This window comes from Peromyscus eremicus, chromosome 2 (assembly GCF_949786415.1).
Source record: "Peromyscus eremicus chromosome 2, PerEre_H2_v1, whole genome shotgun sequence".
NCBI classification, from domain to species: Eukaryota; Metazoa; Chordata; class Mammalia; order Rodentia; family Cricetidae; genus Peromyscus; species Peromyscus eremicus.
The window spans coordinates 148469504-148737046 of record NC_081417.1 but is presented as its reverse complement, the minus strand read 5'-3'; the positions used below and the strand labels follow the sequence as shown (position 1 = coordinate 148737046).

Genomic DNA, 267543 nt, shown 5'->3' with positions numbered 1-267543 from the left:
CAAGCATGGCTGGTGCCCAGCAGTGCTGTGGAACAATCTTTGTACACTGTAAGTATGTATTGCTCTCACTGTTAATAAAAAGCTGATTGGCTGATAGCCAGGCAGGATTTTCGGGGCAAAGAGAATGCTGGGAAGAAGGAGAGCAGATTCAGAGGAGTCGCCAACCAGATGTAAGAGAAGCAGATGAACATGCCATGCTGAAAGAAGGTACCACTACATGGCAGAGGGTAGATAAGAAATATGGGTTAATTTAAGTTGTAAGAGCTAATTAGTAACAAGCATAAGCTATTGGCGGAACATTTATAATTAAGTCTCCCTGTCATTTATTTGGGAATTGGCTGGTGATCCCGATGATAAACTCTACCCACACAGCAGTGTAAAGAAGAATGTGGCATACACCTTTAATTCCATTACTCAGGAGGCAGAGGCAGATGGATCTCTGGGTTCCAGGCAAGCCTGGTCTACAGAGTGGGCTCCAGGACAGCCAAGGCTATATACAGTGAAACCCTGTCTTGAACTCCCTCCCACCAAAAAAAAAGAAGAATGTGCTTAGTAGAAGTACTGTTGAGACCAGACAGGTGCTCTTAGTGAGGACCACTGTCCTGGGACCCTCTGGCTGCATGTGATGGTGATTTCCATAGCCAGGTTCAATAACTGGTACTTTCTATCCATTTCATGGTCCCTGAATCAGGCTTTGACAGCTGCTGGTCAGCTTGGTGGCAAGTCCTAATAGAGCAACTTAGTCTGCTCCCCAGATCCCATGTCCATCTCTCTCAGAACTACTGAAGCCAGAACAGAACTAGGGGGTGTGTGTCTCATAGCTGTGGGATGTGTGTCAGGGGGATACTTCAGCTTCTTTATAGGACCCTCATCCTGTACTTAACCCCCACCTCCACCCCTCACCTCCCTGTTCTGGGCTCCCTCCTCTCTATTGACCACAGTCCTGGCCCTCCCCCAGCTAGGCAACTCCTCAGCTGGGTCCTAAAGGACTGGGGAAAGGCGGGGTGGGACTGGGTAGAGGACATTCTGTCCTCAGTCCTGATGGGTGGAATGACAATCGTAACAAAAGCCTTCTAGCCTAACAAGGTAGTGCTTTCAAACTGCCTACTTCCTAGATGAGGAAACAAGCCCAGAAAGGCATGCAGAGCAGGCATCTGCACCCTAGTTTGAGGCCCCCAAAGTCAAGATCTGAACTTCTTAACGTGTGGCCAACCCTGAGGGACGAGTCCTCACAGAGCCATCCCAGCCTGAGGGCTGAGCACTGCTAATCACACCCTGTTGACAGTTGAAGAGATGCCAGTACCAGCAGCAGGGGCGGCACAGGGATGACGATAAGAAAGGACAACCCAGAGGAATTGGTTCTCTCTCTCCACCACAGTCCCAGGGATCAAACTCAGGTCCTCAAGCTTGGCGGCAAGCAACTTTACCTGCTGAGCCATCTTGCCAGCTGGGGTCCTTAATTTTTAAGAGAAGAAACTAAAACCTTGCAAGATTGAGTGCTTGCTGAAGGTCACATTCAGTGAGTCCAAGACCATAAGACTCGCGGGGATCTGGGTGAAGAAGTAATTATCCCTTTAACCCCACATGACAGAGCTTCTTAGCAAATAGCAGCTGTTCATTTAACACTTCGAAGCAACAGGACTTAGCCTCTCCTCCCCCGCCCCTCAACTCTGCCTTCGCTCAGACATTCCTGCTCCTCTCCAGCCTCACTCCCTGCACACCTCCCACCACCTGCCTGAACTTGGCCTTCTAGGTTTCTCCCGTCTCATCTATCCCATCCTCGTCTCTGTCATTCTGTTTACACGGGAGGAGGTCCCTTAAATCTTGTCCCCTTCCCACTTTTCCAAAACCCTTCCTGACCCTCAGGCATAGCCCAGTTAAAAGAATCCCCCACTCTTCATACTCCAGCAGCCGGGGTAAGGGGCCCACCCTGCCAGATGCCCTGTTCGGCTTCTACAGTTCACACAGACAGAGTCTCCTTCCACCACTACAGGTGCTTAAAAAGAAAACGATGTGCATGTGTGCACGTACGCATATGTTTTTTTTGTGTGTGTGTGTATGTGTGTACATATGTGTACTGTGTGTGCATGTGTGCATATGTGTGTGTGCGTGCATGCATATGTGCGTGCATGTGTGCGTATGTGCGTGTGCATGTATGCTAACTACAATGTGTGCAGAGGACGACTCACAGGAGTTGGTTCTCTCCTTCACCACGTGAGTTCCAGGAATCAAACTTAGGTCCTCAGGCTTGGTGACAAGTGCCTTTACCTGCTGAGCCATCTTGATGCCCCCTGCCCCCCGCCCCCTGCCCCCCACCCCACAATGGCTTTTTGAGGTGTGACTTCATCACACTTTTGTCCAGATGAAAACACAGAAGCACAGAGACTTTCTCTAACCAGCCCAAGATCACACAGCAAGGAAAGGGCAAGGCTGGGGTCTGACTCCACTACGTATGTCCCAGCTGTCCACCAAACAGGCCCCTCATCTTATCGACTGGCCTGCCCACAGCGACTTTCCACCCCAGCCCTGGGCTTCTGCGGACATTGTCATGGCCTTCTTGGCTCCAAGCTTGCCCTGTCTGCACTGGGCACATCCTTGACATACGAACAGGTGGCAGCCACATAAGAGGTGACTTGCCCAACGTCACAGGGAGAGCTAACCTGGGAGCCCGGGCCAGGCACACTTGAGAGTGACCTTCAGCTCCTGCAACTCCCTGGTCACCAGCCTGTTGGCCCAGCTTCCTCACCTCTTGGTGGTGTCCATCTTTCCCTGAGAAAGAGTCAGGCAGGGGTCTAGGGTACAGGGCCCAGTCCCTGAGTGGGCCAGCTGGAAGCTGCTGCAGACAGCTCCTGGTTTCTTGGCAACTGTTCTGCATCGCACTTATCACTGAATCAAGGTAACAATAATAATCACACCTGGGGGGCGGGGTGCAGGCTCTGAGCTTTTCAAAGGCTTCTTTTCTTTATCCTTTGCTTTATCGGCTCTCCTGGGACTCTCACCGGAACTGAACAACTAAGCTGGCAGATAAGGCTCTGGCCCAGGCTCCTCATGCCCAGAAAGGCAAACTGAGTCTTGGGGAGGTCAAGGGGCCATGTGGAGGTGGCCCAGCATTCGACGGCAGATCAGAGATGAAAATCTAAGCTCCCCCACAACACACCCTTCAGGGCTCTGATGCTTCATGAGGTCTTGCCCTGCAAAACAGCAGGGTCCAAGCCAGGTTTGAACATGAGGGGTGTTGGACGTATTAGGGCAGGCTGAGGATAAACGACGGCACACTTCCCCAGGGTACATTCCAGCTGTGACCCACTGGAGAGCGGCCGGAGAGCCCCGTCTTTTCTTGAATCTACAGAGTGGGAGCTGGAGGACGCTGATGCCAAGCACCAGAAGGGGAGTCAAGCCGACACGGGCGTTCCAAAAACATGGAGGCCCCAGTGCATCTGGCCCCTGCTGACTTTCCTTCCCAGCCTCCACTTCTCATGCTCCGCTGCCTGTCCTGTCCTGAGGACACCCACCTGGCACACACATGGGCAACCAGATACAGTAGTCGGGAGAACTTGCCAGCTTATGAAGGCTTATGAAGCCAGGGACAGAGGCCTAAGGGGTGCCTGCCAGCCTGTGCTTGCCAGTAGAGACTGGGGACAGAGGTTGCCCGCCAAGTGCTTCTACCCACCTGGTGGGAAAAGGGCACAGATCTCCCAGTGAGAATGGGGCTTGAGGGGGGCATACCCTCCAGAGCCCCAGTCTCCCAGCACAGGCCTGGGGCTTTGAGTCTAAGAGGGCTCTATTATAGAATGGGAGCCAAATGGCTGCCTGAGATCTGCCCCCTCCCAGGGGGCACAGAGGCCCATTGTTTTCGAAGCTCAGCCATCTGGCACAGCCCTCCTCCATGCCCCATGCCCTGCCTGCCCATCCCTGCTTGTGCCCAGGTACCAGGAAATGTGGCTAGGCACAGCCAGGTGAACAGGTTTTAAAGCAAGGTGTGGGGAGTTGGGGGTGGGTGAGTAGGGGGCTTCTGTCCAGGTGGAGGCAGGAGTCTAGGCAGCCAGACATAGGCCTGAGCTATTCTGCGCTTGGATCCTTAGGTCTTAGGTACCTCTGACCTCATAGCAACTGGAAGGGAGCATGAGGCTGTGGGGAGGGGCCAAGAGCTGCTGTTGACAGTGATGTCATTTAGTCCTTAAAACAACACCCCCTAGTGAGGTCACTGCTGCCACCACCCATTTTGGAGATGAGTCCAGATCCCCCCAAAATGTCTTAAGATGGGCTTGGGGCTACAGCTGCCAGGGCCCCCATGGAGCACGCAGATAAGAGGCCTTATACTCCAGGCTGGGGTCACTAGTGGGCAGGAAGGTGGCATGTGGGGCCCTCACCATGTGCTGGCTGGGAGCCCAGATACCCGGATCCCGGAGCTGGGCCAGGCCGTGGCCTCCTAAGCAAACAGCAGGTTGGCAAGCCAGAGAGGAGGTCATGGGCTGGCCCCAACCTGGGGTGCTGGCTTGCCCAGCTCAGGTGACCTGACTCTCCCAGCTCCCCTGGTCCTGAGGCAAGCACTCTGGCTCTCACAGTGTAGGAGAAGGCATGTGAGAAGACCCAGCTGGGGACTTTTCCTGCTGGGGACATCTGCTAATGCAGCCAGGCACCTTCCAATTAACACTCCACCAGCCTTCCCCCAGGACCTCTGTACCAGCTACCCAGAAATCCACTGGCAGGTAACACAATCCATGCTGTACTTGGAAGAAAACCGCAGCCCCGGCAGGAAGACAGGGACTTGCCCATGGTGACACCCGAAGCTCACACTTTCTATTTCTAGTCCTTGCCTACACTGCCATAGGACAGAGCACCGTGTGCCAGCTCTCTCGGATGGGCCTGCCACCCCCACCCTGGACACAGAGCAAGAGTGGCCAGAGTGCCCTTTCCAGCACCCACAGGCCACTGAGTTCCTTAGCTGCCTACAGTCTCTGTGTCACCCCACCCTACCCTTGACCTATTGTCCTAATCAGCCTCTGCAGCCCAGGGGGTCCCCCTTCTCCAAGCTCCTAGCATTCCTGTGCTCACTCAGCCCATCAGTGCCCCACGCACCCCCCCACCCCACCCCGTCCCCATGCCCTTCATTCCTACGCCTGGTCATTTACCCAAAGCACATGGTTTGCCGCCTGCTCTGAGCCAGACAATGGTGCTGGGTGTTGGCAGGGGGTGAGGGTGGGTGACCCCCTCCCCCAGTGGATGACACTCCCCCCAGCAAATCCACAAATACCCAGATTCTCTAGCTGTGCCCAGGACTCCTCTGATTTCACCAACAAGATGCTCAAACCCCCACGACTGAGGCCCTCGTTTAACGTACCCCTCCCCCTCCGCACCAGCCCTACTAAAGGTCAGGTTCACCACCTTGAGGGCTCCAAGCTGGGACAGAAACCTCAGGAGAAGGAGAAGGTCATCGTCTCCTGACCAAAGATGGCAAGGGCGAGCCCTGGTTCTGCCTCTGACTATCTGGGTACGTGGGTGTGTGACTGCCACCTCTCTCTGAGCATGGGCTTTGACATTGGACATTGGGTCTCAGGCTAGACAATCCTGAGGCACAGCTGGGAGACCCCACAGAAGGTGAATGGGAGGACAGGGACTAGGCCAAGGGCTGTTTGGAATCAAAACCCAGAAGGAAACCTTTCACTGAGAAGACCTTAAACCCTTCAGAGGTGCTTCTCTGACCCAGACCTCAGTTTTTTTTTGTCTGCAAAATGGGATAATAAACACCTACTTGGCAGGGTTGTTATTTGTAATAAATTAGATGCCATATGTATATTCTGACTAGCCTAGAATTGAGTATACAGTAGGCACTTTATGATTTATGAACTTCTTCCCGCCTGCAGAGGCAGTCTAGGTCACAGAGAAGGCGGTAAGATGGAGCTACCCACATTTTAGTCCTAAGTCTGACACTTTGTAACCTTGGAAAAGCTTTGTAACAGCTTTGTAACCTTGGAAAAGTTACCCAACCTCCCAGAGCCTATGTTTCCTCATCTATAAAATCAGAAGAAGAGGGACTGGAGAGACAGCTCAGTGGTTAGAGCGCTGGCTGCTCTTGCAGAGGACCCAGGCTTAATTCCCAGCACCCACATGTTGGCTCACAACTGTCTGTGACTCCAGTTCCAGGGGATCTGACATCCTCTTTCAGCCTCCGGAGGCACTGCACATACATGGCACACAGACAGACAGACAGACAAGCACTCATTCACATAAAATAGAAATAAATAAATTATTTTTTTGGTTTTTTTTAGACAGAATTTCTTTGGGTAGTCCTAGCTATCCTGGAACTCACTCTGTAGCCCAGGCTGGCCTGGAACTCACAGAGATCCAGCTGCCTCTGCATCCTGAGGGCTAGGATTAAAGGTACGCGTCAATAAATCTTAAAAAAAAAAACAAAACAAAACAAACAAACAAATCAGGAAGAAGAGCTGGGGAATTAGCTTAGTGGCACAGGGCTTGCCCATTGTGTACATAGCCCTGGGTTCCATCTCCACTGCATGAGTGCGCGCATGCACGCACACACACACACATACACACACATACACACACACACATACACACACACACATACACACACACAGACACATACACACACATACACACATACACACACATATACACATACACACACATACACACATACATACACATACACACACATATACACACATACACACATACACACACATACACACACACACACACACACACACATTTAGATTTAAAAGGAAGGATAATAACAATGTTAGCCTGTGAGGATTCATAAGTTTATACACAGAACATTCGTGATAAATGCTAATCTTGAACCTTCCCTTCTCTGTCTTTCTTTTTTTCTTTGCTGACAACAGACCATCTCTGTTCCAGAAGGTAAATATGAACAGTGAGACAGCCAGCCGTGTGGGGGATTGGTCCCCTGGAAGCCAAGGCAGGGCAGCACTGGATTGCAGCTGAAGGTGCAAAGAGAAGCCTGGGTCAGGCTTCCAAGGTGCCCCTTCTAGCTGCTTAGGATCCCAGGGATGGGGCAGTGGATAAATCCCCATAACTTCCAGGATTTCCCTAGATGCACCAGGGCAAAAAGGATACAACTACAGTATTTCAGGCAATTTTATCCATCTCCTAGCCGAGAGCAAAAGATACACGCTTTGGCCTGGAGACTCAGTTTCTACTTTCTCCTCTATAAACACACGCAAGGATGCACAGGGGTCCGGCAACTCATTGCCAGTGGGGTTTGCAAGAGCTAAAGTCTGGAAGGTTCCTCAGCACCCGTTAAAGGAAGCTGGTGCGCTGAGGACGAATCCAACAGCAAAACACTCACATGGTTCTGAGTTCATCCAAAGCATCGCAAAAACTAAAACCTTGCCAGGTCTGATGGTCAAAGCCTATACCCATCATTCTAAAGGCGGAGACAGGATGGAAAGTTCCAGACTAGCCTGGGCAACTTAGTGAGACAATGATCCCAAATAAATGTGCAAAGGCTGGGCATGTAGCTCAGGGATAAAGTATTTGTCTAGCATGTGTGCAGCCCTGGGTTTGGTCCTCACCACCACAATAAAATGATACTGGAAAATAGTTCAAGGTACATACAAAGTGTGAACTACCAGGCGGCAGGGATAACAGAGGTCTCTGGTCCCAATGGTTTGGGGCGCATTAAGTAAATAAAGCAAACTAGGTCTGGCATGGTGGTGCATACCTTTAAATTCCAGCATTTGGGAAGCCAAGGCAGATAGACCTTTGGGAGTTTAAGGTCAGGTTTACATAATGAGCTCCAGGACTACAAAAACTCTGTCTCAAAGAAAGAAAGAAAGAAAGAAAGAAAGAAAGAAAGAAAGAAAGAAAGAAAGGAGGGAGGGAGGGAGGGAGGGAGGGAGGGAGGGAGGGAGGGAGAGAGGGAGGGAGGGAGGAAATTAGAAAGGTAAGTTGCAACAAAAATTTGCCATCTTTCATAAAAAATCAAAACTACATGTGAACATCTCCACAGCTTGTGTCTAAGAAGTAGGACAGTGACAGCTTCTGCCTTTTTCTGTGACACACTTTTCTACTTTCAATTTTTTTTGGGGGGTGGGGTGGGGTTGTCAAGACAGGGTTCCTCTGTGTAGCCCTGGCTATCCTGGAACTCGCTCTGTAGACCAGGCTGTCTTGGAACACACAGAGATCCGCCTGCCTCTGCCTCCCAAGTGCTGGGATTAAAGGCATGTGCCACCACCACCTGGCTAAAAAAATTTTTTTTTAAATAAAAAGCCCTAGCCAGGCAGTGGTGGCACACGCCTTTGATCCCAGCACTCGGGAGGCAGAGCCAGGTGGATCTCTGTGAGTTCGAGGCCAGCCTGGTCTACAGAGTGAGTTCCAGGAAAGGCGCAAAGCTACACAGAGAAACCCTGTCTTGAAAAACCAAAAAATAAATAAATAAATAACAATAAAATAAAATAAAAAACCCTGACAGCCCATATGTAGGCCCAGGTCCTTGGAAGTCTGAGGAAGAGGCTCACAGGCTGCGTGGCGATTAGACTCTGCCTTTTTTTTTTTTTAAAAGATTTATTTATTTATTATTATGTATACAACATTCTGTCTGCATGTATGCCTGCACACCAAAAGAAGGCACCAGATCTCATTATAGATGGCTGTGAGCCACGATGGGGTTGCTGAGAATTGAACTCAGAACAGCAGCCAGTGCTCTTAACCTCTGAGCCATTTCTCCAGCCCTAGACCCCGCCTTTTTATACGGATTGACTGATGGTGATTGATTAACATGGTGTCTCACACTGTAGCCTAGCTAGCCTGAAACTCACTATGTAAACCAGGCTGGCCTTAAACTCACAGGGATTTGCCTGCTGGAATTAAAGATGCACGCCACCTCACCAAGCACCCTTCCTTTCTAAAAACAAAACACAAAATATTTGTTTACTTGGGGGAGCACATGCCATCATGCACATGGAGAGAGGTCAGAGGACAACTTGGGGGAGTTGGTTCTTGTCTTCCACCATGTGGATTCTAGGGATCAACCTTAGGTTATCAGGCTTGGAGGCAGGCCCCTTCACCAGCTAAGCCATCTCCCTGGTCCCAACCCCATCTTTTAAGAAAACAGAGGAGTAGGGCCTGGAGAGATGGCTCAGAGGTTAAGAGCACCAACTGCTCTTCCAGAGGTCCTGAGTTCAATTCCCAGCACCCACATGGTGGCTCAGAACCATTTGTAATGAGATCTGGTGCCCACTTATGTGTACATAATAAATAAATAAATCTTAAAAAAAAAAAAAAAAAGGAAAGAAAGAAAACAGAGGAGCCATGGTGACTCCAGTCCTTTGTGTCCACCCCTTGCATGCAGTCTTCAAGCTAGTGCCTGGGGTTTCCATACTGGCTGGCCCAGGCACTCGGCACCACTTCGAGCCTCTGGGAATGGATGGGGTCCAAGGCAATGCAGTGAGCTTGGTCTTCAGGCAGGTGCACAGAAGGTTCCCCGTGTATACTGACAGTAATGACACTCCAGCTTTGACATTAGACAGAACTGAGGATCGGCCTCTGTATGTCTTGAAACTCTGAGACAAGACTGACCCAGGAAAAGGCTCGATAGATTGGCAAGACCTGGGCTTAGACCGTTTGGACCAAGTAGAGGTCATCACAGCCACAGAAGACAAATATGGGTTTGGAACTGTAGATATAGATGCAGAAAAGTTAATGGATCCACAAGAAATTGCAGATTGTTTGTTTGTTTATTTGTTTGTTTGTTTGTTTGTTTGTTTTTTGTATTTTTGAGACAGGGTTTCTCTGTGTAGCCCTGGCTGTCCTGGAACTCACTCTGTAGACCAGACTGGCCTCAAACTCGGAGATTCTCCTGCCTCTGCCTCCCGAGTACCGGGACTAAAGGTGTGCGCCACCACCACCACCACCACCCAGCAAAATTACAGATTATTACACTGTAGATAAAAAGGATGTGAAGGAAGTATTTGGCAAATAATCAATAAAAGAAAAAAATAAAGACAAAGGGAAACTGAGCATTTATTCAGACTGGTAGAACCTGGCTCCTTTGCCTTCTCCAGACACCAGGAGAGGGAGAAGCTGACCTAGGGAGATCGGAGCCCAGAGCCAGGAGAGAAGAGCCGGAAACTCACCTCCCTGGCATGCCACACTCTTCCCCTGAGGGTTGAGGAAGGACACTGGTGTGACACCAGTGTTCACTGTCTATCTCATTTGTAAATGCAAACACAGGCTCTGTGCCCAGCTGGCCACCAGCTGCACGTTTGCCCCACTACACCCCAGTCCCACCTCAGAAACCTCCCGGTCACCTGGCAGGTGGGTACAGGCTGGCCCAGCCCCCTCCCTGAGCTCTGAATAACTTTGTGTCAATCAACTTGTTTGTGGAAGACTTTGGCCTTGAAAGTCACCTGTGCCCGTCTCAGGGAGAACGGCAGAGCGGCTCCACCTGCAGGTGCCAGAGTCAGAGGGTAGGGGGCTGAGAAAAGAACTGGAGGTCTGAGGGCCCCAAGTTCGGTTCCTGGCTGTGTCAAGATCTGTGTGTGTGGCCCGTGTGTGGAGGAGCCTCAGTTTCCTCCACTGTGCAGGGGTGGCAGCAGCTCCACCCTGCAGGCTCATGGGAAAGTTCTCTGGTAGTCAGCCACCTCACGCACAGGGGCTGGGCCCCAGGAGCCAGGCTGGTTGCTGTGGGTGTGTCTGTCCCTTCTGAGTACTGGGTTCCCTGCAGCGAGCAGAGGGGGGGGGGGGGCTGCAGCATAGGTGGGAAGTGTCTGGGTATGCATGACAGGAAGTAGAGGTGGCAGAGAACGCTCTTGTGTCTGGGGTGTGCGTGGGCTTGCGTGCCCGTGTACTTGGATGGGATTGTGCCACCCACCTGCCTAATGGCTTCACTCTGCGTGAGAATGAAGATGTGCTGTCTCACGTGGCCCCCATCTCCCCTTCAGGCTGGTCCTCCCTCCCCAGCCCCTGCAGCTCCCAAGTCCCTGGGACGCTTTACAACTCCAGGCCTTTACACACACCCCGTCCCTGCTTGCAATAGAATCTCACATGCTCTACCCTTCCCCAGCCTCCCCTGAAGTCCCTACCAAACCAGGAGAGGTGCCCCACGAACCAGCATGCCTCAAAAGCCTGGACCAAGCCCACAGAACCTTGTTACCAGAATTCACTCAGCGCACAGTGTGACCCACTGGACACCCAGCTTGTTAGGTGTATTCATGTGATCCTATGTTCACCACGCAGCTGTCTACCTGACCAGCCAGTGAGGGTGAATTGGAGGTGCCTGGGCACATGGGCACCTGTGTAAGAGGCCTCAAGGAACCTCTGGCCTCATGGGCAGCTGGTGGAGGAAGGCAGAGAACTGACACCAGGCTGGCTGAGGTAAGAGACAGGAACATCAACTCTCTTGTTTCTCGACCCTAAAACAGAGCCTCTGCTGCCTGGACCACTCTTCCCACAACAGACTTTCCCATCAGTCCTTGGGGCCACCCCAGTATCCTTCCAAGGCAGACTCCTTTTGTAGGCCACATTACCCATTTGAAATCACCTCATTGGTCCCTTAGCTCATCTTATGCCTGTCCCTCTCTCAACTGGAAGGAAGCTGTGGGAGGCCGGGGACCTCGTTCATCTGGCGCCCTGCAAACTGCAGCTCAGATAACCGGCCCAGGACATGAGCCCGGAAAGTATTTGCTAAATGAACAAATAGCTAATAAAAAGCCTTACAGGGCCTGGCGTGGCAGCGCACGCCTTTAATCTCAACACTTGGGAGACAGAGGCAGGAGGATCTCTGTGAGTTTGAAGCCAGTCTGGTCTACATAGAGTCCCAGGACAACCAGGAGTAAACAGAGAGACCCTGTCTCAAAACAACAAGAAGGAATGAAAGAAAAGAATAAAGCCTTGAAGGACACCTCTGTGGTGACTAGATCCCCATTTATGTATTTATTATGGGCATAAACAGATTCAGACAAAGGCAAGCCTCTAGCCCAAACCCACACAGCAAACAGCCAGACCAGGACAAATAAGCTAGCCCTGCTGTGGCCTCGCTAGCAGAGACTGTTATTGGGGATGACCTTTGTTTTATGAATAATTTTTAAAAAAAAGCCTCTGAGAAGGGATACATCCACATGTCACCAGGGTCACCAGGGTCACCAGGGTTACCAGGGAGGCTTCCCTCCAGCATGTCCTCCCACCTCATTGGCCCTGAAGAGGGAATCCCATACATCCATGGCATAGAGGAAGAAAGCAGAACTCAAGTGAGGGATTCCGCAGAGTCGTCAGCTGAGGTGGCCAGCTTGTGTGGGCCAGTGCCAGTGCACCAGTAGGTAGTGTGTTCATTCACATGGGGAACTGCGGACAGTCTCCTCATCTGCAGGCAGAGGCCTCCATGACACCAAGCAGACTGACCTGCTGTGCATTCAATGACAGTGGAGTAACTATAGTAACTACCGTGGTCAGGGTCAGCTCTGTGCCAGTCCCTAAGTTGGTCCTTGGTGCATACTGCCTTGTGGAACTCTTTTTAGCCAACTCTTGCCAGAGTCCCAAACAACTTACTCATTCTCTAGTTTTTCTCATTCCGGATCTGCCTGGGGTCTGGGCAAGAGACACAGCAAGCCTGGACTTGTGTGTGGTGGCTTGACCTTGCTTCTTCCCTGGGTCTTGGTTTGTTCCTTTGTTAATCTCTCTCTCTCTCCATTCCTCTCCCTCTCCCTCTCCCTCCCCCTCTCTCTCGTGATGATATATTGTGTATCAAATAAAGCTTGCCTGAGGATCAGAGGACAGAGCCAGCCACTAGATTAAACATAGAGGCCAAGCAGTGGCGGCACACACCTTTAATCCTAGCACTTGGGAGGCAGAGATCCATCTGGATCTCTGTAAATTCAAAGTCACCCTGGACTACATGAGATTGATTCAGTTTAGGAGAGAAACAGAGCCAGGCAGTGTTGGCACACACCTTTAATCCCAATACTTGGAGTCACAAGCCTTTAATCCCAGCACTTGAGATCTCATGCATTTGCTACCAGTATTTGGGAAGTACACACACCATTAATCCCAGCACTAGGAAGTGAAATGGCTGGACAGAGAAAGGCATGTAAGGCGTGAGGAGACAGGAACTCAAGAGTTTTTGGCTGAGGACTAAGAAGCTTTCAGTCAGAGGATTCATGGAGACAGGATCTCGCCTTCCATTCAGCCTGAGGATTCAGTAGTGGTGAGAAGTTTCTCTCTCTCTCTCTCTCTCTCTCTCTCTCTCTCTCTCTCTCTCTCTCTCCCTCTGCAGCTTAAAGACCTAACAAGGGCCGGGCGGTGGTGGCACACGCCTTTAATCCCAGCACTCGGGAGGCAGAGACAGGCAGATCTCTGTGAGTTCGAGGCCAGCCTGGGCTACAGAGTGAGTTCCAGGAAAGGCACAAAGCTACACAGAGAAACCCTGTCTCGAAAAAACAAAACAAAACAAAAAAGACCTAACAAGGGGGAAAACTGCAGTCCAGAGAAGCTCCCTAGCTTGCTAAATCCAGACAGCCACAATCCAGGCCCAGAATCCAGGGTGTGGGACTCAGCCTGCACTGAGCACCATCAGGGTACTGGGCTCCAAAGTTCCAAGGAACAATGCAGCTTCAAAGAGGAGTTCAGGATAAGTCCTAGTTTGGGGGTTCAGAGACTCCAGAGTCCCCTAAAGGAGGTCAGACACATGGCCTGGTGAGTAACTCTGCTGCCCTCAGCGCCTGGGCATAGCCTAGGCTTTGTGCCTGACACGTGCCATCTGCTCTTCCCCACCATGATCTGCTAGACCATTCTCTTGCATGGGGCTCACTCCCCACCAGACACAATCTCCGTCTTCCCACCCCTCTGTCTTACACATGCACAATGCCATGCAGCCCGTTTCTATGTTGGGTCACTGTAGTGAGACGGTTAGTGTTCACAGTCAACTTGATAGAATCCAGCATCACTGCGCATGCCTGCGGGGATTGTTTTGATTGGATGGGAAGAGTGCTTACTGTGGGTGGCAATTCCCTGGCTGGTATTTGTCTGAGTAGAGAAAGCAAGCTGAAAGCAGGCATTCACGGCTCTGTTTCCTGATTGTGGGTGGGATGTGAACATCTGCTTCAAGCTCCTGCCGCCTTGATTTCTCTGCCATGATGGTCTGTACTTTTAGTATGGCCTCATCCTTTTCCTCTCTGGACTGAGAAACCCCAAGAGGCATGGCCTCTTTGCGGTCTCCACTGCACACCACCCTGTCCCCTGGTTTGCACAAGCTTTGGCCCTCAGGGGGCTCCCCACCTTAGTACATGAATTGGACTACTTAGGCAATGATCTTTCATAAAACCCTGGGCCCTAAGATACCAAGAGGGTACCCTCCTCAATCATCCACTCACCCCAGCTGCTCAGGCACATGACACTTAGTCTCTGTGGATTAATGAGTCTTTTTTTTTCTTCAGTGCAAATACTCACGAGGCAGGAAACATCCCTGAAGACCCACAGTGAGTCATTTCTAAGCAGTACTGCTGACATGGTATGGATAATGGGAAAGGCCATATAGTAGGTGAGTGGAAACCAGAGTGGGCATTTGAACCTGGGTCTGCCTAACTGCGGAGTTCAGATCTTTCCTGACAGAGGGGGCAGCCTGAACATCAGCAGGATATAGGGCCAAGCAAGAAAAACCAGGAACCTTGAACAAGAACCCCAGCTTCAGGGCTAGAGAGATGGCTCAGTGGCTCAGTGGTTAAGAGCACTGACTGCTCTTCCAAAGGACCTGGGTTCAATTCCTAGCACCCACAAGGTGATTCACAACCATCTGACACTGTCCTCTTTCTTCTGTGTACACTATATGTACATAGTGCACAGTCACACAGGCAGGCAAAGCACACACACACACACACACACACACACACACACACACCCCGCAAAAATACCCAGCTTCATGGTGTGGGTGATGTGCATGGGGTTCATGGCAATCACTTCCCTAGGCCACACTGCAAAACCACAACAGTCCGGGACCAAAGCCCACCTGGAAGGGACCTGACTCTTGTCTCCTGCATCTACAAAGAAGTGTCCTGTCAGAGAGTGTGTATCTCTCTGAGGGCCCATCGAGGAGAGTGACTGTGGCTTCGGTAAGTGAGCTGCAGGATGAAATGGGAGCCCGGGACGCAGACATGCAACACTGACCAGGAAGAGCAGCCTCAGAGAGCTCCCTTCTCTGAAGGGCTGTGTGTGCGTGCATTGGGGGGACCCCAGAACACATACAGGCTCAGGGAGCTGAAAAGAAGACCCTCTGATACCCATCTAAACTGCTTAACAATGCAATGAGCCACTTTAAGGGCAGGGAGCCACCCGTCACTGGGAATATTCGAGAAGGCGTGATAGGAGGGCTAAGGGTGCTTGCGGCCAAGCATGAAAACCAGAGTTCTGTCTCTAGGACCCATCTGGTAGAAGGAGAGAATTGGTTACTGAAAGCTGTGGCACTTTGCACCCCCACATACACACAAATAAATACATAAATAAATAAATGTAATAAAAATACAAAGGGGTTGAAGGGTTCAACTGAGGTACAAGGGACTCAAGAGGCCCATGAAGTCCCTGAAAGTAGGGCTGTGTTTTTCTCACAAGCCCCACAATCACTTCTAACACTCTAAAGGGTCATGAGTGAATGCAGCGGTTCCTTGTCAAGTGGAAGGCCATGAGAGGTACTTCAAAGTCTCTTCCACCTCCAAAGACTCCAGGAGGCCTGCGATCTCTAAGACTCCATGAAGCCTGCAATCTCTAAGACTCCGTGAAGCCAGGCACTTGAGACTCAGTGCTTCCACAGGTCAGTGGCTGACATAGACATACCTAAACTCCCATCCTACCTGTAGGACTCCCACAGTCCAAGCCTCTCCCAACCTCGGACCTTACACTCCCTCAGTCCTCCAGACACCTGGCTCCTCACCATTACAGAACGTATTGAGCTCATTCTTGCCTCAGGACCTTTGCACCTGCTGCTCTCTGGATACCCCAGCTCTTCTCGGCTCCACCTTTCCTCAAGAGTCTAAACACTAGATCTTCTAAAAACCTTTCAGGACTTTTTCTCCCGGCCTCACCTTCCTCCTGGCCCAGGAACACACATGGTTCATGGAGTCACTGGGACAAAGCAGTGTGTCTACCTGTGTGAAGGGTGGTGGCACAGCCCCAAGCAGCTAGCTTCCTCCTTCACCTGTAAGCCTGCTTCAGACTTCAGTACAAGGATCAGAGGCCAGTTTCTGTCTACTTACAATCCTCTTCCCTATTCATTTCCCAAATGAAGATACCAAGGCCCAGAGAAGTACAGCCCGCTCTGGCCAAGCATAGATGTCTCAGGAGAAGGGTCAGCCTGTCTCATGGCTCACTAACTCCAGCACCTGGAACCCTGCCGGCACACAGTAGGTACTTAGTGGTTGCTGCAAACTCCTTGCACATAGTAGGTGTTCAAATAGTTGTTGCTGATTCTCAGTTCTTGGAAATCTGCCCACACATAGTAGGTACACAAGAGTCGCTTGAGGCCAAGTGAATACACGGTAAATAATCGCAGCTCCACTCCTCCGTGGTTCTGGGCCAGCAGGAGAGTACATGCACACCTCAGACTACACCAGCCACCTCTGCCCATCCAGGTCTAGGAACTTAGGGCCCTCTCAGAAGTGGCTGCTGGAATGTGTTCTTGCCCCCGTGCCCAGTGGGATTCCCCACTCTAGCTTAGCTGGAAGAGATGGCATTGCCTTGGCCAGCCCAGCCTTGGTGTTTGCCCCAGAAGGCCCCTGCCCAGAACTGGGAGCAGGTGTGGGCTCAGGAAGCAGCTGCTGGCTCCGGCCTGGGCTCTGCCCCACTGCCCACCAGGGGCCTGCCCACCAGATGCATAATAGATGAGGTGGCCCAGCGGGCTGTACCTGCTTGGCATTTCAGAGCTAATGAGGCCAGCCTGTGCCTCCTGCAGCAGTACCAGGCCCCAAGAGCTCTGGCTGTCTGAGGGCTGAAGGAGCCTCCTGAGGACAGGGGTCACCACCTCAGGCCGCCTCTCAATTCCTGCATCTGGAAGACTGTTTGACCTGACAGGCCCCATTCATCAGTCACTGACTTCCTGCCCTGGGTCAGCCACTAGTCCTCTGTTTCCTCATCTGTAAAGTGGGAATGGAAGTCTACTCCAGAATAAAATAATCCAAGGGAAACACAGGGCCTGGCCACAGTTGAGGGGACACATCTCTGTGGCCGGTGAGTCCTCCCTATGGAACACTCAGCACTGGCTCCTGTTTTGGGGGTATTTGGGGGTCCCTTGCCTCTCTCTACCCTTCCCACAGCCAGACTCCTGTTTCTGGAGTTTCCATGCCTGACCAAGATCCCCTCTCCAGGAAGAGAGGGAGCTGGATTCAAATCCAGCCTCCACCAGCTGCATGACCTTTACCATACTCTGGCTAAACTGTGACCTGGTGAAACAGAGGTCTACTCTCAGGCCTGATGTCATGACTGACCGAGGCCACCAGAATCATCAGCACTCTGTCTGTTGGGCTCTGCCTCTGCCTCCAAGGCTCCTAGTTTTAAGGGTGAATCAACTGCTTTTCCCACAGTTCTTCCCAGAAGCCTCTGCCATGAGCAAGTCCACCAGCTGCCCTAATACCGTTTATCTTCCTGCCCCTGTCTGGACCGACCTTAAATGCCCAGCCCCTACACCAGGATAGCTGGGCTCTTAGGGCTGCAGAAGCAGAATCACAGGTTCATTCCACGATATCCACCCCACCCGGCACTCGGTGGGACAATAGCTCTGCGGGGGACAGAGCCCTGCTGATCTCGGACTCACACAGGTATAAGAAGTCAAGTCCTGGAGGAACTTCAGCACACCCCACTTGGAGGAGTACAGAGCCTGCCTCCTATTTCAGAGTCACGTGGACACGTTCAATGCCACAGAGGTTGCCGTGTAGAAACTTCCAACTCAACAAGCATGTTGAGCATCAAGCGGTGCTCTGAGAGGGGACTGACCTGCCCAAGGTCCCCAACTAGAACATGGCAGAGGCGGATTCCACCCACACCTGTCAGCCTTCCCAACCCATGCTCTTTCTGCTAACCAGGGAACAATCGGTAATGTGTGTGAGATAAACAGGGGGGCGTTCCAGGGAGAGGGAGGCGTGATGTGGGATTAGAAAAGAGCGCCCTCCCCCACCACCCAGCAGCTGAGGAAGGTGTCTGGAGGAAGCATGTGGGGATGGCAGGGGAGACACATGAGCAAAACATCATGGTGGTTCTAATCAAGAGTCCCTGGTGAGGCCATGTGAGAAATAAACTCCTGCTCAAGAGGAATGCAGAGGCAAAGCACAGGGATCAGATCATGACTTGTGGAGAAGGCTGCCACTCACTAGGCTAGGTCAGGGTTGGCGGCAGGGGTGGGGTGGGGTGGGGCACACCCGGACTTAGCACCTTGGACAGCGGCTCAAGCGCCGATGGGACAGGGCAAGGAATTGTGGGTAACAGGTGCATGCCGAGGTGTCAAGATCCTCACATCCGAGAGGGTCAAAGCCTGACAGCTGGTCAGTTACTCTCAACCATGGTGCCCTGTCTGTAGCTCTCGGTTCAGAATGCTCGTCTGCGGCGGCGGCAGCCTTGCATACCTGCCCCCATTAGAATCTCTCTGAGGCCCAGAGATCTCTCTACTCAGAGCGGAAGACAGATATGCCTGGAGGCAGCTGCTGGTCCCCATTATGATTCTACATCAGGTCGAAGTTCAAATCCCAACTCTGTGTGACCTTGGGCAAGTCACTTGTCCACTCTCTGTCTCATCTGTGCATAATTAGAGAGAACAGTCCCCGATCGGCGGTGTGGTCAACACATACCAAGTGCCTATCAGTCACAGCAGGTACCTGACAAGTGGCAGTTATTGGTGATTGAAACCGTGCAAGGGAACCGTCAGCCTCACCTGTTCATCTCCCTACCCTGCTCTGGGCATAACACACCACTTTGACTCAGCATGGCATCACAAGCAAAGCTCAGAAAGAGAGAGTCACTGGCTCCCAACTGCACAGCTGGTAACGAAAGGAAGTGAGAAAGCAGCCCCAGAGCTCAGCCTGGATACCCGTGTGCCTCCTGCTTCCCAGGGTCCTGGGCCCATGGGGGCTGCTTAGAAATCTTAGAGCAACTGAATCACCGTGGGGTGTGCAGACCCCAGGAAGCCCCCAGCAGGGGCAGGAACCTAGAACGGAGGCTGGAGCCACTGGGGGGCCTCCCTCTGGAGGTGAGGCCACTGCAGGAACAGCTGTCAGGGCCATGTGATGTTGGTGCCAGGGAAGCCAGGAGGCACCCGCCTGTGGGGCATCAGGTGCCCAGTGCTGTGAGAATCCCGAGGTGATACGGCACCTCCACATACTGCCTGGCACCTCTCGGTGTTGGGGAAGCTGCAGATGCCACCTCCTCCAAAGAGAGGGAGGCCTCAGACAGAGGAGGTGACTCTGGGGCTGGGTATGAATGGGACTAGAGGGTTTGGGGGTCAGTGAGAAGGCAGACCACCACAGCTGGGAGCAACACCAGGGCAAGGATTGGAGAACAGGAAAGCAAGGAACTATTTGAATGAGGGCCTCTCATATGCCAGCCCAGGTTCGCATGCCTGAGTTCCCCGACATCACACTACTAAATAGACATCTATACCCCCATTTCCCAGATGAGAAAACTGAGGTTCAGAGAGGTGGCAAAGCACTGGTGATCACCCAGCCAGCATGAGCTAAGATCTGACTCTGAAGCTGAGCTCCAAAAAGAACTGTGTGGGGAGAATATATGGGCTGGGGGAAAGGTCTCCCATGCCCTTCCTGGAGGGGCCAGTAGGTCTGATTTGTCATTATAGAGGGTAGGAATGGTTGGGGTGCCCCCAGGGAGTGGCCAAGGTAGCCAGATGCTCCTGAGAGTCCCCAGTACTCACCACACACTCTGATGCGGGGAGAAGGATTTGTCCACCCTGAAACACAGCAAGTGGACAGCCCATGAGGGAACATCCATTGTGGCCCTGCAGGGCACACCAGACCCATTCCATTCCATCCTGCCCCCTGGTGGCCTGAGGAGGCACTGCTGCTAAAGGGACCCGATGCCCTCCAAAATCCTATGTGTGACCAGACTCTTAAAGTCAGTTTAGACACCTGGGTAGGTGGGCTGGGGCTATGCAAGTAAGAACCAGAAGCTGGATTGGGGGTCTGGGGCTCAGGGAAGCAGGGAATATAAGTGTTGGCAGGGGTGGAGTCAGTAGTTCTGAGCCAAGCAGAGTAGGACCGTGTGGCTCCAGTTTAGGGTCAGCGCAAGGCTCTAGGAGTGTGGACAGGCTGGGAGGTAAGCTAGGTGTCTATGGCTTATGGCAGAATCCCACGATCTCTCCAAGTCCCACAGCCTTGTCCCAGCTCATATCCACCCAGGAACCAATCACCTGAGGACCTAGACAATCCTCCCTTCACTCCAACACATGTTCCTGCCTGAGTGCATGGGCACCCCCCCCCCCAGACCGCATTCCCCGAGCCCTGTAGGTCCAGCCTAGAGGAGAGTGGGCGGGTAGGGCCTCCCCAGCTTCTCACCCCACTGTTCTCGGAGAGGGCACCTTGGGGTGGGGGAGCACTGGGGCCCCACCCTCCTTCCTAGCGGGGTTCCGCAGGACTGGGCAGCTGTTGGGAAAATAAACAACCCTTGCCTTCTGCCTGAGGCAAGCAGGGAGCAGAGGGGAAGGAAGCTGGGCTGCTATGGCTGAGGTTGGGGTACTGAGCCAGGGTGCAAAGTAGATCCTGCTGGGGAGAAAGTAAGACTGAGAAGACCAAGGCTCACCCGAGGTCACAAAGAAGACCTTGTCTTCCTCGTCTGGGCTGCCCTTGGATGTCATGACCAGGAAGCCCCCCCCCCCAGCCAAGGTGCCTAGCTTTGCTTGACATCCAGGATCTCACCCCAAAAATGTGCTTCTCTGTCTGCCCACCCTGGCCCTCTGCAGGAAGTGCCCTCAGAGGCTGAGCAGCCAGGAAGAGAGCACATTGGACCGGAGCTCCCCTATACACAGCTAGCTCATGGGGCTCTGACTGTACCCCACAGCACCACACCAAACCTGCCCTGTCCCTCGGGGAGTTAGGAGTTCAGGCTGGCGAAGGTCACGCAGCAGCCCCCTGGCTGGCCCAGGAAAGACCACTTGGCTTAGTCTGTGAAACCAGCTCCCTCTGGTTTGCCAAATGTCTGCTACTGGCAACAATCCCACCCCTCAGGATCCCTCAGGATCCCTCAGGTGGGTGCTTAGGGTCAAGGAGGGGAGCCACCCTAAGATGGACCATATACTACTCTGCCCCCAGCCCTAGCCTCCAGGTCAAGCAGGAAATGTATAGGGTGGTTGGCTTCTGCAAGGTGAGGATGTCAGTGTAGGAGGGGGCTACTGATGGCTCCTAGGGACCAACTTCCAAAGCCTCAGTAGAGGGACCGCAGAGGCCAAGTGGAGGTCCCCGCAGGGCCTTCTGAGACTGTCTACCCCACCACACACTCCTAGCCCCGTGCCCACCCAGTTGGCGCGCACACACACACACACACACACACACACACACACACACACACATACACACGTCCAGGCATCTTGGCATCTTCCACACGCTCACGCTCTTGTTCATAGACACTGCAATCCACACTTACTCTCACCCCCACACGGGCACGTGAACACCCAGCAGAGCACGCGGGAGCTCACTCATCCCACTCACGACTTGGATGGAAGCTCGCCTCAGCCTCCGCAGCTCTCCCCGCCACGGGGGGCCACCGCCCCCCAGCAAGCCCCGCACAGCCCTTGCGCTCGCACCTACCCTCCGTAGGCGCCAAAGGTGAAGCTGCGCTTCCGGCCGCTCATGGTGTCGTCGTCGCAGCCGCCGCCCGCAGCCTGCCCAGCGCGGGGTCACCTTGGCAACGCCGCCCCGGCCGGGACCGTGTGCGCCCCGGCCGCCAGCCAGCTGAGGCCCCGGCGCAGAAAGCGTCGCTTGTTCGCTCCGGGCTGTGGGACTTTCCGAGAGAGAGCGCCACCCCCACGCCGGCCGCCGCACGGCCCCATCTACATAGCCACCTCCAGTCCTCCCCGGGGAGAGGTGCCAAGGGTGTCCCACTGGGAAAGTTGGGTCAGCCTGGCTTCCAGGGCGATGAGAAGCGGAGTTAATGCGGAGACACACCACTCAGTCCATAAGTCTCCGGGCTGATGCCCTGGGGCCTGTTCCACGGGTCAGAGAATGAGGGACCCTCCTGTTGTCTCAGCTGAAGGGACTCTCAGCACGATCCCTCAGCATGCATGAGGGATCCTGGGCTAGGTTTGGAAATACGTCTAGGATCGCTCATACATCCACCTTTGGGGAACAAACAGGCTTGAATCCTAAAGTCCCCTCACATATTCACTCAACAAACACAGTAGCTCTCTCCTCTACACACACCCAGCTGGCCTAGCGCACGCTCAGACACTCCTGGAGATACCAGCTGACAGAGGGACACAGTCCCTGTTCTGGGACTCACTGTCCCTCCGTCCGTGACCCCCGCCCCCCATGCTCCCTCACCCCTGTCGAGGGAGGCCCCAGGAGCCCTGGGTGTTTCTGTGGAGTTTTCTCTTTGCGGGGACTTCAGGGTCTAAGGCCGTAAACGAAGAGAGAGAAGGGCCCACCAAAGGAACAGGGCCAGGGGGCAGGGATCCTCGGAAGCTTTCACTGAGCTGGGGCAAGGCTAGCTCCTTCATCTCTTGGGAAATGACATCTGTGACTGACGAGGGTCTAGACTGCAGTTTGCTTCACCCAGACAGGGCTGGGCAGGGCTGGGCAGGGCTGGGCAGGGCTGGGCAGGGCTCATGGCAGTGACTGAGCCAGCTGCCTCAGCCCTGCTCCACCCCCCACCCCCCACCCCACCCCCACCCCGCCCCTTTGCTCCAAGCTCAGATGAGTGGAGGAGCCCCGAGGAGGGGCCTGAAGGGTTCAGAGATGGTTTGAGGCCATGGAACTCTTGCTTTGGTTTTCACCCCTTGAGGTTTTCAGTCTGGCTGCCTCCTGGCCCTCTTGGCAGGGGACTCAGAGTGGGGTTGGGGGTTGAGGAGACTGCGCTGGACCCCAGCTGCAGACGCTGAAGAGGGGCAGCGTGAAGAGGGGCACTCTGTAGGCGGCGGTCGGGTGGGGCTGGATAGTGAGGGGGGGCGAGTGTGGGAGCACCAGAGTCGTCCACTGAGAAGAGAACAACCCCCCCCCCCCCGTGGAGAAGCAGGGGTTTCCAGGGAGGAGTTGGATGGGGCAAGAGGACCTGGATCCAGCCTAGGCAGTATGTGTGTGCTGGGGGCTGGCTTGCCCTTGGCTCACCCAGGACTCCAGCCCTTTCTGGACTACATTCACCCTGCAGCACGGGCTTCAGCCTCCCTAGGCTCACCGAAGGGGCCAATTCCTGAGTGGGTTCTGAATGCCCAGTTGGCAGGCTGGCCAAGGAGCTGCCAACACGCCAAGTTTCCCAGCTGGGCCTGGCCCCAGGAAGGCCCCCCTGATGCTGGGACAGAAGGCCCTTGAGATGGGCCATGGGGGCTGCAGGGTTCCCACCGAGGACAAAGAGCCCAGTGTGGGCTCCGGCCTCTGAGCTCTGCCCAACTGCAGCTGCCTTGTTGGCAAGAGATGGGGGTGGGACGACGGTCAGTGAGGTCATGTTCTCTCAGCCACAGATGTGGAGGGCACTCCATGGCCAGCCCCTGGCCCCTCAGGCCAGCAGCCATTAAATGCACCCTCTTAGCCTGCAAGACTACCTACAAGAATTCACTCTTTTATGTCACAGCTTGGGTACTGAAGATGAACAGCCAAGGACAAGGGGTGGGGAGACCTGCATCCTGTGGGCTTGTCTAAGGTTCTAACCAAGCCTTCTCATCCGTCAGCTGTGTGACCTAGGGCAAGGTGCTTAACCTTTCTGTGCCTCAGTTTTTTCACCTGTAAAGTGGGGCTGGTAATGAAGGTGTTAATTATTCAAACAGTTTGACTGCCCATAAATTAAACTGCCAATCCTAAAGCACCAGGAATCCTGCCTGGCATAGTGTGTGTGTGTGGTAAATAAAACCTTCATTGCAGCATGATTTGGAGGAGGCTTAACTACGTGAGTTTGCCTCATTCTACAAGGATAGCAAAGAATTACTAGTAAACTAACTAACTGGCCACCCACATGGAGATGCAGGGCCACACAGCTCTGAGAAAGGATGGGCCAAGTGTGGTAGCCATGCCTGTAATCCCAGCACTCACACTCGGGAGACAGAGGGGGGTGGATCTCTGTGAGTTCAAGGCCAGCCTGGTTTACACAGCCAATTCCAAGCCAGCCAACACTACATAATGAGACCCTGACTCAATTAATTAATTAATTAATTAATTAAAATATAGACCCAGGCATGGCAGTGCACACTTCCATGTGTCTCAAGAAAAGGGTGGATGGGGCTGGGTGGGGCTGGAGAAATTGCTCAGTGGTTAGAGCACTGGCTGCTTTTGCAGAGGACCCTGATTCTGTTCCCAGTATCCACATGGTGGTTCACAACCATCTGTGACTCCAGTTCTAGCGGATACAAAGCCCTCCTCTGGCCTCCTCAGGCACCAGGCTGCATATGTTACACATAAATACATAAATGCATACATGCAGGCAAAATACTTATACACATAAAATAAAAACAAAACTTTAAAATACTGTTGAAGAATGAGGTAAATCTGTGCGAGCACACAGAACAGACTCCAAGACAGACACACAGAGACAGTGTGACAAGGGACCCATATCAGCTACCACAGACCACCGTGACAGGGAGTGGTGCTTGCAGGCTGGCTCTGGGGAATGGCGGCTGCACGTGTCAGAGTCCCCTTTCCTTGGTCTCTCTCCTAGAAAAGGAACTGCAGGCTGGGAGTAGCACTCACCTAGCATGCATGAAACCCTGGGTTCACTCTCCTGCACAAAACAAAGCCAGGCATCAGGCTCACATTGGTGGCGCACGTCTTTGATCCCAGCACTCAAGAGGCAGAGGCAGGTGGATCTCTGTGAGTTCCAGGCCAGCTTGGTCTACATAGCCAATCACAGGTCAGCCAACACTACATAGTGAGACTCTGTCTCAATAAACAAATAATAGGGCCAGGTCTGGTGGTACACACTTCTAGTCTCAGTACTAGAGAAGTGGAGGCAGGAGGGTCAGGAGTTCAAGGTCATCCTCAGCTACATGAGACCCTATCTCAAAAAGAAAACAGAGCCAGGCTGTTCTCCAAGGCCAGCCTCTTTCTGTGAAGAAACCTCCTGTTCTAGGCCTCCTGAATGTGCACCCAAGTTAAATGAACACATTCCAAACCCGGTGATGAAGGGAAGGTGCATGGGCACAAAGTAGTTCCTTTCCCAAGCTCACCCCAGGCTGAACTCTGAGCATCCTGCCCACCTGCCTTCAGCACGCCCTTGCCAGCCCTGAGCAGGGAACCGGAGAATAGAGCGAAGGGCAAGCCCTGGGAAGATCCCAGGCTGGGATCCGCATGCCACTCGTGGGCTCTTGCCAGGGTCCCCAAACAGCCCCTTCTCCTTCAAGTTATTCCCATGCAGGGATACGCTCAGAGCCTCCCGGGCAGGAGACATGGCAGGTCTGGGCTCCCTGCCCTGGCCTTGGCAGCTCCTGAGTGGCTTGGCTGGAATCTGTTTCCTCCCAGGGCTCAGGTTTGCTCATGTGTTAATCAATCTCCCTCACACATGCACACCAATCTCTTTCTTGCCAGCCTAAAGGCCCAGCATTGGCAAAGTACACTCGCCTAGGAAGAATTTCGCCAGCCATGGAAGCACCCTCACCCTTCTAGCCCAGTGACATCCATCCGGTCCCAGGAGCCGTGATCTAAGTTCTAAAGCATCGGGGGTGGGGTATTCCCTGGGGAGGGAGGAGGTGTGGCTCAGCTCACCCTCCCCAAGCAGCTGCCAGTGATGCCTCTGTCGTCCTGGTTCTGGTACGGAGCATCAACATAACACACTCCCTGGAGGACCCGAGTACACATCTGTACACAAGGTTTCCCAGGTCCACATGCACTTGAACTTGTACAGAGCACACATACCGATGTCTAACTTGTGCCTAGACAATAGATGTAGACCTGCTCACATGGAAGTCAGCCCTCATGCTGTCAGCTCACATGCACACACACGTGCCAAGGTCAGATGAAGTTTACTCGCCTGAGTCACAAATCTAAGCGTGCTCACCTACTGACTGTGGCTAGGTTTGCACATGCACAGGACACACAAGACCACAGATCTGTGCACAGAAATCGGACCTTCTAACTATGGTTGTCTTTCACTTATACAGTGTGTGTACAGACACGTCCACACACGCATGGCTAGCTTACGTGGTAACCAGCAAACTGTTGGGAAGAAATGACATAAAGAGAATGGCCCTTCATGAGTCAGAGATGTGTGTGACCAACCATGGCACCCCTGAGGAGAATACAGAGGGGAGGTCAAGGCCACTGTCCTGTGGTACAGCAGGGACTCATTTAGCCTTCCTATTTTACTATCTCTGCTAAGTGTATGACCTTCCTTGCCCATTTTCAGGGCAGTTGGTTAAAGCCCCGGTATGTACCCACAACACCTACCAGGGTGGCAGGCTGACTGAGCCCTGTTTCCTGGGCCAGGAGACCTGGATCTAGCCCCCAGATCTGCGAGTCACTTGCTACTTCCCAGAAGAAGCCCCTTCCTGTTCTGGCCTCTGCTGGTTCACGTATAAGATGAGGGGGGAGTACCCTAACAATTCCCAAAACATCCCCTTCCACACAGTCGGCCAGTCTAGGACCCAGTAAGCCTCAGCAGAGTAACAAAGCTCCCACCTTGGCTGTGGTTCTCAATGAGGACAACTCCGCCCCCGAGAAGCATTAGGGAAATAGAGGAAGGTGGTTTTTAATTTAGCAATTACTGAGAGTCACCACAGCCATTCAGAGGGTGGCAGCCCAAAGAGCTATTCAGGGAGAGTCCCACTCAAGGCAGACTCCTGCACACACACTACCCTGCCTTGCGTGTGGGCACAGACTGGTAAGGCAGCCTAGTCCCTAAGTACTTCATACACCAGTATTGATCTCTCTCTCTCTCTCTCTCTCTCTCTCTCTCTCTCTCTCTCTCTCTCTCTCTCTCTCTCTCTCTCCTCTCCCTCTCTCTCTCTCTCTGATGGTGCGGGGGCTGGGGATGGAACCCATGACCTTGAGTAAGCCAGACAATTGGTCTACCACTGAGCTACAGCCCCAACCCCGTGAGTATCTTTTTGATGTGGCTTTAATCCATAATGAAATTTTCTTAGGTTCAATTACTGGAGCCATCCAGAGCTGGAGGTCAGGTGCAGCAGTAAGATTTTCCACTGTTAAATGGAAAAGTGTCTCTGTTGTAAATGCCAAGGGTTTGGTTACTTCTGTGATTCTTGCAGTGTGGTCATGCCAGGGCATTCACCCCGACAAGTGGAGCACTGCTTGGTTCCCTCATGGTGACATGTCAGTGGTTTCTGAAATGAGCTGAGCAGGTAGGCTTGTTATCTAGGAGTGTTAAGTCTGGAAATGAAGACTGCTCTCTGAACACAGCTTGGGAGTCAGAGGCGGTCCCTGGCGCCCTCATCTGGCCATAAATGGAACTGCAGGCCAGAGCAGGCAGCATTCCAGGACCAGGGACAGCGCCCCGGCCCCAGCCCCCAGCGTCTCTCTGGAAGTGTGGAGACCCTGAGCCCCCAGAGAAAGCGCCCCAGACCCCGCTGTGGCATACTCCCTCCCTCCTCCCCTGGTGCGGAGGCGGCCCCACAGTCTGTTCTCGCCCTTCCCTCTAGGCTGCGCCTCTCCAGGCCACAATGGCACACCTGCGTGCCACAATGGTGGCACCTGCTTCGCCGCCTACCATGTTCCTTCCGCCCTTCATTCCCCTGAGAGGATTGCTGAGCTGCACCTACGCACCCTGGGTCTCTGTGATCCCATAACAGCCCCAGGAGCTAGAGCATGCAAGAATTGTGTATCTGCCATAACTGATGGGGAAACTGAGGCTGGCAACGGCTCCCTGGGTGCTCCTCAAGACCCGGAAAGCAGTAGCTACCCACTACTGAGGCTTTGTGCCAAGCACATCTCCTGCCATTCTGTAGATTAGGTTGGATTGCTGTCCCCATTCCACAGGTTAGGAAACCCAGGATCCTGGGGGCTGAAGGGCCTGCCCAAGAGTGGGGGTGGGAATGGCTGTAAACACTCCTTGAGACATTCACTGTGCCTTCTAAAAGAAAACAACTATTCTGCTCTGTTTTCACAGGCCAGAGTGGATGGGGCTGGAGCTCCACATCCCTCACAAGGAACAAGGTCTCCCCACTTGCCCAAGTTTTAGCCTCCCAAGACACACAGTAAGTGGTTAATAAATGCATGCTGCTTGGTAGATACTCCACCTTCCAGACATAGAACTCTACAAGCACAGCCACAGCCTGGGCACAAAGCCTGGACACAGGGCAGGGCAGAGTCCACAAGAGCCACACAGAACAGGGGCCCGGCTCCCTCCCATGAGTGGAGGCTGATGCTGAGCGGTAACAGAGGCGGTACCTGGTGCTCACAAAGGGCTTGCACAGGGTGGTTATTTATACCAATGGCAGCAGGTGCACCTGCTGGGCCCTGCCCCATTTCTCACAAGAGGAGGTCAGGTACACCATGGGCACTCAAAAGGCTGACTGGGGACAGGAGAGAGGCAGCCATCATGGGTGAGACAGAGAGTGCAAGGGTGTCTGGAGATTCTGCACTTTACTGTCTAATCTCTGACTCTCAGCCTCTCATATTCAGCACTTGATATGCGTTCAATAAATGCATAAATAGTGTCTTAGGCCAGCTATGGATAGAAAGTTAATTTTATCCCTATCATAACATACATGGTCTAGTGATGACTTGAGCTTGGAATGAGTCAGGCCTGTGTTCGAATCCCTTGCTCCACTATTCCTGACTGGTGACTTTGGGTCCTTCTCATAACCTTTCAAAGCCTGGGATTTTTAACAGGTAATGGTGATGAAGTAACTGCAGTTATCTCTCACAAAGTTGGTTTTAGAACTCAAAAGTTCTCAGCCCTAACACAGGAGCCACCAACAAACTGGGACTCACAGTTCTGTGTGGTATGCATGCCTATAATCCCAGCACTTGGGGAGCTGAAGCAAGAGGATTATAAGTTCTAGGTCAACCTGGGCTGTATAGCAAGATCCTGTGTAAAAAACAAAACAAAACAAAACAAAAAAACAGAAATGTGTGGCTAATGCATGTAACCTCAGTACTTGAGAGGCTGATACAGGAGAATTGCCAGGAGTGTAAGACTACCCTAGGCAACATAGTGAGACCCTACCAAAAGAAAAGGCCGAGTGAGCAAGACTGAGATGGGTGTTTAACAGGGTTAGTGGGCGTGTCCTGGTGGTAGTATGAACTGTCCCAGGAGCCAAGTTCCACACTGGCTCACAGGGTAACTTGGGACAAGTCCCATCCCTTCTCTGGGCCCCTTTCTTTGTCTACAACAAGGACTCTCCAAGGGCCTTTCTCACTCTGGTTACCAAGGTAGCCCAGCCCCACGGGCACGGTGGGCAGGGGCAAAGTTGAAGCTCAGACTCCAAGACCCTCCTCTCAACATGCAGGACCTAGCCCTGAAGGCCCTGGTCCCACATCCCCACAGATTATTCCTGGGGTCCAGTATCCCAGACTAGAATGGGGCAGGGAGTGAGGGGTGCTCTCTGGCTATCCTGGCCCCTCTGTCTGCAGGACCCTCTAGCCTGGAACCCAAACTGCCCTCAGCCTAAGCACTGCAGGGAAGCCCGTGATGGGGTCCAGACCCCTTGTTTCACAGATGATGGTCTCCCTGAGTAGGACTGAGTCACATCTGGGTGGCCCTCCTGTGTCCTGGGTGGCAGTGTGTGACTCCTGTGGCAGTTGCTATTCCCTCTCATGATGAAACAGGTTCAGAGAGATAGGCCTCGGTGGGTCTGCACATGGCCTTGCTTCTGGGTCCATCCATTCCTGAACACACTGGGCCACTCGGAGCATCCTGTGCTGTGGCTCTGTGATACATCTTCTACTGTCACAGGGTTGGTTCTGAGAGGCCCCCACGGGGACAGGGCAAGAATCAAGGAAGGTCCTTGGGTAGCCAGTGAGGCCTTCTTTAGTTCCTATCATGAGACATTCACTTTCTCCATATTGGCACTGACAGGGTGATGGGCAGAACTGATAGGGAAAGCCCCTGTCCTGGCATCAGCCTAGTCTCCCTACCCCCCCCCCCCGTGGCCAGATCAAACTTCCTAGAGAATAGCCCACTCCTCTCAGCAGCCCCCTCTCCCTCCCCGTCTTTCTCTGTACACCACAGTGGTTAACAGAGGTTAACACAGCCCTAATTAAAATCTCAGCCCACTGAGTGACCTCTGGAGGCTGCTTAACCTCTCTGAGCCCCTTGTAGCTGATAATAACAGTTGCTGAGAAGTCAATGGGATGGGTCTATGGAAAGCGTTAACATGGGACTCAGCGTACTGTAAGTGCTCAATTAATGCCCCTCCGGGGTTCTGCTGCTCAGCCCATCCTGCTGGCAAGGACTGCACACATTTGGGGTAATGGGGCAGGAGCAGGTCTCAGGCTTCTCTATCCTTAGGGACCACAACTACCTACATCTTTCCAGCTGTAAGCCTGGTGGCAGGGATGGATGGGGTCTCAGCCCTAAGGGCTCTGCCAAGCTTTGTTTCTAGTGGATCTCAGAGCTCAGGGAGGCAGACTCCAAGGTGGGAGGTATGTGTGAACGGACAAGGCCAAAGCCCACACACGCCGAGCTGTAGCCCTTAGCCTGCCACCAAGGCTGGCACACGGGCCTGCAACAGTCTACCAGAGGGTGTGTGGCCTCTCTGCTGATTTCCAAGGTCAGAAGAGAGTATCAGGGAAAAAGACTTGCCAACCACCAACCCAGCCTCATCCCAGCACACCCTGAGGTCAGTGGTTTGGCCCTCTTAGAGAACGAGGAAATCAGATGCCCCCCAAGTCCTGCTCCTAAGCAGCCAGGCAGGGGATACTACCAAGGTCATCCATCCTCCATTAGCCACCTCCACCTGCCGCTGGAGTCCTGACTCAAGGTGGGGACCTAGGACAGGGGAATCGGTCCCTTAGAGAGTCAAGTCAGCTCTCAGGAGGTAGAGGGCGGAACCCCACAGTCTGGCCTCCACTTTCCCTCTGCAAGTGTGTGGCTCCTGCGGACTTGAGGAGGCAGCTCAGGTGTCGGCTCTGCACCTACTGTCGCCCTGTGCACCTTGCCAACCGCTCGCAGTTCCCAGGGGTGCCTGAGGAACAGGCAGTTACCGAAACACCTTGACTCCCTAAGACAGCAACACCCGTGGGGCTCACCCAGCGCGGCCATCATCATCCTGAAGGCCGGCAGCAGTCACAAGGCTTCTCCCATGCCACAGACCTATCAGCAGGCTCAGCACCTGCTCACTGCCCCCAGCTAGCAACGCAGAGGCAGGGGACAAGGCGCCGACCTTCTGTGCAGGTAACCGCCTTGTTTCCTGCACTCACAGCTACACAGTTCTCTGCAGGGCTGGCGTCTTGTCCCCCTCCCTCCCCTGCTCCAGTTAGGCGTAGAAGACACAGCCGTGCTTTTGTCTGCACACTTGAGGAAGATGAGATCCAGAGAGGAAGGCACTGGGCAGTACTCACCGAGCACAGTCAGGCTGCTTTCTCTTCCCTGGCTACAGAGTCCAGCCATGCAGCCAGAGGCTATGTGCAGAATGTCCAGTGGGCTCCTTAGTGACTTTAGGGTGATGCAGAGTCCTCAGGCTGGCAGTCAAGCCATTAATAAGGCAGGTCACCTCATCACCCCCCTCTGAAGCCCAGGTCCCCCAACCTTGGCCCTCAACGTAGCTGGTCACACCATCAGGCCTGCCTCTGCCCCTCTCACCATGCAGCTCAGAATTCTGCTGATGTCCCTATTATAATGCACTGACACCTACTATGTGCCAGGCCCTGACCTCTCAAGAGGGAAAATTGCCCAATTGCCAATTACCTTGAAAATGTGATATCATGGGAGGAAAAAAAAAAATATCCCACTATCCCCAAACACTGAAGGAAAGGCTTTAAAAAAAATTTTTTTTTTACTATAAAATTTGGACTGGATGTGGTGATGAATGCCTGAAATCCCTTGCACTTGGGAGGCTGAGAGAGGAGGATGAATATGAGTTCAAGGCCAGCCTGGGCTACATAGTGAGAACTTGTTACAAACAAACAAACAAAGAAAACAAGGGCTGGTGAGATGGCTCTGTGGGTAAAGGTGCTTGCTGCCAAGTCTGACAACTTGAGTTCAATTCTTGGGACCCACATGGTGGGCAGAGGGAACTGACTCCTTCAAGAAGTTTCCTCTGATCTCCACATGGGTGCCATGTCATGGCCATACACACACACACAAGCTAACAAACAAACGCCTTTTTAGAACGAAAAGTGAGAAGGCAGGAGAAGGAAGTAAAAAGGTCTCTCCAGGTTGTCCTGGTGTGTGTTTGTCCCAGGTCCATTTGTGTGTTTTCCTCTGAGTCCAGTCCTGTTTATCCAAAGCAGTTCCCAGCGATGATGCCACTGTCCTCACGAGACCCCCAAGAGGAAAGCAGATAGGAGATCAACATTCCTGTTTTGTGAGTCACCAAAGGTAGGTGACTCATCCAAAGTCACACAGCAGAGCTCTGACTTGGACTCTGCCTGTGGTAACCCTCACCTGCAGGCCTAGAGCTGAGCCCTGGTACATGCTAGCCAAGCGCACGACCGCTGAGCTCTAGTCCAGCCTTCTTGCTTTTTATTTTGGGACAGGGTCTGAGTTGCCCAGGCTGCCCTTTAACTCATTCTGTGCCCTAGACAGGCCTTGAACTTTCACTCCTCCTGCCCAGGCTCCTGAATAGCTGGGATTCCAGGCCTGTGCTACTAGGTCCGGCATTTTTCATTATTTGGTTGTTTTAGATATGGTCTCCATCTGTAGCCCAGACTGGCCCTGAACTCAATATCCTCCTGACTTTGCCCTCCCAATGTGTTCACTACTGAGCCAACTTGGATCGGATTTAGAGTCTTGATAATTCCTATCCTATGTCTTTATTTTATTGGGTTTTTTTTTTGGAGATGGTCTCTACATAGTTCTGGCTGGCCTTGAACTTGCTATGTAGACCTTGCTGGCTCAAGCTCCCAGAAATCCACCTGTCTTAGTCCAGGTGCTGGTATTAAAGCTGTACACTGCCACCTCTGTTAATCGTTTTAGTACTTAAAAAAACAAAACAACCCACGGTCCCTGCTTTACAGATAAAGAAACAAGAGCCTCAGGAAGAGAGAGGGAACGCCCCAAACCATGCAACTGGCTAACAGAGAGTCAAAAACGTGTGCTCACCTGACAGGAGGGTGGTCTCTTGTTGACAGAGCAGTCCAAGTACTCTGAACCTCACAATTCTTTACAGGCAACAAGCCCAGTGTCACATCCCGCAGCGAGTGCCACTCCCAGCCCACCTCTGTCCCCAGTCCTTCTGGCCTGTGTGTATGAGACGCTCACTAAGCGCTTGCTGAGCGGGCGGCAGGGCCGTGCTGGGACACAGTAGATTGGATGTCTTGTTTCTGTTTCCCAATGTAAAGGGATCCTCTCTGTTTTAGGGTACCTCCCTACCAGTACCTTTCAGATTCCTCTCCTTGCCTCTTTTCCAAATCACCTGCTTGCTGAACGCCAGTCTTCAGCCCTAAAAATAGAGCCTATCTTGAAGGCTCAGAACATCCATGCTGCAAACGGATGGGCACAATAATTGCCCTCCTGCCCTCAGGTCCTCATATTCTTTGGGCTGATCTCGGGATGGCTGCCTCTGAAATTCAAAGCCCATGTAGCCTAGGCTAGACCTAGAGCTTCTGGCCCACAGAAAGCCCCCAGCCAGGGCCCTCTCATGATCGCACTGCCCAGCTGAGCCACACTTCCCTTTCTCATTGGCAAGGGGCTGCCTCTTCACACCTCTGACCCACTCACTACCCAGCTGGGCCAAACTGCTGCCCAGCACCTGAGCTGGGCCCAGAGAGAGGACATGATTCGCCTGGCTGCACACCCAGCTAGACAAAGGGCCAAGCTTGCACTGAGAATCAGAACTCTCAGCTGTCTGGGGTGGGGCCCAAATGAGCATAATGGAACAGTTCCTCATTGCCCCTCATCGAGCATGTGCCCCGCCAAGGAGGACTTACCTTATTCTACCCAAAACCCTTTCAGTAGCAGCTTCCCAGAGATGCCAACCTCTAAAAGGCTCATAAGAAGCTCAGCCAGAGCTGGGCAGTGGCACATGCCTTTAATCCCAGCACTCGGGAGGCCGAAGCAGGTGGATCTCTGATTTCAAGACCAGCCAGGGTGAGTTCCAGGACAGCCAGGGCTACACAGAGAAACTCTGTGTCGGGGGAGGGGGCAGGAGCTCAGCCAGGGTGCCAGGGCCCAGCCTAGCAGTCGCTCTGCCTTGGGAAAAGGTGAGCAGAGATATCTAAGGATTCTTTAGATTCTCACCAGCTGGCCCCCAGCCCTGCTGGGGCGGGGGCGGGAAGCAGACAACAGAACTTGGCCAGGCACCTGACAAGGCAGCAGAAGAAAGGGAACCAGGGGCAGTAGCTGTTTCAAGCCTGTGCCGGGTCCTGTGTGGTCTCAGGTGTGACCTGCGGACTGGCACCCTCAAGGCCAAGGGGAGAGACTCTCAAACAGCCCTTTGGGTAAGTGTAGGGTAGGAACAGAAGCAGGTGATAATGTGAAAATCTCGAGGCAGTCCCAAGAGGATGCTCTTCCATCCCAGGCTGGGTTCATAGGAAGCAGAAAGAGGGAATGAGGTAAGGGCTGGCTGGGGAGGGGGGTGTTCAGAGGGGTCTCTGCCACTCCTCACGGGTGACGAGGCAGTTACATCCCACGCGCAGGAAGCTGATGCCAGGCACGCGTGCAAGTGTGTATCCATGTGGGCGCCTGAGCATGTCTGCCAGGTTCATTTTTTAAGGGCACAGGGCCTCCACGTGTTCTTCTCTGTATGTTCGTGTATCCTGCCAGCACACTGGAGGCCACTGAGGTAGAAACTCCCCCCACCCCAGATGAAGGCTTCAAGAAGCTTGCTTTTAGTCACAGAGGTGACATCTGTCAGGTGGCGTGCCTTTTGTGGGTGGGGTCAGACAGGGTAGAGTATGCCTGTGTGTTCCTAGTCTATGTCTCAGGGTATTTGTGAGTCAAGCTGTGTTTGTGTTTGGGTCTGGCTGTGAGAGGGTCGAGGTTGTTTGCCCAGCACATGTAGCTGCTCAGCAGTCTGACAGCTGGAACAAAGGCCTTGAAGACAGACAGGTGGCATGGAAGACTGACCTGCCCCAGGAGTGAGTCCTTGAAGGGTCTCTCTGTTCTGAAACATGACGGCAGGGAAGGGGCAGGAGCAGAGGGCAAGGCTCGCAGGCCTCCCTCACTTTTGACCTGTGCAGACCCTGGTGTGGGGGTGGGGATGGATGGATGTGCCTTGAAGTCCACGGAGAAGAGAATGTCAAGGTGAAGAGAAGGCCAGAGAAAGAACCCTGCTGTCCCCTGTAGTGGGTGATACTTAGAGCAGCAAAGGGGCTCCTGGGATGACTCTAGGCAAATACCTTGTGGGGGAGGGGAGGGGAGCTTTTCTCAAATGAAGCAATGAGCTGGCCAAGGCATGGTGGGGAACGTTATAGCCACCGGAAGAGGGATCGCTGCAAGTTCATATTCTAGACCTGCTCACCATCTTCTCTCTCTCCATCCGGAGGCACCTCCCCTCCCCCCGACACAGGTAGCAAAGGGCCACAGCCCATGGAGAGCCCTCCACTTGGCCTAGTCTCCACCTCAGATCAGAAGAATTCTGACTGGAGCAAGGTGTGCTGGTACACAATTTCACTCCTAGCACTCAGGAGGCAGAACCAGACAGATCTCTGTTCAAGATCAACCTGGTCTACCATATCAAGTCCCAGGCCATCCAGGGCTCCATAGTGAGACCCTATCTCAAAAAAAAAAAAAAAAAAAAAAATCTGACTGTAGCCCCAGCTCCAGGTAACTCAGGGCCACACACAATCTACTTAGCTCGGCCAGGCCAGTTGCTGCACCTCTGTCAGGGAGACCAAATCCTGCCGTGGCTAGAGACAGTGATCAGAGCAGGTGTTCTCACTGCAGGTTAATTATCACCCTGGAATCTTTTTCAAGGCCAAAAGGCATACCCACTCCTTGCCCAGGTCTTCCCACTGCCAGGGGGCCCTGGAGTCAGGCTGAGGTCCCACAGGGAACCCCACGGGGCAGGGGTCTGAACACAACCTAGTCCTGCTGCCCTAGGGGTTCTGAGCTGACCTAGACACTCATCAGCAATATTCCCAGCAACTTCTTCCCTCAACCGTTTTTAGGAGGTCCTGTATTGGTGGGGTATCACACAGGCAGTTAGCTCCCTTGGAGAGGAAGAGGTATTCTTTCACCCCTACTTCCTCTTGACCTTTCCTCTGCTTCATACCTGGCAGGATTCTCTCCCCATCCCTCCTGCAAGCCAATAGGTGTCTGGCCCTTTGACTTAGGCAGGGAGGGGACTGAAGGACAGGGACAAATGCCAATATACCATGTGAAGAAGGGGTGGGATGTCCTTCCTAACCCCACCTCACTCAGGCCTATGCTGTGACAGCCACCCGCAAGGTCAAGCATTGGAGAGGGATGGATACGGGGGTCACACACACACACACACACACACACACACACACACACACACACACGGGGGCGGGGGATGCACACAAGGTTTCTTCACCAAGCCGTCACATCAACAGGGTTCCCAAGGGCCTGCAGGGCATAGTGGTGACTGCCAGTGGATTTGCCACCAAGCCTCAGAGCCAACAGAGCCAGGGGTGGCAATAAGGACTGCGTGACGCCAGTGTCCCCCTCCGCGGTGGAACGGGACGGGCAGGGATGCATTATGTACCTGGAGATGCAAGGACATCAAGGCCCAGGGCGATGGCCAGAGGACCCCCACTTCCCTGCTCAGAGGAGCGGAATGCCTCCCTTTGGGGATGCCGGGCTGGCTTCTCCCCAGCGTGCCCACCCGGAGGGTGACAAGAATGATGTCGCCTAGGACTCGGGGCACCTAAGGGTGGAACCCGAGCCTGCCCCGCGGCGGCATGGCTGGTGCCCGCGGGGTCCCCCGCCCCGCCACGCCGCCATCTAGCCTGGCCGCGCCCCTCATCGCCCAGATCCCCTACACGGAGCCGGCACTCACCGTGGGCCTGGGCCGGGGCGTCCTGGGCTCGGCACTCGGGTGCCCTCAGCTGCTGCTGCAGCTCTGCCGGGACGCGGTCGCCGCCGCCGCCGCCGCCGCCGCAGTTCGGGGAGGGGGACGTCACGTGACCGCGGATCGCTCCTTCCCGGCGCCGCTCCCCCCTCACTGCGGAGCCTGAGCCCCAGGCGCGGGAGCGGCAGGGAGGCCACCCCTGCCGCGCACCCCTATCTAACAGGTAGGGAAACTAAGGCCCAGAGAGGCGTAGGGACAAGCTCAGGGCTGCACAGCCAGACAGCGGCAGTGCTGAGGGCTCTAGCCAACAGCCAAGGCTGCGAACGACAAGTTCTGGGGCAAGCGGGGCGACCAGAGAGTTGTGAGGTGGGGGGCACTCTTCCACGGGCGACGCTGGGGCGGGAACAGAGAGAGGCCCACTAGTCCGTGGCTCCCTGCTTCTCCTTAGGTTCTTCTCGGCCCCACCCTAGGCTACAAGAGTGGAGGGAAGGCAGCAAGAGGACCCTAGTAAGAGTGACCTCGGAGGACCCAGGAAGAGAAGAGAGCCAAGGTCACCTAGAGGCTGACAGCAGGCTGGGCTCTTGGGCGTGCCCACCGACTCTAGTTACTGATGCCAACAGAACGCACGGCTCCCCGACATCCCTCTTCCTGAGGCCAGGGACAGCGGTTGTCCGCATAGGTGCAGACCTGTGCCAGAGCCTGCCTTCCTGATAGATGCAAGATCCTGACCAAGTCACACATCAGAGCAGACCTTTACTTATCTCTGGGTCTCACTCATTGTTCTAACTGGGGAAACTGAGGCTGCAAGAGTGGTGGCAAGAACTTCCATCTTTTTCATCCGTTATATTAGGGACTGTCCAAGGTCAAGGTAGGACTTAGGAGAAGCGACTCAAATCTTGAATTTAGTTCATGAGCACCCTCCACTCCCACTCTTACTTCCTGAGCCACAGGGACTGCATCTCATTAAGGAAATGATCTGGGTCTTTGGCAACCTTTACACCAGCTGCTGCAGGACTTGGCCAGACTTCAGACCCCCAGGGACCTCACTCACCTCACGGGAGATTAGAGGAAATCCCTCATGCTATCCTCCCCCATGGGAAACGGCTGAGCAGTGGGCATGTTCTCTCCTTGCAAGCTCTCCTAGCAGTGTGAATGGGGTGGAGGCCACAGCCCAGCATCTCACAGGGATGGACAGACTGCAGAGCACCTGGGCTCCAGCTTTTCCAGAGTGTCAATGCTACTGGTGTAGCGGCCCTGAACAACATGTGTACCACAGGTAGCTGAGACACTGATGAGGCTCCTGGAGAACACCCTAGCAGTCCCTTTGACTTTCTATAGAAAAACACTCTAGGAACTATAAAAAGCTATAAAGAGAGGGAAGAGGGGTTGGGGGTTCAGCTCAGTGGTAGAGCGCTTTTCTAGCAAACACAAGGCCCTGGGTTCCGTCCTCAGCTCCAAGGGGGGAAAAAAAAGAGAGAGGGAAGAAATTGAATGAGGCTGTCCCAGGCCCTAGTGGGGATGGGGATGGAACCTTGAGGTGTGGCGGCAACTGTCTCTGGCAGGGATAATCTGCAGAGCCTTGGTTCTTGGCAATGCTTGGTAGAACCAGTCCTAACTGGGAAATGACACCCAAATGCCTACATACCTTCTGGCCAGTGTGAGATGGACTAGCTTCACCCATCTCAGAAGTCCAAATTCCAGGGTTCTCCTAGGCATCCTTTGGCTTTTTGTACACGGCAGGGCAGAACTTGAATTCAATTTCAAGCACAATCTCCGTGCCTCTTCCTGCTTCCCAACTCCTTTCCCAACACAGGCCTCTTCCCTCCCAGCTGTGTTAAGTGGTTCAGCGCCTGGAGCCCGACAAAAGCCCTGCAGACAGACGGATGGACAACAGCCTGCTCCAGGAAGCTTATTAAACTGAAGTGTCCCACCTGGGCCCAAGGGAGCAGCAGACAGCAGCAGGTGGTGTAGAAATACACCAGGGAGCTGGATCTGATGATTCAGACCTGAAATCCTAGCTTCTCGGGAGATAGGAAGATCCCAAGTTCAAAGCCTGCCCAAGCTACTCAGAATTCAAGAATTCTCTGGACACCTTATCAAGAGCCTAAGCTCTTTTTTTTTTTGGGGGGGGGGCAGGTGGCAGCAAGGGGCAGGGTCTATTATGTAGCTCCGGCTGTCCTGGAATTCTTTATGTAGACTAGGCTGGTCCTTAACTCAGAGATCCATCTGCCTCTGCCTCCTGAGTGCTGGGATGAAATGTATGAGCTACCATGCCCAACTTAAAACAAAAAACTAGGGCCTAGAATGTAGTTCAGTGGTAGAGCACTAGGTAAGGATATAGCTCAGTTGGCAGAGTGCTTGCCTAGCATCACGGGCCCTTAGGTTCAATCCCCAGCACCACATAAACCAAGTATGGCAGTGAGGCCTGGTAGCCCAGCGCTCAGGAGGTAGAGGAAGGAGAGTCAAGGTCTTCCTCTCAGGCATATATTGAGACTCAAAAGACAGAAAAACAAAAAGAAATCCTGCATCGAGCAAAAAGCTCAGCTGTACTGTTATGGGCTTTGTCCTTCTGTGCTCTGGACCCATAGACTGAAAAGTTCCTCAGGGCTGTGGTGCTTATTTGCATGGGGGAACTGAACATGCCTGACACTGGCCAAGCAGAGAAAAGGAGGAAGGCTTTTTTTTCTGTTCCAGGTCTGTTTCTTTAGAACCAAGGAGCTTTACAATTACAGCCTTTTCCTCTTTGCAGAAAGCCTCTTCAATGAGAGGTTTATAATCTCTTGTGGGTCCTGGAGGGCGCCATTCTGAGATGGCCAGAGGCCCTGGGGAGGAGGCAACACGTGCCTACGAAGGGGGCTGTGTGTGCAGCCTGGCATGGATTGAAGGGAAGATTGGACAAAGGCCCTGGAGCTTTGCTTTCTCTGGCCTATTTCAATCCAAACCACTCAGCACTGACCACTCACGCATGGCTGCCTCTAGGCACAAGCTTTCTCCTCCTTACTTAATATGCTCCAACCCAGCTACCACCTTGCCCTTGCAATCACTAAGAAAATGCTAGCTTCAAATGCTTTGACATCTAAGGCTAAGAATGGAGACATATATGGCACATCGGCAGCCTCTGAATTGTGTGTTCTAAAACAGAAATGATGCCCCTTGGGAAAGACACTTACCTCTGCCAGCTCTGACAAACGGAAGAAAGAAAAAGCAAGGCAGGGACTTTCCCACAGGGCCTGCATCTAGGAAACACTCATGCTAAGCCTCCCCCAGGTATGCTGTGCAGAGGCCTCGGAGCTAGGTAACCAGAGTCTTCAGAAAGGGGATGTCAGGGCAACTCTAGTTCTCCTCTCAGATGTGCCCATCGGAGAACCTCTGGTGGACTCTGGAAATGCTATGGCCAGGGCTGGCAAACGGGATGATCACGTTCTGATGGCAGGGGTCTAAGCCAGTCCAGAAGGAGGACAGCTTTCCCTGCAACGGTTTGAGGTACAGACATTTCAGGCTTAACTCTGGCTCCCAGTGGAAGGAACAGTACACTCTTGTTTCAGAATCTGACAAGTGAGCACAGGCTGGGTCCTCTTCATCTGGAGAACCAGCAACAGGCTCTGGAGAGATGAGGCACTACTACAAAGTCTTCAGACACAAACTACCCCAGAGGCAGCTCTGGGGTTGACGAGTCCTCAGAGTCAGCCCTGTTTGGCAACTTTCCAAAGGCACACCTGGAGCATCCTCCAGGGAGTTGGGGAGTGAAGTGTGGGAACAGTGCCTGATGTACCAGGAGGCCCCACTTTCTCCTTCTACCCAGCAGGGAGAATGTTTGACAATGTCCACACAGCAGACTTCCGTATGTTCAACTAGGAACACACTTGCCCAGGATCATAAAAGGAGCTGGTTGTCCCTGTTTACAAAACAGGAGTGGCAGAGGGCAGGAACAGCCAGATACAAGTGTGCAGAGGCCATTGTGCCAGCCGGCCATGGTCCAACCCAGGCAGTGGCTTCCCTGGAGTGTGTCCCTATTTCCTGTGGCCCAGGGCCTGCCTGGCCTGGCAGCATTACCCTCTATCTGAAACCCAGCAGCCCCAACTGTTGCTGCTCCAGGGCTGGCTCCTCCATGTCCAACAGCAGCTTTAATGACAGGGCCCTGGCTGCCTCCGAGGTGCTGGCCAAGCCAATGCAGGAAATTTCCTTCTATGTTCCAGGGTAGGGAGCAAATGACACTCTTTAAGGGCAACATAGGCCCAGGGATGCAGCTCAGTTAGTTAGAATGCTTGCCTAGCAGTGTATGAGGTCCTGGGTTCGATCCTGAGCACCACTTAAGACCAGGTGTACTGATGCATACTCATACTCTTATAGGCAAGAAGATCAGAAGTTCAAAGTCTACACCGCCTACAGTTTTAGGTCAGCCTAGCTAAGACCCTGTCGGAGAGGGACCAATACAAGCAGGAAATGGTAACCCATACCATAGTCCCAACACTGTGGAGGCTAACACTGGATCAACAAGTTCAAGGCTAGACTGTGCTACCTACTAAGGTCCCGTGTAAAAAGAAAGAAAACAAAGGCTGGGAATGGTGCCTCACACCTTTAACCCCAGCACTTGGGAGGCAGAGGCTTCCAGACAGGCAGGGATACAGAGAAAAACCCTATCTCAAAACAAAGTTATACTGAACCAGCTCTCCTGTAGAAGTCTTGCCTCCCCTGGATAGGACACAGCACAGGCTTAGACAGTAACACACTAGCACAGGTCTCGTAAACGAAGGCAGACCAACGTCAGCTTGAAAAGGGCATGGAGATTCCAGATGTGACAATGGTTCCACCACTCCTTCCTACAACTTGCCGAGTGGTAACTTGGCTCAGTACAACTGGTTCTGGAGTTTGTGGGAAACACACAAGAGACAACTGTTTCCAGTTCTCAACTCTTGAACGATTATTACTTGTAAAACTTCAACAATCCAGCCGGGTGGTGGTAGTGCACGCCTTTAATCCCAGCACTGGGGAGGCAGAGTCAGGCGGATCTCTGAGTTTGAGGCCAGCCTGGGCTACAGAGGGAGATCCAGGACGGGCACCAAAACTACATGGAGAAACCGTCTCGAAAAGACAAAACAAAAAACTTCAACAATCCATGAACAATGAAAAACCACCTCTCTCTGGCAAAGTACCAATGAAGCACCAACAGGCACCCTGGCGCCTGCACACCCTTGCTTGTGCAGTCACAGGGATGTTTCTGATGTTATTGGCAACAGAAATCAAAACAATTGAAGCTGCCCTTCGGGGGCAAGAACTGTCCATCAGAAAGGCATAAATCTCCTGCACACATTCTAACCGTGTTTTGAATGCCTTTCAGCACATCTCTGCTGATAAACAAGGGCTCAAGCAGTGTGTTGTTTAGCCACTGGCTCTGGTGATACGGGCTAAAGGGGAAGATCTATGAAAAAGGTTAATGAACACCTGGCTGGCCAGCCACCGCCGCAGCCTGCAGAATGGAATGTTTAAGGACTTGGTGAAGGCAGGGCAGAGCAGGGAGGTTCTGGATCCCTCAGTGGCCTTTCAGACTGTGCATGAACACCTAATCCTCCAGAAGCTGGGGTGAGCACGGCAGGAGGTGCTCAGAGATGAGTAAACACGACAGAACCCACGATCAGCAGCTTTCCTTGCTAACAAAGTAAAGGGTAGAATTACTGGGAATCCACGTGGACCCTTCCTACACACCCAGGCCCACGTGTCAGGGTTAAGCACACCTCCACCATCAAGAAAGAGCTGCCCTCGGGAGAACTACTGTTCAGTGCTGTCTACCCTTCCATGTTATGGGGTCTGAACAGATTCCTGATCAGCACTGTTAACATGCCTGCACTCTGCCCTACCACCCTGTACCCTGACTACACTTGAGCACCTGGTGACTTGCCTAGCTACTACAGAACAGGAAATACAGGCTTCCCTGCTCTGCATGGAGACAAACCATCCCTTAGGTATCTAAAGCAGTGGTCTCTGTTGACCAGGGTCTGATCAGACACAGGACGGAAGACCGACACCTGACAGGTTTGAGGACAAAGAACTCACTCTGGACTAACATCCGTGGAAAGAGACAAGTGTCTTTAATTTGGCAGAAAGGTTGACAGTGATTCTCAACAATAAAGTTCATAAATACAGAAAAAAAAGTCCTCTCAGGGAATAAAGACATCAAATGATAGCCTACATGTCTGGTAATGGCAATAACCGTTTCAGCACAGGGGACTCTACACATTTGCTTGGGATTAAAGAATGATCGGAAATACAGACAGGAGAGCTGGAGATGTAGGTCCGTAAGCAGAATATTTGTCTAACCTGCACAATGCCCTGTGCTCAGGCCTCAGCGCACCACAGGAAACCTGTCAGTGGTCATATGCCTGCAATCCCAGCACCTGGGAGGAAGTAGGAAGATCAGAAGTTCAAGGGTATCCTGTTACATAGTGAGTCTGAGGCCAGCCTAGGTTACAGGAGTCCCTGTCTGGGAAAGAAAAAGGAAACAAAGGAGAAGCCTGGAGTGTCATAATCTGGTTTAATGCCATTTCTGAAAGCAGCTTTAGAACCCAGTAGAACAGCTAGCCTATGTTGTAAGGCCATCCCATCTCAGAAGACAACCAAACAGCACGTATTAGTAAGCAGGAACATGGCAACTGTTAAATACACGTGCATTTTCTCCAGAATTTCTCTACTTCAAGCTGTGAAGCCGCAGCCCAGGGATTCCAAGCTGCTCGGGAGTGGCTTTCTTTCTGGGGCCTGAGCTGCAGCCACGCATTGTCGGGGAGTCAGAGTGGAAGCACCAACGCTAAAACTGGGTCTGCCCCACCTGCATCTGCCTCGGAGTTAATGGTTGTTACTTTGTTAACATGATGTAAAGAAACATAGGCTGCCTATGCAACAAACCTTCCAAGCCGTCCACTGCAACCTGGGAAAAACCTATCAGATTTCTACAACTACTGGCTCGTGGGCATCCAATCCCAGGAAGAGGGGAGAAACGCTTCCTTTTGTCACTTTATGCCCACCACCACCTGTGTGTGTGACGTTGAGGTTCTGCCAGTGCTTTGTCACGGAGCTACTGGCTCCAGGCTTCTTTGCAAGAATGTAAAGGTCATTTGTCAAATACTTGGTGACCTTTTAAGCGTCTTGGCCTTGGGAAAGAGCTCTTTTGAGTGAGGCTTGGTCCCATTTCCGTGGTATTCAAAAGGACAGAACTGGAAACACGGGTCACTGGAGTCCAAGTCCAAGTGTTCACAGGCACAGGCTCCTGGGTATCTTTCCAGGGAGGTGTGTAACTCTTCCGGCCCTGCACAGGGCTCTTCAACTCCTCCAGCACATGAACTCTTCATTGCAGACACAAACACTACATTGGAGTTTTACCTATGAGCCAGAAGCACTGACAGAGAGCTATCAAAAGATGCTGCTAATGTTGAGATCAGCTCTTTTTATAACAGTTAAGCAAAAAGGTTTAAAACCTTTTAAACTAGAGGTTTAAAAAAAAAAAAAAAAGCCTGTGTCAGCATCTGGGCCACAAACATCCATACCTACTCAACAGAGAAAATACAAAAGGCCAACCAACCCAACCCAACCCCAGCCTCATGCTCCATTAAAACCCCTCTGTTCCTGCGGATATGGATGCTGCTTAGACTATTTACTACCAACAGTAATCCTGAGTTGGATGAGACAGCACACCCTGCATACTCTTTCAAAATGCCCCCCTAAGGTATGTCAGAAGGATGCTTTTCAAAGAGAAGTGAGGTCCGAGTGAAGTGGAGCTGGAGGAGGGGAGGGCCTGTACTGTCCTGCTGAGCGTCAGTCCTTCTGCCAGTGTTCAGGGAATACTTGCTTTGCTGCCCCACACTGAACATTACCCGCCATCTCTGAAACGATGGTGCCTAGTTTGACAAGGAAAGCACAAAGATGCCCTCCTACCCAGCACTGCCATACATCGATCGGGCGGCAGGACTGCGGCTGACCTGCAGTAGAGCTCTGAAGACATGTTCCATGTTGGCAAATTCTTCACTTCCATGCTTTATTGAAAGGTGAGTATGGGTCAAAGACAGGTATTGATTAGCAGGTCGTGTCTCTAGACAGTCACTTGGAGTTCAGAGCAGGACGCTATGCCATGCACTTCCACACAAATCCACTATTGACCGGGGCATCTGCATGAAACTGACCAGGACTTTACTCCCTCCTGTGGCTCCAAAGCTCTCGTGTAAACATGATTTACTCTTCCTGCTACTCTGCTTGCTCGCCCTCCCTCCCACCACTTCTTAAATACAAAATCTGAAACATCTCCTTCAAGTCTGATGCCCATCAGTGCAATCTGCTTTATTTGACATAAGGCAATAGGGACAGTCTCTTTGAATAGATTTTTGCCTTTTGGAAGAGTAATAGTTTAATGTTTAAATCCACTTTTTCTTTAATGCCCTAACATGTCAAATTCCTCTTCCTTTCTGGTTATTCCTTGGCAGTCAGCAAGTGGTCAAAGATTAGTGTCCAAGCAGACCCGTACCTGAAATAGAACACACGTGGAGGGATGGCTGAAATAGGCGTTTGTGTATTGTTTGGCAAGAATGTGTCAACAGGGAATATCCATCATAATAAATGAATGCAGGGGCCCTTGGCACTGAGGATCAAGACAAAATACTAGCAGACTCCAAGCTCTCAGCGAAATCACATTTTGGTTGATAGCCATGGTTTCCTATGCACACCACACAAGTTAACCGGGTTTGATTGATGCTTTCATTTCAAGACCATGTCCATAAAGGAAAATTTTGCTTTGTTTTGTTTGGACACTGCCAGGTGTTCCTTTGTGGCGCTCACATGCAGACAACAAAGCCACACGGGGAGGAAGGAGGTATTTAGGCCAGGAGCCTTGGCACTGCCCAGTGAGGAACTGCTCGCGTTTAATTCAATCCCATTTGGGGAAAACTCCCAACCTGCTACAGACCATGGGAGTGGTGAGCAGCTCAGCTCCTGCATCTATACATACCAATTGTCTGTACAGGTACAGTATTGAGGAGCCAAGGCACCGCTGTCTCCACCTGAAAATCTTCATAATTAACAAAGCCTGCACTGACCTGATGTAAGTGTACTGTCTCCCACCACTAATTCTTACCAGTTACATATACACTCAAAGCCCTGCTGAGATGGAGCTGATTGGAGCACTGGGCAGAAGGTTAAATATAAATCTAGAAATGTTACTAATTCCCAATCTCCCTAAAATGAAAATGAGGAAAATTCCTCACACATAGGCCTGATCTGAGGCCTCAGTGCTGAAAACCATAACCAGAAGCTGGAATAAAAATGCTTTCAGCTAAAATTAATTCCAGTCACGAGACTTGGATTGAATTAAATTTTAAAATCAAATTACAGCCTTCACTTTAATAGAGTCACAGCGTGGCTCTGACATGGAGGAAGCATGACAAATGCCTTACCTTTAAACCCCTCTTCCGGCATACAAACTGCAGAAAGAAAAAAATTCCAGAGTGAAAGACTGCCTGTCAGTCAGTGAGAGCATGTCAAATGCCTCAAGATGAGAAGTTGAAAATAACTTCTAATTGCTTTAGTCACCGGGAATGGTTCCTTCTGAACCTATGGTAGCAATGATCTGATGACCTTTTGTCATCAAAGTCACACAGGCACCATTTAGAAAGGCAAATGCTTGTGGCATGCTTGGAGACCTCACAGCTGACCCCTCGGAGCCCTCTCTGTCACTCACTCCCACATGACAGATGCCACTGTGAGATTCTGTAGTAATTTCTTCTGCTATTTAGTTTCCTTCTTTTTCATTTGTTAAAGATTTCATTTTTTGTGTGTGTTTTGTCTGCGTGTATTTCTGTGCACCCCATGCATGTCTGATGCCTGCAGGTATCAGTAGGGAGTTGGACCCCCTTGAACTGGAGTTACAAGTCATTGTGAGCAACCATGTTGATGCTAGGAAGCAACCTGGATCCTCTAGAAGAAAAACAAGTGCTCCTATCCACCATTCTAGCTCTACCTGAATTACTTTTGAGACAGGATCTCACATTATGTAAGCCAGACTGGCCTAGAACTTGTGGCAATTCTCCTGTCTCAGCTATAGGCATAGGCCACCACACTTGGCTTAGTTTCCTTTCTAAAAAATGTTTCAATTGTTTTCCATCTTGGCCTCTGATTAAATTCCAGTGAAGAACATCTGGCTCTTCTACCACCTGCACCACCTTGGCAATACCAAGTGTGTCCCCCGACGGCCACTGGGGCCTCCAGTTCCCTTGCTCACAGGCTCTCTTTTAGCATCTAACTCCTGCATTAACCACTCATTTTGTCTCTTCTTCATCCTGCTGCAGTCATCTGGTCAAGGCTGTCGACATTACTTCCATCATCCTTGTAGAGAGCTCATCCTAAAACCCATGTCCAGGCCCCAAATCTGGACCAATGCCTATACTACTTGCCATACAGCCTGGGCTCGGAAATCTCATATTTCCTGTTCCCATGCCTGGTCCCAGTAACTTCCTTCTTATTCTACCATTCCTTTAATAGTCCATCCCTGCAGAGCATGCTGGCAGGAAACTTCAGAGGCTCTCTGTGGGTTTAAGAGCCATCAGGCATGTGAGCATGTGAGCCACCTGCACTTCCCACCTCCATCTAGGAAAAGCATCACTAGTTCTTCACTGACTATGGTGTACCCTTAGACAATCAGGTTTTATTCCTATGAATTCTTTTTTTCCCCCTACAAATGTCCCTTTCTTATATATGTTCTTTCTAGCTACCCATTTATCTGTAGTTTTTGTTGACTTTATATGAAAAGTTCTGGCTTTAGGTTCCCAAGTGCTGGGACTTCAGGCATGTGCTACTATGCCAGCTATTTGGAGGCCATCTTTGAGCTTTCCAGTGCATCCTACAATATTCCTTCTTAGCTTGTTCAATGACATCCCTTGTTTTCATGTTCTTAATTTGGTCCTTGGCTGTCACATGACTCTGGCTGCTTATATTTAACCTATGAAGTGTAAAACTAACACACTTCCAAAAGCTCCATTACTGGGCACCAGTAGAGCCAAAATCATCTCAGGAGATGACCTAGGAAACTGACTTTCTTGTGTTGGCTTGTTTCCCTGGAGAGGGATTCCCCTGGCACTAGGCAGGGTGCTGGCACTGGAGCAAACGGAGGGCTAAGGGGGCCGCTGTTTCAACCCCTTTAGTGCTAACTCTTCCCAAGTACTGAACCATCTCCGATAGCTACCAGCTGAGGAACCCTATGCACCAGGGTGACACAGATATGCAGGCGCTGAGGACAGCATGGTGCAGTTGTCTGACTGCTACTCACACAGGCTTCCACAAATGGGCAAAGTGTGTCAAGCCTTGGAGTTGCAGAACCCCCTGCTCCTGTGTAGGTCACACTTCCTCTTTCTTTACCTCTTTCATCCCCAGCCTTAATTTTTTTTCCAGTTTCCTCGTGTTAATAAACAATGACTGTTCCCTCTGCTTTCCATTTCCAAACCTTTACCCCATACTATGACCAATACTGGGAAATTCTACCTTAAGAGCATGCAGTAGCTCTTTGTCAAAGTTAAAAGTAAAGCCCAGGGGCTCTTCAGCTTCTACCTATAACCCCATATCCTAAGTTCATCACCAGGTCCTGAAAGAAAACTGGTCTTTACCTTGCATGACATCATCCATTGCAGCATAGTCTGCAATTGGTTCATCAGCCTAGAAAACAAACGGAGACGATTCAGAGCCACATGGAAGGAGGGGTCCATGGTTCCAATACCAGTTCCAAAGCCTGTCCCACACTTCATACTTTTCTACTCAGTCCCAGCCTTGGGGTCTACAGAGGGATTTTTTACTTGGAAAAGACGGACCTGTCTTGGATGGAACAAGCTCAGATCCCTCAGGGCCAGCAGCTGGGCCGGCCCCATCAGCGGGAGTCTGGTTCATAGGTGGCTGAGGGACAACGTTCCTCAACCATTCAGTGTTGCCTAGCTTTGTACAAACAGCTGACACTGGGCAGGAAGGGGCCTTGCTCAAACTTAACAAATGCCCTGTCACCTCTAGATGACTTTGGCATTCTGTATAAGCAGAGCACTGCTTTCTTCCCCCTAAAGACATTTTTAATGAACAGTGTGAAGTACCCTTGTTTAAGGGAGATAACTGTAAGAGCAAAGAAGTGGATGACCTGTCCAGAATCCAGCTGCAGACCTGATACAGAAGTCTTCTAACTACCTGGTATAGAGATTAACAAAATAGTAAGTTGACTTAGCATCTCAACAGGTCTACAGTATCAATCCACAGACTATAGTTCTGGGAAGAACCAAGAGTCAGGATGGGAGGACTGGATATGCCAGGATCTAAGCTCACTGCATCCGAACTGAGTCACAAAACATGCCCACCCAGGACAGCAATCTTGGGGATTATTCTACCACACGATGCACTGTTATTAGCACAGCAGGGTCCTTCTAGCCACTAAGAAATGAAGCAAAGGGAAACCACAAAGTAATCCCTTGGGAGGGGGAAAATCAAGACTCCTTCTCTAAAACTCATCCAACACCTGCTAAATCCAAGCCCAATTTCCATCCTGGAAAGGCTATTTTCATTATTCTACTGGGGTTTCCTTTGTGACAGAACCATGTACCTCAGCACTCCTCTCTTCCTTACCAGCATGTATAGGGTGTCACTAATTCCAAAATCCAAAATTTTCTTTCTGAGCTTGTATTAGGATATCTGGAGTACAAAATTTCCAAATTTCCATACCCAAACTCCTTTCATGGGCCACAGTTACACCACTAAAAATATTGTATGAAATTACCTCCAGGCTGTGTATATGGGGTATGTATGAAACATACCTCATTATATGTATGCAAATATTTCAAAAGTCCAAGATCTCTGGCACTAAGCACTTCAGACAAGGGACCCTCAGTCCATGCCCCTGAAGCAGTACAGAAGGCCACTCCACTGTGCTATGCTCATTGTGTCTAGAGCTATCTAATGATAGCACACGAAGTCCTACTCTCCTCAATGAGATTTTCATGATTTTGTGTCCTGGCTAGTCTTTTGGCAACCTAACACAAACTGGAGTTACATGGGAAGAGGAGCCTCAATTGACAAAAACAGCTCCATCAGACAGGAAATCTGAGGGACACAAAATTAATGATTGATATGGGTGGTGCTGTCCCTGGGTAAGAGGTCCTGGGTAGTATAAGTAAGCAGGTATAACTAAGCATGGCACACATCTCTGATCCCAGCACTCCAGAGGCAAAGGTAGGCCTACGAGTCCCAGGCCAGCCAGCACTACATAAGGAGACCCTGTCTCAAAAAAGGAAAGCTGGCTGAATAGGACATGAAGTGTAAGCCAGTAGGCAGTGTTCCACCACCGCTTCGGCCACTAGGCGCCTGCCTCAAGCTCCTGGCCCTCCTTCATGGTGGACTACAACTGTAAGCTGAAATAAACCCTCATTCCCAAGTTGCCTTTGTGGTCGTGGTGTTTATCACAGCAACAGAAATCTAATTAGGACATCTTGTTAAAATGATAGCAGAAATTATAAGTATCGACAGTCAGCAGTCCCCATCTTCTGCTCTTTCTCGAAGAGGGGAAGCACTGCAAAGAAGCCACGCTTTTGTACCCATTCCCCCCCACCCCCCTATTTTAAAGGGTAAACTCTCCATCCAGCTAGTCCAAAACAAAACAATCCAGGCACAGTGGTGCATGGCTGTAATCTTAGCACCCAGGGAGCTAAGGCAGAAGGCCAACCTAGGCTATATAGACCCTGTCTCAAAACAAGAACAAAATAAGCAAACTGAAAGGAATGTGTGCGTGCACACAGGGCAAGTAAAACAGAATGCAAGAAAAGGAGGAGGAGGAGGGGCCGGGCTGACACAGAAATCATAACCAGAGACCAGGTCATTGAGCTGAACCCAGGTGGTTCCTGGGCTGACCCAAGCTCAAGCCCTCCCTGCCTGAGTGGAATCAAAAACAGTTCTATGGTCTGTAGAAGCTGGTCTCTTGTCAGAGACAATCAACCTGGAGGCATCGGGTAGGGATGGTGATGTTCTTCACAATGCTGTCTATTTTAACTTTCTATAGCACAGACACCAAGCCACATAAAAATCCAGAGAGGACCAAGACAAGATTTCTCGCTTTGTCTTTAGGGTACAGGAAGCAGTAGATCACTACAGCCTGTGACGATTCACGAGGGAAAAGACTTAGTGATGTGCTAACCTCCCCTCAGCCTCTAACAGAGCTGGATAATCAAGATGGAGCCAACGTTCCCAGTAACTGAGAACCCCTGCCCTTCAAGACTTGTGACATTCCTTCACCACTGGACATCTTCATTAACCAGGGATGCAGCTCTGAAACCTGAGGCCACAGCTGGAGAGCCGTTACTCACCTTTAGTAAAATGACAGATTCAGGAATGACACCGAGGGTACCAAGGGTGGCACAATCATCATTTAAAATCTTTCCATCAATTGACAAATTCTGGTCAAAGGGAGCGACTGAAAATGCATGCATGATCTGTGGCGATACAAAAGAAACAAAGTCTATACAAAGGACATCACTGAGCCCTCTAACGCCCTGGAAAACATAAAACAGACTGGAAAAACCACAGGGGAAAAAAAAAAAAACTCAAAAGGCCCCAAAGTACAAAAGCCGCCAGCCCACTTGCTGCATTGCTAGAGAATGTCCCTAGGAGGCTGAGCCTTAGGAGCTCAGAGAACAGAGACAATTATACATTCAGGTCGCTTGTTTCAGTGTCCTGTTGCCTCCCCAAGTCTATCAGGTGGAGCTCAAAGGTAGGGCTATGTTGCTTGCCCCCACACTTCATCAAGATCACCCCATTCCCAAGCTGCCGTACATCATTTCATAAGCAAGTACATGTTGTCACTCAAAACCATTTCCATGAACTAGTCCACTAGTATGAATGCTCACTTAAAAACATTTTTAGGCTTGAGTTGTCAGGTACCTATAATCCCATTTATAGAGGAGTTAAAGCATGAGGACTTTCTGAATGTAGGAGTTCCAGGTTGGCTTGAGACTCCCCCATTTCAGAACAACAATGAAACACACACTCACACACACCACAAACAAAAACAAAACAAGAAATAAACATGGACATTTTAAGCTTTATTGGTTTCTTCAGACAGGGTTTCTCTGTGTAGTCCTAGCAGTCCTGTATCTCTCTGTAGACCAGGCTGCCTACCTCCGCCTCCTGAGTGCTGGGATTAAAGTTCTGCTCCACCACTGCTCAGCTACATTTTTTACTCTTTAGCAAGAAGCCTGAACTGTGTCATTCAGACTCAGAACTGTCATATATTCTTAGACTCACTCAGTGTTGAGTATCTGGGAACCAAAATATAATTTTAGGAGGAGAGCCACATGCTTTACCCCAAGGTTGGCCAAGTAACAAAAGTCAAATACATTCCAAAACATTGACACGTTCCTTCAATATCTTTTCAGATTCAAAAAGTTTAAAAAGAATTTAAGCCAGGCTTGATGTGGTAAGTCTTTATTTCCAGCCACCTGGGAGGCTGAGGCAGAAGGATCAAGTTGAAGGCCAGCCAGCCAGTGTAATTTAGTGAGATTCTGTCTCTGTGATAGCACACTCATCTCGTATGACAAGGCCCTGGGTTCAATTCCTGGTATCACAAAATAATTAATAATGGTTTCAATCATTTCTGGATAATAATTATATCCAGAGGGCAGAGGGAAGTCTTGAAAAGGCACTCAGACACCAACAGTGAGAATGTTTCTATTCTTTTGTTTTGTTTTGTTTTGTTTGAGACAGGGTTTCTCTGTGTAGCTTTGGTGCCTGTCCAGGCTGGCCTCGAACTCAGATCCACCTGCCTCTGCCTCCCAAGTGCTGGGATTAAAAGCGTGCACCAACACCGCCTGGCTCTGTTTCTATTCTTAACAGGAAAGGTAATTTTAATAATATTCACTTAAAATTTAAAATCAAGTTATTTATTTTGACTTAGGTCTTACTATGTATATACCTGAATGTCCTGAAACTCACTATATAGATATACTGGCCTCCAACTGTCTGATCCACCCACCTCTGCTGAGATGAAAGGAATGCTCAGCAAAGACATACTCTTCAAATGTATTCTTTAACACCCCATCTTAATACACTGTTATCCCTGATGTTAAAGGAGTCATCCAGCTTTCATGCTTTTTTCTCCTTGGAGGCAGAAATATGGGCTATCTGTATGAAATCAGTCCCTAGCTCCCTGTGCAGCAACTAAGGGCTGGTGTGATGTTTACCACAGCAGTGACTTTAATACAGCCTACAGATAGAAACCCTGGCCAGGTAAGAATGCTACCTGAACTCCCAGAGATGCCGTGGGCGTGGCACTGCCAGTGATCTTCCTGAAGCAGGGAGCCGCCTTCCTACCTTCCTACTGTGAAAGATATGCAGACAAGGCTAACCCTGCCAACCCGACTAGCACACCAACACAGAACAGGTACATGAGCACATCCAGCAGAGCTTCCATGGAGATAGGTGACACTGACTTCATACAGGGAAGGTCACACTCATTCCCCTCAATATCAGACTGCTTCCTCATATCCTGAAATGTCCCCACCATGAGCTGGCACAAGCACCAAATCCCTTGAGACAGCAGTACCATCTCTGAGGGGTTGACACACTTACTACAGACAAAGACATGTAAGTGTGTTCAACAATGAATGTGGCATTCATTAAGTCAGCACATGACAAGTACTGTGCTAGATACTAGAAATATACTCTAAAACAAGCCCTCCTTCCAGAAAGTCTCCAGGACAGGTGGTACAGCTGTCCTTATGGGGTGACACAATGTATAATCAGGATCTCTCACAACACAGGGGAAGAGAGTCAGTTCTACAACAAGGGCTGAGATGATGTGGCACAGAAGAAGTGCTGGAAGACAGCAGTGCTTCAGAAGAAGAGATCAAGACAGTCCACGGCAAACAGCTGCCCAGCTGTGTGGGCCAGCACAGGGCACAAGTGTCAGCATGCAGTGCAGGCTGCCTAGCGGTGGCCTGGCTTGCTAACTGTAGAGGCCCAAGGAACAGCAGAGCATGCTACCTACCAGCCTCCCACTACCCACATTACTGAGGCAGGGAAGTGCAGGAGCTTCAGCCACTTCACCCTGTGCCCAAACACTGTCCTTTCTGAAGGGCTAATGACATATAACATCTCAAGGGGAAGTGGAAGAATGACTACTTAGCATGAATTAGGCTTAGATCTGATTATTTGTTCGGAAAACCAAACCAACAGGAGAGAAGCATTACTAAATTGGATGAACAAATAACTACACAAAACAACTTTCTTTTTTTTTTTAAATTTGTTTTCAAGATTTACTTATTTTATGTGTATGTCTGGTACCTGCATTAATGTTATGTGTACCACTTATATGCCTGGAACCTACAGAAGTCAGAAGAGGAACTAGAGTTACACATGGTTGTGAGCCGCCATGTGGGTGCTGGGAACTGAACCGAGTCCTCTCTGCAGCAAGTGCTCTCTTTACTACTGAGTCATCTCTCCATACTCCCAAAAAGCTTTCAGGTTCGAAGCAAAAGCATATGGTGAAGCACCTACAACCATGGGCTGACACTGTGGCAGAGTGCCACCCAATTCACCTACAGCAGTGTGCCCAAAGGGAAAAGCTCCTTTATACATTAGGAAATAAAGTGCAAACCTTTTTTAAAAAAGCACCCACCACCACCAACTGAGAGCTACATGCAGGCCCACACAGCTGAGGCGGGAGGGTCACAGCTGCTCTTAAAGCCACTACTGAGCAGCAAGAGGAAATTCCAGCCCACCACCCTTTCTTTCAGTCCTGTTTGATTCACAGCACTCTTTGAAACAAGAGTGGGAGATGAGAGGAAATACCACAAAGAAATTACTGAGGAAGAGCGTGTGGGGGTTTCATCTGAACAGCCGTGAAGCGGTTCATCCATGCAGGTAAGACACTCCCGGGTGGAGAGGTTACTTCTGCTGCCTTCTGATTTATTCTTCAAAAACAGTGATCCATAATAAGAGCAGCACAGGCTTTTAGAAGCATCCTTGTCCACAGGGGCTCTTTTTGTAATTTAAAGGGTTTGAATGCTCGAGGTTTACCACTGACAGGCAGAAAACCGGTGATGGAAACAAGCCTTCTCAGATGTAAAGGGCACAACAACAGAGGAAGATATTATGCCAACACATTTATTTTCAGAACCGTGGGTTCAATCCAGGGAAATGCTGTTCTTAGGACAATCTGGAACACATAACACCCTCAAAGGAAGCCTGTACTTTTGCCTCAATTACAATGATAAATATCAGCAAGAAAACTGCATAGCCATGAAGGCCGCCACATAAAGGCAGCAGACAGGGAAGCGTGGTCAACTTTGGAGACCCAGCAGTGACTCAAACCACAGGGGCCAGATTGTTTTTCGTGGACATCTTGAATTTATCAGTTCTTTCTGCCAAGGGCTTGAGACATACCATTGGAACACACACTTAGGGAACTTTTACTGATACTAAGAAGTGATACCATCACAAAGAATTTTGGGTAATTGCCTGTGTTACAATCACCTTATGGATTTGCAAGTGAGTCTATGTAAGGAGCATTTAATCAACAATTTGGAAAAGACTACTGTATAAAAAAGAGGTAATGATGACTGAAGACCTAGTAAATGGGTCCAGTGAGATGAATCAGGGGGTGGAGGAAATTTCCGCCAAGCCTGATGACCCAAGTTTGATCCCTGAGATACACATGGTAGAAGAGAACCAACTCTCATGAATTGTCCTTTGACCACAAGTGCACCACAGCACACGTGCCCATATACACATCCACATATAAAAAATAAACATATTCATACACAAAACAAATAAGGAATATATAGATGTGAAAACATTCTAGCAATTAGGTAATATGTCACCAAAAATATAGGAAAACCAGAGGCATAGGCAGGAGGATTATTCAAGGTTGATTTGAGTCAGTCTGATCAACATAGGAAGGCAGGAGTACAAATAAACAAACCAACAGTAGGAACAGAGGTATTAACAGACACTATTCTTACAGAGACTCACAGTTGCCTGTAAATCCAGGTCCAAAGGATTCCCTCGTCCCTCTGAATTTCTTAGGTACAGAGACATAAACACAAATATGTGGAGTGCTGGCTAGTTTTATGTCAACTTGACACAAGCTAGAATCATTTGAAAGGAGGTAATCTCAATTGAGAAAATGCACCCATAAGACCAGGCATTTTCTTTGTGAGTGATAGGGGAGGGTCCAGCCCATTATGTGTGGGGCCATCACTGGGCTGGTGGTCCCATGTTCTGTAAGAAAGCAAGCTGAGCAAGGTAGCAAGTAGCACTCCTCCATGGTTTCTGCATTAGCTCCTGTTTCCAGGTTCCAGCCCTGCTAGAGTTCCTGTCCCGACTTTCTCCAGTGATAGACAACATTGTGGAAGTGTGAGGTGAATGAACTCCGTCCTCCCCGAGTTGTTTTTTGTCATGGCATTTCATCACAGCAATAGTAACCCAAAATAGGACAGCTGGTAAGATGGCTCAAGATACTGTCACCATGCCTGATCATCTGCATGCATTAAATCCTAGTACATGACTCAAGAAGAGAACAAATTCCCCCAGAGAAAAAAATTGTCCTCTAACTTCTACCAAACAAACGCACATGCACACAAAAGAAACAAGCAAATGTCAACAATAGCAAAGTGTTTTTGTACAAGCTTGAGGCTCCAAGTTTGATCATCAGAATCCACATTTAAAATGTGGGTGTGGGGGCTGGAGAGATGGCTCAGCAGTTAAGAGCACTTGTTACTCTTGCAGAGGACCAGGAAATTCCCAGCACCCACATGGAAACTCGAAATTGTCTATAACTCCATTGGGCTTCTGCATTACTTGGTGCATATGTATACACTCTGAAACACACACATATAAATATAAAATAAATAAATATCTTAAAAATGTGAGTAAGAGGGCTGGAGAAATGGCTCAGCAGTTAATAGCATGTGCTGCTTTTTTTCAGAGGACCTGAGTTTGGTACCCAGCATGCATGTTGAGCAGCTAACAGCTGCCTCTTATGGACTCTACAGGCATTTATACTCACATGTACACATACTCACACACAATTTAAAAAAATAATTTAAAAAAATATAAGTGAGGTAGTGTATACTTGTAATCCCAGTGCTGGGAAGACAGGGAAAGGTGGATACCTGGAGCTTTGCTGGTGAGCTGGCCTAGCCCTAATGGGTAAGCTTCAAGCAAGTAAGTGACCGAGGCTAAAAACAACATAGGCCCTTGAGATGGCTCAGTATGCAAAGACACCCACTGTTACATGGTATAGTTGACCACATCTTTGGTTCCCAATCTCAGGAGGCAGAGGCAGGCAGATCTCTGTGAGCTCAAGCTAGCCTCATCTGCACAGTGAGTTGCAGGCCAGCTAGGGCTATGTACTGACACACTGTCTCAAACACACACATACACACACACACACACACACACACACACACACACACACACACACACACAAAGCCTTAACAACAACAACAACAACAACAACAACAAAAAAGCCAAACCTGAGTTTGACCCCTGGAACTCAGGTAACGATATCTTCAAATCTCCACCTATGCACCAGGGCCCTGCTCTCTCATCACCCTCATTACACACAAACACACAAACACCCCAATAAAATTTTAGATTCAGTAGCTAAGAGTACTTGATGTTCTTGCAGAGGACCCAGGTTCAATTCCTAGCACCCACATAGTGATTTGATTCATAGCCATCTCTAACTCCAGTTCTAGGGAATTAGAGACATGACTTTCTCTTCTCTTTGGGCACCTATGTGGCCCACATGCAAGCAAAACATTCATATACTAGCATATAACCCTAAAAAATTTATAATAAATAAAATTTTAAAAGATGGGAGGGGCCAAGGCAGACAGCTGCTGACCTTTGGGCCACATGCTTGAGTGCACACACACATTCATACGGAAACAAAACAGCACAAAACAAAGTGGGCCGAGAGCTTGACTGAGCTAATGAAGAGCTCCCAGTGTTGTCAGTTTCCCCTTGGCAACTACTCACACTCCTATAAGTGCTCAAACACCAGCCAAAGTCAAGAACAATTATTCTAGAAGAACCTGAGTTTCTGATGCAGTAACAAGCTCTCTTGATGCCTCCCACTTGAACACGTTTGTGTTCATATGGCTAAGTATCACTTGCCACTTGCACATAGAGACAATGGTTACTGTAAAAACTAAGTATTTTTTGTTTTTGTGTTTTTTAGTTCCAGCTAAGAGGTTGTGGCCATAATGATTAAAGTAGTTTGTAAGAACCATCTGGGAAAGATGGTCCATGTCAAGTGCAACACTGTTAACACCATGGGGGACCTAAAGAAACTGATAGCACCCCAAATGGACACTTGTTGCAGCAAGGTCATTCTTGTTCCAGACAGCCAGGGTTACAGAAGTCCTGTCTTAATGCTCCTAACAAAAAAAGTGGTACATGCTCTTTAAGGAGCATGTTGTCTCTCTAGGATCTTACGGGATCAGTGCCAGGATGGATCTGGAACTTCACTACCAACAGAGAAGAATACCTTGCCCTTAGATGCCCTTTATAAATTAATATGAATGGTCAGGTATGTTGGCACATATCTTTTTAATCCCATCACTGAGGAGACAGAGACAGGCAGATCTAGTTCCAGGACAGCCAAGGCTACACAGAAAAAAAAACCTATCATGAAAAAACAAAAACCAACCACACAAACAAACAAAAATCACATGAATAAGATCTTTAATGGGAGGTAATTTTAGCTTGGGGAAATAAAAAAAGCCCTCTCTCACTGGCTTACTACACGAGCAGGCCGGTTAGTGAAGGCTCAGCCCGAGAAAGAACGGTAGCTAGATCACATTCCCTTCCTCTCACCTGAATCTTCAGTTCCTTTAACGTCTGATTGGCTGAAACCAGCAGCGCCTTCTCTCCTCGCACCTTCCTGTGCCTCGTGCTCCGCCGGATGACCTGCTTCTGGTAGGCCACGTAGCCCTGTTGGGACGTCTTCTGCCGCTTGGTACCTCCATTGCTCTGCAATAAGATTCCCAAAAGAAAACTAAGATTACCCTGTTTGGGATGTTCTTCAGGCAAACAGAAGCTAGATACAACTGCTCTTGAAACCCTCAGACCCCAACACAGTGAGTCCAAGATTCTACAGAGACTAGGAGTTTCACATACAGTGTGGGGGTTGGTGGTGTAAAAATTAACTTTAAGGTGGTGCACGCCTTTAATCCCAGCACTCGGGAGGCAGAGCCAGGAGGTTCTCTGTGAGTTCGAGGCCAGCCTGGCCTACAGAGCGGGATCCGGGACAGGCACCAAAAGAAAATAAAATTAATTTTAACTGCCTCTAAGTAATTTAACATTTAAAAGCAAGTTTCACCCCCAACCAGTAACAATAAATTACCAGTTGTGGTGGCCTTCTTCTAATCCTAGCACTTGAGAGGTAATAAAGGGATTCTAAAGGCCAGCCTAGGGCTATACAACAAGGCCTGGGGCTGGGAGATGGCCATCACTGCCAAGCCAGACATTTAATACATTTAAACCAGGCTCTTGATGCCTCTCACTTAAAGGCAAGTGTGTGCGCACACAGCTAAGTATCACTTGCAAGCAGAGACATTGGCTATTTATTGTTCCAGTTAAGAGGTTGTCGCCACAATGATCAAGGCAACCTGCAACAATCATCCGGTTGTTCCCCAGGACCCACACTGTGCAAGGTGAGAAACAACTCCTGCAAAATGTCTGACTGACCTCAACTGCATCGACACACACACACAAAATAAAACAAATGCATTAAAAAGTTAAAGTTAACTAAAAACAAAACACAAGCCAATAAATTAAAATTACAGAACTTATTGCAAATAAATTCTAAGTTGTTTTATACATTTTCTTCTGGAAGGGTCATGTACTGCTAGTCTCTAGCTCCCTGTCTTACTGGATGCCCTTGACCCTAAACAACCCTCCTGTTTCCACCTCCACACTGATGAGATTAAATCAGTATGCCGTTCTGTCAAGTTTATGGGACTGGGGATAAAAAGCGGAACTCCTGCATGCAAGGCAAGCATACTACCAACTCAGCCACATCTCTGACCCCTTCTTTTGAGAATGATATCGAAGTAAATACCAACTAAATTAAAAAAAAAAAACAAACTAAAAACAAACACTGTGCTTAAGTCTAAAATAGTCTTGTAAATAAGCATAAACCAAATGCTCAGGCACAACTTGCAATTTATAGAAATGTTTCTAGAGTATAGACAAAACAGTTAAGAAAAAAACCTTATCTAGATCAAAACCACCCAACGTCACACCATGCCAGTTTGATCAATTTGGGGTTGAGAGGGAGTTGGTGGATACAGGGAATGATGCCAGCTAGCTTCTCTGAAGCACACTATAAACATCTCACTGGAAGCTGTGTTTACCTCTGGAATACACAGAATTAAGTATTTACAACATTATGATATTGCAACTGACCTAAACATTCACAGGAGTACAGGCCTATATATGGGTATATGACACAGGCTGTACCAGTCTTCAGAAAAGAGAACAGCAAGGGGCCAAATGTTCTAGAACATTTTTTGGGTCTGTTTTGAAAGTGTCTCATTATGTAGGTCTGCCTTGAACTTGTTATGTACTCCAGGCAGTGTGTGAGCTTGTCTTCCGATAGCTGGGCTTAGTATGTGGTGGCTCTCTACTTACAAATGTCTCAGAGTCTAACAAGAAGTCAAGTTTGCCTATTAAACCGGCCAGACAATGGAAGTGGGATTTTACAAAATGTTTTTTCTCTGGTTTAATTATATCTGGATAAGATAACCGCAACTTTCCTCTGGCTACCAAGATGCACTGAGTGTCAAATGGAGTCCTGGGCCATTGCGGACACATGTGTCTCATTCAAATTATTAATGTCTTTTGAAATTCATAAAGCAGCTACCAGGGCACAGTCTTAGCAAGGATCTGGTCTCAAGGAGCTGGGCACTAGTAAGGCTCTGCCCACTCTAGTGAGCTTCCACGACCATGAATGTGATTCTAAGATTCACAAGAAAAAGTTAGGCAGTTTATCAGTCCTGAAAACTGCATCCAAGGTGAATACTTTATTCAACTGTGAAACAGGGGTTTATCTACAGACAAATGATATCTACTGCATAAACTCAAACTCACCTCATGCCTCACCCAGCAACTAACATCTTTTCAAATTGATTGTATGAGGATCTAAAGGCTTTTCCTGGAATTATTTTTCTTTAACTCATCTCAACCCACTAAAACCAGCACACTGGTTGTTGTTCCTCTTCCAGGCACTGGTTTTAAAGGCTTTCAATTACCTAAGTGATATCCGTGAGTGTATCATTAACCTGAATTTTAGATAACATGGAGAGAACTGGGTTGATCTGGCTTAGAGAGGGAAGGGGATTTGCTCAACTCCATTAAGGATCATGAAGGCCTCGATTTATGGCATAAATTTATGGCAGTGCAACCAGGCACCATGTTCTGAGAAAAAGAAAGGGGGAGGGACAGAACATTCTGAAGACACTAGGTATCCCTAGGGACTAGTTACTATGCTCTAAAAAGAGGGTTAGAATTGAGATCCCCACCCTGCTCTAAACCAAAAGTATTTAAAACATTCTAGAGTATTACAATATCCAAACATGGAGAAGGGAGATGGAAGAAAATTATAATGTGTACAAAATAATTATGGCGTAAAAAGCAATGTTCTCCAACATTCTGCATCATCATATTTGTACACGTGAAATCTGTTGCCATCCACAACTGAGGACAGAAATTCCACATCCACCTGAAACATTGCTGTGGTCATGACCACAGTGAATAAAATGGGATGTTCAGAGAAACAGTCAGCCTTTCAAAGTCTGAATCACATGGAAATGTAGAGTTTGCTAAACAGCTCTTAGGTGGAAAAGAAAAGCTGGAAACAAAAGAGCAAAGCTGGGTCTGTATTACAGCCAGGCAGAGTGGCCATACCAGCGGCCCCAGCGTTCTGGAAACCAAACAAGACAACTATGGGATCAAGGCCAACCTTAGTTACGTGGCACATGTAGGGCCAGCAAGACTGTGTCTCCAAAGGGAAAACACAGACAACAAAGAAAATTTGACTCCATCATCACAAGAGACATGACAGCAGACACCAACACAGATCTTAACAGGGCAATAGGGCACCTCAGAAAACTCTCAAACTGAACCCAGCATTACCACAGAATGCACCAAGGCCACGAGCTACCAAGCTTAACACTGTCAGAGGGCGGGGCATAAAACTGTGGTTTTCTTCCTAGATGGGTTTTGTTCTGTTTGTTTTTTAAGGTTATTTTTAAGATTCCAACAAGGCATGGATAACAAATACTGACACATCCTTCCACACAGTGGGTAAATACAAGCAACATTTACCTTGAGGCAACCAAGACAGACTTACTTACTTACTTACTTACTTTATTATTTATTTATTTGTTTGTTTGTTTGTTTGTTTGTTTGTTTATTTATTTATTATGTGAGTGCTCTGCGTGTATATCTGCAGGCCAAAAGAGGCCATCAGGTTCTATTACAGATGGTTGTAAGCCACCATGTGGGAGCTGGGAAATGAACTCAGGACCTCTGGAAGAACAGCCAGTGCTCTTAACCACTGAGCCACCTCTTCAGCCCAACTGGAGATATTAAGAATAAAGCAGCTGCCAGTCAGTGGTGGCACACGCCTTTAATCCCAGCACTCTAGATTTAGAGGCAAGTGGATCTCTAGTTTGAGACAGCTTGGTCTATAAGTGAGTTCGAGGACAGCCAGGGCTACACAGACAAACTCTGTCTCGAAAAAACTGAAACTCAAGCAACAATATCAGTGTGTGTGAGACAGACTAGCAAGTCCAGAGACTGTTCTCCAATGAAGAAGGCAGAGAAGCATTCCAACATGGGTGGAGCAGAGTGTAATCTGACTACTCTCTTAGGATAAAGATATTCTAGTTACTAAAAGACAAACATCAAGTAGAAATCCCAAGGTTTTTAAAGGATCAGTATCAGTTGGATGTGGGAGCACACACATTAAACCCAGCAGAGGCAAAGGGAGGGGCAGAGGCACAAGGAGAGGGAGGGGCAGAGGAAGACAAGTATCTCAGAAAATTTGAACCCAGTCCAGCCATGGACACAATGTAAAACCCTGTTAAAAAAAAAGAAAAAGAAAAAAATGGGCTGGAGAGATAGCTCAGAGGTTAAGAGCACTGACTATTCTTCCTAGAGGAGCTGAGTTCAATTCCCAGCAACCACATGGTGGCTCACAACCATCTGAGATCTGGCGCCCTCTTCTGGCCTGAAGGGATACATGCAGGCAGAACACTGTATACATAATAGATAAAATAAATCTTAAAAAAAAAAAAAAAGAAAAAAATAAGGAGGGAGGTGCAAGGCGTAGGGCTGGAGGTGAGGTGTGGGTGCTGCAGAGATGACTCCAGGGTAAAAAAGCACTTACTGTTCTTCCAAGACCCACAACTGGTTCCCAGCTTATTACTAAGAGGCTCACAACAACTTGTAACTCCAGTTCCATGGATCCAATGCTCTCTTCAGGCCTCGTACCTGCACTCACATGGTACATAAGTATATGCACTCAAAAATATACATACACATAGCTTTCTTTAAAGCCTTAAAATGTATACAGTGTTCTATAGAATATAAAAGGAACAGTCATCTGTTTGTTTTCCAGAAGCCAGAAGCTCATCCACATATCTATCCATACTTCCTATTACAATAGTTTTCTATACGTTAGAAGGAATTTTAACAGGAGCCATCCTTTGGATTTTGTTTTGAGACTGTCTTGGTTTACAGAGCAAGCTCCAGGACAGCAGGGCTATACAGAGAAATACTGTCTTTAAAGAAAAAAAAAAGAAAGAAAAGAACAAAAAAAAGACAAAAACAAACAAACAAAAAAACCCAAAACAACAACAAAACAAAACTACAAAACTCCCATAATTAAGCATCGTAGCAAGAAATGCATGTGTCTTGTTTTAGTATTCTGCCCAAAGTGTCCTTAAACTGACAGGTGGACAATCCTACTTCAGCCTCCTGGGTGGTCTTAGTCACACTGCCACATTCAACACTTTTTATTTGCTTGTTTTGAGACAGGGTAGACCTGTTCTGAAACTCTTCTATGTAGACCTGCTCTGGAACTCTTCTAAGTAGACTAGGCTGGCCTCAGACACACAGATATCCACTTGCCTCTACCACCAGAAAGAATGCTGTAACGGTGAGCACCACCATAGCCACCATACCTAGTTACTTTCTTAAAAGAAATCAATTCTGGAGGGTATGTAGTCGTGTGTGTGTGTGTGTGTGTGTGTGTGTGTGTGTGTGTGTGTGTGTGCGTGTGCGCGTGTGTGTGTGAGAGAGAGAGAGAGAGAGAGAGAGAGAGAGAGAGAGAGAGAGAGAGAGAGAGAGAGAGAGAGAGATTGGAAATTAGGAGAGCTGCAGCATGCTACAAAAACTAAAGAACACAAAATTACAGGACAAGTGGAAAAGAGACCCAGAACAATATCCCAAACCAGGTAGATATAATGATGGGACATATAATGTTGGCGGCATAATGATGGGACAAGCTTCAATGCGTACTTGATTAAAGTCCGGGTCTTTCTCTCCATCTGGCTTAGCTTCTTCCTTGTCCTCTTCTGTCTCAGAACTACTCACATTCAACTCTGGAGCTGAGTCTTTCATCACCTGAATGCACCGGGAGCAGAGAGAAATGTGTGAGGCCCTGGGGGAGCATGCGGTAGCGGGTGGGGCTTTGGATCTGTGAGATGTGGTTGGACTGGGGACCAGGACCACCTTTACTCTTTAACTTCGGGTAGCCTAACCCTGTGGCCTCTCTACCCCTTTATTTACTTTTTTGAGGTAGGAGTCTCACTATTCTATCTCTAGCTGTAGACCAGGCTGGCCTTGAACTCTACTGGGATTAAAGGTATGCATCACAAAACCTGGCTGAGTTTTATTTTTAATTCTGTATTTGTGTGTGTGTGTGTGTGTGTGTGTGTGTGTGTGTGCGCGTGCGCGCGGCCGTGAGCGTGCACACCTCAGATGCAACAAACATCAAATCTACTAGAACTGGAGTTACACGTTGTAACATAGAAACTGAGAAGCAGACAGAAAAAAGGCTCTTCTACATAACACAGTAGACACGGCTACTAATTTCAAATTAAACACTGGCTGCTCCTTCGACTACATAAATGGGCTGAAGGTCAAAAGGTTTAAGGAGGGATGGGGAGATGCTTATATTATGTTCCTTTTCTCAGCCAAGTTTGGAAATAAAGCCTTTTTTTTTAATCTGTAAAGTAGAACTCTATACCTGTAATGCATAATTTGGAAGGTAGCATTCTAAAACAATGTACTTAGTAACTAACTGCCTTTAATTCTCCAAATCCAGGAATGCACGGATAGACTTTCATGCTCTATTCTCAAAGCCAACAGTAATACAGAAAAATGCTCTGAAGTCACACCTTCTAATTTCTCCCGCCCTTCAGATCGATGCTGAGGCCCCGTCTGGCTCTCCCTGTCCTGCTATGCTCCCAACTATGCAACCACCTCGTCTAAACCCAACAGACAGAGCAATTTTTTTAAAAATTTATTTATTATGGTCTGTATACTACCTGCATATATGCCTCCACACAAGAAGAGGGAGCCAGCTTTCATTACAGATGGTTGAGCCACCATGTGGGTGCTAGGAATTGAACTCAGAACCTCTGAAAGAGCAGCCAGTGCTCTTTAACTGCTGAGCCATCTCTCCAGCACAACCGCAATTTTTTTAAACCAGAAGTCAGATGACACTGGAAATTAAATGTTCCTACTCTTTTCATGTGTCCAAGTTCAGCTCTTAGTGGGCAGATGTGATGGCCCACCTTTCCTAGTCACGGCCACAAGAACTGGTACCTTTTTGTTGTCCACAACTTTGTGGACATAGATGGTAGCTTGGGTATATTCTCGCAGGTCCCTCTGCTGTTGGCATAGCAGGCCTTCTCTGCAATCTGGACAGAGATCTAGGCAAGAGTAGAGCATAAGCAACTGAAGAATTGTTACAAAAACCCACATCAGTAACTACATATTGTATTCAGTCACTGATGTGCTAGGCTGCGTGCAAATGATGAGGAAATCTGTGTATTGCTTGTAACTAAATGTTCAGATGATGACAGCTCACAAGTCTTCCAGAAGCATCTGAGCTGCTCCATAATATTCAACATTAATTGAGTACTGATGGACCCTCCCTTCCCCTTTTCAAACTGTCAACATTTAATGAAAGAAAGCAAAAGCAATATGAAAACTTACTAGGCTCAGAAATATACTGTATTTCAGAAGAGTCTCCCACTTCAATTCTTGTGATTTTAATTACTTTATCCACAACAAAGAGCTTTTGAATCATTTGCCATTCGCTGGGCCATATGAGAGCTATACTGTGCAAAAAAAAAACAAAAAACAAAAAACAAAAAACAATATGCCTTAAGACACGAGGAGAGCAACAGAGCAAAGACCCTACAACAAAATCAAAACCACCAACAATTTACAGCAAATTAACAGGAGGGGAAACTCATCAAATCCAGTGGGACTTTATGAGCAGGTTTGATAGGAATCAACACTCACAACCTGAATAAAGTTAGACACAGAAGAATATGTACAGGATAAGGCCGTTTGTAGAAAACGCATTAAATATATACAATACAATTAAAAGTGCAATACATTCAACTTTGCACACATTAATCCTGGTTTGGATTTTAAGCCAAGGTCTCAAGATGTGGCTGAGGTTGGCCCAGAACTTATGATTGTCCTGCCTATGTTTCAGTATGCTTCAATTAATAGGATGATGTTTTGAGACAGAGGACTAAATTTAGTTAATAGTTACTGCAAGACAGAGAGAAGAAAATGGCAATAAGAAAGAAGGGAACGAAGTACTTAGGGCCTTGGAACTGTACTTGAGTTTTCTAACTGACTGCTGGGATTATAGTTATGCACCACCACACCTGGCTGATGTAGTGCTAGGTATCATCCCAGGTTCTGCCAAGTGCTACACCAGCACTCTAGTGACTCAGCTCCATCCGCAGCTCTAAGACATACTGTTTCTAAATGTCTAATGGTCACAATTGGCAACACAGTAACAGAAGGAGTGAGAAGTCTAAAAGGAAACATACATTAACACTGAGTTCCTTTAAATGACCTCGAAACATTAAAATATATGCGGAAACTATAGTCCAGCATCATCCCAGGGTTTTTTTAAATTCTGATATTTACTTATTATGTGCTGCAGTGGGCCAGCCTCCTTCTCTTCTCTCTAAAGGTTGACAGCTGTAGAAAAAGACAACTATTAGGTGTGTGCAAAAGCAACTGCGGTTTTTTGCATTGCTGAAACTGCCATTTGATATGAGGAAACATTTTATTAATGTAGTAATGTCATACATCATTTGAATGCACATTTCTTTTGTATTTTGCTAATGACTTATTGTTATCAATTTTATGTTTATTTTATACTATGGAAATGATGTTACACAAAAAACAAATTCAAGCAATCTTCTTTTTATGGGTCCTAAAGCACCAGAGACAACTTGCAATAAAACACAGCATTTGTTCAACGAACTGCTAAGAACGTACAGTGCGCAAAGTTTCGAAATGGAAATAAGAGCCCTGAAGGTGAGTACAGTAGCTGGTAGTTGACAATAAAGGACCTACTCACTGAGTAGTCAGAAGATGCCAAAGAACTCAATGAACTCAGTGTGGACTGTTATTCTGCTATTTGAAGCAAACTGGAAAGTTTAAAAGGATGGGGTGCCTTGTAAAGTGGGGGTGGGGGGATGAGTGACTTTGTATTATTCTATCTTATTTTATGCAATGAAGAATCATTTCTCAATCCAATTGTGATGTGCAACAAAATGTGGACTGTTTATGACAATTGGTAACAACCAGTTAATGGCTAGTCTGAGAAATTCCAAAGCAAAATTTGGTCACTGATGTCTGCTGCTGGTCTGATCCACTGCAGCTTCTGAATGCTGACAAAACCATGAGAACACACTCCGCAAATCAATGAGACCCACCAACAACTGCTGCAACACCCACAGCCAGGATCAGTCAACAGAAAGGGCCGAGCTATCGACAATCCCAACCACACAACTTCAAAAGTTCAATTAGCAGGGCCGGAAAGCTTTGTCTCATCCGACAACTTCAACTGATTTCTGGCCAACTGACCACCACTCTCTACCAAGCATCTTCACTTTTGTGGCAAAGAAAACCCTTCCACTACCAGTAGGATGCAGAAAATGCTTTCTAAGAGTAAATTAAATCCTGAAGCACAGTTTTAGACTACTGGAATAGACTTATTATTTCTCATTGGTAAAAACGTTTGTAATAGTTCCTAAATAGATTAATAAAGATGTTTGAGCCTAGTTATGATTAAGAATTTCAGTCTGAAACTGCAATTCCTTTTGCACGAACCTAATACAACCAAGACTTCGCTGACTATGTAACTGGTAATGAAGTTGATCATGAACAAACCTCCCTGGGCATATCCTGCCTGAAATGCTGTCAGTTCATCTCTTTTTATTTTTTTATTTTTATTTTTTTGTTTGTTTGTTTTTTGGTTTTTTTTTGTTGTTGTTTTTTTTTTTTTTTTTTTTGAGACAGGGTTTCTCTGTGTAGCTTTGCGCCTTTCCTGGATCTCACTTGGTAGACCAGGTTGGCCTCGAACTCACAAAGATCCACCTGGCTCTGCCTCCCGAGTGCTGGGATTAAAGGCGTGCGCCACCACCGCCCGGCTCATCTCTTTTTAAAGACAAGTGTCCAGGTCATATTTAGAAGGAGTACAGTGAAGCAGTTCAGCGCATTTCCAACAGACTTCCATGCTAGACAAGATCCCCCTAACCACACTTTATTACTGGGGATAGACAGCCACACGAAGAGAAGAAACTCACAGTTTCGAATCTTCTTTGGTGAGGGAAGGAAATGTAAACATGAGTCCTCCATGCGGACACAGAAGGGCAGTGTTTCCAATGGATGACACTGGAGTAGACCTTGTAGGCTTTCTATTCAAACAAGACAGGAGGTAAATGAAGAGATATCTTTTTTTTTTTTTTTTGGTTTTTTTTTTTTTTTTTTTTTTTTTGAAACAGGGTCTTACTATTTAATTTTGGCTGGCCTGGAGTCTTGTAAACAAGACCAGACTAGCCTCAAAATCAGAGATTTGCCTGCCCTATCTCCCAACTGCTGGGATTTCTGTACCAAGATGCCTGGAGAGATATTAATTTGGGGGGGGAAAGAAGTTTCCATGTGTGCATGAGGGTGGGGTAACATGTATATATGTTCATATGTGGACAGGCACATGTGTGTAACTGGTACTCATCCTAAGTGTGTGAAAACCCAAGGCTGATTGATATCAGGAAGTCTTCATAACTTCCCTAGCCTCTCACTTGAAGCCAGAGCTCACCTATATGGGCTGGTCAACCAGCAAACTGGTTCTGGAGACACCCAGGCTCTGCCTTCTGAGAACTGCACTACAGATGGGCAAGATCCTGCTTGAATTCAGCAGATCCAAAAGCTTATGCCTTATGTTCTCCTAAAGAATGAGCCATGTATTTCCACAGACCACAACATTTTATTTATTTAGGGTCTCACTGCATAGCTCTGGCTGTCATGGAACTCACTCTGTAAGCTTGCACCACTACACCTTGCTCCACAGCATTTCTTTTAAATAATAATTTTAATCTAGAGATACATATAAATGGATATTAATTAATATGTTTTGGGTTTAGTTATGTAACTTGATACAAAAGAAAAATCTGTGTGTGTAATCAAGAATGCACCATTAAGGGAACCCATGCAAATTTCAAAATTACCAGAGTCAACCCACAGAGAAAATAGTTTTCTACCTAACAAACTTCCGCCATTCGTCTAAAAAGAATTGTGACACAATATAGAGAACGTCCGTATCCTAGAAACAAAAAGAAAAAACACAATGGGTTAGTTTCGTCTTCACCCCTCCCCCCTGAAATTTAAAGTGATTTTCTCCCTCAAATTCAAGTCATCCTAGAACTCACTACGTTGCACAGGTTCTCCTCAAACTCAAAATCACAATTCTCCTGCACCTCCCACACAGCTGGAGCACACTGTTTTCAACAAAGCCCTTGTGGATTTAATAGTGTTTCCCCCACTTCAGTTGAGCAATAAAATGGCAATGATGAGCTGGTGTATATCCCAATTAGGAAACAAAGTGAGAGCAGGGATGCTCTGAAACACATTTGTTTGAGGCCTTTAGAGTTGTGGGACCTTTTTTCTCTGTGGCAATCATGGTACCTCTGGCCAGTTACTGAGACACGGTCTGTTTTTGTCCTGGAACAAATTCGGAAGTGAAGTCTTTTGTTCATTTGCGATCATTTTATGTAAGGCTTCATTTTCTTCCCCTTCTCGTTCCAAAATCTGAAAAGATGGAAGCAATAAGCTGTCTCCCATTGAAAGCATGTTTCCCCCTACCTACCTACCTACCTACCTACACACACACACACACACACACACACACACACACACACACACACACACACGTTCCCAAGGAGGGGCATGCCATTCCCACAGATGTCAGGGGCCGTGTACCTTGCATTGCGAGCAGCACTCTTTGTAACTTGGGAACTCAGGAGCTTTTGGGAAGTACTGCCGCAGTTTGCTCCAAGCCTCTTGAGAAACGAGCCTCCTTTCATTTTCAGATATGCTTAACCCCCCTAAATTAAGAGAAAAAAATTTACTTAAAAACAAGGATAAAAGAAGTCAACATCTATTTCTTAAACATTTTAAAAGTATATATAAATATTTATTTATGTGTGTACCTGTGTGGATGTGGATGTGCCGTAGCACGTGTGTGCAGATCACAAAAACTCAGTTCTCTACTTCTACCGTGTGGGTCCTTGGGGTCAAACTCAGGTGGGTCAGGCTCAATCCCAAGCACCATTGCTCGGAGCCACATCACTTCTCGAATCCCTCTTCTCTATCCTATGGAGAGTAAGTGCTCTTTTCCCTTTGCTTAGTAAGCGCTGGTTCATTTGTGAGTTCCAGCACTGGCTCCAGCTGCAGTGCCAGCATGAGCACACACAGGCTGACACACATGGTACTTCAGGCTGCCACTTTAGGATCTGAGCCACTCTCTCACCCCCACAGGGGTTAAGAGCATTTCAGCTTCACCCACACATAAAGCTCCTAATTCCCTTCAAAGACTTTGCTTCATGCAATGAAGCAGTATGATCAAGGCTGTATGGACCTCAGACTGCTCTCTTTAAATTATAGTTAAGCAATAAAGCAATATCCTGACTAGTCTACACCCTTGCCATTCAACCTCCGACTTTGTTCTCTGTGTGCAATTGGTTTTTGCTTTTTCTTTTACATTTTCTTTGATGTTTGGCTGCTTTGCCTACATATATGTCTGTGCACACATGGGTGCCTGATGTTGATGGAAGCGAGAAGGCCACTGGTGCTCTTAACCACTGAGCTATCTCTCCAGCCCATGTGGCTTCCTTGAAGCAAGATGTTATCTATGTGACTCAGGATGGCCCTTTAACTTCCTGTGCTAGATGACAGGTGTGGGATCACTCATCCTGCAATTACTTTTGAAAAATCCTCCGGATGTTCAAATATCCAAAGGACAAGGGAAGAAAACTGGCCATGGCCTCTATCCTAATGTCAGGAGGGCTATGATCAGAACCACAGTAATTTCAGTGAGCCTCTGGGTTTACTGTTCATTCACATACAGCCAGCTTATCGGGGACATTTCCCTGACTGACTTCTGATTATTTTTTTTTTTTTTTTTTTTTTTTTTTTTTTTTTTTTTTTTTTTTTTTTTTTTGGTTTTTCGAGACAGGGTTTCTCTGTGTAGCTTTGCGCCTTTCCTGGAACTCACTTGGTAGCCCAGGCTAGCCTCGAACTCACAGAGATCCGCCTGCCTCTGCCTCCCAAGTGCTGGGATTAAAGGCGTGCGCCACCACCGCCCGGCTCTGATTATTTTTTTTTTCCGCCAGATACTTCAAAGTACAACAAGAGTGCAGCAGGCTGACTGACATGGGTCTCATCACTCAGAAACCCACATTCAAGTTCCATGACCAGGCCCCTACAGATGTGTTCCCAGCAATGCAGCCACAGTTCAGTCAAGAGGTGAATGCACTAGAGCCAGCACAGCACTGAGGAACAAAGCTGTCTTTGCCATGCCCAATACTCTAATAACACAAAGGTAATCTTCTCGAGGTAACTCTACCCAGAACGCTTCTGGTCATTTGAATATCTCAAGGAATATCTTAAGCAAGGTGTGGCCAGGGGGAGTTCAAGGCCAGCCTGGTCTACAGAGCAAGATCCAAGACAGGCACCAAAACAGAGAAACCCTGTCAAAGAAAAAACTCTGTGTGTGTGTGTTGGGGGGGGGGGGGGGGGGCAGGCAAGTGTGGTATAAACTCCTGTAAGAGTAGAACATGGGGGCTGATGGTCTACACCTTTAATCCCAGCACTCGGGAATCAGAGGCAGGTGGATCTGTGAGTTCCAGGCCACCCTGGTCTACAGAGTGAGTTCCAAGCCAGCCAGGGCTACTCTGAGAAACCCTATCTCGCCGGGCAGTGGTGGCGCACGCCTTAAATCCCAGCACTCGGGAGGCAGAACCAGGCGGATCTCTGTGAGTTCGAGGCCAGCCTGGTCTACAAAGTGAGTTCCAGGAAAGGCGCAAAACTACAGAGAAACCCTGTCTCGAAAAACCAAAAAAAGAAAAAAAAAAAAAAAGAAAAGAAACCCTATCTCAGGAAAAAAAAAAAAAAAAAAAAAAAACAGAAACAAAAACAAAAAAAAAAAAAAAACACCCACAAAGCAAAACCAAAAGTATAATATGCTGGGCTGGAGAGATGTCTCAGAGGTGAAAAGACTACTCTCCCAGAGGTCCTGAGTTCACTTCACAGCACCCTCGTGGTGATTCACAACCATCTGAGGAGGACAAAGGCTCAAGGTCAGCCTCTGCTGCAGCAGTGTCTGGAGGAAGTGGCAGGCAAGTCCTCTTCTAAAGCTCACGCTCCTCCAACCTGGCCCATGGCCTTCTTCTCTGTCCCTGCTGCAGAGCCAGGAACAACCTTCCTGAAGTAGTACCTGAAAGGTCCAGGACTACAGACACAGGGACAAACAGACAAACAAAATATCTTCCAAGCATGGAGAAGAATGCCTAATGCAGGGATAGGCTTCAATCCTGGCTCTTTTGCAGATTGAGGCAGGAGGATGCCAAGCTCACATGCTGGGCAGGGTGACAATTCAAGTGGGCACTCCTCCCAATCCCCAAAACAACTGCATTTTGCTTTAATAAATTTGTCACCAGAGGAACCATTGTAGAAAATTATTTTAAGGTGTATTACTTTTGTTAATGTTGCATTTGTTTAACTCTCAAGCTGTGTTACTTGCCTATCTGAAAAACCTGAAGGTCTTGTAAAGAACTGAACAGCCAATAGCAAGTTAGGAGGAAGGATAGGCAGGGCTGACAGCCAGAGAGAATAAATAGGAGAAAACTACAGCCAGAGAAAGAGGAGGACTCCAGGGGCCAGTTACACAGCAAGCCACGGAGTAAGATTTACAGAAGTCAAAGAATGGGAAAAGCCCAGAGGCAAAAGGTAGAGGGGATAATTTTAAAGTTAAGGGAAGCTGCCAAAAAAAAAAAAAAAAAAAAGCCAAGCTAAGGCCAGACATTTATAATTAAGAACAAGCCTCCATGTGTGATTTATTTGGGAGTTGGGTGGCCGGGCCCCCAAAAAGAACAAAAACAAACAACACCAGGTGACAATGTGAACATTTACTGGGCCAATTAAATGGTCAGAGGGTAAGGCATATGCTGCGCTACACTGACACATGAATTCAATCTCCAGAACCCAGGTAAGGGTAGCCAAAGAGTGCACTTCCTCAAAGGGATTCTGATCTTCACCCATGACATGGCACATGAGACCTCCCACCCAAATTACAAAATGTAAGACAAATTTTAAAGATCAAAGCCCAGGGGAGGGAGAGATGGCCCAGTAGTTGGACACAGTTGCTGTTCTTGCATAGGACCTGGGTGCAGTTACCAGCATCACATGGTGGCTCACAACCATCTTTAATTCCAGTATTAAGGGATGTGTTACCATCTTCTGGCCTACATAGGCACCAGCATGCAGAGTGCACACACATGCAGTGAGATAGAACACATATAAGGCCCATCTCTGCTTCATAAACTGATTAGCCCTAAAATTCTTTGATGTGTGACACCATGAACTAAAGTTTAAGCCTAGGTTGAGGTCCCTACAAGTCTAGAACTCCCCAGTTCTGAGGGTGACAATGGTGAGGAATGTATCCTGCTTCTTTCTGTCCCCCAACACACTGACAGCAGGAAGATTAATCACTTACAAAGAATACAAGATTAGGGTTCAAATGATAGTTCAACAGTGAAGAACACTGACTGCTCTTCCAGGGGACAGGGGTTCAATTCCCAACACCCACATAGCAGCTCACAGCTGTCTGTACTTCCAGTTCCAGGGGACCTGACACACCTCAAACAGACATGCAGGCAGGCAAAACACCAATGAACATAAAATTACATCTTTTTTTGGGTGGAGGGGGGAGCCAGGCGGTGGTGGCACACGCCTTTAACCCCAGCACTCAGGAGGCAAAGGCGGGTGGATCTCTGTGAGTTTCAGGCCAGCCTGGTCTACAGAAAAGTTCCAGGACAGACAGAACTGTTACACAGAGAAACCCTGTCTCAGAAAACCAATGGATAATTCCTTTTATATTTATTTATAATATATGCAAATATATTTATTTACATATTGTGTGTGTAGGTGGCGCGTGTGTGTGTGCATGTGCGTGCTTGTGTGCTCTATCTGCATGTATACCTGCACGCCAAAAGATGGCACCAGATCTCATTATAGAGAGTTGTGAGTTGCCATGTGGTTGCTGGGAATTGAACTCAGAACCTCTGGAAGAGTCTCTCCAGCCCCCAAAAGGGTAATTCTACAGAAACTTTTATAGTAGAGCTAGGATCACTTCAAGTTGGACTCACTGCCAGCCCAGCAACAAGAACCACGCTTTGAAGAGCTCCTCTATCAGAGCTCAAGCTCCAGTCAACAAAACTACATTTATTTTCAGTGCCCTAGCAACAGCATTTTTTTCTCTCCACCACCTTTTTTTTTTCTTTTTCTTTTTTCTTTTTGAAGAGGCTGCATCTCACCATGTAGCCCTGACTGACTTGAAACTCTCTTCACATATAAAGACGACAAAAAAGAACTGACCATCTGCAAAAAATTTTTAAAGCTTAGAAGGTGATGGCTAAGGGGCTGGGGAAATAGCTCAGTTGATCAGTGTTTACCTTATAAGCTGAGGACCTAAGCTTGATTGCCAGAGCCTATTTAAAAGCAGACTGGATGTGATGTCACACACTTGTCATCCCAGACAGATCTGCTTGAGCTAGCCAGCTAGAAGACAGCCTAGCATACACATTGAACTCCATGACAGTAAAGACTTTTTTTTAAAAAAGGACATCTCTCTTTAAGACTGATTTTTATTTTAAGTATATGAGTGTTTTGCCTGCATGCATGTCTGTGTACCACATGTGTATATAGTGCCAGGGAAACCAAGAGGTCATTGGGTTCCCCTAGAAGGAAAGTTCCAAATCGTTGTGAACACCATGTGGAACCATGTGGGCTCTGGGAACCAAACCTGGGTCTTCCACAAGAGCAAGTGCTCTTAACTGCAGAGCCATCTCCCAGCCCGTTACATGTGCACCCATGTATAGACAAATCTGCACACACAAGAGTACCCCTACACACACACAGGATGTACGCAATACAAGAAAATTACAGTAAGTTGGCAAAAGTCAGAAGTAACCAGAAGGACAGGCAAGACCAATGAGCAGATAAGACATGTGACATGCAAGCCTGCCAACCTGAGTTCGATCTTGGAAATAGTGTAAAGGCTGAAAGAGCGAGTCAACTTTATGAAGCTGCCTTCTGATTTATGCAGAAGCGTGCCCCATTTCATAATAATAAAGTTTACAAAACTAAGAACAAACTTTTAAAAAGAAGGACCCAGAACCAGGGAAGAGCATTTAGTGGTTAAAAGAATGTAGTATTCTTGCAGAGGGCTGGAGTTTGATTCCCAGCATGAACATCAGGCAGCTTAACCACCTGTGACTCCACCTCCAAGAGCTCCAATGCTCTGGCCTCTGGGGACACCAGCACTTTTAACACAGACACGTGTTAAAAATAAAATAAAACACAACCAGATTTACTGTCTCCAACAGATCTGGTGGGGGCACCCAGAGGCTGAGATGGGATTTAAAACTCAGTCTAGCCTGATATAGCACTTAACATTCTCAGCACCTAAGAGCTGAGTCATGGGAATTAACAATTTTAAAACTAGCCAGAGCTATTGAGCTTTCTCAAATAAATAAATGAAAGGAAGGAAAGGGAGGGAGGGAAAGGGGGAGGGAGGGAGAGAGAGAGAGAGAGAGAGAGAGAGAGATATGGAAGGATGGAAGAAAAAAATTGAACTAAAAACCTATGGCACTGCCTTGGTTGGCTTACAACTTGTTATGTGGACCAGGATGGCCTCTATCTAAGAGAAGATCTCACTCTGCCTCCTGAGTGCTGAGATTAAAGGGGTGCTCTACCACATCCAGCAAAAGAAAAAGCCACCCCATCCCGTACCTCACAAGCACACACATGTAATTCAGCTCTGTAAACACTGACTGATACAGACACTCTCCAAGTTCAATGTAAGCTTATACTACAAAGAATGAGCCTTTTTCAAAAATAAGCAGAAAATTACACAACACTATTAATCTCCGAGGTAGTTAATTCTTAGCTTCCTGTGTCTGATAGACAATGAATGTCCTCTAACTGCACATATAAAACCAAAGCCACAGACTTGACATGATCAGTCCTCGGCACTGAGGGTGGAAGAGCTGGGTAGGTAAATGTTCTACACTGAACACAAGGGAGCCCTCTTCCTGCATGCCATCCCACAACAATGAAAACAGGTCTGCATTTCCAGGTAAGGGAAAGAAAGAAACCGAGGGGCAGAAGTCCCCGGCCCCACCAAGTGAACTTCCAGAGCACAAGCACTGCCAATGTACTGGGACCACGCTGAAAAACACAAGAACAGAGGGGCCAAAGCTACCTAATAAAAAATGCATAGCGTTCTGGAAGCTAGCATGAGCTCTGAAATATTCTATAAAAAGAATCTTCAGAAGGTGTGCCGACGACATATACCTATGATCCCCAACCTGGACTACAGACCTTCAGGGAAAGGGTAGGACAAAACAAACAGGAGCTGCTGCTGCCAAACGGGCAACAGATGGGAGCTTCCAGCTTACCGTGAGGACACAGGATGTCTTCATTAAAATTTAATTCCTCCTCCTCTTCTTTCTTTTCTTCCTTTGATTCATCTAATCAAAAGAAAGAGACAATTACAACTCTGGCTGTTGTGGTTAGAAGTTCAAAGCAGTAGAACTTTAAGCAAAGAAGACTTGAAATAATTCTGAAAAATCAACCCAACTGTGCAGAGAAGGACTATACTTCCTTAAAAGGAAAAGAGGAAAACCTCAGTGACAGTTCATGATTTTGAAGACTTGTGTAGTAAACCTGTTGGAGTGGCCTACACTGTGATCCCAGCACTGGGGACAGTGGAGGTGAGGAGATTAGAGCCAGCTTGACCTGTGTGGGAATTTGTCTCTCTCTGCAGCGCCCTCGCTGTCCTGGACCTTGCTCTGTAAACCAGACTGGCCTCAAACTCATGGAGATCCGCCTGCCTCTGCCTCCCAAGTGCCGGGATCAAAGGTGTGCATCACCACCGCTCAGCTAATTTTATTATAAAAAGGGAAGGATGTTGTTTTTAGAAGGAAAAAAAGGAAAAGAAATAAAGAAGAGAGTCACACTAGAAGGCAGGTAGATCTGAGTTCAAGTCCAGCCTCATCTAAGGAGTTCCAGGTCAGCCAGAGCTATACAGAGAAAGAAACCCTGTCTGGAAAAATCAAAACAATCTGAAATTTGCATATCCTATTAGTTCTAGTCAAGTGCCATCTACATGTCATGTGTCATTTTCATTCTCCCAGCCCTTAGGGGTTGAACTTCATATGAAGTACATATGTCATGTTTAGGAAGTAAGTCTGTTACTGTCAACACCTCCCTGTCCTTGTCTACACTGTCACTACATAAATCTTAAATATTTGGAGACTGGACTAGTTTTTCAAAATGGCTTTTTAACACACTCAGTCTACATAAAGAACATTTCCTGCCAAGTGTGGAGGTGCACACCTATGATCTCAGTACTTGGGAGAGGAAGGCAAGAGGGCTGTAAATTTAGTATCAGCCTGGGATGTGTGTCCCTATCCAAGTAGAGATGTTACAAGGGATTTAAAAAGCTTACACACAAGTGTTATACAATGGTAGACCACTTGCTCAGCATGTGCAAGGCTGAGTTTGATTCCCAGCGTGTCAAAACAGAATGGACCCATGCCCCACAAAAGCCTCGATATAAAACTGGGCCTGAGAAGAACATAATCAGACACATTCTGTCATCTCTGTGTCACAAACAAGTCACTTCTTGAATGTAAGATGGTAACGTCAATTTGGAAAAGTAAGTGTCAACACCAAGTTAATCTCATGTATCAGACTCCTAAACTTGATATTCAGAAGTTAGAGAGCAAGCCTCCATCACTCCCTAGTCGTCCAGGAGCCTATACCCATCACAGAGCAGTACATGCTAATTACACTCATAGCTGGCTCTCTGACCTGCTGGAAAAACTGGAGGTATGCTGGACATCCCACAGCACAACACATAAGAACGCTCACTCCCTCTGTGAGTGCACACGCATACAATGCCTTTGCAGCCACAAGTCAAAAGAGCTACCTGTACTGTCAGCCAGGGCTGCGGCATTGCCTATGCTCCTGGCAGGGACTGGGGGGTGGGGCACCCCGCTACATTTATGTACTTTAAGCTTCAAAAATTCTGAGGCTGAGTGTGGTGGTGCACACTTTTGATCCCAGCAATCTAGAGGCAGATGTGAGTTCAAGACTAGCCTGGCCTACATAATGAGTTCCAAGACAGGCAGAGCTACATAATAGAGATCCTATCTCAAAACAAAAATACCACCCCTCAGAAAAGAAATGGGAAGAGGATTGAAATTAGGGCTATTACAGGAAAAGCAACCTGAAAAATATTTGAGCTAGCACAGCATGAATAGACATTTCTATTTTCCATGCCTGCATAAAAGAGCTGATATATGAAGAGCTCCAAATGAAAAAAGGGTGGGGCGGGGACTGGAGAGATGGCTCAGAGGTTCAGAGCACTAATTGCTCTTCCAAAGGTCCTCAGTTCAATTCCCAGCAACCACATAGTGGCTCAAAACCATCTGTAATGATATCTGGCTCCCTCTTCTGGCCTGCAGGGATATGTGCAGACAGAACACTAAAATAAATCTCTAAAAAAAAAGAAAAGAAAAGAAAAGGGAGTGGGCTAAGTCATGTGACGGCAAAGGTTTTGAAATGATGGGAGCGCACAACTGAAATCAATGCTGTGCCTTCGAATCACAGAGAACAATCTTTCCTAATTAAATATCATGTACATGGGTGGGTGTTTGCCTACATATCTGGGCACCCACATGCAGGCTTGCTGCCAAGGAAGTCAGAAGAGGGCATCAGATGCCCTAGGACTGGAGGTGACAGACAGTTGTAAGCTACTGTGTGGGTGCTAGGACTTGAACCCAGGTCCTCTAGAAGAGCAGCCACTGTTCTAACTATTGAACCATCTCTCCAGACCAACAGATTATTGGAATCAAAACAGAGGAGCAGGGCGTTGCCCAGAGGGGTCCATGAGATTTTTTTTTTATTTAAATTTAAATTTTTTTATTTCTTTGAGGGGGATTACAAGGGTAGAGGGCAGACAAGGAAGGACTGGGAAATTTGTGGGATCAGAGTACATGATGTGAAATTCCCAAAGAATCAATTTAAAAAACTATGTTAAAGCCGAGCAGCGGTGGCGCATGCCTTTATAATCTCTGCACTTGGGAGGCAGAAGAAGGTGGATCTCTGAGTTCGAGGCCAGCCTGGTCTATAGAGCAAGATCCAGGACAGGCACCAAAGCTACACAGAGAAACCCTGTCTTAAAAAACAAAAACAAACAGCCGGGCGGTGGTGGCGCACGCCTTTAATCCCAGCACTCGGGAGGCAGAGCCAGGCGGATCTCTGTGAGTTCGAGGCCAGCCTGGGCTACCAAGTGAGTTCCAGGAAAGGCGCAAAGCTACACAGAGATACCCTGTCTCGAAAAACCAAAAAAAAAAAAGGAAAAGTGCAGATCATGGTGGGGCACCTACAGTCCCAGCACTTGGGAGGCAGAGGCAATCTTTGTCAGTAAGAGGCCAGCCTGGAGTATAGTGAGTTCCAGGTCAGACAGGGCTACAGTCAAACTGTCTAAAAAGTAAAAATGTAAAATTTGCAAATACACAGCCCAAGAGAATGGAAATATAGCTAAGCAGTAGACAGCATGCTCAGTGTGGGTGAGCTTAGTTAGTCCCTCCACCCATTCAAGACAGGGCTGGAGCACCTCTTAACTAAGAACACCTCTCTAAAAGGAGCAGCATAGCCAGGCAAGGTGCATATCTGTAACTACAGCAGTAGATTGAGAAGAAGTCTCAGGCTGGCCGGTGCTATACAGTGAGTGTGACAGTCTGACTCAAAAAAAAAAAAAAAAAAAAAAAAAAAAAAGAAAAAGAAAGAAAAGAAAAGGGCGGGGGAGGGACACGGAGACAAAGAAAAAAAGGCAGGGAGTGGAAACACCACACACCAGCAGGTGTGGCAGGGGAGCCCTATAATCCCAGCCCTGGGGAGGTGGAAAAAGGAAGATCAGAAGTTGCTTTACAGTTGAGGGCAGCTTGGGCTAGGTAAGACCTTGCCTGTAAAAAATTTAGAAAATACATCATTTCAACAAAGTTTTAAAATTTGAAATAAAGCCAGGCAGTGGTGGTGCAAGCCTTTAATCTCCGAGAAGCAGAGGCAGGCAGATTTCAGTGAGTTCCAGGACAGCCAGGGCTACACAGAGAACACTGTCTCAAAACAACAACAAAAAAATGCAAGTATGCAAATGTCAGTATTTGGGAATAAAAAAAAAAAAAAATCAATAGAACTGTGGGGTAGTGCAGAGGTAGTATACTTGCCTAGCTCATGTGAGGCCCTGGGTTCCAGGCCCGGTAGTGTAAAATAACAAAATGGGGTGTAGGTATGTGAAAATAACTATTCACAATCACTAACTACACAGCACTACTGAGCCCAACTAACCTCAAAATTAGTAACAGACAGAATCACAGTCTCCAGTTTAGACTTAGGTCATTCTAAATGCTCTAATTTCCTTTGGTATCTGTTTTCTGGTAGGTTTACAATAATAACATGATTTCCTGTCTGAAAGCAGGGCTCAAAAAGAATGGACAAGCAATAAGCTGTCCAAATCTTACCCTCCTTGAGGCAGTGCAGAGGTCACATTGGTCAATGGCTGCTATCATCGTAAAGCCAAACCGTGCTGAGCTCAACAGCCTGCAGAGATTTCTGGAGCCATTATCCTCCTTTGAGGCTGGAGCAGAACTGACATGAACCCTGCATGTGACTGACTAGGTGGCACTTCAGCCCGGAGCTCATTGCTGTAAAGGAGACGCCCCCGGGAATCTCAAAAGCTTCAACATCTATTATTTGCCCTTAGCTGTTTCTGAGACCTTGAGACTTCATAAATGTCTTAACATACATGGGCATAAATTTTTATTAAGGCAATTTAACTGAAAATGAAGGTTGAAGAGCTGGGTGGGACCTAGTGCTTCCCACAGAGAACATGAGCAAGCTGAGCACAGTTCCGCTGCCACAGGCTCCTCATCAGGCACCCCAAATTGTTGGGGACATAAGGGTAGGGGAATACAGTGTTGCTTTGCCATGGAGACTCCCAACTCTGCAAGCACACATGAACCCCCATGTTCAAGAAAAGGCTAGGCACACAAATCTGCAGAGCACAGACAGCAGCTGCTGAGGTGGTAGGAGGAAGCCTGTGGACAGAGAGCAAAGCCCCCCCCGCCCAAACTACAAAGGCTCTAACTCTGGAAGGGGGCGCCCTGTCACCTTTATTGAAGGGGCTCCCGTTCATCTTCCCGTTGCTTTGCTCCGCCTCACCATCTTGCTCATCTAGTTGTTCAAGAGCCAGCTGGCGCCAGCTGCGCAAGGAAGACTTTCCCACCCAGAATCCATCATTGCTGTGGAAAGAGAGAACGTTAAACCCTAGCAGATGATTCCCAGTGTCCCCCCTTTTCTGTCTTTCCCCTGAAGCCCACAACTAAAATGATTATAAACACTCCAATCAACTACTGTGCACACAACTGTTTCTAATCCAATTCCTGATCTGAACCATTTTCAGGCCTCACTACTGAACTGCATGTGTCTAACGCTTGGTTTCCATTTTAAATCTTGCTCTTTCTCTCATCCATCAAAACCCACTCCACTCACATCCAACCTTATTCCATGTGAATTACTGCTTTCAGCACACAGAGCTGTACCTTTAAGTTGGCATAGAGACACTCAGGTATATACACCGGTACTGATGTCATACACATATATACTCAAGCCACAGAGTAGGCCTTGTAGAATGGGCCCAAAGGGAGAGCAGGCTTAGGTCTGCTGGGGAAACACTAACAGGAACAAAGGTCATCACTTAATGACTCTTGGTTGAGGTGCTCTGCATGTTTCTTAAGGAGGACACACTGAGTTTCTCTTCTCAACATCACTTCATCCTTGCAGAGTACGCACTACAAAAATTCATTTTTTTAAAAAAAACTTTAATTTAGCTGGGCAATGGTGGCACATGCCTTCAATTCTAACACTTGGAGGCAGAGGCAGTTTGAGGGTAGCCTGGTCTACAGAGAATTCCAGGACAGCCAGAGTTATACAAAGAAACCCTGTCTCAAACAAAACAAAATTCTAGTTTAAGGGCTGGAAAGATGGCTCAGTGGTTAAGATCACTGGCTGAATTCTCAGAGGGCCTGAGTTTGATGGCGAGCACCCATATGGTGGCTCACAACTATACTCTATTCCCCAGGGATCCAATGTCTGTTTGTAGCCTCTGTGGGCAACAGGCACACACAAGATGTACATGCAGACAAAACACCTACACACATAAAATAAATAAAAGTTTTTAAATTACACTAAGAAATGTGTATGTAGTGTGTTTTGGAATGTTTACGGGTGCACGGTAGGCACATGTGCACATGTGTGTTTAGAGGTACAAAGTCAGGGGTCTTCCTCTTGATTTTCTGAGGAAGGGTCTCTTTACCTAGAGCTCAATGGATCCAGTTTGTCTCTGCCTCTTGGGATGATCATAACTCCGTATGTGAGTATTAAGGATCTGAACTCATCTTCACGTTAGCAAGGCAAGCCCACTCTCTACAAGGCCATCTCCCCAGCCACAGAAGAAAATACTATTTCTTTTGTTAAAAAGAGTCCTGGACTCGGCAGTAAAGACATTTACTGCCAAGCATGGCAGGCACCTGAGTTATCCCTCAGACCCACATGGCCAAAGGAGAGAACCACCACCTGAAAGTTGTGCTTGCACGTCTACACGTTTCAGGACACGCGCACACAAGTCCACAAACAATGAACAGACACATACACATACACACACAGAAATGAATGCAGCCCAGGATGGCCTCTAACGTGCTGGGAATACAATGTGAGCCGTGCTCACAGTACAAGTTTTACTTGAGAACTGCTCTGCTATCCACCTTCCACCTTCAAATAGCCAACTCTTTCCTCGGCATGAGGCCGCAGCTGCCTGACCACTGCCTGGCAATATTCGAAGCTCTTGTGAACCGCAGGCTGTGTAACATACCCCTTCATTGTTACTTTCAGCAAATTGTTGACGGTTTTGTAGTCTTCATTCAGTTGGCTCTTCAGACGCAGTACACGACAGCGTTCTACAACACAGTCCTTACACAGGGCTTTCACTAAAGACAAGAAAGACATCAAAAATAAGCAGACTTTCTATGAGAATGTTTCCAATATTGAACAAAACACACAAGAATTTTAAATCTAAACCACAAAATTTTCCCCTAAGACTGTTTAACAACAGCCCTGGCTAGGCTTGAACTCATTTTGTAGACAAGCTCTGCCTGCCTCTGGAGTGCTGGGATTAAAGGCGTGTGTTACCGCACCTGGCAAAAACACAAATTTTTACAATACAGTCTTTTATATATCTCGATTTTGCTGATCTAGACACTCATATATTAAGTTTCCTATATAATGAAGACAGTGTTTATCAACTATAGTCAACAACAGCATAAAGCAGTGTGTATCACTAGACTGAGATACTTGTGAAGTATCTGACTAGAGGGGGGGTCCACATATCTGACACTGTACAAGTGATGGTCTTCATGTGGACAGGACCTTCCAAGCACAGAAGAGATGAGAGCAAGAGAGGGCATGACACAAGAGCACAGAGGGTCAAGAAATCACATGCCAAGCCAGGCGGTGGTGGCGCACGCCTTTAATCCCAGCACTCGGGAGGCAGAGCCAGGCGGATCTCTGTGAGTTCGAGGCCAGCCTGGGCTACCAAGTGAGTTCCAGGAGAGGCGCAAAGCTACACAGAGAAACCCTGTCTCGAAAAACCAAAAAAAAAGAAATCACATGCCATGTGATTGTTTTCTGTTTAAATTTCATTGATTGCTACTGTGGGTATATAATGCATGTGCACACGCCCATGTGCCACAATGCACATCTGAGGACCACGTGGAATTGGTTCTCTTCCATCACAGGGAATCATTCAGGTCAACGCCTTTGCACTGGTCCTGAAATGTGATTCATTGAAAGAGCTTGTGGGAACTGGAGAGATGGCTCAGTGGTTAAGAGCACTTGTTCTTGCAGAGGACCCTAGTTCAATTTCCCACCCACATGGTGGCTCACATTCATAACATTCATAACTCCAGTTTCAGGGGATTTGATGCCCTCTTCTGCCCTCCTTGGCACCAGGCACACACAGACTTACATGCAGCCCAAATACTCATAAAAAGATTTAGTCAGGCAGTAGTGGCATAAACCTCTACCTTGGGAGGTAGAGGCAGAGGCAGGTGGAATTCTGGCTTCTTCAAGGTCAGTCTAGTCTACAAAGTGGGTCCCAGGACAGCCATGGATACACAGAAAAATCCTGACTGGAACCCTGCTAAATCCCATCCCACAACCCCCACGCTCCCCCACCCCCCCCCACCCCGCAAAAAGAGTGAAAAGAAATAGCTTCCCATTGCACAGTTTATTAATTCTGAATGATGAGTACTTTAGAACACAAAATCCTGTGTACCCAGAAAGGCCTAGAGCATATAATTAAATGCTGTGTATAACCAAAATAGCATTTAACTTCATGAAAGGGCAACTGGAGGTCATGCAATTCCCTTGTCCCCATTGGAGATTAAAAGGGGATCTGTGTTGCCAGTTGTTCATTAAAAAGAAAACTGTGGAGCATGTAGTGCAGACATACATGCTAGCAAAATACCCAGACACACTTTATAAATAAAAATTTTAATATAAGTAGAAAATTGCTTAAGAAGCAGCAGCCAGAACTAAACAGATTGGCTACTTGTGGCTACATATCTCTGCACATTCCAGGCAGAACTAAACAGATTTAGAAGCAATATCCCAAACCTATACAAACAAGACTGGAATGAACCAAACAAAGACTCAAGGCTTTTAAGATACTTGTGTGAGCTGGCAAACTACTGTAGGTGATTCTCTTTAAAGGGAACCTATTTTGTCTACACTCCATCAGTAGCCTGGCTTCAATTGTGCTCTAATTGGCAACTCCATTTTGCAAAGTGCAGGAATATAGTTTACTTACTGCATGTTGTCGTCCTGTCCTGGTCTCAAAGAGCAGAGTGCAAACTCCAGGCTTTACTCGTGCAAGCAGAGATGACGCCCTGACTTACCAGTCAGTCGTGGACCTCCTCCATATCGACTGTAGAAAACGTCAGCTGCATATTCCGATATTCTCTTCATAATTGATATTTTGTCTGGATGAAGCTTGTCGTGTGAACATAGGCAAGCATGATTATCAATAGGTTTGGTGGGTGTCGATTCATCCAACCACTTTTGCAGCCATTCAAGAGAGACAAACTCATAGGGTTCTGAAAAAGAAAGGAATGGGAAGAAACTATGTATTTTTACAGTTTTTGGACTACATGATACAACAAATCATTGTCCTCCAAAGCCAGTGCAAACTTTGTCCAAAAGTCAGCAGGATCAGAAGAATCACTAGGAGGTATCTGATGTGTGACGACTAGGAACTTCAGTTAGCTAGCACTCCTGTGAGCTGTACATGGAAACATCTGCACAGAGCCCTATGGGATCGGCGGGTATTATTAGCCACATTCTACAAGAGGCATCCACAGAGAGAAGTGCCTTGCTTGAGAGCACAGCAGAGCTTCCATGAGGACACCTGGGTGCTGTGCAAAATCATCACCTTGTCCCTTACCCTGTACAAGTATGTGCTATATATCTGAAAATTAAAATGAGAAGCAAGCTCTTAAGTTACCAGTTAACCTTATCAGCTACAACCACACTTCACAAGCTCATTTCAACACTTAACTTTCCTGACTCCAAGGTAAGGCTGGTGTTCAGAAAAAGGATTTATGATTCCCCCAAAGTCTGTGCTATGATCTATTCATTTCATTATTATTTATTTCAAGAATAATGTATTGGAAATAAGTTCTAGGACAGAGTCCACTATAAATGAATTAATAGTTTTGAAGCTCAAAAATTAAGAACACCAGACATTTCAAAATGAATTTTAATTTGGGGAGAGAGTCCCAGAGTTCCCCAAAAGGCAAAATTAAAAATAAAGGGACAGCTTTGATTACTTACAAAGATCTCCAGTGAGTCCCAGCATAAAACATAGGAGAAAACATACAGAGGTTGAATTCATGATTTGTATCGTGTGCTACTTCTGGCGAGATCTGAGTGGCAGACACTTTAGTGCAAAGGTCACTTTAACCAGTTCCGACTCCCCAGAGTCACACATCCAGAAAACTAACTCCCACTTCTTGATTTTAATGTAAAGCAGAAAACAAATTTGGATGTGACAGCTCCCCTTCTGCACTGAGACTGGACGGCACAGGGCAGCACTGGGCAACTGCCAGTGGAGACCGAAGTCAACTCCATGTGAACAAGTGACCTAAGCTCTCTAGGCTTCAGATAGTTAATTTGCAAAATGAAGGTAATAATACCTGCCTTCTACCTACCTCACAGAGATGTTGCTGAGTGTAAAAGATAAGATATGTGAAGCATTTTGAGCTTTTTGGAAGAAAAGAGATATAGAAAAGTTAATTGTACATCCAAACAATATATAAGAGGAGACCGAAAGACACAGAACAGGAAAAATGGCTGTGGCATCCTACAAGGTATCAGCATGGCATGGGCCAGGGACTTGTAGTTCAATGGTAGACTATCTGCCTAACATTAAGTGGAGCCCTGGGCCAAATATACAGCACCACCAACAAATAAATGAAAAAGCAAAACAGTAACACACACTGGCCCTTAGACTGCTTGAATGTGCACTGCCCTTGTTCAATCCCCAGTACTATTATCACCCCATACCCCAAATCATACCATAGCCAATTATATTTAAAAGGCCTCCCTCGTTCTATGCTGTTTATCATGTTTACGTTGGATTTAAGAAAGGGGTGAGGGCGTGACCAATCTGAGGAAAACAAAAAGTCTCCAAGCATCGACTACTTCCCCATACAAAGTTAGAGACTCAAGTTTTTTGAGGAATTTTAAGTTTTTCAAGGGGAGTGGGGGGTTAATACAAGTTCTCATTTAAGGACTATTTCTCCAAATATTCTGTTCTTCCAGCATCCAGGGAGGTGAACAGAGGGCAACACCTTCTGTTGCTGAAAAAATAAACCAAATGAATCTGGCTCTTGATGCTGGGTGAGGTGGCTCTCATCTGTCATCCTGGTACTCAGGAGACTGAAGTGGGAGGATCATCACCCATGTCTGAGCCTGTCAGTAGGGGCCACCCGGTGATCGCCAGATCAGCTTGAGCTAGAGTGAGACCTTGTCTCAAGAGACAAAGAGACTTACCACTCTAAGGGGTTAGTCTAAACAGAAACACTTAGTGTGTACTGGAATTCAAAGTTAACCTGGCCAATCCTCTACTAGAATCCCACGGAAAACTTCCCAATGAAGTTTGCCGTTTTAATTAATGCAAGATTAGGGGAGGGGGAGACCACTTCTGACCTTACAGTTCGGAACAGTAATTGAGAGAGAGAGAGAGAGAGAGAGAGAGAGAGAGAGAGAGAGAGAGAGAGAGAGACACTGAGCTGACCCATTTCCAGCACTCAGTTAGTGTGCTGGGGTCCTGGAGAGAAAGCAGTAGTTGTGGTGATACCTCTTTCAATGGCTAGGACTATGAAATTATCATGTGGCCTAGATACAGTGGTGATGCTCCTGTAATCCCAGCACCAAGAAGGCTGAGGAAGGAGGACTCCCATGAATTTGAGGTCACCCTGGGCTACTGAGTAAGGCCATCTTGAAAATGCCAAATATCATGAGTTTAAAATGAGGGGTTTTGTTATTTTTTTTAACAAATACAAACACCCAATGGATTTGAGTACAACAAATGTTCTGAATAATAGCAGGAAAAATATAACCATTTATCTAGATTTTAAGCACGTTCAAGTTTAAATAACAGTGGCCAAAGGGATGTTGTTTTTTATGAGACTTGGATTTTTAGGTAAGGAGGCCTTTCAAAAGAATGCTTACAATAATCGTTTAAGAATAAGGAGTTTCGGGGCTGGAGAGATGGCTCAGAGGTTAAAAGCACTGACTGCTCTTCCAGAAGTCCTAAGTTCAATTCCCAGCAACCACATGGTGGCTCACAACCATCTGTAATGAGATCTGGTGTCCTCTTCTGGCCTGCAGTCATACATGCTGTATACCTAATAAATAAATAAATCTTAAAAAAAAAAAAATGAATAAGGAATTTCCATTAATAAGGCTCCTGAGTGGCCAAGGTATAAAAGCCATCATGGCACCATAAGAGTGAGTGGTTCAGCCGGGCGGTGGTGGCACACGCCTTTAATCCCAGCACTCGGGAGGCAGAGCCAGGCGGATCTCTGTGAGTTCGAGGCCAGCCTGGACTACCAAGTGAGTCCCAGGAAAGGCGCAAAGCTACACAGAGAAACCCTGTCTCAAAAAACCAAAAAAAAAAAAAAAAGAGTGAGTGGTTCATGATCCAGGGCCTCTCCAGAGCCGAGCATATGCTCTTCCCTCAGACCTTCACCCTCAACTGCTTCATCCCATTCTGTCTTTAGGGCAGGAGTCCTTTTCCCTTCTGCACAGTGCTTAAACCGACTCCAGTTTGGAGAACAGATCTCTAGGGTCAATGCCCAAGAATTGAGTGATCTGACTCCTGAGTTCATTTCCTATTAAGTAAAAGTCAGTGGTTTTTTTTGGATAATTGTAGCGCTTAAACACAGTTCAAGTACCAAGTCACAAAGAAGGAATTGAATCCAAAAATCAGCAGTTTGGGATGATTTTTTTCCTCCATTGGGTGCTGGTGTAGAAATCAGGACATATTTACACAAGCACATACTCTGTCCTTGAGCTGTAACCGGTCAGGGAGAGAACACCTAGAGACTTTTCATATGGGCCTAGTCATCTTTGATATTAATTATACCAGTAATGGGAAATGAACACACAAAAAAGCAAAATCATCCATCTATATAACTGTATGCTCGAAATACTTATTTTAACTTTGGACACACTACTCTCTACACCATATGCAGGAGAGTGAGGCTGCAGGATTTGTTTCGTGATTTGACAATTCCCAGCCAGGGAAGGCACAAGGTAAATATGAATAAACAAGAATACATAAGATGAACAGGTTGTGTAGGTAATTCTAACTCAGAGGGGAGCTACAAAGGATTTCCTACTTTAACATTTTATATTAAAAAGTGTACACATGGGCTGGAGAGATGGCTCAGGTTAAGAGCACTGACTGCTCTTCCAGAAGTCCTGAGTTCGATCGATTCCCAGCAACCACATGGTGGCTCACAACAATCTGTAAATGAGATCTGGTGCCCTCTTCTGGCCTTCAGGGACACACACAGGCAGAATACTGAATACATAACAAATAAATCTTTAAAAAAAAAGTATTCACATGTATGTCAGTTAACATTCTTAGGGAACAAAGGATTTAAAAACAGAAGAAAGGTCACAGTGATCCAATCAGGTCTGGCTTTAGAAACATTTCATATCGCACAGAAGGAAAAAAAATGTTTTTGAGACAAGGCTGGCCGATATCTCACAGGGATATCTCACAGGGATGCCTCCCCGGGTGCTGGAATTAATGGCATGCACCACCACACCTAGCAGTCAAATAGCCTTCAAAAAAACTGTTTATTACAATATGTGTGTGCACAGGGAGGGGGGTGGCAGGCAAGCATGCAAAGGTCAGAGAAGAGCCAACAGAAGTCAGTTCTCTCCCATCATGTGTGTCCTGGAAATCAATCTCAGGTTGTCAGGTTTGGAGCAAGCACCTTTTCCCCTGAGCTGTCTCACCAGCTCACAGTGAAAGTCTTTACAGATCATGAAGGCACAGTTTATCATTCAGTAACAGCCTCAGACTTTGAAAAGGAAGGAAGTGACAAGAAAATTATATCTCTTTGTCTAGTTACTGCCAGTTTACATAGTGATTTTAGAAATTTTAAGCTGGCCTCTAGGAGGAGAAAATGGGTTTTTCATAAACATTTTTGCAACATTTAAAAGATTAAAGCACCACAAAGCAAAACCCCCAGGCATTCAATGGCAATAGTGTTGTCCTGGAATATCTCACAGACCAGCTCCAGCAGGCAACCTTTGGTACAGCTCCTTCACCTCCTCGTGTTTCGCTCTGCCTTTGTCCACACTCTGCCTGCGCATCTCGGCCATTTCAACACACCACTCCTCAAACTTGGAATTATCCCGATCTACCAGCTCTTGAAGAAAGGCTATCCAAAAGAGAAACACAAAAACCAACCTTATTCTCTTTTCCAAAGACAGAGACTACACTGATGTGCACATTATCATCTGGAGATGAATGAATGGAAACTTCTACAGGGAAGCTGAAGGTGTAATGAAACCAGGTCATCCCTGCCCAGACTGCCCAGAAACATCAAATGGCTCTATACTACAGAACATAGGACATGCCAGGTAAACCAGTTGCTTTGGCTCTACGAGTTGAAATAAAACCAAACGTCAATCTAGGTTACCTTTTATTTAACATTATTGAAAATTGCTTCCGCCTCTTTTTGGAGTTGGAGTAACAGAATAGTCCTAAGGCCTAGTCACTCCAAAAGCGCAATAATTGTTCATTTGTGACCAGCACTTACGTTCATTAACATTTACCATACTCAACAGACCTGTCACAATTTGTGTAAGCTGGTGGTAGTCACTAATAAATGAAGTTAAGACTTCTATAGCATTTCCAGAAGCAATTCAGGAAAAGTGATTACCTGGGACTTGAACCATTGTGTGGTTCTTTTCCTGGGTTTGCAGTCTATAAACCAACATGTATGCATTTCGAGAACAGTGAGTTCCTTTGCCACACTTAGGTTTGCGGGTCTGGGATTTAGAAGGCTCTGCTGGGATAAAGAAATTAAAACAACTTAACCACATGGTCCATACTTTGGGGGCGGGGGGGGGGGGGGAGGAGTATATGACTCACTCACTGATTAAAGATCTCACTGCATAAGTATCCCTTAAACCCACATTTAAAGAGCTGCATGCGGTGGCACATACTTAAAACCTCAGTGGAGATTCTCTGTGAGTTTGAGGCCAGCCTGGTCTACAGAGTGAGTTCCAGGACAGGCATGAAAACTACACAAACAAACAAAAAATAAATAAAAATAAAAACCCTTAAAAAATATGTCTAGGGGCTGGAGAGATGGCTCAGAGGTTAAGAGCACTGACTGCTCTTCCAGAGGTCCTGAGTTCAATTCCCAGCAACCACATGGTGGCTCACAACCATCTGTAATGAGATCTGGTGCCCTCTTCTGACCTGCAGACATACATGCAGGCAGAACACTGTATACATAATAAATAAATCTTTAAAAAAAAAAAAAAAAAAAAAAAAAAAAAAATATGTCTAGGGACTAGAGCAATAGCTTAGCACCTATCAGTACTGGCTATTCTTCCAGAGGACCAGGGTTCAATCCCCAGCATCCACATGGTGGCTCACAACCACCTGTAACTCTAGTCCCAGGGGATTCAATGCCCTAGTACAACTCAGGGGCACCACTATAGGTCGGTAGTACACAAACAGACAAAATATTCATACACAGAAAATAACAAAATAAATATATGTCTAAAGTATATACCCAAGATCTAAAAGACTGAAATGCCATACAAATGTAGTGGTTCCTTAGAGAGGAATTCTTTGACACTAGTTTATTCGGTCCCTTGTGTGTGCCTGAGGACAAGCAGTACTGGTAGAAGTCAGGACAACTTTTGGGAGTCTTCTACCACGTGAGCACTAGGGATAGACAGAACTCAGGTATAACAGGTATGTGTCACCCTGTCTGGCTTTATCACTCCATTTTTCTAAAGATGAAAATATGTCCCCGTGACAATCTGGGAAACCTAAGAAAAGTTGGAAGCCTATGATGGCCAGTTAAAAGTTCCAGTTAGGGTGGTGGTGGTGCACGCCTTTAATCCCAGCACTCAGGAGGCAGAGCCAGGGAGATCTCTGTGAGTTTGAGGCCAGCCTGGTCTAAAGAGCGAGATCCAGGACAGGGACCAAAACAATACTGAGAAACCCTGTCTCGGAAAAACCATAAATGAATGAATGAATGAATGAGTGTGTTTTAAAAAAAAGAAAAAAGAAAAACAAAGTTACAGTTCAGCCAGGGCAGAAATCAACAGCACTATTACTCATGTGACTTGAGTCTTCCACCCACCCCCACTTTTCTTTTGAGGCAGGATCTCACACTCTGTATAGTGTTGGCCCGGTCTCAGAGTGGTAGGGTTAGAGGCGTGTGCCACCTTGCCTGACCCTAAATGTTAGCCAGAATTATAAAATTTAACACAAAGCTAGATGATTGGAGCAGCTTCTTTTCATCATAGCATTCAGAGAGGCTGAGACAGGAAGATCTTAAAGGCCTGGTGTGGTGGTATTGTGTTCCCCAATATACTGTGTACCCTAATAAACCTATCTGGGGTCAGAGAACAGAAAAGCCACTAGATACTTAGGATAGGCAGTGGTAGCACTCGCCTTTAATCCTAGCATTCCAGAGGCAGAAATCCATGTGTTCAAGGATACAGACAAGCATGGTGACTCACGCCTTTAATCCCAGAAAGTGAGCCTTTAATCCCAGGGAGTGGTGGTAGAAGGCAGAAAGGTATATAAGGCGTGAGGACCAGAAACTAGAAGCATTTGACTGGTTAAGTTTTCAGGCTTCTAGCAGCACAGTTCAGCTGAGAGCCACTGGGATGAGGACACAGAAGCTTCCAGTTTGAGGAAACAAGATCAGCTGAGTTGGCCAGGTGAGGTTAGCTGTGGCTTGTTCTGTCTCTCTGATCTTCCAATGTTCACCCCAATACTTGGCTCCGGGTTTTGTTTTATTAATAAAGACTCTTTAAGATTCATGCTACAGACTGGGACACTGTTTTAACAGTGAGAGATTCAAGCCAATCTAAGCTACATGAGGTCCTATCTTAATACACTACTCCACAAACTAAAGAAAAACCCGAATACATGCACAGTTATAATATCAGAGCTTGGAAGGCTGAGGTAAGGGATGTCACAAGTTTGAGGTCACCTAGCAGTGATGGCGCATGCCTTCTATCCCAGAAAGAGGCAAGTGGATCTCTGTGAGTTCAAGACCAGTCTGCTCTACAGAGCAAGTTCCAGGACAGCCAGGGATATACATAGAAACCCTATCTTGAAAAACCAAACAAAACCAAACAAAAAAAAAAAACCCAACTGAAAAATACTGGTAAACAAAACTCTCTTAAGCTCTTTTAAAATTGAGGACTACTCACATGTATAAAATGGACAGTAGACCTAACAACTTTTTTAAAATGCTTTAAATCTTACAATTCCATTTTTACAATGTAGACAACTGCCATAAACACTCAAAATGAACACAATTATTTACAATTTAAGGTTTATCAATAAAAAAGTCGGTGGTAACATTGTTCCCATAAAAAACACTACAGTAAATATGGGAACCTAAGGGTCACTCACCTCAGTCCAGCTTGGATGTGAAATGCCCACCACACTTTTTTGAACACTTAATCCCCCAGCTGCTGGCAGGACCTGGAACAGGTGTGCAAGCTTAGGATGGGGGGAGTGGGGGCTGGCGGGTAGAAAGTGTGGATAGGGCTGCTTCTCACTATACTGTAAAAAGTTCACCTTGGATGGATACCCACATGCTTGCTCAGACCTTCCCACCATGAAGGTTCACAATGCCCTGAAATGTGAGCTTTGTTCTCCACAGCTTTCTGTGTCAGGTATTGCGACAGTGACAAGAAAAGTAACAAATAGTCTCTAAATGAAATGGGACTGAGAGACTCAAAGCCAGCAAGGCCTGAGTGCCAGTGCTCCTCCTCTACTGGACACCTTGGCACCTTGGCTGTGATCCAGGTGTGGTGGTGAACAGGTGCAACCCCTGCAGTATCAGGACTGGGGAACCAAGGGCAGGACCACCACAACTGAAGAGATCAAGGCCAACCTGGGCATATCTCAAAATACTAAACGTAATAAAAACTCTCTCAGATCCCGGGGGAAAGTGGAGAAGATCACGGGCTCCCATTAGACCTGGCCACTCCCTTGGGCCATGACAGCATCAAACACTGCCAGGAATAAATAAGTAAATGAATGAATGAATGAAGTTTTATTTTAAGCCAGGCATGGTGACATCCAGCACTCAGGAGGCAGAAGCAGGCAAATCTCTAGAGTTCAAGGCCAAGCTGGTCTACATGGGGAGTTCCAGGACAGCCAGAGCTGTAACACAGAGAAACTCTGTCTTGCGGGGTGAGACCCTGTCTCAAGTCAACAACCACAACAACAAAATGTATATTTGAAAAGGGCACTCACAACTTAAAGGTTTTACCTAGATCTTCCTCAATCCCCAGTTGTAATTTCTTCCCCTCCATCTTCTCTATGTCCTCATCATTGAACTTGTACCATTCTCCAGACTGAGGATCTTTCACGTGGGCAATGTAGTGGCCAGAATAAGCACTCACTCCTCTGTGGATGAGGACCGCACTGAGTTCATACACAAACGGCCCACCTGCAAGTAGAAAAGAATAACTTTCCATGATAGCATTCCTTATAGCTTGAGAATAAACTAATAACACTATAGTTCTTTATGCACAGAATACAAAATGTAACACCTAAGAGCGGGGCATAGTGGCTGCATCCCTACAACCCAGCATCCCAGAGACTGAGGTAAGAGGATCAACAAATTCAAGGCTATTGTGGGCTATACACAGCTAAACTATTCAAATGGCCAAAAAAACGACACAAGATAAAAAGATGTTTATAAAATATAGTTGACTTTTTTTTCTTTGTATAGTATTGGCAACTGAAACAAGGGAGGCTGAAGCAGGAGGATTACCACAAGTTGGGGGACAGTGTGAGCTATTTAGTACAGTTCAGGAAGGCTGGAATATATGTAAGGCATGTCTCAAAACAACCAAAACACAAAATAGAAAAAAAAAACAAAGAGTACGTAAAGTCTTATTTTTTCAGGCAGCAAGATTTCCCCATGTATTCTTGTCTGGCCTGGAACTCAGCTATGTAGACCACCAGGCTGAACTCAAACTCACAGAGATTTACCTGCCTCTGCTCCTGAGTTCTGGGATAAAAGACGTATACCTCCAAGCCCAGCTCAATAAAACCTTCTGAAGCTGGGCAGTGGTGCTGCACTCAGGAGGCTGAGGCAGGCGCATCTCTGTGAGTTTCAGGACAAGCTCCAAAGCTACACAGAGAAATCCTGTCTTTAATAAAAAAGAAACAAACAAAAAAACTTCTAGTTTGGAAAAAGTAGCTAGGTGTGCTGGTGATGTATGTCTTTAATCCTAACACTTGGAAGACAAAGGTAGGAGGATCTCTCTAAATTCTAAACTAACTTGGATTACATATTGAAATCATATTTCAAAAGAAGAAAAAAAAGGTTAGGCATGCATATGAAGACAAAACATTTGAGACACATAAAATTAAAATTTAATTTAAAATAAAAAACAATCAAAATAATATCGAACAGTTTCAGCACCCATCAGGGAGGCTCACAACCATCAATATTGGATCTAATGCCCTCCCTCTTCTGAACTTTGCAAGCACAAGGAAATGTACACACACACACACACACACACACACACACACACACAAGGAAATGTACACACACACACACATACACACACATACAAACATTCATGCACATTAAAAACAAAAATTCTTTTTTCTTTTTTTTTTTTTTTTGGTTTTTCGAGACAGGGTTTCTTTGTGTTGCTTTGCGCCTTTCCTGGGACTCACTTGGTATTCCAGGCTGGACTCAAACTCAGAGATCCGCCTGGCTCTGCCTCCCGAGTGCTGGGATTAAAGGCGTGCGCCACCACCGCCCAGCAAAAACAAAAATTCTTAAAAGAATTACTTACAATAACTAAGCATAATTTATCACCACAACATGTGGAACCATTCTCATGTCTATAGATATTTAAACTGGTAAGATTTGGAAGCTTTTACAAACAAATACTGCTTTAAAAACAAATTCACACCCAACTTTATTACACTGCTGTAATACCCTTAAAAACAGTCCATCACTCAATCAATGGACATGTTGGACCTTGTTTTAGACTAGGAGAAAATAGCAGTTGACTTAAGGAACAAAATCCCCGCACACTTGACACTTAGTGAGGACATTAATAAAGATTAACATGTGGTTGTCAAAACTCTGGGTTAAGATAAAAATACTAGAGGAGTGACACAAATATTTCTGAATTGGGCCAGGGAGAGAATCCCAGAGCTCCTGAGGTAGAATGGAAGGCTTATCGTTGTAAGATAAGCTCCCCAGTTCATATCTACTTATTTTTTTTTTCCAGAGCTGAGGACCGAACCCAGGGCCTTGGGCTTGCTAGGCAAGCACTCTACCACTGAGGTCAATCCCCAACCCCCATACCTACTTATATGAGCTCCACATTAAGGATTTTTCATTCTATACCCAAGCTTATTATACTTTCAGGTCTTGTCATTCAGATTTATCCTTGTCACAAATGACAGAACTTCTTTGGAGTTAAAATGTATTCCACTTTACATGTAAATATCCTATGTTTTCTTTAAAACAATTTTTTTGGGGGGGGGGGGGTTCGAGACAGGGTTTCTCTGTGTAGCTTTGCGCCTTTCCTGGAACTCACTCTGTAGACCAGGCTGTCCTTGAACTCACAGAGATCCGCCTGGCTCTGCCTCCCAGGTGCTGGGATTAAAGGCTAAAACAAGAATTCTTAAGTTCACTAAATAACAGAAGTGAATTATCCTGCCAGAACAAACAGATACGAAAATTATCAGCTGTGGTGGTTTGAATGAAAGCGTCCCCCTTATGCTCAGACATTTAAATGTTTGGTCCTCACTTAGAGAAACTATTTGGGACGGGATTGGGGAAGTGTGGCCTTTTAAAAGGAGAGACAGTTCCCTATCCTTGCAGAGCAGCAGGAAAAAAAAAAAAAGTGGAAGAAACTTCATGGCCACAGATGAACCACAATTTCCTAAATCTGGGTGATCCTCAAGCCATACACTCTGATGACATCTAAGTAGGCAAGTGTCCCAGAAATAAACCTAAAGGTCTTATGGGTCAAGCTGCATTTGTCCCACTCGAGGGAAATCTCTTGGCAGATCATTTTTGACAAACAGAAGCTAGCATGTCCAAGACAGCAGGGTCAGAAGAGACAGTGGCACCATCCCATACTGCTCTAAAGTCACTAAGTCATAGGTCACAGCTCTAAAGTAACTAAGCATGCAACCTTAGAGAAACCAGGAGCTTGAAACTGCCAATGAAGTAAAGAACTACAAAATGGATGTAAGAGAGGGTAATGAGAATATGTGTAAGAAGCTGGGCGGTGGTGGTGCATGCCTTTAATCCCAGTACTCAGGAGTCAAAGGTGGGCGGATTTCTGAGTTCGAGGCCAGCCTGGTCTAAAGAGCGAGATCCAGGACAGGGACCAAAACAACACTGAGAAGCCCTGTCTCGGAAAAACCATGAATGAATGAATGAATGAATGCGTTTTAAAAAAAGGAAAAAGAAAAACAAAGTTATAGTTCAGCCAGGGCAAAAACCAACAGCACTATTACTCATGTGACTTGAGTCATCCACCCACCCCCGCTCCAAGGCTAGAGAAACCCTGTCTCAAAAAACTAAAATAATAATAAAAAAAATATATAATGTGTAGGAAAGCAGAGGTGTGACTAGCTAGAAAGAAAAGGAACCAGTTAGAGTAGGATGCAGGGTATAGGGAGGGCAGTGGAGGAGGGGAATGACTGAGAATTAAATATGACAAAGGTACATAACCCATTAATATCCTAACCAATTAATTTATATCCTAACCAAAATAGTTAATTTAAAAAGGGTTTGATTGTGTTACAGTAAGCCTGAATTGGAGGAATAAATCAGTAATCATATCAAGCATAAACAGACTAGACAATCCAAATAAAGTTCATGAGTTCCAATTAGACAGTTTTGTGTGTTGTCAGAAACCTACTTTGAGAGACACCTGGGATGGTGTTTTCTCCAGCTACCCTCCCCACCCAGAGCAGCAGCACAGCAGGGTTAATTATATGTTATCATTTGCCTGGCCCTCTCCCAGGAGGTAAAAAGAATAAACCCAAATATCAAGACTGGAGGAAAGTGAGTTAGTTTGTATAAAATACTTAATGGGGGGGAAAGTAAAGCAAGGTGATAGTGGCACACACCTTTACTCCCAGCAAGCACTCAGGAAGCAGAGGCAGGTGGGTTTGAGTTAGAGACCAGCCTGGTCTACATGGTGAGTCCCAGGATAGCCAGGGCTGTTACACAAAGAAACCCTGTCTCAAAAACGCGGGGGAAAAAGAGAAGGAAGGAAGCAAGAAGGGAGGGAGAGAGTGAGGAAGGAAGGAAAGAAGCGAAAAAGATGGGAGGGATGATGAGCACCCAGCAGGCTCTAGGTTTCTCTCTTTTTTGGGTGGTTCATGCGAATGTTCACTTTCTGGGTGTTTGCAGAATCACGTATTTCTATTTTGAAATTTTATCAATGTGTTAATAGATTGAACAGGGTTCGATGGGACAAGTAAAATTTAAGTGTGCTTACTCTTATAAAATAAATGAAAAATAACATCTTATCAAAAAAGCTGCTGTCCACAAAGCCTGAAAACGGGGATTTGAGGAATGCTGCAGCTGTGTGCATGGAGAGCAAGCCACGGGTGCGTCTCAAGCTAACATCAGACACAGCTTGATAGAAACAGTACCTTTGTGCTCCACATATGGCTCCATATCCAGACTCTCCGAGAAGCCGATATAGGCATTGAGCTTCTTCTTGTGTCCGGTTTGCCTGCCATAAAGAAGACACACAGTAACAATAATAGTCAATCCATCAAAACAAACGTGTACACACTCTGCCAGCTCCTTCACAAGCCCCACAGCAGCTATATTCCATCTAGTAATCTATGGGATTACATAGTAGTAATGGGCAAAGGCTGATCCCTTCTGCTAACAACCCACTCTAGAAGCAGAGCCTGTATACCCACATGCAGAGCCACCTTGTTTCAATTACAAGATGAAAGATACATTCCCATGAAAAGAAAATTTTATTTGAAATATGATCATATCAAGTAATTCAGTCAGGTACTTATAGTTTTTAATTAAAAAGCTAAAAAATTAATAGTATTTAGAAACATAGATTCTCTTTATATCTCCAGCTCTCATCTACATACCTATATACAACTGGGGAGGGGGGCGGAGGGCGCAGTTCGAGACAGGTTTTCTCTGTGTAGTCCTAGGGATGCTCACTGGGAACTCACTCTGTAGTCTAGACTGGCCTAGAACTCAGAGATTCACCTGCCTCTGCCTCTTGAGTGCTGGGATTAAAAGCATGCGCCGCCACCACCACCGCCTGGCTCTCTTTAAAAAAATTTTATTGCTGGGCTGGAGAGATGGCTCAGGGGTTAAGAGCACTGACTGCTCTTCCAGAGGTCCTGAGTTCAATTCTCAGCAACCACATGGTGGCTCACAACCATCTGTAATGACATCTGGTGCCCTCATCTGGCCTGCAGGGATACATGCAGGCAGAACACTGTATATGTAATAAATAAATCTTTAAAAAAAAAAAAATTTTATTGCACCATCATGAAATGCATTGAGAAGAACCAAAGGCTCCATGAGTCATCGGACCATCGTCCTCTCTGCTTGCTACAATACACTCACCTGTCAAACACAAAACGCATCAGCTGCAAGTTGAGAGTGCATGGGAGGCTTAGAAGTCGAATTTTCCTTGTAGCATTCTGTTTGCTTTGACAGTTTTCACAGAAGTATCGATTGTCTCCTTCTAATTTTTCTTCCTGATCAGGAATAAGACAGCCAGTTGGGAAGGATGTGAAGAAAGCTCTAGTGCGAAGCACAGTTAGTCAGCAGCTCCCATCCAACTGAGGATGCCACACTCCTCCTCGCTCACAGGTCCTGCCTACAGCTTCCTTGCATGACCAGCTGCTCCTTCTCACTATCACTCCATACTTCAGGCTCCTAGGGCTGGGAAACTGGTCCTAGTCCTCTTCCCTCCTTGCAAGCTTCATAAAATCTTCATTTCTCTCCTTCAAGTGAAACATGTTCAATACCAACCTGTGTGTGTGTGTGTGTGTGTGTGTGTGTGTGTGTGTGTGTGTGTGTGTATGTGACCCAAGGCGTTCAACATGCTATGCAAGCTCTCTGCCATGGAGCTATCCATCAGGCCAAACTCTTAGGGGGTCTCATCCAACACAGAATAGTCTTTACCTGACATAGATGAAGCTGGCTTTGAACTCCTGGTTTTCCTTTCCACCTGCAGCATTCAGCTGTCCTCATCTCACAAATAATTCCTCTCCCAACTGATCAGGCCACAAACCTTAAAATCCCTTGACTTTCACCTTCATACCCAGTGCTTAAGTTTGACTGACTCTTTGAAGATAGAAAAGCCAGCTAGCCAGTGCTAACCATCTATCCCTGGTCCTGGCAGCTCTGCATCCTGTTCTACCCAAGCCTCGCCCTTCAGCCTCTTCAAGACAGCACGCACAGTCATCCTGTTATACACTCCGTCACTTGTAGGATTACCTATGGCAGCCCTGGAGTCTCACTTGATGAAATCACACTTCAAACCAGGCCTCTCTGTTGTGGCCATCTCTATCCAGCTATCCATTTTTTGTCACTCCTTCCTGTGCTAAAGCACTATGCCACACACACCTTCCTGTTCCACCGCAACTCTGCCCTCCAGTGTTCAGATGCCCTCCTCCTTCCTTCAAACACCCTTCCTGCTTTCTTGTGTTGCTCACTCCTGCTGTAACCTTTTCATTTCAAACCTGGACTCTCCTCCTCCACAGCACACACAGTGGTCGACCACTACAAATTTTACTCTTATTTAATGAACCCCTGACAGCCATGCTACTGTAGTACAACCTCCACTGAAGCTGATTCTGCCTGTTTTGGCCAGTACTTACCATGGTGCTTAATACAACAAAGTAAACACTCAGAAAATCTTTAGATAGATAAATTCAATGCACAATTCATGTCTTCAGGCTGCTGTTGTGTACAAGAGAGAACATACACAGGAAACTGTGTACTCCAAGCTCATCTCTCACACTGTCTGCCTGGTCAAGCTTGATAAGAAGCCTTCCTCACTTGAAGGGACGGGAGCCGCCTATCTCTGCACAACTCAGAACACACAGAAAGCACAAACACAGAGGGAGGGGCTGGGTTCCTACTTCATGCATTCTATTACATGAGAAGATAAGTTAGCTTTATGATAACAGAGACCAGATTCCCTTAATACTGTGCTGCCTGTAACCATACACACATAGTTTACACAAATGAACATGCAAAACCCTAAAAAATTAGTTAAGATGCTGGCTGCTTTGGTACTTTAGTTCCCTTTGGATCTTTATAAAGGCAAGTATTTCTTATATGGAAAAGTCTCCAATAATGGATGTACCCATGAATCAAAATGCCATTTAAAATAGCATGGAACCACCAGTGAGCAGAAGCCATGTACCTTCAGGAATTCGGAGATGCAGTCTGTTAACTGCTTGTGGCCTTGGATGTTTAACTCCAGTTCATAGAATTTTGATAAAAGCTTAGACTCTCGGCCACACTGATTGCAACTGCAATGAAAAAGAAATAAAGATCTGAGTGAGAAGAGCAACCCAGTGTCACTATTATCACATCCTAGACAGAGGGGAGAGAGTGTTTGTTTATAACCTCCATTATTTTGCTACAGAAATTGTAGCATTTGAATTACAGGTAAAATAAAGATGAATGCTGACTAGGGAATCAGTCGCTTAAGGACTAGAACACGGACATGATTTAGTTTTCTAGCCACTTCCTACCTTTATTTCCACCCACATTACACAGTCATCACAAAGACTTCAGCCACAGTTCTCAAGACCTGAAAGCACTCAACCACAATTGGCAAGGTGGCTGCTTTCATGTTCCCATGGAAATGGATTGCTATAAATACTTCAAGTCCCATGATAACCCAGCACGGCAATAATCTGGGACTGAACTAGAAGGCAGTGTCATGAAAGCTGCAATACTCACACAGTCACATAGGCATACTCCCCACAGAACTGCTGTTGCACGATGTTCCGAACATCTGGGTTCTTCTGTTTAGACAAAGTGTCTTCCAACAGTGACATAAAGAGCTTGGAAAACTCTTGGGCATCCTACAGTTTGATTATGAAAGAAAAGAAAAGATGTATCTAGCTCCCTGACTTCTAATACAAATGCCACTCAGAAACTACCAGTATTTTCAACTTACCATTTAATAAGACTACAGCTATACTGAATCAGTCCCCCAACCAGTTTTAAGAAACAGTTGACATGTTGGAGAAATGGCTTAGCAGTTAACAGCACTCACTGGCTGCTCTAATAGAGGACCCAGGTTCAGTGCCCAGCACAACTATCTCAGTTCCAGAAGATTCGATGCTTTCTATCCTCTTCAGGTACAAGGAACAAATAGTGCATAGATATATACATATGTACAGGCAAACACCCAGACATAAATTAAAACAAAACACAATTTTAAAAAGAGAAAGAGGGTAGGCAGTGGTGGTGCACGCTTTTAATCCCAGCACTCTGGAGGCAAAGGCAGGTGGATCTGTGAGTTCAAGGTCAGTCTGGTCTACAAACTGAGTTCCAGGGCAGGCAGGGTTACACAGGGAAATATTGTCTGGAGAGGGGAGGGGGAAAAAAAGAAAAGAAAAAGGAAGAATATAGAGAAACCCTACACAGAGAAACCCTGTCTCGAAAAACCAAAAAGAATATAGTCGGGCTGGAGAAATCACTCATCAGTTAAGTTATTTTTGTTTGTTTGTTTGGTTGTTTGATACACGATTTCTCTGTGTAGCTTTGGAGCCTGACCTGACACTACTTTGTAGCCCAGGCTGGCCTCAATCAAACTCAAGAGATTTGCTTGCCTCTGCCTCCAGAGTGCTGGGATTAAAGGCGTGCGCCACCACCGCCCAGTGCAGTTAAGTTCTTGTTGCTCTTCAAGTAAGTTCAGTCCCCAGTACCCATCTCGAGCTCACAACCACCTCTAACTCCAGTCCCAAAGGATGGAACAACACCTCTTGTGGTCACCATGAGCACCTAAACACACATGGTTATCACTATGCATGGCCTAGCCAGCCTGGAACTCTCTATGTAGATCTGTCTGCTTCTGACTCCCAAGTGCTAGGATTAAAGGTGTCTACCACCACATCCAGTCAAAAATTACATTTAACAAGCACCCTATTTCATCTTCCCTAGAAAGACTAAGGAATGTGTGAGCACCTTTGAAGATGAGAAGGGTAAAGGTATATGAGGAGAGTACTGGACTGTTCTTACCTGCTGCTGTCCAGTATCCAAGCCCAAGGCTTTAACAAATCCCGAAGGATCAATGTATCGCCTGTTACTGTTTTGCAGCAAAGCAAACAAGTACTGTAGATGCTCACAAATTGTCTGAGGCTCATAATCTATTGAAAGAAAATGCAAATTTCACTTTAAAAAAAGGAAGGAAAAAAAAGATCTACCTAACCCCAGCCAGACATGGTGCTGCACATGCCCAGAATCTCTGCACTTGTGAGACAGAGCAAGAGTGCCAAGGCATCTGGGTCAGTCTACAATTTTTTTTGGGGGGGTGGGGGTAGGGTGGGAACTATTTCTTTCATTTATCGATTTTTTTATCTGAAATTCTCTCATTCACTCTCTCATTCAGTCTCTCCCTCTCCTCTCTTCTCTCCTCCTTTCCCCCACCACCCCCCTCTCCTCCCTTCCTTCTGTTTTGCAAGACAGAGTTTCTCTGTGTAGTCTGCCTTTCCTGGAACTAGCTTTTTGTAGACCAGGCTGGCCTTGAACTCAGAGATCTGCCTGCCTCTGCTCCCGAGTGTGTGCCACAACCACCCTCAAATCTTTAAAAAATAATAGTAATAATTTGTTTTTTGTTTTTTGTTTTTCGAGATAGGGTTTCTCTGTGTAGCTTTGCACCTTTCCTGGATGGAACTCACTTTGTAGACCAGGCTGGCCTCGAACTCATAGAGATCCGCCTGGCTCTGCCTCCCGAGTGCTGGGATTAAGGGCGTGCGCCACCACCGCCCGGCAATAGTAATAAATTTTACAAGTGATTCACTTATTAGTTGATTGTGTGTATATTCTGAATCCCGAGTATGTTTATAGCATTACACTTGGCATGGAACCAGCACTCATGTTGCCTCCTTTGTAGTGGATTTAAGAGATTTAGCTGGCAATACCCTCAGCAGGTCCTCCCATCCCTACAGACCTACCTTTCCCTCCACGGACACCATCTCCCATTGTGTAGTCACTACAGGTGCTTGGGCATAAGTACAGCGCCTGTCGAAGCTCTAAGTTGAGAAACCACACCTGGAGAAAGGTGTTGACATAACACGTGGCTCCCAGGTTAGTCAGGCCCACAAACGAATTCTACAGAAACACAAGAGTTATATAGCAACATTAGGCTCCACGAAACTAAAGATTTATAAGGAGCATTATTCATAACTTTACAGACTGAAGATTTTGAAGCCTGTCCCAGTTGGTTTGGCATGAATGATCATCTCAACTCCCTTAGCTGCAGGTGGGGCAGAACCTGGATGGGAGCCTTTTCTGCTTGACCACCACTGCATTGCAGCTGACCACAGAGAAGAGGCCTCAGACAGCAAGCTGTTCCTCTCTAGCACTACGGTCCTCTCCAGTCTCCTAAACCTACAATTACAACAGCTGTTCTGAAGCATGTGTGCTCAGGCTTTTCATTATACTTCTAAATGCCAGCACTTAGTACAAATTCAAAATGAGACGTCTAGAAGAGCTGGGAGACAGAAAGGAAGGCCCCTTCTATTATTTCAAAATCTTGAACTTAAAACAAAAATCCCTTTTAACTGGGAAAATATCAATACAACAGAGCTCACTGATGCATGATGGGCTTGTATGTGTGCGTGCCTGCGTGCGTGTATACAATTACAGAAGACAGATGCTTTGGAAAGCAGAGAAACCATCATGGCAACTTGTACCTCTCCTTTAAGGACGTTCTAAGTCCTAAACAAAACATGCTCTGTTAAAGCAACACAGAATCAGAATGCAAACCAAGACCGCTGTCTAAGGGCTTGCTGTACTGTGTGATTGCCTGTTTTTGTTTTCTTTTTGAGACAGGATTTCTCTGCATCGTCTTGGCTGTCCTGGAACTCACTCTGTAGACCAGGCTGGCCTCAATCTCAGAGATCCGCCTGCCTCTACCTCCCAAGTGCTAGGATTAAAGGCATGAGCCACCAGTGCCCCACATGATTACCTGTTGTTAAAGCATAATGTTGGGGGCTGGGGATGTAGCTCAGTGCGAATGGCTTGCCTAGCATGTGCTTGACCCTGGGTTTGATCCCCAGCACAGACAGTTTCATACAGTTATAATGTGGTAATTATGGCTTAACTAGCCTTTCCCAAATTAAAAAGGAAGAATTCAAATGCACAAGGCCACAGGTTCTCTAATATCTTCTTAGGTTACTGAAACAGTTGACAGTTTGTGGTGATTTTCTTTTCTTTCCACTTTCTTAGAGCAGGGAGGGATTCTCTCCACTACTGTAGCACATTCATGCCCACTATAATAGGTTTCTAAACACAGGAACTGAACAACAATAAACAAGGCCTACCAGCCACAATTACTCACCTTCTTCCTCCTCTCACAGTTGGGATCATCAATGTTATGAAAACTATTCTCATCTATTTCTCCTAACCAAATATGCTCACCAATCCCAACTAAGCAATTCGGATTTCCTCTGCAGTTTCTTCTACAAGGAGGAAAAAAAAAAAGAATTACAGTTTAATTAAAAATATTCACAGGAAGTGAAAAGGAAGAGAACTGAGTTGTTTTTTTTTTTTTTTTTTTTTTTTTTTTTTTTTTTTTTTTTTTGGTTTTTCGAGACAGGGTTTCTCTGTGTAGCTTTGCGCCTTTCCTGGGACTCACTTGGTAGCCCAGGCTGGCCTCGAACTCACAGAGATCCGCCTGGCTCTGCCTCCCGAGTGCTGGGATTAAAGGTGTGCGCCACCACCGCCTGGCTGAGAACTGAGTTTTTATTCATTTAATTACTTACTCACCTATTCATTTATTCATTTATCTGTCTATCTTCCCCTCCACCCCTCAATACCACCCCCAGCGAGATAGGGTTTTCTATGCAGCCCTAGCTGTCCTGGAACTCTGCACTTGAGTCCTTGTGTTACTGAGATGGGGTTAACAGCTTCTCACCACAGCTACAGACAGGAACCCAGCACCCAACAGCAGCAGAACTTATTGCAGTTGGACAAGTATCCACAGTTGCGGGCTGGGATTATGCTAAACCACTTGAACACTGTCCTCCTTTTTCTTGCTTGCTTACATGTATGTCTGTGTGAAGGTGTCAGATGCCTTACAACTAGAGTTACAGGCAAGTGTAAGATGCTGCCATGTGGGTGCTTGGGAATTGAACCCAGGTCCTCTGGGAAAGCAGCCAATGTTCTTAACTACTAAGCCATCTCTTCAGACCCCTTTTTTTTTTCTTTTTTTGAGACAGATCTCTCTATAGGTAGACCAGGCTAGCCTTGAATTCATAGACTCCACTTGCCTCTGAATGCTATGATTAAAAGCATGTGCCATCATACTGACTTCTAAACTGAATCTTATTTAAAAATCACAGCATTAGACAGCACTTTTTATTTACAAAAAAAACCAAAAAAAACCAAAACCACTAAATGGGGCTGGAAATATGACTCAGCAGTTAAGATCACTGGCTGCTATTCCAGGGGACCGGGTTCAATTCCCAGCACCCACACGGCAGCTCACAACTGTCTGTAATTCCAGTTGTAATGGATCTGACACTCAGACAGATAGACATGTAAGCAAAGCAGCAATGCACATTTAGTGTTCCTGAATTCTTAGAAAATAGTGATCAAAACAGCTCATAGTCAAGAAAAGTATCCTAAAGGTGGGCAGCTAGTACGAATACCTCAGGTAAGGGAACTAGCAGATAATTCATAAGACTTCTGAAACTGATCGATCGCTCTAGAGAAAATGTTTCAGCAGCACTCAGGAGGCGGAAGAGTTGTTTCAAAATCAAACAGGAAATGCTCAGCTAATCAACTCACTCCCATTTGGGAACCTGCTCAGCTTGAGGACAAACCAGCACCACTTTGTAGTACTTGCACTTTTATCACTTGAAGAACTTTTAGACTTTCCTAAGGAACTGATGTTTACGTTAGCAAGGACAATCAAAGACTGGTGTGTTGGCTGGCACACTTGCAATCCCAGACTGGAACAGCTGAAGGGGTTTCCAGGAGCTCATGAGAGACTAGACTGGAGTTCAATGCCAGCGCATTTTGGAAGAAGTGAGAGACTGTAAAACTAAGCTTATGTACAAGCACAAGAGCACACACAAGCCTTAAAAACAATTACTTTTTGTCTTTTGTTTTTGTTTTTTGAGTCAGTCTCTATACTGATACTCACTTTACCAAGATGGACCATGGTTTTAGTCTCCCAAGTGCAGACATTAACAGGCATGTAACACCATGCCCACCTCAAACAGAACTCTTTGGTTAATTTCATTTCTTGCAAAGCAAAGGGGGCTGGGCATGGTGGCACATGCCTTTCTTTTCTTTTCCTTTTTGTTTTTGTTTTTCTAGACAGGGTTTCTCTGTGTAGTCCTGGCTGTCCTGGAACTTGCTCTGTAGACCAGGCTGGCCTCAAGATCAGAGGTCCACCTGCTTCTTCCTCCTGAGTACTGGGATTAAAGGCTTGCATGCCACCACTGCCTGGCTTCGATTTTTTAATTTTGTGTGTACATGCTATGAAGAGGACCATTTGCAAGTCTGTTCCCTCCCTCTACCATAATGTGGATCTCCAACCTGGAACTCAGATCATGTGCCCTTTATTCAGATTTTTTTTTTTTCCTTTCAGACCCCACTGGTGACAGCTATGGAAGTGGCACTGGGTTAAGAGCTGTGTGCTGGGGAAGATCTGTTTGGGTGGTTTATACAGAGTGATACTATTGACAGATATGTTGGCAGCATCTGGCCTTCAGACCTGTCACAATGCCTCCCAGTAAAAGGGGTGTGATTACATGAACAAATCCTGTCACTGCAGCAAAGCCACTGACTTTACAGATACACATATTCTGTCAAACACAGAGAGGCACAACTAAGAATGATAGACCAGAGAGAGAGATAACTCAGATCAAAGACATTCAAAAAGTCCCAGTCATTAAAAATGGCTCAGAGCAGGTATGACAAACTGGTAAGTACGAAACTTCAGATAAACAAGTGCTATAGTAACAGATGCACTGTAGAAGAAACCTCACCGGAGGGGAAAGTGTTGCCCGCTGGGAGTCTGCAAGGGCAGGTAGAATGGACTCACTCCAGGAAGACAAAGCATTCCCAGGCAGAGGACAGCAAGTGGAAAGATAAGGCTAAGTAAAAAGCCAGGCTAGCCAGATCGTGGTGGCCCAGGCCTTTAATCCCAGCACTCAGGAGGCAGAGGCAGATGGATCTCTGTGAGTTCAAGGCCAGCCTGCTCTACAAAGTTCCAGGACACGCTCCAAAACTACAGAGAAACCTTGTCTCGAAAAAAACAAAACAAACAAAAACCCCACAAGGTCTCACTCTGTAGCCTCTGCTGGCCTGCACCACCTGATCTTACATTTATAAGAACGATCTTGCCTCTGCCTCCCATGTGTTTGGATTATAGACAAACAAAACAACCTGTTTATGCAGTGGGGATAGAACTCGGGGTTCCTGCATGCTAGGCAAGCACTCTACCAACTGAGCCACATCTCTAGCCTCAACTTTTTTTTTTTTTTTTTTTTTTTTTTTTTTTGAGACAGGGTTTCTCTGTGTAGCCCTGGCTGTCCTGGAACTCACTTTGTAGACCAGGCCTGCCTCTGCCTCCCGAGAGCTGGAATTAAAGGCATGTATAACCACACCTGGTCCTAACTTTCTTTTAAAGAATATACTTGGAGGGCTGGGGAGATGGCTCAGCCGTTAAAGGCTAGGCTCACAATTAAAAATAAGAATGTACTTTGCCAGTGGTGGTGGTGCATACCTCTAATTCCAGCACTCGGGAGGCAGAAGCAGGCAGATCTGAGAGTTAAGAGGCCAGCCTGGTCTACAGAGTGAGTTCCAGGACAGCCAGGGCTGTTATACAGAGAAACCCTTGTGGGGGAGAGGGGGACCAGAACAAGGTGGTGGAGTCATAATCCCAACTCCAAAAAAGGCTGAGGCAGGAGGATCTCAAGGTCAAGCTACACAATGAGACTGTCTCAAAAAACCAAACTCCCAATGGTGAGTAGTGGCCTGGGATTAGACAGCACTTTCACTGTCTTGTCCCTCAGCATCCTGGAAGGATTAGTCTCTTAAGAGTAGACATGCTAGATAGACAGTCAACAATCAAGCAGGACAAGTCACTGGCTTTGCAGCACAAAACCTCCTAAACCAGCAATAGTGTGGTACAGGGGTAAATGTCTTTAATCTCAGCACCAGCCAGCCTGGTCTACACACCAAGTTCCAGGACATACAGGGACACATGTGAGAAGTTCATATCAAAAAGTAGGCAGTAGGGATGCCTGCTGGAGAGGCAAAGGGAGAAACACTCTAATTTCAAGGACAGTTTGAGCTACACAGTCTGAAACCCAAACCAAAGACAAGGCGGCTGGAAAGATGGCTCAGTGGCTGATCCTCAGAGCCCACATGACAGCAGAACAAACTCCAAGCTGTTCTCAGACCTTCACTCACCCACGGCCACCCAGCCACCCACACCAAGGGGAATCCTTGTACTTAGTACCATTGTTCTTACTCTGTGATACAAAAAGTCCTGGAGGCAGGGTATGGTGGCACATGCCTTTACTCCTTGGAGACAGAGGCAGGAAGATGGATCTCTAGGTAGTGATCCATCTTCCTGGTCTAGGTACTGAGATCCTGTCTCAAAAAAAAAAAAAAAGGTTGAGAGTGAAGATGAAGTGGTATGAACCCCAGGACCTCACAGACAGGATACAAGCTGGGGAGGTGGAGGCAGGAGGAGCAGTAGTTCAAGGTAGTCCTTGGCCAGAGTCAGAGACTAACATTAGCTATATGAAACTCTGTCCAAAACAAAACCCTAAAAATTTATCTTAAAAAAAATATATATGAGCCAGGTAGTGGTGTGGCAGGCCTCTAATCACAGCACTAGGGAGGCGGAGGCAGGTGGATCTGTTAGTTTGAGGCCAGCCTGGTCTACAGAATGAGTTCCAGGACAACCAGGGCTACAGAGAAAAACCTTGTCTCAGAAAACAAAACAAAAAAGTTATTCCAGTTAGTAGTCAGGGAAATGGAAATCAAACCACAAAAAGCAGACAAATGTAAAAAAAATGTGAAGAAATTGGAATCTTCCTACACTGCTTGTGAAACACTGAGAAAAAAAATTTATCCTCAAAATGTTAAAGACAACTGCCTCATGACACAATTCCCCTGAGATACAGTGAACAAGTGCACACACAATTTATTACAAACAAACAAGCTACAGGTCCATCTACTGAAAAAATGGTGTGGGCCATGGGGGCAAATGTCTTTGATCCCAGCACTCAAAAGGCAGAGGCAGAGACTACATAATCAGACCTTGTCTCAAAAACAAACAAAAACAGAAAGAAGCTGGGTGTGGTGGTGCATGCCTTTAATTCCAGCACTCAGGAGGCAGAGGCAAGACAGTTTCCATGAGTTCCAAGGTCAGCCTGGTCTACAAGTTCCAGACAGAACTGTTAGAGAAACCCTGCCTCCAATCCTACCGCCAAGTCAAAACCCACCCACCCCCCCCAAAAAAAGGAAAGAAAGAAAAAGGAAACTGGGGGGTGGTGGCACGCGCCTTTAATCCCAGCACTCAGGAGGCAGAGACAGGTGGATCTCTGTGAGTTCGAGGCCAGCCTGGTCTACAGAGCGAGATCCAGGAAAGGCGCAAAGCTACAGAGAAACCCTGTCTTGAAAAGCCAAAAAAAGGAAATAAAATGTCCAATGTGAACCTGAAAAGATCCTCAACTCATTAATTAGGTAAATGCAAACCAAAACCTGGAAAGGGGGTTGGGAGGATGCCTTTGCAATAGAGTGTTTGCCTATCACCTGGAGGGTTCAGAGCAGGAAGCAATAAATAGACACTACACACTACATCACTTCACACCCAGTTACCAGCTGGGAGTGTAGCTCAGGTAACTCAGTGTTTGCACAAGGTTCTGGGTAAGAGCTACAGCACCAACAGAATGGCACATGCCGACAGTCCCATCATTTCCATAGTTTCATAGTCACCGTACTTATTAGCAAAACTGTTAAGTCCCAGGCAAGCATGTACAGAGTGACACACCCCTAACACACACACAGACCAGTATGGACAACCTAGTGAGACTCTTAAAAAATAAAGAGGAACTACTACTAGAGAGATGGCTCAGGATTTAAGGCTTGGGTTCTCAGTACCCATAGAGCAGTTGAAAACTCTTTTTAGAGCCAAGTGTGACAGCACACACCTTTGATCCCAGAACTCGTGAGTCAGAGGCAGGCAGATTTGTGAGTTTGAGATTAGCCTGGTCTACAGTGGGTTCCAGGGCTACACAGAGAAACCCTTTCTCAAAAAAAAAAAAAAAAAAAAAAAAAAAACCACCTCCAAACCTTTAACTCTATTCCAGGAGATCTGAAATCCCCATCTGGCCTCCATGAGCACCAGGAATACTGGTGGTATGTACACACACACACACACACACACACACACACACACAATAAGCAAAACACTCATACACAAACCTCAAACATGCAAAACAATTATGTCTCCAGCCCTACAAAAAGATATAGAAAAGAAATACCCTAGATACATTACACTACTAGATTTCCTACAACTTTCAAAATGGATTACTGGATTATTTATGTGTTCAACTTTAAGTGTGTGTATGTGTACTGATAAGCAGATGTCCATAATATTGAGAAGGCTTTGCATACCCTGAAGCTGGAGTTACAGGTGGTTGTAAACCACCTGATGTGGGTGTTGGGAACAAATGATGCTGTGGTCCTTTGAAGGAGCCTGAACCCTAATAAGCCATCCCTCCACCTCCACCCTGGCTTCTTATTTTATCCCCAATGCCAGGGAATTGAACCAAGGACCTCATCAAGTATACAAAAACAACCACTCTACCCCCAAGCTAAATCTCCAGGACTGTTAATTGTACACTCCAAAAGAGTAAGGCTGTTTAAATTCTGTTAATACACAGGTTGATGTCATTCCAGAACTCTGAGAGGAATCCAAGATGTCCTTGAGTAGATACCTGAGATCAGAACGATGCACCTACTTACGAAAACTTCCTAACTTGCATTATATCTCAATTGAGGCAACTCCGAGACCATGAACCAAGGCTCCCTAAGCAATGGAGCTACTAAGCAAGCCTAACTCAAGCCTTAATCAATTCGATTCAACACACCGGACCGGATTACAAGGTGGGAAAGAGAAAACCACTCTACACCTAAAGATTCAACGTAAACGAAGGGGGTCGAAAAAAGGTAACGTTCAAGAGCCAAGCAAAAAGAAACAGAACTTGCACAGGTCAAGTTACTCTGTAAAGTGGTGTGGAGTTCGGGTGACCAAAAGAAATAGGTACCAGATCAAAGAGAGAGCCGGCCAATGAGAGTGAGGGGCCGATGACATAGGTTAACCAAAGGTTTTTCTGAAGCTGCTCTCTGAAAATGATACTTAGGTGATCAGGCCTTCTCAATGTGCAGTAACAGAAGATATAACGTAACCAAGTTCGCTGCCGCTAAGTTCCTTTGACAAACGAAAAGGGCACAGCTGTGGTCAAGACCGACCAACCCTCCAGCGTTTACTAAGCCCTATCTCCAACCATCTCCACCGCCATCTTCTGGATGAGAGCCCAGCAGCCGCATCACTTCGGGGGCTGCGTAGCTCGGGTTGTGCACACCCGGGCGAGGCACCTGCACCATGCACCTCCGCGGTCCGTCACTCACTCCGCATCGGCCACGTGAGAGCCTCACCTGCACACGCCTCGGATACAGGGCTCCAGCCAGATACGGTAGGCGGTCTCGATGTGCTCCTGCGACACCTCCTCGGGCCTCACCGTCTCCGCCCAGCGCCAGGCCGCCTTCTCCAGCTGCAGCCGAGGAGCCATGGCTTTGACCGAAAAAGCGCTTGACGAGCCGGGCGACTGCTGGCGCCGCCTCCGCCTCCGCCCGAACGGGTTCCGGCACCTGCCAGACGAAAGAAACAAGCGCTCCCCTTAGCCAGAGGACCAGTCAATCACCTGCGCGCGCCACAGCCACCGCGCCCGCCCGCACCCAGCCTGCACGACCAGCCTGCACGACTAGCCGCAAAGCGCCGCCGCCAATACCCGACAGCTCCCGCGCCTGCGGACGTTGGAGGTGTAGCCCCGCCACATCCTGCGCATGCGTGCTCCCAGCAGGCCCTGCGCCGAAAGCACCTATAAATATGACGGGCGGAAGAAAGCAAAGTAGCTGCCCAAAGGGAGCTTGCCACGTCTTTTCTGCCATGGCGTAGGCAACCACGCTCCAGCCTGTCTGCTACTGACGAACGAACGGCGCCTGTCCTTGCTCTCCATACTTCCCCTGTAACTGTGATAAAGTCACGTGAAAGAGTACTCAACGCACACCATGGAGCTGCCGGGATTGCAGGGTGGGGCCTGTTAACAGTAGAAACCGGGTCAGCCACAGACTCCAGAGTCGGCTCCCTGGAGGATGATTTAACTTGAGCCTGGGCGGATTCCGACTCCTTTCCCCGAGCTTCTGACGTCACGGGGCGTTATGTGCTTTGCCGGTGCTGGAACGGAACTACATATCCCAGCTTGCACTGCGTAATGCCACTCACAGGTAGTGCGAGGCATGCTGGGATTTGTGGTCTTAGAGGTGGGACGTTCAGTCTTGAGTTGCAGAGTGTGTTGAGGCACACGCGCAGGTCCGGGGCGGGTTCTTTCCTGAAAGCTGTCTCCTGAGTTCTTTGTCTATACTTTGACCTCTTAATTGTTTACAGAGGGTACACCCTAGCTCCCGGGTGTGAAACAATTTCCTTTTTGCAACTCCTTCCTTTTGTAAGGCTAAAACCTTACAGTGTTTTGTAACTGAACAGAGCACTTAACTGCTATAGAGAGAACACTCCAGGACAGTGCAAAAGCCCTGTGGGGATCCAAGCACTAAATTCCTCCCTAATCTGCTCTGCCACCACCCCGACCCCAGTAACCTTTAACTGAAGTCATTAGCTAATTTACTGAAGGAAGGCAAGATTTGGTCCCTTTGGTTGAAGTTGAATTTGGGGTTGAAAATAAACAAAGATCTCATGCCAGTGGTGGTGGCTCACGCCTTTAATCCCAGCACTTGGGAGGCAGAGGCAGGCGGATCTCTGTGAGTTCCAGGCCAGCCTGGGCTACAGAGTGAGATCCAGGACAGGCTCCAAAGCTACACAGAGAAACCCTGTCTCAAAAAACAAAAAACAAACAAACAAAAAAATCTTTTCAAGGTGTGGTGAGTCAGATCTGCAATAACACTTGTGAGGCTGAAGCTGGATGGAGCTTCTAGGTAAGCGTATATATAAACCGAATGACTTTGTCTATATACACACACACACACCTACTTTCTCGGCCTTAGAGATAGGGAATTGCAGAACTTTGAAGGAAGACTTTCCTGAAGAACTCCCACATGCATTAATTAAAACACAAGCCAGACACACACCTTTAATCCCAGCACTCGGGAGGCAGAGGCAGGCGAATCTCTGTGAGTTCGAGGCTAGCCTGGTCTACAGAGCAAAATCCAGGACAGGCACCAAAACTACACAGAGAAACTCTGTCTCAAAAAACAAAGTTGAACACAAGCCAGGCGGTGGTGGTGCAGGCCTCTAATCCCAGCACTTAGGAGGCAAAGGTAGGGGGATCTCTGTGAGTTCTAGAGGCCAGCCTGGGCTACAGAGTGACTTCCAGGAAAGGCACAAAGCTACACAGAGAAACCCTGTCCCGAGGGGGGAAAAATGTCCTTTATTAGCTAGCAACCAAAGAGCAGACTCATGCCTCAGAGACTCTTGATGCCTAAACTTGTAGATATAGCAATTTTAAAGGCAAAAAATCACCAATACCATAATTCACATCAAAATTAGATGAGTAACCTTGAAACACTCATTCCTGGCAGAGAATAGGAATTACTTCAGATATAATACGACAATTTTTTTTTTTTTTGAGACAGGGTTTTTCTGTGTAGACCTGGCTATCCTGGAACTCATTTGTAGACCAGGCTGGCCTCAAACTCAGATTCTCGTGCCTCTGCCTCCCAAGTGCTGAGATAAAAGGCATGTGCCATCACTGCCTAGGGAGAATTATTTTTAACTTATACTCTCTTCCTTTATTTTGGTTTACATTAATTATTTTGGTTAATACATCAGGACTATGCTCAAGGCCATGGAAATCTTCAGTGTTGCCAAGGCAGACACGATTATTGGTGGGGAGGGCTAAGAACTGCCTAAGCAAACACAAAATAAAGTCATGACAAAATGGTCACTTCAATAGTGAGTTCCACTATAGTCAGAGCTGCGACGACACTGTCTTAGGTTTTTTTCTGTAATTATTTTTATTTTATGTGCACTGGTGTTGTCACAGGTGTGAGGGCCCCTGGACAGCCATCTCTCCAGCCCAGTTTTTTTTTTTTGTTTTTTTTTAAGCACTTGGTTTTTCCTGCAGAAAACCTGTTTACAGATGTCTGTAACTGCAGACCCAGAAAATTCAGCACCCTCTCCTGGCCTTGGTGAGCACCAGGCACGCTCACAGTGCACTTCCAAGTGTGCAGAGAAAACACCCATATAATGAAAATACAAAGGCTAGAGAGATGGCTCAGCGGTGAAGAGCACTGGCTGCTCTTCCAGAGGAAGTTCAATTCCCAGAACTCTTGTTGCATGAATCCTAAATGGTCTTAATAGAAACCCAGAGCCAGATATTGGGGTAAATGCTGAAAGATCAGAGGAAACAAGCCACAGCCACTTCTCACCTCGTCATCTCCTCAGCCGATCCTGTCTCCACGAATCCTCAGACTGAATGCCTCTAAGTCCTCAGCCGAAATGGCTTAGTTCCTGTCTCCACCGTCTTTTATGTCTTTCTCCGCCCAGCCAATTCACGTCCTATCTCAACCTTCCTAGAGCTGGGATTAAAGGCATGTGACTCCCAAATACTGGGGTTAAAGGTGTGCCACTACTGCCTGGCTCTCTTTCTCTCCTAGACTGGATGAATCTCAAGTAGCCCAGTGTGGCCTTGAACTCACAGAGATGTAGATGGACCTCTGCCTCCCGAGTGCTAGGATTAAAGGTGTGTGCTACCACTGCTTGACCTCTATGTTTAACTCTGTGGCTGGCTCTGTCCTCTGATCTTCAGGCAAGCTTTATTTCTTACATGACGAATATCACCACACCCACACTGCAGCACGCAACTGTCTGTACCTCCTATTCCAAGAGATCCAAGATCTGACACCTTTATTCAGACACACATGCAGGCAAAATATCAATGCACATACAATAAAAGTATATAGATAAATAAAAATAAAATACATGGGGCAATGGTGGCACACACCTTTAATCCCAGCCCTCAGGAGGCAGAGGCAGGAGGATCTCTGAGTTCGAGGCCAGCCTGGTCCACAGAGCGAGTTCCAGGACAGGCACCAAAACTACGCATAGAAACCCTGAAAAAAAAAAAAAAAAAAAAAAAAAAGGACATGAGTGCTTCTAGTACGGTTGAAGAGAAGGTTGTTATTGTAGTTATGAGGGAGAGGACAGCCTGAAGCGTCTGGAAGGGTCCAGACCGAACCAGGCCATGAAAGGGAAGGGGCGAGAGGAGCAAGAGAGTGATGCTTCGGGTGTTGGGTTCACACAGGTTGTGGAAGAAATGAGGTCACTCTAGGATGAATTTTTGCCTTCACGGCTGCAGGGGAGTCAGCCTCTGGTGAACTGACTGACTGTAGTTTTGCAAAGGGCTTTTTTATGTATACAGTTCACATCTTTAGCAACTCAATTTCCGAATACCAAAACCTTTTATCTGAAGCTCCCCAAAGAGACAAATGCCGAAGCAATTCCCAGCCACAGGACATCTCAATTTGCTGAGTCCTCCCATAACCAAGTTTTGCATAGGCTGAAACTTTAGGAACCTTAACAGATAAAATTTACATATTTCTGGCCAGATGGGGTGGTTTATGCCTTTAATCCCAGCCCTCCGGAGGCAGAGGCAGGAGGATCTCTGAGTTTGAGGCCAGCCTGGGCTACAGAGTGAGCCCGTCTGTAAAGGCTCAAAGCTACACAGAGAAACCCCGTCTTGAAAAGTAAAAAAATAAAAAAAAGAAAGAGAGAGAAATGAAAACTGACAACCATCAAAAAAAAAAAAAAAAAAAAAAAAAAAAAAAAAAAAAAGGATTGACCTTTATCTGGGCTCCTCTGTGTTTTACTTGGGAAGCTCTGTCAACAACCCAAATGTTAATTTTCTTTTACTAAAGATTGCCCTTTGCAGCCCTGGGGTCAGCTGTTCTTCCATAACCCTCTACCACCTACCACTCACTATGGAAACCAAAGTTAACTTTTAATGAGTTCCTCGTGACAATCACCTGCCTTGCATTGTTTGTGTTACACACACACACACACACACACACACACACACACACACACACACACGCCCCCCCTTCCTATGGGAGCCCAGCTATGTCAGGAGAAGCTGCAGGCTTGGGCAAACACATCAATTAACTGAGTCAGGAAGGGCTGCAGGGTTATGCAAATATTGTTTAGCCAAAACCCCCTAAAACCTTGTTGACAGAAAATTGTTAAAACCTAAAACAATTTGTCTCTAAAAATTTAACCTCAAAATTGTAAAAATTCCTTTGTCTGTGTCTCATGCTTACCCCTTACTATAAAAAAGAGGCTCATAGCCCACTTCAGCTGCCACAGCCTCAGAATTCCAACACTGGCTGTGGTCTCAGCTAGCTGAAAAGCTTTTGTGCCCCACAGTGTTTTATTTCTTTAATTTTTAATTTTTCTGGAATTACGTTTGCTTCTGATTTAATAGACTTGGGTGGTCTGTCCCCCATTATTGAGACCCTGGACCCAACAAGGAGAGAGGGCAAAGGAACCAAGCTGACCAAGAGAGGAGCCAAGGACCAAGTAGCCCAGAGTGGGGAAAAGAGGCCAAGAGAGTGCATGGCCAAGTGGCTGGTTTCTCTAAGAAGGAGGAGCTGGGGGAAGGGAAGGGAAGCGAAAGGGCAGCAGCCCCAGGCTGGAGAGGTTTAGGATAGAGGGTGGGCAGATGAGAAGTATTGGGAGAAGCCACGGGTACTGAGACTTGTCCCAGCTTTCTTTGGGATCTGACAATGACCTAAAAGCCTCAGGTGGACCAAGAAGCTCTGGACAGGAAAGTTGGCTTGACGACCCGTGGAAGCTTCTGATCAGGAAAGCCACATACCAAATCCACTGTGAGTCTGCAAGGGAACCAGTCTGCAAATGGAATCTGCCCAAAGTTCCCCCTTTTCTAGTCTATAAAACCCCAAGACTCTTGTGGCCTGGCCCTTCAGTTCTGATTAGAAGAACAAACCTGCTTCTGGAGATATCTGTTCATTTCTTTTATTTATTTATTTTAATTTTAATTTTTTTTTATTTTTGGTTTTTCGAGACAGGGTTTCTCTGTGTAGCTTTGTGCCTTTCCTGGATCTTGCTCTGTAGACCAGGCTGGCCTTGAACTCACAAAGATCCGCCTGTCTCTGCCTCCTGAGTGCTGGGATTAAAGGCGTGCGCCACCACCGCCCGGCCATTTCTTTTATTTCTGAGATACCTCCATCAATGCTGATCCAACAGATAGGATAAAAATACACTGTAATTGTGCATCAAATTCTCAAAGAATGAATAAAAATTTCTATTCAAATATAATAAATTTATGGTTTAAAACAGAGGAATTTTACAATTAGAATAGATTGCCTCTCAGAGGGGTCAGGGATGTGCGCGTCAGGATGTCGAGAAGGAATGAGTCTGGAGGGACATATTGCTTCTGCATCATGAATTTTCAATCTCTACTGGCCCTTCCTCATCAGCATCCAAATGTGCTGGGATTTCCCTCATTTAATAAGCCATCCCTTAACCCTTATGCCCTCTCATAGACAGCCCACTTACCTATGACCATGTATAATAAAACTACTGGAGAGAATTCCCCATGTTTTCAACTTCCCTTCCAATTATTCCTTGAACCAGTTCCAAACAGGTTTCTGTGCTATCACAACCATAAAAAAAAAACATTGTCAAGGGGCTCAAGAGATGGCTCAGTGGTTAAAAGCACTGGCTGCTCTTCCTAAGGACCCAGGTTCCAGCACCCACATGGCAGCTTACAACTGTCTGTAACTCCAGTTCTAGGGTACCCGACACTCTCATATAGATATACAAAAATTAAAAAAGATCGTTAAAAGACAAAATTAAGCCAGTCATGGTGGCAACTGCTATGCCCAGATTGCGGGAACCCCAAAAGACCACCACAGAGACTGAGTCCAGCATGTAAAAGCAAAGAGCCTTTATTTCAAGCTCCGGGGCTTGGTCCCTCTGTCTGTCCCATGCGGCAGTGAGAGCAGAGAGCCCTGAGCTCAGGTGGGGCAGAGTTTCTATCATAGCAGAGGTTGGAGTAAGGGGATTTCCAGGGTCCAGGACCCTGGCTGGCTGACAATTGTCTAGGGGTATCTGTAAAACAAAAAAATAGGTATGTGCTAGAATGAAGGACACCTTATCTAATGGTTGGAATCTTTGGGATGTCAGGTACTTCCTCACCCCTGGGTGGTATCGCTTAAGGCTTTTCCTGGATCTGTGTGTTGCCTGCCAGTAAGCCTGTCACAGAAGCTGTGTCTAGGCCCCTAAGCCTGTCATGGCTGCTGTGTGGTCAAGCAATTTTGGGGCCCTTTCACAGCAACCCCCTGGTATCCCATCAGAGGCAGGAGGATTGCTCCCAAGTTCAAGGCCAAGCTGTCCAACATAGCAATTTTCTAAAACTAGATGTGGTAGGGGCTGGGGAATGCTTGTAATCCCAAATTCCAGAGGTGGAGGCAGGAGGATCTTGATTTAAGATCATCCTTAGCTGCAAGGCAAATTCAACCCACTGGTGAGAGGTGAAGGCCTTGGCTAAAATACAACAACATAACAACACACACACACACACACACACACACACACACACACACACACAGGAAAGATATCTCAGCAATTAACTGCACTTGCTCCTCTTACAGAGTACTGGGATTCAGTTCCCAGGACCCACATGGCCAAAGGCACTGTACACAATACATGCACATGGTACACAAATATACAGTACACAAATATACACGAAGATATACTGTGAGATCCAAAGTTACATTTTAAATTGTAATTATTATGCCTAAGAGATCAATGAAACAAAAATGCCTTGCCCAAGGACAGATAGTTAATGAAATGTTGGAGCTACTGTTTATGGGAGATAATAAGTCACATGTTTTTCATTCCCCTAAATAAGTTTATTTGAGGGGATGGAGAGATGGCTCAGAGGTTAAGAGCATTGACTGCTCTTCCAGAGGACCCAGGTTCAATTCCCAGTGCCCACATGGCAGCTCACAGCTGTCTGTAACTCCAACACCTGACACCTTCACACAGACATACATATATGCAGGCAAAGCACCAATGCACATAAAATAAAAATCAATAAATTATTTAAAAAAAAAAAGTTTATTTGACCCATCTGCACCAATGTGCTCGATCACATGTGGGCCGGAGGTTCACAGGCTGGAGGTATGTCAGGATGTATTCTTGCCCCTGATTGGAACTGATGGGAAATGCAATGAATTATGAGTTTTCCTTTTTGCCACTACAAACTGTTTCTGGCCCATTTCCTAGGAACCTGGAAATGGATCTGGCCAGAGCCCATCCACCTGGCCAGTATTTAATTAAAGCTTGCTTCAAATTTGGCTTTAAACTGTGGTAGTGGTCTTATTCTCGATCAGTGGGATTAACAACACATACATATAAGATAAAAATAAATCTTTTCTTAAAAAGACCTATTTACTTATGTCTATGAGTGCTCTGTTTACATGTGTGTCTGCATGCCAGAAGAGGGTACCAGATCTCATTATAGATGACCCAGAAGCACTATGTGGTTACTAGAAATTGAACTCAGGACCTCTGGAACGGCAGCCAGTGCTCTTAACCGCTGAGCCATCTCTCCAGCCCCCAAGTTTTTTTTGTTTTGTTTTTTTAACCACACGTTACACACAGATAAAGTAGTCAGTAGTGTTCTATAATGGCTGAGGGAACTGGCTTTTCAGAAAGAGAAGGGCTGGAGACTACAAAAATGAACAAGAGGATGGGTCACGTCAAAGACAGTGTCTTTTTTTTTTTTTTTTGTCCCAGGTTTGAGACCTAACAGAGTTTCTATGTTTTTGGTTGTTTGAGATAGGATCTCATGCAGCCGAAATTAGCCTTGAACTCCTAATCCTATTTTGACTTCCTAAAATACTGAGATTCCAGGCCTGGACAGTTGTGCTCAACCATAGCGTGAGACAGTGCCCCCCCCCCAAAAAAAAAGCTTAAAATAATATCAAGAAAAAAGCATTGTACAGTTGAAAAAAAGACAGGCAGTTTCAGCTGGAAGAGAGTGGAGGGCAAACGCTGCTGGTGGGTCTGGAAAACAGTGGAGTCGCCAGTGCATTTAACTACGTGGAGACATCAGCTACTGTCTATGAGCGTGTTTCAAGGATTACAAGAGGTATTGACTAACTCCTGTGCTGTGTCCCCGTGGGGCAGACTAAAACCCAAATGGAAGCCTTCGCTTTAAATTTCAGCCAAACCAAAGGAAGTCATTGACCTCAGAGCACTGAGAGAGAATCCTGTTTTCAATCAGGCCTCTTTTGCTTGTTTGTTTGTTTTGTTTTCTGAGACAGGGTTTTTCTGTGTGGCCCTGGCTGTCCTGAAACTCACTCTGTAGACCAGGCTGGCCTCGAACTCAGATCCAACTGCCTCTGCCTCCTGAGAGCTGGAATTAAAGGCGTGCGCCACCACTGCCCAGCTATAGCCTCCTTTTTATTTCTTTTTTTTTTTTTTTCATTCAACCACAAGCAGAGATGTAGCTCAGTTAGTAGAATGCTTGCCCAGTATGCAAGAGGCCCCAGGTTAGGGCCCCATCACCCTGTAAAAGGACATGGTGGTACACACCTATGATCCCAGCACTCATGACAGCAGGATCAGAAGTTCGGGGCCGTCCTTGGCTATGTATGAATGACCTCAGCTCCATGTGGATTTCAAGACTAGATTGAAAACTCAAACAAAACCTCAAAGAAACAAACAAAAAAAGAAAGCAAATGTGCCCGCTATGGTGGTATATTAATCTTAGCACTCAGGAGCAGAGTGGGTTCCAGGCCAGCCAGAGCTACATAGAGCATGTAAAACAAAACAAAACAAATGAGTCTCAGTGGTAATAGACTGTTTTTCTAACTTGTACAGTTATCTGGGTTCAGTTTTTGGGAAAACAGGAAGGAAGGACAGAAATTTGCATATCAGACTTCACAATCACACAGAGATACGATTCCAGAAGAACAGGCAGGTGATCCTGGAGCCCAGGACTATACTATTAGTCACACTGCTAGCTAATGTTATGCCCAAGTCTCTGGAACCCCCAAAAGACCACCACAGAGACCGAATCCAGCATGTAAAAGCAAAGAGCCTTTATTTCAAGCTCTGGGGCTTGGTCCCTCTGTCCAACACAGTGGTGAGAAAAGAGAGCCCCTAGCTCAGGTGGGGCAGAGTTCTTATCATAGCAGAGGTTGGTGTGAGGGATTTCCAGGGTTCAGGATCCTGATTGGCTGACAGCTGTCTAAGGGTATCTGAATAACAAAAATAGGTGTGTGCTAGACTCAAGGACGTCTGGTTACCTTATCTAATGGTTGGAATGTTTGCGATATTAGGTACTTCCTCATCCCTGGGCAGATCCCTGGGTGGTAGGTATCAGTTTAAGGCTTTTCCTGGATCTGGGTGTTGCCTGTCAGTAAGCCTGTCACAGAAGCTGTGTCTAGGCCCCTAAGTCTGTCATGGTTGCTGCGTGGTCAAGCTGTTTTGGGGTCCCTCCACAGCTAATATGTTGATAAGTTTCTTCTCAAAGACAAAAACTGAATTTTAGATTTAAAAACAAAAATCCCATCCACACTGTAAGAAATAAGTCAGCGGGCTGGAGAGATGGCTCAGAGGTTAAGAGCACTGGCTGCTCTTCCAGAGGTCCTGAGTTCAATTCCCAGCAACCACATGATGGTTCACAACCATCTGTAATGAGATCTGGTGCCCTCTTCTGACCTGTGAGCATGCATACATTGTATACATAATAAATAAATCTCTTTAAAAAAAAAAAGAAAGAAAGAAATAAGTCAGCATCTGCTAAACAAAATAAAACAGACTCAGACTTTCATTGGTCTGAGAGATTAGTGCCTTCAAACCCTGTGGCTGAATAACCCGGGATAGAGAGAAAATGCCATGTAGGGGCTGAGAATCATGTAGTGGAGAGTACAGGGAGGTAGGGTCTGGTGAGCTTCACCAGGCCCAGAAACTACTTTTTTGGATAAATTGTGTTTTAAAAAATGGTAGTGGGGGTGGGGGCTGGAGAGATGGCTCAGAGGCTTATAGAGGTTCTGAGTTCAATCCCCAGCAACCACATGGTGGCTCATAACCATCTGTAATGAGATCTGGTGCCCTCTTCCAGCCTGCAGGGATACATATATGCAGAATACTCCATACATAATAAACAAATCTTTTTTTGTACTGAATGTTTATTAAAAAATTCAGCAGGTTGGGGATTTAGCTCAGTGGTAGAGTGCTTGCCTAGCAAGTGCTGAAAGGACCAAGCAGTTTCTGGGAGGGCCATGAACAAAAGACATAGTCCTTGCAGTAGCTCCCTTTCTGCACGTACTCTGACTGCTCAAAGTTCAGCCAGATGTTTACTGTCTGGGGCCATCACCAACTTAGAGTTATGTGCAGTACGTGCTTGGCCAGCCAGCCCCCATGGTGGCTCAAGGACAAAGCCTAGGACTTGTGCTGGACTGCCCTCAAAGTGATGAATTGTAACCACCAACCAGTAAATTCAAAGGTTACACACCCTCACCCAATTAAAGGAGAACAGAGATAAAATAAACCAATCCGAGTTGCACCCGTGCAAAACTCCCCCAACCCCCCTGAAGGGCTTGTGGTTTTTGCCTTTAAAAAGCTAGCCACACAAAGAAAAAGCAAGTTCCTCCTGGCCTCATGGTTACTACGAGTGAGTGCTTTGGATCGAGCTTCCCTGCCCGCAGCTTGTAAACAAACAGAAACAAACCTTGCTTTTGCATTCTGTATGTAAGGTCTTCGGTGGTATCTTTGGGGTCACAATCTGGGCATAACAGTGCGAGGCCCTGGGTTCGATCCTCAGCTCAAAAAAAAAAAAAATTGAGCATATTTCTATAGTGAGTAATCTGATTTAACTAAAAATTTTTTAATTACACTCATGATATTAATTACATTTGTGATATTCATTGATTGCATTCACAGTATTCAGTCAATAACTACATTTATGATATTCATTAATTACATTAATTATATTGACTTATTACATTCATGATATTATGTCCTGATACTACTATCCATTTGTGGGGCTTTTCCATCACACAAAACAGAAATTCTGCACTTAGGAAATCATTGCTCTATATTCCTTTCTTTTCCATTTTGAGATAACGTCTAATCTTTCTGTCTCTGTGAATTTGTATATTCTATATATTTCATGTAATACTATAATATTTGTCCTTTTTTATATATACTGTATATATAATAAACAAATCTTAAAAAAAAAAAAGAACCCTTGTTCACATGGCAGCTCACAACTGACTGTAACTCCAAGATCTGACACCTTCATACAAATATAGATGCAGGCAAAACACCAGTGCATATATAAAAACAAACAAACAACAAACAAAGTAGGTTACTGCTGGGCGGCGGTGGCGCACGCCTTTAATCCCAGCACTCAGGAGGCAGAGCCAGGCGAATCTCTGTGAGTTTGAGACCAGCCTGGTCTACAGAGCAAGATCCAGGACAGGCACCAAAACTACACGGAGAAACCCTGCCACCTCTAGACCGCAGTGCCGTTTTTCTGACCTCCAGGCTCCAGGGTGTGTGATGGGTTTGGCTGTCTTCTGGAATTCCTTGGGTGGCAGGTTTCTTTACGCCTTGAGCCCATTTTAGGGTGGGGAATTTCCTTTACACAGGAACGTTTTTTTTTTTGTTTGTTTGTTTCGTTTTTTTTGGTTTTTGAGACTGGGTTTCTCTGTGTAACTGCTCTGGCTGCCCTGGAACTCAATCTGTAGACCAGGCTGTCCTCAGACTCACAGAGATCCACCTGCCTCTGTCTCTCCCTCCAGGGCTGGGACTAAAGGAGTGCGCCCAGCGACACACAAAGTTTTACTAACATTTTTCCCCCTTTAAAGGCATGCACCACCACCGCCCAGCTACATACACTCTGTTAATCTGTAACAAGTTACTTGGGTATGAATGTATGTGGTTCTTGGGGATAATTTGTTTTTCACCTGTAATATATAAAATGTTTAATCATGTAAGGGATATGGAAAACATGCTGTTTTTTACTTGTATTCATTGTAATCATTCACTTGAAAAACAGAATGTAACCACATGTAATTATTATATTGCCTGAAAGATTTTGCTGACGTATATAAGCTGTAAGGGAAAGAATAAAGATAGAGTTAAAATGAGGTAGAAGGAAAACATCAAGAATGAGAGGAGGAAATCACCAGAAAAAAAAAGAATAGAAAATATGAGAAAAGAATAGAGAAGAATAAAGAAGGAAACCATCAAGAGAGAGTGTGTCTTTGCCCTTACCCCCTCAGATATGAAGGTCATAGCATGCCAACTCCATGGATGCCCTTTGAGCCCTGTGCTGTTGGAGGCTGGCCCCCCAGATAGCAAAAACCTAATATTAAAAAAAGGGGGGACTATGGAAATGACTTGGTGGTTGAGAGCACTGGCTGCTCTTACAGAGGATCCAAATTTAATTCCTAATATCTAGGTCGGGTGGCTCACAACCCAGCAGGTATTTGCACATAACCACATTCAGACATACATACCCATGTAGTGGTATTTGTTCCACCCATGACCTTGGGCCCTAAGGAGGCGGTGCTTCTTCCCCTTGTACTTGACCTCTTAAGAGGAAAGGGATAGGGGTCACAAGCTCCTTCTCCCTTCTCCCTGCTTCCTGGTGTGATGGAAGTGCTAGGTGGATTTGCTCCTGGTCAGATCAGAGGACTACTTAGCTGTCTACTAGGTTCTGTATTCATGAGTGTGTTTCCTCAATTTAACTTAATAAATTTCCCATGCCGGGCGGTGGTGGCGCACGCCTTTAATCCCAGCACTCGGGAGGCAGAGCCAGGCGGATCTCTGTGAGTTCAAGGCCAGCCTGGGCTACCAAGTGAGTTCCAGGAAAGGCGCAAAGCTACACAGAGAAACCCTGTCTCAAAAAACCAAAAAAAAAAAAAAAAAAAAAAAAAAATTCCCTAGTACTCCTTAAGCAGACTACTGTGGATTTATCGCTTTATACCCATACACATAATTAAATGCAGTAAGTTTTAAAAACTGGTAAAGATGCCATCTGGGGAAAAAAAAATCCCTCTTCCAATTAACATTTGTAGAAGATCAAAGCATGTGTTCAAGGTTACACCTTGTTCTACGAACATTAAGTACACCTTGCTTAGCAACCACGCTGTATTTTTTTGTTGTTGTTTGTTTTGTTTTTCGAGACAGGGTTTTTCTGTATAGTTTTGGTGCCTGTCTTGGATCTAGCTCTGTAGACCAGGCTGGCCTTGAACTCAGAGAGATCTGCCCGGCTCTGCCTCCTGAATGCTGGGATTAAAGGAGTGTGCCACCACTGCCCAGCTCACTTTGTACTTTTAAGTCACTTGATCATGCAATGAAGTGAGGGAGCTCTGCCCACATAGAGCAAGGTAAAGGACCTCTTTGCAGCAGGACGGAAAACTCGGAGTAGCTCCCTCTAGTGGTGCTTTCTGCTTGACCTGCAGCCCTACAACCTTCTGTAAAATTAAAACTTTGCTTTGCTGAAGTGCTTTGGATTGTGGTTATTTTCCTGAGACCCTAGACCAGACCCATTTCTAGATACAGGATACATAAGACCTGCATTTTAAGAGGAAAGTCAGACTGCAGTTATGTTGTGTGATATTTTGTTGTGTTCTGACAAATAAAGCTTGCTTGGAGTCAGAGGGCAAAGCTAGCCACTAGTTAACCATAGAGATCAGGAGGTCTGTACAGAGAGGAAATAGGAAATGATAAGGTGGGGCAGAAACCGGTTAAGGACTCTTTTGGTCAGAGGAAGCAGAGAGGTAGGAAGTGACTGTGGTTTCTCCCCCACTTCTCTGATCTTTCAGGTTTTTACCCTGATATCTGACTCCTGATTTTTTTTTTTTTGTTTTGTTTTGTTTTGTTTTTCGAGACAGGGTTTCTCTTGTGTAGCTTTGCACCTTTCCTGGAACTCGCTTTGGAGACCAGGCTGGCCTCGAACTCACAGAGATCCGCCTGGCTCTGCCTCCCGAGTGCTGGGATTAAAGGCGTGGTGCGCCACCACCGCCCGGCTTTGACTCCTGATTTTTATTGATAAGATTAATTAGGTTTACACATCAGAGTTAGGAATTTAAGAGTCAGGGACAGAGACACACATAGCAGGACATTTTTTTTTTTCTTTTAAAGATAGGTCTTACCTGGTGGTAGTGGTGCATACCTTTAATCCCAGGACTTGGAAGGCAGAGGCAGGTGGATCTCTGTGAGTTCGAAGCAAGCCTAGTTTACAAAGCAAGTTTCAAAACAGCCAGAACTACACAGAGAAACCCTGTCTCAAAAAACCAAATAAATAAATAAATATAGGTCTCTTGCTTTAGCTGGCTGTCCTGGTACATAGTATGTAGTCCAGGCTTGCTGCAGACTCAAGCTAACCCTCCTGCCTATCCTGAGTGCTGAGATTATAACCAGCCTGACTGGTAGGAATATACGTATACATATACATACACATGCATATAATGCATATATGTATATTATGCCTATGTGTATGCTGGGCCCTGATCCCCGTTTCTTGAGTAGCTGTTGCCTTGCTTGCTGACCTTGATTCAGATGTCCTCCCTATGCTGATTCCCTGCCACTTTCCTTCCTCCTGAACACGCTTACTGGAGGTTCCTTGTTTGTGTATCCTGCATTTGGTGTAAACAGCTAGGATGCAAGAATGTAAAACATCTGTAGCAACCATGAGGATGCCAGGACAGCCAGGACTGTTACACAAAGAAACCCTGTCTTTAAAAAAACAAAACAAGCCGGGCGGTGGTGGCGCACGCCTTTAATCCCAGCACTTGGGAGGCAGAGCCAGGCGGATCTCTGTGAGTTCGAGGCCAGCTTGGGCTACCAAGTGAGTTCCAGGAAAGGCGCAAAGCTACACAGAGAAACCCTGTCTCAAAAAAACCAAAAAAAAAAAAAAAAAAAACCAAAAAAAAAAAAAAAAAAAAAAAAACAAAAAACAAAACAAAACAAAACAAAACCACTGAAAAAGAAGGAGGAATAATAATAAGAAGAAGAAGAAGAAGAAGAAGAAGAGGAACAAAAACAAAAAACAAACAAACAAAAAAAACCAGGGGCTGGGGATGTGGCTCCACAGTTAAGAGCACTTGCTGCTCTTCAGAGGACTCAAGTTTGGAAGGCTATTAATTGCCTGTAGCTCCAGGGGATCCATTGCCCTCTGGATACCCGCACACAAGTGACATACACTAACAGACACATGTCTATAAATAAAAATAAATATATTTAAAGTCAGTATCTCAAAGAGATACCTTATTATAAACAAACAAAAAAAAAACCACAAAACATCTGTAGCGAACTTCTGCCCTCCGGGGTTCTCCCACTGTGCTGTAAACCTGTATTTAAGGTCTCCTCCCTCCTTCAATAAACGACATTCGGCATTCTACTAAGATGAATGACCAGCTGTCTTGTTTCTGTTTTTAATCCTCGGCCCCTCGCTCGGACATGGTGAACAGGTGGTAGCGCGGGTGCTACATGTGTACATATACAGATATGTATATATGGAGGATATGTTTCTCACTGTGTAGCTGTCTTAGCGTTTTCTGTTGTTCTGAAGAGACACCATGACCATGGCAACTCTTATAAAGAAAACATTTCATTGGAGTGGCTCCCTTACAGCTTCAGAGGTTAGGAGCATGGCAGCATGCAGGCAGATGTGGTGCTGGAGCTGAGAGTCCTACATCTTACAGGCAACAGGAAGTGGACTGGTTGTCACACTGAGGGAAGCTTGAGCAAAAGAGACCTCCAAGTCCATCCCCACAGTAACTCATTTCCTCCAACGAGACCACACCTCCCAAGAGTGCCACTCCCTTTGGGGGCCACTTTCTTTCAAGCCACCAAAGTATCTCTGTCTGACTGGCCTAGAACTGGCTTGTAGTCCTCAAACCTAACAGAGATCTGCCCATTTCTGTCTACCCGGTGCTAGGATACAGCTGGCTGGAGTGAATGCCTTTTACAGGGACATTCATGACCTCTCTCTTTGCCTATCAGGCCATTAACAATAGACTTAAATTACTGGTCCATAAACTTCTGAGTGAGTCTTCTGTCTCCATCTCTCATCTCACCATAGGAATGCTGGAATTCCAGATGTGTGACACCACCTTCCACTTTCTTACTGGGATACTGGGCCTCAAACCAGGTCAACAGGCTTGCTTTGCATGTACCTGTATCCATCAAGCCACCTTACTGCAAAGGCCCCCTCACATTTTTTTCAGGTCTTTTCTCAAAAGTACCTCTTAGGGAGGTCTTCCCTGGCTGTTCTGACAAAATGTCTGTGCCTTTCTGAAATGTCACTGTTATACCCAGATTGCAGGGACACCCAAAAGACCGCCACGGAGACCAAATTTTATATGTAAAAGCAAAGAGCCTTTATTTTCAAGCTCAGAGCTTGGACTCTGTGTCTGATACAGCGGTGAGAGCAGAGAGTCCTGAGCCCAGGCAGGGTGGGGTGAGGGGATTTCCAGAGTTCAGGACCCTGATTGGCTGACATTTGTCTAGGGGTATAGGGGATGTTCGGAATGTCAGGTATTTCCTCTTAGATGGAGGCCCTACTGGGTGGGGTCAGCTTATGGCTTTTCCTGGGTCCGGGTGTTGCCTTCCAGAAGCTGTGTTTGGGCCTCTAAGCCTGACATGGCAGCTGTGTGGTCAAGCTGTTTTGCCACCCCCCCAACCCCCCCACCCCCCGCCCCCCCCACCTCCCCACCCCCCGCGCGCGCCCACCACAGTCATGTCTGTTGACATCATTGCATGTTTTTTACCTTACTACTTATCACAAAATAAATTAGCTATTTAATTCCTTGAATTTTCTCTAATGCCTAAGAGGGAGATTTATGAGCCTTGAAAACTTAATTTACATTGTTAATTTAACATCAAATTACCCAATAGCCTAATAAGATAATTTAGTGCTGTTCTAATTTTGTACATGAGATAAATGAGAGACAGAAAGGTTAAGACCATTGTGCAAGGGTCTTGCAGTTAGGAAATCTGGCCCAAGTAATACTCTACCCAACAATTTACTGATCTTACTTATCATTATCTGTACTAAAATTTCTCACCATTTATTTATTTAGATTTATTTTATTTTTAATTATATGTGTGCATGGGTGTGTGCACATGAGTGTGAGTATCCTCCAAGGCCAGAAGAGGGCATCAGATCTCCTGGAGCCAGAGTTAGCAACTGTTGTAAGCCACCCTAAGTAAGTACTGGGATGTGAATTCAGAGTCCTCTGCAAGAGCGCTAAGCACTACTCACCACTGAGCCATTTTTCCAATGTCAAAATTCTCATCCTTTAAATTAGGCACGTATGAGCACCTGCTCATGGTGGGCTCATGGTGATAAGTGTATATGACAGAGCGGGTAACAAGCTCATCACCAATACCTGGCCTAGTATCATCACTCAGGAGGGCTGGGGTACAGCTGGGAAGGTAGCAGATGCTTAGCTTGTGGGTCCCCAACACTAGCAAGGGAAGGACGTTTGCTATGATTGCTAATACTGCTGTCACTCCCCTTTAGTTATCCGTCAGCGCCTTTCAGCAACACCCACCTGTTCCCAGGTGAGTGACTGACCTCACACACAATTGTAATCCTTGCGCTTGGGAGGTAGAAGTGTAAGGATCAGGAATTCAAGGTCATTCTTGGCTATATTATATCGAGTTTGAGGCCAGTGTGGATTCCATCAGACTCTGTCAAAAAACACCATACATAAAAAAGGAAAGTGAAAATCAATATTTCTAGAGAGTGCTGAGAAGATAAATTCGGAGAGATGTGACTGAGCGATAGATGGGGGGGCTCATTCAGGTTCAGGGGTGGTTAAGGAAGGGCAGTCTGAGGAGGCAAAATGTGAGCCATGACCTAATGCCCTAACAAAGTCAGTCATGGCCAGACAGCTATGGGGGAGGAACACTGTGGATAGGAGCGCAAAGGTCCTGGGGCAGGAACCCTAGGCTAGGAATTGAAGCAACTCCTGGTCCCATGTGCCATCCTTTATGGCTTCTCTAGGCCCTCAGAGAGGTTCCTTTGGTGTCCTGGGATTTTCTCAAGCTCAGTCTCCCACCTATCCAGGAAGGCAGCAGTTCATGGAGGCCCGAGGCCCCCCTTCTAGAAGACCTGCAGCTAAGCCGGATCTGAGACTCCTGGTTCCTGTCTGCCTTGTCTTCTCCAGCTTGGGGCCCCAAATCTCCATGGCAATGCTCAGACGCAGTTCTAATCCAAAGCAGGAAGATTTGGGAGTGGTAGCCCACAATGCAGTAAGGAGACCCAAGGAGCTGGTCTTCCTGCTCCTTGTGCCCTATGCACTTACAGGAGCAGCCAGGCCCTGCACCCCAGTCTCCCCAAAGACCCCCAAGGGGATTCCAAGGTTTGCCTCCTGCTGGGCACAGACCAAGGATGGCTTTTCTTTGGCAGCTGCCCCAGAGGCTGCTCCTGCTGGGGACAGCTGCTTTGACTGTGTCTGCCCTGGGGACAGGTGAGTAGGAAGGGCCTGGAAGGGGCACACCTTATTCCCAGGCTTTCTCCAGTCATCACTAACTCTGGTGGGTGTCTCTTGATAAGGGAGACTGGGCCTTGCTTAGTATCCTAATGTCTATTCCAACCCCTTCTAGAAGGACCCAGAGGCAGGGATCTGTAGATGGGCGGGGTAGCCCTTGGGTCTGGGGCTGTGGATGAGACCGTTTGCATTGGGCACTCCTGCATCCTACCCCTGATATCACTGCTTCCTCTCTTCTCTGTCTCCTGTGGTCAAGGGGCCAGGGGTGCAGCTCAGTAATAGAGCATGCACTGAAGATGTATAAGGCCCTGGGTTCCATTCCCAAACCACATAAAAAAAAAAAAAATTAGAGCTGGGCAGTGGTGATGCACACCTTTAATCCCAACACTCAGTAGGCAGGTGGATCTCTGAGTTTGAGGCCAGCCTGGTCTACAAAGTGGGTTCCAGGACAGCCAGGATGATTATACAGAGGAACCCTGTCTCGAAAAACCTAAATAAATAAATAAGAATAGCCATGAGTGATCCAGAGATGGTTCCTTCCGCAGCTAACTCATGTCAGAACCTCATCTTTGCTGAGGGTTGCTGTGACTCCTGCACTACTTTCTCAGTCAACCGGAAGGAAAAAGAGCTTCTCATCTCATTTCACTTTGTCTATTATTATTATTATTATTATTATTATTATTATTATTATTATCATTATTGGTTTTTCAAGACAGGGTTTCTGTGTGCAGCTTTGGAGCCTGTCCTGGAACTCACTCTGTAGACCAGGCTGGCTTCGAACTCACAGAGATCTGCCTGCCTCTGCCTCTGCCTCCCGAGTGCTGGGATTAAAGGCGTGCGCCGCCGCCGCTGCTGCTGCTGCCGCCGCTGCTGCTGCTGCCGCCGCCGCCGCCGCCGCCGCTGCCGCCGCCACCGCCGCCGCCACCACCACCTGGCTCATCTTTTACTTTTACAATACTAGGTGTTGAACCTGGAGCCTCACAGGGGTTAGGTACATACTGTACTTTTGAGCTACATCCCCAGCCTGTGGTTTTCAGTCTTTAAGGCAGACTTTCACTAAATTATCCAGGCTGCCCCTGAACTCTCCAGCTCAGGAGGCTGGACTACTCTTCCCTATATAATCCGATCATTTTGGTTACCCACTCTTTGTATTTTGGGCCTCCTGGCTGCTACACCTGGCTTCCCTCTCTCTCCTCCCTTTTTCCCTCCCCCTCTCCTCACATGACCAAGATCAGTCTGGACATATCTACTCTGGATTCTCCCAGAGGTCCCTGCTTCTGGCTATGCTCTCCCATATATCTATAATAAACCTTCTCCTACACTATACCTAGGAGCAGTCATGTCCTTTGCTTTCTTTTTTTTCATTCTTACCTTGTTACTATTTGCTGTTGTTTATATATTGAGTAAGGTCTTGCTTGATATGCAGTCTAGATGGTCTCAAACTTTCAGCAATCCTCCTGCCTCTGCCTCTCGAGTGTGCACCACTATGCCTGTTTTTTTTTAATCAGGGAGGAAAACTATTCCCCAGAAACTCCCACCAGATCTCTCCTTAAATCTCATAGGTCAGAACTAGGTCACATAATCCCAAAAGGGATAGAATTAGGACTTCCTTTAGCAAGGAGAAACAAAGAACGGGAGGTGGGTGGGCAGGCACTCAGATGTCCAAAAGTATCCACCTCATCCTCACAAAAGATAACAGAGGTTGCTGACACTTTAGTAACGCAATGAATTCTGAGCAGTGTGGGAAAACCTTATTCCTAGATGCCCAGTTTTTTATTTATTTTATTTTATTTTATTTTTTTTGTTGTCGTTGTTGCAATCCCAGCCTACAAAATACTTGGAAAAGTAACATTTGTTTTTTACTTATTTATTATTTTTTCTTCTTTTTGTTTGTTTGTTGTTTATTTATTTATTTTTTGAGTAAACTCAAAACTTATTCTAAGCCAGTCATCCTAGGGTCCCCCCTGCCGACATCTGGGTTTTTTTTTTTTCAGTAACAATAACTTTTATTTTCTAACAGGGAATTTTCCTACTGCTTCAGTATTTTCCTCTCAGAAAACACAAGTTTTAGAACTGGATCACTTGGCCCTTTCTCTTCTTGTCTCCTCCCAGTTCAAAATGCTTGCACCTCTTAATGGCCAGCATCCTCTTGGATCTGCAGTTGGGCTCAACACACTCAAGCCTGAGCACAATCTTCTTTGTGGTTTTGGCCTTCTTTCGGAAAATTGGCTTTGTCTGCCCACCATAACCACTCTGCTTCCGATCGTAGCGCTGCTTTCCTTGGGCGTACAGGGAATCCTTGCCCTTCTTATACTGGGTCACTTTGTGAGGCTGATGCTTGCCACATTTCTTACAGAAAGTCCTCCGGGTTTTAGGTACGTTGACCATCTTTGCAGTAGAGGTGTCTATGCGATGAAAACGAGAGACCCGGCGTCCGAGATCGCCGCTTCAACCACATGAGCCGAACAGGAAAGGGATCTGTTTTTTTTTTTTATCTTGACCACAAGCCCTAGTCTGACCCGAGCCTTTTGTTCTACCCCTGGCTACATCTGGCTGTGGACCGTTTCCGTCCATTCTCCCCGCAGTTAACATGATAGTTGTTGGGATAGTGTCTGAATGTACAGGTCTGCAGGCACCCCAGCAGCCGTGGAAATACGTTGTATATACATTTCTCCCCTTTTTTAAAGGCAGGTCTCCTGTATCTCAGCTGGCCTTGAACTTTCTGTGTAGTTAAGGGTGGCCTTAAACTCCTAGTCCTCCTGCCTCCACTTCCTAAATGTTGGGATCAGAGGTGTGCAGCACCCAAAAACCTTATTTACTTACATTTTCTCTCCCCGTCTCTGTGTCTCTCTTTGTCTCTCTGTCTCTGTCCCCATCTCCCTCTCTCTTCCCCTCTTCTCTCATTTTTGTTTTAGGTTTTTTTTTTTTTTTTTTTTTTTTTTGGTTTTTTGAGACAGGGTTTCTCTGTGTAGCTTTGCGCCTCGCTTTGGAGACCAGGCTGGCCTCGAACTCGCAGAGATCCGCCTGCCTCTGCCTCCAGAGTGCTGGGATTAAAGGCGTGTGCCACCACCGCCCGGCTTTGTTTTAGTTTTTGTTTTGAGACAGTCTCAATACATAGCCCTGGCTGTCCTGGAACTCACTACGTAGATGAAGGCTGACCTTGATCCACCTGCCTCTGCCTCCTGGGTACTAAGGCATGCATGGTGAAGCCTGGCTATCACAGTTTTCTTTTATGAGACAGGGTCTGAATTTGTAACACAGGCTAGCCTTAACCCACCATGCCCCTTCCTGTCCTCCGGAATATTGATTTTACGGGCAGATGCCACCACCCTAGGGGCTGAAGTCCAGAGCTCTCGAATAAGGAGTTGTGACTTTGAATTAAGTCATAAAGTGCTCAGCAAAATTCACCTCTGTTTTGCCGATGAGGCTCATAGAGGATGTGCGACTTGCTGGGATCAAGCAGCGAGCGTGTCCCGGAACGGCCCGGGTGACCCCGCATGATCCCTGCGCTCTCCCCTCAGGGGACCTGACGGACCTGTGCGGACAGACGTGGCAAGGGGACGCGCTGCAGCTGCGCTCTCACTCGGCTTCCCGAAAGTTCTACTTCGTGACTCCGGACACGGATTGCGTGCTGTGGCTGCGTGCCGCGGCCCCTGAAGATAGGATGCGCTTCCAGTTCCACTTCTTCCTGGTCTACAGCCTGTCCTCGGCCACCCGGATCACAGCAACCACCGTGGCCACCCTGGCCCCCAATGCGTCCTCGCCCGACCCGTGCGCACCCGGCTCCTACCTGCAGTTCTACGACGGCCCGCAGGGGGCGCCCCGGGCTCTGGGACCCCCGACCTGCGGCCTGACCATCCCCGCCCCTCTCACGTCCTCGGGACCCTGGCTTGGCCTGCGCTTGGTCACCAGGGGCCGCCAGCCCCGTGTGGACTTCTTGGGCGAGGTGACCTCTTTCCGCTTGGGTGGGTTGGGGCTGATGGCCAGGGTAAGGCGAGGAGAACAGAGCAGGAGAGGAGATGCTCAGATGACAGGAAGGGAGGAATGGGGTCCCAGCGGGGAACGATTGGGTGACATGGAAAGGCTTGGGGAACCAGTGAGGGATGAACCAACGAGAGATCTACAAGTCCATCCTCCTTCTAGCCTTGACACTCACTCTTTAGGCACACTTCGGAGCGCATTCACACAGGACACCAGTTGACACCCAAACCATACCCATATCGCACTTACAATTGAACACACACACACACACACACACACACCCCTCACACACTCACCTTTTTTTTTTTTTTTAAGACAGTGTTTCTCTGTGTAGCTTTGGCTGTCCTGGAACTGCTCTGCAGACCAGGCTGGCCTCAAAGTCACAGAGATCTACCTGCCTCTTGAGTGCTGGGATTAAAGGCATGTGCCACCACCACCCAGGTTGTTTGTTTTTTGAGACAGGGTCTCACTCTGTAGCCCAACTTGGCTTTGACCTAGAGATCTTTCTGCCTCTGCTCCTGAGGTCTGGGATCATAGGCCTTCAACATTATGTCTGGCTCAAGCCAAGGTGTTTAATGCTGGAAGCTGTCCTGTATTTCAAGGCTGTAGCCCTGCAGGTTGCCCTGTGTCTAGACTTACCTGCTGATTTCACTTCTGTGATGTAGAGCAGGCTGGTTCCCCGAAGCCCGGAAGAGCCCAGACTCACTTGGAGCTTTCCAGTCATTTCTGGCTACATCTCCAGACTAGAGTGTTAAGCATGGGGCATGTGAGCATGCCAAGGCCAGGACGTGGAGGCCTTTGAGACAGCCATAGGTCCTGGAGGACAAGATGGCGGGACTGCTCCTGGCTATGAGCTGCGTGGTCCTACCCTTAGGCAGGTTCATGTGCCTGCTCAGCTACCACTCACCTTTTGTCTGCCCTCGAATCGTGTGTGTGTGTGTGTGTGTGTGTGTGTGTGTGTGTGTGTGTGTGTGTGTCTTGGAGGATGGGAGGTGTTGTCCCATCCCTTTTGAGTCTCTGGTTCTATATGAAATGTGTGTCCTAAATGGTGTGTGCATAGAGATCAGAGGTCCTTTCCTCCTCTACCATAAGGGTCTCAGGAATTGAACTCTGGCCATCATCATGCTTGGTGGCAATTGCCTTTGCCTGCTGAACCATCTTACTGGACTCTAGCTTATTTTTTGAGACAGTCTGTCACCTAGAGACCCCTGTTTCAGCTAAAGTAGCTGGCCAGCAAGCCTCCAGTATCGGCCAGTCTCACATGCCACCCCCAGCGTGACAGGAGCACACCACTGTGCCCAGGTTTTACATGGGTGCTGGGCATCCAAACTTAGGAAGCTCTTTACCCACTGAACCGTCTCCCCTTGATCTTCTGAGACAGGGTCTCATGTAGCTCGGGCAAGCCTTGAACTTACAATGTGGAATGACCTTGAATTTCTCGTCCTTCTGCCTCTGCCCCCTAAATGTGGGGAGTACAGATGAGCTGTCATACCAGGCTCTAAAGCATGGGATACTGGATTAGCCAAGCTGTCTGCCAGACTCTGTATATATACTGTTTTCTTTCTTTCCCTCATGGGTGGTCATTCATAAACATGAATTGAGCACCTGCTGTATGCCAGGTGCTACCATAGACACTAAGGATACTGCAGCAAGTAGAAGAAAAGGCCCTGTGTTCTGGGGGCTGGCTTGCTGGTGGGGGAGGTAGGCTGTAAGCAAATGAACAAGTGAATCTGTGTTCAGTAGATAGAATAAGTGCTGTAGAGGACCTTCAGTTGGGATGAGGGTCCCTGGGGGAGGAGTGGCTTGCGGGTGTAGGTAGGCTGAGGGATAAAGTAGCATTTGAGTATGTAAGGAAAAGAATTGGCTCAGGACCCCCAAGACCAAGTTCTTAGCACAAAGGAGATGTATTTGCCCCAGAGGGACAGAGGGCAGGGATAAGAGACAAAGAGTAGATAGAGGAAGAAGGGGAAGAGAGCAAGGGAGAGGGGGCCGGGATATTTGTCCCAGAGGGGGACAAAAGACTGTCTCTGGACAGAGAGGAGACAGACATGGCACACAGGCAAATGGCAGTTTAAAAAGGTCAAATGAGAAGCCCCACGTTAGGTGTTTAATTTTAATTGGACAGGTTAATTAGGTGAGCCAAAGGGGGTTTTTGATTGCTGGACTTCAATACTTTGATAGCTGGACCTCGGTAGTCAGTCTTAGGAGGAGGAAGCGGCCCAATAAGGGAACAGACCTTGGGGGCCAGCTTTAGGGATCTAACGGTTTTTAGCAGGACAGAGGGACTGAGAGTGAAGGGCTAGCTAGAGCATGCCTGCCATGTTAGAGCTGGTCAGAGTCCCTTCCTTCCGAGTGGAGATCTGATGGAATGAGCCATGCAGGCCACCACTTCCCACTTAAGGAAGGGAATTCTAGCACCATCAATAGTAAGTGCAAGGCTAGGAGCCAGGGTGTGCAAGGGGTTGAGGACATCATGATTCTGGAGGCCATACATGCATGCAGGAACACAGAACCATATTCACACTGAAGGGCTCTAGCAGGCCCAATCGTGGCATAAGACAGACCCAAGCATGGCAAACATGGTACCAACAGGTTTTGGCTTTTACTCTTCTCCCCTTTGCTTAAAAAAAGGAAAAAAAAAAAAAGAGTTAGATGACATTCCTTTTTTTTTTTTTTTTTTTTTTTTTTTGGGTTTTTCAAGACAAGGTTTCTCTGTGTAGCTTTGCGCCTTTCCTGGAACTCGCTTTGGAGACCAGGCTGGCCTTGAACTCACAGAGATCCACCTGCCTCTGCCTCCCGAGTGCTGGGATTAAAGGCGTGCGCCACCACCGCCCGGCCTAGATGACATTCCTAAAGCTAGCCCCCAAGTTCCATTCCCTTATTTGGCCACTGACTCATTCCTGAGACAAAACACCAAGGTCCAACTATCAAAATTCATTATTTGGCTAGCATGTCCTATCAGGACTTACCAACTCACAGTGTTGTACCCAGAGTCCCCCAAAGACCACCACGAGACCGAATCCTGTGCAAAAGCAGAATCTTTGTATTGTTATGAGTTAACTCGGGGCTCTCCATCCGTCTGACACAGCAACAGAGTAGGAGAGACCCCGAGTAGCAATGGGGCAGGGTTTTCAAAGCAAGGGGGGCTTGGGGGCTACAGACTACATAGGAACAGACTCAGGATTGGTTTATGTGAGTGGTAATCATGTTAGTAACTTTTAATTGGCTAAGGTTAGTTGGGGGTTACAGTTATCATTTTTGGGCAGGCCTGGACAAGTCCCAGGCTTTGTCCTTGAGCTGCCATCGAGGCTGGCTGGTCTAGCATGTACTGACTGTGGGGCCTGGCTCAGTGGACCAGGCTTTCACATTGACCCATGCACGTAGCTCTAAGTTGGTGAGGGGTCCCAGACAGTAAACAACTGGCTGAACCTTGAGCAGTCAGAGTACGTGCAGAAAGGGAGCTACTGCAAGGACTAAATCTTTTGTTCATGGCCCTCCCAGAAAGTGCTTGCTCAAGTCGAAGGAAACTGAAATTGAGGCCTGATCTCTGAGAGAAGACTGACAGCCTGTTACAGCGTCTGCTTGGTCCTTTCAACAGTAACACAGACTCTCCCTTTTTCTCCTTAAAAACCCACTCTGGCAACAAACGCTTGCTTGCTTGCTTGCTGTTGTGATACTGCACATGTGGGACCCCGGCTGGCCAGGGTATCCCACGCTTGAGGGAAAACATGCTGGGCAGATGTAGTGGCGGCTGGTGACATGTCATTCACAACCCAGGCATTGCATCCGAGAGGAAATGAGTTGAAGAGAAAAATAGAAAAGGGAGAGAAAGACAGAAAGAAGGGGGAGGGGGTCAAGGGTGCACACCTCCTGGGAACGGAGGGGGGGGGGGAGAGAAAGAAGAAAGGAGGGGTTTTTCCTTAAATCGGGCTTGTACATCAGAATATTAACACTTGCTGCTGCTGCTTGCTGTCTGCTTTTACAGCACTCCCACTCTCCCCCCACCCCCTCCTGAGTAAGAAATCTCCTTTGTGCCGAGAATTTGGTGTCTGGGTATGTCCTGTCCTGACTCTGAGGGTCCCATCTTCCCTTGCACACACCACTGCATGATACTGACATGAACTTCGAATCCATTCTGCCTCCCACTTAGGTACAAGTCCTGTGACCGTGGTGGTCAGCTGATCCAAATTCCCCTTGCTTCAGTCTTGTTTTGTTTTTCAAGACAGGGTTTCCTTGTGTAGCCCTGGCTGTCCTGGAACTCACTCTGTAGATCAGGCTGGCCTGGAACTCACAGAGTTCTGCCTGGTTCTGCCTCCCGAGTGCTGGGACTAAAGGTGTGCACCACCACCGGCTGGCTTGCTTCAGTCTTAGTACTGCTCCACAGAGCTGAAGTGGGCATGGTGGTGCACACCTGTAATCCCAGCCCTTGGAAGCTGAAGCAGGATAAAGTGTTTGAGTCTAGACTGGGTCACATTAGGAGACCGATCTAAAAGTAAATGACTTAAATATATTAAATAATGGGGCTGGAGAGATGGCTCAGCAGTTAAGAGCACTGGCTGTTCTTCCAGAGGTCCTGAGTTCAATTCCCAGCAACCACATGGTGGCTCACAACCATCTATAGTGGGATCTGATGCCCTCTTCTGGTATAAAGTCTGTAGAGCATTCATATACATAAAATAAATAAATACATGCTTAAAAAATATTAAAGAGGCTGGGGTGTGGCTTGCCTAGCTCAAAGAAGGCCCCGAGTTTGGTTCCCAGCATTTCATAAACCAGTGCATACATGGTGATGCACACCTGTAATCCCAGCAGTTGGGAGGTAGAGGCAATAGGAGTCAAAGGTCATCCTCGGCTGCATAGCAAGTTCAAGAACAGCCTGGGCTACCTATTTTATGAATTCCGCAGGTGTTAGCCAGCATACCATCACCACTATCACTACTACCACTACCATCACCACTACCATGCCATCACAATTACCATCATTCCCACCAGCGTTATCATCACCACCACTATCACCAACAACTATCACCACCTCCGCCTGTCACTGTGTTCATTGCCATCAAGATTGTACTGCAATCGCCCCAGGAAGCACCTTCCATGTATGTACTGACAGCAGCCTTGTCCTGCCCCACCCCAGCAGTTCTGTCACCCTGGGCCACGCTATTGTAGTAGCTGGTCTAGGATCCTTACTCCCAGCTTCCTTTTTTTTTGTTTTGTTTTGTTTGTTTTCAAGACAGTGTTTCTCTGTGAAACAATCCTGGCTGTCCTGGAACTCACTCTGTAGACCAGGCTGGCCTCGAATTCACTGAGATCCACCTGCGTCTGCCTCCGAGTGCTGGCATGGAAAGGCGTGCGTGTGTCCCACCACCGCTGGGCTCCAGCTTCCCTTTTCTACCCAGGGTCTTGTGGCACCTACTTCCGCTGTCGGAATAGCAGGTGTGTGCCCCGGAGCCTGCTGTGTGATGACTGGGACATGGACAACTGTGGTGATGGCAGTGACCAGGACCCTCAACCCCCAGCCAGCTGCAGAGGTCAGTGATGAGGGTTGCTTGGACCCCACTGAACAACAGAGTGGAGAGGCTGGTTGGCCCTAACACCCTTCGTCTGGGTGGCAGGACCTGGGTGGGGAGGTGGGAGTGTGGCCACGGTGGCAGTCAGTTCAGAGACCAAGGGTGTGAGGGCCAGTGCAACAGGGAAGGGTCTAGTCCCACCTTGTGGCCTGAGACCTCAGGAGAGGCTGTTTTTCACAGGACCTGAGGACCTGTCTCAGTTATTTATTTCAGTTAATTATTGCCAATCATTACAATGATGCCTGGGTTATAGCAGATGCTTGAGAACCAATAGTTAACTGATTAGAACAGCAAATTCGTGACACCTTGGTTTTCTCGTCGGTAGGGGGTGGGGGTCATCACACCTACCTTGCAGACCCCTCAACTGCAAGTGTGTGCCACACAGAGTGTGACACTTGCTACACAGAGGCTGCTTGCCCAGGCTGGTCTGTCCCTTGTCCTGAGAAGCAGTTTCACTTATAAGCCTGCTCAGTAGGAGACCAGACCTCACTTCCAGCTCCGTGACCTTGGTCAGATGTTTTATCTACTCTTTGTCCCTCATTTTTCTTATTCTAGTAGTGGGGTGTAGGTGGAGTTTCTTTGCGTCTCAGCAGTGCTCCCAAATAACCATTCAAAGGCTTATTATTAATTATAAATGCTCAGCTGATAGCTTAGGCTTGACTCCAGCCAACTCTTACAACTTAAATTAACCCGTATCTATTAATCTATGGGCTGCCCCGAGGCTCATTTACCTCATCTATGAACTTACCATGTGGCTTCTTCCACATCTGGCTCCACCCTTTCTTCTTCTCAGCATTCTCTCTGCCCCAAAAATCCTGCCTAGCTATAGGCCAATCAGCTTTTTATTAACCATGGGAGCAACACATCTTCACAGTGTACAGAAGGCTTATTCCACAGCAGTGGGGATGGCCAAGAAGTCTCAAGAGGAGTAAATGACACAGCAGTTACCCCGCGAAGGGTCACTCTCAATGTGCTGTTACTGCTCACAGGTCCCTCTCTGGTACCCAAGCAGACCCTGAGAATGGAAGATGACAGTTCCAAGCCTTGGACTCTCCTCATGGCTCTCAGCTCTGCAGCAGAGAGGACCTCTCCAGCAAGCCTGGCACCCACCACGCAGGAGGTGTCAGAAGGTAGATGGCCTTTGGTGACAAGCCTCTTACACTCTTCTACCCAAATCCCACTTGGCTCGGTCAGGAAAATGCTGCTGCACAAGCATGAGAACTTGAATTTGCATCCCAGCACCTGAGTAAAAGCTAGGCTCAGTGGGGGTGTACCTGTAACCCCAGTGCTAGGAAAGCCAGTCTATGCCAACAGGGAAGACTTGAGTGCAGTGGGAGAGGCCTTGTCTCAGAAAATTAGGTGGCAAAGGAGAGCGAGGCAAGGAGACCTCCTGGGGTGGAGAAATGGCTCAGGGGTTAAGAGTGCAGACTACTTTTGCAGAGAACATGAGTTTGGTTGCCAGCACACAGTTGGACAGCTCACAACTGTCTGTAACTCCAGCTCCAGGAAGAACTGAAGCCTCTGTCTTCCAAGGACACCTGCATTCACATGCAAATGCCTACATGCATACACATAATTAAAAATAAATCTTAAAAAAAAAGGTGTAGGACACGGTAGCCCACACCTTGAACCCCAGCATTTAGGAGGTGGAGGCTGGCAGATCTCTGTGAGTTCGAGGCCAGCCTGGTTTATAGAGTGAGTTCCAGGACAGTTAGAGCTACATAGTGAGACCCTGTCTCAAAAAACAATAACAAAAACAAATGCACAAACAAACAAAAAGGCTTCCTAATGTCAGCCTTGAGCCTCCACAGTCAACACACATGAACATCTAAACACATGAGAACATGTATGCACACGTAAGTACATACCACACAGACTCAGGCCAGATAGCAAAAAAAGCGAAAAATCAGATGGAAGGCTGACCAGAAGGCTTGGCCGGTAAAGGGGCTTGCTGAGTAAGCCTGGTGGGCTGAGTTCGATCTCTAGAAACCGTGTTAAAAAGAGAACAGACTCCATCAAGTTGTCCCTGACAACCTCCACACACTTGCTGTGGCATACATGTCCTCACCCCACCAAAATAAAAACCGGTGGTAACACACAGACACATAGACACACACACACACACACAGAGACACACATACACACACACACACACATCCCGTTGGTAACACACACACATACACTCATACACACGTCCTGATGGACACACACACACACACACACACACACACACACACACACACACGTCCTGTCTAGGTGACCACAGGACACCAGGCCCGGGTGGAAGCTGACTGGACTCTCATTCTTCTCACAGGCGCCTCGATCTGGTGGGTGGCTTTGGCCTCCTTGATGCTATTGGCCTCCACTGGCCTCCTCTGGTGGTACTGCTGCTGCCCAGGTTGGCTGGTCTGGCACCCAGGTGACCACAGGCTCGGCCTCAGATGCTGCACAGCCTACAATACTTGCCACCTCTGTCCTGGCCGGGTGGCTCCTGGGGATCTGTGGCTGAACTGGTCAGCTTTCCAGAACCAGAGAGGCCATCCTTAGGGGGCTTAGTTATCAGAGGAGCAGGCTCTGGGGTCTGACAAGCCTGAGCTTTAAGCTCTGTTGGCTGGCTCACTTGGAACAGGTCACTCAGTTCTTTGAGCCTCAGTTTGCCTCTCTGGGAAATGGGCCAAGTCCTGTTTCCCAAATGGGGGAACAGGTTGCAGAAAGCAGAACAATCAGACTTGCTTTGCTCTGAGTTATTCCTTATTGTCCAGCACAGTAGCATCCGTGCTGGGCCTTGCTCCCAGTGAATCCGTTTTAGAAAACGGCAGCGGGGCTGCATTTGAAGCGCAGACACTGAGGCAGACTGACTAAACAGATGCTGTAGCAGGAACAGTGAGGCCCAGTCTGGTAATATGACCATGTCAGATTAAATCAGAACACACTAACACAGGGGGTCTGGGGGAGTCTATCCAGGTCTGGCGGTGTAGCACAGTAGAGTACTCACCTAGCATGCACAGAGCCCTGGGTTCCATCCCCACTCAACACCTCATAGAACTGGGCACAGTCATATGCACCGGCCATCCCAATACTCAGTAGGTAGAGGCAGGAGCATTGGTGTTCAAGGTCATCCTTGGTTACATAACAAGTGCAGAGTCACCTTGGGCTATGTGAGATTCTGGTTTATAACAGCAAACCCCCCAACAAAAACCATATAAACAGAAAATAACAGTTAAAAAAATGAGGGCATTGGAGAGATGGTAGCTCAGTGGTTAGGAATACTTGTTGCTCCTGTAGAGGATCCGCATTTTCTTCCTGTCACCCACTTGGTGGCTCACAACCATTTGTAACCCCAGGCCCAGAGAATCTGACACCCTCTTCTGGCATCCTTGGGCACTGGTATTAGGCATGCATGGAGTATGCATATATACATTCAGACAACACACTCATACAAATAAAATAAGTAAATCTAAAAAAAAAAATTTAATGAGCCTATCAAAACCATATCAGAAAAAACAAGTGAAGTGTCAGTGGTTCACACCTATAATCCCAGCACTTGAGATGTTGAGGTAAGAGTTTGCCAGCCTGAGCTATAGAGTAAGACCTCATCCTAAAAATACAAAAAAACAGGGGAATGGAGCCTGGCATGGTGGCACACACCTTTAATTTCGGCACTCAGGAGGCAGAGGAAGGCAGCTCTCTTTGAGTTTGAGGCCAGCTTGGTCTACATATCAAGTTCCAGGATAGCCAAGGCTACACAGAGAAACCCCGTCTCCAAAAACCAAACCAAACCAAACCAGGAGAGGTGTCTCAGCCATTAAGAGCACTGGTTGCTCTTCCCGAGGACCCAGGCTCAATTCCCAGCACCCACATGGCAGTTCACAACTGTCTGTAATTCCAGTCCCAGGGGATTCAACACCCTCTTCTGGCCTCCTCAGGTATCAGACATGCATGTACAGCAGACACATGCAGACAAAACTCCCACACACATAAAATAAATGAAATTTAAAAATACAAAACAAGGGCTGGAGAGATGGCTCAGAGGTTAAGAGCACTGACTGCTCTTCCAGAGGTCCTGAGTTCAATTCCCAGCAACCACATGGTGGCTCACAACCATCTATAATGAGATCTGGTGCCCTCTTCTGGCCTGCAGGCATACATGCAGGCAGAACACTGTATACATAATAAATAAATCTTTAAAAAAAAAAAAACAAAAAAAGAAAAACCAGGCCTATGAACATAACAGACCAATGAGCAATGCAACCTCTTCCCCTGGATCCTATACAAGGAAGGACACCCAGTGCAGGGGTACCATGGCTACCAGCAGCTGGCAGTGTCCTAGGTGGAACTGTGAAGCACTGGAGACAGTGTCCTGATGTGGGGGCTTCAGTGCAGCAGGGAGCAGGGTCTCCTGCTTGGCTTGTTTGAGCTGCTAACTGTTGGGACCCAGCTCCTAGGTGCCTGGGAATGCTAACTGGGCTGTTAGACCCCAAGTACAGCAGGGCCTCTCTGCATCCCTGCCATTGCCTTCACTGAGGCCTCTTCCAACCTTTCGTAGCTGTTCTGCAACACAGCACACATGTATACACACATAGATATACAAACAATGCTGTGCGAAGCATCCTGAGATATCTGAGAAATAATATTGGTCATTAGGATCGGAAGGAAACAATCCGATACTGTCAAGGGCCTCGTCTGTGCGTGAAGTTGTAGCCAGTGATATGGACATAGCTTATGAATTGATTGTCAAGTCAATAAAACCTGATTTGTAGAAAGACATAATCTGCCCATCTGCCTCTGAAGCAGAGTGCTCATGACAGAGAGAGTACAGGTCCTGTGGGTAGGGGTGCTAGGCAACTACCCAACAACCCCACAGCTCCCCAGAGTTTTCTTGAGTGAGAGCAGCAGGAAATAATTAGATAGAAGGACTTAGATTGTGGAGATAAACAGATAGAAAATACAGGATAGGCTCCAGAGGGCCTGGAACCTACTCCAAAGGGCCCTGTCTCTGCCCTAGGGTATTTATAGAAACGCCAAGGGGTGGAGCAAAAGACCTCCCCCCAGCACCGCCAAGTGCAGACCATTTCAGACACCTGCACTCAGGCCCATGGTCCAATCATCCTCTCTATGCAGATCTGCTGGGTAAAGCCACTAGGAACCTGGAAACGGGGCTCCCACATAGGAGTGGGCACTGTGCTGGGTGGGGGAAGGGTGCCTAGGGCAGGGACTGGGGCATTCTCTGATCAGGAAATGTGTTTGGTTTTACTTCTCCTCCTGATCTCAGAAACCCTGCCCTGCCCTGCCCTGCCCTGTCCTCCACCCCGTACAGCACTGAGTGACCCCTTTGTAAAGGAGACAGGAGACTTCTTGGCAGGGATAGCACCATTTATTAAGAAAAAAATCAGATAAAGACCACAGGGGTTCTCTCTAGGCCAGGTATCCCAACAGCCACAGTCTGGGCCTGCTTACCCCTCAGTTGGGCCCTCAGGCTTCCAAGTAGGCAGGGCTCTGATCACCCCTCCTCCCCTTCCCAATCTGAGGTCTCGGCTGCCCCCACCAAGGCACTGGTCTTCCTGATTTCCTGCTCCCCCACACCCTGGGCCTTCACCTCCAGAAGAGTGGGGGGTGCGGCCTGGTGTGGTGGGACTTCATTGCTGGGCTCTGCCTAGCAGGTCGGGGGAAGAGTTGGTCTCCCTTGCAGCTCCTGAGGGCAGGGCCCTGAGCTGTGTGTGGGTGGTGGTGGTCGAGGGAACGCAGGTGGAAGTGGGCTGGGTGGCGGGGAAGGCTGCCAGGGCCATGGGGTTTCTGGCTAGGTGGAGGTGGAGGAAGCTGGGATATGGCCGGTGGGGAATGAGCTGCCTTCTGCTCCCAGATGGTAGCTCAGACCACTGCGACACCCCCTCATTCAGTCCGACAGTGAGGTACCAGGTGGTAAAGAGGGTGGCACTCAAAGCAATGCGGATTGTCCATAGACTGCTGAAATGGGCAGCCTAGCTTTACTCTGAGGCGGGGAAGGGGTTGGAACAGTTCTGAGCCCTACCAGTCATGGTGCCTGACTTCAAGTCCCAGTGGCCTTCTGAGGAAAACCTCTTTCAGTCCACCTACCCTGCCCACCAGCCTTGGGGCTCTGCCCATACGTGTGGGAGCTGGCGCACCCACCCTCCAGTCCAGCCCAGGGTGGTAGCAGCAAGCGTGCCATTGCCTCCGTCTCTTACAAAAAGTCATAATAATATTAATAATAATATACTCGACGTTGTCAGGCTGGGTGCTGCCCAGGAGTCCGTGGGAGGCAGGCGGGTGCCTATGAGGGGCAGGGATGTGTATGGGCCCCTGTCTGGGCATTATGCTGCAGGTCCACGGGTTGTGCGGGTGGGCCTCCAGGCCGGGCTGAGTGAAGCACCAGATTCTTGATACAGCCTGTGATCCCAGAGGAGAACTTGCCCCTGGTCAGCGTGGCCACATCTGGGGCACCACCTTCGGAAGAGGAGTGTGACAGTGGGTGAGTGGTGGAACCAGAGAGGCAAGGAAACCAGACTCCTCCCCTGCCTGCCTCAGCACCCTGCTGGGCACTCACCAATGTAGACAATATCCTTGGTGTTGACTGCCACATTAGGACCTGGGGACCGGCCGCTGACCAGCTCCTCACCATCGACTTGGATGGAGCCTCTCTGGCCCTTTCTGCAGTGTGACAGGGTCAGGCCCCTTACCCTGAATTCCCATCCTCCACAAATGCTCTCCCCTTGTCATGGAGACTCCCTGTAGACAAATCTGGCCCCTGCTTGCTCTCAGATCTCTCCTTTTCTACTGGCCACTCACAGCTACCTTCTGAGGCCCATCCTCAGGTTGCCTCTCTTTGAAAAGCCAAGGCTGGGCTCAAACTCGGGGTCTTCTTGCCTCCACCTCCCAAGTGCTGGGATCACAGGTGTGTACCACCACCCTGAACCCTAATGGGGCTCTGTACTGCCAGGAGCTCGGCTCGCCGGCAAGGTGTCCCTTCCCACATCAGTCTCTCAGATCTCCAAGCCTCCTCCTCCTTGCCCTACCCCGCTCCCGGAAGAGGGGGGCTCCTGGTCCCACGCCCACCTCTGGTCCCGTCCCCCAGTGCTGGACTGGACCGCTTACCGCAGTGCTGTTACCCGATGCCACTCGCCATCGTTGATGGGGTCTTCTGAGACAAGACTGGCCTCCCCACTGCCCAGTTGGTAGCTATAGCATCAGAGATCCATGAAGGTGTGAGTTTTGGGGTGGACAAAAGGTGTCAGGTGCAGATGGTCCTGGGGGTGTGTGTGGCTAGGGCACCTGGAGCTGCAGCTTCCCATGGGAAAAGCCAGGGATGGAAGAGGGTATGGAGGTGCTAGGACTTACCTGAAGACAAGAAGGCCATCTTGCAGTCCAAGGCTGATGAAGTCCTTGCTGTGAGTGGCTTCTCTCACCTGCCAGGGAAGCATAGGGTCTCTAGGGTCCCACACTGGAAAGCTGAGACCCTGAGGGCTATAATCTCAGCCTTCCTCTTACTACACTTCCCCAACCAGGAGGCCAGTTTCCAGGTCCAGGAATCTCAAGACTCCTAGCTGGATGTCCACTCACCACACCCTGCCAGAGCAGGAGGCCATTGGCTGTGGTGGTCCGAACCTCGAATTCGATGGTCTCGGGTGCTTCCGGAAAGCTGGGGGTGGGGTGCGGGGGGAGGGGAGACGGGGCAGGAAGCAGTGCGTCAGGAGAAGCCTCAGTCTCAGACTTGAGTTAAGCCGGCTGGACCCACAAGTCAACAACACCTGTCTTACCTCCTGGAGAAGATGTTGCCAGGGAGGCCAAGGAAACCATTGTCATAGAAGTAGGCTCCATACTGTCCAGGAGCATCTGCGTGGCGAGAGAGGGGACAGTGTGTGTGTTTGTGTATATGGTGTGTGTGAGTGTGGGCATGATCGTGCCACAGTGTGTGTGTGTGTGTGCGGAGATCAGACAACTGTTAGGGGTCAGTTCTCGCCTTCCATCGTGAGTTCCAGGGATCAAACTCAGGTCATCGGGTACCTACATTTACTTTTTTTTTTTTTTTTTTTTTTTTTCCCCCAGACAGGGTTTCTCTGTCTAGCTGTCCTGAACTCACTCTGTAGACCAGACTGACCTCGAGATCCTCCCGCCTCTGCTGGGATTGAAGGTGTGCGCCACCATCGCCCAGCTCACATTTTTACTTTTTAAAAGAAGGGCCTACTTCACCTGTCCCTCTCTTCCTCCCACGCCCCCAAATGTATTTCATTTTCTGTGAAGGAGGGTTTTGTTGGCATCTTTGTTTACACCGTATGTGTACCTGGTGCCCACAGAAGTCAGAAGGGGGCCTGGGAGTCCCTGGAACTTGACTTACAGGTTAGTTACCATGTGAGTGCTGGGAACTGAACCTGGGTCCTCTGAAAGAGTAGCAACTTGACCACTCTGCCATCTTTTATTTTATGTTTTATTTTGTGGCTTGGAAAGATGGCTCAGCGGAAAAGAACTTGCTGTTCTTCCAGAGATTCTGGGTTCAATTCCCAACACCCCCATGGCTTTACAACTGTCTATAAGTCCAGTGCCAGGGGATCTGAGGCACCAGACACACACATGGTACACATACATGCATGTAGGCAAAATGCCCATATACATAAAATAAGAATTAAAAAAAGATTTATTTTTTTTTTAATTTATTTTTATTTTAGGTTTTTGAGACAGGGTTTCTCTGTGTAGCCCTGGCTGTCCTAGAATCCACTGTAGACCAGGCTGGCCTCAGATTCATAGAGATCCACCTATTTTTGCCTCCCAAGTCCTGTATTTTATGTGCGCGCGCACACGCCTGTGCATATCAGTGCTTGTGGAGGTTAGAAGAGATGGTCAGATCCCCTAGGATCAGGAGTCACAGGCAGCTGTGAGCTGCCTGATGTGGGTGGTGGGAACTGAACTCAGGTCTTGGTAGGAGCCTCAAGCACTCTTGAGCCATGTCGCTAGCCCCACACACTTTTGCTCTAAGTATACGGAATTCCAGAGAATGAGTCCCTGCACTGTTCAAAGGTGGCACACAATAGATGCTTGCTGACTGAAGGAACTGATGTCAGAGCGCTTCAAAGGCCTGCCCAAGGTCACTTTGCCAATAAGTTGTGTATCACTCTGTCCCTCTCTGTTCCTTCCATCTGTGCCCAGGGAGCTCCTCCCACGGGCTTGTTTTACTTGAGGACCCAAACTGAGGTATAAATAACTGAAGGAAAAGAGGCTGAGAGACCCAGACCAAGAAGACGAGGCCACCTGTTTGCCCAGCTGGCCACAGGGAGTACGTACCATTGCCTCCACTGCCTTCAAGGTGCCAGTCAGATTCCACTATACCATAGCCAGGACCTGTGGGGAAGGGTGGGATCTAGCTGACAGACACAGATACCCAGTAACTGCGTCTGTCCCCAGAGGAGTGTGGAGAGCAATTAATAATACATACCTAGTTGGCAGTGCGGACCAGAGAAGCCAGGGAGACAGAAGCAATAGGTACCCCGGCAGGTGCCACCATTCAGACAAGGCTCTTGGAGCTGGCAAGGGTTCTCCTCATGCTCACAAAGGTCTCCTGTGGGCCAAAGCAAAGGTGGGTGGGCAGGAGCTAGTTACCCTCTGACCCTTGGACTGCTGGTCCCATGCCCTGCTCTGTGTCCTGGGCTGGCTCTGGTACCTTTAAAGCCATCTTGACACAGGCACTGGAACTCATATTCGCCCGCAGGCATGCATGTGGCACCATTCCGGCAGGGCTGGCGCTCACACGGGGAGTTGTCGTAACACTGCCCTACACCGTGGCTGCCCAAGAAGTTGTAGGTGAGGTCCAACCGCTTGCCATTCACAGACACCTGGCATAGGAACACCAAGGGACTCATGGGGTGTGGAAGGCAGAGAGACACGGGTGTGCCAGCAGAGTAAGCATGTGCTAGAGAGTGTCTGGGACGTCGGGCAGGGGCATGAAAAGTGGCATAGGACCCTGAGTGTGGAAGGGAGGCCTTAAAGCTGAGTATCTCCCGTGTAGCCAGTCCCCAACATGACTTTAAAGTGGTTACTATTATCCCTATTTTGAAGAAACTGACTCAGCAGAAAAAGTGTGGTCCCAGGGCCCTGTGCGTGGCGGGCGGTCCCACACTGAACCCTTCCCTCCCACTGTTCCTCTGAGGGCTGCTCCTCACCTCGCCCACACAGCCGTGGAAGTGAGCACTCATATTGATGGCTGGGGACAGCTGCATGGAGGGCTCCACACCACCCAGGTAGAGCAGCGTGTGCAGGTTGAGACCCTGGCTCTTTCCTGGTGAGGAGCGCAGCACAGGGTGCCCTCCATCGACCTGCAGGCTGCCATCTTTGTTGAGACGCTCTGCAGACACTCGGTGCCAGCGTCCCAGGGCCAGTGGGTCAGAGCTCCGGAGAACTGCCAGACCTGATGAGACCATAGACAGCATTGGGTATTGGAGGGACCCTGAAACTCTCTCACTCTAGGATGTGATTAACGGGATACTTCTCATAGATTTCAGGAATCTCTAATGAGGAGTTTGTGGTGAGGGGTGGCCTTAAAGTCACAGAGAAGTATGCAGGAACAAACCTCAGAAGGTCTGGCTCCTGATCTTATCCCCTCTTGCCTCCTAGCAATATGGTGACCCCCAAATAGTGCAGAGCTTGGCACCCAGTGCTTACCTGACCCTAACTCATAGCGGAACTCCAGGTGGCCATCAACCATCGCTAGGGACACAAAGTCTTCCACGGGCCCACTCTTGCCCCCACTGAACAGCAAGATCCCATTAGGTTCCAGTGGCTTGAACTCCACATCCAAGCGTAGCTCATGGTGAGTATTGGTGAGAGCCGGTAGTACCAGGTAGGAGCCAATGCCAGACAGAGATGGGGTGGTCACCGTCACACCTGTAGCAGCCATAGCTTAGCTAGGAGCAGTGGGGATAGCAGTGTCCTGGGCAGGAGTCTTCCCCTCTCCCATACCCTACCAGAGGCTCAGGACCAGCCCTGCCCATCAGGCTGAAGATTCCCAGGAAGACAGAAGTCCTCTTGGGGAATACCAGGTAAGGGACTCAGGCTAGACAGGAGTGTGGCCAGTTGATTTTAACATCTTCTTGCTTTCGACTCACTTTATTACTCACAAGACTTGTTATAGCCCCAGTGTGTCTTGAGTGACGTCCCCTGCCCATCACTCACTCACCTTCCTCACACCTCATCCCTGACCGGCCCAGGTGGCAGCGACAGGTGAAGCCTCGACCGTCTGGCCGGTTCACACAGGTGGCATCGGGCCCACAGGCCTCTGGAGGCATAGTCAAGAGGCAGGGAGATAACTCAGCAGAGGAGATTCTCAGGCCTAAATTCTGCCTCTCACATTTTTGGGGACTTTGGCTCTTAGGGCTAAGCCAGCCTGGAAGGACTGTCCAGGTCCAAAGTGGGGGCAGAGTCAAAAGAAGGATACTGTTAGAGAGGACCCCTAGGGACAGCTGTGGCATTGTGTGACTATACCTGTGTTGGTTTTTGCTTTTAGGAGTCTTGCTTTGTAGCTGTGGCTAGCCTGGAACTCACTATGTAGTTCAGTCTGGCTTTGAACTGGTACATGATCCTCCTGCCTGTGCCTCCTGAGTACTGGTGGTATTATAGGTAAGTGGCCATCTAGCATGTGCAAGGCCTTGGGTTCAATCATAGCACATACATACACATACAAGACTGCACCTAGGCGAGAGTGTAGGGTCTGTGTGCCTGACTCATGTAATGGAGAGGCAGTAGAGGCCTGGATGGCAGTGTCTGGGCTACAGAGAGAGGTTAGTTACCACCACGGGAGGGGTCTTAAGTTCTTGAGGAGGAGGAATGGAGAAATGGGGTGGGGCACTCACCTGGGTGGCAGTGCAGTGACTGTGAATGCTCACAGCGGGTGCCGATGAAGCCAGGAGGGCAGACACAGGTGTAGCTGGTGCTTTCAGAATCATGGCATTGGCCTCCATTCTGCAAAGCAGCCAGAGATGTCAAGGCAAGGAGACCACAGCCCTCACCCTCCCTTTTCCCCCCAGGGGCAAGCCATGGCTCAGGGCAGCTGGGGAGTGGTATATGAAGAGCCACCTGGCAGGGTCGGTCCTGGCAAGTAGGGCAGTGGGAGATGCCATGTGTTGTAAGGTTGAAGTCGTGGAAGATGATCTCTTCGCCTTGGATGTGCAGCTCACGTATACAGCCTGAAGGGTGGGGCAGCATTGGGGGAGGCAGGATGAACATATGGAGGGGATGGGAAGTTGGCCAGCTGCAGCCCACATCTATTGTGCCCCCCTTAGCTTATGGGGCTCTATGACCAGCCAGGAAAGTTTAGCTGGGGAGTGGGGAGAAGGAAGGCTCACCTATAAAGCCGCTGTTGAGCCCAGCCTTGGGGATGGCACCGTAGTCAGGATAGCCACCCAGATACAGCTCCTCATTCAGGTCCAAGCCTTGGAATTTGCCCTGTGGAGGTGGGTGAGTCACGTCTAGCTATTGGGGTAGGTACGGGCTGGGAACTGGAAACAGGGGACGGGTTGGGTCTCACCTGGGAGGTTCCATTAACAGGAGCTAAATTGCCCACAATCAGAGATCCATGAGTGAGGCTCCGTAGCAGGGTCACATTGTAGAACTGGCCTAGGGTCAGTGGTGTGGGGTGGCGGATCGTGGCCATGCCAGAGCCTGCATCAAATCTGCTCCGTAGGGTGGGGCAGGGGCAAGAGAGAGTGTTTGTAAGTGCAGCTTCAGGCAGGCCCAGGCTGGGCAATGGGATCCAGAGGAAGGATATCATTATTCCCTGTGGTCCTGGCTCTGAAGTTTCTGTCTGATTTGTTTTCCCTTCATCACCCAACCCAGGCTATGCCCACCTCTTCCAAAAGTTCTCTCCCTCACTGCCTTTCTGTGGGAGCATCTCCAGAGCAGGCTTTTAGACCTGGGAGAATTCTCTGCTCTGAGGCCCTGCAGCCTAGTGCCCGGCTTTTGCCTTTGAGACGACCTTGCTTTTCTTTGTTAGGGTTTGGCTTCCCCAACTAGAGTGGACACTCCTATTGGCTACAACCTAACTTGCTCTGTTCATACCTGTAACTGTGCCTGGCACAAGGCGAGAGTCAAGCAAGTAATTATTGGATGGCTGAATGATTGGTGAGAGGATGAATGAATAGATGGATGGATGGATGAATGGATGGATGGATGGATGGATGGATGAGTAGATGAACAGGTGATGTGAATGAATGGATGAAGATGGATGATGGGTGGGTGGATGAACAGACTGATAGGTAAATGAGTAGATGGATAGATGGATGGATAGGTAAATGGATGGACAGGTGGATAAATGGATGGATGGATGAATGGGGTGGATGATGGATGAAAGGGATGAATAGATGAATGAATGAATGAATGAATGAACAAGTAGATGGATGAATGAATGAATCCTGCCTACAGTAGTCCTAAGCTTTTGAAAGATCCCTCCTCTGCCTGCCCAGGATGTGGTGCCTCCTCCGGTAGACTGAGTGGCCATTAAGGGTAACAGCCATAACTACTTTTTCTATAGATTCACCACAGTATAACTCAGCTAAAGCAGAATATGGCCAACTAAAACCTGTGTCTAGTCCCCAGCCCACCCTCCCAGAAGACAGGGAGGTAGAGATCTCACCGGAACTCGGGCCTTCCGCCCACCAGGCCAAAGGAGATGAAATCAGGCTGCCTGTTGGCTAGGTTGGCTTGACTCCTTGCGATCCGCTTCTGACCATTGTACAGTAGCATCCCTGGAGGGCATAGCAGTGTCAGCAGTCTCCCCTCTGGTCACCAGCTCTATGTCACTCTCACCTAAGCTCTTGAGCCAGTGGTTCTCAACCTTCCTAATGCTGTGACCCCTTAGTACAGATCTTCACGTTGTGGTGACCCCCCAATCATAAAATTATTTTGTTGCTACTTCATAACTGTAATTTTGCTACTGTTGTGAATCCTAGTGTAAATATCTGCTCTGCAGATGGTCTTAGGCAACCTCTGTGAAGGGGCTGTTTGATCCCCGAAGGGGTCATGACCCACAGGCTGAGAACCGCTGGCCTGAGCCTTTCCACTCTATGATCCCTCACTCCGGAAAGTGGCCAGAAACCTCACAGCCAGGAACCTGAGGAGAAGAGGTTTGCCAAGGGTTCCTCGATAGGATCTGACTTTTTGGGCATACATCCTTAGAGTGTGTCTGAAGGAGGAGAGGGAGGCAGAAACTCACCTGAGTAGAGAATGAGGCCTGGACAGTGAAAGTGAGAGATCAGCAAGATGAGAGGATGAGGGGGGAGAGGGAGAGAGAGAAAGAGCGAGCCATCAGATAAAAAATAACATTGAGCAGGACAGGAAGATGGGCCAAGAGGGCTGGGCACCAAGGCAGCCACCATGCAGCAGGACCAGGTAGAGGCCAGAATGTCACAGAGGAGGGAGTGAGAAGCAAGGAGGCAAGAGAAACCCAGTGGACTCTGGATACAACAGGGCTTCTGCCAGGGCCCCTACCCTACCCCAGGACAGCCTCCATACCTACTAGGTGCCTGCTTACCATCTGCAGAGTCTGGCCGGAAGGTGATCTTGATCTTAAACTTCCTGTAGGCGTCTTTGATGGTGGGAAGCGGCAGGAAGGAGTGGGGTGTCTGAGTGAAGTAGGGTACCACTCGCTCTGCGGAGAGAAGACTGTCAGAGAGACACCTTCTGTGGGCCCAGTTGGCATGTCTTGCCAATTAGGGCTGGAGCTGTCCTACCTGGCACCTGTAGATAGGCAAAGGCTTTGACCTTGCCCTGCCGGTTGGTGGCTGTGCACACATAGGTCCCAGCGTCCTGGGGGCGAACTGATGGCAGCATCAGCATGTTGTTCTCCAGGCGGCTGTCAGGTGGCAGGTCACCATCCACCTATAAACATTGGCACTGAAGGCTTGGCCTTGTCTCATGCCCCTACTCTGCCCCAGGCCCATCTTCAAATTGGGCATTCCCTCTTGACCAGGTCCTGTGGTACTGAGTTGGCTCAGAGCTGGTCCTGGCCTGGAGGAACGGCTGGCACTTGCCGAACATTTACCTTGCTCCAGGTGATGGCAGGAGTCGGGTAGCCTGAGACCATGCACGGGAAGACTGCTGCAGAGCCAACAGGCACTCGGACCTCTGGGAGAGTTGAGATCTGCGGCAAGGCTGAGGGACAGACAGAGGCCATCCATGTGATACATCCACCAACTTTGTGCTACCTTATGCTTTTCGTTTTTTTTTTGTTTTTGTTTTTGTTTTTGTTTTTGTTTTGTTTGTTTTGTTTTTTTTTCGAGACAGGGTTTCTCTGTGTAGCTTTGCGCCTTTCCTAGAACTCACTTAGTAGCCCAGGCTGGCCTCGAACTCACAGAGATCCTCCTGGCTCTGCCTCCCGAGTGCTGGGACTAAAGGCGTGTGCCACCACCGCCTGGCTACCTTATGCTTTTCTAGTCTTCATTTTACTCTGGGAGAGAGGCATTGTGTCCACTGTACAAATGGGGGTGGGAGCAACTATGGCTGTTCATTCCTGGTTGGACTGAGGGGACCAGGGAGAGTTACAGCTCAGGCCTAGGCTGGCTGATATCACTTCATGCCTGAGCAGACATCTGTACAGCAGGGACCTGAGAATGGGACACTAGGGTGGTCTAGGTGAACTGGTAGGGAGTAAGTCTCAGAGTTTGGGGTAAAAGGAATTGTCTTTAAAGAAAACAGGTTTGTGTCTACTGCCTACCTATAGTGAGTGCTTTACTTCCATGGTGTCTTTTTATTTATTTATTTTAAAATTACATTTATTTATTTGTGTGTTTATGTTTGTGTATGTGGGCACATGCCATGCATGTGTATGGAGGTCAGAGGACAGCTTGCAGGAATCGGTTCTCTCCTTCCACCATGAGGGTCCTGAAACCTGGCAGCAAGTGCCTTTACCCCATCTCCACCCCCTTTTTAAAAAAAAGGTTGGGTCTCTCATAGCCCAGGCTGATCTATACTGCTCTGTGTAGCATAGGGTGGCCTTAAACCTATGATTCCTCTTGCCTTCACCTTGGAGATGCTGGATTATAGGTGTATGTTTATTTATTTTGAGATGGTGTCTTACTATGTAGCCCAGGCTGGCCTCAAACCCAAGCTCTTTCTTCCTCAGTCTCCTGAGTGCTGGAATGGCAAGTGTGCGTCACCACTCTTGGTTTCACATTGTCTGTTTCTGTAAAGTCTACCATCGGACTAGGGTATGGGTCTCCTCCATCAGACTAGGGTATGGGTCTCCTCCATCAGACTAGGGAATGGGTCTCCTCCATCAGACTAGGGTATGGGTCTCCTCCATCAGACTAGGGTATGGGGCGCCTCCATCAGACTAGGGTATGGGTCTCCTCCATCAGACTAGGGTATGGAGCTCCTCCATCAGACTAGGGTATGGGGTGCCTCCATTAGAGTAAGGGTTACTTCTCCTCCTCTTTCTCCTCCTTTTTTTTGGAGATAGGGTCTCACTATGTGCCCCTAACTAGACTGGAACTCGATATGTAGACCAGGCTGGTCTCAAACTAACAGAGACTGGCTTGCCTCTGCCTCTTGAGCCAGCAAGCCCAAGAATCCACCTGTCCCTGCCTCCCCAGAGTCCTGGGATTAAAGGCATGTACCACCACACTAGGTCTACTTTTTCTTCTTGATAGCCTTTGGCATGCAGCCAAACACACACATTTATTCATTTGCTGGGAAAGCTGTCTCTAAAATATAGACACTAGGAGATCCCCAGGATAGCACAGAAGGAGTGATGTAGCACGACGGAGCTGGCAGCACCTCAAGGTCCTGTCCCTCCCCTGTCCCTTCCCTAGTCCCTAGTGGTCTCTACCTTGTACGAGCAGCAGCACATGGGACTGGGTGGTACCAGCAGCATTGGTGGCCATACAGCGGTACTGTCCTGCGTCAGCTAGCTCCACATGGGCAATCCTGATGACATTTCCACTTTGCACAATGCCAGGCCTTAGGTGTCCTCCAACTTTGCTCCAAGTTATCTCAGGCTTCGGGTTACCCAGTGCCAAGCACTCCAACTCCACAGAGTGGCCAACTACCACGGAGTGCACAGAGGTGCGGACGTTGATGAGCACTGAGGGTAAGGCTGGAGGAGAGGCAGAGTGGTGAGCGAGGCTCAGGGAGGTCAAGGGTGGGGGAGGAACGGTGTGATGAGCCAGGCCATGGGGAGGTCAAGTCTGGGAGGATGGCTTAGAGCACTAGGCACTCAAACATCTTCTGGCTTGCTTTTCATGTGGCCACTCACACATCCAATTGTTAAGCTTCTGTTTGTGCATGCACTCAAGTAGCTGAGCACCCACTCAAGTAGCTGAGCACCCACTCCTACGCCCATCTCCCTTCTTTCCTTCCTTGCCATACTTGTCATGGCCATTACTCCATGCAAGGTGCAAGCAAGGAAAATAGAATAATTCTCTTTATCATGCACATTTACAGCGTTTCCCTTGGAGCAGGGGCAAACCCCACCACTGTTCCTTTCCATCTCTGGCCCTGCTCTTAGCAGAGGCCTGAAGCCACCTCTTACCGTGAACAATTAGCTGAGCACTGGCCTGGGCTTGTCCCCAAGGCCCATGGGCATGACAAACGTATTTCCCTTGGCAGCTCTGGTCTATGTTCTGGATTCTGAGAAGAAAGAAAGGTGACGTCAGAAGGAAAGCCATGGGAAATGTTTTGCAGCTGTGTGAATTAAAACAGGGGCCGATGAGATGACCCAGTGGGTAAACTCACTTGCTCTTAAGTCAGGTGATCAGAGTTTAATCCCTGGGTCCTACATGGTAGAAGCAGAGAACTGATTCCTGCAAACTGTCCTCTGATGTGTACACACACACACACACACACACACACACACACACACACACACAATGGCATGTACATGCCGACATGTACACTTACTTAAATAAATAAATAAATAAATAAATAAATAAATAAATAAAAACAAATAGTAGACAGACCAGAACCCAGGGCCAGTGCCAGTGACCAGGATGCAGGTGGACAGGGTGGTGCACCAAATCCTTTCATCTCATCTATCTATCCATCTATTATCTCTATCTATCCATCCATCCATCCATCATCTATCTATCTGTGGTATTGGGGATTGAACTTTAGGCCTCACACATGCCAAGACACTGCTCTACGAATGAGCTACATTCTTATTTGATTTTCACTTTATTTGGAGATACGCTTTCAACCAGGTTGTCCAGGCTGGCCTAACTCACTCTGTAGCCTAGAACTTATGATGCTCCTCCTTCAGCCTCCCTATCATAAGCCTGTGCCCTGAGGCCTGGTTCCCACGCCCATCTCAGGCATAGATTTCTTCTCTAAGGCTCACTGTCACACTGACTTAAGGTCCCACTGCGACCAAGCTGCAGCTCTCTGGAGCCCCAGTTTCTTGCCTTAAATGACAGGAATGCAGAGTTGGGCACAGTGGCTCACATCTGTAATCCCAGTACTTGAGAGGCTGAGGCGGGAGGTTCACAGCTAGTTAAGAGGCCAATCTGATCTACACAGTGAGTTCCAGGCCAGTGTGAACTATAAATTAAGACCTGGTCTCAGCAATACCAAAATACTAAAACCAAATAATACCCCAAACCAAACCAAACCAGAACAGAAGGAACGCAGGCCAGTGTTGACAGATGGTCTTCCAGGCGCCAGGAAAGCACTAAGCATTTTAAAGACACCAGCACTTCAATTTCCTAACTTATTGGCCATTGTAAGGCTCAGAGAGGCCAAGCAGCTCCCTAAAGGACATTGCTCTGTCACGGGCCCCGTAGGCAGGTAAAGTGACTCAGTCCCACTGAGCATTCGGCTGGGGAGTACCTGAGTCCAGTCCACACCCACCACCACTCACCGGAGGACTCCATCCTGTACACTGTATCCAGGAGGCAGCTGACCTCCCTCCTTGAGCCAACGAAGGTGTGTGCCTTGCTCACTAGGCACAGCACAGTGGAACTCAACGCTGGCCCCAATGTTCTTGGTCTCCAGCTGAGGAGTGACTTGCACAATGGGTGTATATCCGACTGGGATGGATGTGTTAGGGAGCTCGCTAGAAAGTCCTGTGGAGACATGTGAGATGGAATGATTGATTGATTGATTGATTACAACAGGGTCTCATATAACATAGGCTATCTTCAGACTCACTATGTAGCTAAGAATGACCTTGAACTTTGAACTTTGGATTTTCCTGACTGAATGCTGGGATCACAGGCACATGTCACCATCTAGTTTATGTGGTGCTGGGGATTGAATCCAGGACTCAGTGCACGTTAAACAGGCACGAGCCCAGCCTAAGTGCCTGAGGTTTTATGTACAGGGTTTTAAGATGAGGTCTCTCATCTGTTGTCCAGAATAGTACTTGAACTCCTAGGCTCAAGGGCTCCCTCAGCTTAGTATCTTGATGAGCTTGGACTAAGGTCCACAGCATCACACAGGACACCCGTGGTTCTTTTGTACATACGTATGCGTTACATCCCTGTCTGACACGCCAGGGTACCAGGATACCCTCATCTCAACACTCAAGGGACGTCCTTCTGAGAGCCTCTCTAGCCAGACAACAGAGTCCTTTCAATATAGATCCATTTATCTGCTTGTTCTCACACTCATTCATTCAATGCACATAAGGGCCAGTGTGGAGTTGGGCTTTGCCTTTCAGAGTCTGGGCCCTTGGATAGGGAAGGTGAATGAATGGCTGGGAGGGAGACACATTTTTTTTTAAAATGGTTTCTTTTTTATTTTTATTTTTATTTTTTTATTTTTTGGTTTTTTCAAGACAGAGTTTCTCTGTGTAGCTTTGTGCCTTTCCTGGTACTCGCTTTGGAGACTAGGCTGGCCTCGAACTCACAGAGATCCACCTGCCTCTGCCTCCCGAGTGCTGGGATTAAAGGCGTGCGCCACCACCGCCCGGCCGAGACACATTTTTTTTTTCTCTCTTTATGTATGAAAAAATATTGAGGTTTAACATGAGCTAACTCAGCTAAAGTTATCTCTGAGGCTACAGTCCAGGCCCTTGACCAGTAAGCTAGGTGCTCTCCTTGCTTCTAGACTTTCGTGTCCAAAGGCTTGTGCGGCTCTGTAGGAGCCCACAGGGATGTTAGAGTCACCATAGATACACTAGGGTCCTGGGCCTGTAAGAGGTGGCCCTGTCACATATTCGCTGCTGTTTGTCAAATGCTTATTTCCTTTTCTCTGGGCCTGTGGTGGACAAGCTCAGGCCTTCTGGGACAATAGGGTCCAGGCCTTCTGGGACAATAGGGTCCAGGCCTTGCATTGAGCGTCTTTCTTGCCTGGCAGGTGAGGTAACTTTCCTGGCAAGTATAAGGCAGGGCAGCAAGTGTCCTGAAAGCTAGGGAGCTGCGAGAAGTAATGGAGGGAAGAAGGTCTTCCTGGCTGAGGAAGTAACCTCAGGCCTTAGAGAAGGACACTACAGACAGACAACAGTCTTTGTATCCCAAGTGTACATGGTCAAGAAGAGCCCTGCAGGGAAGCGGACGCCTGGCTTCCCACTGAGACTCCAGTTGCTTACCTTGGACCAGCACTAGGGCAAAGGCCTCAGCTGAGCCCACTTTGTTGGAGACCTGGCAGCGGTATCGGCCAGAGTCTGCAGGGCCCAAGGGCTCCAAGTGCAGCAGCTCGTTCCTGACAACAGCCCTTTTAGGCAGGACGCCAGCCATACGGCTCCACTGGAAGGTGAGTGGGGGTGTGCCGTGAGCCAGGCATTGCAGCTGAACCAGATTCCCTGGCTGCACCGAGGTATGCTCTGGAATGATCGTAGCGTATGGAGGACCTGGAGGACACACACAGAGATCAGGTGAGAAAGGGCAGACGTCAGGATCATAGCAGGGAGCTGGATCCAGGTAATGTAATTAAGCTTCTAGGGGCCAAGAGGAGACCTGGGTGGCAGTCAGGACACGCTCCGGAGTCCTCTGGATGGATGGAGATCCTGGGGTTCTACCCAAAGAGGGGCTTTTTCAGGGGAACATAGGCCTCCACGTAACACTGACAGAAGTCCAAGGAGAGGGTATGGGAGACTTACTCTCCACGTGCAGGACAACAGTGGCTTCAGCATGGCCGGCAGAGTTGGTGGCGTTACAGATGTACTGGCCTGAGTCTTGCTGGGCCACGTGGGGAATGACCAGTGTGTTGTCTTCTATCTGGTGCTGCCAAGGCAGTGGGGAGCGCAGCTTGGACCAGTGGATGGTGGGCGGGGGGTTGCCTATGGGGTTGAAGATACCATTGGTCACTAGGTTGTTCCAGGGACCAATCAAGTGTGGGGGTGATAGGAAAAGGTTCTAAGTGACCTCTCCCTCCATGGGACTGGCTACGTGGATGCTTCCTGGGCATGACATCATCTTCAGATGAATTCAAACCCCAGAGCAGTACTGCTCTGCCTTTCTGTGGGTCCCCACCACACCTGTGGCTGAGCAGTGTAGCATGGCTGTGTGTCCAGCCTCCAAGGTCAGCTCAGCTTCTTCAACTTGGACCTGGGGGGCACCTGGGACCACAGTGCCAGTGTCCACGATCACCTCCACCTGCTTCTGTGCTGTTCCAAGGGCATTCTGGGCTAGGCACACATAGGTGCCTGCATCTGATGGTTTAGCTGATAAAATCTAAAAGAAAATGGTCTGGTTTTGGGGTGCCCAGAAGAGAACACTGATATTGATCCCTTCCTTTGTATTTTGATTATTGTTTTTGTTTTCTGAGCTAGGGTCTCATGTAGCCCAGGCTGGCCTTGAACTCTATGTTTGATGACAATCTTGATTTTCTGATCTTCCTGCCTCCACACCCTGAATGCTTCAAGTACAGGCACATGCCACCATGATTTGTTTACGTAGTTCTGGGGATCGAAGCCAGGATTTGGTGCATGGTGGACGAACACTTTCCCAACTGAGCTACATCCCCAGATGCCTTCCTTTGTTTTTTTGCTCCTCTGTGTGCTGCTGGAAGGCCCGCCTTCACAACTTCCCATGAGACCACCCGTATGCTTAGCTACCAACCTACCCATCACTCAACCACCCATCCACCCAGGCTTCGGAGTCATTCTTCCTTCCTCTCTTTCACTCTTCTACCCACCAACCTCTTCTCTGTCCATCTACTTATGCTCCCTCTAGGTACCTGCTTCAGTCAGCTCCCAGGAAGGACCTCAGACCCAGACATGAAGCAGCCCCCACCTCACCTTCAGCATTGCGTGGCTATTCATGAGCCCATATATCCGCGGCTCCAACTTCATGGGGGTGCCGAGTCGGGTCCAACGGGGGGAAGAGCGGGGTTCCCCAGAACTGATGCACTCCAGGGAGATGTCCTTACCCAACTTCACATGCACAGGGCCCTCAGGCAGCACAGACACTATAGGAGACCCTGTGGGAGGAATGGCATGCAGAGCTGTGGGTTACATCCGAATCACAGTCCACGACTGAATACCATTCTTACGTGGAAATTGACTTAGAGGGCTGGCAGTGGCGGGGCAGAGCCATGGGTTGGTGTCTCTCACCATGCACATTGAGATTGACGACACTCTGGGCCACACCATAGGCATTGGAAGCCACACAGCGATAGGATCCATGGTTGCTGGGCCGGGTGCTCATGATGGTAATGATGGAGCCATTGGGGCTGATGTGGATGTTGTCTGCAGGGTTGCATTGGGAAAGTGTGATGGTTAGTGTTAGCTGTCTCTTGACAGGATCGAGAACCAACCTGGGAGACAGTCCTATGAGGGGTTATCGAGATTAGGTTAACTGGTGTGGGAAGACTCATGTTAACTGTGGAGAGAGCTATTCCCTGGGCAGGGAATTCTGGACTGCATGAAAAGAGAGAGTGAGCAGAACACGGGCATTCATTCATCCCTCCCTGCTTCCTGGTCATGGATGTCATGAGACCAGCTGCTTCCAGCTCTTGCTGCCTTGATGGAGTATAACCCCCAAGCTGTGGCCTGAAATAAGTGCCATTTTCCCCCCAGACTTGCTTTTATCAGGGTATTTTATCACATCAATACTAAGGAGGGAAGGTAGGGAGGAATAGCCCACTGTTGATCCTTTGGGCCCGGGCATAGGACTTAAGTCACAGATGGCAGTAAGTGAGAGCCCTTGGAGTCTCCCAGGTCCTGCTCCATCACTATATGGATGAGTTCAAGCCTCACTCAGAGCCACTCGAGAACATGGTATGGACCCTGACCCTCCCCCACCCGATGGCCCTCCCTCCTGCCTCCAGCCCAGGTAGCTAGCCACTCACCCTCCAGCTCTTGGTTCTGGGTCTTCCACTCAAGGCTGATGGGCGCTGCTCCCTCGTGGATAAGGCACTTGAAACTGGCATCTTGGCCCTGTTGCACTGTGATGCTGGGTGGCTCAATGGAGATGACAGGGCTCCTGAGGCCTGGATGGAGTCCAAGGGTCCGATTCTAGGCTCAGTAGGGTGGGCTGGCTACACTCAGGTAGGTCAGGCCTGGGCTCCAGGCCTCCTCCCCCACTCCAGGCATTCCCCATACTCACGGTAGGAAGACCCTGCACTGGGTGGGACGGTGATTATGAAGGAAGCTTTATGCTCAGGGTGGGAGCTACCAACCACTTGGCACATATATTCGCCAGAGTCAGCAGGGGAGATATGGTGGAGCCTCAGCAGGGAGCCATGAGTCTGCCAGAAGAGGAAGAGAAGGAAGCCATCAAGGGTTCTGGAGATGAAGTAAGTTCCCAAGCGAGGCTTAGGAGCCAGGCCTGCAGCTGTGGGCTAAAGGAGCTTCCCACACAGAATCTCTAAAGTCCGGCCCATTCTCTTTACTGCTAGCTGAAATGTAATGCTGGGAGGGAAGCCCTGACGGATACCTGGTTCCCATGATCCCATGAATGCTGGGTACAGAGGAGACTACAGGAGGAGACCTTGCTTGCCCTGGGCTTCTTCCCACCCTGACCGAGTACCTGGTGTCGTGCAGGCAGGCTGCCTCCTCGTTTGTGCCATGCGACACGGGCATGGGCTTGCCCTGGTACCACACAGTTCAGATCCAAAGTCTGCCCTTCAGCCACGTGAGAGGAGGAGGACTCTATATAGACAGGCTGGACCGGTTCTGGGGCTGCAGGCACAGAGATGGGGAACAGTCAAGGCTCCTGGGGTGAGGGCAAGGATCTAACTGTGGTGATCTTCTTAGAGGTGACATGGCTGAGCCATATCAACCAAGGAGGTCTCCCTTCCCTGAGTCTGAGGTGTCTTGCCGAGAACCAGGACGAGGTTCCCACTGACTGAGGGTGATCGAAGGACTATGGACCCAGACACAGAAGATCATGGGAGCTTTGACCTGGGTGGGCTTGATCCTCAGCCATAGGAAAGCCAATGCCCCAAGAACAATGCCATGCCTAGCCAACTACACCGACAATTATCTGTAATTCCAAAACTCAGTATGGGCTACAAAGTGAGACCTTGTCTTAAAAAAAAAAAAAAAGCAACAACCACAAAACCTACCAAAATAAAAGGCCTATGTGAGAAAACAAGGCCAGGAAAAGCACTGCCCCCAACTTCACCCACAGCTCCATGTCACTCACCAGGGATGGGGCTGGGGTTAGAGGCCTCGACGATGACTGGGATAGAAGCCTCCATGGTACCTGAGCTGCCAGTCACTTGACATGAGTACTCGCCAGAGTCCTCTGGGGACACATAGTTCAGCCTCAGCATGTGGTCATGGACCTGCATAGAGGAAGGAGGATGGGGAAGGGCTGAGAAGCCTCCACATGCCCCACTCTGGGCTACACAAAACTCTGCTTCTTATGCAATAGACGTAGAGTTTAGGAAGCAGGGTCCTGAGGAAGTGGTGCCCTCTCTTATGTCAAGGTGCTGGGTACTGGTGGTGACCCTGTTGTGCCCAGTCTGTTTGGTAAACCCTTGCCCCTAGTGGCTGGACAATGTTCCCCAAACTATCGCTGACTGCTAGGGCCACCCTCAGGAAATGATCGTTGGGGCTGAGGAAGAGGGGCACATGCTGCTCTTTCCAGGCTCTGTACCTGGTGCCCGATGGGCAGGCTGCCTCCATGTTTGTGCCATGTGACCTGGGCATGGGCCTGCCCAGGAACCACACATCTTAGATCCAGGGTCTGCCCCTCAGTCACTCGGGAGGAAGAGGTCTCGATGCGGATGGGCGAGACTTCACCTGGGACCAGGGCACAGCTAGTGGTCAGTGGCCAAGGCTGTCCAGCCTCTTCCCGGGTGCCCTATTGTGCAGACTGGATTCGAGGGAGAGTGTGGCTTCTCTCCCTTTCTAGGCCACTCAGACTTGGAAGGTAGGAATCCTTGAGGATGGGGGCCCCTCTTTCTCTTAGCCCCACCCCCAGGCAACCCTGTGCTCCCAAAGGCACTTGCCAGGCCCCTCCACAGAGTCATTGACATTTCCCAGTCTCCCGTAGGTGGTAGCTAAGAACTCAGCCCTTGGGGTCAGACTGCAAGAGCCCAGCTGCTGGCATGGCCACTTATTGTGTGATCTTTAGGAAGCTGCCTCTCTGTCTCCTTTTCCCCAACTGAAAAACGGAGAACAACCATCCTGCCTCAGAGCTAACAGGATGAAATGTGGTTAACATGTCTATCATGAGGATTGGCATCTGGGCATCTTAGAACACAGGCATCACATCTGATCACAGTTTTCATCATGCCTGGGTCCCTGCCCCTGACCACTGTCAGTTCCTGTGTTTTCCTTTAATTGAATCTCTTTTCAAACGTTTAAGTCCTTAGCCCCGCTCTAGTAATAACTACCGTGAACCTCAACAGGTCTGAGTTGCCCTGGTTGTTAATATACCACAGCTAGTAGATCCACTCATTAGGACAGATTTCAAATGACCTCTAACACCTCGACAGGGCAAGCCCAGGCTTTAGGGACCTTACTGGATTGCCTATACAATGAGACAGTAGAGGGTAAGAACCCCACTAGCAAGAACCCCACTATCCTTTTTCCATTGAGGACTGCAATGTGGAGAGGCAAAGTTCTTTGTGTGACAGCTCCAGGTGTCTCCAGGCGGGGACACTGGGACCCCCCCCCCCCAATGTTCTCCCTCCCTGGTCTCTTTTTCCAGAACCATACAGGGATCCTCACCAGGGACATGGACATTAGAGGTAGATGCTGTAATGGAGACCAGGACTGAAGCTTCCAGAGGGCCAGAGCTGCTCAGAAAGCTGCACACATACTCGCCCTCGTCAGCCGGGGTCACGTGGTGCAGCCGCAGCCTTGAGCCATGGGCCTGGTCAGGGAAGGGGCGAAGACAGAGGAACAGAGGGAAGGTGTCAACCAAGAAGAGGCCTGGAAGGTGGGGAGCCAGGGTCCAGTCTCCAATCCAGGTGCGTGAGGCACCCCCACAGGGTCTCATGCCTCCTTCCTGGGCAGAACAAACCAGGACTCCCGGCCAGCATCTCTGTCATTTCTCTTCCTGATTTTATACCTGATGATGAGCAGGGAGGCTGCCTCCTTTCTTGTACCATGTGACCTGGGCATGGGCCTGTCCAAAGACGACACAGTTCAGATCCAGGGTCTGTCCTTCAGCCACGTGTGACGAGGAGGACTCGATTCTGATGGGCGCAGCACTGGTTGGGGCTGAGGACAGAGGAGAGCAGGCTGGTCTGAGTCAGACTCTCAAGTGGGGTTTAGGATCCACAGAACAGAAAACCCATAGCCCATGGTAGTTTCAACTATCCCTTGGCAAGCACCAACAGGGTGCCAGGCACTACTCTAAGGGCCCATATCCTTGACTCACTCACTTAACCCTCACAATTCTGTATCCCGGGATGATGGAAATATCCTTTTATGAGAACTTTAATTTTTATTTATAGGTGTGAGCCACCATGCTCGGCATAAGATGAAGTGTGTGTGTGTGTGTGTGTGTGTGTGTGTGTGTGTGTGTGTGTGTGCCAGAGGTCAACCTTAGGATAACAAGCATGCAACATCACATCCAGCTTTTTGTTTGTTTGTTTTTTGAGACAGGGTTTCTCTGTGTAATAGTTCTGACTGTCCTGGGACTAGCTTTGTAGACAAGTCTGACTTCGAACTCACAGAGATCCACCTGCCTCTGCCTCCCAAGTGCTAGGATTAAAGGCCTGCACCACCACCACCTGGCCACATCCCGTTTCTTTATGCGGGCGCTAACTCAGGTCCTCTTGGGAGCCTGGCATGCACTTTACTGATGGCGCTATCTCCCCAGCCTACAAGTCGAATTTCTCTGTTTTCATCTGCAGTACTTGGGCTGCACCTAGGGTCTTTTGCATGCTAGGTAAGCGCCCTAGCATGGAGCCACACCCCTAGGCCTCCTTTCACTTTGGTTTTGAGATAGGGTCTCACTAAGTTGCATAGGCTGGCTTTGAACTTTTGATTCTCCTGTGCTAGCTTCCCAACCAGCTGAGATTATAGGCCTTTGCCACCAGGCCTGGCTTATCAACTATAATCGCCCCACAAGGCTAGTGGGGTGCCATTGACACAGTAAAGTGTTATTTGGCAGGAGTGATCTGTGTCCCCATTTCATGGTCAAGGAGACTGAGGCTTCGAGCAAAGTGTTGCTTATTCAGTCCTGGAGTGACGCAGCAGGATTTGAACGCAGACACTTTTTGTAAACCCTGGCTCTCACCTATACCCTGGTCTGTGGGCTTCGGCCCAAGATTCTTCCTAGGGAAACTGTGTTTCCCTGTTCTTCTCCTGGATCAGGAGTCATACTCACCAGAGGGACTGTTGGTGTTGGGGGAGACCAAGATCATGATGGAGGTCTCTCGGGCATCGATGTTGTTGTTGGCTCGGCACACATACTCGCCAGAGTCTTCCAATGACATATGGTGTAGCAGTAGATGAGAGCCATGGACCTGGGACAGGCGGGGATAAGACAGACAGAGCTGGAGTCAGCAGCCACAGGGCTTCCACTGACTCCAGCTTCCCTTGCTAGGCCTGCTGAGGCTATCTTATTTACTTTTGTGTATATGTGTTTTTTGTGAGTGTGTATGTATGTGTGTGAGTATGGTGTGTGTATGAATATGTATGTGCTGGTTCACATGCCTGTACATGCGTGCAGAGGCCAGAGGAGGGCATTAGATATTCTCCACTATGACTGTCTGCTTTGGTCCTTTGAGACAGGGTCTTTCTGTGAACTTGGGAGTGTTTTGCCAGCTAGACTGGCAGCCAGCAAGCCCCAGAAGCACCCCGTCTCTGCCCGCCTCAGTGTTGGCATTACAGGTAGGTGCAGGACCATACCTGGCTTGTTACATGAGTGCTGGGACTTGAACTCAGGTCCTCACACAGACCAGAATGGCCTGAGAACATACCATACAGCTGAGGATAACTGAGGATAATTTCTAATCCTTGTGCCTTCACCTCCTGAGAACACAGCACAACTTCCGGTTTTATGTGGGGCTAGGGAGGGAGTCCTCATGTAAGGCAAGCACTCTACCAGCTGAGCTACATTCCCAGCCTTGCTGAGGCTGCCTTTCATCTACCCAAAGTCCAGATGGCTGGAGTGCACTGGGCATAAGAAGGAGCCCAGCCATCCTGAGAGATAAAAGGGCCACCCCACTGCCTCAGTTCCTCTTGGTACCTGGTATCTGGAAGGCAGGCTGCCCCCACGCTTGAACCACGTGATGCTGGCCTGGGGCTGCCCAACCACCACACAGTTCAGATCCAAGGTCTGTCCTTCCACCACTGTGGGAGATGAGGTCTCAATCCTCATTGGTGGGGAGACACTGGGCACTGCGGACAGAGCAGGGTAGGGGAGAGAATGCAATCAGACAATAGTGACAATCCTGGGGACCCCTGACTTCTCAACACTCACTTGCCCAGCCCCTCGTCCACCACATTCTCACCATGGGATGAACTTCTGCCCTCGATGGTGACAACCAGTGAGGTCTCCTGGGAGGCAGCGCCATTACTGACATGACACACATACTCTCCAGAGTCCGCTGGGGTCACTTGAGGGATCCGGAGGTGGGAGCCCACGATCTAGGATGGAGGTCACACCTAAGTATCATAGGCCCTGCAGACACTGGATCCTGGAAGTCCCCTCCCCGACCTTGGTACCCTGGTACCCTCGGTGCCTTCTTGAGGCTCCTGGTGTGACACCCTCTGGGTCTTGGGAAGGACCCTCTAGTCTTGGTGCTGTTCCTGTACTTCACCCCTCCAAAGGCCTACGGAGCCCCCACAGTGCGTCCCACCTGTCACACCCTGCTGTCATTTAGTATGTCACCTTTCCTTTAGACCACTAGCTGCATGAGGGCTCAGAAGTGCCGGGCACACGCAGTGGCTTCAGAGGAGCTGGAACCAGGACCAGCAGGATCAACCTATACCCTAGTGCCAGTCAAAGCCTAGCCAGCAGAGATGCTCAGTGCTTGTTGAGTGACTGAGTGAGCGCAGGACTAGGGGTTAGGATCTACTCTGGACTTCCTGCCAGACTGCTGTCCTATCTATTAGCTCTGTACCTGATGCCGGCTGGGTAAGCTGCCTCCACGCTTATACCAGGTGATGGTGTGGGGTGTGTGGCTGGTCACCAGGCAGTTCAGGTCCAGAGTATGCCCACTGGCCAGTGAGGTTGATGAGGACTCAATGCGAATAGGGTGCACCACACTCTGGGCTGGGATGAGACAGTATGCAGGTTGAGGGTGCAGCTGGGCCCCTCACAGCCCCTGCTATTCAGTGCAGTCTCTAAGACACTCACTGTGGGAGGGTCTGAGGTGCTGATGGATGGTGACAGGGACAAAAGCTTCGTGGGTGCCGGAGTCACTGACCACTCGGCATACATACTCCCCGGAGTCAGCCGGAATCACCTGTTGCAGTCTCAACCTTGAGCCATGTACCTGAGAGGAGTGGGACAGAGGCGCTAGGTTCAGAGACCAGCATGGCAGCCACTCACCAGACTCTAGTTCCCTTGCGTGGCTCCCTCCCAGCCTAGTTAGCTAGGGACTACACAGGTTATGAGCGGTTAAGTGGCCTTGAGCCTGCCACCTGACACACACAGGGCTTGCAGAGACTCAGCCAGCACTTGCTGACAGGAAGTCCATTTGACAGGTGACCTTAAGACTCAGAGAAGTCCAACAACTTGCCCAAGGTCACCCAGCAGGTAAGTGGCGAGTGCCTCTGAACTATGATACGCTTGAACCCCCAGCCTGTGCTCTCTGCTCCCCAGCTGCGAGGGCTCTGTGCTCCCTTCCTTTGCTTCCCACCTCCTACCTGATGCCGGGCAGGGAGGCTGCCTCCTCGCTTGTACCAGGAGATCTGGGGGTGAGCATGCCCCACAACAAGGCAGTTCAGATCCAGGCTCTGCCCTTCGGCCACATGGGAGGAAGATGACTCGATTCGGACTGGGTGGGTGACCCTGAATGCTAGCAACAGAGGGCAGAGTGTCGGTCTCCAGAAGATGAGAGGGAGGTGTGGGTGGGGACAGGGGGGCCCACTGGACTCGTGGAGGCACGGTGGGCAGTGTTACCTCTGGGTCCAGCTATGGCTGCAGCGGAGAGTCTCCTCCTGTGGTATCCAGCCCTATCCACTTCCCGTCCCTTCCCAACATGGCTACTTACCAGAGTCTGCAGGCTCAATGGTGACCAGGACAGAGCTCTCCAGAGGCATGTGCCCTCCCTCCACCCGGCACACATATTCTCCTGAGTCGACAGGAGACAACTGGTGCAGCCGCAGCAGGGAGCCATGGGTCTGGCCGAGAGAAGGTGGCATCAGGGGGGAGTTCCCCCAGGACCCCAACACAACCCCCACGATCTTCTGCCCTCTGTGAGCCCCAGGGTTTGGCCATCAGCTCTGGGTCGATTGGGTCTTGTGCATCTTCCCACGCTGCATCAATGCTAAGCACACACGCTCCAACCCCACTCAAGACCCTCTGCAGTGGCTGTCTGGTGACTGTAAACATTTCCCCCACCTCAGGGGCACATAAAATAGTGCATGATGCGGTCAGTGGGGGCCAACAGGTCAAAACCCCAGCACACAAGCTGATTAGCTGCAAAGACGGCTCAGTACTTCTGCACGCTGAGATCCCTGCGAATACACAACTGAACTTGGTCACGAGACAGCTCTGAAAACAGGGACTACTATCTCCTTGTAGACCCTGAACCTACAGCACAGAGAGGTTGAGCAACTTGCCTAAGATCACAAGCCAGGGTGATAGGTACAATTCATACTTAGGGTGGCCCGGCCTAGGCTTTAGGTCTAGCCATAGCCACACACCTGAGTAACAGGGCCCAATGCCGCCAGTTCTCCCTACCCAGAATCCTCTTTCCTCTTGGCTCCTTTGCCCCTGTCCTCTACCTGGTGCCGGGCGGGCAGGCTGCCTCCTCGCTTGTACCATGTGACCCGGGCGTGTCCATGTCCCTGCACCACACAGTTTAGATCCAGGGTCTGCCCCTCAGCCACGTGAGAGGACGAGGACTCAATGTGAATGGGTGGCGCGCTACTCGGGGCTGGAGGAAAAGTCACAGTCAAATAAAGTCTCTAAAGCCACCCCAGTCTCCTCTCCCTCCACATCCCAGCCCAGCCAAGTGAGCTACTCACGGTGGGCAAAATTGGCCCCGTGGTGGCCTGTGACCTTGATGGTGATGGTGGCCTCCTGCCCATTGCCTGCCCGGCAAACATATTCTCCAGCATCCCCTGGAGAGGCGTGGAAGATGTACAGGTGGGAGCCGCGGACCTGGACACCATGAGAGAGGTATAAGAGGGCTTTCCAGAGCCCAGCAGGGGTCCTGTACCTGCCTACCAGACTGTGACCCCTATCTAACCTACCACCCATGTGCCCTTCCACATTCTAGGAGTGAGTACCTGGTGTCGGGCAGGCAGGCTGCCCCCACGCTTGTACCATGTGACCTGTGCGTGGGCTTGTCCTGGCACCACGCAGTTGAGATCCAGTGTCTGACCCTCAGCCACTGTGGAGGATGAAGACTCAATTCTGATAGGCAGGACGAGTTCACGGGCTGTAGAGACAGGGGGAGGGTGCAGATAGTTCCCAAGAGACAGGGCTGGAAATCCCTCCTGGAGCTGGCTCAGCCTTGTAATCTGAGGTCAGGCCCCCATTTCAGAATTTTTTTTTTAAACAGGGTTTCTCTGTGTAGTTTTGGTGTCCTGGATCTCACTCTATAGACCAGGTTGGCCTCGAACTCACAGAGATCCGCCTGGCTCTGCCTCCCGAGTGCTGGGATTAAAGGCGTGCGCCACCACCGCCCGGCCCATTTCAGAAATTTGACAGGCCTGGCTTGAAGCCCTTAGCTCAGTGACTCTGTTGGAGGACCCAGGAGGACCACCACACAGGAAGTGGGAAGAGACAGAGTGAAAGACAGGCAGGGGCCAGATGTGGTTGGCACATGCCTTTAATCCCAGCACTCGGGAGGCAGAGGCAGGTGGATCTCTGTGAGTTCGAGGCCAGCCTGGTCTACAGAGTGAGTTCCAGGACAGGCAGGGCTGTTACACAGAGAAACCCTGTCTTGAAAAACAAACAAACAAACAAACAAAAGACAGGCCAGCAGTAAGGCTCAGGTGGAGAAGCAGAGGCAGGGGTATAAACCAAGGAAGTGACATGGCCAGGGACCGCAGGACAGAAAATCTGGGTCATTCAGACAAAGCAGTCTGCCTCAAGCCAGAGCCTGAGTGGCCTACTATCCCCAGCTAGCAGTAGGAGTCACGCATGGGGACATTACTCCCTAGAAGGTGTCAGCCTCTCACAGTTTCCTGTGTCACTAGGAGCCACTCACCAGGGATGGACTCAGCAGGTTCAATGGTGACCAGAACAGAGGTCTCTATGTGCTCGGAGCCAAGGACCACATGGCACACATACTCGCCCGAGTCAGCAGGGGACACCTGGTATAGTCTCAGCAGGGTACCGTGGGTCTGTGTGGATGAGGTGGACTGAGGGTTAGGCAGGGCCCCCAGTGTCCCCATCCGTCCCCTCTAGCAGGCTGGCCCTGGGGTGGCTTTACCTGGTGCCGGGCGGGAAGGCTGCCTCCACGTTTGCGCCATGTCACCTGGGCCTGGGCAGGCACCACACACTTCAGATCCAAGGTCTGCCCCTCGGCCACATGGGAGGATGAGGACTCAATGTGGATGGGTATGGTGCTGCTGGTGGCTGGGCACAGAGAGAGTCGTTAGAGCCCCAGCTTTGAACCTGACGGGCACCCCGAGCAGAGTTGTGAGTACCCTTTCTCCACCTCCAGCTCCAGGGCTGTAGGCTTATCTGCCCTTGTGACCTTCAAGTGACCAGTGTAGGGACTCCAAGAACTTTCTCTGTCAGGCCAGGCAAGAGGATACATAGTAATAATGCTGCTCCCTTCTCAGAACACCTACCATAGTTTCCCAACATGCTTCACCGGGCCCATGCCACCTAAGCATACCCTGACAGCTTCACAGTTCCCATCAAGCTGAGCACACCCTGACCTGACAGGTAATTAAAACTGCACCCATACCCAGCAGGTAACCTACAAATGGCACAGTCTACTCAGAGCAGGAAAATGAAGTTGCCAGAGGTCGAAGACCCAGCTCAAAGTTGAAAGAGGGGCAGAGTCCAGATTTGAACCCAGGTCAGCCTAACTCCTGGTTCAGTGTGGAAGCCCACACCACTGCTGTTTGCAAGTAGAGTCTTGTGGGGCTTGAGGCAAGCTGGGTCAGTATCCACTCTACCCCAAGACTTCTGGCTTCCAGAGCAGGCAGCAGAGGGTAACAGGATGCCTCTGCATACCGATGGCCCTGGAGAGATCACGGCATCCTTCCCTGCTGCTGGGAGAGCCTATGGCTCTGTCCCTCTCAACCCCGCTCACACCTCACCTGGGGTGTAGCTGGGGCCTGAATGGATGCTGTGGAGGACAGAGACAACAATGGAAGCCTCCTTGGGGCCCAAGTCACTCTCTACTCGACACACGTATTCTCCAGAGTCCGCTGGTGAGACCTGGGGGAGTCGCAGCCTGGAGCCGTGGACCTGGGCAAGGTGGGGCAGAGGTAAGCGAGGAGGGGGCTGGAGCTGTGATTACCACGCCCTCTGAGCCTCAGTAGTTTAGTCATCCAACTCACAGGCTCCACTCGGAGCCATTGACACTAGGCTGGGAGCCGGGAGGGAAGGAACTGTCCTGGTCCTACAGCACAGCAGAGCTTTGGCAGCTGATGCACCAAATCCACCTCCTCCCAACCCCCCCCCCAAGGCTATCTACAGCCAGTGCCTTGGTTGGTCCCCCAGCACCAGGCTGGAAAAGCCTCCTACCTGGGCGTGGGGAGGCAGGCTGCTCCCTCGCTTGTACCATGTGACCTGGGTATAGGTCAGCCCCATCACCGCACAGTTGAGGTCAAGTGTCTGTCCTTCCATCACAGATGGCGACGAAGACTCGATCCTGACTGGCACCGACCTGGGACCTGTGGCTATGGCCACAGTGGGATAAGCACACCTCAAAGGAGCCTTGGTTCACCTTACCCATACTGTCAGCCCCGGAGGCCCCATACCTGAGAGGACGACCACCTGAATACGGGCCTGAGCGGTGCCTGTGGGACTGGTGGCCACACAGAGGTAGAAGCCAGCATCATCAAGTGTGATGGCTGGGATGAGCAGCGTGGGGATGTCTGTGTTCTCCGACCGGGCCTGCCACATGGAGAGAGAGTGCTCAGGTACTTGGGTGGGGGCCTGCCAGGGCAGACTTGGAAGGAGTAAGTGCTACACCAAGATCAAGGCCCAGTGGAGCTTCAAGAACCATGGAATTGGGGCCGGGCGGTGGTGGCGCACGCCTTTAATCCCAGCACTCAGGAGGCAGAGGCGGGCGGATCTCTGTGAGTTCGAGGCCAGTCTGGGTTACAGAGTGAGTTCCAGGAAAGGCACCAAAGCTACACAGAGAAACTCTGTCTTGAAAAAAACCAGAAAAAAAAAAAACCCCAAAAAACAAAACAAAAAAAAAGAACCATGGAATTGGAAACAATTAGAATAGAGGCATATGGAATTGGAGACCATAGAATCAGGCAGTAGGGGGTGAGTGGGGTACAAGGGTGGCTAGGATACAGGACCTAAGAAGGAGGTACAGGGAGCCTGAGGAGAGAGAGAACATGGAGGGACAGCTGGCTGGCTCACCTGTGGGGGCAGGCTGCCTCCCTCCTTCCTCCAGGTGATGCTGGCACTGGGCACTCCTGCTGCCCTGCAGTACAGCCTGACTGTGCGGCCCTCGTACACCTGGGTCCTCTCGGGGCTCACCTGGACCCTGGGTCCACTGCCCCCTGCAGACAGAACCCCTGTGAGGATACCTCTCTAAGCCTCCCCCAGCCCCACCTCCACCTCAAGCCCTGCCCTCTCACCGTGCACCTGAAGCATGGCCCTGGCTACGTGCTGCCCAGCGCTGCTGAGGGCGCGGCACAGGTACTGGCCCTGATCTGAGTGCTCAATTGCTGGCAGGCGCAGAATGCCACCGTGGATCTGAGCCTTCTGAGGAAGACGTCCACTAGGACCCCCTGGTGTGGAGACACGGGTCAGCACACCCTGGTCCTGCTCCTGCCCTGTCCTCCTCCTCAGGAGAGCCAGGGTCTGAGTGTCACCCCCATCACGACCTCACCTGTCCATTCCAGAGTGGGTGTGGGGTTCCCTGTGGTGCTACAGTGGAATTCAGCCAGTTGTCCAGGCTGCACGGTGAGCTGCGGCGGGTGAATGGAGGCCATAGGGAGAGTTGAGGTGCCTGAGGTTAACAAGGGAGGAGGGAAGATGAGATACGATCAGGGTGGGGACTGTTCTCTAGCTCACAGCTATAGCCCCTTGCCAGCCTCTGCTTCTGCTCTGGCCCTGCATAGCCATTTGTCCACCCAGTAGCCAGAGGGGGCTTTGAAAACTTCCTGGGCCTTGTTGCTTCCTTTACCTAAGACCTGCCCATAGCGCTCTCCTTCCTCTTTTTCAGAAGAGGATTCACAATGCTGCCCAGGCTCCTCGGCTTCACAGTACTTCTGCTTCAACCTCCAACGGCTAGGATTACAGGCCTACACCTTCCCCTCACTTTGTGCTCTCCAATCCCTCCAACCGTGCTCACCCCGGCATTCATCACCATGCACAAGTGGCATTGTCTCTGCTTTCTCACTAGGGTCCCTTCCAACTGCATGTCCCCTGACGCTTCAAGAGACCTGAGATAGTTTGTCCTTCTGTCCCCTGCTTCTTCAGAGCCTAGTGCACAGGGAGGGGACCCCTGGGGCCAGACTCAGATCACAACAAGGCATACCCTGAACATGCAGTGTGGCGGTGCCGTGGTCCATGGCGAACATGTTGGAGCCAGTACACACGTAGTTGCCCGCATCACTTGGCTGCACGTTGCGAATGGTCAGGATGCCGTTGAAGTCCATAGCACGCGAGGGCAGCTTCTCATTGTGCGGGCGGGTCCACACCAGGGTGTAGGCTGGAGACTGCGGGGCAACATCAGGGTAAGGGACAGGTGTGGGGTCCGGGAGCCTCGGGGACGGACTTCCCCCACCGCCCCCTGTCTGCTCACTTTGCTCTTGGCTGTGCAGATGAAGGTGACGTCAGCTCCAGGCCGCACACTCTGGCTCCGCTGCTCCTCCACTGTCACTTGGATGGGCTTGCTGGGAGCCTCTGGGAGTGGGAAGTCTCCAGTGAGCTCCACACCCCGGTTCTGTGCTCTCTTTGTGTCACTTCCTCCCTGGCTTGTTTTCCCACCTCTTCTATGAGACAGGTCTTACTGTTTCCCTGGCTGGCCTGGAACTCACTCTGTAGACCAGGCTGGCCTCAAACTTATGGAGATCCACCTGCCTCTGCCTCCCAAGTGCTGGGATTAAAGGCGTGTGCCATCACTGCTCGGCTCACACCTAGTTTTTATGTAATATATACAGTGTGTATATATATACATGTGAGTACAGGTGACTGCAGAGGTCAGAAGAGGGCATCAGATCCTCTCGAAGCTGGAGTTACAGGTGATTATAAATTGTCTACACTGGAAGAGCAACGTAGCTCTTCACCACTTAACCATTTCTCCAGTCCCAACACCTGGTTTTCGTGTGGTTCAGATGCAAGGCTTTGTGCGTGGCTGGCAAGCCCTCTCCCAGCTAAGCCACATCCCCCGCCCACCTCCTCTGGACATCTCTTCCCTCCCAGTATAGCTGGGATGCCATTCCACTTCCTGGTCCTCCCTGGACCCCATCACCCACAGCTCTCCCTGCTGGCACTGAGTAGCCAGCACTCGGTCCGGTGGGGGTGCACCGGCCCCAATTCATCATCCCAGGCCACGAATGAGCTTCTTAACCCTTCACACGTCACCGCAACTGGCTGCTCCATCTGCTTCTAGCTTGAGAACCCAGACAGCTGCTTGTCACCTCCTCCCACTCATCCTTCCACCTTAAAGCCTATGGCTTCAACTTACTTACACGTGTTCAGAAAGCAGAAACTCCCAGTCAGGTGGATTTCTATCTTTCCTGTCCTCAGTCTAACCCTCCCTCATTCCTCCTTTGTCCCCGAATGATGGGATCATGCTTCTGCGTGCCCCCATCCCACCCTGCATTTCAGAGCACTGGATCCTTCCTTCCTCTTGTACCCCACCAATCCCTGCCTCCTGTCACTGCTTCACAGACCAATGTGTTCTAGAAACTTCCACATCTGAAAAACGTCCCCTTTAGTTCCTCGTACTTCCAGATACTGACCCATTGCTTACTTGACCTCTCTTCAGAATTGGACTTTCTTTCCTTTTTTCTTTTTTTGGTCTTTTGAGACAGGGTTTCACTGTGTAGCCCTGGCTGTCCTTAAACTCATTCTGTAGACCAGGCTGGTCTTGAACTCAGAGATCTGCCTGCCTCTGTCTCCTGAGTGCTGGGATTAAAGGCCTGTGCCACCACCACCTGGTGACTTTTTCTTTTTTTTCTAGACAGGCTCTTGCTACATAGTCCAGGTTGGCCTCCATCTAGAGATCCATCCGCCTCAGCCTCCTACCTCAAGGTAGGTACCACCACACCCTGCTCAGACCCAAGACTCTTGTGAGAGTTTCCACCTGTTCCTTGTGTCTACTCCGATTGAGTTTCCACCTCTGTCAATCTGTCCTGTCAGAGTCCAACCTTCACAGTATTTCCCTGCCTATATCATACTTCCTATAGTGGTGCTGGGTGAGCAGCTCTCCTAGAAGCCTTTGCCCCAGATCACATCCTGGACACCTCTCCCCTACTTCCTCCAATCTCATGGGGTTCTCTTCTGGCTTTTTCTGTCCTTCCTCTCCAGCTTGACAGGTTGATCTTAGAGCTTGATGGGTGCTATCCTGGGTCCTGTCCTGAATAGGACTTAGCCAACGACCAAGACAAGCTGGCACACACAGACTGGGTAGGACACTGTAACTCTGGGGTTCCCAATTTCCTCGGCCACATTAAACAACTCAAGCAAAAGCTGCTTATGGTGGCCATTCACTCGACCATGTCCTCCCTCAGTCACTTCTTCTCTGCTCCCCTCCCTCGTTAGAATCCTACACTGCCTCTGCTTTGGGGACCCCAAATCAAGACACTTTGCAGGCCGAGCCTTCCTCATGAAAGTAAATGGCACCCAGGCCCCAGGTAGTATCTTTTCCCTTCAGCTTTATGAATCATAGTGAGTCCTGCAGATTCTGCCTCTGAAACAGGTGTGAATGCACCACTTCCCCCCATCATCACAGCTATTGTCCTTGTCAGGCGGCCACTGTCCTCTCTAGGCAGATGTTAGCAGGGACAGGGAAGCAGGGACTCACCAGTGACCAGGAGCTCAGCCTTGCTGTTGCTGGTATGATGTAGGTTTCGGCAGGTGCAGATGTAGACGCCGGCATCAGAGGGCTGCACGCTAGGGAAGTAGAGCTCTGAGCCTGGTGTGGGGAGATGCTTGTCAGGGTCCAGCTCCACATGCCCCAGTAGGACAGGAACAGGGCTGACTCATGGGACAGAAGAGGCTGTGGGTCTGTGGCTACCTTGATGCCGCTGCTGAGCACCTCTGGGCAGGGGCCGCCCATCTTCACGGGTCCAGTAGAAGTAGTGAGGTGGACTCCCTTTGACCTCGCACCTCAGGGAGTGTGAGCCTCCTTGGGGAACCACGCTCCGAGAGGGATGGATGTGAACCACCAAGGAATCTTTTGCTAATGGAGTGGGGGAAGGAGGCCATTCAGCCAAGAAAGTCCCAGCATAAAGCAGTGTCCCTGACACTGGTCTCCCAAAACCCCAGGTCCCCAACCTCAGAAATTCTATTCCTCACACTCCCTCCCCCATTACCCTGGGTCGTGGTCCTACTTACTCAGTGGCTGGCACCGGCCTCCTTGCAGATTGGGGTTACCCGCGTAGCCTGGGGCACACCTGTTAGGAGGAATGGGGACCAGCTCTGTAATCCCCAAGGGGTCTAGTGTCTAACCCAACTTGAGGAATCCAGTTCAGCCTGCTGCCCATGGTATGTGGAGGAAGCTCGGGGTTCTGGAAAGACTCTGAGGACCAGAGAGGTTCCAACACAGGGCCTCAGTGAGCTGAGACAAATGGTGCTAGTGGGCTGGGGAACGGAGGAGGTAAGCCTGCTGTTCCCCAGGGGAGCGTTCATTCAACAGACATTCACTAGGGAACTGGTGTACACCAGACCCCGTGCTCGGTGGGAAGCCACAACAGGAGACACGGTAAGGTCCTGGTCCGTGGACAGAAACTTGATGGAAAAGGAGACTGAGGGAAGGTCACAGAGGCCATGTGGACCCAGGGAGGAGGGTTAATCCAGCCCTGCGGTCTGAGAGACTACAAAGCCCGGCTCTGCGCTGCTATAGGTCCCCTGGAGCAGGCTGCACACAGCTTCCAGAGGACTGGTCGGACTGGGAAATGCCTATCTTGTAGGTGGTCCCTCCCCCAACTCATTTCCTATTTTGGGTTGCAGCCTCTATTCTGACACAGGATCTGTTCTGTTTGCCAGTTTATCCTCAGCACTTCAGCACATGGAATACACACAGTAGATGCTCAGTAAAAATGCGTTGAGCCCTGCATGGCAACCCACACCTGTAATTTGGGAGGCTGAGGTTTCAGGTCAGCCCGGGTTACACAGAGTTGCAGGCCATCTTAGGCTTACACTGAGACCGTCTTAACCTGCCCACCCCCTCCAAAAAGTGTTAGATATAAATGCAAGAGGCTGAAACTTGAAGGCCAAGAGAAGTTAGCCAGGAAGGGGCAAGTTTGGGGGTAAAAATGTTCTGCACATAAAGATCTAAGTACTAAGAATTCAAGAAGTTTCCAGGTATGGTGGTACACATCTGCAATCTCAACACTGGGAGCCACACAGCCCGGGCTACATAGTGAGGCCTGTGCCTTAACAATTAAACCAAACAAAAACCCAAACAATTCGAGAAGTTTATACCATCTGGTGTGAGGTGTAGAGCGGGACAGGCAAGTCTGAAGCATGGTTAAGCCATAAGCCCCACCTTATCATCCCAAGGCCAGCATGAGTGAGGGAAGTGTTTGGGGCAGGGAGGGCCACGAGAAGCTTTTCTGAGCCACACCCTTCAGGCCTCTCACCTGGGAGTCTCTCATTTATCCCTTCTCTTCCCACTTCTGTCTGAAAACTTACTGCTCACAGTACTGGCCAGTGTAGCCAGGCTCACAGGCGGTGCAACGGTACCCTCCATCTCCAAGGCTCTCACAGGTGCGGGAGAACCTGGGGCAGGCAGGCAAATGTCAGGCCACAGGAGCCCACTCCCCATCTTGCTTCTCCACCCTCCAGCAGGAGTTCACGCCTGGGTCTGAGCAAGGTACGCACATGTTCTCTGGATGAGTCAAGGGGCAGGCACATGGCTGGCAGTCCTCAGGCGTCCCAGCTGTGGCGTCCCCGTAGTAACCAGCTGCACACAGCTCACAGAACTCACCAGCAGTGTTGTGCTGACATTGCTGTGGGGCACAAGAGTGCCAGACACCGGTTAGGAAGCTAAACTCACCAAACACTTGTCTTAAAGAAAGTCATGGAGGGGGCTGGAGAGATGGTTCAGCGGTAAAGAACCCTGACTGTTTGCTCTTCCAGAGGACCCATATGTCAGCTCGCACCTGTCTGTAACTCCAGTTTCAGGGGACCAGACACCCAAGGCAAAACACCAATGTACATTAAAAAAAAAAAAAAAAAGTCATGGAAGGACACACAATTTAATTATAGTGATGCCCATCAGCTCAGCAGTGCTGAAAAAAATACCCATGGGGACTCGGATAAACCAAAAAGTCAATCCCCACTGGGCTTGGGGATGATGCACCAGTAACATCAGCTTTGGGGGGAGGAGATCAGGAGTTCAAGGTCATCCTTGGCTACATAGTGAGTCAGCTCTGTCTCAGGAAAGTATTAGCGTGTGTGTGTGTGTGTGTGTGTGTGTGTGTGTGTGTGTGTGTGTGAGAGAGAGAGAGAGAGAGAGAGAGAGAGAGAGAGAGAGAGAGAGAGAGAGAGAGGAGGAGAGAGAGAGAAGGAGGGAGAGGAGGGGAGATAGAAAAAGAGAGAGAGATAGAGACAGAGAGAGAAGGAGGGAGGGAGAAGGCCAGAGAGAGAGAGAGAGAGAGAGAGAGAGAGAGAGAGAGAGAGAGAGAGAAAGGAAAACAAAGGAATACTTTTGGACACAGCCTTGAAGATACATGTTTCACTGTAAAAAACATATGGAGACTGGGCGGCAGTGGTGCATGCTTTTAATCCCAGCACTCGGGAGGCAGAGCCAGGCGGATCTCTGTGAGTTTGAGGCCAGCCTGGTCTACAGAGCAGGATCCAGGACAGGCACCAAAACAACACAGAGAAACCCTGTTTCAAAAAAACAAAACAAAAACATATGGAGGGGGACTGGAGAGATGGCTCAGTGGTAAAGAACACTGGCTTCTCTTCTAGAGGACTCAGGTTCAATTCCTAGAACCCACACGTTGTCTCACAACATCTGTAACTCTAGTGCAAAGGTATCTGATGTCCTTTTTTTGGACTCCATGGGTACCAGGCATGCACATGGTACACAGACATAGGCAAAACACCCATAAACATAAAAACCCAAACACATACAATCTCATCCAAAGACAGCCACATCTGTAGTGTTAACATTGTGTGTTCCTTGCTTCACATTGAGTCTGGGACTCTGTCAACTGTCTGTGCCCTGGCCATGTACTTGTGAGGACATGTACATCGGCCACTGTGGGGCAAGCAATAAGGAACCATAGCTTTCTTTACAAAGAATGGCATTCCATAGTTGTAGCTTCCCACCGTGTTCACCGGCTGTGTTCATCCAGGTGCTGGCTCCTATGAACCGAGACCCCTCCCATCCCACTGCCCACCCCTGACCTAGCCCTGCTTGCATCTCACCGAGCAGGCTCCAGTCTCTGGGTGACACTGGTCGGAGTGGCCGTTACATTCACACAATTCACAGTGGCCAAGGTACAGTCCGCTCCCAGTGCGCGTGTAGCCTGGGGCGCAGTCCTAGGGGACAGAGGAAAGTTGGTCTCCATTACCCACAGGGTTCCACCCAGAGCCAGATCTAGCCTTCTGTCCCTCCTGCACCTTCCAGTGTCTAGACCTCATTGGCTCTCGGAAAGGGCATCCCAGGCTAGCCACCATCCACAAGCTCTGTTAAGAGCCTCCAGCCTATTGCTCAGCTTTACTTTCATAGCTCCAGGAGGAGATGGAGCTTGGTATGCCCAGGCAATGTTAGCCTGAATCCAGAATGGGGAACCTGTCTCATTTCAAGACCTTAGTGTCTGAAAATCCTGGTGTGGGAAAGATCTCTATGGAAAAACATCACAGCTAAATGGAGAAGTGAGCTGGGGAGACCCATGGGAGAAGGGGCCTTTGAAGGTATTTTACATTTATTTATGTATTTGTGTGTGTGTGTGTGTGTGTGTGTGTGTGTGTGCGCGCGCGCGTGCGCCATAGCACATATACAGAGGTCAGAGGACAAGGTGCAGGAGTCAGTTCTCCTTCCACCCTGTGGATCCTGGGGAATGAACTGAGGTCACTGTTGTAAGTGCCTTCACCACCTAAGCCATCCTGCCAATCTTTATTACTGGGGCTGCATGCACCCATTAGTAATCCTGCTAGGCCTAGCGGTACACATCTATAATCCCAGCACTTTGGGAGTAGTGGCAGGAGGACGCTGATGTTCAAGGCTAGGAACTGATGTTCAACATAAATCTCAAAGCCAGCCTGAGTTGCGTGAGCTCCTGCCTTGAAAATTCAAACCAAACCAAACCAAAACCACAATCAAGCAAGCGTAGCGAGAGAAGTAGCCCACAGCATCATGGGTGTTGGTGCAAAGTGGAGATGAAGGATCCCAGGTCTAAAGGGCAGTCCTCTCCCCTGGCCCTTCTGTGGACCTCCTGGGGCCCCCTTCTAGGCTGGCCACAGTGACCCCGCTGCAGGCCTGGTCCCCGTGTGTGCCTCCTTCCAAGCTGGTCATCCCTTAAGCCTACAGTGTCATCCACTCCATGCTGTGCTCCTGAGGCCTGTCTTTGATCAGCTCTGAGAGTCTTCCGTGTTTCGACAGGTCTCCCCATCTGAAAGTGTGCCATTCCTTAGGTAGTGCTGTCTGATGGTTAGGACATCAGATGCAGGTTCAGCTTAGTTCTCTACATGTTGGCTGTATGCCCTTGGGTAAGGCTCCTATCCCTTGGACAGTTCGCTTTTGTCACCTAGCTCAGAGAGCAGTCACAGCCTACAGCAATGGTTACTAACAATTACCTTGCACTTACCACACCATTGGAGCAAATGCAGCTAGGCCAGCCACGCACTTACCTGACAGGACAACCCAATATAGCCTGGGGGGCAGAGGCATTCTTCCACCTCGAGGGCTCGGGGTCCACCGGAGGGCCCTGGATGGGCCACTTCTAGGCTCACAGCGCTGATACTGGCTGCCCGTGGTACTGAGGAGAATGTGGCCCGAATCAGAAGTTCATCAAGATCTGCCAGGGCCATGAGCAAGTGCTCACGGGTAGCAGGCAGTCCATCTGCTCGCTGCCAGAACTCCTGTGGTAGCGGGGAGAGCAAGTGTCAGTGGGAGCTCTGGGCTTGGTCTGCTGAACTTGTAGCCCTGCTTACACTTTGCCAGGGGGAGGGTGGGAGATCAAAGCCCAGTGCCACCTACCTCTCGGAAGATGATCTCATAACTCTTTCTCTCTGGGCCATGTGGTGCTGGCTGGGAGGCCACCAGCATGATGTTATTACCCTGCAGAAGTATCAGAAAGGTTAGGAAGGGCATTTAGGGCTATTGGAGGCAGGGGTATCCACAAACCCCAGGCTCTCCGATTACTTGCCTCCCATCTATCCATACCCCCAAGCTCATGTGCCTGCCCGCTGCTCCCACACCCAGCAACCAGCCTAAGATCTGAGGAGAAGCCAGCCAAGTAGGGGCAAAGGGCCCACATTTGGCTAGCTGGGTGTTGGGAACATGGCTTCTATCTTCTGTCTGACCACTGTGGATTCTAATGAGCTCACCGTGATCTGGATGTCGGGGTCTGAGAGCGGGCTGCCATGTGGCCCCGATACGTAGGAGAGGGTGTACCGTAGCTTCCCACCATAGGCCGACACCTGCGGAGAGACAAGATCACATGGGGTGAGAGGCGGAGCCTCTTGGCTCCTGTGTGTTGCACCCTAAACCTCAGGAGGCCAGAACTTGCAACACCAAGAGCTGGACCACAGGCCCTCTCTATCACTTCCTCCCTAGCCTCACTCACGGGAGGACTTCTGTCCCATTCTCCACTGCCTGGAAGTCACAGTCAATAAGCTCCAAGTCCCTTTTCACGTGGAGGCGTTTCCCATAAAATGACAGGAGTGACAACAGAGACTCCTGTGAGGAGACTGCCGGGATCGGAAGGCTCAGCCCAGGGCATGGAGCTGCAAGGGCTCTGCGGCTTCGTCTTCTGGCCTACTGGCTTTGAGCCTGCCTAGAATTCACTTCCTTTCCTCTGTAAACTACATCTTTGTTCCTTCTCTCTCTGTGTCTTTTAAAGTATTTACTTTATTTTATGTGCGTGTATGTGCCTGAATGTATGCACGTGAATACAATGATCCCTGAGTATATGGGAGCCTGTGGAGGTCAGAAGAGGCACTGGATCCCTGGCACTGGAGATCTCCTGGCACTGGAGTCACAGAGGGTTGTAAACCACCATGTGGGTGCTGGGAATTGAACCTGGGTCCTCTGAAAGGGCAGTCAGTGCTCTTAACGGCTGAGCCATCTCTCCAGCCCCCTCCTTTTTTTCTTTAAAAAACAATCTCCCTGTACACTCAGGTCCCTCCCACCTGCAGAGTGGAGCAAGCCAGGCCTGCCCAATCAACACAGATCTGGATCAGGAAGATAGATGGGGTAGGGTCATTTGTAGTGTGACTAAATGCAATGTGGCCATGTGTACCTCTCCCCGGCTGGGGAATGACGGGTGCATCCAGCACTCCTCTTGCTTTGGGGACAGAGAAATTCCCATCTCCCATGCGACCAGAAGCTACAAAATGACACCAACTGAGAAAAAGCCCTAATGAGCACTTGGATTCAGCCATCACTCTTGGACTCTGTGGTTGCATGAGCCATTCTGTTTGTTGTTTGTTTGTTTTTGTTTTTTATTGTGGGCAAGCCAACTGGACTAGTGTCTTCGTAGGCATGACTAGAAGGATTAGGTTTGTTGCAAAGGGCTTTCATCCTGGCAGCTGAGGTCCCAGCTCTGCCCATTGGACTTTCCTCCCTCTCCTCCATCACCAAGGCAGACAGTTGGCTGAAGACTACCCAGCATGGGGTGTTGGGGTGTCCCTCTGCTTCAAGTGTGTTCATTCAGTGGGTGACCATTTATCAAACAACAGCTGATGACATGCCAGGCCCTGGGTGTCACAGGCCCCAGGGCTATATTTTTTATCAACTCAGGGTGTGGTAAGGAACTCAGCGTGACCAGATTACAAGGGAAACAACCGGTTTCCTGTTTGTTCTGGAGGCCAAAGAGTTCAGAGTCTCATCTGGGACCAGCTTTCTAAGAAGTGGAAGGCGTGTGCCACACAGGGATGTAAGACAAGGGCTGCAGTGTGAGAGCCTGGGCTCAGACTCCAGCTCTGCTGTCCTACAACTGTAGACAAGCCACTAGGTCTAAGTCCTACTTTCCTCATCTGAGGGACACACTTCATCTGAGTGACACACTCATCTCAGTGCAGAGAACACGCTTGAAGGCCAATAGCTCGCCACTACTTCTGGTACCAACCCAAACTCTGGTAGACTCTCCTCACCTCACATCCCCTGGACCTGCCTGGCCTCTGAATGCAGTTTTACATGTGTTATTCACACCATGCCCCCTCCCCTCACTGCTGGAGACCAGACCTGGGCCTTAAGAGCTCTACCCCTGAGCCAAAGCCCCTACCTCTTGGTACATCCACTCTGAAGAGGCTCTCTCTGTCACATGGGGACAAGGGGGCAAGGTGGAAGCAGGGTCAACATGGATGCTCAATGCCAGGGTAATAGTAACAACATTCAGGGGTGCAGAGATGGCTCAGTCGGTAAAGTGTTTATTGTGCAAAGATGGGGTCCTCACAACACCGTGAGACAGAGAAAGGCTGATCCCTAACACTCCGTGGCCAGCCGGTTTGCTGGGTGAGCTCCAGGCCAATGAGAGACCGTGTCTCAAAAAACAAGGTGGATGGTACTTTTTGAGAAATGACACCTGAAGCTGTCTTCTGGCCTCCATAGGCTCATGTGCACATGTAAGCGTACACACACACACACACACACATACAAACACACACACAGAGAGAGAGAGAGAGAGAGAGAGAGAGAGAGAGACATCCAGAATACAGGAGAGGTAAATGAGAACAGTGGAGAGTTCTGGGAGGCCAGCTTGCTTCTGCAGTGGCAATACAGTATACAACAAGTGCCTAATTGTGTGCACACTGGGTACAGGGAGAGAGGGCTACTCTGCCTCCCATCCTCTTGTAGCTAAGGACCCTCTGACCACCTATGACCCTTCTACTTCCTGGTTACCTTGTTCCCTAGGAAGGCTCGAGGCAGCTGCCAGTAATAGAGGCTTCCGGGCAGCAGAGAGAAGCCCTCGTAGGAGAGGGAGAACTACAGCAGAAGAGCAGAAGGTAAGAACGGGTACAGGAGCCCCAGCGGGGACCCAGGGCCCCCCAACCCCACAGCACAAGCCCACCATGCTTCCTGGGCAGCCTGCTTCCCGCTCTGGGGCCAGGTCCTCTAGCTGTTCTTCCTAAGCATGTTCTTGATCTGTTTTGCCTCACACGTGCTGTGTCCTTCTGGTGGACCCCAAGATCAATAGGGCACACTGTAAACACTTAAAAATTTAGTGGCTCTTTTTTTACGTATATTAAGAAATGTAGACAGAGCTGAATGTGGCGGTACATACCTTTAGTCCTAGCATTTGGAGACAGAAGTAGGTGGGTCTCTGAGTTTGAGGACAGCCTGGTCTATATAGTGAGTTTCAGCATAGCCACAGCTATATAGTGAGATCCTATCTCTCTCTGTTTCTCTCTCTTTTTTTGAGACAGGGTTTCTCTGTGTAGCTCTGGCTATTCTGGAATTTGCTCTATAGACCAGGCTGGCCTGGAACTCACAGAGATCCTCCTGCCTCTGCCTTCTAAGTGCTGGGATTAAAGGTGTGTGCCACCACTGCCTGGCATGTGAAAGCCTATCTTAAAAAAAAAAAAAAAAAAGAAAGAAAGAAAGAAAGGAAAGGGAAATGTAGCCAGAAAAACAAAAAACAAAAACAAAAACCTAACACAATGTAGCCAGAGGGCTGTGGATGTAACTTAGTTAGTAGTATTTACCTAACTTGCATGAAGATCTGGGTTCCATCTTAAATATAGGATAAATGGTATAGTAGCACCCATTCATTATCCCAGGATTCAGGAGGAACAGGCAGGAAGATCAGGAGTTCAAGGTCATTCTTGGCTATAAAGTGGCCAGCCTGGGCTACAGAGGATTGTCTCAAAAAAAAAAAAAAAAAAAAAGTAGTTGGGTATGGTAGTATATGCCTCTAATCTCAACATTTGGGAGACAGAGACAGGAGGATGGATACAAGTTCAAGACCAACATGGTCTATATAGGGGAGACCCTATCTCAAAAAAAAAAAAAAAAAAAAAGTAGCAGGCAGACATGGTTATTATCCCAGCACTTGAAAGGCAAAGACAAGGATTCTGAGGTCAGGCCAGGGCCATTGTGAGACCCCATCTTAAACATAAGCATAACTATACTTGACTTGATATGTAGGGGAGTTACAGTGACATCAGAGTCAATGATGGTCCAGAAGTCTCAAGAAATATCAAACTGGTTTGGAAAGGACCCGAGTCTAGGAAGCATGGTAGGCCGTTCCCTCATTGAGGACCTCTACATACCTGAGAGTCTGTTGAGGAAGACAGAGAAGTGGAGGAGGAGGAGGAGGAGGAGGAGGAGGAGGAGGAGGAGGAGGAGGAGGAGGAGGATGGGGGACCTGCTCGTAGAGCGGCAGTTAGCTGGGGGTGGGGGCGAAGCCCACGAGGAGGGGGTTGGGGATGGGCAGCAAAACTGGCAAGGAGCTGCCAGATCTCAGCATCCACCCGCCTCTGAGCCTCATCCACCTGGGGGAAAGGAAGGATAGACAAGAACAGATGGACAAAAAGACACCCGTGAAGTTCTGCTTTGGCCCAGGTTGCACCAGCCCCATCCAGTTCCCCGACGTGGGCCACCTATGCGCCTGTGCTGATGTCTGCCACCCTCTCCGTGCGTCCTCCGCCTTCTCACTCCTAAGGCAGAGCATTCTTGGATGAATGCTGAATGTGGGATGGGTCTGCTGGGGAGGAACCCTGCCCAGGGTGCCCCGCAAGGGAAGGACAAAGTTCTGGGCAGTCGAGGCTGACAGCCATGTGTGTGGGGAGGAGGGGACAGCTGCCCACAGCACTACAGAAGCCATTCTGAGGAGTTTGTAGAACACTGGCTTATGCTGGCCTGGACAGGCGGAGTGGGCAGAGGTGGCCCAGGAAAGTCTGGGTCTTGGTTCAGGGTCTGATCCCTACCCAGACACAGCCTGCCCATGCCCTAGGTTACCTGTGATGCCCGCTGTGCCCGGCCCCTGCCCTCTGGGTCCCCAAGGATCCTCCCAGTTGTCACTGCTGCCCGCCACTGTTCCTCTGAGAGGGATGTACGGTTCTAATGGGGTAGAAGTCACAGGCCAGCTCAGCCCTCTCACAGGGCTCAGACTTGGAGCCATGGACAGCCCTTTCCCCATACATGGTGCCAGCAAGGAAGGCCATAGTGACTGGTTAGGGAGGCATGCCCTATCTCAGGGCTGGCACATAGGGTTACTCCAGGCTACTAGAAGGGCACATGCATAGAGGTTAATGGTGGCTGTGGAAATATATGGAGAAACTGGGGAACCAGGCATGGTCACATGGATTAACATCAAGTTAGTTTTCCTGTCCGCAGACCTCCAACTACTGGCACCGGAAACACACCACACAGCGGGTGGGGCACAGCACAGAACACGCCCCTCCAGACTCTCCTAGCAACAGTACAGGTTCAGGCAGGGCGTCCATGGGAACAGGACGTCTCCCATGCAGGGCGGAGGGCAGCCACGGACACACCACGTGCAGCATCCCCATTTCACACCACGCAGCAGGGGCATACCTGGTGAGCCCGGCGCAGCCGTGCCAGGTGAGCCTCCCTCTGTGGGGCACCAAGAGGCACCAGGGGAGGAGACAGAGAAAGGTCTGAGGGAGGCTGGGAAAGAAGGAACCCAGGGGAAGAGCGCAGGAGAAGGCAGCCAGGTTGGACAGAGGTGGTGCCTCTTTCTCTCCAAGGAGCAGGGACCAGAAGGCCTCAGAGCTCCAGTGCTGAGGGGACCAGGGTGTAGCTGACTAGGTACTGGCCTCAGCTGGTGGGGGACTCACACACTAAGTAAGTCCCACTCGTCCTGGTACCATGGCCATGACTGAGGACCACATGTGGGTGCTCTGGAGTTCTCCTTTTATTTACTATTTTTATTTATTTTTATTCTTGTGCATTAGTGTTTTGCCTACATGTTTGTCTATGTTGGATCCCCTGGAACTGGAGTTACAGACAGTTGTGAGCTGCCATGTAGGTGTTGAGATTGCACCCAGGTCCTCTGGGAGAGTAGCCAGTGCTCTTAACTGCTGAGCCATCTCTCCAGTCCCCTGGAGTTCACCTCTCGGATGCTGCCCGTCACAAGACCATCCTGGATGGCGTTGTCTTCCTAGCAGATCTCACTTCAGAGTCAAAATGATGGCTCCCCCTTGCCTAACTCAGCTTTTTAAGGGCAGGTCTGACCTGGAGGCAAACCCTGCCACTATTGCCCACTAGCTGTGGGACTCAGGTAAAGTTCTTGACCTCTCGAGCTTTACTTTCCTGTGCAGGGAAATGGCAGTGAGGCTGGCTGGTTCAGGCAATCATTCTGACTACACGCGTGTGTGTGTGTGTGTGTGTGTGTGTGTGTGTGTGTGTGTGTGTAGTCAGAGCTCAATAGAAACGACCCGAGAATCACCACGCCAGCACCCAGCACTCAGCCTGCAACACCCAGCGCAGATGAGCGCACGGAGGAATCCACACTGAAACTGCCTCACCATGCACAAGTTGCAGCCTGGCCTGAAAGCACAGTCGTTACCAGCTGAGTGCTCAGTATGCGTCAGGCACAATCCTTCCAGCCACCCTGGGCTGGGGAGGTCAGGTGTCCAGCTAGTGGACAGCACAGCTGAGACGTAATCTGAGGTCTTCTGGACCCCAAAGGCCACACACTGCATGACATGGCAGCCACATGGCAGACCTTGAACTTGTGTCTGAGTCCCCGTTGACCCCATGTTCAGCAAGGACCTGGCTCAGAGCTGGCTCCTGAGGAGGTGCTGCAGGCACCACTTACATCTTACCTTGTCTCCTTGGTACGTTTCTGGAAGCTGCCAGTAAAAGGACTCTTGGCCAAGGTGGGCGAAGTTGCCGAAAGAGAGCTGGTGCCCGCCATGTACTGATTCCACGGTGAAGCCTCCCGTTAGCTGACTATTGCGCTGTGGGTTCACCAGGGCAAAGCCTTGGAAGTCCCCAGGAGCAAAGTGGGTGGAGATCTGGCAGCAGGTGGAAAAACAAGTGTCAGAGAGGCGATGGATCAGACGCATCCGGGTGGACAGGGCACAGAAGGGTGCCAGGGAAGACATGGGGCTTGCTGAGACCAGGGCTGAGCGAGACACAATGGAGGGGGTGGGTATCGGGGTTAGATGAAGGGGATGCTCAGTGCTGAGATGAGCAATAACAGAGGCCCAGAAGGTCTTGAGACAGGAGTCAAGTCACTGGGCTCAGTGATGGAGGAGCAGTAAGGGAGGCCTAGAGATGGGCATCCTCCAGGGAGGCTGGCACCCAGCGAAGACAGTGCTCCCGACCATCAGGGGGCAGACTAGCTCTCACCTGGTGGCGTGAGTAGGAGGAGCTGGCACACTGCTGGGTGACACCCATGCAGAAACAGGGCAGGCAGCCTTGTGGGTTGCTGGCACTCAGGTGGAAGTGGTGGGGTCGGCATTGGCTGCAGGTGAGGCCTTCCACCTGGGCCTGGGGAAGATGGAAACAAAGATGTGTGAAGGGACTCAGGGGTGTCTGCTGGGCTCCAGAAGCCTCTGAGGCCAGTCTTCCAGACACTTGCAGCAGTTGTGAGCAGCCCTGTCTACCCACCCCTCAGGTACCATCTGACTTCCATTCAGCCCCAGTGGTGGACTGAGCTAGACCTCACAGAAGGCAGGACTTTGTTCTGACCTTGCAATGGCACTGACCGGAGGCGTCACAGTGACCGCTGACACTGCCATGGGGGTCACAGCCACAGCCTGGCCCCTCTGGCACCTGATCATTTCCTGAAGTATAAAGAAGGCACAGATGACACCCGCAAACCCTTCACCAAACACCCCCATCTCTGCCGCTCCCTAAGCCTGTCACTCAGCACCGAGAGGACCGCTGCCTGCTACTGAGGCTGTGGGCAGTGCCTTTTCCCGACCCCATGTGGCAGATGGAGAAGCCAAGAATCAGAAAGGTAAAGCCCCCTCTCCCAGGTCCCAGGGAAACAAAGGAGCTGTCCCAGCACTCCCTGGAAAGGAAGCACCCCCCTATGATCCCCCAAGTCTGCAACTCTACTCACTGTGGCATGGCTGGCCCTGAATGGGGTTACCATGGTAACCTGGGGCACACCTGCAGCAAGAGAGAGAGAAAGTGGAGTCCTGGGAAACTGGTGAAGAGCCTAGGCCCAAAGGGGATCTGGGCTTGGACTCAATGACCCCCACTGTAAGGGAAAAAACACTCATCAGCCTTTTGATAGATGAAGCGTGGGGGAGACAAAAGCAAGAGTAGGGCCAGGACCACAGCCGGTGAGTTGCTTTTATCAGGCCTTGACTCAAAAGGTCAAGATCAGGAGGCCTAACACAGATGGCCGGCGGTATGAGCCTGCATACAAGCACCTCCAGGAGATGGAGGTAGGACTATACACGGCTACATAATGAGCTTGTAGCTAGCCTGGGCTACATGAAACTCTATCTTAAAATAACAAAACAGAGGGTCTACTCGGAGGACGCTAGCCTGGGTAAGAGCAGGGATGGGCCGGAAGGTGGGCAGCAGACCAATGCCAGCCTGTAGGATGAGGCTCCCTAAGAGGAGAGCTGATGGCCTTTGAGAGCCTGTGCCACAGAGCGAAGAAGTCACAGCTTCGTTTGAATAGGATGGCTGGGACTCACTGAGGACTTTCAGGTGAACCCTCCTGGGCCCCTGGCGCTCCCCACCACCCATCTCACCTTTCACAGTGACGCCCGCTGTGGCCCGGTGAGCATGAGTCACAGGTGGGGTGGCCATCGGTGTCCAAGAAGCAAGTGTGGGCAGCCCTGAGAGAGAGGGAGAGGAAGACACGGACTGCTCCTACCGGGCACTCTCGTACACCAGGGAGGCGCGCAAAGTCTAGGCCAAGAGTTCCTTTCCCCCCGCCTCACTCGGTTCTGCTCAGAAGCGAAGGTGAGTCCGCTGTCCCCATTTAGGAAACTGGGGCTTTGAAAGCGGGGCTACCCGTCCCCAGGGACACACTGGGAAGTGACAACCAGGATTTAAAGCTGTAGCCGCTCCCCAGTGCTGGGCAACAGAGGGGGTAGCAAAGGTGGGCATTTCAGGGAAGAGTAGGGTCCAGACTCACTGGCCAGCAGCAGGGGCTCCATGGCATGGGCAGGGCTGGCAGTCCTGTGGTGTGCCCCGATGGGCATCCCCATAGTACCCTGGCTGGCACTGCTCACAGTGAACACCCACTGTGTGGTGCTGGCATCTCTGGAGGGACAGAGGGCAGGTTGAGGCTGGGCTCCTGGAAGCCAAGTCTCTCTGAGGATGGAGAGTGAAGGGGCAGGACTCACCTGGCAAACACCGGTCTCGGGCTCACAGACCTCGGAGTGGCCATGGCAGTTGCAGCGTTCACAGGTGCCCAGGTAGAGGCCACTGGGCATGCGTGTGTAGCCTGCGCTACATTCCTGGCAACAAAAGATGGTGGGAGTTGGGCATATGGAGAGAGACAAAGGAGGAAAGACCAGCAAGCACTGTGGAGGGAGCTGGGTGGACAGGTGGGGGGACCCAGGCTTGGCTCACCTGGCAGGAAGGGCCGCGGTACCCGAGTGGACAGGTACACTGCTCTACTTCCAATGCTGAGTTCTGGCCGGTGTTCTCTGGCACAGCCACGTCCATGCTGATGCCAGAGATCCTGGATGTGACAAGACTCATGGTGAAGGGATGCGCACTGTGCACTAGAAATACCTAGAGTTCCATGTCCCATCACCATGTGGCCTTCATTCTCCAGCAATCTTATGGGCTGCGGCAAACAGGTCACATCTGCTACTTCCTCCAAAAGGTTACCACCCTCTTCCCCCTCTTCGCCTGGACATGCTACACCACCCAGCTCCTCTGGGGACTTCTGGAAAGCTGACTCAGGGAGACAGTGGTCCCCAGCTTCTCAGGATTCTGTGAGGGAGGCAGCAGCATGCTTTCCGTTCCACAGGCAGATTGTGAGGGGCTATACCATGTTTCTGCTTAGTCTGGAGACCCCTCTGCCCTGCCCTGGCCCCAGCTACCTGCTCTCAGCCGGTTGCTGGGTGTAGGATGCTTGGATGAGGAGGGCATCGATGCCTGCCAGGGCCATCAGCAGGTGCTCCCGTGTGGCTGGATGCCCATCAGGCCGCTGCCATGCTTGCTGTCAAGGAAATGACATATGATCCATTCCTGCTAGGGTACTGAGGCCCCAAGAGAAAGGAACAAGAAGGGATGGGATGGGGCTCACCTCTCGGAAGGGCACTCTGAATTTGCCGGGCTGGCCAGGGCTGGGCTCCCATGAGGCATGGTGCTCTAACACGATACCATTGCCCTGCAGCACCACCAGCGGCTGTCTGTGCAGAGGTGCAGAACTGGGCCGGGGCCACTGGGTTACGGTGAAGTGCAGCTCTCCTCCATAGGAGGTCACCTAGGATAGGGGTAGACAGGTTTTCAGTGAGAGACTTCAGTTAGGCATGTTATTGCTATTCTCTCAATGCCCTGCCTGTCTTGTTCCTCTGTCCCACCCACCTTGTCTCCTCGGAAGCTGGCAGGAAGGCTCCAGAAGTAGGGTCTAGACAGGAGGTTCTGGAAGGAGGAGAATAACAGCTCCCCGGGTGCAGGGGACGAGATACCCTCACTGGTGGTGTGGGTGCCTGCGGCGGTCGTCAGGCTGAACTGAGAGGGCTCTTCGGAGGCCCCGAGCACCTGGAGATGGAGAACGTTGGGATGGGGCCGTTGTGGTGGTGGTAAGAGCCACCCTTTGTCCCTCCAACCCCGCCCCGCTGCCGCCCTGTCGTGGGTACCTGGGCACGGCTCCAGGAGGAACTGCTGCATTGGTGACTGACTCCCATGCAGAAGCACTTGAGGCAGCCATCAGGGTTCTTCTTGCTCAGGTGGAAAGAGCCGTCCGAACACTCATTGCATAAGCGCCCTACCACATTGCTCTGTGGACAGAGTCGGGAGCTGCAGGCTGGCCCACGGGAGGGGCTGCCTGGAACTAGAAGCCGAATCCACCCACAGTCTAGATGGGGGTCCCAGAGCACCATGGAAAACACATATATGTGAGGTATCACCACCGTCAGCACAATTACCACCAGCGCATGGGTGCTCACAGAAACTGCTCTCCCTTTTTTTCACTGACGGCTAAGAGGCTCACAAATAGCCTTGAAACAAAGCAGGCTGATTGAATTAATTGCCACTACAACTTAAGATGGCGAATTTCAAGCACCCTGCTGGTGTCTCTGCAGCCACCTCACTCAGCTTCCGTTAGAGCCTCAGAGGCTTCAGACATGAAACGGCACACAGGTCACTCAGTGTATTTATCCACTCTTCGCTACAAGATTGGGAGCGCCTGACTGCAAAGCTCGCCCAGTTCCTTTCTCTGCTGACACCAGATTCTCCCACCATCAATGTGATGTCAGCAGACCTGACAGAGCGATGCAGGCGACAGCCAGAATGCGTGCCACAGCTGCTGAGGGTGTGTCAGAAGACTGAACTCAGGGAGGCTGACTTCTTAATCAGTGCTCCTGCCCAAGGCCAGGACTTCTCACATGGTACAGAAGACCAGCTAGCCAGGTCTCTGGGCCTCAGGCAAGGCCAGTGTCCACTCGCCAAGGTACCGGAGAGGGTAGGATCTCTTTCCTCCCTTGGCCACAGTGAGGCTGGGCCCAAGGTCTTGGGGAGAGAGTAAACAGCCCATGTACCTTACAGCGGCAGGCCTCTCCGGTGGTAGAACTCAGGGTACCTCGCTCATCACAGCGCACAAGTTCCTGGGCTGGAGGCGGAAGGAAAGCATTGGCAGATTGAGTAAGAATGGGTGGCTCTCCAGGGATTCTGCGTATGGGCTGGGAAGGGGGAGAGGTGCCCAGCCCAGCAGGGTATGAGAGGAGGCAGTCACAATACTCACTGACGGGCCTGCACTTCCCTCCTGGCTGGATGGGGTTGCCTTCATATCCAGGGGCACAGCTGGGGGAAACAACGCCGTCAAACCCAGCCTGAACATCCTGTCTCCACCCCCAATACTGTCAGCGTCTCCTTACCTTTCACAGCGACGGCCAGTGTAGCCTGGGGCACACGCATCGCAGGTGGCTTGGCCATCCGTGTCCAGGAAGCAAGTAACTGAGAATCTGTGGGGATCAAGTGGGCAGGGTAGAAGGGTAGGACTAGGTGCCAGGCCTGACATGCTCGCCCCAGGAAATGACTTCTATCCTCACGGGCACACACAGAGGTATGATGCCATCTCCCGGCCCGTTCTTGCTCTGTGGCCTCATAGCAACCGTAGGACGGGAGACCGGCCCATTATACAGAAAGGGAAAATGAAGTCCACGAGAGATCGAAGAGCATGGGACAAGTCAGTGAGCAGGTCAGGACTGGAATCCATGTGGGTACCTGGTTCCCCTGGCAAAGCATAACCCTACTTGCCACACTACCATATCCTGAGCGGGGGGTCTGACCTTCGGGAGGCGTCGATGTACGGGCAGGGGCAGGGCCGGCAGGCAGTGGCTGTGGCTTTTGTGGCGTCCCCAAAGAAGCCAGGCTTGCACTTGTTACACTGAGGTCCTTCTGTGTTGTGTTGACAATTCTAGGACAGGAAAGGGTAGGGGGTGGCTTAGGTCCTACTGAGCAGAGCTGGGCCAGACAGGCTCTAGAATGTTCCACAGCTATGTAGATAGTAGCATTCAGGTGCTTCCCTGGCAGTGGTAGTCCAGCATGGAAGCCAGTCCCATGTATGGTTCCAAGCACCTCTTGATACGGATTCAAAATCTGTCACCCTCTTCCAGGCTGCACCCAGGGCCAGTTCTGCCTTAGAGTCCATTCGGTCACCCCTACAGCTGCTCTGGGATCTGAAGGCCCTGTCTGTGCATTCTCTTTGATCAGCTCCACAATCCTAGTCCTCATCACTATTCCCAAAGAGAATGTGTAATGTCTAGGCCACGCTTCTTCCAGCCCTCGCCGAGGGGGGAGAGACTTTCAGCTCTTGTCCAGACACCGATTCTCTTGTTAACGTATCCCAGGTCATGGTCGTTCACCTGGAGCCATTCAAGCTGTTCTAGAGGTCATGCACTGTTCGTGGAGGCAGGGGAGTCCCACCTCTATCCAATGTCCGAGTGGCTGCTACTCACCAGGCAGTGGCCATAGACAGGGTCACAGGAGCTGGCGTGGCCATTGCAATTACAGCCAGAGCAGGTGCCCAGGTAGGGCCCGCCAGGCACCCGGGTGAAGTGGGCATCGCAGCTCTCACAAGACAAACCAGAATAGCCAATGGGGCATCTGGGGGGGAGAGGATCAAGAGAATGGTTCAGGAACTACAGGCTCTGCTGCTTCACTTCTACCCCGGAGAGCATTCCCACGATCCCCAGCCCCACGGGGGCAGGCACCTGCACTCCTCCACACTGTGAGCACGGCCGTGGCTGGTGCTATGGGTGACAGTGGTGTCCATGATGACGTCACTCAGCCCCACACTGGCCATCTTGGTGTTGTACACCGTCTGTAGCAGTATGGCCTCCAGGCCCGCCAGTGCCTGCAGCATCTCAGCCCGCTGCACAGGCCGGCCAGACTCATGGATCCAGTGCTCCTGCAGGGGACAAGGTTGTTTTGTCCATCAGTGCCTGCATGGCATGCATCACTCCGCTCTGGCTAATCCCCTCCCCGCTCCTAGACCAACCCCTGGGACTCAGGTGCCACCAACCTCAGAGAGCTGGATCTGGCGCTGGTTCAGAGTTCCGGGATGCGTGGGTGTGTGGCCTCGAGAGTGGAGGCGGTACCCTGCACCCACGAGGATCACATCCGGTTTCTGCACTGGCTCCAACATGCCTCGTGCCAGCTCATAGCGTACCCTGTAGCGTAGGGAGCCACCATAGGAGTCCACCTGGCCAAGACAGGTTAGGTCAGAGCTGGGCAGCCGTTCTCAAGCATCTGTATCCTGTCCTCTCTTTCTTCACTCTGCTCATCTAAGGCTCCTGCAGTGCCTGGCATTGAAGGCTCATAGAGAACTAGGCATGGGGAGCCCAGTCCATGGCAGACAGTATGTAACGCTGTACCCATGGAGGCCAGTTTGGGGCACTCTAGCCAGCCCAGAGTAGGAGGGTTGGGAGAGCAGCCCGTGGAGATCTTGCCTGCTTCAGAGTGAGCAGAGACTGAGCAGGCCCTGCCCTCACCTTGTTACCCAGAAACTGCTTGGGTAGGGCCCAGAAAGCGTCATGGACAAGGAAGCGGCGAGACAGGTCAACCAGCTGGAACTCTTGCAGGGCTGGGTCAATCTGCAGCTGGGTAGAGGAGAGGGGTGGCACACCGGGCTGCGAGGGCATGGTCACATTCACACCTGCAAGAACAGAAGAGGTAGGGTAAAGACTGCAGCCTCTGATTAGCGGAGAACAGCCACCCTGAGAGCTGGGACCCAGGAATGGGTAACTGAGAGAAAACAGAGGCCTCTCTCTCTGGAAATTAGGAAGTAGCCAAGCAGAGCTGGGCATGGCACACACCTGTAATCCCAGCACTCCTGGAGGATCATGAGTTCAAGCTGGAGGCCAGCCTGGGATACATAAAACCCTGTTTTAATTTCTCTACCCCCACTGCCAAAAGCACCATTAGTTCTTTGCTCTTTGCAGTCATTTTGCCTGCTGAAGTTTTGGTGCATGCTGGAGGGAAGACCATCACTGCAGTGACAGCTGGGAGCCATGTGAGAAACCACAGTCAAGGATAGGGCAAGAGGCTCAGTGTGGCAGGGCTTCCCAGAGCCTTGGGGCCATCGGGCTGGCAACAGACCACTGAGGTTAGCAGAGAACTATGTAGGTCTGAAGAGCAGAAACCCAAGGCCTGGCTCCACTATGTTCCTGGGGCCTGAGCCTGGACAAAGGCCTGTTTCCTCATCTAGAAAAGGATGTTCCTGGTGGCCCAACTCACCGAGTAATAAAGCTAACATGCACAAGCTGACTTAAAAAGCTTAAAAATGAGGGAAGGAAGTGCTCAAAAAAGGGCTCACCCTTATTGTCAGGAAGGGTCACTGGTCCAACCCTCTCCCCACATGTGATTTCCCTGCAGCACCCTGCCAGCCCCCAGGGCAGTGCCAGTTCACAGGACAGTAGGAATACTTGGTATCTACACTCAGTCATTTGATACTCACTTATCATTGGTGGCGATCCAATAATTTTGCTTTTTGTGTGGTGTGTGTGTGTGTGTGTGTGTGTGCGCGCGCGTGTGCGTGCGCGCACGCCTGCACACCTGTGGTGGTCAGAGGTTGACGTCGGGGGGAAAAAAAACCCAATGTTATTTATTTATGTGTGTGCATGAACACGCCACAGCATGTCGGAGGTCCACCTTAGGCAATCAGGTCTCTCCTTACATCATGATGGTTGAAGGGACTGAACTTAGATTGTCAATCAAGCTTGGAGGTAAGTACCATTACCCACTAAGCCATCTCACAAGCCTTCCAGCTCTGTTTAGTTGGTTTGTTTTTGTTTTTGTCTCTGTATACAGCTCTGGCTGCCCTGGAACTCACCCTGTAGACCAGGCAGCCTCAAACTCACAGAGATCTGCCCGACTCTGGCTCCCAGTTTTTGGGATTAAAGGTGTGTACCACCATGCTTGGCTCCTCCACCTATTTTTTAAAATGATTTATTTTATTGTTTCAATCCACAAATGCATGTTTTTGGGGATGTGCATACATAAATAGGTGTAGATGCCAGCAGGATTCAGAAGAGGATGTTGGGTCCCCTGGAGCTGGAGTTACAGGTGTTTGTGAGCTGCCTAACAGGTGCTGGGAATTGAACCACCATCCTTTGGAAGAACATCAAGCACTCTTAACCAATATACGAACTCCCCAAATCCGTATCTGTTTTTTTGAGATGGGGTTTCTCACTGACCCTGGAACTTGACTGCTACACTGACTGGCCAGCGGTCCTAGGAATCCTTCTGTTTCTGCCTCCCCAGGGCTGAAGTTTCAGGCTCATATTATTGTACTTGGCTTTCACGTGGGTGCTGGGGATCAAACTTGGGTCCTCAATGCTTGTGTGGCAAGCATTTCACTGACTCAGCCATCTCCCCAACCCTCTTTTTAGTAGTGTGTGTGTGTGTGTGTGTGTGTGTGTGTGTGTGTGTAGACGTGGGGCCTAGACTACGGAGTCTGTCCTCCCTACAACCCAAGGCAGGGAAGCTACAAACGTGGATCTGGCTTGTCCTAAAGGTTTTTCTGACATAACGCAGTGTTTCTGGGTTACTCCCTACCCTTTGGCCCTGGTCCTTCTCCATCTGTCCCAGGTTCCCAGAAGCCTGGAGCCCACCCATGCACATACCCTTGAAGTTATTGGGCTGGTCAAAGCTCAGCCGGATATGGTCCCAGAAGCGCCGGCTGCTCTGGCACACGTTGGTCACACCAAAGCAGAAGCAGGGCAGGCAGGAGGCACTGTTCTCCAGGTAGAAGTGTCCATCAGGGCAGGGGCCTGCCAGAAGGCAGAGAAGGGGCTGTGGTTGGTCACCAGCAGGAGGTCCTGTGGCACTGGTGCTGGTCATCCACCCTACACCCACCCATCTACAGCACCTCGCTGCGGGACAAGCTCCAGCACGCCATCTGGAATGCCGAACACCATGCCACGTGCGTTCATGGCCTCACAGGTGTATGCGCCCTGGTCCGCCTCCTTCACATCTCGGATGATCAGTGTGCCACGCCCTCCCTTGCTGGTCATTGTCACCCTGGTATACACCAAGACAGTGGTAGGTTAAGCTTGAGGCACAGACTCAGCATCTTCCACAGGCAAATCACCCCCACCTGAGCTGCACCTGGGATGAACAGGGATGTGGCCCCAGTTGAGTCTCCAGTTGATGATGGGTGTGGGGACACCAATGGCTACACAGGTGAAAGTCACTGTCTGGCCCCGGGAAGCCTGGATGGACTGCTGGGGAGGGGTCACCACCTGGGGAGGCACTGGAGACAGCAGAGCAGGAGTGGCGTGTTTAATGGGCAGTTGGGGCAGGAAGTGCCGGAAGAGAGACTGGGAATAGAAAGCAGATGGAAAGTGGAACCCACCCAGCGCCATCCCTGCTCCACCCCCAGCTCCTCACTCACTGCAGCCAAACTCATCACTTCGGTCAGGACAGTCGGTTTCCTCGTCACAGTGGAAGCTGGCTGGGATGCACCGGTTGGTGGAGACGCACCGGAACTCCGTGGGCCCACATTCTTCCCCATGCTCCTTGATGGCTGAGGACAAAACCAGGTGAAGTGAGCACAGGGCAGTGTCTGCAGGGCAACATGGCTTAGCTACCACCTTCTTCGCCTTCTTCAGGTGTCCTTTGGGTCACTCCCTTCATCTTGCCCACATTACCCAAAATGCCTCCAAAACGGAGCCAAATACAATGGGTTATAAAGTGAGCAGGTTCTGGCATTCTGTTACAACATAAAACAGACTGAGTAGGCCATGGGTTAGGCTGGGACCCACACATCAGTCCAGGACACCATCTTCACAGAGATCCGCCTATCCAGGCCTCTCACCAATACCAACACAGTAACAAAGAAAAGACTAAAGTTTTCCCAAATGCAGTAGAGCAGGAGAGACATGGCCAGCGGCTGTCTGCTAACGGCAGTTCCAAACACGGGAACTTGGACGTTGGTCTGCAGGGTCCCTCACCAGGAAGGCCAGCACGCCTCCCAGAGCACGGGACAGAAGAACACAGACTACAGGATAGGGGCACAGTGGGGCCTGGCGTACTCACGGCAATCAGCCTCATCTGTGTGGTCCTCACAGTCGAAGTCACCATCACAGCGCCACAACTTGAGAGCACAGTGTCCGTTTCCGCAGGCGAACTCATTAGGTTCGCAGGGTGGAGAGGGCCCTGTGCGGACCAGGCAGGGAGTCGCAATGGTCCTTTGCTGAGCAGACCCAGTCCCCGCGCTCCTGTCCTGCACAGCACTCACCACAGTCCAGTTCGTCACTGCCATCCTTGCAGTCTTCCTGCCCATCACAAAGGTAGTCTTTGGGGATGCAATGCCCACTGTGGCACCTGGCCTCCTGGAGTCCACAGGCTGTGGGCCAGACAACGCTGGGTAACAGTAACTGAGGTCCATGGGTGACTAGCAGTGGAGGTGTTGTAACCGCCTCTGGCCACAGCGGTGACGGTGACACCTTTACAATGGCGGGTGGCAAGGAGCTGACTTCCGGGAGTGCCTCCTCTGTGAACAGGACCCCTTGATGTTTAGTGAATGGGTGGCTCTCACCCCTCGTCCCACAGTCCCCCATGCTCCCTGGAGTTTACCCCATGACTAGCTTCTGCCATCACTCTTTTTCCATCCCCACCCTCTCCAGACCTGCCTCTCTGCCTGCACCAAACCCTTATAGTCCAGAGGACCCAGAGATGTAGCCCCACCCTGGGCAGGCCACCAGGGACCCCGTGAGGTTCCCGACAGCTTCTCACCGCAATTGAGCTCATCCGACATGTCCCTGCAGTCAGGTCGCCGATCACAGCGATACTCCAGAGCCACACACTCATTATGGCTGTGGCAAGCAAACTCGGTTTCGGTGCAGACCCTTGGGAGGTGGGGCACTGTTGGGGGGGGGTGACAGGAGAGAGTCAGGCAGCAGGCTGAGGGAGCTGGCAGTGTGACAGACAGCACCGGCAAGGCATGGCTGTGAGTGGCACTGGTGCCCCCGAGTCAGGCCACTGTGGCAGACAGCAAGAGCAAGAAGCACTTGGTGGGCACACACGTGGCACACGTGGAACACAGTGCAGGACCCCTTATGCGGACCTTCACACGGGTGACATGCCTCACACATGCAGCCACCATGCCATACACGTGCAGGCTACAGCCTGGCCCCAGTGAGGCCAAAGAGACGGAGGGAGGAGGCAGCCATGTGGCCTTTGCCCTTCTTTTCTCCCTCCATCTGTTAGGTTTTCTAGGAACCCCCTGGACCTCGGCCAGGCTCACACTCTCACCTGGTGTCACTGTGACCCCCACAGCAGCTGGGGGTGGCGGGGGGGTCTGTGCTGGAAAGGAAGCTGTAGTCAGCAACCATCCCACCTGGGACCTGGAAACTGAGGCCCGCCCTGAGCCTGCTGCTGCCGCCTCCCGCCCTGAGAACTCACTGAAGGTGGGAATAGATGGCTAGGTCTCCAGCAAACTTTAGGCCTGGGTCGGAAGACCCAGCAGAGCAAGTTTGACTTTGGGGTGCACTGGTAGGTTTTACATGCAGAACAACTTTGGGCCCATTTCCTGTCCTCTCTGGGCTGGTTTCTCTTTTGTTTCCCATCTGTCATGGGTTCTAGAGAGAGCAGCACAAACACAGGATGTGGCTTGCATCCCCACTAGTGTGCATGGCTGTTCTTCCTTTCTGAGCCTCAGCTCCCTCATCATGAATACAAGAGGAACACTTCATGGAGCCTGGGAGGCCTGTGTGGATGCTGGGTATCAGGGCTTTATGCACAGGGCCTGCATTCACTTGGGGCTTGGGGAATGACTGATGGGTTTTAGTACAAAAAGAGTGTTGTGTGTGTGTGCGTGTGTGTGTGTGGTGTGTGTGTGTGTGTGTGTGTGTGTGTGTGTGTGTGTATGCGTAATGTGTCTTTGCATGTATAGATGCATATCATAAAGATGCACATGTATGTAATTGATATGTGTGGGTCTGGAGGCCTGAGACTAACATGGATGATCTTCCTTGATCGATCTTCACCTTTTATACTATGGCAGGGTCTCTCTCTTGAATCAGAGCTTGCTGATTCTGTAGTCTAGCTAGCTAGCTTGCTCTGAGGATCTCGCCTCTGCCTCCAGACAGCTGGAATTACAGGTGGATTGCCACACTCTCCCGGGATGTACATGGGTGCTAAGGATCTGAAGCCCAGGCTTCTTCACCTGCCGAATCACCTCCCCAGCCCCACAACTGTTGGTTTTGCTGAATGCCAATGTCTTTTGACTTGGAAATGCTGTATGAAGGAGGAGTTTTATCTACTGTCAATACACAAAGATCTGTGAGGATATAGCCTCCTGGGTCCACAGAGGAAGCAGCTTGGCTCTAACCAAATGGAGATTTACAGAGCCTGTCTTCAGTGGTGTGCTAGTCCCAGTCAAGAAGATACAAGGCAGAGACACCAAAACGGGCCAGAGTCTGAAGAACTGGAGGGGTGACCCCCGTTTGGAGGACAGACTCACCTGTGCCCAGGCGTCGGAACTTGAACCCCCAAGGGGAGGTGATGTAGGGGCCAATGGAGCCTCTGGAGACCACTGTGTACAGCACATTCTGAATCTGAGCCCCATCCGAATTCCCTTCAGAGCCCACATCCAGTTCAACAAAGACCCAGCCATCCAGCTCCCTAAGGAGAAAGAGGCCTATGAGCTCCATACCTCTATCAAGTTCCTGTCGTGATGTCCAGCCCTGTATCTGGGCAGCCCGTGCCTAGGGTAGGGACATCTCTGGTGTAGGATATCCCATCTATGCTCTCTGAAATCCTGTCAAGTATGACCCATCCCTGCTGGGTAATGGTGACACATGCCTTTAATCCCAGCACTCGGGAGGCAGAGTCAGGAGGATCTCTGTGAGTTTGAGGCCAGCCTAGTCTACAGAGCGAGTTCCAGGGCAGCCAGGGCTACACAGAGTAACCCTGTCTTGAAAAAACAAAAATAAAAACCAAAAATGACCCATCCCTTCAGACCCTCCCTGCCCTGCTCTCGGTAGCCAAGCCCCTTCCCATCCTCGGCTCCTCTTGGTTGCTCCCACCACTCCCATCCCCAGGAACCCATCTCACTTGATGAACACCACGCTGACAATCTGGTCTCCAGGGATCTTCAAGTACTCTGACTCCAGCTGTGGGGACACACCACCATCAGATGCCTCCCACATTCTCCAGTACTGCCTGCCACCCCTGGGGCGCCTCCAACCCCAGGTAACTCTCTCCCGCGTACCTTATCCACCACAGCATCCGACACCTCTCGGAACTCCTTGGTGTTCGCATCCTCCAGCTGGGGGGTGTACTCAATGGACCGAGTAAAATTTACCAGAGCCCGGAAATAGACTGGAAAAAAGGTAGAATGTCATGGTGAAGGGCCCAGTTTGGCGGGTGGGAGCCCAATCGGCAGGCTGAAAATAAGGTGTTGGACTGCCACACAGGCTGATACCTGTGTACCTGCAGAAAGGCCCAGTACTCTCTGTCACAGCACAGCCTGCAGAAGCCTGAAAGGCCTGCCCAAGGCTCAGAGGAGGCTGGGCAGGAAGGGGCAGTTTTCAGGACACTGGGTTGCATGAGATCGCCCCTTTATCGTGATGTGTTTTCCCAGCCAGTTCCTATTCATTCTTCTGGTCTCAGCTCAGCCACCATACTCTCTAAGACCACCACCTGGGCTGCCCCAGCTGGTGTGGGGTCCCCACTCGGGGCTCTCACAGCACCTCTGCTTTCCAAAATGGGAACCTTCCTTCCCTCGTCACATCAATTCTGCTGGGTACACCGGGGCCACACAGCACCACAGGAACTATTGGGTCCTGAGTCGGCTACTTCAGAAACTGATCTGCCTCAGTGGAAGTCTTATTCCTTCCTCATAAAATGTGGGGATGAGGGAGTCAGCCACATTGATACCCCAGGGCTGCTGCCCAGAGTAAAGGATGCTTGGCTTCCCACACTGCTCTTGTGTGCAGAGCTGGCACTTGGGGATGAGAAGCATGGTCACCTCTCACCCTGCCCCACCAAACCAGAAGCTCCATGGGGAAAGGAGGAACTCACCCATTTGTGGCCCAAGTGCCTATCTGTGAGCCACGACCAAATAAACTCATGTCATCCTGGTGTGACTATAACATACAGCTGATGTTTCCTTCAGCACTGCATGTACACAACACCGTTTATAGCCACTGATTATCATGCCGGCTGGAGTTTGGATCTCAAGTCTCCCAAAGGCCCACGTGTTGAAAACTTGGTCCCCAGCTTAGAGCACTGTTAGAAAGTAGCAGACCTTTTAGACATCTCCCCAGTCTGTCTGTTTGTCGTTGCTGCTGTAGGGGCGGGACCTAATGAATGGAAGTTAGGTCATTGAGGGCCTGGCCTTGAAAGGGACATTGAGACTCAGCCCTTCTATGTCTGTCTCTCTCTGCCTCCCAGACACTACTAGGTGAACCGGACTCCTCTGCTACACCGCCACCACGGTATACTGTGCCAGCACAGGCCCAGAGCAGCAGAGCCAAACGGCCAAGGTCTGAAACTGTGGACTTAAATAAATTTTCCTTCCTTAAAAGTCGATTACCAGGGCTGGAGAGATTGCTTAGTGGTTAAGACTGCTCTACCAGAGGACCTGGGTTCGATTCCCAGCACCCACATGGCAGCTCACAACTGTCTGTAACTCCAGTTCCAGGGCACCTGGCACCCTCACACAGACATACATGCAAGCAAAACACCAATGCACATAATAAATTAAAAAAAAAAAAAAAACAAAAACTGCCTCTGGTATTAGGTCACAGTGAAAGATGGCTGGGCAGCACAACGTTCCTGAGTTAGAAATGTGGATTAAACTCTCTATTGGCAAATGAGTCAGACATTTGTATGTATACATACAAGCACATCCCTGTGCACTCACCCATGCATATACAGAGCCTGACACAAATAATGACCAAACCAAGCTATGCCATCTACCTACATTACACAGAGAATGGTGTGTGAACACATAGAAACACACACACTCCCATATTCTCAATTTTCTTTTTGTGTTTGTGTGATATATGCACACATGTAGCAGGTGCACATTCCCATGAACCCATGGAGGCCAGAGGAAGACACGAAGTGTCTTGTTCTATCAGTCTGCTTTCTTCCCTGGAGACGGGGTCTCGCACTGAACCTGAAGCTGGGTTGGCAGACAGCAAACCCCAGCCATTCTGTTTCTGTTCCAATCAGAGCTGGGGTTACAGGGCCTCGGGGCCAAGATGGGCTTTTAACATGGATGCTGAGGATTTGAACTCAGGGTCTCATGCTTAGGCAGCAAGTGGTCTTTTTGTCTTGTTTTGTTTTTTTGAGACAGAGTCTCTCTACATGGCCCTGGATGTCCTGGAACTCATTCTGTAGACCAAGCTAGCCTCGAACTCACAGAGATCCACCTGCCTCTGCCGCCTGGATGGTAGGATTAAAGGCGTGCATCATCATGCCCAGCCCAGCAAGTGCTCTTATTCAATAGAGCTCTTTCTCCAGCTCCTGTTTTTTTATGGTTGTTGTTGTTTGAGACAGGGTCTCAGATTCTGGGTTAGCATTGGTATGTATCCAGGTATGTATCATGTTGACCATGAACTTTTTTTTTTTTTTTTTGAGGTAGTGTCTCATGTAGCCCACACTAAGATCAAATATAACATGTAGCCAAGGATGACTGCTGTGGGATGGTCTGTATGTCAAATGTGTTGATGATTGGTCAATAAATAAATCACTGATTGGCCAGTGGCTAGGCAGGAAGTATAGGCGGGACTAACAGAGAGGAGAATTGAGAGAACAGGAAGCTGGGTGAGAGAGACACTGCCAGCCGCCACCATGACAAACAGCATGTGAAGATGCCAGTAAGCCACGAGCCATGTGGCAAGGTATAGATTAATGGAAATGGATTAATTTAAGGTGTAAGGACAGTTAGCAAGAAGCCTGCCACGGCCATACAGTTTGTAAGCAATATAAGTCTCTGTGTTTACTTGGTCGGGTCTGAGCAGCTGTGGGACTGGCGGGTGACAGAGATTTGTCCTGACTGTGGGCCAGGCAGGAAAACTCTAGCTACAGATGACCTCAAACTTCTGATGTTCCTGCCTCTATTTCCAGAATGCTGGGATCAAAGGCACGTGCCATCACGACCAGTGACCCAATAATTCCTTAAGTCCCTGTTATGTACATACAGGATATTTTTGTGTACTCATGAGTTTAAGCACAGGTTATAAATATCAGGTTAATAAGAGTCACCAAGTAGTCTGAAGTGTGTGCACAGTGCTCAGAACACTCCCCGGCACAGAGTGGGCACAACAAGATACCAAATGTCACCCACAGTGTAGAGGTAGGGCAGCTCCCTAGTTAACAGCCTTATTGCTGGAGCAGAATGGCCACTAATGGCCTGTGACATTTCTGAGCTCTAATGTTGCATCTATACCCTGAGGCCAACAGTGCCCACCCCAAAGGCTGCTGTGAGGATCCACATGGTACCTGGAACACAGCAAGGGAGCAAGGTTGACAGTGACTATTAACTTGGATCTTTAGGACAAACCCTGGGCCCAGCGCTACACTGGAGGAGCATTGTTCAGGGTCTACTGTGTGCCAGGTGGTGTTCTAGGGCAGGGGTACAGTGACGGACTCTACAGATGTAAATTTCCATCCCCAGAGAGATCATCTTCTAGTTGGGGGAAAAAAGAAATAAATCAAATGGATAAGCCTGGGTGGACTATAGGGAATGGGGCCTGGGGAGAGGGCAGGGTGGGGAGGGTACAGTTCTCCATGGGGGTTCGGGGAAGGAATCTCTTTGAAGGAAAGGGGAGAGCCATTTGCAGTGTCTTTGAGAAGAGCACTGTGCACAGAGGAACTGATAAGTGCAAAGGCCCTGGGGTTAGTACATCACGTCAGAATGTATGCGACATAATGGGGGTGCCTTTCACTGTACTCTCTAGCCTTCAGGCCTATAGGTGTGCAGACCCCAAGCCAGGGTGTTCTTCCTCTACAGCTCAAGCTAAGAGAGGGTCCTTGGGGTCCTGGACCAGGTGCTGGAGTGGATCCTACACTGTGAGAGGATACTGTGTCTGCTCTGAACCACAGCCAATGGTGGGGCTGGGCTCCTGGGTGCTGAGTAGGTGGAGTTTGTGGGCGGAGTGTGGGGCTGTGAGCTCCACCACAGAGGCCTCTTGTGTGCAGGCACAGAGGCCCATTGAGAGCCCCCACCCCGGCCCCTGGCCTCAGCCCACGGCCAAGTTCGGGTGAGGAGGCCAGGCCTCTGCCCAGGAATGTGCCCACTCCCGAGGAGTGTTAGAGTGCCACAAAGCCCCTTTCTACCAGGGCCTGGGAAGGGCTGGAGTCCTCCAGCCTGACCCCTTTCCTTGTCCCAAAGCAGAGGCGAGCCAGGGTGAGCACCCTGGGTGGGTCATTAGCCTGAGCTGAGACCTCACCCAGAGCCAAGGGACTGAGATTGCTGGAATTGTGAGGCTGCCTGAGGGAGGGGGTGCTCTGGGCATCTGCCCTGACCAGACCTCCTCCACCTGGCCTCTGACCCCGGCTAAAACATTCACTGAGATAGGAGGCTGGAGCAGAGGAGGATTAAGCTGCATTGAGTCCTGGTGTGAGTAGGAGGCACACACCCCTATCCCCTGTTGGGCCACCCCAGCTCCAAACACCCATTCCTGCTCAGCAGACTCCTCATCATGACTGGGCTGTGTCTCCAGTTGGGGATCCCTTGGGTGGGCAGCAAACCAGCCTGCACTGAGGTTGAGACAAGCTGCTCCCAACTCTAGAGCCTGGCTGCATCCTGGCCAGCACGCCTAGAAGAACAATAGCAGGGTCCTAGCACCGTGTTCCAATCTGGAGCCCTGGTGGGGAGGCACAAGGATTGCCTGGCCTTGACTCTTCAAGAAAGGTGCCTCTGGCTTCCTGTGTGTCCCTTCCCCAAGGTGGGCTAGGCAGAGGAACACGGGGAGGAAAAAAAAAACCAAAACAAAGACTGAATGTCAAGGGTGAGCTGGGAGGGAGGTCTGCAGAACAATGACAGACAGACAGACTGACAGGAAGAGTAGGCACGGCAAAGGAGACAGAACCAGAGACCTTGGGGAAGGGACTCACCGAGAGCAGAGTGGGGAGGTGACAGAGAAGTGTCTGGGCATTGGTAAAGATGGGGAGGAGAAAGGCAGAGGGAGAAGGAAGACACAGTGATAGAGGTGGAGTTGGGGGGGGGGCAAGGAGGAAGTGGACAGAAGTTTCCACAGAGATGGAGAAATCGAGCAGGACCCAAGATGCGGGGAAAGGCTGACGGGCAGGTTAGCGGCTGGAAGGGAAAGGAGAGGACTGAGGCGGATCCAGGGGTGGCCCATGAAGGGTGTGGTCTGGATGAAGCTGGAGAGATAGTCCTGCCTGTCTGCAAGGGACATCTCAGGGGCTGGACACCAGTGTCAAGTCAAGGAGGACAACTCAACATGACCCTACCAGAGTCCTTGCCTGCACTGGAGGGGTGCAGGTCCTGAGCAAGCTCATGTGACACACACTATGACCTTGGGCATCAGGATGCACACCTGTCCCTCCCCGGCTGGGACTGAGCCCAGCTGGGACTGGAGAGTTCAGGCCCTGCCATCTCCTACAAAGGAAAGATCAACCCCTGGGATTGGACCCTCCCAGTAGCTATCCTGCTTCCTTCTGGCCTTGTGGGCCCTCACTCCAGCATCTCAGGAGATGCCAAGGAGCATTGAAAGGAGATATAGTGCAGAAGGCATCCCCCAGGCAGGCCACGGGTGCTCTCGAAGGAACTAGATCAGTGGTTCTCAACCTTCCTAATGCTGTGACCCTTTAATACAGTTCCTCATGTTATGGTGACCGCCTAACCATGAAATTATTTTGTTGCTTCTCCATAACTGCAGTTTTGCCACTGCTATGAATCGTAATGTGAAATGTCTGATATGCAGGGTAGCTGATATGCAACCCCAAAGGGTTTGTGACCCACAGGTCGAGAACCACTGAACTAGATAGGCCAAAGCCTCAACAGGAGGCCGTTTCCAGGGCACATCAGCCAGGCTACTCTGGGATGTGGCTCATGTCTACACAACTACCCAACACCACCATTTCTGTCCCCAGCTAGGTGTCAGGCATCCTGTGGCCCTGCAAAGACCTATGTGTAGGAAAACTTCAGGCAGCAGGCATGTCCGGGTGCCATGAGATCCATGAGATCACAAGGGGCCAGGCTGCCAGGGGCCAGTCTTGCACACAGCGGCCCAGGTGGGAGGCCACCCTCAGACACGTGGGCATAGTGGATGCTCCTGCTACACCAGCTGAGGGAAAATGACCTCAGTCCTGGAAGATACCTAACTACTTTGAACACTGAGAGGCAGGCTAGCTTTCTGTTCCAATCAGAACTGAGCTTCTTGTGGTGACTGTCCGGAGTTTTGTGCTGGTGACACAGGAAAACGGCCAAACTTGCCCATTCCCAACCTCGCAGGTGCATCAGCTCACACAACTGCCATTCAGCAGGAAAAGGACCATCCCCACAGGACCATCTCTCAGGACCCTTGGGCCTTCAGCCAAGAGATGGGGCCTCTGCAACCAATAGGTCTGCTCTGGGCCTTCCGTCAGCAACTTACCCATCTGGAAGTCCCCGCTGCCCAGGTCTCCACTGCCCAGGCCATCTGCACAGAAAAGGGAGACTTAGTTCAGCAACGAATACCCACTGAGCACAGTACAAGGCATTGCTGTAGGCTCCTGACCCAGTGGTGAAGGTCATTCCAATACAGAATAGCTATCCCACTCCCATCCCATGCCTAGTTAGCTTGAAGGCCTCCATCATAGGGTGCGGACGGAGGCCCCAAAGTCCAAGGACCATCTGTCTGATGGGTCACAGGAGCCAGGTCAGCCTGACCTCCAAGTAGGGACAAGGAGAAGGGGAGGTGGAGGGGTGGCCAGTGTCCCCTACTGTGCACTGTCAGCCATCTTCCCATTGGTCTTAAAGGCCCCAGGCAGCAGAGAGGAGCAGTGGCCAGCCCGGAGTCACAGAGATTGCAAGTAGAGGATACTGGGATCATGAGACCAGGGTACTGGACATACATTTCCACATCCTTTTTGTTTGTTGCTTTTAAAAAAAATGTATACTTATTTGTTTAGTTGTTTGTCTATTTAGTGTATGTGTGTGTTTGTGCCTCAGTGAGTACGTGGAGACTCTAGTTGGTTCCTTTCTTCTATCACGTGGGTTCTGAGGATTGAACTGAGGTCGTGAGACTTAGTGGCAAGCACCTTTACCCACTGAACCATCTCACCAGCCCTTGTCTATTTTGTGTGTGTGTGTGTGTGTGTGTGTGTGTGTGTGTGTGTGTGTGTGTGTGTGTTGGTAGTGGTTGTTTTTGGGTTTTGGTTTGTTTTGGACAAGGTCTCATTTATATCAGGCTGGCCTTGAACTCATATGTTACAGAAGCTAGCCTTGAACTCTTGATCTTCCTGCCTCCATCTCCCAAGTTCAAGAATTAATTAGATGAGTACCACCATACTCAATTTATGGCCCATCTTTTAAGGTCCCACCTCGGGTAACTTTCACAGGACCTTCTTAAGCTCTGACAGGAGGAGTCAGAACTGTTCCTGGAAGCCCTCCCTCCAGGGAGACCCCTGGCTTACCTCCTGATGCGTCATCAGCCAGCAGGTCCTCATCGTCGGAGAGGTAGGAATGGGGCCAGCTAGTCCAGCCAGCTGTGACAGTCTCGGTGTCCTCAGGCAGGGAAAGGTCATCATAGGCCCTCAGACTGTGCGTCACCTATAGGAGATGACAGGCTATGAGTCACCCTCTGCAGTTAACTGCCAAACCCCAAGGCCCTTCTCCTCACTTCAGAGGGGGCCCAACAATCCATGCCAAAGCCCCACAGGGTCGTTAGACTCACTATGGCTAACACAGCCAGGAGGAGCCTGAACCGCTCTTTGGGACTCAGCTTCCCCCAATCCCACCAACTTCTGGAGGCCTCAGAGCCCAATGTGCAGATTCTCAAGAACTCAGCAGGTAAAGTGGACAGTAAAAAGAAGATCACTTTTTAAAAAAAGGTGGCTTCTTTTTCTTTGGAGAAATAAGGCTCACCTAGGACATGAGAGTGGGCAAGGGGACAGACACAGGTAGGTATGAGGTGACCTGGGTCAGCAGAGATAAGAGACATAATCGGGTAGAGGAGTGTGGCCAGTTGACGTGTGGAGGGGACATAGGCAGAAGTGGGGGGATTCATCTATAACAGTTCCTCCTTAGGTCCTTGGCCTTCTTCACCAGGTCTGGAGTCCAAGCCTGGCTGCAGGCAGCACATTCCACTGCTCAGAACACTTAAGAGTCCTGCAGCTAGTCTACATGGAGGCGAGACAGACATCAACTCCCCATGACCTCAGGCTAATGCTAAGCTCAGCTGGATTTGAGGCATCTGTCCTAGAAAAGCTGGGGGTATAGGGGGAAGAGGGGAGGGAGGCTGTGTGCAGCACACAGGCCAAGCAAGAAGCCCCAGGACCCAGGCTTTTCCACGACATGGCAGTGGACAGTGAATGCTAGCATCCATTTGGACAATATCAAGATGTTTTTAAAGGCGTTGTCCAGGTAACTAAAGGGTAAACCACCCAGGGAGCCCAAAGGCCGAGAGGCCCCAAGCGCAGGAACACAGTATTCAACAGCCCCAGAACAGTCCAGAATCCCCGGTGAAAGGGCCTCAGGCACTACCGGGGCTCAGCAGTGTCTGAGCAGCCTGGACTGGACAGAAGGAACTCAGTTCCCTTTGAAAATCAAACAGCTACACCAAGTAGCGAGGTCCAAGCTGAGGGAAAACTGCAGTTCTACAGTCCACAGCCCCCATGCCTGATGCTCCAGGGCCCTCTGCCACAATGTCCTTCCTCCCCTGGTTTGTGGACCAACTCTTATTACCCTCTACATCTATGTCTCCTAGGCATTGTCCCTCTCAGTGCCCAGAAACAAAAAGGCACGGTTAGCCAGGAGTAATGGCTCATACCTATAATCCATTAGCATGACCCTCAGTTCCTGCACAGTGACAGGCAGCAGATAGTAAGACCGACCCAGGGATCATGTGTCCACTTATGGGGACTTGGGTGAGAGAGGGTACCCTGCACACTGACAGGAAGCCAGATCAGCAATTTGCCTGGGCTGTGAACTAGACAGGTGGGTCAGAAGGGACTCATGACATTTTGGGGAAAATGTTCCAGTGCATGCGTCATGCTCACATACATTATTGACCTGTATGCTTGAAGTAAGTCCGTTTTATTCCAGTCACTTGTGCATCACAAGGAAGACAAAAAAGAAAGTTCTAAAGAGATCTCCAGACTCCTTGCCTTTCACAGCCACCTCCGCCCTGGCCAGGTCCTGGACCCTGGTGGGCTCACACTGGACCACTAGACAGAAGCAGCCTGAAGACGGGGCAGTGATTGGCTCAGCTCTGCTTTCTCAGCACACACAAGCAATCCTTGAACACATGAGTAAGAGATAGCAGCTGTGATCCAACCCACCGACCTATGTTGGTGCAGATCTATGTGCAGATCTCCTCTCCCAACCCCACCCTCGGGCTGAGAATTCCTGGGTTCAGGGACTGAGCACCATTTGGTCACTTCGTGTCTGCCGGGCTGAGCTGCACTGCCTTCACCCAACACTCTGGTATGGCCTACTGCTCTGTCCTCGCAGCCGAAGAGCGGCGCCACCAGCTGACCCTTCTCTCCCCACCACATAAGGGCTCGCCCTGCCCAGAATGGTAGCCAAAGGACTTGCGGTCTATGTCTGTATGCACACAGGTATGTGGCTTCAGAATCTTCAGAACCAGTAGCTGAACATGGTGGCATATGCCTATAATACCAACACTCAAGGGGCCAAAGCAAGAAGGTCATGAGTTCAAGGACAGCCTGAGCCTTACTGAGACTGTGTCTCAAAACAACAACAACAAACAAAAACAAAAACAAAAATCCAAAACCAAGAAAACAAAGGCTAGGGGATGTCTCAGTAGTTCATCCATAGAGCTCATATGTGCAAGGCCTTGGATTTGGTCCCAAGTACCACCATCAGAGCCCAAGGTAGTTTCTCATCCCAGGTCTGACAGACTTGTGCATATCCAGGGGACTCTCACAGTCATTAACAGGACCAGAGAGGCTCTGCCTCCTTCCCTGCCTGGGAGTAGGGGTGGCTGGAGGGTGAGTCTTGAACAGGCCTTGATTGACACAAGGGGACAAAGAGGCTAGGGTTCGTGTGGGGGCACTGATTTGGGGCAGGAGGTTTGAGAGAGGACGTACTCGGGTCCTCTCCAGAAGAGTCATTATGCTATGCTCACACCCTCCCAGCGCCCATGCGAGCAAGGCTACAGAGGCGAAGCTCGAGGCGCAGATTCCTGGCACCACTCAGAGGCTGCTGTCTGGAAGCAAGGTCCAGAGCTTTGTAGGGAGGAAGGGGGTGGGGGAGTAGAGCCTGGAACCGGACAGGAAATAGCAAAGTGAAATTCAACAGGGAAAAACATGCCAGGAACACACATCTGCAGGAAGGCCAAGAGTGCGGGGCACTGAGTCAGAAGTCCCCCAGCCCAGAAACCCAGGTTGTACACGCCAGCTGCTGTTGCTTGTAGCTCCCTCCCCAGGATCTGAGTATCCGGGGACAGCCAGGGCCCTCAGGGGCAGCCAGGGCCCGCAGCGACAGGCCAGGCAGTCAGGGGCAGAGGCTTCATTTGCAAAAGGCTGCCCATCCCAAGGCAGATGTGTTTCACATCTGGGAGAGGAGATGGAGCCAGAGGGAAAGAGGCTCTGGAAAAAAGCAGTGTGGGGCTGGACGCCCGATGATAGAGGAAACTCGGAGCTGGCCGGCTTAGTCTTTGCTTGGGATAGCCAGAGATAGTCAGAGCCAGGTCTCCCTCGCTCACAGAGCGTTCCCTGCACACCAGGAACGCCCGAATTGGACAGAGAAAGATGGGTTTAGCTGCGGGAGCTGAAGGGTCTGGTGGTCTGGCTGCCAGACCTGGGCTTTGACCACTGAGTGCTGGGGACCCCAGGACTCTCTCTCAGAGCTCCCCTAAGCACACGCACTTCACCCAGAGAACTACAGCTCACAAAGATCCGGAGGGAGTGGGACAATGGTGTGTGGCCCTCACACAGAGATAATCAAGGCCAGTGGGGAAGGAAGACCTTGCCTAGATCACAGTGGGGCTGACCTCTGCTAACCAGGCAAGGCTGGAGCACTGGGCTTGACCTCACGGAGGCCGCGCAAGGACAAAGCAGACAGCAGTACCAGAATGCCCAGGGCCGCCCAGACTTCATCCCCAACCTGAATGGCCCAGCTCCCTGAGTGGCCCCGGGGGTGCTGGGCTGGCAGCAGCCTGGCTTGTGCAGTGTGTTCCTTAAGTCCTAAGGAGGGCCATGGGTAACTCCAAGGTCAGAGGCAGAAATAGAACCCAGGCTTCCTGCCCTGTAGCCTGTCTCCGGCCATGAGGGAGCCCTGCTTCCTCCCAGAGGAACAGGAGCACTCCAGCAGGCTAGAGGGAGATCTGAGCCAGTGAGGAAGGAGCCAAGCTGAGAGGGGGATTTTCCAGACCTGTAGGTTGCTGGGGGTTGGGGGGGGGGCGTGGAGGGGGGTAGCTGACTCATGCAGGCCAAGGCCAAAGTCTGTTCTAACATGCTGGGAACAACTACTTGAGGCAAGGATATAGGCAGGGTGGTCCCCAGTGACAACTGTTCTCTGAACCCAGGCAGGTGGCACATAGGCAGGGTACCAGACAGGAACTTCTGGGAGGCACCACTCTCAAACACTGGGAGTGTGTCTAGGTTTTCCTGATGAGGACAAGGGACACATGGAGATCCCTCTGGGTCCAAGGCCTACAGAGGTCCAGAGGGACAAGGAAAGAAGGCACAGAAACTAGGTCATCCTTTTCAGCCTCCATGAGGCTACAGAGGGAGTCAAGGCTGGCTAGGATGCTCTCAGAGTGGAGAGACACGTAAGGCATGGAAACCAGACAAGGAAGCCAGGCAGTGGTGATGCACACCTTTTATCCCAGCACTCCGGAGGCAGAGGCAAGCGGATCTCTGTGAGTTCAAGGCCAGTCTGGTCTACAGAATTGAGTTCCAGGATAGCTATGCAGAGAAACTGTCTCAAAAAACCAAAAAAAAAAAAAAAGAAAAAAAAGAAAAAAAAGAAAAAGGAAGAAAGAAAAGAAAAGAAACCAAACAAGGCCCAGAGCATGGGGACACAGGTACATACCGGACAGAGCATGTGGGCTCCCACAGTGTTGAGGGTGCTCCTTTCAAAGCTTATACCACAAGACTGCTTCTAAGACTGCTCAAATTGCCGGGTGGTGGTGGCACACGCCTTTAATGCCAGCACTCGGAAGGCAGAGGCAGGAGGATCTCTGTGAATTCGAGGCCAGCCTGGTCCACAGAGTGAGTTCCAGGAAAGGCGCAAAGCTACACAGAGAAACCCTGTCTCGAAAAACCAAAAAAAAAAAAAAAAAAAAAAAAGAATGCTCAGATCAAAGCTGGTGACAGACAGAAGCATAATGAGAGAGGATGGTCAGAGCCAGAGGGGCTGGGGAGGTGACCCAGTGGGAAAAATGCTTGTTGATCAAACATGAGGACCTGAGTTACACACACACACACACACACACACACACACACACACACACACACACACACGAAGAGCCAGACTTCATGGAGGTTTTCTCAGGCCAAGCCCTTCCCACACACCATGTAGACCAACCATTTATCCTCACAGCAACTCCACAGGCCTGATGTTACAGGGACACCATTCTGCACCCACAAAAAGGGAGAACCCATGAGTTCCTTCTGCTGCTCTGGAAACAAGGTTTCACTATGTAGCCCAGGCTGGCCTAAACCCTTCTGCCCCAGCCTCCCGAGGGCTGGGATCATAGGTGTGTTCAACCACACCTAATGCTTTTTAGTTTTTATTTTGGGTTTCTTTTGTTGTTTTGTTTTTGAGACAAGGTCTCCCAGGCTGGCCTCAAACTCACTATGGAAACAAGAATGACTTTGAATTCATGATCTTGCTGCCTCCAGATCCACAATGTTGGAATTACAGGAATAAGACACTGTGCCCAGTATGTTTTTGTTTTGATCTTTGAGACACAGTCTCACTGTGTAGCCCTGGCTAGTCTAGAATGCCCTATGTAGACCAGGCTGGCCTCAGATTTACGGAGGTTTTCCTGTCTTTGCCTGAGTGCTGGGTTTTAAGGCTTAAGACACTCAAACCAACTGAGTTACATGATTTTGGTAGCAATGGTCATGTGTTTGATTGTGGGATGTGGTCCCGGGTCCCACTGAAGATGTCACTTCACAGTAGGCAAATGCTTTGTGTCTCCTTTCTCAAACTCAAACATTTCTGGATTCCAAACTACCTCTGACCCCAAGAGTTTCCACTGCCATTATGAACTTATTTCTGTTTTATGCATGAGGAAGCTGAGGCTCAGAGACTGCCATCTGTACACCTGTGATCAGGCAGCTGCGGTGTGGACAACAGCTATTCTGGAAGTATTGAAAACAGTAGCATAAAGGGAGGTCAGAGTGGAGGTGAGGGTGGGTGTGCCTGAGGGGTGATGCTTACAGAAGGTGGGGTGTGCGCTCAGGCCTGGGGTCACCTCCTGGTTTGGAATGAGAGAGGCTGGCTAAGTGGCAGGGCCTAGGCTGGGGTGAGCCACGGAGCTGGGTTTCTGCTCCAGATACCTGCCAACTCTGAAGGCTGACAGGGGTTCTCTGGAGACATTCTTCACATGCCTTAGGTGGCCAGCTCCCAGCCTCTGTCTTCATGGCCCAGGTCTGGAACTGAGCCCCCTCCACCCCCACAGCTGGTCAGGAAGTTCTGAGCCCCTCCCCCTCCAAGCAGTCCCCAGGGTGGCTATGGCTGCCCAGGGCAAGGCTCCAGGCATCTGGGGCTGGAGTGAGCTCACCTCATCAGAATCCTGAGACAGTGGGGGTGGGTCTGACCACTTGCCGCCTCCTCCCACGGTCCATAGGCCACAGCCCCAAACCTTAGCCCCTCTGCCATGATGCAGGTGCCTAGGAAGACCCCAACAAGCACAAGCTCCTCCACTCCAGTCCAGGCCTTAGGGACAGGGCCAAGATGCCCCCTCCCCCCATTGCCCAGTGTCCTGTTGAGGGCAACAGACAGCAGAGGAGAAGGAATCTGTCAGAGCAGCAGTTTGCTGTGCAAACTGCCAGGGGCGGGTGAGCGTAACACAAAGGCCCAAAGGCCTTTAATCCCCTGGCAGTCTGAGAGGGGCGCCGGGCCGGAAAAGAGATGGCCATGCCTCCTCTGGCAGGCCCATGCGCCCGTGCCGCCCGGGAGGCCTGCCAGCTTCTCACACTTGGGCCCTCAAGGCGGCAAGCAGGACCTTTGCCAACCACTCGGCTGGGAAGAATTCGCTCCCCGAAAGGAGGACAAGGGTGCACACTTGGAATGGCGTTGTGCACTGGGTGCCGACCGAGGTCTTTATGGGGTGTATAGCACTCAGATCCATAACAAGTAGTGGAAAACCCGGCAGAGAGAGGTGAAGTCACCTGCCAAGGTCACACAGCTAATGAGAACTACACTGGAAATCCAGGCCTCTAGGCTTACCTGCCTGTCCCTACTAGCTCAGGAGCAGGGCCCAGGAGACACTTGATTGACCTCTGACACCAGCTCTCCCAGGCCTGGGATCTGGAAAGGCTGCATTCCAGCCAGGGGCACTAGGGGACACTGAGGAGGATCAGGGCTTTTGGCACAAGCCCAGGCAGCAGGAAGTTGGGGCTGGAAGCTTTGTGATGTGGCTTTGAACAGCACCCACCTCCTGCTCCTTTCCCTTTTAGCAGCTTCAGGGGTCCCCATCATCCACACAGGGTCCACACCAGCCCATTTCAGTTGCTATATATACCAGGATGGTGGTGACTTTTACTGCTATTTTGCTTTGTTCTTTAAAATCTTTTTTTTCTCACTATAGACCCCTGGCTAGCCTGAAACTGTAGAGTCCAGGCTGGAATAAAACCTGTGGTGATTCTCCTGCCTCAGCCTGCAGAGGACTGGGCCCACAGGTATGCACCACCACGCCTGGCTAGCAAGTGGAATCAGAGGCTCATGAAGACGCATGGACAGTGAACTCTGCCGCTGGCTAGCCTTATCCAAGGCCCTGAGGGACTCGCTGTCTCAGTGTCCCTCTTACATAGCTGGGCTGGCATCAATGCCCAGTTTCTTCTGATCAGACAGGATAAAAGAAAGCATGATAGCTCTGCATATTGGGAGACTTGGAAGTGAAATAGGGAGAGCCAGACCTGGCCGGCACTCAGTCAGACACCTTGATTTCAGGCCACCAGGCCACATTCTAGATGGGTGGCCCTGGTTTCTCCATCTTTGGATGCTCAAAGTGAAGAGTGCCACCTGCCAGACCTGCCCTTTGACCTCTACTTCCTGAGTTCTAGTCTGCTGGGCCCATGTAGAGGGGTAAACCAAACCAAGGGTAACGGTTTAGACCTATAATCTTAGCACTGGGGAGATAGGGCAGGAGGGCTGTGAGTCAGAGGCTAGCCTGATCTACACAGTGAATTTCAGGTCAGTGGGATGCACAGAAAGACCCTGTCTCAAAACCATGACAGAGTGTTTGCCCAGCATGCACAAAGCCCTATGCTTAACTGCCAGGACCACATAAACTGGGTGTGATGGTGTATGACTGTAATCCCAACACCTAGGAGGCAGAAGCAGAAGGATCAGGAGTTCAAGGCTATCCTCAGTTATGTAGTGAGTTTGAGGCTAGCCTGGACTACATGAGCTCTCTTAACTCTGTGGGAGTCCCGACCAGCAACCCAGTGAGGAGCATATAGTATGAGAAGGGCTGTGAGGGGGAGCACCGAGGCTGGGGGAGGACCGAGGCTGGGGGAGGACAGAGGCTGGGGGAGCACCAGGCTGGGGGAAGACAGAGGCTGGGGGAGCACAGAGGCTGGAGGAGCACAGAGGCTGGGGGAGGACAGAGGCTGGGGGAACACCGAGGCTGGGGGAGGACAGAGGCTGGGGGAACACCGAGGCTGGGGGAGGACAGAGGCTGGGGGAACACCGAGGCTGGGGGAGCACAGAGAGGTTGCTCACTTAGCAAGTGGGTAGAGAGGGAACTGGTCTTGATAAGTTGTGCCTGAGTGGAAGTGGAGCAGGGGATAGGTGATGCTCTGTGTAGGAGGGCACATGGGTTCAGCGGCAGGAGGGCATGTGGAGGGCAGGAGGGAGTGGTGCAGAAGGGCATGTGTGGTAGAGAGCATCAGGGAAACAATGCCTGCACTTTCCCACTTCCAAGTGCTTGGCCCTCAGCTACACTGTGGACCCTGAAGGCTCCCACTCCCCACAGACCCTACACTCCCTTCAGGCTCCCAAACACATCCCAAGAATGGCACCCTACCTGGAGGCTGGGGTAGCTATTGTCCAGCTCCAGGGAGCACACAGGAATCCCTCTGGGAAGTGTTCCTACCTAACTAACCCTTAGGCCAGGTATGGTCAAGGCTGGTGGTGGGTGCAGCTTGCAGGGGCTGCCCAGCAATGGTCCCTGGGGCTGAACACTGTCTCCCAAGCACAGCCGGTGCTAACTGCTTGCAGCGTTCACGTGCCGCCTCCTGTTCCCGGCCTGCCTTACGTCTCAGGTTCTCTGGCTCCTGGCAGCCCTGCTGCTGTGGAGTGTTGGTCTGTCTGGAGGATTTTTAGGCCAGTCCCATCTGGCTGAGCCTACAGATTTCTCTAATGAGGCTGGGGGCTGCTCCCCAAACTTTCATTGAAGTAAGACACCAATAATGACAAAGCCTACTCCCTGAACCTACTATATCAGGCCTTTCTGCTGCCTTCAAACCACCAGAGGATGAGAAGAAAAGCCTATGGCAACTGGTGTACAGACAGACAGACAGACAGACAGACAGACAGACAGACACACACACACACACACACACACACACACCTGCCAACCTCCTCTGTTCCAGTCTCTCTCCTCCAGCTACATTGCCTTCTCAATAGTATCCAGAAACACCCGCCCCTTCCTACCCCCCCAGGGTCTTGGCACTTGTGTTCTCCGCTTTGGTCTCTGTTCCCACACATTCCATCAGTCATCCTTCTCTTCCCCCAGTTTTTGCTCAAATGTCACCTTTTAGAGACCATCCAGGTGACACTCCAGGCCTTGAACCCATGCTGGTTCCTTCTCATCCCCTCACCCTCCTCCTGGCTCTCGCTGGCCACTTCATTCTGTTGGCACATTTACCTGTCAACCTTTCCCTCCACTAGAAAATTCCACCAAGTCAGGACCTCTGCCCATGTGCCCTGCAGCGGTTCCTCCAGCACTCTGTCCATGGCAGGTGCTCATCATATTTGTTAAATTCAAGAACACATGGGAGCCGGGCAGTGGCGGCGCACACCTTTTATCCCAGCACTCGGGAGGCAAAGACAGGTGGATCTCTATGAGTTTGAGGCCAGCCTGGGCTACAGAGCAAGTAGCCCACAGGCCAGCCAAAGCTACACAGAGAGACTCTGTCTTGAAAACAAACAAACGAAAAACAGATGGGGGTTGGGGTATACTACAGAGATGGCTCAGTGGTTAAGAATGCATTTTGTTCTTACAGAGGACCTGGGTTTGAGTCCTAGCACCCACACTGGACTATAACTCCAGCTTAGGGGATGGGATTAGAGCCCTTGGCACACACCCACACCCTGGTGTGCGCATATTCATACACATACATGTAATTAAAATTAATAAAAATTTCCCTCTCTCTCTCTCTCTCTCTCTCTCTCTCTCTCTCTCTCTCTCTCTCTCTCTCTCTCTCTCTCTCTCTCTCTTGAGACAGGGTTTCTCTAACAGCCCTGGCTGTCCTGGAACTTGCTTTGTAGACCAGGCTGGCCTCGTATTTTTTATGTAGATGTATGCCATGTGTATACAGGAGCCCAGAGAGTCCAGCAGCAGGAGCTGGAGTTAGAGATGGTTGTGAGCTGCCTGATGTGGGTGCTGGAAACTGAACTGGGGTCCTCTGGAAGAGCAGAAAGTGCTCTTAACCACTGAGTCATCCCTCCAGCACCAGCAATAAATTTTAAAACAAAACAAACAAAAAACCTCCACTGGGATTTACCAGTGAAGAATCTGAGGTTCAGAGAGCCAGCTTGCCCATAGTTACAGAGTTGTAAAGACCTGAGACTTGAACCCAGGACCCCTGGGCGCAAGCCTAGAAGGAATGCTACATCTAGTTCTACCTCCTGGCATCTCTTTGCTCCCTAATGCCTGGGCTTTCCTGCTAGATAACCCCCCTGAGGGGCAAATGATTATCACAGTATCCGAAGACAGGCAGAGGCCTCAGAGAGGGGTAGAGCCAGAGCTCTCGTACTAGGGCCTTGTTCAAGACAGCCAGGCAGCCAGGCAAGCAACCAGGCTTCGGTGAGGTTTTCAGTATGGTTGCTGTGGACATCTACCACAGGAAAAAACAGGCTGAATGGCAGCTGGATCCTGGGTCAAGGAGGCCAGCATCCCTACCCTAGGATTTCCTCATCTGCTTCCGGGACAGGGAGGAAGCAGCAGCGGGCCAGGCCCACGGCTGCTGCAATGGGAATGAGCAGGAACCCCTACCGCCCCCCACCCCCATTTCCTCACAACAAATGTTCATTTCAGGGCACAGTAGTCCTGGGACAGGAGTAGGTATAAGGACTATGCAGACAGGTGTACCTGGGAAAGTCCACACCACCCCACCCCCCGCGCCCCCAGCCTGTCTCCCCACCTCATGAAGGAAGAGATCACCTAATTCCCAAATGTGTGTAACTTGGAACCTTTTCTCCCTGCAAAGCTCCCATTGCCCTTGCGGAGGAGGTCCTGAGCTTGGTTCCCAGCACCCATACTGGGCCACTCACAGCTGCCTGTAACTCCAGTTCCAGAGGGTCCCAGCTTCCATGAACTCCGAGTTTCCTTCTGGCTTTGCAGCTTTAGCACACTGAAACCCTAAAACCTTAGGGTTCAAAATCCCAGCTGTGACTCCCCTCAGCAGGAGGGCCAGCTCCTGGGGGTGATAACAAAGTCGGGACAAGCCAAGTCATAAGGCTGGGCTGGGGGTCTCCCTACCCTTCCTGCTTCAGGGAGCTTGCAAGACGAACGCACAACAGCAAGAGAAAATAAATGAAACATACATCAGAACCTGGGGTGGCCAGACAGACAAGCCTGCAGAGACACACTGGTCAAATTCACTGTCATTGTCTCAAACTTTCCAGTGGTCCATGGGAAGCAAGAAATCCAACCTGTCCGGGATTCCATGTCCTGTTTCTTAAAAGAACACAAATATTCCTGATCCATCCCCAAGCGATGAGGCTGCTCTGGCGACCTCTGCCTTATTTGTGGAGCTGACGTTCCCTCACAGTCCTCTGATGGAGACCCTATGAAGCTGAGGCCAGAGACAGAGGCTCCGGGGATCAGGGTGGCAAGGACGGAGTTGAGGGAGCACCCTCCCCCCACACCTCATCCCAGCATCATTGGTCTGGGCAAGATCACCCATCACTCCCCAAAGCTAAATGCAACCAGTGCTCAAAATAGCCAGAGCTGGTAAAGGTGCCAGGAGGCCCTGGGCGGGGACTGGACTAGGCCTGCCTCCAGGAGGGCCCTGTAAGCCAACGTACATATCCCCCACACACAAAGGGGCACGTTACCCCAGGCACGCAAGCCTCCCTGGGAGTTCCCCACCCACTGGCTCCCTCTTTGGCAGTAAGTTGCTCATGCTTCTGCCCTGCCCTTCCCAGGCCTTCCTGCAGGAGGCAAATGGAAAAGTAGTAGCAGAAACACAGAAACACCATATAGGGAAGCATCCTGGATCTCCTGTCCCCACCTCCAGGCCCAGCCTCCCTCAGGACCTGCTAGGCTCTATGAGCTCTCTCTCTATCTCTCAACCTTGGGCCGAGACAATGGGGGCTATTCTGGGCAACATGGGAGTATTTAAAGACCTGGCTGGGCCTCCTCCTCGGGGAACAAGAAGTCTTGCCCTCCACAGGACCTTCCTGAACTTGTCGCTGCCCAGACCTCAATGGCTGCATCCCCTAACACTTCCAATAATCTCTTCAGGCTGGGGCCCTGGGGAATTGAGCATTAAGCGGTCTCTCATGCTCAGCAGCAGGAACAAGTCACAGACCCTTCGAAAAGCAGGGTTCTAGGCCCTGAGCAGCCATCTACCCATGCTCTCTGGGTCCCAGAGCTCTCATCTGCAGCCCTGATGTATTTGGATCACAATATCCACATTTGCAGAGCTAGCCAGAGGCTTCTGCAGTTAACATGAAGGCTTTTCTCTCCAGCCACTACAAAGAGGAGCCGGGTAAATGTGAGCAGTGGGTTGGGGAAGTTTGGTCAATTTTTCACGGCTCTCTTTTCAGCACCTGGTACACAGTTGGTGCCAAATATTTACTCAGTGGTACAAATGTTTGCAGGATGTGTCTGGAACCCCTGTAGAGTGTACAAATGGTAGCATTCTATGATGACAATGCTGCCTGCTTCTTTGAGCTCTGTGGGTGAGCCTGGGCTAAGTACTGCTGGATACTCATTGTCTCATCTAATTGGCTCAATTCCAAGAGGCTGATACTACTGTCACCTGACCGTATCAGCAAGAACATGGAAGTCCCATCCCAAATGATAGGTCAGCTTGCCTGAGTGGTTAAGCTGGTAATGGGACTGTGAAGTTTCTCTCTCCTTGCATGAATGTGCCTTAAAGACAGGAGCAGGGGACACTGGACTGGGGGCCAGAAGCCAGAAGTTGACTACGATGTAGCTCTGTGACTTGCTGAAAGTCACTTGGCCTCTCTGAATCTGTTTCCTCTTGTATAAAAACAGGACGTTCATCTCAGTGTCTTAAGATCTTTAGCGGGATCAAAGGGACTGAAGGATGTGACCATGCCCCCTTCCCATGTGCCCCATCCTCTTCCAGAGGCGGGGCTCAGAAGGACGGTGGGAAGCACACCAGGAGGAGGGGGGGTGTGGACTCGGGAACAAGCACAGCTGCTGCTGATAGAGCTGGGCTCGGCCCCAGCTGAAGGAGAAGAGCAGCCTGGGAAGTCACCTCTGGCCCTCCTCTGTCACCCTTCCCGGCTGACAGCTGCTGGGGCTTTGGGGCCGAGGGCCCCAGAGCAGGCAGAGAGGGAGGGGGCAGTGCTAGCTGGCTGGGGTTATCTCAGTCCTCAGGCAGCCACTGCCCAAGTCCCAGGGGCCTAACTAGGCCCACTAGCCAGGATGCCAGGCTGGCTGCCCCATCCACCCCCAGCCCTTCACCTAGTTCTGGGGGAGTCTGGCTGAGGGTGGAGGGCTGGAGCAAAGGTCTGTGGGTGGAACATGGGCTGGGGGCCCTATTGACGTTTCTGCCCACAGTCCCCTTTGTCCCTTTTGGGGGATCCTTCTTAGGATCCTTCTTAGGAGAACTTGGCCTACCTCAGGCCTCACTCAGCTCTGCACTCCCGGCCAGCTCTAGCCCACATGCCTCTCTCTCCTCTGAACTCTTACACACCCATAATTAACACTGACCATATTTTCCAAGGCAAAACCTCAAGAAATTGTAGAACAAAGGCTTTCTGGGCTGCTTCCGGGTGCTGGAGGCAGCTTGGGAAATGTAGTTTGGACACAGAGGTGTTCAAATTACTGCAGCATGTTAATACTTCTAGGGAAAGACTAAATGTGCTCTGTTAACAAATCAGAAGCCATCCTAGGAAGTGTATAACAGCCACATGCCACATGTCACTTCCCACTGCTGGGCACTGGACACCAGCCGTGTAGCTATCCAGCTGTATGGTCCTGGGCAACTCATTTGACTTCTCCAAGCCTCTATTTCTCAACTTGAAAACGGGAATAAAAATGACCGTCTCATTCAAAAGAACAACCTAAGGGCTTTGCATCGGGCACTTACAAGGTATGTTATTCCTTCTTCCCCTCTCTTCCTTCCTATCCCTCCCCACTCCCTCAAACCCACCACCAAGAGTGTGCTCCCCACAACTAACAGGAAAAACAATTCCTGTCACTAAGACTCAAGAGAGAGACATGACTACAGAAAGTTCCAAAGTATCCCCAGAACCTGGGCTACCAGGGTTGGAAAGGATCACAGGAGCAGATACCCTTCTCTTCTCAGAAGGGGCAAGAGATGCACAGAGAGGGTTAGTAAGCATGGTTAGTGTGACCAGCAAAGGTTGGAGGGCCTGTTCAAATGTCATCTCAACACCGCTGGCTGCTAGGAACACAACACTCGAGCCTAATTTTCTTATTTCGAAAGCCCCATGGCGATGGTCCAGGAAAAAGTTGGTTGCGAGGAAAAGACCCAGCTCTGGAGAGGAAGAACTTGCCAGGGACATGATGAGGGAGGAAGACCCAGGGTCCAGGCTTCCTGGCTGCTAACACAGGACCTATCACCTTCCTAGCCACTTCTTCCCTTCTTGGGGACAGGGACTCCCCAAGGTCAGGATGAGGGTTTTAGGAGTATGGCAGCAACGAGGTCTGGGGCTGAGGGGGTGGTGGGGGTGAGATGGGACCTGAGACCCACCAGGTCTCAATCTCTGGGACTACAGATGATCCCTCCAGCATGCCATGCAGCCCCAGACAGGCCCGCCCAGAAGTAACGGGAGGAATGGCTAGCGAGCAAGGGGTGCCCGTCCTTGGCAGGGAACACTACATTGCTGGGGACTCCGGTTACCGGAAATGGTAAATCTCCCTGCTGCCTGTCACCTCCGACTAGGAATGTCTGCTGCCAGGGGAGGAGGGAAGAGCCCTCTGTCCACCTGCCCCTAAATGCGCCAGGGACACAGGGGACCTGGGCCCATTCTTTGCTCCCTATCCTAGCCTTGGAGCCGCAGGGCAACTATTGTTCTGAGTCAGGAAGCCCTGCTGTATCCCAGGAGGGAAGGCAGAAAGGGGGACCCCAGGAGCCAGACATCATCCCTAAACCTAGTCTGTTAGATCCAGTTATAAGTAGCTTCCTTCTGAGGCCCCAGTTGGGGTGAAGGCCTTGTTAGCCCAGCACACAGGACAGCACAGTATGAGTTCTGGAGCGGAACCAAGCAGCCTGGCTCTGTCACTTAGCAGGTGGACGACAGCGAGGAAGTCACCTCAGCCCTTTTCACTTGACATCGGATACAGAGGTTCCAAAAGCCCCTGGTGGGATCTCTGTTTAATCTTAGAGATGAGCTCGAGGCACAAAGGGCTGGGTACTCGGGTCTGTGGGCCAGCACGCAGAGCAGACAGAAAGGGTAACTTCGGCCAGCAGGCAGAGCAGCTAAGAACAGCGCATGACCCAGCCCTCAGGGAGCTGATACCAGCTGTGGTGAGAAACCATAAACGAATACCTAAAATATGTCAGTGAAACAGCAAGAGAAGAGAGCCCACAGGGAGAGCGGGCAGAGTGGCTGGATATAAGCTGCTCATCAGACCTGTGAGGGAGGGTCACAACAAGAACAGGAACGAAGGAATGGGTGCCTGCTGTGAGGAAGCGCATGGGCGAGCAGCAGCCACAGCAGCCCTAAGGCAGAAGGATCCTAAGAATGCTCTGGAAACTCTTAGGGGGCAGGTCTTCTAAGTGTACAACTGCCCTGGGAGCTGGGTGTTCTCACCACTCCCTCATTCCCCTGAGAACATGGAGGGGCCAGGATTCCACCTCCTCCCCAGAGATGTGCTCCGGTGCCTCTGGCGAGGAGGGACAGAATGGGTGAAAAGTGCAGAAAGCAATGGAATCACATCTCTGATTTCCGCCCAGGCCAGCCTGGGGCTCTGATAAGTTGTCTCTTCTTGTCAAGCTTCACGCCCTCTCTTTTCATGGACCATCATGTCTGGTCCTTTTATCTCCTATGGGATTAAGGGGCAGCCAGAGAGAGGAAAAAGAGATGAGGAGCTGGACTTCAACTTTCCCACTACCCTCGACCAAAACCTTCCCTAACAGGTAAGTGTGGAGTAGAGACTGTGCCCACCTGAACTCCCCAGGGTGGTGGTCTCTAGCCTGGTTCCTAAAGATCCACAACCCAGCCTATGCCTGCCTGGGCCTTGTCCCCACTCAGCACCCAGGACCTCACCATAAGTGGCACACAAGCCCCTCAACTCCAGGACTCAGCCCAGGCCTCGCTCTCCATACTCTGGAGCAGCCTTCGTTACCAGGGTGCCAGAGCAGACCGGCCCTTGTGGGCACCAGGCCAGCATCAGGCCTGGCCAAGTGCAAACAGCATGCTTGGTGCCCAGGTCCAGGAGCACTGGAGCAGGCAGGATACCCACTACCCCCGTCACAACAAACCATCCACCCTGTTGAGGGGCCCAGGCAGCCCGCACCCCTGCTGGAAGTTCAGGACACAGTCTCTCTCCCTCCCCGTCTGGGAACCAGAGGCTGTGATGGAGGGTCCAGATGCCAACAGCTGGACAAGAAGAGCAGCAGAGCCCAAGGAAGTGGAGTGGGGTGTCAAGGGATGGTGACAGATGGTCACTGATTTGTTATCATTATGATGAAACACTCAAGGGAGGATGAAAGAACTTTACCCTAGCCGCTGTGAAGACATTGCATTTGGCCCAGCAGAGCAAGAAGTATAGTCCAGTGTGGCTCCATTGAGGCAGGAGTGGCGCCAAATGGGTCAGGGCAGTAGTGTTGGTGACCCCGGCAGCTCCTGCTGAAGGCACACAGGACTTCCCAGAACACACTTGATAGCTTTTTGCTAAGATGACAGGGTCCTGCTCCTGCACCACCCACTTAAGGGGCCACATTTGACTACTGAGGACTTGTCACTAAGCAAGTGAACAGAGACACTGTGTACTTTAAAATCTTTAACATTCTTTCACCAACTTTCATTTTTAAACAGCCATGCATGGCTCCCGGCTACCACAGCAGACTGGTGTCTAACGGCGCCATCACAGCCCCCATCCACAGAGGAGAACACCGAGGCTTGCCAGAGGTCAACGCTGTGCAGCTGGCAAGCCCCAGAGGAGATGGGAGTGCGTGCCTGGCCGCAACCCAGTGCTCCCCACCCAGGGTTATCGGCGGCGGCAGCGGCACTGGGCAAGGCTAACGGAAATCATACATGTGCGGGAGATAAGGCCACCTCGTTAATCAAGACATCAAGTCCCTTTGCTTTCCACCCCGATTCTGCCAGCCTCAAGAGTTATCACACACAGACCAGAAGTTCTGGCGGCCATTTACAAAAGGGCTTTGATTTTCTGACATGAAGAAAGGCAGAAAGATGACAAACTATCCCAGCAGCTGAGGGTTCAAGTCCCTGTGGACATGGGGACTTTGTTCTTGCAAGAACAGGGAGCTGTGTGTCCTTCTGCATCACCCCAGATCCCATGTGGGCCACAGAACTGGATGGTACCCATTCTGAGGAACACAGGGCCCCTGGGCCTTTACAGATGTGGTTCCTTCCTTACGGGGTGCTGTGACCCCTACTTAATATGGCCATCACCCGAGGCCAGCTCAGCTGCAGTCTCTACTTTGAGATCTCTGACAAAGCCACCTAGTTCTCTCTCACACATCTGCAGGCCTTAATTTCTACCTTACAGTGCTTGAGATTGGGTTCTAATTACAGTCATTTGAGTTACTGTTTGGAGCCAAAGTCTCTTGGGGACAGATATCAGTTTTGTTGTTGTTGTTGTTACATATATGTGTGTATGATGTGTGTGTGTATGATGACTATATATACATATATATTTACTTATATAAATAACTTTATATATTTACATATATAAAAATAATTTTATATATATATAAAACTTTTATTTTTTATTTTATTTTATTTTTTGTGACAGGGTTTCTCTGTGTAACACCCCTGGCTGTCTTGAAATTCTCTTTGTAGACCAGGCTGGCAGAGATTTACCTACCTCTGCCTCCCAAGTGCTGGGATTAAAGGTGTGTGCCACCACGGCCCAGCTTTATATAATGTATTCTTTTTTTTTTTTTTTTTTTGGTTTTTTGAGACAGGGTTTCTCTGTGTAGCTTTGCGCCTTTCCTGGAACTCACTTGGTAGCCCAGGCTGGCCTCGAACTCACAGAGATCCGCCTGGCTCTGCCTCCCGAGTGCTGGGATTAAAGGCGTGCGCCACCACCGCCTGGCTTATAATGTATTCTTATTGCATTTATTTACTGTGTGAGTGTATGTGTTCATCTCTGTGTGAGTGCATGCTATGGCAGGCTTGTGGAAGTCAGAGGACAACTTTCAGAAGTTGGTTCTTTCTTTCCACTGTGTGGGTTCAGGGGATCAAACTCAGGTCAACTCATCAGGCTTGGCAGCAAGCATTCTTACCACTCAGCCACCTTGCCAACATATATATTTAAAATAGATACATAGGTAGTTTAGTTTTCCCTTTCATTCTTTTTCTTCTTTACTCTCTCCTAAATAAGACGGTCTTATTATGTACCGCAGGATGGCCTCAAATTCATGGTGGTCCTAGCATTACAGGTATGCACCACTATGTCTGACTTTATGCAATGCTGGGGATTGGAACCAGGGCCTCATGCATGCTAGGTGGGTCCTCTACCATCTGAGCTACATCCCCAGCCCCTGAGGACAGAAAAACTAAATCAGGAAAAGAGAGTGCCAATTAGCTACATGAATACCAGTCAGCTTGGTTCCATTTTCTGTATAAAGAGGTGACAGACAGATTTGGGAGAAACAGGATCGCACCCCCACTGTGGCTCAAATACTTTTTGTTAGGCGGACTCAGTCAGGGACACAGCCATGATGGGAGGGGACACAGGACCAAGGTTAACCAAGGACCCTGGCTCCCTTCCTCCTACTGTATCCCCTTCTTTTCCTTCTTTCCTACAAGAGAAGGCACTGTCACCACCACAGGCCACATCAGCATGACGCTTCTGGGACAGGAGTACACGCTGTAAGTGACTCAGGGGGACACCAGTACCTGGGGGTATCAAGCCTGGGGGTGAAAGAGAGTGTCCTGTGGCCTTGATAGCTGTTCCTGCCAGGGCTCTGACTCCCCATCCTTCTGCACCCCAGACCCCAGGAGAGTGTGACTGGTCGTCCCTCCCATGCCCGTTTCCACAGCATCTGGTCATTCCTACACCACAAGATGTTTTCCAAGATGAAACAGGATGGCCAGCAAAGCAGGGCTTCCCGGGACACCTTGGGAATCTTGGGGCTGTTCACCTCAGATTTAGTAGGTCTGGGCTGGGGCTGAGTCCACATTCCTACAGATCTTCCAGGTGAGGTCCACCCTGCAGCTACAATCCTAAGACCACAAAGAGCTCAGACTACACTGTGCTCGCCACAAAGAGCTTCTTTCACTGGGCCACAAGGGCCGGTGGCCTGCCTGGGAGCCTAAGGCTAGAGCGAGGCAGAAGCAGGATTCAAGGCCAAGACTGCCCATCCATCCTTCCCACGCATCACACCACCCAAAACCCCACCCATGTCAGGCAGCGGCCACAAGCATGGAGCTGTGGAGCCCGGCCCTCAACACTGCTCCTTACCAGGCCAGCCAAAAGAGGCCCACGGCATTACCCCCACCCCTCAGCTGTGGTTTCCACCAGGTTCCCTCCATCGCCTTATAAAGAGGTCCAAACTGCAGAGTCTTTTTCTGCAGAGTGACCCGCCTCGTGCTATCCCTGCAGCCCCAGTGACCAGCCTCCTCACACATTCCTCCTGGAGCAACACTGCCTAATTTAACCAGGGCCCCTGCTCCCCGGGGCTCTCAAAATAGCAGTTGCCAGGATGGGGAAATGCCCTAATAGCCCTAGAATAGATAACCTTCCCTCTTCCAGCCCCAGGGACCCAGACCAGGAGCAAGCAGGCTGAAGGACTGAGGTGGGCTCCAGCCCCACCCCTACCTGGCCCCCATCCCTTCCTTTCTTTCTTTCTTTCTTTCTTTCTTTCTTTCTTTCTTTCTTTCTTTCTTTCTTTCTTTCTCTCTCTCTCTCTCTCTCTCTCTCTCTCTCTCTCTCTCTCTCTCTCTCTTTCTTTTTTTTTTTGAAACCAAATCTCATCTTGCCCAGGCTAGCCTCAAACATTTTTATATAGCTGAGGATGATATTCAATTCATAATCCTCTTGCCTCTACCTCCCTTCAGCACCTGCCAGGGCAAGAAGTGAGGGGTGGGCACTAGGGAGAGAGGGGGGCATTGAGAGCTGTCAGAGTGCCAGGATTGCAGGCACACACCACCATGCCTGGCTTATGAAGTGCTGGGAATCGAACCAGGGCTTTGCGCATACTTGGCAAGCACTCTACCAACCAAGTCACACTCCCAGCCCCTACCTGTCCTTTTTCATTCACGCAAGCTCCTGGGATGTCCCCATTCTCCCTCCTACTCCTGAGCCCTCAGGCTCACCTGCATGGGTGGCTGCTGCCCTGATTACCCACTAGGGTTCAACTTTCGCTTCCTCCTAAGTGCAAGCCCCGCAACAGTAGTGGATAGCTGCTGTCATTCCTTGGCTATTAATTATAGCCTAAACACTTCCGGCACTTGCAGAGTAGAGGTGAGTCCTCCCTTCTTGGAGATAAAAAAGCATGTGCTCTAAATGGGAAGGGGACTTACCCAAGGTCACACAGCCCAGAACAGGCAGGAGGGAGCAGCGAGTCAAACCTCATTGTTCCAGACTTCCTACAGGGAACTACCTGTAGGAAATGGGCCTTGAGAGGAGCATGGAGGAGCATGAGAAGGAGCCAGTTTGCCTGGGGATAATATTCTTGGTAATGCTCACATAGACACTAACCACAGTTCACCCTGATATTATGGCCCTAAGCTCCCAGGAACATAAGCTGTGACTCAGAGTCCCCTTCTCCACCCCAGGGTCCCAGATCAAGACTGCCACATTAAAGCAGGGAACACCCAGGCCGCTGACATAGTGGTTAGGGAACTAGGAGGGCGGGCACTCCACTACAGCCTAAAGTGATCATTAACCAGGCAGAACAGGGTAGAAAAGTGAGGTGGACCTCTCAGCAAGCACAATGGGGCCAGTTCTTCCCTGCTGGGTCTGGGATATCCTGCAGCCACACATCTCGGTCAGTGAGGCCTGGGGCACCAGGTCACTAGCCAATTTAAGACTCACGTTTTACCTGCTGCCCGTCACTGGAGTAGGCGGGCCAGCAGGTGCCTGGAGAGTATCAAAACAAATCTCTCAGCACGGAGGATTGACCTGGGGCTTGAAGCTTCCCCAAAGTAAAGGAATGTAAACCACAGCACCTAGGACTGGACGGTCTTAGAGGGAAACAGGAAAAGCATAAAGTAACAGCTCCTGTGAAGGCTCAGCGAGGTTAATCTACCAGCCCAAGGGCAACAGCACCACGTTAGAGTTAGGACGGGACTCAATGCCCTGACTGCTTTTCCTTGACACAGCCTCAAAGTACAACATGCAGAACTTGGGGGTGGGGAAGCTAACACCCTAGTGTAAAGGGTGCTAGGGCTCTTTCCCCGGACTGAGTGGTGTACTTCTTCCTGACTAGTATCCTGTTTCTGGTTTAAGTGATCTAGGCTCAGACCCCTGCCCAGGCTCAGAGAGCTGAGGCAGGAGAACAGGAGTGTGCTGCTAGAGACAGGGCTCCCACACCTTAGGGGCCAAGTACAGGTGTCTCCTGGGGCTTCTACCATCTGCCAGGACAAGAAGTGGGCCTCAGGGAGGATGGGGGGACTGCAGAGGTGGGAGGGAGCAGAGGGACATGGGAAGCTGTGAGAGTCAGGCCTCCTGGAGTGTGACAGGCAGGAAGGGGGGACCCCACCCCCATCCCCCACCCTCATCCCCTGGGAGGCCAGGTCCTCTGGCCTGGAGAATTCCCTCCAACTGCTCAGGTGAAACGGAGGTGAGGCCCAGGCAGGCAGCCGCTTTGATCTTTATCATGAACATTCCTGTGCCAGTGTCCTGGTTCCCCCTCCTTCCCAGGCCCACTTAACGCTTTCCTGGCATTTCCACACCTCAGGTCCAGGCTTTAACTCACCTCCGCCTCCCCCATCTAAAAAAAGCACGAGAGAGAAGTGGAGGGGCTGTGGGAACTCTAACCTCCTCTCTCTTCCCTTCCTCCCTTTCTTTTAAAGACAAGATCTTGCCAGACAGTCGTGGTGCACGACTTTAATCCCAGCATTCGGGAGGCAGAGGCAGGAGGACCTCTGTGATTTCAAGACCACCCTGGTCTACAGAGTGAGTTCCAGGACAGCCAGGGCTACACAGAGAAACCCTGTTTTGTGGGGCGGGGAGATGATTGCTAAAGACAGGGTCTCAGGTAGTCCGGGCTGTCCTGAATTCCTTAATCTTCCTGTGTCCACCTCCAAGTACTGGGATTACAGGCATGTGCCGCTGTTCCCAGCTGTTGTCTTGGTTTTGAAGACAGGGTCTGTCTAGATAGTCCAGACTGCCCCAGAACCTGAGATCCTCCTGCCTCAGCCTCCAGAGTATTGACACTATAGGCATGCATCACCACATCTATCCTCCTTCATATTATTGGGTCTAATTCCAACCTGAGAGGTCTGAGAGCCACTTCCTATCACCCTAAATGGAAATGCCTAGACTCTATATAAACAGCTTCTTTATTCTTCATGTCCTGAGACTCACAGTGAATCAGCAGGCTCCTACCCTTCCTAGGGATCTTCTCCTCTGCCCTAGCAATCCCAGGCCCCCTCCTCCCACCAGCTCGCTGTCAGGGAAAGAGGGATACGGACTAGTGGTGAGTGGGTAGCAAAGGGGAGCTGAGGCACTCTTGAGAGCTCCAGACTCTTCCAGGCCTCCTCCTGGCAGCCTTCTCTCTCTGGCCCTCTCCCCAGGGCACTGGCACCTCCTTCAGCCATGTGCAGGACTTGGCATAGAGAGGGCACTTCATGGAGTTTTGTAGAATGAATGAATGAATGGTCCCATTTTGCATCTGGAGATTAGGCTCCAAGAAGCTAAGGTCTGCCCCAGTCCCACATGCCACTGGCACTCTAGAGGCTCTTAGCCTAGTGCTCAATTGCCATACACCAATAGTGGCTGTGGCTGTTTGCCCAGCATCAGAGACCCACAGGACGCATAGGTGAGTCCAGGGGTCAGATCACCACAGGACCGACATACAGAAGGACAGGACCAGTTCCAGGATGTCTAAGGGTACACAGAACAATCCCGGACCATCCTTTGTTTCAGAGCTCGGCACTTAAGGGCTGGTAGCATCAAAGAAGGAAGATATGGCAGAGGTAACGGCTGGGAGGGTATTCCAAGGGACCACCTTGGGCTTGAGAACATTTTACCACTAACTCCTGGGAGAAGTTCGAGCCCTTTGCTCCGCCATAGGCTGGCGGAGAACCAAAGAGCAACAGCGCACTGTGAGAGCAGGAAAACGGAGGTTCAGAGAGAAGGAAGTGTGGCTGTGGCCAAAGTGGGAGCCAGGCCTGGACCTCTTGCCTACTTGTCTGGCTAGGTGGGTGGGGATGCTGAGGTGGATGTCAGCTATCTTGGGGACTTCCTCTCATTCTTTCCTCAGCTTTAACAACTCTAGCAGTAGACAAGGGCTCCTTCCTTCCAGTTCCCGCACATCCAATACAATGGGGACAATAAGATCCAGGCTGAGGGGGGCCAGGGGGCGGGAACTCTGCCTGATGCTTCCTCTTCCCCAAGCATATCCAAACCCACCCTGCTTTCAGAGCCACTTCCTCCAGGAAGCCTGTCCTGACCACAGGTGCCAACCTGGTCTCCTCCTCGCCTGACAACTTCCTGCGAAGGAATGGCTTCTAAGCTGGGCTGCACTGAAGCCTCTCCGGCCTCTCCCAGGCCGAAGGCTCCTGCAGAGCGGAACCCAGCCTCCACCTCCTTCCAGGCCTTATCTCTGGCTCTGGGGTCTCGCAGACCACTGTTTTTAGAGCTACTCCTCGTCTGGGAAATGGAGTATACTCCCAACCATGTTCAGAATGTTAGATGCATCAATGGAAGCAGAGACAGATGTCCCAGTGGTCTGAATGACAGTTTGGGACTCGCCTGTGTATTCTATGTGTGTCTGCGCGCAGTATATATCACTCAGTCTCTCAATACTGGGGGTGTGCAGGCTGACTCCACTCACTAGACTCAAGAAGCCCAATGGGGAGCTTGGACCTGGCTGAGAAGCATGCACGGTGCTCAGTCCTCCTGGCGGGAGCCACACGCCTCAACCTGGGGAACTTACCAGGGTTGAGATGGAAGTCCGGGGGAAAGATAACCAAATCTGAGAAGCAGGAGTCAGCTGGAACCATGTGGCAGATATGCACCTTGCTCAAATGCTTTGCTAAGAGGGACCTGGTCCCCTCCTCCAGGCAGCACTCCTAGATTACCTCTCTAGAACCACTAAGCCTGACCCACTGAGGAAAGAGATCTAGAGGAGTCAGAGGACCTAGGCTCCACTCTCGGGGGTGCTACAGGCTGAGTGGATACTGGGACTCTCTGTATCTGTTTGCCCCTCTGAGAGGAGATAGTGCAGGGGCCACAGACAGCAGGGAGGGCTGAAGGAGATGATGGCTAGAAAGAAAAGGCCCTGTGCCAGGCTGCCTCTTAAGGGTGATAGCTTTAATCAAGAAGGTGTGAACACTACTAAACACAGGCTAGTGACCTAGGTGACCCGGGTCAGAGAACCCGGGAATTTCGGGTCTCTGTTCTCCTGGCCCCAGGGTCACAGGGCGGCAGATGGCAAAGGTGGGTGGCGAGCGGTCACTAGGGCTGGGATTTATGAGGCCATGGTCTCAACGCACCCCAGCCAGCCAGGGCTCCAACAAGAGGCATGATCCCAGTTCCCAACTATTTGAAAATTGGAACCGCCAAACACGGACAGGGATGAGTCAGCGGTTAGGAGGGACTGCCAGGAGGTGGGGGCTGGGCTGGCTTCTTCATGGGAGAGGTGGGCTGAGAAGGGGCCAGAGGCAGCTGGGCATTCCCAGCCTAGCCCCAGGAGAAGCATCTGTGGAGGTCACCTCAGGCCACCTCTGAAGCCCTCCTCTTGCCAAGCCCCTGGCTGCCTCCCCTTCTCAGGCACCAGAAGTTGAGGAAGCTGGGAAAGATGTCAAGAGTTAAAAATGAAACACCTGGGCGTGACCCACCCTGGTAGGCAGTGAGGGCTGTCTGCTCCACACTTTGCCCAACGGACAAGATCACACATCCCTGTGTGTCCGTCCCTCTTTCTCTCTAGTCCTGCTGACTCTGAGAGCCTACAAGGGCCAGATTCAAAGCTGTGAGGTGCTCCTGCCCTGACAAAAGAAGGTGGGCACAGGCTTGCCCAGGGTTCCCTGGACAAGGTCACGCATCCTCTAGGCTAAGCTTGAAAGAAGAATTGTGCTAGGATGGGGTCCCAGGACGCCCCCTCTCCTGTTCCTCTCAAGATGCTCAAACATCCTCTCTGCACCCACGGGAGCCATTTGGCCACACCTTCTGTTGCTCAGAGCCTATCGACTGCACACAGCTGGGAAGGGAATGGATTTATCCAGAAGCCCCAGCCTTTCCCAAGCCACACCCTGGGGTGTGACCCCCCTTCCTTTCCCCCCTCCAGGAAGGAGCAATCAGGATAGAAGGGTGGACTCTGTCCTGCAGCTGTGGCCTCAGTGAGGGAAGGAGGGCAGCGACGATCAGGCACTGGCGCATCTGGGGCTCCAAGCCTGCAGATGAAAGGCAGAGGGAGCTATGCCTTCAACAAGCCTGGGCTTCTTCCACCACCCCCACCCCCACCCCCACCCCCGGTCCAGACAAATAGAACATGCCAGGCACTAGGAATTCTACATCAAATAGTATGCTGGCCCCGCACTGTGTAGGAACAAATCTAAAAGCAGCCACTAGCTATCCAAAACCTACCAAATTCCAAGTATATCCATCTGGTCAACCAATAACCACCACAGCACAGGCATTGTCTATTTCAAAATTGATCCAAGGGTCAGAGAGGTCCAGCAACTTGGGCAAGGTCACACAGCCAGTCAGGGATAATCTACAGGGTTGAAAATAGGCTTGTCTGAGCTCACTACTTGCCCTGTGCCACACACCCAGAGAAAGAGGTTCCAGTGAGGACAGAGACAAGAGAAAAGATGGTAGAATGGGTATCATAGCTCATCTCACAACCTCGAGGTCACAACACAGAGCAGTGGCTGGGAAGCTAGCTTATCTGAATCCGGGGCCAGAGGAAGACCCTCCCCAACCCTCCCTAAAGCCATGACCTCATTCACTGGACCAGTGTCTGCCAGCTATCTGCCTAGTCCCTGGCAAACCACAACAAGGAAAGCCAAGTCCCTGACCTCACAGTGCTTCATAAATGTGTTCCCCATGCACAACACAGACTAGGGGCTTGGCTGTGGGTTCTGAGGAATCCCTATTGGTGAGTTCTACAAGTGGACACAAGTGCCCTCCACTCTGCCCCTAGGTTACCACAGAGGCCCCAGACTGGGCAGAAAGGGGTTCAGTGGCTGGAGAAGCCCAGAGGCCACTCGCCTTGGCATTACTCAGTCACTCTCAGCCCACACTGCCCTTTCACTACCTATCACACTCCATCTTGCTCCATGCAGCTCCCTGGAGTCGTCCTATGGTTCCATGGCAGCTCTAGCCTTCTGGATGCTCAAGCCTGAGACTCCGGAGTCTCCCAAGCTCCACTCTTTCTCTCTTTCCCACTCCTGATCAGTCGGTCCTGTGAGTCCAACTTTCAAGATTGGAGAGTCAACCCCTTCTCTCCATCTGTGGACCCAGTACTGGCTCCAGTCATGTCTGGTCTGGGTTAGAGACTCCTTGACCCTTGACCCTCCCAGCAACTACAGCCATCCTGTTAAAACACCACAACTGGAGAACTAGAGAGATGGCTCAGCAGTTAAAGGTACTTGTTGCTCTTGCCGGGGACCTAAGATTGGTTCCAGCACCCACACCAGGCAGCTCACAACCATCTGTAACCCCAGCTCCAGAGGCGCGCTCTCTCTCTCTCTCTCTCTCTCTCTCTCTCTCTCTCTCTCTCTCTCTCTCTCACACACACACACACACACACACACACAAGTAAATTTTTTTTAAAATTCACCAGGGCCCTTCAAAACCCTGAGACTTGGCCATAGCTAAGTCTGTGCCATCCGCTGCCAGGCTCCCTTCAGCATCTCACTACCTACCACCTCGATGGTGCTGTCCCACAGACATGGCAGGCACACCCCACCTCCAGCTCCTCACTGACCATTCCCCTTGCCTGGACACCCTTCCCCAGACATCTGCCCATCCTCACTTCCTTCCGCTCTCCGGAATGTGTTATCAGGGCTCTTCTTATCCGACATCATCACTCTCCTCTACACCCTGCTCTGCTTCACTTCCCCCTCTAGCTGGCTTCTGTACTGGCTAAAACACAAGAGTCAGAGGGGTGAGAATTTGACTTTTTTGGTTTTCTGCTGCAAACTTAGCATCCAGAACAAGGTCAAGTACAGAGACGATGCTCCATAAATATTTGTTAAATGAATTTTAAGTGTGATACACACCCGCCGGCAGCTGCGGTTTAAAGACTGTTTACCAGCCCACACCACCGGCTCACTCACCAGTCTACCCACACTGTCAGCCTCTGTACAGCGAGCATCCCCAAAAATCCAGAGCATCAGGAAGCCCTCCTCTATGCCCCAAGGAAGAAGAGTGCTAATGGCTGGTCCTGGGGATGTCTCAAGGTGCTCCAAATGCCCCTGGGATACTAGGATGTCCCCACTGCCCTGGCACAAGCGAGCGTCATATGAAAGAGGCGAGCATGATTCTGGTGTCGGCTCAGACTCACATTCCCAGGCTTCAAAGAGCCCACCTTGTTCTCGGGGCTTTCATGATGGTGCCCCCAGCCCAGCCATCCCTGGGCAGCCATGAGCCACACCCCTCTCAAGGCCGTTATTGACACCGCCTGACGCCACCAGGCCGGGTAGTGAGGCTGGCGGCTCCCCACGAAGCGAGTTCCACACATATTTCTGGGTTTCAGTCAGCCAGTTCCAGGCTCTAGGATCAGGAGGCGGTGGCAGGGCCAAAGAGACCAAGGCTTGGGCTGGGGTAGCCTTACAACAGGGTAGGGACCCTCAGCCCAGCTCCCCTTGTCCTTGACAGGAGCAGGGGGAGAGAAGGAGGCACTGGCAGACCATTAGGAAGCCACTAGGGAGCTGAGTCTTATCCCCCATCCGCCTCCAGCCCGCCCCCCACAGCTGGAGCTGGACCAGGAGAAAGGCCAGAGCTGGGAGTCCACCCCTTCCATCCCAAACTCAGAAGGTCCAGGACTTAGAGGTCTGGCCTCCAAGTTGCCTCTGACTCATCACCGTATCTTTCCAAATCCCACCCCCAGCTTTCACCCCAAGGCCAGGCAGTCCTCAGGCCTCTTCAGACCCATCCTAACATCCAGACCCCAGGGAGCAGCCGAGAAACAAGGGAAGACTCCCTGCAGGTCAATGGGGGCCCAGGACATACGTCTCCCTCATCATGAACAGCACACAGCGCAGAGACCTTTCAGATCCTACAGACCTGGTCCTCAGAGCCTGGCCCCTAGCTGCCTTCAACTGTCTGCAGGGCCTCAGGGGCAATTAACTAGCCTACAAATGACTGCTCCAGAGTCCAGCTCCCGACATCGCCAGGAGCCATCCTGACCCGCATCACCACTGTGCCTTGCTTGACGTAGTCCCTGTGCCACATGGGGCCAGAGTTCTTACTGATAATGACATCAGTGACAAATTTCATCAAAACGTGATGGTGGGGCCTGGGAGGTGGCCTAGTGGGTGAAAGGGCCCGGACACAAAAGACCCGAATCTGATCCCTAGGACTCAGGGGTAGGAAAGAACCGGCTCCTACAAGTTGTCCTCTGGTCGTTACATGTATGCTCACCACATACTTAATAAATATAATACACTTTAAGAATCTGGGGCTGGGCGGTAGTGGCGCACACCTTTAATCCCAGCACTCGGGAGGCAGAGCCAGGCGGATCTCTGCGAGTTCGAGGCCAGCCTGGTCTACAGAACGAGATCCAGGAAAGGCGCAAAGCTACACAGAGAAACCCTGTCTCGAAAAACCAAAAAAAAAAAAGAATCTGGGGCTGGAGAGATGGCTCAGTGGCTGGGAGCACTGGCTGCTCTTCTTGAGGACCCGGGTTCAATTCCCAGCACCCACATGACAGCTCATAACTGTCTGTACCTACAGTTCTAGGGGACCCAGCACCCTCATGCAGGCAAAACACCAATGCACATTAAAAAAAAAGAAAGAAAGAAAGAATCTGATGGTGGCGGTAGGCAGGTAGGACAGGGGGCAGTGTCAGGGGAGCTTTTCCTATCTTCAGACTTTACTCTTCTGAGTAAGCAAGTGGGCGAACCCCCCTAACCTCTCTGTGCCTCCATTTCCTCTGCTTAGATTCTAGGGACCATGCTAGTCTCCATGGCTCAATGCATTTCAACAAATACATTTCCGGGGCTCTTACTTGTTAACTTATGCCAGTTAACAAAACCAGATGGAGTAGTTACCTGCACTGAGCCCTGCACAGGACTGGCCCTGTCAGTCATGGATGGAAGAGGAGAGAGGAGGGAGGCATACCCCCTCACTGCCGAACCTTTGGGCTGCTGAGATTCTGGGAGATGGGGAGTCACTGTCTTCAACTATGTGTCTACTGCTAAGTCCTCCAGGTTCCAATGGATAGTTCAAAACCTATGTTCACACACAAAGCCTTGGTTAACCTCAGTGGGTCACAAAACAAAACAGACAGGAATGTCAGAACAAAGTGGGGGGTGATAGACAGGGAAGATAAGAGAGTGGGGGTGAGAATGTCTAGTTTGTATTATATATGTGTATGAAACTGTCAAAGAACAGGTTTAATTAGTAATATTAATTAAAAATATTCAAGCATGATAAGAAATGAATAAAAACAGAGAACAAGTAAAACCAATAAACAAATAGAAAAATAGTTAAGAGGACCAGTGAGCTGGCTCAGCAGGTAAGGGTGCTTGTGGTCAAGCCTGATGACCTAAATTCAATCCCTGGTACCCACAAGATTGAAGGAGAGAACCAATTACGGCAAGTCATCCTCTGACCTCCACACATGTACCACCCTACCACACACATACACAGAAAATAAATAAATACAGTTTTGAAAAAACAAACAGATGAGGTCTTGTTACCATGGAACTGAAACAGAGCAGAGGAGATGGATAAACAAGTGAATAGGTTCATGTTAGATGGTGACAAGAAAAAAAAAAAAAAGCAATGTGGCTGAGGGTGGAACTCAACATGGAACATATGATTACATGTGAGAAGTCCTGGGTTCGATTCTCAGTACTCACAGGGGAGCAGGGGGTGGGGGATAAGTGAGTTTGGGCTAGGAGGGGCAGGGCAGAATTATCAAGACCTGAAAGGAGGCAGAGGGTCCTGTGGATTCAGGGACGTATGTCCCAAGCTAAGGGAAAAGCAGGTGCAAAGGCCCTGAGGTAGGAGTGTGTTAGGCATGTTCAAGAAACTTAGCCAGGCCTGGTGGCTCAAGCCTGTAATCCCCGCACTTAGATGGGAAGGCGGGAGGATCAGGAGTTCAGGGTCATCCTTGACATGGTCAGTGTGAGGCAAGCAAGCCTGGGATGCATGAAACTCTGTCTAAAACATACCCCCAAAAAGTGGGGGAGGAGGGTGAGAGAAAATAACAGGGAGACAAAATGACCAAAATACAATTATATACACATATGAAGAGCAAAAGAATTTTAAGATGTTTTCAAAAAGAAAAAAACTAGCAAGTGAAAACCCAAAACAAAACAGAAACTTAGTAAACAAAGCACAAGAGAGGAGAGTGGACAGCAGAGTCCCAGAGGGAGCCGGGCCCTGTGGGGTGAGGTTCTAATTCTCAGTAAGGAGGGGAGGGGGCGTGGTGAGCAGGGAACAGCAGAAGCAATGTGAGGCTTTGCTAACAAACTTAGGGTCCCTCTGTCCACGGACACTGAATACATGTAACCCATCTACGGCACTTTGCCACTGCCTGGCCTGCACCCCAAGATCTCCCTACCCGGCGCTTACTGTCTTCCAAATCCTGAAGCATCTACTTGCATTCAAGCACCTTTTTGTTAACCTTCTCCCAGACAGAGACTCAAGCCCACAGATCTTAACTTGCCTCTGCTCATCCTGAGAACAGGCCTGGGCCAAGCCAAGCAAGGCCCAGACGACTCCTCAGACACCCGGAGTTCAGCCTAGGAGATGGGGGGCGGGGAGAACCACACCTCTAAAGATCCCTAAAGTCCCGCCTCTGCCCAGACTCTGAGGACGGTCCTGCAGTCTGATGCATGCACTCTCTCAGTTCTGCCCTTTGCCTGGCACAGGTCTGGAACAAAGAGGGTAATGGGAACAGCTGGGGTACAGGGTAGCCAGCTGTGCGGAGGGAAGGGCTGAAGTCACTCCAGGAAGGAGAAATTCCCCGGCTCCCTTGAGCAGCCTTCCCTGCAAGGAAGTCCAAGGGAGGCAGGAAGCAGGTATTTCAGCCACTTCCCTCCTCAGCCTGGAAAACACGGTCACTGCTCCTGTCACTCTCAAGACTCCTATCAACAGTGGGGCTGGGCCCAAGAAAGGAAGGGCTAAGACTGAAGTCGGAAGGAAAGGGTCAACGGGCCAGGGCAGGTCCTGAGTCAGCCAGGCCTGGTCCCATCCTTTTCGCAGAACAGAAATTACTCCCCCGCATAATCACAGACCACTGTCCCTGCCTCCAGTTAAGACTCCAGTGTAGGCTGCCCTCCCCCACCCGATGAATTCTGCCGAGAATCCAATTGCAGGGAGGAAGGAATCAAGAGCAGCAAGCCAGGCTTGCTGGGACCCAGGGCTAAAAACTGATCTTACTGAAGCTGCACTGGCTGGTGTCTCCACCCATTTCACATATGTGGACACTCAGACTTGACCAGCTGGGACTACAACTGGGTCCATAAGACCCTTAAGGCTAAGCTCTTTGGGGGAGAGGGACCCAACTCTGAGCTTGTGGGGGGGGGCGATCAGTGATGACTGCCTGCAGCATCTGTAATTCTAGCACTTCAGGGCTGCCTGCTGTCTCTTCTGAATGAGTCCTAGAAGGCATGGAAAGGCGCGCCCCGGCCCACCCAGACCACCTCAAGCCACCATGGGCCAGCACACAATAGCCATGCAGAAAGTATCTTCCCAGTGAATGAGCCTGGGGGACTCCCAGTGACTGTGATAGAATGCCGCTCATTTAAGATTTGGTGAATGAACAAGTGAATAGGGCAATGGTGGCAGTCAGGGAATTTCAGTAGAATTCCTCAGGCCCTCAGCAAACAGTTCCACCCACCACTCCTGCCATTGTGCGGGCCCTCACTCTGGGGAGCCCTCCACAGGGGGCAGAGCTGAGGGGAGGTCAGGGAAAGATAGCACTCCAGGTAGGTCTAGGTCATTGCCTTGGAGAAGGGAAAGTCAGTTTTAGGAGCTCCAAGTTCAGGCTGAGTGGGGAGTCAACTGTAGCGCCCTGCTCTGTAGGGTTGGGGTGAGAGGCCAGACAGAAGACTAAGGAAGAAGGCTGCTGCGATGGAGGGTGGGGAAGAGAGGTGCTGTTTGGGTGGGGCAGAAACAGTAAGGGGTCAGGCCTGGTGGGAGGTTAAGGAGTGACTCAGGAGGGCAGAGGTGAGAGAAAGCCAGCCAGGCAGGGACAGAGAATCAGTCACTGGGTAAATACTGGCCCAGTTGGAAAAGTCACCCTCTTGGCTCTGAAAACGGGGAACAGGGATGGAGACTGTCTAGGAGCACCTTGGGCTCTGTGGCTCACCACAGCAGGTCCAGATGTACCCCACCCTCATCTTCCACCCTCTGCCGGTCCAAACTCCTCCCAGCCCTCCTTGAGGTCACTCAGGTCCTCTGGACCTCTCCTGCCAAGTGCCTTCTAGGTCTTAGGATTCCTGACTCAAGAGTTCCCTTCTCCTCCTTGCGGCCCCAGGTGAGCTCAGGGCTGAACTGTAGGGTCACAGAGCATCCCACTTCGGAGACCCGGGAAGAATAGTAGGGAAATTCAGCTGCTCCTGGGCCCACTCATAACAGGCGCTGCACCCGGCACTCATTCCATCCAGGCCCAACTGCCCTGAGGCTTCCCATTCTGAGTTCCCTTTACTCACGTGGGACTACCTCCGAGAGGTTAACCAGCTCTCTCCAGGTGTTACAGAGTCAGTGCAAGGCAGTGATTGATTTAGCTCATGGCTTGGAGGACTCCAAGGTGCAGGGGCGCTCCACACAAGCGTCAGTTTTGTTCCAAGTTTTTACTTATGACTGCCTGATTATAGTCTCCCCAGAGGACAGCATGGTAAAGTTCCAGCGAAAACTGACAGGGTCCCCATCACCACGGAGTGCCTCTTCTGCCAAGTTGGCAGCAGAAAGGGGTACCCTTGTCCTGCCAAGTTCCCACCCTGCTAGAAGTTTCTCCGTCAGGGCCCCGAGAACGGCAGGCCGAGTCATGCCCAGAGGCGACTCTGAGCCTGAACAACGTGGCCAGAGACCCTCGGGTTTCCAAGCTTGCAGGGACGGCCCCTGACCTCCACGCTGGGTCCCTGGGGCGTCCCCTAGGGAAAGCCCCACGCTGCTGGGTGGCGCTGGCCAGTGCCAGCCCAGGGTCCTGCGCGGGCGCGGCCGTCCCGGGCCAGAGTCCCAGCCGAACAGCCTCCGGTGTCCCCGCCAAGTTGGCGCGCGCCCCCCGCCCACGGCCCTTGGCCACGCACACTCACCGCGAGCAGCCGCGCGTGCAGCAGCAACCCCAGCAGCAGCGCGCCCACTGCCCGCTGCCCCATGGCCCGGCCTCGTTCGATGGCTCGCTCGGCGCCGCCCGCAGCCAACCGCTCGCTGTCCTGCGGAGTCCTTCGGACTGCTCGCCTCCCCCCCCCCCACCCCCCGTCCCCGCCCTCCCGCACACTCCCCGCCCCCGGGTCTCCGGCTCCGCCCCCGAGGCGCCAAGTTCAGGAGCCCTAAACCCCACCTCCAAGCCTCTAGCCACGCCTCTCAAAGCTAGGCTCCGCCCCCGAGGCCTTCTGTCCTGGCCCTCTAGGTCCCGCCCCCGTGTCTCCCGCCACGCCCCCACAAGACCAGGCCCCGCCCCCTCAGAGTAGGCCTCCGCCTCCAGGCCGTTAGCTAGGCTCCCTGGAGCAGCGGCGCGGCGCACTGTGCCTTTGTCTGGGCCCCAATCCCCTTCGGTGTGGGCTTAGGCCCAACCAGCTCCACGCCAGACGTGGCCTGGAGTGTGGGATGAGACTTGGACGCAACCCGGTAGGGCATAGAGACCTCTGCACACACCGATTCTTCGCACCACGTGCTCTACACAGAGTCCACAGCAAACAGCTTCCGAGGGGGTCCCACATGCACGCAACTTTCACAGAGTTTCACACTCACAATGTTATAAGTGTACTTCGCGGAGCTCCTGCTTCAATTTAGTTCAACTTCGTTACAAGTCAATCCTGTTGCTTCAGAACAATGAGGTTTTGGACTCCAGGGCAAGTGCTCTGTAGCCCTGAGACGTCCCCCACCTCCTGTCACTTGCACATCGCATGCACTTTTACTAACAATCCTTGGGGCTCACAAGCACTTGCAAGACTTCTCAACACTCACACACACTCACCTCGCATCGACTTCACGTTTATGTTTACATTTTTATTTATGTTTCTACAGACTCAAGTATTCCAACAAGCTATCTATGAAGCATCTTTTTTTATTATTATTAAATGTTTGTTTTGTGTACATGTGCACGTGTATGTGTGTGTGCTTACATACATGCCACAGTGCACGTGTAGAGGTCAGAAGAGTTTGGGGAATTGATGGTTCTCCTATCGTGTAGGTTCAGGGGATCCAACTCAGATAGCTAATCAAGCTTGGTGGCAAGTATCGGTACCCACTGAGTCATCTCTCTGGACCACACGTATGTTTTCACACACTGGTTCTTCACACATTTTACACTAGGGCTCATGTGGTTTTTTTTTTTTTTCACACTCATCAGCCTGTATATTCTACATTTTTCTAATACATTCATTCCAGTCCTTGAGTGGGTGCTTGATACTGAACAAGATGGCCCTTCTACCCCTATACCACAGGATAATTTGAATCGTTCATAGACTCACTCTGATTCACAGAGATCATTCCCAGAGACACACCAGCTCTCAGACCCAGGTTCATATACAGATAGGCTGTGCCACAGACTGTATCTCAGGTGTTCTTGGTAAATCGTGGTTATCGTTGTACTTCTGCCGCAGCCCATGGACAGCCACACCAGCCTGGAGCCTGGGAGTGTCTCTACCACCTACCCAGGGCCCCTTTTCTGACTGAAAATTTCCAGGCAGCCCCAGGCTAATGGGTGGAGAGAAAAATAACCAGAGTGTGTGTGTGTGTGTGTGTGTGTGTGTGTGTGTGTGTGTGTAGCTTTGAGGAAAACCCTTTGAGTAATGATAGAGGGAGGAGACTACAAACCCAAGTTTCCATTGTTTCCTGAAAGTTGCTAGGCTCCAGAGACTCCTGGCGGGCTTTGCAGCCAGGAGTGAGGTGGGCTGTGGACAGAAGGAAATGCCCAGTTCACTGGACGGCGCCAGCCCTGTCCGGAAAGCATGTTCCCTGTGATAGGGGCCAAACACTTAGAGACCTGAGAAAACACTGACATCCTGACACTTATTTCACAGAAATCCCATCTCCAAAAGACTGAGCTCTTCTCTGCCCCGTGGGCATAACTGTGGGGGACCAACTCAGAGCATGAAGAACAGAAAACACGTCCAAGTGGGCCTGCCAACGCCCTGGCCCCGGCCCAGGCTCCAGGCACAGCACCTAATAAGGTCTGGTCTGCTCCTGGCAGGGGGGGTTGGGACAGACAGAAAAGGCATGCCCAGTCGTGGCCCCTAGTGGTCCCTGTTCTGATGAAGCGGACAAAGGAGGACACAATCCTGCCTCAGGTCGTTCTCAGTCCGACAGAAAAGCCTCCCTCCTCCATCTAGCGGTGTAGACCTGAGCAAGTCAGCCAGCCTCCACTGCCAGTCTCGTGTGGAAAGTGAGGGCCATACTGACTTTCCTAGAGCTAACTGATAAAAAAGAAAAGAAAAAGAAAAAAGAAAAGAAAGCAGTGTCAAGCCAGAGAAATGGCTCAGTGAGGAAGGGTACTTGTCATCAAGCCTGACAACCTGAGGTCAGAGCTCATCCCTAGGACCTCCACGGTAGACGAAGAGAATTAACTCTACAAAGTTGTCCTCTGAGCTCCACATGTACGCTGTGTGTGCTTCGGCATGAGTAACCCCCACACACACAGACACATAAATAAACAACTTAGTTTGGGCTGGAAAGATGGCTCATCAGTTAAAGCATGTACCGCTTTTGCAGGGAACTGGAGCTTTGTTCCCAGCAGCTACACTAGGCAGCTCATGGCTACCTGTAACTCCAGATTCTGGAGATGTGAAGCCTCGGAGGGCACTGCACTCATGTGTACATCCCCACCTGTACACATACACATAATTCAAGAAGAAAATAAATATTTTAAAGATATTTCAATAGCTGAAGGTGTAGTTCAGTTGGCAGAGTTCTAGCCTAGCTAGCATACACGAGGTTCTGGGTTTGACCATACAAACTAGTGGTATTTTCTATAATCCCAGAACTTGAGAGCTGAGACAGAAAGATTGCCATAAATTCAAGGCCAGCTTGAACTACATAAGACCTTGTCCCAAAAGAAGAAAAGAAACAGGGGAGGGGAAGGAAACATATAGCTAACACTGAATAGGAAGTGGTCACTTTTTTGATACTTTCTTTTTTTTGATACGTAGCTCAGACTAGCCTTGAACTCACAACCTTCCGGCCTCCTGAGTGCTGGGATTACAGACATGTGTAATCGTGCTCAGTTCTGTTACTGTTTCTAGGTGTGCTCCCAACCTAATGAGGAAAAAGCAAGACTGCCGTCTGAAAGCTTCGATCTGGTGGTGGAGCATCCCCGTGCCCATTGTGTGGCTCTCCATCAGACCGTGAGGTGCAGCCACTACCCAAGGATCTCCATCCAGATGTGGGAGGACATCCTGGTGCTATGTGGGAGGGAACTCCCGGTCTGATGAAGAAGGCTGACTTCAGAGTTGGCAGCAGACCAGCCTGGTGGCAGGGTTTTTCCAAGGCCTTGCCTGTGTGTAGAGAGGTCAGCATCCGTGACGAATCTCATGGCATGAGCTGCCTCAGTGTCCTTTCCTTACCTCGGGCCCTTCTCAGTCTCACAGATTTAGCTTCTTGCTTGATTTGCTCATGGCTGCCGAGACAGAGGAACAAGCACATCTTTGTAGATATTTGGTCAAGATGAACCCAGGCCTATAGGCCTTGCTTCCTGAAAGGGTTTGAGGAAAGAGATGGGAAAGCTGACTGGGGCCTGGAGGGGACCAGCTGACACCAGGAAAATAGAGCTTGTCCAGAACATTCCCCAAAGGAGCCCCACCCGTCTGGGGATCAGTCATCTACCTATTTATTCCTTGTCCTCTCCTTTCCATGAAGGGTTTTGGCTGGTTTGATTTATAGCATGCAGTCCTCAGTATCTTTAGTAAATGTTCTCAAGTTGTTCTGTCTGGGGCCAGGCTGTCGTCTCCTTGTATGGCTTAGAAGAGGAGCTGGGCTTTTTGGAGCCTCAGATGTGTCTGTAACTACACTGTATGTGTTCATAGCTTAGAGCGCTTATCAGCATCTTTAAGACAGAAAGAGCTCAAGCGTCTCTACAAGGTTCTGTAGGGAAGGAGGGACCATGAGAGGTTGGGAAGGCAGATACAAGCTAACACTCTGACTTGTGGAACGGGAGCTGGGAACCTTTGGAACAGTGGCTACGGTTGTGGCTTGCCCCTCCAAAAGTGGTAGGAACAGCTTCTCCTGGTTTCCAATTGATTCCAAATCTTTTCCCTGCCTCAGAGCCTCTCGCTCATCTTATGCTTGCTCTCTCTCTCTCTCTCTTTCTCTCTCTCTCTCTCTCTCTCTCTCTCTCTCTCTCTCTCTCTCTCTCTCGTTGTTAATTATTATTCAGGAGTGCACTGGACAGTTGGGCAGGTTGTTCTCATCACAAAGGTATGCTTCCAAGTGAACGAATAGGTTTGGTAATGGGTCTCGTGGGCTCCATCTGCCCCGAGGGGGTACTTTTTGATACTGTGAGTGAAGGCACTGTATGGGCTAGCTGTGCGCTACATTCTTTGAATAATGAAAGCAGTTACTACAGCCAAGGGTTTCCATTGCCTGTGTGGGAAAACAGGCAGAGACAGGATATGTCCTTGGCTTAGTCTGGAACCAGAAACTGATGTGAAAGCGCGGAGATTGGTGGGGGACTGAAGAGCAGGAGGAAGAGGAAAAGACACCATCTTAGGAGGCAGTAAAATTTCCCACAAGCAGGGAAGGGACAGGGTTGGGTGGCTGGCAGGATCTAGTCTTGCTCATCTTTCCAACTTCTGTCACCTGACGTGCAGCCACCTTGACGGAACCCTTCCTCAGCTTCCCCTAGAGGGCATGGTCCCTAGCTTCCCATAGTTCCATGCTTCTTTGCCTAAACATCTTGACCACTGAGACAGTCTCGGAATGATTGGCTGCCACGACGAGGCCTTGCAAGCAGCCACCGGCACGGTGTTCTTGCTCGGCCTTCTTTCCACTGACGTTCTCCGTGGAGAACACACACGGTGCCCGGTGTGGAGCTGGCACCGAGGCCATTTTCATTTTCACTTGGGTGAAAGAACAAATTGCTTTGAGCCTGGCTTGTGACATGAGTGTTGTTCTTTTTTTGTTTGTTTGTTTTGGTTTTGGTGTTTCCAGACAAGGTTTCTCTGTGTAGCCCTGGCTATCTTAGAATTCTGTAAATAAGGCTGACCTCGAACTCAGAGATCTTCCTACCCCTGTCTCCAAGTGCTGGGATTAAAGGCATGTGCCCCCATACGTAGCCAAATGTTCCTCTTCTTTTCTTTTTCCCAGTCCTGGGACTTGAACCCAGGCCCTCAAACATGCTAAGCAAGTTCTCTACTACCTAATTAAGTCCTCGGCCTTCTTTTTATTTTTTGACACGGGGGTCTCACTAAGTTGCCCAAGCAAGCCTTGAGTAGCCCAGGCAAGTCTTGAGATTGCAATTCTCCTGCCTCAGATTCCAGAGTAGCAGATATTGCAGATTTAGATTTCTAGGCCAGGTTCTGGTTTATGCCTCAAGTAAGATAAATCTCTTTCCCTGTTCAGTCAGCCCGGAGTCTTATTTGATCCGACCAGGTCCTGAGAAGTAGACAACTGTGCTTTGTTTGTTTGTTTTTGTTTTTTGAGACAGTGTCTCACTATGTAGCCTTGGCTGGCCTAGACCCCCCTATATAGCCCAGGGTGGTCTCACACTCCCAGAGATCTGCCTGCCTCTGCCACCTAAATGCTAGGCTGTACCCTGCTCACTATTTTTGTTTTTGAGACAGAGTTGCAGGTAGCACTGACAGATCTCAGGCTCAGTCTGTAGCTAAGGATGACCTTGAACTCCTGATCCTCTTCCTTCTACCTCCTAAGTGCTGGGATTACCAGTGTGACCACCACACCTATGTGTGTGGGGACTGAACCCAGGGCTTCGTGCATGCTAGGCAAGCGTACCAACGACTGAGCCAAATCCTCAACTCCAATTATGTATACTCTACTATTCCCTTTTTCCAGATGAGGACACTGAGTCCCAGAGGCTGAAGTGGCTGACTGAGAGGGTGTTCAGTCAGTAAAAGGGAGAGTCATGACTTGGCTCTTGTGTGATTCCAGACCGTCTTCTTAGTCAGTGAAGATCTCTTCTCTGCCCAGGCTGATGGGCTCTTCGTGGCTCAGACACAACGTGATTCTTCTGGCCATGGGCTTTAGACTTGCTGGCTATGTCCCCAGCCCCACCCCAGTGTCTTCACACTACCTGCCACTTTCTTATTTTACCCCAGGCGGAGTCCTGGGCTCCAGGCAGAGATCCCACACTGCAGCCTGTGGATCTCCTGCCCTCCTGCCCAGATGCCCCGAGGAAAGGGGGTCAAAACACTTTAAGATATCTGTCCTTTTTTGAATTATTATTACATTTTTATTGTGGGGGTGGGTCACACATGCTGTGGGTTCCTGTGTGGAGGTCAAAGGATAACTTTCACGGGTCAGTTCTCTCCTTCCACCATGTAAGTCCCAGAGATGGACCTCAGGTTGTTAGACTTGGTAACAGCAGGCATCTTCCTTTCTGAGCCATCTCACCTCCCTGGAAGTCCTGCATCCTTTCCCACATTGTGACCATCTCCTGGGAAACTGTCTACACAAGTCTTGAGTGAGTTGAACTGTTTAATCTGTCCTTCCTCGATGTATTTGTAGACAGACCCTACCTGTTTTTGTGGAAAAAAACTTTTTTTGTTTTTTCAAGACAAGGTTTCTCTGTGTAGCCCTGGCTGACCTGAAACTCACTCTGTAGACCAAGCAGGCCTCAAACTCGGAGATCCACCTGCCTCTGCCTCCCAGATGCCAAGTGCTGAGATTAACGGCATGTGCCACCGCCCAGCATGGGAAAAACTTTTAACATTTCACAGGGCATGTGTTATTTGGGACATGGTTTATGAATGCTACTCTAGAATCTGGCTGCTGAGCTGACCATCAAATGGTCTTTGTCATTTCAATCCGTCACTGTGGTCCCCATCCCCCAAACCTCTTTAGTCAAGCTGGAATTCTTGGGGGCCCTATCCACCCCCTCACATTCCCATCCACAAGGCCCAGCATTAGCCTAGAAGGCTTCTGTGCGGGCCAGGAGTTGGACCACCACCAATGTCCTTGACCCTTCTCCTCCAGGCCGAGCAGGCATTGTGCCTCCCTGTGTGTGTGCCAGTGAGGACGGATGGTTCCATGTCTTGCTTTTCTCACTCAACTCTCTTTACATAAACACAGTTCTATGTGTCGGTAAAGACCAAGGCTACTCAAAAATGGATCTGTGGACCGGTGCCAGCCCCCAAACTGTTTATTAGCAGTCTGAGATAAGAAGCCGTTGCTCTGGACCATCAGTCAACAGTGGCACGGAGCAGCCTGTTCAGCCCAGCTTTCTCTATATCGGAAACAGCACAAAGATTTATATTTTGGCACGAGCCATACCCATCTCTCCATCTTTCTCTCCCAGTGCTGTGGATGGAACCCTGGGCCTTGTCAGTGTTTACTGACATCCCTAGCTTCGGGTAAAGCTTCTTGTGTCAGATGGGAATCACTGGCAGTTTGTGAACTGGTGACTTTGGATAGCACTCTCTCTGCCTTTCCGCGTGACCTCTCTTTTCTTTTTTCTCTCCCTTCCTTTTTCGACAGGGTCTCTTATATCAAAGGCTGGCTCCAAATTCACTACCTAGCCAAGCATGACCTTGAATTTCTGATCCTCCTGCCACCATCTCCCAAGCACTAGAGTTACAGGCATATGCCACCATGCCTGTTTATGCGGCGCTGGGGTGGGGTGGGGTGGGGGTGGGGGTGGGGGTGGTCAAGCCTGGAGCTTTGTACTGGCTCGGCAAGCACTCTACCAATTGGGCTACATCCCTGGCCCATGTGCAGAATATCTCTAACCATTAATTACTTGACGCTACTCCTCAGGGACACCCCATAGGCGTCATTAACCCTCTCTTGTTGCTGGGTCTTTGCCCTGTCTGCAGGTCTTGGTTACTAAGCAAACATCCTGGCAAATGGCTCTTTGTGCACCTCAGTGCTTACTCTTCATTTTTAAGGAGCACAAATCTGAGGCCAGAGAGATAGAGAGACTTCTGCAGGGATAGGGTGGCAGGGGGAAGTAGCCCCACCCTCCCAATGGGGGCCTCTTAACCCCTGGCTCCCTCGTTCCTTCCTCTGATCCGCACTGCCCTTCCTACTGGGCAGACTTTCCGTCTGTTTTGTGATTTTCTTTTCCGAGGCCGAGAGCTCTCTGTACTGTTCTTGCGTGTTGTCTTTTGCAGCCTGAGAGAAATCCTTTCGGAATGTCCTGTGCCTTCTCCCTCCAAGTTCCCGGCTTTGTTCAATTGTTCCCCAGAAATTCCTGCCTGGTTGGGGGTGGGGGTGGGGGGGAGGCTGTGCATGAGGCTAGTGAAAAAGTTGGCCAAAAATGGCCAGCGCCACATCTCAGCTCTGCAAGAGCAGGGGCTTTCGTTGTTCCCCAATGCAGCAGATCTCAAGCCAAAAGGGAGACGGGTGCCGTTTGGGATGGAGTGGGGTACTAGTCACCTGTGTAGACAGAAAAAGCAGGGGAGAATAAAATGGGGCTGGGGAGCGCAGTGAGGGATGGGTAGGCTGAGGCCCAGAAGGGTTAGGAATAGGATGTGCGTCTGGTACTCATAGGCAATTAAAAACTGGATTTCTTTTTCAGACTCTTGGAACTGTGTTTCAAACTATCTGTTTAGACAATATTGAGCTTTTTTTTTTTTTTTTTTTTTTTTTTTGAGACAGGATCTTGGATAGCCCAAGCTGTTGTCAAACTCCTTATGTCACTGAGGATGACATTGAACTCCAGTCCTCCTGTCTCTGTGTCCCAAGTGCTGACATTGCAGGTACATACCACCGTGCCGAGTTCTTTGTAGTGCTAGAGATTAAACCCAGGACTTCATGCATGCTAGGCAAGTCTTCTGCTGACTGAGTAACATCTCCAGGCCCCGTAGTCAATTCTTTCAATGTAAAAAAATTGTCAGGATTATTCTCCTATACCAAGTGATATTAAATAATGAGGACCTTGGAGATCACATCTAAGACAGTGACTTTTGAGGAAATTGCCCTTTTATTTACTACTTTCTGGAAAGTACTTGTTTCAGGTTTACTCTCCCCTGTTTAGAACCTTGACATTGATGACATTGGGGTTACACACTTCTTTTTATTTAATTTTTAAAAAATTTTAAACAATTTTTAATGATTTATTTTTATTATTTTTTATATATTTTTTTAAACTTTATTTTATGTGCATTGGTCAGATTCCCTGGAACTGGAATTACAGACAGTTGTGAGCTGCCATGTGGGTGCTGGGAATTGAACCCGGGTCCTCTGGAAGAGCAGCCAGTGCTCTTAACCACTAGGCTATCTCTCCAGCCCCGATTTATTTTTATTTTATGTGCGTTGGTGTTTTGCCTGCATCTGTGAGGTGTGTCGGATCCCCTGGAACTGGAGTTACAGACAGTTGTGAGCCACCATATGGGTGCTGGAACTTGAACCCAGGTCCTCTGGAAGAGCAGCCAGTGCACTTAACCGCTGAGCCCCAGCCCCAGGTGTTACACACTTCTAATCCCAGCACATGGGAGGCAGAGACAAATTCCGTGCCAGCCTGTTGTACATAATGAGTCCTAGTCCAGCCAGGGATACATAGTGAGACCTTGTCCCAAAAAGAAAAGAAGTAGGGGGGGGGGCACGCAGGGGAGACATTGTTTGAGGGGAGCAGCCCAACCCCTCCTCCAGTTAAACACAGCCCTTGATTTGTCCAATTCCTTGTATTGTGGAGGCCATGTTCCCCTTCCTGCTTCTCTTAGTAGGACCAGCAAGAGGGCTCAACAGGTAGAGGCGTTTACCACCAAGCCTGACAACCTGAGTTCAATCCCCGGAAGCCACTTTATAGAAGGAGAGAACTCCCACAAGCTGTCCTCTCACCTACATGCATGTGCCACGGGACTTGTTCGTGTGCGTGCACACACACACACACACACACACACACACACACACACACACACATGAAAGCCTGCTGCCAGGACGCAGAGAACTGAGGCCCTGAGGCAAGCCTGGCAAGCAGTGAGTGCCCCACGACAGTGGCACATTTCAGCAGGTAGGAAGGACTTTCTTGACACGCTCCCCCCCCCCCCCCCCCCAGCTGTGGTGACACCCAGTCCATGCTACACAAGGGAGATAGCACATCAGGCCACAGCACTGTTCTGTTGCCAGCATGCCGCTTCCTGTTTACATGGACCCTGCAGGTGTGTGGCTTGAACTGTGCTCTTGGGGGACCTCCTGTGGCCTCAGCATGGCTGGAAGGAACAGGGGACCTTCTCAAATATGTTTATTTCTCTAGGCTTGGGGCCTGTGGAAGGGACCTGTGACTAGTGGGCATCCATCCCAGGGAGCCTTTTGGATCAAGGGCAGAGATTCTGTCCCTACATTATATAATCTAATCCCCAGGCAATGGGCAAACTTCATCTGAGCACCTACTATGCACTGGGTCCTATGATGATGTGTGGCACCCATTATGTACCCACTGTGTGCATTTGCAGAGCACCTGCTCCTTTCACAAGGCAATCATGAAGATAAACATGATGACATACCCGTTCCAGATGCAGTGCCCTCTGATGACGCCAAGCAGGCTTTGAAGGCCACTGAGTTCCAGGCACTTTACTGAAATTATTTACACCTGATCCCTCTGTGCCACAGCGTCCTGTCCCATAAAATGGCAACAGTGCTTTCCTTAAAGAGTCAATGTGGTAGCTGGGCGGTGGTGGCACAGGTCTTTAATCCCAGCACTCGGGAGGCAGAGCCAGGTGGATCTCTGTGAGTTGGAGGCCAGCCTGGTCTACAGAGCGAGATCCAGGACAGCCAGGGCTAAACAGGGAAACCCTGTCTCGAAAAACAAAAACAAAAACAAAAAAACAAAACAACAACAACAACAACAACAAAAGAGTTGCTGTGGTGATTAAACAGCTAGGTGCAACCAGGTGCGGTGGCTTAGTGCTTCAGAGATCAGCCCAAACCCTGGCCACTTCCGGTCCCAGTGCCTGGGAAGAGCATGTGGATGGGAGAGGGAGCTCTGGTCTCCTGGCCTCACCTCTACTTCTGACGTAGGCCTAAGTTAGGTGAAACTGAGTCACAGTCCTGAGATGTCTGCATTTTAGGGACTCAACATATTTTGGTCTCAGAAATGTGCATACCTCTTTTCGCTGTTGTTTTAAAAGAAAGGGTCTCATAGCCCAGGCTTGCCTCTGTGATTACGGGTACACGCCATGACCTCCAGCTTCTTCTGTTGTTTTAAAGGAAAACACAACTTCTAAGTGACTAGTTACTAGATGAACAACTAAAAGGCAAGTCTCAGCATGGTGGTGTACCCCTTTAATCTCAGCACTTGGGAGGAAGAGGCGGGTAGATCTCTGTGAGTTCCGGAGCAACCTGGTCTACATAGTGAGTTCCAGGCTAGTTGGAGACTTTGTAGGCCAGTAACTCCAGATGCTTGGGAAGCTGAGGCAGGAAGATCATGAGTTCAAAGCCCACCTGTAACTTGTCCCATAGCTCAGAGGCAAAGTGCTCTTCTAGCAAAAGGCCCTGGGTCCAATCCTTGAACTAAAATTAGAAAAAAAAAAAATTAAAAGGAACTATTTTTAACCTAATTTCACAGCATAGTGGCATGTCCTTGGGAGGAAAGAATTCATCTTGTGGATTTATCACTACCTTCTGTGTTTCACTGTGGACAGGCCAGCCCTCGGCCTCTTTTGTAATCATTCAAATTGTTTGTCGTAGTTAGCGGTAACTGTAGGCAGGACCACTCTCCTGGCAGAGGATCCAGGACTGTACAAAAAGAAGAAAGCAAGCCTGGCCCTTCAGTCATCTTTCTCTGCTTCCTGACTGTGGGCTCAGTGTGACCAGCTGCTTCAAGCTCCTACGGTTTCGACTTCCCTGCCATGATGGGCTGTACCTTGAACTGTGAGCTGAGAGAAATCCTTTCTCCCTACATTGCTATTGCCATTTCACCAAAGCAACAGGAAAAGAAAAGTACAATGTGACTAGAGTTATTATTTTTCTTTGTTTTTGTAATATCATGAAGGATTATCTTCCTTTTGGAATAATTGAGTACACCCAAAGCACTTTAGATAGTGCCTGGCGTATAATTAAGAGTTAATAAATGTGGGCTGGCATTATTAATAGTACGAGTCACTGAGCATCCACACGTGATGCTCTGTCATTCTTCTGAGGGCAGCAGTGTCATCACCATTATGGAGCACCTGTTGGCCACAAGGTCCAGTGTCCACTAGCATTATAAAAAGGATTTACTGGGAGCCAGACTGGGCCCGGCACCGGTAACGTCCAGCAGTGCCTTAGTCAAGGGCCCTGCAGGCCAATTCAAGGAAACTGGACCATTTTGGAAGGGAGCATTTCTAGAAAAGCCAGGGCTGTAGTCTGCTCTTCCGCCTCAGAGCCAGATGAGCACAGACCCAGATCAAGATGGTGGTGACTCCGAGCCGCTGCAGAGAGCACTCCAAAACCAGATCCGTTTTTCGTGCTAGGGCAGAATGGGTTCAGACAAACTGTTCCTGACAATGAATGTCCATCTGGGGAATGGGAACTGGTAGGTGTGGCCTAAGTGGGCATCTTATTCTGGGGAGGAGAGGAATATGGGACAGAGACTTGAGATCGCTGCATGCTGAGCCCTGAACCAAAGGAGGAATCAAAAAATGGGAGTGAATTCATGAACTCAATGGACCAGGAGTTTGATGGCTGCTTTTTTTCTTTCCCCCTGTCCTTGTGGTCCCATGAGGGGGACATCTGGGCCTGTCACCCTCTCTGCTTGACCATAGGAACTTGCCCAACACGGACTTCAGCAGGTCACTATTGCCTCTAAGTGCCAAGGAACTTTGGGAGCCTCGGGGTTCTGCATTTTCTCAAGCGACCCCATTCTATACTCAGAGGTGCTGTTGGCATTCACGTTGCTAGGGAGGCAAAAGTGTCAATAATGAGAACCAGGTCTTAAGTTTATAGCCATACAGAATTGGGCCCTAAGGTGGGCAATGACTGATGGAAGCCCAGCAAGATGGCTGGGGATTGCAGGAACTAGAATGCTTGTGTATGCTCTCAGTTCTCAGTCTAAGAGGCTCCAGGCCTGGCTTGGGACAAGAAGAAACATTCAGAAACTTGAGTCCAGGGGCCCACAGATCAGTGAAACTATACATCCAAACTTCGGACAGAGAAAACAGACCTGAAGGATCAAAGGATCCAAGGCCTCAGAGCAGCTAGGTTCCATATGGGGCTGATATCCCTGAATCTAAATCAGCTGGGATCTGAGTCCCCAGTGGCCCAGGCAATATTTTCCCAGACATTCAAAACAGTTGAAGGGAAGGCCACCTCATCCTCACCCCATCAAGCCTCACCCAGTCCAGATGGATTCAGTGACTTCAGAGAGCACCCAGCAGGGCCACCCTCCCTCCTGTGGGAAAGCCTGGTTGCCTGTTGGATATCTCTAACACTGGCCATCGAAAAGGTCTGTTGTGTCCATGTGAAGAAGGACACATAATGTTGAGCCTGGCTCAGTGGTGCACACCTGTTATCACAGAACTCTGTTATCACAGAGTTCTCAGCCAGCCTAGGCTATATGAGACCCTGTCTCAAAAGAAAAGAAGAGCTAAGAACAGCTCCTGCCGCATAGTAACAGTTCTACCAGAGAGAGAAACTGGCAATTTCTGAGATTTATGGGCTTCACACTCAACCTGCAAATATTTTTGTTCAGTCAGAGGGCACTGTGACATTTTTACATTTGTTCCTAACATGTAAAAAAATTGGGATCTGGGTGAGATGGCTCAGCAGGTAAAGGCACTTGCTGCTAAGCCTGAGGACCTGAGTTCAATCCTAACTAGACCCACAAGCTAAGAGAGAACTGACTTCTGCAGGTTGTCCTCTGGTTTCCACTCTTACACAGTGGAACCAGTGCAAATGCACACACACACACACACACACACACACACACACACACACACACACACACAAAATAGATGTAATTTTAAAAAAAGTCAGACCAGGACTGTTTCACAGAGAACCTGGTCTCAAAAAACAAAACAAAACAACAACAGCAAAATCAGATTTCAAACATATGCTTGTTCTTGCCTCCTAGTCAACAGAGAATCTGAGCTAGAAAAATGGCCTTTGGGGACTAGGAATCTAGCTCCGTTGGTAGCATGCAATAGGCCTTGAGTTTGACCCCAAGCATTACATAAACTGAGTATGGCAGTTCATAGCTGTAATCTCAGCACACTGGAGGTAGAGGCAAGGGGATCAGGAGTTCTAGGTCATCCTTGGCTACATAGAATCTGAGGACAGCCTGAGCTATATAAGAGCCTTGTGATGGCTAATTTTAGGTCAACTTTACACAACCAATAGTTATCTGAGAGGAGGGAACCTCAACTGAGAAAATTCCTTCATAGGATTGATTTGGGCTGTAGACAAGTCTATAAGGTCATTTTCTTAGTAATTGATTGGGTGGGAACACCTCGGGCTGGTGGTCCTGGGTTCAGTAAGAAAGCAGGCTGAGCAAGCCATAAGGAGCAAGCCAGTAAACAGCACCCCTCCATGGCCTCTGCAATCAGCTCCGGCCTCCAGGTTCCTGCCCTGTTTGAGTTCCTGTCCTGACTTCCCTCAGTGAGGAACAGTGATGTGGAAATGTAAGTCAAATAAACCCTTTTCTCCCCAAGTTGCTTTTGGTCATGGTGTTTCATCCCAGCGATGGGAACCCTGACCAGCACAATCTTACCTCAGATTTTAAAAAGGGAGGGGGGAGGATTGCTTGTGTCAGGAAGTTCCAGCCTGAGCAACAGAGTTGAGACTCCACTTGGGGGGAAGAAAAACAGACCCCCTGGTTTGCCATATGACAATTTATTTTCTACACCGTGGCCATGTGCCCACTGACAAAACCGGCCTCTGTGTCACCACCAGCCCGAGGGCTTAGAGGTGGATTCAGGGGCATTCAATCCAGAGCGGATTGCTTCCCAGAACTTGGGCAGACGACCTAAGGAAAAGAGCCCATTGCCAAACAGAGGGATCTCGGGCAGTTTTATGCCTGGCCTCTGAGGCGCCTCGGCAGAGAAGCTCTGGTTGTAAGGCTGGTGTTGGCAGCTCAAGCTAGTGGAACCACCAGTGCGCTGCAGAGTGTTGGTGTCCCGAACGGAAGGGACCAAGCAGCTGTTGGTGATTGGAGACTGATTGGAGGTGGTGGCCGTGTTCGTGTTAGGACTCGAATAGCTGCGGGATGGGACATGGTCCATCGGGTCCAGGTAGAGTGAGTTGGCAGCTCGTTCCAGGTAGGTGGCAGCCAGCTGAGGCAAGCTCAGAGCTTTGGGGTAGTTGTTGCTGAAAACATTGGTGGACCTGTCCAGGTAGTTGATGCCTTTGATGAGCTGGTCCAGGAAGGTAGGGCTGGGGGGGCGTGATGGACGGTCTGTGCAGAGCAGGCATTGGGGGTTGCTACGTTGATAAGTGGGCTTTTTGACCACCTTGGGGTCTTTCACCAGGTGACTTGTCTCTACACACCTGGAGTCGTAGGGCCGGCCCATGCAGATTCTCCCCACAGGAAGATTTGCGGGGACGGGGTTGAAGGGTTGCTCAGAGGAGTAGCTGCTGGCGTTGCTGAACTCAGAGCCGCTTGGGAAACGGGTCCTCAGGTCCTTGCCGTTGTTCGTATTGGAGCACTGGCTCCAGCCTGGAGTTCTGGGAGGAATGGAAGTGTTGTTGGGATGGCTCACGCGGCTGTAAGTGTTGGATCGACTCACTTGGCGTCCAGACATCTTGGCTGGGTCGAGTTTCGGAGTGTGACAGTTGGTTACCTGGACCTGCCAAAGAGAGAGTCGGGTCAGCTCCAGCTCCCTGCCACCTCCCTCTGACCTTTCTCTTTATGGCTTCCTCGGCTTCCCTCTCCCCTCTCCTTCCAGGCTCAGGACTTCTCCAGAAAGTACAAAAGGAGGGTGACAGATGAGGGAGAAGGTGGGACCATCAGAATGTCCAGGACCCAATGATGGCATCAGGAGGAGGTATGGAGAGGCTGCCCTGCTAGGGAATGTGGGGCAGCCTCTTCTTTGAGCCCACTTCTCAAATTCCAGAGCCAGGACCCCAGTATACCGCAAAAGCCAAAGATAGAGTCTCTCATGTTGAATGAAATAGAGACAGGCCTAAGATGACACCCAAAAGCCAGCCCACAGCGCTAACCAGCGTACTTCATTGCCCCCACCCCAGACGCTGTGCTGTAGACTCGAACTCTGTACTCTGTCCTTTGCTACCCCTCCGTCTGACATGCCGCAACATAAGGAGGGAAGAATCATTCTATTCTCAATTGACAGATGCCCCTACTCCCAGCACAGAGGATACAGAGTTCAAGGGCAGCCTTTGCCACGTAGTGAGTTCAAAGCCATCCTGGGCTACATGAATCACAAAAAAATCCTGCCAAGTTGCTTGCTTCTAAATTTTTCTGACAGTATTGGGATTTCTTCATTTGCCCCACTTGAACAGAAAGCAGTGAAGTTCCCACTCTTTCTGATCCTGAAGTAGACATTTTATAGAGACTAATACCTGTCCGGGCCAAAGACATGCCGACTGCATTAAGCTCTGTACCGCCCCGGGTAGTGAAGTCCCTGGGGTGTCTATTTGCTCCCGTGGGTCTCCGATACTGGCCAGCTCTCCACCCCTGCCAGGAGTCTTCCCACTACTGCCAGCTCCGCCTGACTTCTGATATTTGTTCAGTGCCAACAGAGCAGTATTTGAGCCTGCCCCACCCCCAAAACAGCTGCAAACCTCTCTCCCTGGCCCTGGCCCCTCAGCTGCCCTTGTCTTTTGGGTCTAAAATGGGTGGAATGTCCAAGCATTGGCCTCTTCTCCTGCCTGGCCCAACCCCACCTCATCCCCTATTCTAGAAAAACAGGAGGGGACTGAGGGATGCCCCATCTCAAGCTCCTTCCCCTTCTTGATCTCTGGGACCCCATCTGTCTGCCATAGGGCCGGTTCTTCTCTTACCCTGGCTCTTAGGAGGTAGATGACATAGACCTCCCTGGCTCTCCACTGGGGACACCTGCAATCTGCCACTTCAGACTGCTGGCCATGTCATAGAATCATGGAATCCTAAGGCAGTGAAGGGCCTCCTGGGGTCATTCCGGTCAGGCCCCAGCCTCAGAGTAGGAACTACTGTGAACCTGCCAGGACAGATGGGCCTCGTTTTTGAACCCAGACTAAGGTGTCTGTTTTCCAATATTTGTTTTTCTTGTGTTGAACTGAAAGATTATGCTAGCTCTGACACAACAGGCTGGCTGCATGCACTCAGTATCAGTTTCTCCCCTTGTTGGGCAGGCGTGTGTGGAAGCAGCCTCCTCCGAGGGCTATCCCTTTGGGGACCTTAGGGGACTGAGCAGTTGGCTATTCTTTGTAGAGTCCCTGCCGTGTGTCAGGCTTCAGATGGAGTGTGAAGTCTCTTCAAGGACACTTCTCAGTGCTCCTTTCTGAACTCCATGCCCCTGCCTGGGTCCCAGGACCCCTGGAGGAAGTGAGTGCTGAGTGAATGACCACATCCTCCCCTAAGCCTCACGGTATACCCCAGGAAGGACTCCTCTCCATCCCATTTACACCTCCTGTTGATCTAGAGTTTGGTTCTGAATGGTCAATTAAGTTTCTGACTGAGGTGTGACCGTGTTTGTCCACTATCTGAGCCTGCCAAAAGAGTCCGGTCAGCTCCAGCTCCCTGCCACCTCCCTCTGACCTTTCTCTTTATGGCTTCCTCTGCTTCCCCCTCCCCTCTCCTCCCAGGCTCAGGACTTCTCCAGAAAGTACAAAAGGAGGGTGACAGGTGAGGGGGAAGGCGGGACCATCAGTGTGTCCAGGACATGTTCCTTGCTTGTTCGAGACTTGGCATTTTGCCGGGCAGTGGTGACACACATCTTTAATCCCAGCCCTTGGGAGGCAGAGGTAGCAGATCTCTGTGAGTTCGAGGCCAGACTGGTCTACAGAGTGAGATACAGGACAGCCACGGCTACACAGAGAAACCCTGTCTAAAAAACAACAACAACACCACCAAAAACAAACAACCAAACAAACAAACAAAGACTTGGGATTTCAGCCCCTGGAACTCACTCTGTAGACTAGGCTGGCCTTGAACTCAGAGATCTGCCACAGAAAACAAAAAGGTGGTGAAGACGGAAGCTCAGTGGTAGAGAGCTTGCTGAGCATATGCAAGACTTGAGTTCAGTTGCCAGTACTGGAAAATCAGTCTCTCTCTCACATAATATATATGTGTGTGTGTGGTGTATATAATATACATACTCTCTCTGTGTATACAATATATATTATATATACTATGTGTGTGTGTGTAGTATGTATATTATATATACTCTGTGTATAGTGTGTATATTATTATATACTTTATGTGTGTATATAGTGTATATATAATATATACTCTATATAGAGAGTGTGTAATACATAATCTATGCTCTACATGTGTATACAATATCTAATTATATGTTATGTGTATATGTAGTATATATATACACACTATACTCTGTGTGTATATAGAGTGTGTGATATATAATATATATACTCTCTATGTGCATATATATGTTTTTTTTCCAGACTCTCAAGCTTACTGAAACTTAGAAGATAATGAACTAGCATATAGTCTTTTTTTTTTTTTTTTCATTTTATTTTCTGTGTACGCTTGCATGTGGTATGCACATGTCTTGGTAGTGATCAAAGGATAGCTTATAGGAGTCACTACTCTCTTTTTTTTTTTCCCATGGTTTTTCGAGACAGGGTTTCTCTGTGTAACAGCCCTGGCTGTCCTGGAACTCACTCTGTAGACCAGGCTGGCCTCGAACTCA

At 49.8% G+C, this 267543-nt stretch overlaps 5 protein-coding genes across 6 annotated transcripts; 1 reads left to right on the top strand and 4 right to left on the bottom strand.

Moving 5' to 3' along the window:
- Window positions 1–45482: 45482 nt before the first annotated feature.
- On the bottom strand, window positions 45483–114754 carry Usp48 (ubiquitin specific peptidase 48). Its single transcript, XM_059255224.1, has 29 exons — window positions 114613–114754; window positions 113983–114195; window positions 106634–106754; window positions 105246–105402; window positions 104311–104438; window positions 103024–103148; window positions 102479–102587; window positions 100666–100799; window positions 99711–99793; window positions 95329–95508; window positions 91729–91857; window positions 91075–91224; window positions 86161–86358; window positions 84078–84192; window positions 82319–82449; window positions 77539–77610; window positions 70781–70905; window positions 70487–70609; window positions 70063–70124; window positions 69109–69219; window positions 67439–67492; window positions 66482–66606; window positions 66089–66195; window positions 64778–64882; window positions 59066–59221; window positions 51550–51675; window positions 48826–48874; window positions 46624–46650; window positions 45483–45698 (listed from the first exon to the last, which is right to left on the bottom strand). Exons 1-29 carry the CDS (start codon window positions 114615–114617, stop codon window positions 45676–45678), a joined length of 3243 nt encoding a protein of 1080 aa, XP_059111207.1. The 5' UTR covers window positions 114618–114754; the 3' UTR covers window positions 45483–45675.
- An 18250-nt stretch (window positions 114755–133004) lies between these two features.
- On the top strand, window positions 133005–145202 carry Ldlrad2 (low density lipoprotein receptor class A domain containing 2). Its single transcript, XM_059255901.1, has 5 exons — window positions 133005–133083; window positions 136626–137069; window positions 142485–142616; window positions 143645–143785; window positions 144970–145202. The coding sequence occupies exons 1-5, from the start codon at window positions 133005–133007 to the stop codon at window positions 145200–145202; spliced, it is 1029 nt and encodes a 342-aa protein (XP_059111884.1).
- Window positions 135130–135574, bottom strand: LOC131905244 (large ribosomal subunit protein eL42-like). Its single transcript, XM_059256212.1, has one exon. It carries the CDS (start codon window positions 135490–135492, stop codon window positions 135172–135174), a length of 321 nt encoding a protein of 106 aa, XP_059112195.1. The 5' UTR covers window positions 135493–135574; the 3' UTR covers window positions 135130–135171.
- Window positions 145203–148007: 2805 nt separating the features above from the next.
- Hspg2 (heparan sulfate proteoglycan 2) lies at window positions 148008–248861 on the bottom strand. 2 transcript variants are annotated; one of them, XM_059255222.1, is made up of 98 exons: window positions 248137–248651; window positions 214824–214959; window positions 213803–213847; window positions 207439–207548; window positions 207282–207340; window positions 206689–206849; window positions 205479–205529; window positions 204960–205088; window positions 204463–204717; window positions 204261–204380; window positions 203617–203748; window positions 203331–203475; window positions 203092–203243; window positions 202847–202993; window positions 200714–200877; window positions 200245–200424; window positions 199934–200130; window positions 199679–199826; window positions 199010–199137; window positions 198596–198682; window positions 198463–198521; window positions 198260–198330; window positions 197360–197500; window positions 197085–197261; window positions 196804–196983; window positions 196598–196716; window positions 196119–196230; window positions 195890–196003; window positions 195679–195806; window positions 195290–195376; window positions 194644–194693; window positions 194268–194362; window positions 193926–194066; window positions 193397–193588; window positions 186992–187084; window positions 186642–186722; window positions 186293–186523; window positions 184868–184981; window positions 183311–183438; window positions 183122–183208; window positions 181823–181881; window positions 181503–181667; window positions 181290–181400; window positions 179064–179164; window positions 178797–178977; window positions 178146–178265; window positions 177892–178044; window positions 177671–177813; window positions 177055–177190; window positions 176819–176973; window positions 176389–176539; window positions 175548–175693; window positions 175323–175458; window positions 174397–174548; window positions 174133–174268; window positions 173890–174041; window positions 173154–173283; window positions 172807–172958; window positions 172295–172433; window positions 172059–172210; window positions 171447–171582; window positions 171182–171333; window positions 170318–170456; window positions 169052–169203; window positions 168709–168853; window positions 167630–167775; window positions 167174–167315; window positions 166556–166707; window positions 166133–166274; window positions 165876–166016; window positions 165139–165273; window positions 164824–165005; window positions 164062–164257; window positions 163684–163863; window positions 163174–163434; window positions 161503–161707; window positions 160180–160277; window positions 159478–159744; window positions 157693–157802; window positions 157382–157529; window positions 157183–157299; window positions 156286–156397; window positions 155182–155326; window positions 155000–155099; window positions 154731–154840; window positions 154508–154616; window positions 153835–153933; window positions 153321–153542; window positions 152822–153066; window positions 152323–152494; window positions 152098–152220; window positions 151947–152003; window positions 150428–150503; window positions 150231–150309; window positions 150009–150076; window positions 149766–149849; window positions 149218–149321; window positions 148008–149117 (listed from the first exon to the last, which is right to left on the bottom strand). In XM_059255222.1, exons 3-98 carry the CDS (start codon window positions 213804–213806, stop codon window positions 148945–148947), a joined length of 12963 nt encoding a protein of 4320 aa, XP_059111205.1. In that variant the 5' UTR covers window positions 213807–213847; window positions 214824–214959; window positions 248137–248651; the 3' UTR covers window positions 148008–148944. The 2 variants fall into 2 exon arrangements, with proteins under 2 accessions (XP_059111205.1, XP_059111204.1); XM_059255221.1 differs by lacking the exons at window positions 205479–205529; window positions 248137–248651 and adding an exon at window positions 248740–248861.
- Window positions 248862–263550: 14689 nt separating this feature from the next.
- LOC131905243 (uncharacterized) lies at window positions 263551–265797 on the bottom strand. The gene is made up of 2 exons (XM_059256211.1): window positions 265694–265797; window positions 263551–264519 (listed from the first exon to the last, which is right to left on the bottom strand). Exon 2 carries the CDS (start codon window positions 264472–264474, stop codon window positions 263617–263619), a length of 858 nt encoding a protein of 285 aa, XP_059112194.1. The 5' UTR covers window positions 264475–264519; window positions 265694–265797; the 3' UTR covers window positions 263551–263616.
- Between the last annotated feature and the right edge of the window lie 1746 nt (window positions 265798–267543).

What these genes read in the sequence shown, in the direction of transcription:
- Usp48 (XM_059255224.1), bottom strand. An exon ending in CGGGAGCCCCTTCAATAAAG is followed by an intron (nt 77,611 to 82,318) that starts GTGACAGGGCGC and finishes TCTTTTGATTAG; the next exon opens with ATGAATCAAAGGAAGAAAAG. An exon ending in AATCTGTCATTTTACTAAAG is followed by an intron (nt 48,875 to 51,549) that starts GTGAGTAACGGC and finishes TTTGTTTTCTAG; the next exon opens with GCTGATGAACCAATTGCAGA.
- Ldlrad2 (XM_059255901.1), top strand. Translation starts at nt 133,005, where the DNA reads ATGGCTTTTCTTTGGCAGCTGCCCCAGAGGCTGCTCCTGCTGGGGACA. An exon ending in TGTGTCTGCCCTGGGGACAG is followed by an intron (nt 133,084 to 136,625) that starts GTGAGTAGGAAG and finishes CTCTCCCCTCAG; the next exon opens with GGGACCTGACGGACCTGTGC. An exon ending in ACCCCCAGCCAGCTGCAGAG is followed by an intron (nt 142,617 to 143,644) that starts GTCAGTGATGAG and finishes TACTGCTCACAG; the next exon opens with GTCCCTCTCTGGTACCCAAG.
- LOC131905244 (XM_059256212.1), bottom strand. Translation starts at nt 135,492, where the DNA reads ATGGTCAACGTACCTAAAACCCGGAGGACTTTCTGTAAGAAATGTGGC.
- Hspg2 (XM_059255221.1), bottom strand. Translation starts at nt 248,802, where the DNA reads ATGGGGCAGCGGGCAGTGGGCGCGCTGCTGCTGGGGTTGCTGCTGCAC. An exon ending in CGGGGCCAATTTTGCCCACC is followed by an intron (nt 174,042 to 174,132) that starts GTGAGTAGCTCA and finishes CTTTTCCTCCAG; the next exon opens with CCCCGAGTAGCGCGCCACCC. An exon ending in GTACAGGATGGAGTCCTCCG is followed by an intron (nt 160,278 to 161,502) that starts GTGAGTGGTGGT and finishes CTTTCTTCTCAG; the next exon opens with AATCCAGAACATAGACCAGA.
- LOC131905243 (XM_059256211.1), bottom strand. Translation starts at nt 264,474, where the DNA reads ATGTCTGGACGCCAAGTGAGTCGATCCAACACTTACAGCCGCGTGAGC.